The sequence below is a fragment of the Aphis gossypii genome, chromosome 1 (assembly GCF_020184175.1).
Source record: "Aphis gossypii isolate Hap1 chromosome 1, ASM2018417v2, whole genome shotgun sequence".
NCBI classification, from domain to species: Eukaryota; Metazoa; Arthropoda; class Insecta; order Hemiptera; family Aphididae; genus Aphis; species Aphis gossypii.
The window spans coordinates 12,707,345-12,910,012 of NC_065530.1; the positions used below are offsets into that span (position 1 = coordinate 12,707,345).

Sequence of the window (202,668 nt, forward strand, 5' to 3'; positions counted from 1 at the left end):
TTTTGAGTTGAGGTTATTTGTATTGTTATTACAATAATGGGCCAAATAATAGTCTAAAGTGTTAATGTGTGGGCGGTCAAAAGATTTAGTTTAATAATACATCATTTAATAACAAAAAATAAGACTAAAGACTGATTTATTTTGTAAAATATTGTGAAAAATAATATATAATGATTTCGGTACTATATACGCATGTATATATATTTATTATAATTTGAAAACACTAGTTTTTCTAATTAAACAAAAAAAAATATAATATAGGTTGTACATTTCATTGGTAAATTGACAACTTTCGAGTGTTTACTGATCCGATGATAATTTACAAAATATACTCGTAAAATAATGAAACACGGTCGTTTATGAATAATTGTGGTTACAATTATAAACTATAAACTTGGTAATTCTATAATTACCACACAACTATTTACGTGGTATAGGATCGTGTTAGTTGTGTATGACCTTTTTTAGTGCTACAATTAAATGTGGATTTTAAACAAAAGAAATTATATTTTCCTTGATTGTTCCAAGGTTGTTAAAATACATTCAAATTGTAATTATATATCTATAAAATATTATGTATATAATTGTTTAGGTTTTAGATAGAAACTCTAAAGGTTGAATAGAAATATTTTGATTTTCACACATTCTTATTGTGAGTTATATAATATTTAAAATGCGAGTGAATTATGCTTTATTTTGGAAATATATTAACTTATCATTCGCATATTATATCTATAGAATTCAATATAATGCTTTTCTAGACTTATTATTTTTAGAAAAATATTTGTATGTTCAAATTTCAATAAAGCATGATATTATTGTAGTTTTAATCAAACCTTATATAAATTAAATGTAACAATACATATTTTATAGATGCATGGGTTAGGTTATGTATTTATATTATATACAATACACATATAATGTTATGCATTATGTAGATAAAATATTGTAAAGAAATAATGAGTATATTATGGAAGTACAAATCATATTATTATACGTTAATGGACATAGTAACATAACTCAATTTATTTAGTTAACGCACTTTGCAGATTTAATATTTCAAGCTGTTATATATAACTATACCGACAGTATTGAATTATGTCTACACATTTATATTTAGGTAGCTAATATTGAATATTAACTAATATTATAACTGTGTGATCATATCAGAAATGTTTAGAAGATTTATGCAAAGTGCGTTATTAAACTAGGTTACATATAAAATAAAAAACTCAAAAAACATCATATTGATACAATATTTGTGTTTTTTGTTTTTGTTGTGGGGGGGAAGGAACTCCTGTTGTACATTTTTTAATTGACTAATATTTTAGATATCTTATAATTTCTATTACTACATTTCTGAGTGGTTGATACTATTTACCAATGTCCAATATTAAATAAGCACCAATCAATACAAACACGTCGTATTACACGATTTAAGTATACGAGTACAGTATAGTATATAGTGCAGTCTATCTTCTAGATAATAATGTATCATAAACTAGCGTGCAAGATATTGATAAAAATATGTAATGAGGTTAATGACGCATTGAGAACATTAATAGTATTAATAGAATATATTTAAAGACCATTCTTTGATTTAAGAAGCTAAAAAACATTATTTAATGTATAAGTCAACATTTGTCAAATAGTCAAAGTAAATATGGTCGGTCACACACTATCCTAATATTTATTTATTCCTATCTATATAATAATACATTCATAATATCATTTATTGTATTAATATTAGTATTATTAATTTGATTAATTATTACATCATTATTTTTAATTTAACGTGTAACTTTAATTCTAATACTAAAATCATTATTATTTATCACATTATATTATAATATAATATTTTATAATATATATATATAGTATATACAATATACTATACATCGACTCTGTGATTATTGTAGATGAGAAATAATTTTCCAAGATCATAGAATTATAAAAATAAAAATAAAAATAAAAATAAAAAAAAATAACTGCAAATCTACATAGATATTTTTAGCACAATATGAAATAAAAATATTTTATTTTAATTTAATTAAAAAAAGGTAAGCAAGTGGGTACCAATCTGGCATTCTACCGTACCTATATTAAGCGACGTATATTATGGAAGCTTAAAACTTTAATAATATCATTGTATATGAAAAACGATTATGAGCAGAGACGGTTTGCCAGAGTGTCAGTCTTTTCTATTTTTCAGAAAATATTGCATTCATTATATTATTATTTAATTTTTGTAATAGTTATGTATATCATATATTATGATATAAACTTATATAAATCAAAACTTTTATTGCGTATAGTAAAATTCATAATAATATAATATACGTAAAAGTTTTGAATCCTTGTAAATTATTCATCGTTCAAATTTACGCATTTTTTTATATAAATCTGAACCCCAAACGAATAAAAAATAAATTGTACCGATGTATTTTAAATAACTTTATACAGATGTAAAAATAAAAATAACTTAATATGTAGGATCATATAACACATTTTTTCAAAATTGTTAACCATCGAATATTTTTTTATTGACATTTATAAAAAAAAAAAAAAAACAAAAAAAAAAAATTGAAGATTTCAGTTCTCTATAAGTAGGTCAAAGAAAACTAAAATATTTAGAAAATGATATCATAATGTATAGGAAATGATTAAAAACAACCGTTAAAACTTTTAAATTTCTGCGGTTTATCATTTTTGAATTATAACAAAATAAATAAATCAATTTAATCAAAATCTGGTTAAGTTTTGTTCATTTTTCAAGATTATAAAAATGTTATCTATATAATACTTACAATCTATTTTAAATACAAATTAGCTCCAATTTTCTAACTAAAACCACTCTCAGAGTTTTAAATCAAAGTATTTTATCGACTACTAATCATGTACCTATAGCAACAATATTATAAAATCAATATATTCATCGTTCCGCTCAAAATCTAAAACATAGAAAATGTTAATGTAAAATAATTTTATTATTATTAACTACGACTTAAATTCAATGATTTGAATTAGTTATACGTTTCAAATATTTCCATAAAATTGTCTAGTAATTAACTATCGCTATTTTAGTAACCGTTGCCCCTTTGGTCTAGTAATAATTTATTCAATATGATATTCTAATAGGTCACGCTATGTATGCATTATGCCAATATAATGTATATGTATAAATATAATATTCACATTTTCAAGAATTTAAACTATTTGAATTATTTAAAAATATTTTAATATTTTTAGGTACTATCTACATTTATTTTATATTTTTAAAAAAGTACATTTTTGAAAATGTTAAGTTATAAATCTTGATTCAATAGTTTTTATACTAGGTATATCAAAAATTTTTATACTAAAATTACTTTTGGTTTTAACAGAGTAAAAGTCACGTAGGCATTCGACCAACTCTAAAATTGATTAGACAAAAAATTTAGGCAAAACTAACAATTGTTGTAAGATAAAATGATATGGTTCTTACGTTATTAAATAGAAAATATTCATAAATCGATTTTATAAATACTGATTTTAAATTATTAATTTAATTTTTTTTAATATAAAACTAATCTTTATACATAATTTACATATGTGTATATGACTATATCAATAATTAAATAATAAAATATACACATTACACGCCCTATAAACATTAAACTTTTATTATAGCTACTAAGATAAAAAAATAATAATTATACTACATTATACTAGGTGGGTTATGAATATTATATATTGATGTGGTTTATGTGATTAAATGTTTATCATAAAATTTAATTAAAATATGACTTTCAAACTTCATTTTAATTGATTTTAATTCCAGTTTGTTAGAAAATAATAAAAATAATCTTACAGTTTTAAAGTCAAATTAAAACTTAATTAATACAAATAGAAACATATTATTTTTACTATCCTATTATTTGATTTTTTTTTTTTTTTAATTCGCCTTATTTTAATTTAATTATAGTACAATTAATATATTATTATATATTATAATGATAAATTATAATTGTACATTTTAAATTTAAAAAAATAATATATTATAGCATTTAGGTTATTAAAACGATTTTGTTTGTAATAAAATTATGGTTATTAATGCTTATCAATATGCAATTAGTAATAGTTTTTTTTTATTATCTCATATTAATAAACTCTAGGATAGCAAAGTTAAAAGAACATTGTTTTATTTAAATCAATTTAAATCTATTGTTTGAATACAAAATAAAACTTAGTTTTAGTTCATATGTTTAACTTATTCGCAACAGTCGTGCAAATTCAAAGGTCACCATCACTATTACCGCTTCATTCAGCTAACAACTAAACAACTTATAAATTAGTAAGGTATGTAGGTTTAAAATTTTATAGATTTATTAAATACGATCTGAGAATCATAATTATAACTATAGAATCATCCCCAAAAATGAAGGAAGTTGTTTTGATGTAAAATAAATAATAATTGGATTCAAGTCTAGCCTTTCGTCATTGTGCGATTGGTCAAAGATAAGACACTCTATTGCTACAAAGATATCTTATAATTTATTTTTAAACATTGGTATTTATTTTTCATTTTTTTAGATATAGGTACGATAGGTTGAACTCATATTTATTAAAAAAAAATCAAATGTGTTACACCATAAATTAATTATAATTAAAATATAATATTTTATCGTATTTCAATTATAGAACAATACCAATTTACCGTTAAATGTCATGAACTTAAAATAAGTCTAAATACTCAGACAATTTTATTGCGTATAAAAAAACAATAAGAACTTATGTAATAGTGAAAGATTTAAGATTATATTATGATTAATATTTTTTATATTATCCACAGTAAAATAACTAAAATTATCAAAAATTTGTTAATTTAATTTAAATTAATTAGGTATTTTCCTAATCTTTTTTTAATGGGTTTCTTATAATTGCCATTTATTGTAGGGAAATTGTAGTAAATAGAATAAACTATCTACAGTGGTGTTGAAATCTTATCAGCAGATTTACCTTAATTTTTTTTTTTTTTGGTTGTGTTAAAAAATATTCTAATTCTTAAAACTATGATACCAAAATACGATGATTATATTTATTTGCATAGTTCTGCATTTGGCAGTTGGCAAACTTTTTTGTTATAATCCAACATTAATAGGTAAATTGTATTTAAGTTGGCAATCGAAGTAGTATAAATTGAACATTGAGTTAATAATTACCAAACCTAACGCAGATTATTTAAAAATTGGTCTCAAAAAAAAAATGTATTTATGACATAACATTACTATTTTTCATTTTCAATAATTAAGACATATCATATCATAACATATAAATCAATACTATTTGAATATGATCAACATTTATAATACCAGAGAGTCATGTTATAAAATGCTAAAATACACACATTTGCTGAAAATTTCAAGTATCTAAGGTTATGAATTTTGATATTAGAAATTTGTCAGGATTATTATAAGATAACAGTTAAAAGGAATTAATGAACTCCTTACATACATAGGTACACGTAGGTGTGTACACTGTACAACTTAAACGCCACCCGATCTGTGCTGCAACTGAATTGTGTACTACATACTTTGTTAATAGTATACTATACAATATTATGTACGAAATATTAAAAATAGGTACACATCAATCATATAATAAAACAAATGTAGCTAGTTAATACATTGAATTATAAAATAATTATTTGTCTAATTTACATTTTATAAATATTGATGTGACGATTATAACATTTTTCATATTGTAGTAGGTAAAATCAAAAAATCAAATAATACATCTACACTATGACTATGTGTCTATGTATAAAAATGCAATTTAGATTAATTAAAAAATAAATAAAGATAAGGTATCACGTCATTTTTGATAAGACCAAAAAACCCAATGGTAACATACTTGTATTTAAAGTTATAAGGTCGTGTACTTAAATACCTATTTATCTTATTATACTTTGTAATGTATATGAACATGTTATATTAATTTATATATATATTTATATTATTCGGCGTAATTGATGATGCATTGACTATTTCTTAATGTATAATCTCGTCTATAACTACACAAATCAATACATATTTTATTAAATTATATTATTGTTATTATGTTATATATTAGTAGCATCTCTAGTTCGATGATGTCTTGACAGTGATTAAAAGGCGCGAGAGTGCGAGACAGATATATTTAAATTTTGGTTGGCGTATTGTAATATGCTGTACTCTGGAGTACTGAATTTATTATAGTTCTTATATTAATCATTAGGAAGTATGAGTATAACTTAAAAAAAAAATTTATTTGGTACTAGGGTATGTGTATGTATGTGTTTGTGGCGGGTAAGAGAAGTGTCAATCAATTTTTGTTTTGTCTCGCAAATAAAGCATTATTGTGCTGGTTATCGGACACCGTTGCCTGCAACTATAATTTATATGCAATAATCACAATACGTTATGTCATAAACTCATAATATATATTTAATATATACTTGTGAGTCGTGAATGATTGATTCTCAGATCTTGTTTTCCGACGTAATAATAATAGGCATTATGGTAATTTTGACTTTGAATACATACCTAGTTTATAATACCAATACACGTTTTCTACAATAATCGTTGAAATTAAATCACAATAGGTTATATTATATTCACGCGTATAACGTTATAAAATACGTTCAATTGTATCTTAATGATACCAAAACACAGGCCACCCGACATATTATTATATTATACTTTCATTTGGTGTCCGTTGTGATGGTTCATAAATTATATTCTCATATACTCATACTCTACAAGCAAAAAAAATATATAAAATACTATTATAAACGTTCGTTCTAAACGAGAGTCATCACCATATGAAAATAACGAATTCGAATATCATACATCTGCCTCCGAGTTTCACGGCTATAATAATATTCAACAATCAACACACAATGAAAAATCGACGTGACGTTTCGACATTCAACACCATCAATATATAGTTTTTTTTTTTTTTTTTGATAACTTTATTTTTTATTTGAATGACCAATTGGTCTTTATCTCAAAATCATTTACAATTCATGTACAAAATAATCTTAATCAAATAATCAATATAAACATTATGTTTACCTATGATATAGGTAGCTACATAATATGCGTACACGTGTGTGTGAAGTTACGTTTTCATTGAAACGACTTTTGCTCTTAGTAATCGTGTGTTTCAGGGGTTCGAGAACTGTTTGACATCCTTTGAGTTGTCTATTAACTAAATAGCTACAGGCTACAGATAACTATCTCTGCAGTATTATTCCATGTTTGCTGATAAACTTTTTTCTGCGACTGCAGACAGCATCATATAATTTTAAGTGTTGAGCGTTGTGCCATTCAAATAGATTCGCAGTGGGAATAATTGTCCGAAAGACAATATTAACACTGTTATATGACTATTAGACTTGTTACCACAAAGTCATGATCGGATATTTTAAGTTGAAATTGGTTTGATAATGGCTACAAGTATAGGAGAAATTAGTTAATTATATACATAGTTCAGATACGTTGTAATTATCCTATACAATTACTCATTTTTTCTCTGATTCGCAATTTTTTATGACGGACGTGTTATGTTTCTAACTTAGAGTATAGTATACAGTATTTTCTGGTATTTTTTCGAATTTGTTTCACAACCTCTTAGTAGTGGTGGTAAGGAGGTATTAACACTATAAACATAATATGGTACCTAATTTATGATTTTTTTTTTTTTTAATACGTCTTTTTGATACTATTAAAAATCAATAAAACATAATTATTCAAAATTAAGATTTTGATTTGAAAACGGATGTTTATTGAATAATTAATATTTTATCAATATTATACTACTTGGGTGAGTTAAGTTTATCAGAATTCTGTAGTAACGTAGAGTCTTACATGTACGAGTATTTTTTTGTCGCACTAGTACAGGACGCGCTACTGAATTTCGGACGAAACAATATAATTCTAGGAAGTTTAGTGGATCGCAAGATGCCACATAAGATCGTGGTTGCCATTTTTTTGCTAATCACCGGGCAAACGGTACTTGCGACTAACTCCACCGATCGTCAGCAGGACTCAAATAGCGACGGCGACGATGGCGGAATGAAGTCAATGAACATCGAGCTGATAAAATTGTCTATACTGAACAAGCTTGGCATGCAGCGACCACCGGAGTTTGGCAACCGACTATCTTTACAAGGTCAATTAAAAAAATACAACAACAACAGTGGAAGTTCCACGGTGACGCTCCCGCAATTCCGGAACAGGTCGTATCGCATAAATGTGACCGGAAACGACACTATTGACAGTCACAACGGTGACGATGACGATGATTATCATGTCCAGACGCAAAAGCTAATAGCGTTCACTCAGCCACGTAAGTAGGTATATATAATAACTAAACGGTCTATATTCTCCATACTAAACAGTCTACAGACTTTTTTACTAAAACATTAAATTAAATTAAAATATGAAATACTTGTAGTCCTCGTCTTTGTAAGTTATAAGTCTTATATAAAAAAAAAAAAAAAAAAAAAAATAGAATTATGATGTCTCCATTATTTAAGAAGATATAACGATGTGTAAATCTTCACGGAATAGTCTGCGTATAGTGTAAAGTTCAAACTTGACTAAGAAATTAGTAGTACCCTAATAAATCCTCCCGTAAATATGCAATTAATTTAAAAATACTTAGAAACACAAAGTTATGATCATATTTTGATGATATTCAACACCAATAATAATAATAACATAAACAAGAAAAATAGTACCTATACTTTTAATAATTTTAGAACGAACTCATGATGGTTAATAGTATAGTAATAGAAATGGAGAAATATAAATAATAATAACCATAAACACCGTCACATAGATCCCACGATGCAGAATTTTCAAGGACAATTTCCACTTTACTTTACGTTTTCCGACCCAACTCGCCACTACAGTATCACCAAAGCAATCCTTTGGGTGTACAAAAGACAGTTGTTGGACGTGATCATCGAGGATTCAGTGATTATCATCGACGTGTACAAAATTGATGCAAATAACTTGCAACAGTCATTAGTTTCTAGCGTAAAGGTGAGCCATTCCAATATAATAAATTAACTCACTCTAGCTTTAAGTTGATTGCAAACCACAATTGAATCCTGCAGAAATGCAGATTATTACCATGTGCCTATATAATATTAGAGTCGATAAACTAGGACCTAGTTTTATAATTTACAATTTTTTAATTTAAAACCTAACAGGGGATGTATGGTAATGACGAAATAATGCGAATTTTGTCGTTACAATAATAATACCATTTTACAGCCAATAAAACCGTCCATCACCGATAACAATTTTACGAGTATTTTATAACGATTGACCTTTTCGTAGGTAATCTTATAATGATAGATACAACATTTAAACTTTAATTCGTACGCCTTCTATCATAGGTTGTATCTATTTATCTTTGTGAGTTTGGTTTATAGTCAAATGCATGGATTTTGTTTTGATTTACTAAAATTAAACAATTTTTGTTTGAACAATATATGAATATATATATTATATAGAGTTACTATTGTCTATTAGTTACAGAAATAAAAGAAATATTTAATATAATCTAAATAATATATATAAATATTAAACTATGTAATGTATAGGTATGTTTGTTACAAAAGAAAGAAAGAATTTGTTCTTACTCGTATTAAAAAAGTTTAGAGAGTAGGTAATTTTAATTATGTTCAAAAGTATATTAAGTGCTATATCTAATATACTACTGGTGGATTGCTCACTCGGTTGAATTAGTTCTCAAAGTGAAATATATACCGACGAAGATTTGTCTTGGAACTCAGGCACAGTAAAACCAATTTATAAAGATATAGCACATTATTTTATATTCGTTTATTGTTTTCAGTGCTAAGACGGATTATACAGCTAGTAAATAATAATAGTACACAATATTCTTATATTATAATTTAATATTTATAACATTGTCTTTTCATTTTGTTTATAATTTATCCTTTTTCATATTATATTTGTAGCAGGTGTTTAATACCACCGAACCGGGCTGGGTGCCCATTGAACTACAGAGAAACATGTCCGATTGGTTAAAGACTGTTGACGGGACCAAAAACTTAACGTTAGTGGTACAAGCGTATTACCTAAACAAGAACACCACTCATGACAAGATGCCATACATAACGGACGCTAGAAAAAGAGAAGACAACATGACCGAGGTAAGTACAGTGTACTACAAATAGTATAAACTTTACTGATCGTATAGAAAACTTATTATCATTATTAAAGAATACAGTTAAAAACATATCATGTAATTCATTATATGCCATATAATTTTAATGTATTATTATTATTGTATACGCCAAAGCATAGAACTTGATAAAAAAAAAATATATATAATAAAATAAATTAATAATTACCGGACATCACAACAAAGTTAGAAATTCGATATAGCACACAAGAATTACACAGCTCAAATAAAACACAGAGCGGAAGAGTAGTGTTATGCTATATACTCGTCAAAAGAAAACTGTAGACTTTTTTAACATTAAATTATTATGCGATGAACTTGGACGTCATTGTAACATCGCAGCATTTTATTGATTATAAATCGCATTAAAAAACTGTTAACCGAGCATAATTCGATACACTTTGCATTCGACTTCGCATAACATAATAATATACCTTAGAATGCATATTACCATCGATAGTATAATATTTACTTTTATATACATACGAAATATATGAATTGTGAAAAAATATAACCTGGTGTTACATATTTACATGCCCATCGTCTTACGTGCGCCTCGGGCAGTTTCTAAATAACTACGTATATTTAATATGCATTATGCATATATTATATTATACAAATGTTATAGCCAAGTTACTCGATTAGTATTGGTTACAACTTACAAGTTACATAATAATGCATTATCTTTCAGTTGCTATATAATTGTAACCTACGCAAAACTTTTACTTAACACTGTTCTTTAGACAATTTATAAACTTTTTAGTGAAAATATTGTGTTAAGTTAAGTGAAGTTTTAAGTACTAAAGTAAAATAAGTAAAATAATAATTAAAGAATCAAAGAAACTATTAGTATTAATGATACACAGTATTATAATATACCATTTTCACCACCGTCTCTACCATTATCGATGTCATCACTACATTGGCGCTTTTACATAATCGTACAACGACGATATTCTCTCTGCACTTGTACACTTCCATCGCCTAACACATAACACTACATTCGTCTTTTTAATAATAGTTATAATAGTCTAATATTGTTTAATTCGATCGACTTACCGTGATCATGCGTTCTGTAGGTCCCGTACTTGGAGGTGCACACCCACAACGGATATCGTAATAAACGGGAATCAAGGTCTGGGTCATCGACGTGCAGCAGGCATCCGGTAATGATCGACTTCTCTGACATTGGTTGGGACTGGATCCTTGCCCCCAGAAGATTTACGTTTTACTACTGCTTGGGAGAGTGCAGTCCATCGATTCCAGTGCATTTCGAAGTAGAATTGCAGACCTCTGCCGAAAGTCGGTGTTGCGTACCACGTAAGACGTCAAATTTTACCGTATTGCACACGGACAGATTAGGTAATATCTTCTCGTCGGTGATACCCTACATAATAGTGGACGAATGTGGATAACCTTATTATGTTTATTTGGGTAAACGCATGTATATACATCATCATTGATTAGACATTCTAATAAGCGTTTGTACACCAAAAAAAAAAAAAAAAATACAAGTGTATTGTCATAATCTTGTGTAAAATGTATACAAAAGTTAACCGATAATATTGTTCAATTTATATTTATTATAGTATGTATAGAAAAATTACTATGTATGTGATGTGTTTACAATAAATGAACCATCTAAATACACTTTTTTTTACAGTTTACACATTAAATATTAACCTATATAATCCGGAAGCACAAAATAAGACACGTGCAACGTGTGTTTGGAGTAAAACTTCAGTTAATATCACCGATTTTAGTGCATTGTTCTTAGCTTGCTATTTTATGTTTTGAGCAGAACTAATAAGACATGCATGTTGTAGATACAGAAAAGCTATAAACTAATTAAAATTGTCTATAAGTACTTGCTTGGATAGTTTTTTAAACTCTAACTTTCTACGTATTAATATGACATTCTGAATAATTGTTTAGTGCATTTATTCTTCTTTTTTTTTTTTGAGATTCGTACTAAAACCTATTATGGGTAGAAACTCATTTTTGCACACAATTATAAATGTATAAACAAGTAAATCCATATCTTTAAGAAGTAGCGCATATTAAATTTGTCATATGACGAGTTCAATGTAGACGAAAATCTTCTTTTAATGAAATTATGAAGAATTAAATATTAAAAGAAACTAGTAAGTTTTTAGTATAAGATTTAAAGATTTGATTATTAATGCGTATTTTTATTTAGGTATAGTCTACGTATATCTCCGAATATATTGAATCCCCATCTAATGTAAAATAGGGGCAACAAATCAGTTAACCTATTTCATTTTTGTGAAATTTTAACTTTATTATTTTTGTTTATTTGTTATTTTTTTATTTTTTATAAACACATTCAATGAAATATTCAAGACGTTTTTGTAGTAGACACAGTGAAATTATCTACTAAATAGAATTACTTATACATAGATAGATCATGGTATACTTTTAAATACTATTTTCGTATGTATTAATACAGTAGGTATTCTGAATAATTTTAAAAGTATTTATTCCTTTATTATCTTTACGATTTGTATTGGATTTCATTATGTCCCCAAGGTTCTACCGCGTTCCTAGTGTTCCTACTATAGCGGAATGATCTATATGTTCAAAATTATTTAGTAGAGTAGGTAGTTGTAAAAAAATATTTTGTATTTTTTTTTTTACTTGAATCAAAATTGGTTATCATAATAGATCAATAATTCAAGGTTGAAATTGTATGAAAATCAAAACAAAACAAATGAATATGTTTACAAAAACATTATTTTTGTTTGAAAACAAACGGTGCATAAATGAAATGTAGATATTATTTTGTATCAAATAATAAGGCTATATACTTTCATTTAATCATTATGGTAAAAAAAAATTAAGATTAAACATTAAATAACTGGACAATTGATTTATACAGTCTACTTTTATATTTTTTTTAGATAATATTATTCAATAATAATTATAACTAATTATTATTACTAATATTTTTGTATCATTTATTATTTATATTCTATATTATACATGTACAACTACAGATTATATGTCTCGGAGCTTCATGTTACAATCGAAACAATGAATAATAATAAATATTAGACAGTTATTAATTATTATAAATTATAGTATACATTATCATTGTTCATCATATTGTATGAATAAAGATAATAATTACTAATTAATATGTTATCAATTATAAAACTTGAATAATGTAAAGAAATATTATTTCTAAAAAAAATTAGTTCGTATATATATATATTATATATATATCAATGTCTTGTTGTAAATATTTAAATGTTAGTTTTTCTTATAGCATTTGTTTTTTTTATCTTAAAATTAATCATTATGAAGAAGAAAACAATGTTTATAGAAAGTGGGCCGTTAATAATTAGGTATTTTATAACAATGTACTGATTGGAAATTATATTTGGTAACCACTGCTCTATAATCTATTCAATAAATTGATATTTTTCATCATAAAAGATCTTTGTGTATAATATTGTTTGAAGAGATTAATTTTCTAAAACTGTATATGTTTTAAATCAACTAAAGTTTATAAATATCTTTATGTATTGTTATATCTATATTGTGCATATATTAATTTAATGAATTTTATTTATTTTTCAAATTGTTATGATTAAATCAATAAAATTATTTGATTAGTAAACTTACAGTCATAATAATTGTTTTACTATATGTACATAATACTATATGATTATCGATAATAATTCTATCCTTGTATTCTTAAATTATAATATAATATAGTTTACTATTCTCTAATTACTATAGCTATGAAACTACTTCATTTTTGTTCCAATTAGATAAAATTTACAATCGACTAGGTTATTTTAAACATTAATTGAAGCATTAAATATTGAAAAAATTTGTAATAAACAAAACTTAAAATATAAAATATATTATTGTGAAATCAAGTTAATACATTATTTCCCATAAGTTACTGAGACGAAAATAAAAAAAAAGTAACCTTTGTTCATTATCAATCTCAGCTTATGTCATGTTATGTTAAATTTAAATTTATTGATAACTTTGTATTTACTCAAAAGATTTCTGAAAAAGGCGATGTTTTTTTAAACTTATGGTGTAAATATTCAATACTTAAAAATAATCGAAATATCATGAAAACGACTGTATAAAATATAATAATATACGTAAAAGTGTCAAATATCAACCAAAAGGTGTTTTGAACCACAAACTGAATATTTGTATAAAGTAAATAAAATAACTAAAATCCTTATTCTTTATTTAAATATTTTATTTCGTCCAAATTTCAATGTCAAATGTCAATAAAACAATCTATGCATATGAATATAATTTTGAATTTTTGGTTTTTGGTATTCTGTAAGAACTATTTATGATAAAACTTTAAAAATTAAAAATTACCGCAATTCTGATAAATTTTGTCAAAGACATTGTAATTTACTAGGTCACTGTTACGGGTGTGTTGGAATTTGAATTCAATGATAAATCATTTAAAGTTTACTGTCTATCAGTACATATTTTATTAAATATTTAAATTGTTATTTTTAATTCATTTTCACTAAATATAGGTTAGGTAATACAATAAGTTACACATTAATTTAAGATAAAATGCTTAAAATTAATCAAAGTATTTTGAAAATTAATCTATGTCTAGTCGTAAATACCAGTATGAATACCTATTAGATAAAAAATAGTAATATCTATATTATAGTTAATATTTATTTTTATTTTTATTATTTTTTTTTTTAATGAAATCGATTTTCGTGAAAACTTATTTTTGGAATTAATTATTTTTAACCCTAGTCTCAAGGTCTAATTTTTTTCTAGAAACCACCCTTAAAATTTAAAATTAAAGCACTTTTACTGATAAAAAAGACAAGAAAAAATTATTACATTCATCACTTCGCTCAGAATCTAAAATCACTACGGAAAAAAACTAAAAAGCAAAAATTGATTAGCTATTGCTAAAAAATTAATAAAATTACTAATGTCATTCAAATATAGATCATAGTTATAATAATAATATTTGGTAATATTTATAAGGTATAATCTATACCTTAACATAGTAGTCATGTAAGATACCTAAATACGTGTGTAATACTGTGTATACTTGAATATTTAATATTTATAGAATGTATTAACGCTGTATTAATATTAAAATGCTACTATTCTGCTGCACGAATATAATAAATAATAATTATGTAAATTGTCAAAAGATTCAAATCAACATTTTAGAAATAATAAATTTTAAAATCGCTTGAAATGAAAAAAAAATCAATTATTAATTGTAGTTATAATATAGGTAGACACTTAAACTCGTATAAATACTACGACTATATGGTTTTTATTAAAAAAAATTTTATTGGTAGTATTTAGTTAACTATGCAACTACAAAAATATGTGAAAATAAAATGTTTATCTATAACATTAATTAATTTTTATCTTATAGTTAAATTATTAATTTATTTTATTACTTATATGTAAGGCTCGGATTTTAAAGCATAATAAGCAACTGAAAAAGCACACGAATGTTTTAAAAAAGCAAAACAGAAGCATATTTATTTTTAAAAAAAACATCAGCAAAAATTACCATGGACTAGTTATAAAAATGAACAAAAAAAAATTTAAATATTAATTTAAATTATAAAAAGAATTAACTATCATGTATTTCTCTAAATTTTCAGTAATGAAACTAACTCTATTGTCCAACAGATTATTGTTATATGCGTAGAAAATGAACTCTCTACATCCACTGAAGTGAACTGTGCATAATTCATACAAGAGGTATTAAATTATAACACTGAAAATCTTAAATTTTGAAATGTTTGATATCGATGTTTATGCATACCGACCGACGACCGTATAAGTACTGCAGGCTATATTATGTAGATCCAACAAATATCCACAGATAACAAACCGATAACGAAAACAGTAATAATCCAATACCTATAACGCTTTCTGGATTTTTACGTGTCTTACTAATTCAGTTTTTTATTATTACTATAGTAGCATAATAAACATATAAAAAATGTACAGCTGTGGAATATTTGACAAAAAAAAAAAAAAAACAAAAAAAGCAAAAAATAAATTGGTTTATTTAGAATCAGAATGACGTGAAACGAATTTATTTATAAAAATTAGATTTCAATCTCATAATATATATAAAAAAAAGTACCATATGATTTAAAATCTGAGCCCTACTTATATGTTTCATGTGTGTAAATGTACTAATGCATAGTAAATAATTTTTTTTTTCCAGTACCTACCTATTTTTGTCGTTCTACTGAAAAGTGTAGAAAGTATTTCGTTATAAATAAATCCATTAAACGAACGATTATGTATACAAATTGCGTAACTTTAAATGACAATTGTTTATAAATGCCGTTTGTCGAGATTTTGGAGTTGGTGTTACAAGTATAACACTTATCGTGTGTAATTCGTATATACGTCACTGTTAAATTTGATGATTTACATTATTAAAATATGAGTTACCTACATAGCTATTTAGTTATATTTTAGGTAAAGAATATTAATATTATTAATAGACTTTACCTATTTTAATAATAAATCAATCAAAACACAATTTTGTTCAAATTTAATTATAATAATAGGTATGTTGATAAGTATTCTATTTACCTAAAATATAATACAAAACAATTTTTTCTTATGTTAAATCTATCAATAAAATGTAGGTACCTATCTACTTGATTTTAATGTTAATTATTATCATAATAGGTACCTAAATAATGTATAATATAAAATGATTGTTTACATCACACCATTTTAATTTTGTTTTTAATTATATACTATAATTTTTTCAATAATTTTTAAGTTTTTGAACTGAAATTTGAACGAGTATTGTTAGTAAGTTATCAATAAATATTTAAACTTGAGACTAGCGAAAAAGTGACACAGATGTAGGTGCCTGATAAAATGTTAATCAGTTACTCTCTTATCTTCAATTCTTATAAGATAAAAATACTTATGATTATTAAATACTCGAAAAAAAATACATTTGATTTATTGGAATTCTCAAAAAAAAGTTTTATTCAGGTCTTAGGAATATTAAATAAAAAAAAAAATGTTGCTGTTTTAAAAAATTAAAATTATAAAATTGCGAAATTATAGCTTTTTATTTAAAAAGTTATTCTTACACTGATATAATTTAGCTAAAACTTTTCAAAATAATGATTGTAGACTCAACAGAATTATAAATACATATTTATATTACTATTGATAAATCGATGGTTTCATATCAATCATTTTTTATTTTCACTATGACATGACACTCTGTACTTACATCAATTACTAAATTTAAAATATCTACTGTACGTGGATTATTAAATTGAGCATGAAACGGGTTGCTGCAAAATTAGTCCTAAAATTTTTAATGGAGAACCAAAATGAACGTCACATTAAAGTGTGTTGCGAATTCAAAAATCGAACACTTTTATAAAAACAGGAGCCGAATGAGCTTTTACGTCCCAAAAGCCAATATATCCCGTCGAATATCATTATCAAGCAAAATTATCCTGCATATCGATAAGTTACGGAGCATTTCATATTGACTATTAGAACATATATTATGTTAAAAGAATACAAGACATTACTGATGCCGTGGGGTGATGCATATCGAAGGATTATTCAACGGTCACGTGCATTTATTGTTTAAAGAGACCTCTCAGTACTTTGTCAGCAGTCAACTACTCAGCGATTGCATCCCGAAGATGGCGAAAACACAGCGCACAAAAATTCCGTAATCATGATATGTATATACTATATTACTATAATATAGGACGGACAAAACCCATAGGTAGTCAACAATTGGTGTAACATTGTCACATGTTATGCATATATCATTATTGACACTCTTACACGTAGCTTACGATGCGAATCCAAATAGAACCAGGTCAACGACTACATAAATTTAAAATTAAATTACAATATAAAAAATAATAATAAAATTTCCACACTGCCGCAACAGCGGTTATACCAACGGTCAACGGCAATAATATTGTTCCTGTCGTCGATACTGGACCAGTGATAATATTATATCTGAAAAGTTCCATAGTTTTTTCGTATACTGTACGTCATCGTATGGTTCAATACATAAAAGACGACACTGCAGTGTCAAAAAGAGCCGAAATTCTATTTTTTATAAGTATCATATAATGTATGCGACTGTAGGAAAAAATCAGAAAAAAATGTATTATGTATTTATGTTTTATGTATAATGTATATTTTATACATACATACAATATATTCTGAATTAATACTCTAATGGTTTATAAATCTCATTCACTAGAGTATTATATGCAGGGACTTGATGAGTGCCCAATCTTTAAAATATTTGTACCACTGCATGTACAGCAAGTAAGCCTTCAGTTAAATTTCTCAACAGTAATTATAATTAAAAATGTGTTCTATACATAAAAACATGTAATTCAATTTGCGCTTACATAAAACAATTTTGCAAAATATACAAAATAGGTGTATACGAGTATGAAAAATATATTGATCGTCACATATACTTGTAAAATTAAATTTATAATTTAAAAATGATAATTAATTGTATGTATTAGTTTAAATATTACCAATACATCGTTATTCATTAATAAATTGACGATATTTCTTTCAATGCTGAAATATCGACGGCCAAATTTAAAAAAGTCGTATTGCGCTGTTGTAACTAATATTCGTTCTCAGCTGACCGGAGCTTTGGAGCACATCGAAGAAAACATTTTCCGTGGATTATTACCCAATACATTTATTTTTGAGCTTAGGACGCTAAGATCTCCAAGTCTCAGTTTCATCTACGGTGATGGTGCAGAAGTCGTTCACTGTAAACGATAATTAAGCCCTCACCCCAGAGGAAAATTTCTGAAAACAGCACTGCTCCGAACTCGTTGAATAAATAACTCGTTATAAATTTAATATACGATAGATTTCTTAACGTGTTTACCTATTGTTTACTACTCTTATCCGTATGATGTTTATTAAGTATTATATTATGAACTATGGACCATTTTTGCATTCAAGTGTCTAATACTAGGTATTGGCCTATTCCGTTGTAGCGTTATATATATGCGGGTACGCGCAGAAATCGACATTTTCATGACATAATAATAATACTTCGACCCTTCGTGGTCGTGTGTTTCACAGTCTGACAAAACAAAACAATATTAGAACGAACGCTGGAAAACACATCAACACATCCATATTTATACTATATCCGCGCCTCCGATCTGAGTTATATAATTTCGTACGGGACGCCGAAAAATCGTAATAGTTGTTAAATAATGCGCGTGATCCAGATTGTAGACAGCAGCATTACGCACGACTATGTTCGGCAGTGTAGGAGTCGTATAATAACATATAACTGTAATTCACGATTATATTATATTATTATCTGTTTTTGTTTTTCAGACGTTATGTTTTTCAGATTTTATTTTTTTGTTTTCCGCGCATTTTGCCACCACCAGTGTCACAGGAATACTATAGGTACCTCCAAATAATAATACCCCCCGGGTGTATGATTTTCCTAGGTTTTATAGTACCCCAGGTACAAAAATCCCAGGATATTTATAACCCCCAAAATTATATACCGGGGGGTACAAATATCCTAGTATAATAATACCTCCTCTAAAATGAAATTTATACCTCCGGTATAATATTCCTAGGATATTTATACCTCCTTAAATTTCATACCGCGGGGGGTATGAATATCCCAAAAATTTTATACCCCTGGTATAATATTCCTAGAATATCTATACCTCCTTAAACTTCTTACCCCGAGGGTATGATTCGCATGTTACACGCCAGCACTACAATATATAAATTAATCACTCGAAAACTTTTACCACCCGGTTTCCGAGCAGCCCCCCTACCACTCTAGATACGTCTCCTATGATGTATAATATATAATTTAATATAGTATGAGTATGAACGCATTATTATTAGTAAAATTATATGTCACGGTTAAAATTATAATAATATCATTACGCGATCGTTTTAATATAGAGCATATATTCGTTGCGCGAACCGACGTAAAAAACGCGTGTAAATGTATGTCATTTAGTCATTTTATTGATTCGACGCGGGTTTTTTTCGCTATTATTATTGTTATTTAAATGCCGTTCGCGCGAAATGGCCCGCCGAATATTGCCCGCGTGTTATTGTTTTACGAGGCCGTCGTTGTTTTCTATTTACCGCTATTTTCGCGTAGGTACGCCCAAACACGTGATGGTAATATTATAATAATGCCTCCCGTGTCCCGCCGCCCATACGTACATAATATTAATGTCATTTATCTTACATCCGTTTTTATTATTGTGTGTACTTGTGTTTACCTATATCGTTAGGTATACGTCACCTGCAGGCGTTATAGTCTCCGCGACCGCCGCAGACTAAATGCGCGCGGCGAGCTCGCGTAAGTTGTTTTTCATTTCTCTCTCGATTTTTTTTTTTTTTTATTATTATTATTATTTAGGTTTGTTTTGATTTTCTAGTCCCAAGGACATAGAAATGTAGGTGAATAATACAATACGATTTACCAGTTATATCGTTACACGCAAAATATTCCGTCGACGTCCGTCAACATGTTTTCTTTTTTCGGTATTTCTTCGGATACAATATATATTATGCACACCCTAATGAGCCCGCGATACGTATAAAAAAGTAATGTACCTACATTAATGTTTAATACGTACATAGTTTAGTTACAATGATACGTCGTAGAAGACGGCGTGACAACATCACAACAACGAATGTTTACTACCTATTTTTTTTTTGGGTCATTTTTTCGTAAACACTTTCATACGAAAATCACAAACGCACAAAAAATAACGAACATCGATGGCTATATTATTATATATTTTTACTACTGTGGATCACTAGATAGTAGATACAAATCGCTAAGACCGGCTAAACAGCCGATGAGTACCTCCTACCTTATATAATATCCCGTCGACTATACAAACGGAATACAGATCTATCAGCAAATATTACGGAAAACAATCAATAATACAATGGATATCCGCTCAAGATTTTTTTATTATTGTGAATTTGTATAGTACATAGTTATATTGTCTTTGTAATATATGGTTACGATATTATATATTTAAATAATCCAAATTTAAAACACCTATGCAAAAAACGATATATTAACAAATTCAGATACAAATGATACAATGCAAAGTATGAAATATATTGGTAAAATATTTAGAATCTACTCTCGTTTAAAAAAAAAAAATGAAGTTGACAAAGTCATTGCGGAAACATTAGTTGTTTTTTATTTTAAATTAACTATCACTCAATAACATCGCTCTTCAGAATCACGTGATACGATCCTGTATAATATCATATATAATATCGCGATACGAAATAATAATAGTATTATTATCGTATTGTCTTAAATTAAATTATTATACATTTCAATATCGTTAAAAAAGTTTTCATTGTATCACCATGATACATGTGGAACACAAAAACACGAAGAATTATATGGGTCAAAATAAAATATTTGTTTTGCTATTGTCTATTCTTGAAACGAATACGAAATACATTTTAATGAATTTCCACGTATTCGAGTGAAATAATACAATTTTAAACGTACTAGTACGTGTATTGCTCACAATATAGTGACCGTTGAACGAAAGTCACCGGGAATTTCCTTGAAGCATTTTAACTGAAATCCATTGATAAGATCATTTGTTGTAACGAAGAAAATATATCGTAAACGGTAAATTTAAAATTACGTCTTTATGGTAATACATTTTTTTTTTTTTTTATATCTCGGCATGCGTTTGGCGTGTCTATAAAATATGTAACAAATATTTAACTATATTGTAAAAACTCACCGTGACAATTTATCACAGTAAAAAATACAAAATAATATTACCAAATATATTTGTTTATCTGCTTACTATAATTATAATAATATGAAATAAGTGAAATTTGCTCGAGTAAAATGATTCATTATTATAATTATTATTAAGGACAACAATACAAAAGACAGATCGTCCAGTTACAGACCCGCTCTGTGAACTCTCTTGTCCGAACGCTTCTTAAATGTATTGACATCAGAAAATATGCGGTTTGCAGGTCACGAATCCTCGAAACTGAACTGAACTATTCGATAGTTTCTGTGATCTCTACATCGGGACAGACTGTACTCTAGATTACAATATTAGGTATATATGTTGCCAGCTGCTACATTTCTGTGGGCCATAATATAATATTGTCCAGAACGTCTTTTGTAACTCGTCGTAACGGTCGACGTTCAAATCGACATTTTAAAATAATGCGTTAGCCGGTACACGACTGTTACTCGTATGTAATAATGCTCGCGCAATCATAATACGATGCATTATGCAAAATTATCGTTAAATCGGTCACGGTGCGACTACCCTTTCTCGGAACGAACAGCTCGGGATTTTGAATTTTTTATTTTCTCTCTCCCTCTTTCTCTATATTATACGCTGTCGGCTCTCTCTCGTAGTTTTCTCCTCTCCCCGCGCGCGGTCCTCATCGTAATTTTCTCCGACTCGTGTTTTGATTTTTAATCAGGCTCCTGTCGTCGCGTATTACACGCGAGCTTCGTAATAACAAGTAAAAAAAAAATAAAAAAAAAAATAAAAATAAATAATAAATACACATGAATTAACCATGGGGTGGATAATTTTGGCGGCTTATCTATCCATATCGTATAACCCAATACCCCCGACCGCGGTGGCCGTCGCCGGTCGTGTCGTACTGACCTATAATATAATTATAATAATATAACGGACCATAAATCGTCCGAAATAATAATATTACAATGTCATGTTTTAAGGTATATCGACGAATTATAGCGTATACGATTAATGACAAACGACGATAAATATTTTACATATACCTACTCTATATTCTAATATCACGTCGTACGACTACTACTCTTGCCTATTATAATATATAGTATGCGCATGGGCGCAGGTAAGGGGGTGTTTTAAACACTCCTCGAAATTGAGATTAAACAATATTTTTAAATAAATATCGTGAATTAAATTTAATGTACATCTAGATACCAAAACCTTCTCCGAAAATATTTCCTACCTGCGCCCACGAGTGTCCGGCGCATTACCTACGGGTAGTAGACGTCTCATAAGTCGTGTACCGAGCGTGTAGCAGCCCCCGGCTGGAGGGTAGACAGACGACGTTGGGGTGCTTTTTTTTAATTTTAACGATTAAAAATAAGTACATCGAGTGCTCCCACACTACGTTCAGCGTGTAATATAATAATAATCATTATTAGTATTATGCGACACGGCCGATGAATAAATCACGATCGCGGACAACGGATTTGTACCGTTATTTCTGGAACGCGATCGCGCGTACACGTCTTATATACATATCTGCAGGTTTACCCGCCGTCTATATAGTACGCTCTATACTATATATATACCAATATACTATACTATGCTACTATACTACTACTACTACAGACTACTATATAATATACTACCACCAACGCCTCGTGTATATATTGAAACCAAACAATAATAATATATTATTCAGGTATTGCCCTGATCTACTTGCGTGTGTTTTTACGCGGGACCGTCGTCGGCCGCGCGCTCGGGTCGATTTCGCATTTTTGCGTATACGATTTACTCGATCGCGCCGCGGTTTCCCCCTCGTCCGGTGCGTGTGCAAATACGATTTTACAACCATAATCATAATGGTAAATATAACAATAATAATATGTATATTTATCGTTTTATCCTCAATATATAATCGGCCAATGTCGAGCTGTCGCGTATAGAGGACGGCCATCAAGTTCTATATTCGTATACGTAACGAGTAGCTAGGAATAATAATATATAGTATTATTATTGTCATAACGGGGGACGCGTACAGCGAGATTGATATAGTGTCATCGGGTTGATAGTCTTAGATACATATTATATATTACAGTGTTATATCTGCAGCGTTTCCCTAAGTGGGCAATATCGCTCCCTTGGGGGCTGTCATTTTTTTTCGAAAAATATTCGAGATATTTTTTTCTAACTTAAAGAGTGACTTGTGTAGACATAACCTTCTGTATATTTAATACAGTCCCACTTTTATGTACGGTAAATTATATGGTGAATAATTTATTAAATCGTTAATTATTGATCGTATATATCATAATTATTTTTACTATAGGTACAATACGGTAGACATAGACTGGCTGACTAAAAAAAATAAAATAATTTAAATACACTCCATTCTTATAAGTTTTAGAAAATGAATCAATAATAATAATAGTATACATTTTAAATTAATAATAAAAATAAAATTTTATTTATACGAGTAGACATTTTTTTTCTTCTGCTACACACTACACTAACTGTGGAGAAAAGTATTATGCTAGGTATAATTAAAAACTTTATAGGTACTATGAAAATAAAATACATTTGTTGTAGTTGATAATCCCTCTCATAGAATTCATTTTTAAGTGTATTTATTTCCATTTATTTACAATAGTTTTTTTTTGCTTCAACTCATTCACTTTTTTCTTTAAGCAACATAAATCATTTTTTATTGAACTGTTGCGTGCCAGTATCAGAGTCGAATCCAAATGGTTATTTTGAATGCAAATTAAAACTTAATAACAAATAAAGTCTTTATTACGTATAAACGAAATACATATAACAAATAAAATAAGTGGCTGATTGTCGTGAAAGTGCTCAGGTGTTGATAGCTTTCGTACATCTGCCATTGCTGGTCTTCGGGCTTCCTTATATATTGTCGTGCGTCTCTTGTTTGCGTCGAATCGTAGTCTTTTGGATGGAACCAGGTGTCCTTGTAGTTGTTTTTGCAAATTCGGACCCGGATTTGGCAATGTGCAATAACACTATAATTATTATAATATAAAGATGCGTTTTCGAAGACTAAGTGACCACACTAATAATTGCATTCTTATTGCAATATAAAAATTGATGCGCTTACTATCCCGACACGTTTCATGGTCATATAGTAGCATATGCATCTCCCTCGACACAAGGCATGGTCATTCTAACTTAGCCTTGATATCTCGTAACCCTTAACAGAACAAACTCCATCTTGTAGTTAACTTTTTTCAGTTTTATTAATTTTTAGAAAATATATTGACATTATATCTTTCACACATTGTTTCATTGAACGTTTATCTAAGTAGTTATAAATTATTTTTAACATATTATTTTCAACTCATTTGATACATTTTCTAGCTTCAACTTTACCATTTTTTTTTTAATATAATTGTAAATAATTTTGTGTCAGCTAAATTTTTTTTTTATACCTATTAAGTTTATATACAATATGTTGTTCGTATCATTTTATTTCTTGTATTTAATTTTAAACTTTTCAAGTTCATTGCTAACTTTATAGAGTTTTTCTTTCTTGTGTTGTGTTTAAAATATGTCTGTAATTTTTTAATCATGCCATTCCTGTCATTCAATTTTAACTAAAAAATATAAATACAACCACATGAATGTCTTATCAGTTACCATTATACCATCAATATTATAAAGTATATTATTTCGTATTATATTTTTAAATTTTTTGCATGTCCAAGTGGCTTGTAGAAAGAAGGGACGTATTTAAAAAAAATCAAAACTCGACGGGCAGGTAAATACCTCGTGGTGTATTTAATAAACATTACTTATTTTCTGTATTATGTAGGTTAGGTTAATATAGGTTATTATAGGTTTATATGGGTAGTGTAAAATATGGATAATATGGTAGGTAATATGAATACAATCTGAAATTTAGACTAAAAATTTAACAAATTTTTTCTTTATTGTTGTATTATATGACTGACAACACTGAACAAGTTAAAATAGCAAACTAAAAAGTTATTGTTTTACCATATGGTCAAAGGTGAAATAGCATCATCACTGAATAAAATGGAGTTACTTTTCAATAAATGATTTATGTATTATTTTATTCAATGATTCATAAAATGAAATTTGTTTTGAATATATAATGGTTACACAATTTAAAATATTTGTAATGAATATTAATATCAATTTTTTAGTAATAATATTATTAAAATCGCAAAAAGGAAGTAAATATTTACTTGAGCTATACATAATTCATTCTGAATATATTTCAAAGTTTTTTTGGAGTCTGCTAGCTCTGATTGTAATTTATTTTCATCATACATTTTATAATTTTCAATTGATTACACGTACAGTTAATGATATTTTCCTGTTCTGCAATTGAGTTTCAATTAGTACTCTGCATTTGCAAATTTCTTAATCTTTCCTATTTTAAATTTAAACGCAGTTAATAATTCAATAAAAATTATCCTGTGGTCATTAATCATTATCATTATGACTTTTTTTACTACATTGTTTTAATTGCTTGTATATATTTCATCAGCCATTTCTCTAATTCTCTCAACAACCTCTGAATCAAATAGGAACAATACATTTTTTTTATATTGACTAAAATGATAAATATAATTTTTTTAACATGTACGTATTAAAACAACTAAATTAGGTAACTAAATAATATTTATACTTTCGAAAACTAACCTCTAAAATTGAATCTTAAATATAAATTTTATCTAAATGCTAAATCGAATTCAAATTAATAACATTGGAAAATCTTATTTTCGTTAGGATTGAATATATATATATATATATATATAATATATATATATTTACGAAATTTTTCTTAATTAATAATAAAATATGAAAATTAAAAACATCTCATTATTTTAACATATTAAAATGTATTCCTATTAAATTTTATTTTAATAGGCAATATCAAACAATATGATTTTAGAGATAATTAATATGTTATGGGTATGTACATTTTGAATAAAATAGTTATTATTAATTATTTACAATCTAAGTTATATAATTTGCTTACAAACATATTAAAACGAGAACTCTGATTACCATAATAATATATTACATGAATATAAGTTTATTTGCTATAATATTTTATATTATCTTGAGTTAAATTGTTGCTAAAGTTTTTTTCTTAAAATTGTCCACATATTTTTATGTGTAATTTTTATTATACACTCCTGATAATTCGCGTAATATTATTATAATTATTATAATTTATACATAATAGAATTTATTAGCAATACTATAACGGCAAGGGCAATAATAATTTATAATAACTATTGGATTAAACTTTTAACGTAAAATTGTTATAATACATATGATGATAGGTTAGACCACTCAAGTACATATTTTGTGCGATGTTTTGTAATTTTTTTTTTTGTTTTTACTAAGGGAGTTTTAAACATATTAAAATTAAGTCCAAACGAGCAACATCCGTGTATAGATTACGTCATGCTCGATCAAAGATGGCTGTTTAATATGTACGTCTAGCCGAAGCGACGGATTTTACATATTGTAGGTGAACACGAAGGTAGGCAACAGGATGAAAGGGAAAAATTCTGATTTGCAATGGAAATTACCTCGATCTGTCTTATTGAATGCTCTCAGTCAGCTGATCCTGGTAGTGTGGCTATTAGGTAGGTATAAAAGGAAAATCTGAACGTGACACACCAATTGTCGAGCGCAAGAGCTCCGCACACACATCTAACAGCCACACCAACAACACATACACACACATTTGAGGCTTGAGCTGTGCGATTACCGACGATTAAAAAAAATAATAAATTAATTTTAACCAAACAAATTCTAATAACATTTAAAAATAAATAATAATAATTATTACATAATGGAGTTTGTATTCAGTTCTTTAACTTACTTGTTGCTTTTCGTGTTAACTGCGGTATTATTGTTCCTGATTCGAGACGAATTGAAAACGAAACAAGTGGACCATAACGCGGGTCTCATCGATCCACCAGCACCTAAAGCGTGGCCGATAATTGGCCATTTATATCTAATGGCACGATATAAAGTTCCGTATCGAGTGTTCGATGATATCATGGCCGACTTGGGATCCGTTTTTCGCATGGACTTGGGATCGGTACCGTGCGTTGTCGTCAATGGATTAAACAACATTCGCGAGGTGTTAATGATAAAAGGCGACCATTTCGATAGCCGTCCTTCATTCCGTCGGTTCAACCAGTTGTTCAAAGGCGATAAAAACAACTGTAAGTATAATTATTTATTTAAATAAAAACAAAAAAAAAAAAATTAAAAACAATAATTCATAATTCAAATCCTAATTAAAATTAAACATAAATTAATTAATTTTATTATAATTATTTGAATAGCTCTGGCGTTTTGCGACTGGTCTCAGCTACAAAAAACTCGAAGAGAGTTACTTAGAGCTCATACTTTCCCCAACACCACGTCAAACATGTACACCCGACTTGACAAGTGTTTGAAAACTGAACTTACCGATTTAACAGACACCATAGATTCCATGGCCGACACCGGATGTGTAGACCTCAAAAACATGTTGCTCCATACTTGCGCCAACGTTTTCATGTCGTACTTTTGTTCCACCCGATTCTCCAGATCCTACAACAAGTTCAAAGAATTTATTAAAAATTTCGACGAAGTGTTTTACGAGGTAAACCAAGGAGCACCCTGTGACTTTCTACCCAGTTTGATGCCGTTGTACCACTGGCATTTCAAAAAAATTAGAGCATGGAGCTCAAAAATTCGCAACTTCATGGAAACCGAAATATTCAACAACAGGAAAGCTGCATGGGTGCCAGGCACCAAGCCTGTGGATTTCGTAGACAACTTACTTGATGCCATCACGCAGCCTGACCGGGACGACGGATTCGATATAAACATCGGGCTCTTTTCACTAGAAGACATTATCGGTGGTCATGCAGCCATCACGAACTTCATCGTCAAGACATTTGCATTTCTGGTGAACAGGCCGGACGTGCAGCAGCGCATACGAGAGGAAGCGGATGCCGTGGTCCGGGCTTCCGGATCAATCGGGCTCACCGACCGATCTCACATGCCGTACACCGAGGCGGTCGTTTACGAATCTCTACGTCTGATCGCATCACCCATCGTACCGCATTTGGCCAACAGAGACACGTCGGTCGATGGTAAGTGGCAAACACTCATTTTTTATAGCAAAAATCAACGTACCGCAATTATATGAGATCATATTTTTACTTACCGTTTTATTTTTATTTTATAGGGGTACGAATTGCGAAAGGCACCACTGTGTTCTTGAACAATTACAGTTTACACATGAGCCCGGAACTGTGGAATAATCCCGAACACTTCAGTCCGGAGAGGTTCATAAACGCGGAAGGGAGGTTAGAGAAACCGGAGTACTTCATACCGTTCAGCGGTGGAAAACGGTCGTGCATGGGGTACAAGTTGGTGCAACTATTGTCGTTCTGCACCATCGGAACGCTGATGAACAAGTACGCATTACTTCCGGTCGAAGACGTATCGTACGACGTGCCAAAAGGGAACCTAGCTCTGCCGTTCGTTACTTTTCCATTCCGTCTCAGACCCAGGAATTTCCGGAAACAGTGAGTCGAAATCTATTTGAAACGCAGGTGGATCCTGCAGTGGATACGAAAATGACAAGCGCGTTCAGCGGCACAGATTACGCTTTTGTATGTGTGTGTGTGTGTATGTGTGTGTAAATGTACACGCGAGTTTGTGTACGTTTATATGTGTGATAATATGTGTGTGTGTGTGTATGGCAATTATTATTTGACGAGTCCTGCGTAACTTTAGGCCCACTCCGATTATTGTGTTAGCAGGAGTGTGAGGTTTTGCAGTTACGTGAGACGACAACGTGTAATAGCTATAGCTCGTCCATCCGTGTATAGTAATATAGCGATTACTAATTAATTTATAGACCGGAAAATGTTACCAAGATAGTTTCAAAATAAATTATTTATGTTGATTATATTTTTAGTTATTTATTATTTGTTTTCACGTCAGTACGATTTAGTAAATATATATATATACATCGATTGTTTCGTAGTGCGATTTGTGAATTACCTTTCTAGTCTTAAAAATATAATATGATGTTCGGATAGTTGAAAATGCATTATAATTCGAAAGAATATATGTTTTAAAAAAAAAAAATCTATAGGAATTTAGCTAGGTTATGTAAGACTTAATAAATTTTTTTATTGATATTAATTTTAATATTGATGCACAACAAAAAATAGTGAAGGTTTAGTTATAATATATTTTAGAACGAGGGTTGGCAATCTAGATCCCGCGTGCACTTTGGCAACTACCAATGCAGTCTGTCGGTGTGTATCATAATTTATAATACTATTTGGAATTCTTATTGGCAGTTTATGGGAACTAATTTTTTAGAGTAAAAATAATGCAGTTTGTTTAACTTAAAATAGTCTGTCTCTATTTTTATATCTATGTAAAAAAATTTACCTGCCGCCGATCCCTGTTCTAAAATATAAACCAAAGATAATTTATTGTTATTTCTGTTAATCTTGTAAATATTTATTGACTTGTAAGTTGTAGTTTATGTGTATACTCGTGAACATACTTTTATATTATTTTGTTATTAATTGTACTAATAAATATTATACTAAGAACAATTTAAAACTTGATTATCAAATAATTTATATAATTAAAAACATTTATAGCATAAAATTTATACTATAGAATTTATGTGTGTTAAAATGTAAAAGAAAAATTGTTTATAAATGTACTAATATCAAACATGTTTATGCTTTTTTATGTCTGAAATAAATATATTTATGATCTCTAAAAAATGTTTGACATTCTTTAATGGCTTAAAGCATTTGTTTTTATTTGGAAAATATATGATTTCATTTTGACGTATTATACGTTAGTTTTGCTTCCGTAAAATTTACATAAAATGGCAAATATTTTACTGATTATATTTGCTTATGAAAAGTTAAAATTATTTATTTGAAAATTGTATAACATTATTTTATTATAATTTTATAAGGCAATTTTGATTTTGAAATCATATAATTTTCTTCTATGTGTATTTATTTATTTATTTTACTTATTTTATAAATTAATGCCAATTGGTTTTTACAAACATAGAAACATAATAAAATTAGATAATATTATTATATATTTGTATAATTATTTAGATACTTATTATTTATCGTTTTTTAATTTAAGTATAGAGTTTACTTTTCATAAAGTATATTATAATGAATAAATCAATAAAATTGTACTTATTATAAATATGTACATCATGTTCATCCTTGAAAATTTTGATTTCAATAAATACACACAGTTTGAGTAAAACCTTGATGTTTTTAATTTTTTAATTCATCTCTCGTGAAAATCTGACCACGTAGATAAAAAGGATAACTAATACTGTTTCCATATAAAATAATTATAATAAATGAGTTCTGTTGTCAAAAATTGATAGACATCTCAAATTATAAATATATTATGTACAATGTACACAGTTTAATATAAATATTTCATATTTGTGTTGAGTTTTTAAATTTTATATCATATTTCGGACAATCTATTCGGAATTTTCAATAATACAGTCATTTATTTTGATGTATTATTATAAATGTGAAGTTACAAAAATAATGTTAAACTTTTAAAATATTTTTCCCTACTATAATTAGTTGCGTACAATTAGGCAATTAGCTTTCATCAATAATTCATAATTTTTGGTTTTATGCAGAACAAACATTGTAAGGTCTAAACATTATTATGTATTTATTTAAGAATTAAAAAAAAAAAAACTTCAAATACCACAAATTACTCGGACAATTTAATCGTGTGAAAATATTCAACACAACAATTATTATTACTTACTGATTTTACAAACATATAGCAATATAGATTGTATCTTATCATAATTAAGTATATAATATTTACATAGGTTGTGTATTTGTGTAAAATTCTGCACGTACGAGTATATACATTATTAAATCCATATTCTATTAATGAAAGTTTTTTATTATTATAATAATTATTATTATTCAAATATTGTGTTGACGTGTTGTTACATAATAAACGTCTGTCTGCAAAATATAAGTTTGCAAAAGCTATTCAAAATAAATCGAATTTTAAATTATATTTTCGGAAAATAACGATGAAGTCTTCTGCTCGCACACAAAAGGACAGCACATTGCAACGTTCAGATCACATTATTTTTGCAACCGAAATGACCAAGGACTGAATAAATTATACATAATTTAATGTTTAAGATCGATCGTCCATCTTCGATCTTCGTTTGTACATAAAAAAAATGGTATATAAAATGTAATCCACGATAGACGTTTTTGAATATATTACTATAGACGCTAACGCTTACATTGCTAGTCGCCTAGATTTGTTTTAAGCATATCAATGATTACTCTCTGTTATACGCTGTTTAATTTTCTATTGCGCAACAAATCACCATCGTTTTTTTTTTTCATATTAGAAATTCATTTCAAACATTCAATAATTGAAAGTATTCAATAGCAAAAGTATAGTCGTTGTTCTATTCCGAATAGAATGTATAATTTAAAGAAAAATTATCATTAAAACCATACAATAGACTAGGAACAAATCAATGCATTACCAAAGTTGCTCCAATATTCCAATTTACATCTGCAGACTGTAAGTCTGAAATGCCAAGCAAAGATTGTAAAAATATATTACAAACAAATTACGGTTTTTTTTTTTTTTTTTTGTATAATAGTGACTTTTCTTACCACTGTATATCAATTAAAGCCATTTTTGTTTTACTCAATTTTGTTAGACAACTATAACAGCTAGTGTGTAACTATAATGTGATATTGTAATTTTATTAACGAAATTAACGTAACTCACAACTTTATATTATATAAAAGGAAGTTTACTATGATTTAAGATAAGTTATAACTAATAATATTAAGCATATTTTGATATTATATAATTTACATTGTTATACAAGAGTTAAGTTATGTGAATTATAGATATGTTTTATTTTTTTTAATTTTTATGTAACGTTACTAACAGAAATAACTACAATTTTATTTTTTTTCTACAATTCAAACTTTAAGGTATATTATATAATATTATAACTATCTGCTATAAATTATAAATTTTTATTTAATATGTTTAATTATTTAGACGATCATATATAACTTTTGTTATTTAAAAGCGGTATTTACTAAGTCGTATACCTAAATATTTTAATTATATAAGACATATTAATTTACCAATCTTTTTAAAATTATCTTATATCGATATAAAAATCATGTAAACTTAGTATTTACACTAATACACAAATAAAAATTAATACGCGGTAGATAATTGCTATATTTTTAAACAAAATTTCTTCAAACAGTAACTGTTGTAGCAACCTATATATTACTGACATACAAAACACTACATAAAAATTTTTATTTAACAATATGCAATCATTAGCTAAATTTACTACTTCACTCAAAATGTATTTAAATAAGGTTTCTATAATGTTTATTATTAGGTTTGAAATCTCTCTATAGGTATAGCTTATCAGTGGAATACGTATTATATTTTAACGAACGTCGAATGAAACGTTAATATTAGCATTTCGTTCGTGTATATGCAGCATACACATTTTAATAACTGTAAATGTTTTTTAAAATGCTCAGAGTCAGTGTCACATTATAATGCATTTATTTTGAATTTTAAAACGCTACTTTGGGTCAGCTAGGATTCGTAATTGTTGACCCTGTTTAACAATAGGCTTGTTTTGTAAATGTTGTAATGTCAAACATTGCAATCACGCGTATTGGTCGATAAATCTTAATACATTTGTATATATTTACAACAAATAAAGCATAAATGATTTAATTTTACATTTTGTTTATAAGCAATTCATTTAAGTATACAATTCCTCATCTACCAAATTTCCAAATATACTAAAATTTTTAACGTCGGTAAATTAATGAGCGTTAAGATAATATTTCATTTTTTTTTTTATATAATTTTACTTTAAATATATATAGGTAGTATATATCTAACCTTCTATTTTGTAATTTCAACTTTGATTCCATCATTTTTGAACATATTCATGAATTCTCAACCTCATTTCTTATGTAATACCATATTATGCGGTTTTTATATCTCTTCCTCATTTGAATTGCCCCTGATTACAATATAATCCGATGCTCGAAAAATAGATAAGTGTTACAAAGTGAAAACTGGATAGCACACTATGACACGAAATGTTCAGGACTATTTTGGACACAACATCGAAAGGATAATCTTTGTTTCTAAATTTACAAAATAATAAATAAATGTATATTTAATATTTATACATTTATACTTGTTGTTATCGGTGTGTATACATTGTAAAACACTAAAACCTATAACCAATACACTGCTAAACGAATTTAATAGAACTGTTTCTTTCTTTTAAGCGACCATTTTTTTGATAAAAATGTTTAAAATTTTAAGCAAGCAGTTGTACCAACATAAAAATCAAATTTTTTTTCTAATGGTAACAACTATGTTTTTTAATGAATTCTTATAGAGCTTTTCAAAAAAAGAAAAATTGTTGTTAAAATAATTTATTTTGGTTCACTGGTTTATTTACTACATTGACCCTAAACTTAAATAAATTGATTTAAATGAATTGAATTTCTAGAGCTGAATAATTTTTTTTTAATTATATTTTTATCCAATTCTATACTTTTTTATAAACTCAAATTGAACATCTTATCAGACCCGGACAAAAATTTGTTTGGAATAATTGCCTACAAAACTGTTGAAGGTATTTTAACAATAATTATAAAATAGGTAGGTACATATACTTACTATTATTGTATGATCATAATAATTCGATTAATTTAGATTTTTCTCTATAGTCATTTCGTTTATTTAAAATAGTTTTAATTTGGATACTTAATAAGATAGATAATGATTATCATAGTATTCAATTATTATAATAACTTTGGAAATTTTTAATTAACACAGATTATGGTTACCTACCTACTAATAATTTATTTTTTGTGTGACTGATAAGATTTTCAATTTAAGTTTATAAAAAGTATAGAATTGCATTAAAAGATGTTAAAAAAATGTATTTAGCTCTAGAAATACAATTCATTTAAATCAATTTTTTTTTTTTAAAAGAACTCTATAAGAATCCATTAAAAATATAGTTGTTACCATTTGAAAAAAAAATTAATTTTGATGTTGGTACAACTGCTAAATAACAATATTTTGGTTAGGAACTATACATTATTAGCGTAATTCAAAAAACCTACCTACTATTTTATAGTTATTATAGTTTATTTTATAAATGAATTATATAAGTTGTGTTAACACTAAGTGCTGCTAAGTTCTAATATTGCCAGTTTTAATTCATTTAATGTTGAACACGTTTAAGTTAACTTTAATGTACATACAATTATTATATTATAGAAAGTATTTTTAACAAACAACAAACATGCAATAGCTATAGGTATATATGTTTATATAATAAAATAATCATTACCTATGCTCTTTATTCTTAGTTTTTAATTAATATTAAATTATAATAAATCAATTATTTATATGTAGCATGTGTCAGTGGCGTAGCTAGACAATTTTTCTTGGGTAGGCCCGATATTTTGATGTAATAAGGGTTATCAATGAATATTTTTATTAAATAAAAAACATGATATAAAACATTCATTTTTGGAGAAAGTGGGTAGACCCGGGCCTACCAGGGCTACCTACTGGCTATGCCTCTGGCATGTGCCTTATTATTTTAATTTTATTAGTTTAACTATGTATTTTTTTAAATTCACCTCAAATTCAATAAAATTGTAAAATGTAAATAAAATAAATTTAATATCAGCAATCGCCAATTAAAAAAAAATGAATTATTAACGATTTTTTTTTTACAAATATGGATACACGAGTATTTCTAGCTATTAGGGCTGGTATACCTTTAAATATATTATACAGTTTAAATTTTTAAATATGCTATATTCATTCAAAAAATAAATTGCCACATAATAGCGTATTATATCATTCATCGCACAATTTTTATATTAATAATTATATCATAATAATGCATCTAATATAATTTTCTAAATAATTTATAAGTTCTTTAAGATGATTTGAATTTCCATAACAGTCGAATATTTAAATTTCCATTTTCATGCCATGTAACCCAATGGGATTCATTTTGTTTAAAATTATTTAAATTTAATATTTCGCATTAATTTTTCCAAGGTTTAAAATTGTATTTTATCTCTTATAAAACATTCTCTAATGTTTTAAATATTTAAAATTTATTTTACATTTGTCATTTCTTTATTATGAGATTTACAATTTCTTTTCTTCTATAATTTTAAATTTTTCGTAGACAATATTATATAAGTAGGTATTATTTGTGATTTGTGAGTACACAATGTACACACTTTTATGCTACAAAATATATATTTAGTAATTTTTAACGACAATTATTTTATAATATCAAGTTAAATACAGTTTTGTAGTTTTGTTAGTATTTTTTTATACAACAATATATTCATAGTTAGAAAATAAAATAGTGTTATCCGCAATGATGAGTGAGTAGTGACTAAACTATCCAAATTATGGTTTTCATCATAAAATAGTTTCATGTCAACCTTGCATCATTGGATAGTAAGATAGGTAAATATAAAATAATAGAAATTATATGTAAAACATAATAATATTTATGAGCATACACCATGGACTATTATATATAAAAAAATTCAAATCTTCATAATAACGAATTATATACACTTAACCTTGACAATGACCAAGTCTTTAGGGCAGTAAAAAAAGGGAAAAATATAGTCGACATTCCATTCATGAATGTGCATGATATGATGTGATCGAGGTCAACTTATTTTGAATACGAAATATATTTCTGTTTTCACATACAGGGTGATCATTTTCTCGAAAATTATTTTAGTGATTTTCTTTAATTTTACTTGAATCTTTCACTAGATTATTCACTAAAATATAACTGCTTTTTATGGCAATTCTATATTTTTTAAATAGAGCAAAAAAAATTTTATTAGCAATAAATTTAAAAATCATCAAATAATCTCAAAATGGTTTTAAAAAATAGTAATATTCGTATATTATAGGCATGAGGCATCCATAGGTATATTGCAATTTAGATTGTAACGATAAGTATAATTAACACTAAATTGCAAATTTGTTTAGTTTATATTAAGTATATTAACATAAAATTTTCGCTTCACAAAGTCAAAAGAGAAATTATAAATTTGCTATTTACACTACATTATATTTATAAATTAAACGTGTATCTACGTAAAACATAAAAACATAATTAAAAATATTAGTTAAATTTGTGTGTCATGTTAAAGTTATTTGTTGTTGAATTGGAAGAAGGTAGAATCGAATTTTTTTTTGGTCTTGGCCCATATTTATTATAAACACCAATTTTTGTTAGTAAATGGTACTATAGTGTACTACTTTAATGTGCATGTGCATATGGGTGTGTAATGTGTATATCTGTTATCATATTTTGGAGTACAAAATTTGCTTCAATCTTCAACAATCAGGAATATACTCTACTTAAATTTTTTTTTTCATTATATAATATTGAAAATTTTGATTCTCCGTTTAAAAGCTAAATATTTTCTGTTTAAAATATATATTTTTAACTAATATAACAATCTTTTATTTATCCTGTTTAATTATTTAATACATCTATTACAGTGACTTATTTTAATTTGTGGGCTATTGTATAGTAAAACCAAATTTCCAATATTTTATACTTTAAGCAGTATATTTTTCTAGAATTTTTTAGACTAGTCGTAATTTTAGTTATTTCATTATTTATGGCGTAAAACATCTTTGCTAATTTTGTTTAACAGAAATTAATCGATAAAATAAACCTTACATAAAAAATTATCATTTCATATATATTTTTTGTTTTTATTATAAAGTTATAAAACTACTATACGAATAATGATTTATTATTCCGCATTTCAATTAGAATACGAGCGAATAATGCAATCAAGAACTTACTGTAAGTACCTACAGTCTTCATATCCTACAGTAGCACAATTCACAGATTTTTAAGAAGGAATATTAATATTCCTATTAATTCCTATATTAATAAACAGTTTATAAAAATATTCATGTGCATCTAAAGATGATTTTTCAATTCTGTCATCCTTGACAATTTAACATACCTAATGCATAAGGACATAGTATATCTATTTATTGTTAAAAGAAAGAAAATGTGATGAATAAGTTATGGAAATAAGAAATTTAAGTTAAAAATAATTTTTTTTTTAAAATTGAGAGTTATTATAATAGTAATACTCATTCAAGGACATGTAAATCTTTCTGAAGCAGATGATGTAAATAATGAATTGTTATCTTTTTAATACATCAATATATATATTATAATATATTATAGAATTAAATTGTTTATTATGTACCAATTGGACCTATTAGGAAACTCATGAGTCACATATACAGTCACGCTTTCGTGATAAGTCGTATAAATAATATTATTACTAGTTTCCAGTGTTTATAATAGTTTTACTTATCACTATGCCATTATTATACTGCGCTTACTATTACGTGTGACATGGACAATAATTCGTAAAAGATAGGTATTAACAACATAATGTACATACATAATAATGTACAAATCACATACTATACATACATTATATTATATTATATTACAAAACGCCAACACCCATTAATATTTAATATCCGATAATATATTTGACACAGGATCAACGTTGTTTTGCATAAGGGTGGGGGGATGATGAATTGTACCGCAAACATCATTGTAATGTATAACAATATTTTCATACTTGTGTTCCGATTGATAATAAACATAGATATAGCTGTTACACATGTTGGAAACTCGGTATAGACGTTGCAGTATTCAAGGATATTCTTTTATTTAAGTACAAATACGCTTTGCACGTGACTTTTTGAGTGAATCTCACTCACTTGAATTAAAAATTATAATTTATAACAAAAAATGAATAATATACCTAATGGAATGCAGACACGAGGCAATAGTATGTGAATATATTTTAGTGGTAACAATAACAGCTAGGAGATACCATTTTTTATAAATTACAATATTATATCAATTATAACAAATGATAAATTCACATAACAGATGAAAAATTTAAAACTTTACAAATTAAATACAATAATATGCGTTCAATTAAAAATATACACTTTTTTAAGTTTAATGTGTCTGTTATGTTGCAAATATAAATAAATAAAAGCATGATTTTTTTGTATTCTGAAGGAATGATGAATGTATTATTGTATTGATTTCACAATGATGTGTTTTTATGTGTGTGTCTGTGTACATCATAATACTTGTCAAAATAATGCTTCAATTTAAAACTTTAGGGTTTTGGTTTCCGTAGATTTAATACAACTAATTAATTGACAATTTTAAACAAGATTTTCCATAAGTTTGGATTACAATAATTATAAAAGAACTTGAACTTAGAAACTTGAAACATATACCAGTTGTTTAAATTGGCATTTTCTGTGCATGATTTAATTTTCAAGTCATTAAAACATAAATGACCTTTTTCACCACCATCGATACTTAATGTATAGAAGAGTGTTACCCACTTGACCACCTTTATTTAAATTAAAATTATGCCATTTATTTGTATTTTATTTCACGATTTTAAAAATGTGTTCAATAATTATACATAAGTAACAACATATTTAATTATAAATAGATTCAGTACTTATATGATTCACCTTAATACATATTATACGTCATGTGTCTCACAATATGACGTATAATGGGACATTCATTTTGCATTTTCGCTACCATAATTTTTAATATTAAAATTTAAAAGGATACAATTCTTCGTAAATATAATTTAAAATATCTCGTAATATTCATATATTTATTTTGGTATTTGTAGTATTAGAGTTTTCACAACTTTTATAAAATTTATTAAAAGGAAAAATAGTTGTAAATAAAAGTAATGAAGAAAATAAGAACACTGTTAGACACAACATTTAATGTATATTGTATGGATTTAATTGTAAAATATAAAGTCTTAACCGAATAGAGCATTTCCAATGAAACAAAAATTTATAAAAAAAAGAATAAAAATATTTTCAACGTAAAATGAAAGATGAATAAAATATGTAAAACCGAAATGAATCTCAGTTTTAAGGAGTAACGAATAGGCAATATTAGATCCTAGACAACACATAAGATATTAAGATGATGGTTTTTCGTGAATAACGACTTATTATACTTATTATACGACTTATTGTGAGCAACTGTGTTTGAATGTGTTGACAAACTAAAAGTTTTATATTATAATGTACAATCGTATTTGTATGGAAACAATATTTATTGCACAGAAAATATTGTGTATTAATATTATTGAATCAAAAGTCTACTAGGTACTATAATCGCAATTTAGTCAATGTGCCACGAGTTGTACTTTAACCACAATTGCAATTTTTTGAATTCTACCTAAATATACGAGAGTTTTGTTTAAAATTGTAATTACGTCTCTCTAAACAGATAAGGTATATGATTTAAAATGTATACGTGATAATATTATGATTGATCGAATTTATTGTGTTTGTTCGATTTTATTTTTTTTTTATTCTTAATTATTATGATTCATCTAAGTATTATTTTTACTAAGCTCTATTTAACTCATGTCTTAAAATTATAATCTTGTGAAATATATATTAAAATAACACTATTATTTATTACTATACAATGTTTAATTGTGTTAATCTAAATCTATTATTTACGAACAACAACAACAACGCATAAATAATAATTATTATTGTTATGTATAATTTCATCATATCATATCATGATATATAATATGCATATGCATTAATACGTCATACATAGTTACAAAATTATTTTCGTTAATACATATTTTTATCTTCAACGATTTCAATATCCTAAATTGCCGGAATAAATTCTTAATATATTTGCTGTTCAAGAAAGTTGTAGTAAGTACTATAATACAATTTAATGAATAAAAAATATATTAAAAACACTTATTAATCATATTATAATATGAATACGACCGTTTTTTTACATAAGTACTAGGAACTCATTTTTAAAATGATTGAATTAACTTATTGCAATGTAAAAATCTAGTATTTTTTGTAGATTATTACATAACATTAAAATGTTTACATTTTAAAAATGAATTTTGTTAATTTACACAACAACAAAAAACGAAATGGAATATGTAATCTACGCCATACTTTTAATTTCAATTTTTAGAATTTACATAATAATATATATTTTATTTTTTCGGGGTTATTTTTGGCGCAAATTACATACCTACTTCCTTTTATCGGACACTTATTTTAGACGAACATGTTTTTCACTATTTTGTACTCAATTCGTACGGTAACAGCAGTGGTCAACTTTAACAATAAATACACGTATATGTATTAGGTATTATTATAAGTATACATTGCCGTATGTGAATTTGGACGATTTTTCAGCTCAATTGCTTAAATATAACAATTATTCAAATGTACAATCCGTCCAATCCACCTCCAACGCCTAAAATACATCTGATTTCAGGGGACACTCATTTATTAATTCAATTTATTTTAATTTAATTTACCTACATAATTTGGGCTTTGACAGATTTCTATTGCAAAATAAAACCTGTGAAGGTTGTAACTCTCAAAGTCTCTCCTCTTTTATGTATTACTTACCTTTCACAATATTATTTATATGATACTGGTACTAAAAGTATATAAAAAAAAAAAATGACAAGTTTAATAAGTTCAAAATATTCGAAATCGTGTTGAAATTTCTAAGTATTTGTTATTATTTATTTCAATCAAGACTAAAACCACGTCATAAAACTTGAGACACACGTTTGTTATTTTGCAGGGCACACAGTATTTTAGGCCCTACCACCCCCTGCAAATAGGCGATGTATGTTACGCGTACAGTGCTTTATATACGAGTGTCGGAGCACGTATAATATTATGATGTAGAGTGTTGGAAAAAAAACTCCGGCTAACACAATAATATTTTACAGTTGTATCATATACCATCGTAATATATATTGGTACTTGCGCATATACATGACTGCGATATATATAGCAGAAACCTACCTGTATAATGTATGCTCGTGTGGATGTAAGAAAAAAATAAACTCTATGCGGGTAAAAATAGTAGTAATAATAATAGGAAGCACGCGGCGTGTTATAATAATGATATGTGCGCGAGTGATGGAGGATTTAAAAATATTCAAATAATCGAATTATACCGTCATATATTATATATATGTATAATATTGTTATTATTATTATTATTATATTATTATTATTATGTATACTCGGTCGAAACCGAACGCGCTTAAGTCTGTAGCAACAGTATTCTATATCTATAATAATATGATATTATATACATACCAGCTATATGCATACATACACAGCACCTATTATGTACAGGGTGCAGTCTTACCGAACACACGGTCGTCTAATGGTAGTTATCTGTTCGTCCGCACACCTCTCGCGGTACAAAATTTGTACTTATACGTAAATTTAATATAATATATTATAATTGAATACTGTACAACGAACAAAAAACATTTTAATAGTTTTGGACGCGACTAATATTAATGTATGTCAAATTTCAAAAGTACCTATTGAATAAAAACAAAATTGTTATATTGACGACGACGAGTGTACGGCGAACAAACACCTTTACACCCTGTACATAAGTATATTATTTACCTATATATATATGCGTGTATAAGAATATATTTTTTTTTCAGAATACGATTTACATACGTTTACGTTTATATCACCGGCGTGGCAGATGTATTGCATTATTATTATTATTATATACGACTCCGTTGTAAAAATTCAATGTTAACCGATTCCCTACCCTAGCGCGGTGTATATACAATACCTAAATATAATACGTGTAAGTATAAAATTATATGTACTCGTACCCGTGTATATTATGTATGTTTATTATCATATTAGTCCCCGTCCATAATAGACTGCAGTGAATCTGTTTTCGGTTTCCTGTACGCGTATACGCGTATATATAATGCCATTTTTATTCCCTCCCCGTTCGGCCGCATTAATACATTATTAGCGGTCATTTAAACGCCGGCTCACGCGGTATACCGTACCTATATAATATTATGATGGATTATTATACATTTCGATTTTTCCACTCTCGCCACTTGTCGTTTATAGCACGAACACACGCTCGGATCATACCAACTAAACAGATGGGTAGGTCATAATATATATGTATACCTATTGGCGTATAGAGGGCATACGGGATTATAACGTTAAATTTTCAAAATATTTTGACTTTTTTGAGCTATTTATAGACAACTAAAATTTTCGATTTTTCTGAGAATTTTTTTTTTGTAGTGTCAATAAAAAAAGGTTGGATATCTAACAACTGAAAAATTAATCCAAGGTTCCTTAGAAGTTTTTCTTATTGTAGTTAAAAAAAAATCAAAAATCCTTAGTCACAATTTTTTTTTTATAAGCGTTTATAGTTCAAATTTTTACGATGTATGTCAAAATCACGAAAATTTTCAAGTATTTTGTTGTTCAAAATATTTTGAAAATTTAACTGTATACATATAGATAACACTAATAAAAAAAATTTTGTGAAAATTTTAAGTATTTACAGTGATTATGTTTTAAGCTACAACCATAATATAAAAAAATCGATTTGGTCGAAAACTGGTAAAAATTCCCATTTTTCCGTCACTTTTTTTTTATTTTTCTCGATTTTTTTTTTGTTAAATTGTTGAAAAATGTTTACTTTTGACCTCTATAATGCACTAAGGATATTCACTTTTCCATCAGAAACCACCCCCGAAGTTTGAACTTGAAGTATTATTCTGAAAATTAGTTATGCTGTACACACAAAAAAAAACATAAAACATGCATAATTGTAAAATCAATACATTTATCACTTCGTACAATAAATTAATTAATAGCAATATAACTTCGGTCTACGACAAAAGTATTAAGTATGTTATGTTTTATTTTTTTAATTTTTTTTATGAAATTTATTTTTTTTAGATTTTATGAAACTCATTTGATTACTTAAGTATATTTCTTACTCTGAAATTATACCTTTATATAACTGTCCAGTGCTGGAAACGATGCGGCTGTTCTTTAGGGGAATCGCAATATTGCTTTAGATTCTGAACGGACTATATATAGGAATGTATTATTGATTGTAAAATTATGTTTTATTATTATTATTTATATTGAATTTTAAAATGGTCACAACAATTTTGACATCCATAAATAACTAGTAATATATTATGGTAGTATAAAAATATTTAATTTAAAAAAATAATGTATGGCACGATTTTGGTTATAACTTATTATTTAACTCTATATATTAAGTGCATTTGATAACAATTTTGAGACCTTGAGACCCAATAATAGTACAAAACTAATGTCTACTAATCGGATTTTCTGAATTTCATTTTTATAATAACGCTGAAAATAAAATTAAAACTAATATTATTTAATGTACCTATATATAATAAGTTAGTTTAGGTACACTAAGTATTATGTTCGCTGTTCATATGTTATACGTCAACCCCGAATGTCGTTCGTCGTATATGATAAGTCTCGCTGTTTGTGAATCGTGACATAATTATACATATGGTATAATAATTTAAAATTGAAGATTCTTCAAAATATAAATCGATGTTTAATATGTAATTGTTTAATTATAATTAAATCGTCGTTGTTATAATGTCATAGGTACCGAATAGTTAATATATTTTTTGATTTTTGTGATTGATATCCATAAAATAAGTATCACTGCTGTAGTGCGACATATTTTTATCAACACTTCAAAAAAATAAAAATATAAATCTTTTAAGATTTGTCTAAAATTGTTGAAAATTTCATTGACTTCAGAAAATTAAAATTTAAGTAACAGAACTACAAATGAATGCTTTTTACATTATAATAACAAAATACCAAAAACCTTTGAGGATAAATCATTATTTTAAGTTTAAGTACATATTCTTCAATGTTGCCGACATCTGAACTTCGATCACCCATAACAAATATTTGTGAAATTAACTTAACTTATTTTTTTTATAATTATTTCGACTAAAACTCATACGGAAGTAAAGAATATCTATTGTAATACATTTTAAAACTATAAATATAAATACATTTTTTTTATAAATTTTGAACAACAAAAATAAAATACCTAATTACTATATAGAATGTATAATTAATATTGTATTATACAGTTAAATAATTGATTAACTCCGAAATAAGATATAACGATGATCTGAATGCAATTACCATTCGGCGATGTGCTGCTTCACTAGTATAACGTTTCCGGCTTCCTAGCGACAGCGAGGCAGGACGAATAGAAATTATTTCAAATGCTCAACATAATGTGACATAATACTCTTTGTAGACTATAAGAACGTAAAATATAAACAGCGAAGAAGAAAAACAGGTGTCTTCACTACAAAATTCACGAACAGAATAAATATTTATAACAAATAACCCATAATGTTTACAAAGAACTTTACTTTGTCACAAATGTTACATAACAGTTACGAATTCGGTCTAAAAATAAAACAAAACCATATGATTATTTTTTAATTTCTTATTTTTTCACATAATTTTAACGATAAAATAACTATAAAAGTTTCGATTAATCGTAAACAGTAATAAATTTTAATTAACAACAAAATGACTAAAATCGTTAGTTACCTATATCTAATTTTGTACAAAATGTTAACATATTTTTTTATATTTATTTAGTTACAATATGAATTACTTACTACTTATTATTAATTATTACAATGTGAAAATATTTAAAAATATATATATCATTAGTAAATAATAACATGAACATTTTGTCAACTTTTAAAATACCTACCTACCTATCTAATATTATTCATATTTTAGTTACAGTAAGAATAGTAGTAACTCAAAAACCATAGTCCACAATAATAGATATTGTCAAATTTTAATTGTAATAATAGTTTGGCATAAAAATTCTCGTTTCTTTTTTTTAAGTAAGTTCTAAGATTTTTTTATGTTGACCTTCAAAGTACCAATTAGATCCAAATTGTTACCGGAAACCTTTAACAACATTATGAAAGTTTTACTGTTCCAAAAGGTGAAAAGAAATAGAAAAATACACTCATAATCTAAAAACGGGAAAATCTTTTTGTTGTATACTATAGAAGTATAGAATATTAGCTATCGGATTATGGAGTTTAATATACTGAAATACTGAATAGTGTATTGGTGTACCTACTTCATCGTTTAGGATGTAACAATTATAAATGTGTAAAACCGTAAAGGTAGGTACACCTATTGAATTTGTATTCTATGACAAATCATTGTACGCGATGAGAGGAGACAGTAAGATAGCCTTTACCTATATTTCATAACAATATAAACTGGAAATGTATACAAAATAATTATTTAAATGTATTTTTGATAACTTTTGGTTACACAGTAGAACAAAACGTATTAGAAAATTTGAGTTAAATTTTAAGCTTTCTGATTACCTAAGACTACAGACGCAAAAATACATAAACCGAAAAAATACAAATACCAAATTTATAATACACATAATATATAAATAGCCAAAATATTTTAAAAATTATGGTGTCTATACTAACATCAATATTTAGTAAAAATGTATTTTCAAACTGCAGTTAGTTATTCATTTTTGAATTACAACATGAAAACAAAATCAATTTCGAAAAATTGCAGTATCTTCTATCTGCATAAAATTCCTATTTTCCTTAATTTTATTTTAAGTTTTACCAATTCTATTAGTAAGGACTTTGTAATTTATTTTTTAAAAGTAATTTTAGATAGTTATATAATAGAAGGAGTTATGAGTTTTGTTTTTACAAGATAGGTATGTTTTTGAATGGATTTCTGTTACATTACTTCTCAAAGCAGAAAAAATGCTAAGATATTCAACTTCAATATATTTTCTCATAGGAGATAAATCTAAATGTCATTGTGAAGAGAGAAGTCAAAACCAAAAATTTCCGGTAGGTACTTTTTTTTAATAATGGAGAAATCAAAATAAAAAAATTAATATGTAAAACTAGTTTCTCATTATTGTAATTTAAAAACGATTAATCATAGATAATTAAAAAAATTCAGAAAATATAATATTTATAACAGCATTTTCTATGATTGTTTTAAAAATCTTAAAAATGTGAGGTATAATATCCTCTTAATAAAATAACAATAACATGTATAAAAATATGAGAAAAAGATAATCTATCAAATATTATACAGTTAAAATTACTATCTACCATGCATAATTCCAAAATTGATGAATTATAATTTCCAAAAGAAAAAAAGAAAAAAATATTCTTTAAATGTTAAGAATTTTCATGGTGATTTTAAACGTATATTTTTGTTATTTAAATTTAAACAAACAATTATTACACATAATAAAAATTCTTAATGTTTTCACTATAGGGCAAAGATAATGTTTTTATTTATTTAGGAATAGTCTCTAACTACTGTAACTTTAAAATTATATTGTTATTTATAAACAATAATTGGAGAATCTGGTAAAAACAACATTGAATTCTATTTTTTAAAACCTCATTATTAACAATTTAAATATATTATATATGGTTGAAATTTTGAACTTATAGTATGAAATTTAAATAACTTCTAACAATATTACAAACATAATAAAATATTGTTAATTAATTAAGTCTAAAAAATAAAATAAAATATTTAACTATGTTTTTTATTACAAATATATATTATTTATTATAAATCAAACTTTAGAATGTCTTTATTAAATAATTTGTTCACAAGACAAAAGTAAAAAAAAAAAAATAAATAAAAAAAACAATCAGTCAATATTTTACATACAATGACACTATAAAAGAATTTTTATTTTTAACTCTAATTTTCCTGTATCCTAGTTACCCTACATGCATTTTAAAAATGCATATCATTAAATTCAATTGTATTTTAATTTATTTCAATGAAAAAGTACTGGAAAAAATTTTAAAACGTTACATGAAATACAATTTTTCCTATAATAATGCAATATTTACTGAATCTACAATTATTTAGTAACACTTATGAAAAAAAAGAAAAAAAAAGACAATAAACAGAGTATTCAGATCAGTATGTTAAATGTTAGTAAATATAAATAACAAAATGTAAATAAAAGTTAAATAGAGAAAATTATAGTAAATTGTTATATAATTTAACAAAATTGTGATGAATGTTAGTAGGTGAATAAATGAACTTTCCAACTTCTTTAATTATTGACAGCATTTTTCTGAAAATAAAAATATAATCTTATAAACTGTGGCATAGTAAATAATATGTAAATAGCAATTAATAATGAAATTCATGCATCTAAGGAATTTGTAAATTTAATTGAAAAGTATCAAAAAACTTGACAACATTTTCAAAAATAGTTATTCAGTTTAATGTGATTAACATAATATCTAGTTATTAATTAGCAAATTTTCAGTGAGGTATTACGTAAATATAAATTGAATAAACTAGTTTTTAACCAAATTTAGTTTTTGATATTTATAATATCATTATTTAATCAAAGTAGAAATGTTGAAGGTTAAAACTAATTTAAAAACAAGATATAGTTTACTTAAACCTTTACTTTAAGTTAACATGTAAAATATTATAGTCTAGTTCATTAAACAAAATAGATCTAGTAAAGTTTAGATTTATACACAGTAAAATGCTAACTAAATTAAGATCCAAAAATTTTTATTTAATTTTTTTCAGATTTTTTTATCTTAATTGAACTATAATAATTAGTACAATTATTGTTAACAATGATTTTATTAAAGAAACAGTACCAATACTCTTATTGCTATAAATTATACACAACATCACAGTTAAAACACTTTTACTTTATGTATTATGTACATACAGGTTGCCATTGAAGATAAGTGTCCTTAGTAGCTTCTAAATACTCATCCACAAGATTTTGAACTACAGCTCTAGAATCATCCATTTCACATAGATCATCTTTGAACATGTTTTGTTTACGAAATTGATCTAAAAACGCTTCTCGGTGCCGCAGTTTATCGTACTGATCTAGGACTCTTTGGAAAAGCTGAAAAAATTGTTTTAGTAATTATTCCTTCTTGAATTAAACTAGTTTAATTGTTAAAATACAATAATATATTATATACTTGAGATATGCTTGTATGATTGGCTAACATAAGACCAGAAACACGATGGGCAGTGGGGACATAGGGTGACTTTTTTGAGAGAGCAACTTGAATACTTGATGGACCCCAATTAATGAAATTTACAGTTTTTCTTTCTCTAATTCTCTGAAGTGATTTGTATACTTGTGTAGGATCAACATCACCCTTTAATTATATTATTATCATTGATTATTTTCATTTATGTAAATTTATTAACTAAATATATAAAACAAATACTTGGATTATATTTAATATAGATAAGTAGCAATGTGGTATGGTAGATCTTTCTTGTGCTGTAGACACCATCATATTTTTTGGCTGCAATAATCGTCTCATTACATCAAAGACTGTTGTTTTACGAATATTAGCATCCTATTTACAAAATAACTATGTTAATATAAATTAAATGTTATTATACATATATTATATGTGTATAAATGTAGCAAAATTGAAAAAAAAAATATATTTATAAAAATTAGTACCTCATGATCAGTAGTTAATGGAGTATAACCTGTCATAAGAAAGTGTAAACGTGGTGACGGTATCAAAGGTCCGATGAGACCAACTAAATCATTGTTCATGTATGATGGATATCTAAATAAGATTAAAACTATATACAAGTAATAAAAATAAATAAAACTTAAAATATTACCTTAGAGTAGCAGTTGAAACAGACATAATTGTAGAAACTAAAGAATTTATTTGAGCAAATGACGGATTTTCTATGTGTAATCGATCAGTAGCGATTCGATTTAATGCCGTATTATCTAAGACTACAACGCAATCTGCACTCTGAGCAAGTCGTTTCAAAGTCAATAACGAATTATAAGGTTGTACAACTACATCACTGTGAATATAATTTGATAGAAAAAACAATTTCATTATTTTAATTTGAACATATGTATGAAACAGTTAAAACCTTACCTAATTTCATCTTGATTAGGAAATACACTATATGTTTCGATTATTTTTTTTGGATATCGATCAGTTAAATGTTCAAGTATAAATGAACCCATTCCTGAACCTGTACCCCCAGCAATTGAATGGCACAAAACAAATCCTTGAAGACTATCACCCCCTTCTGCTTCACGATCTAATATGTCAAATACTTCTTCCTGTAGTCTTTCACCTTGACTAAAACCTGATGCCCAATTGTTTCCAGCACCACCACCGTGTTTGGATAAATATACATTTTCAGGGTTGTATAACTAAAATGTAATTAATAATTATTATAGCGATGTAAACCATATTCGAAAAACTTCTTCAAGATTACTTTTGAGTAATTGGATGACATGATTGAATGAATGACACGAGGTTCTAAATCCAATAAAACAGCTCTTGGCACATAATGGTTATCGTCAGCCTGATAAAAAAATACATCTTTTCGATCGCCAACACCTTCTGTAGCGAATGGTTCCAGAACTCCTTCTGGATTGATACCATGTTCGGCGCATAGTTTTTTCCAAAATTCAAATCCAACTTAACACAAAGTAATATTAAACGTTAGTATGTCCAAACAAAGGTAAATTGCATTTGTCGATTAACTGAATCTAAAAATTACTTACTTTGATTTCCACATTGGCCCAATTGGACCGTTATCATTTCACACGGCATTTTAAAACAAAGATTATTTTTTATTTACATGCATCAAATTCAACAATAAACGTAACCGTTCAAACAAAAACAAAAAAAAAAGTATTATTTATTTAAACAACAATTGAATAACGAAAAAATTTCAACATAAATAATAAACATGCGAAATTTGTATAATCAATATTAAATTGTATTCAATGATAAGAAAGCCTAAACTAAAGAAATGGCGCGAAATTCTAAATATTGATAAAATATTGATAATGGTCAATATACAGTGTTGTACACGTGCCAATAATTTAAAATATTTTTAAAATGTTATAATTTTAAACATATTGTTAGCCACATAGTAAGATGTTTTGTATGAATTTAGGTAATGTTGAAATGGAAAAATATAAGCTTATATTATTTACTTTAATTGTTGTTAATTCGGATGACGGATAAGCGATATATTTTATAATATGTCAGATTCACATAGTGAAACCACTTATTTCATGAACTGGATATCCAAATGGTGAAATTTGTCCAGTTTGTAAATTTTGACGAAAATATATTATTTGAAATTTTGAACATCCATTTCATGAAATCAGGACAATACCTATATCGTGTAAGTACTTTGTTTAATTATTATAAAACTAGATTATTATTTTATTATAACTATATAGGTAATTTTCTATATCGTTCTATAAATAAAAATATAGCATTTATAGTCAATAAATTATATCATATTACATTATATTTTTATTTTATTTTTCAAAAACCATACGTATACCTATTATATTTTATAAACAACAGTGTTATCTATGTCCTATTTTAAGTGTTATAAAATATTCATGAAATTAACTTTAATTATAATATTTAGCTACTTATATTTCTCTATTGTTTTATTAACAAAATAATTAATTGATGAACACTTAAACATACCTTAAACGGCTTAAACTATACCTATAGGTACATTTTTGTCCTTATTATTTATTTTTACATGAAGATTGATTATGACATCGACTGTTACATTGCATATTGTTTTTAAAACAAGCACACCTACTTGATTGGCAAGGATTTTTTGCTTTGAAATGAATGTCCAAATAATGTATTTTTGTCAAAATTCACAAACTGGACAAATTTCACCATCCAGTTCATAAAATGAGTGGTTTCACTATGTGGATGCGACATATACATATATATATATATATACGTAAACCTATAAACCGGCATAATAAAAAGGTTGATTATATACCTATCTATATATACATGTAAAGTAGCATAAGAGCAAATGGAGCAATTTAAATTTTTTCTTGGGGGGCTAAACAAATTTATGACTAACGGTCAAACCGACTCACCCCGTTATCTTACCATTAACGGCTTTAACACATTTTTTTTACATCTTACAAGATTTTTACGACGCATTTTATTGATACGTTGTCGTTATTATATTCAGGCCTGTCCCGAGGGTGGATGTCAGGGTGGTTTTCAACCCCCCTTTCAAAGACAAACATCTACAACAACAAAAAATTACAATACCAAATAAGAAATGAAAAGAAAATAACCACTAATGGACGAAACTCCGAATTAAAACTCGATATTATATTAAGAGCAGCTCACTATATTTTTTTTCTTCCTCTGACTCATGCGCTCCCATAGTATATACCAAATGTACATGTATGTATTTCAGTGAACCAAATACCAATCTTATGTAGTTAGCTTTAATATGAATGTGATTATGTGAATAGATCTATTATCAAATTTAAACCTAAGTATAATATTATCTGTAATTTATTGTCTGTATAGTAGTGTAGTGCTGCTGTAATAATGAGCATTATTGAATGTTTTACATATAGGTAAGTACCTATCTACTCAAAACTTAAATAGAAATTTAAATACCTTAAAATAGCTGACGTGTAAGTATAGATAATGTTCTTAACTTAAATGTAATACATTTGGTCAATTCGTTCAATTCATAAAATTAATTTCGATATATACAAGATTGGTACTCAAATGTTATAAGTGTGGTGTGAAAAGAGAATGTATTATTACACTAACGTATACTCATGATAATTAATCAATATTATTCATAGGTATATTTTTATTTTATTTTTAATGACAAATATACAAATAACCATATGTTTAGTTTACAGGGACTCATATAGAGTAATAGAGTCATATTACACTATGCAGTAGCTATAATATGGTTGTAGGCTTGTAATTAGGTTTTTAGTGATGAAATTAAATTGTTATCAAGTTTAGATTCTGAGCGGAGCCACGAATAGATTGATTTTACAATGATGTGTTTTTTTATTATTTGTGTGACATTGCCTTTGAAAGCAGTATCCTTTGTAACTGTCAAAAATTCTAACCAAATCTAATATAAATTATATTATATATTATATTATATTTTATATAGTAGGTATATAGTATGCAGTATACTATAATATAGTAAAACGTGTTCCGATGATTAAAATTTCTTGGAATGCAATGAGTTAACAACTCTTCATTTTGTTAATATTTTTAATACATTATAAATATTAATAAGTATTTAAGTAGGTACCATAGTATCTATCTGTTGTCGGTTTTCTCCCAGTTGAGTGATGCGAGATTAATTCCTATACGATCAGGTTAGGTCATAACTTCTTGAGTAACGTTATCGCTATTCCTATTTAAAAAATAATTTTCTAAGGGTTTGGGAAAATGTACAAAATTATAAATAAAAATAATATGATGTAGTATTTCCTTCAATCTAGGATTAGGTTAGATGAATCAACCAACTGTCAACTGAATCTAATCTAGCCTGTCATCTCTACACACAGTCTGACTATTAGCTATATAGTATATAATATATATCATATATTTTGCATAATTGTAACATATTATTATATTTATATCATGATTAACACATATAAAATAATGCATATGATAATTATTTTTTTGAATTATTATACATAGGTACGTTTATAATAAACTAATATTATTGATACAAGTCTTAAGTTCCAAATTGCTGAACATTGTACACTATAAATATTATATACGTAGTGTTTAATAAACACCCACCTAACACAAAGCGTTAATATAAATTAATGACATTATTAACACGACGTTTATTGTGTGCATGATTACTATAACTAATGTGACAATGTACATTACTTATAACAATATTAGCTATATATATTATATAGCTGTATCGCATCAGTCAGCGGGTACTGAAATAGTGAAATTATAAATTAAATAGATCAATACGCACACGAAGGGTGCTTTTTCACCAAATAGTCATATAGTCACTCCTAACCAAAATTTAAATCGATTACAATACTGCACGCACACGACATACAAATAGAGAATAATTATAGACTCGTTAATTAGGTACGGTCCAAACGCATAATTTCGAATATTGTAGCCATTTTATAAAATTTTTGGAACAACTGCTGCAGTGGTGATTTTATAGGATTTCAAATTATATAACTTATACATTATTATATTATTGTCTATATTGATTAATGGTACATCCCAAATGTATGGTAATGTGGTATACGAATATATATAGCTATAGGTTAAATAATATATGTTTTATTTTTGTTTTGTAAAAAGTTTAAATTTAAAGATGGTATCATAATAGTTTTAGTTCAAATTATATTTTATATTATTACATATTATTATTATATGTTTTATGAATAAATGAAACATTTATTGTGTTGAAACCTTTTACAGTTCTAACTTCTAAATGACATAAATGTTTTGAAATCAGTTTTCGCAATTCTAAGTAGTTGTATTGTACGATAATCTTTGATAAAAGTATTTGTTTTAAACAGACATTATAAAACCAAATAACCAATATAGAATTGTAAAATAGATTTATAAATTTTGTAAGTCGCGGCTATCGTCGTAATCCATTGATCTATAATATATAGGACATAGGTATTATAATTTATATTGTTGTATAGTATATGATCATATTATATTCATATGGATTACGAATTACGAAAGCGTTTTAACATTGCGAATTTGCACTGTACAATCATGATTTATTAATTTATATTTTTTGATTAATAATACATTATTACGTATAAATTATAATCTACTACTATATAGTGCAAGTTCTATGTAGTAATTTCTTTTGTAGGTTCCTATCTACATTTTAAGTTTAGAGACGAATAAAACATATTAGTTATGAAATGTATAAGAATTATCACGAAATCATAATTAACATACATTTCACCAGAATGAAAATTAAATCTTTCTTGCACTAAATGAATATATTTAAAAAATATACGGGTACTTAGGCTATAAGAAACAAATGTAATCAGTATAATGGTATATGAATGTAAAGTAGGCATTATATAATATTATAATAATATGTTAGTTGCTGTAATTTGTAGGTACCTAAGTAATGGGTCCGTACTCCGTAAGGTATTCACACAAAATGCGTAACCTTTTGATCAACCTATTTTGATCATTTAAATTTTTTATTAATAAATCTATGACGATCACCTATATACTTATTAGATAATTGTGATAAATTTTTATACGTTTATAGGTATTACTTTTGTACTTTATTCAGATCATGTTGTATAGTTTTATTCGTTTATATTATTATAATATAATTATAATTATGTGATGTCATAAATATTATAGTAAATAAACGCAACTATTATTTGATTGGCAATTTGATCTGGTACTGATAATAGGTTTTGTTTATAATGGAAAATGACCAAAATTCTCCTTGTTATTTATAATTTGATTGCAACTTGCACGTGGGTGAAAAATCTGAAAACGTATAAATTCCATATACCTACTATTTTTGTTTACACAATATCAAAATTTATATTGTGGGTGTGTGGGTGTGTATATGTTTCACAAGTTTTGTTTACTGAAAATTTATTACGTCAGAACAAGAACACAAAATTAAACTAAATATTATATTTCCATACAGTTCATTATATAATATTTGTTTCAGAGTGTGGCTTGCGTGGGAAGTATTATTATACTATATTATATTATAATACTTTTATATTGTTTCGAGAATAAGGGCTCTAGTGTTTTTTAAATTATTTCTACGTTAGTTTTTGGTATTCTTACGCCCGTATTGTACATGTATATATATATTATATAATATGGTTAGAAATTTAAGTATCTGTAGTTATTAATTATTATCTAGACGTCTGGCTTTTCATTTCAAAACACTATTTAATTCTTTACAAAAATACATAATATATATTATAGTATGTATATGTATATAAATACATTAAAAAATTTATTTAAAAAATATATTTTTTTAAATCTATTGTTAGGTATAAGAATGTTTTATTTTTTTTTTAAATTTCTATGAGATTACCTATTACTCATATCATGCTATATATGATGCACGATGATGTACATATATGCTAATTATTTTATTATATACTGTGCGTAATTAATTTATCAAACAACAGTTAAGTGTACCTAATAATCATATAATAAATTACGTATTTGTAATTAAAATAAAAAACTTTTTAAAAAAATAATATTTTATATTGTTATAATTTTTGAATGACAACATATATTTTTAATTTCATATTTTGAAACAAAACATTTTTTGGAATATTTTGATAGATACAGTTCTAAATTTACAGGAGTATAGTTTACAAGTCATATAATTATTTAAAAACTTAATCCCGTATGATTATATTTATATATATTAAATTATAAAATAATAATGTAAGAAAATATATCCAAAAAAAAAAATCCTTAGAATATAAACACCTCTTTTCGAATAAATTATATTATAATATTGTACAAAATATTATTTTTTAGAGAGATATTTAACAAATTTAACTCCGAAGATAAATATTATTAATTATAGTTAATGGTATAAACTATAAGATCGCACGAATTCGTACTTTATAATATTAAAAGTTAAAACGTAATTAATTAAGATTATATAATGACCGTTAGGATTTTGAATATTTTTACCAAAATTACTTTATTAATTATTAATGTTGAACCATAATGAAGTATATGATATTGCATACTGGACAGATATATAAAGCTGTATTATAGGTACTATTGTTATGAATATAACAATATAACAATTATTGCTGTTAATTATTTCAACTGAATATTTATTTTCTAATACTTGAAGTTTTTGATGTAATTTTAAAAATGAAAAATAGCTTTCAGAGATGTGCTTTACTATAAGATACTTATAAGTTATAAGTCAATAGTTATCAACATTTTTTAAAAAACTATAACCCAAATTATAGGTAGGTACTTCTACAACATTTTTACGGTACACTTTTTAGGTTATTGTTTGCATTTATAAATACAAAATTGTACTTTATTGTACTTCAACATTAATTATTTTGAATTTTGTATTATATTATATTTTGTATTAAATATAATATTACTATAAAAAAAATTGAAAATTTATGACACACTTAGATAATACCCGTGGCTAACCAGTTAAAAACTATTTATATACATCGCTGTAGATATTTATTTGTCAATCGATATTTATTCACTTGTGTCTATACCTAAAGCAAAAAATTATAACGGGGGAAAACATTTTTTAAGTAGGTAGAGATGGAACTTTAATGAGCAGATATAATATAAATATTTGCGGCATTCGCATATTTAAAACCAAACAAATGACTACATTATTTTATATTTCATGAAAGATCATAAATAGCGTTTTTATTATTTTAGTTTTTTTTTCATATACACAGTACACACATTTATATTATATATTTAGGTATATAAATATATTTATATTTTTTTCCGTTCATCTTGTGCATGTAATGTATTATGTATAATATATTGAAGCAGATAGAGCGGCAAAAGGGAGGTTGGCTAGTAGTGCCATCGGATTTTTTTTTTTTTTTGGCCAGTCTATTTTATGAGACCGGTCGGAAGTGCTAACTTGGACCGGCCGTTGTTCTTTCTATTTATTATTCCCGATTATTTATTTCGGATATGCATTTCGCATTGTTTCCGCTCCAGTCTTCAGTCACGCATTCGCACACACACGCGTATGTAGAAAAAAAATATATGTGTTTTCGCATACGACATTTTATATCCTAAGTCGTTAAACAATAAACATAAAATACCAAACGATTAAGAATATATACATCATAATATTGTACACTGATAATATATTATATGTATGTAGGTAGTTTAATTTGATTAAGTTTATAAACTGACTATGCTAGTTCAGATGTGTACGATAGACCGAATACCTAAGGCGAAATAGCAAATTATTTGAATTATGTTTTAACTGTTTATGCAGTAAAACGATATACCTATCTGTAATTATTTCAATACAATGAACAGTGTTAACATTTTTATCGAACTTTATTTTGTTTTTGTCAATAAGCTGGTTTTAAATTTCTAATATTACATTACACCTTGACGTCAATAAATCAGGGGCATATTTACGAAGTGATTTGGAGGACAGATATACACACTTGGTACCTCCTTTTTTTTCGTAACTGTATACTTTGTTAAGTTAATAATATATTTGTTAGGAGAAATACGTAAGTACACTTTGGATAAGGTTGTTGAACAACTGTGCATTTAAAAAATAAACAAAACATCAGCTTTTATACCTATAAAAATTGAAAAAAAAATTGCAACTAAACAAGTAGTGTTTTGTTATTATTTAGTAGTGTGAGTTTAATTTTCTATATTTATTAGTGAAAATTGTATATATTCCCTTGCTATTATATACAGTATACACTACCTACCTACCTACCAAAATTATTACAGTCGTATATACAATATAGTTGCTTATTGAATTCGCTTTGGGACTAAAATATTTGAGTGCATTAACCGAATGAATCAATAAGGCGAAAGGTCCAAAAATAAGAAAATATTCATGTTATGTATTAAAATAAAAAATAAAATAATATAATTTTTTTATTACTTTATTTATTAATATTTTTATTTATTTTAAAGTTATTTCATGTTAAATCATGTAAATAAAATAATTTCACAAACTTATATAATATAATATGTGAAAAAATGAAAAAATGAAACAACAATTTTGGAAATATGCCCTTAAATATACACATTTAACTTATTAATCAATAATCAGCTAGTGTAGCGAGTCTAGTAGACGAATTTTCTTTTTATGTGTTAGTATATCTACTCGTATGTGTAAATCGGAAATAGTGTGTTTGAAATGTTTGAATTCAACTATAGGCATTAACTATACTGTATTGTCAAAGTAATGCGCAAGCAGCTCCGGCAACGTCGTTGATAACACCAAAAAAAAAAAAAAAAGCCGTTAACTATTGTAAATGTACTGAGTATTGTGTAAGTGTACATATACAATACAATAATAATTATAATATTTTGATTATATTCTTTCAACAATAATTTATAATGATCTCTAGCTCGGTTTTTATTTAAAATTTGTTAACTTTTCTTGTATATTTAATAATATTTCGTTGCATTCTTTTAACATATTATTATAAAATTATTAAAGTGACGGTGTCATACGGTTTTATCTCGAATAAAAGCACAATAAAAAAGAATAAATAAATTTTAAAATATTATACCTACCTATGCTAAAAATCAACGGAATATTTTTAATGGTTAGAAATAAGGGGTAAAATCAAACGCGTCATTATTAATAAAATAAAAAATATACTATACAGACGATTGCAATGTGTTCATAACAACGCGTGTTTGAGTTTTATGTTAAAATATTGTAATAATATATACCTAACATATTTTACTCCGCAAGCCTGTGTGTTATGTCTACATTTATAATTACAATAAACACCGTTTTTATTATAAGTATATACATATTAGTGCTTATATTCAGTGCGATTGTGTTACAAAATAATATACAGATGGGATTTTCTCAACAATAATGTATCGGAACTCTGAGTACTTTGAACATTTATTTAATGTTCTTAAAAGATATAAATTAAGAAAAAAAAAATAAAATAAAATTATCGTCCTAGGAATCGTTTGCGCGTCTGCCAAAGCCATTGTTATATTTCACTTGGACTCCATTACCCGGTTATGTGTAATATAATATATAATATACATGTAATGATGGTACTCACGTCTCACATTATGTATCGCCTATATTTTCGGTAAAATTGCAAACATAAATTTAATTTTATGAATTTATATTATTATATATGTATATATAGGTGCATAAAACGAGCAAATAAAATAACAGTTGTAGGTGATAATTGCTACAGCCGTTAAACCGAGTCGGACTTCTATAGTTTAGTATATAATAGGATTTAAGAATGTGAATAATATTTATATGTCTATAATATATAGTATGACTGATAATTAATTTATCAAGAAATAAATTATTTTACAAAGCGTTATGCATGTAAAGGCAAATATTTTCTTATTGTGTTCGGTAACATTGCATTTATAGTTTATTTAACACTCATTCTGCTCTTTCCTCTGAAAAATCTTTAAATTTGAAAACAATAGACCACGTAAATACAAAAATAGTGTTAGAAGGTTTATTATATATGTATAGATTTTTAACAACCTTTAATTAAACGTTAATCTAATTTACGTTGTATGCAGAGTGTTCTATTTGTCATTAAGGACTAAGAAATGAGTCGGCGGGACCCATTATTTCAACTAACTTTAATTATTTGAAATTTTGAAGTAGGTACTTATGCGAAGTCTATGCTAAAATCGATACAGCCTACCTAATACAAACTTTAAATAAGTATTTACTAATTTATATAGTAATATCTATATGGATACATTGAATAAAAATTGGTTTTAAAAATCTTTTACTTTGGACTTGTATTTATTTTTGTTAAATCCATTTAAAATTGTGAAATATAAAAATATTTTGATATAAACGTGTCTTCTAAAGCGTTTTCGTGGAATGTTATTTGCTATTTGTATTAATTATTGATGACTAGGGCTTGTATTTTAAAGCATAATAAGCAACTAAAAATGCACACGATTGTTTTAAAAAAGCAAAAACCAATCATATTTAATTTTAAAAAAAAACTCGACCAAAAATTAACATGAACTAATAATAAAAATGAATAAAAAAATTTGAAAAATTAATTTAAATTAAAAAAAAGAATTGATTACCAAGTATTTTTATAGATTTGCAGTAGTAAAACTGACTATATTGGCTGACAGAATATTTTTATAAATAGAAAACAACTCTCTATCCATCTACTGAATACATTAAATACCTACTCATACTTCATACAAGAAGTTTCAAATTGCAACACTAAATCTTAAATTTTGGAATGGTCGATATCGATGTTCTAGGCATACTGACTGTATAAGTACTGCTTGTTATAGTAGATCGATAAGATAATATAATATATTATGTTTAATTAAGAAGCCGATAACGAAAACAATTATAATAATCCAATACCTATAACGCATTCTGGGTTTTTACGTTTTTTATTATTACTCTTGTAGCATAATAAACACATAAAAATTCTACAGCTAAAATAACTGAAAAAAGCAAAAAAGTATTTACATAAAAAAAAGCAAAAAAAATTTTTTTATTTGGAATCAGAATGACGTGAAACGAATATTTATATATAAAAATTAGATTTCTACCTCACGAATAAAAAAAAGCATATGCTTTAAGACCCTAGCCCTATTGATGATATAATATTATACCTATTGATAGTATAGAATAAAATAATTTAAAAATATAATTCGTATTGTAATAACTAAAAGCTAAATATAAAAAATACTAATAGCGAATAAAATTATAAACATTTATAAACTCAGCGATGACCATGAAATACGACGTTAAAATTATATAGGTATCAAAGTATAATTCAAATAGATAAATGTACTACTTATTAGTTTGGTATTATTAACATATTCTTCCAATATTTAAACTTACTTCAAGTTTCTTGTTAAGATAATCACACTATCATGATTAAATACGAATATAGACTATAGTTAATTTATCTGATAAGTCTTCAAACAACATTTTTGTTTATCGAATAAAATAACCATTTCCAAATATGTAGTTTTTTCAGTTACCTACCTATTACGATGAGTTATAAATAAAAAATAATAAGACTAGCTACGTAATTCTAGTTTCAAACTCATTTTACTGTAGGTATTTTAATAAAAATCACTGAATCGTGAGATGATCTTTTATCTTTTTTAGATCTAAATTATTTATTAATTATAACTTACCTGTACTTATGACATCAAAAATGTAAACTAACTTTTCTAGAATACCAAAATTAATTTTTAAACAATAACACTACAACTCACCAAGTATGCATGTTGATTGACATCTCATTAATTCTCAGCTAATTGCATTTATTTAAAAGGAAAATATTTCATATTTGTTTTTAATATGTTGATTGTAACTCATAAGTTTATTTATACATCACATAACTAAAACGAAAACTGAAATAAATTAAATAATTTTACCATGTAGGTAGATATACCTAATTATGAATATAAGTTGAATTTAAAATTGACTTTATAGTATTTACTTACATAGTTTTGGAAAATGGTATTTTTGTGACAAATTAATATTATTATTATGGATTAACAATTTTATACACAAAATGCTGACTATTTTTTGATTATACAAATTTTAAATTGTGAGTTAAATTAATAAATGCAAATTGGTTTTTATTTTTATATTTGTTTATTTGTATTCATAATCATTAATTTGAAAGATGATAATTTCTTAGGCGTAATAAAATAAAAGGCTTTTGTCATAGTCGCGTCAGCATAATCGATAAGAACAGCGGAGTTTGCGAGTCTAATGAAATGTTAGCACTTCCAATATATTTTGTCCTTTTTATCAAAAATAGTCCAACATTCCAAAATAATTTTAAATACCTTTAATTTAAATTAAATACTACCTTTTAAAAACGTAATACCAATATTACTTTTTTTAATGACAGGTTTTATTGTACAGGAAGTTGAAGAATTGGATAGCGTGATTAGGTGAGTTTGTAGAAAAATAAATAAACAAAATTGATAAAAGGTCAATAAATAATATTTTACAATAATCGTGTTTCAAATTTATTGCTAACAAATGTTTTTTTTTCTTATTTTCCCTATACATAATAATAAGATCAGTAATTATTTATCATACAACAATATAAATTCTACAATATTTATAAAAGCACGTATTATAGCAAGGTAACAACACTAAAAAACTAAAAACTAAAATTGTATCATTATTTTTTATACGTCGTGCAAATATAATATTTTAGTATTCTATATAATATATATATTATATTATATAGTAGTTAAAAAATAGTAGTTATAAGAAATACAAGTAACCAAAGCTTGTAGTATCACAATGTGGGCAAAATAATTTTTAGAAAACAAAATGTACACAATACATCAGGCTATAGTAATACATAAATGTATATAGAAATATCGTTTATTATAAATATATTTATTGTACAAAAAAAAAAATAATAATAATAATAAAAATAATAAACAAATAAATAAATACATAAAGGGAAATGAAAAGTTATTTCTCAATATTTTTTTAGTTATTATTATTTAATTTTACATAATATTTTTTAAATAATTAATTTAAGATCTTTTTAAAAATTGTCTAATGTTTCTATTCATTTTATTTATCAATCATATTATTATTAGTCCATTCGATAGATAGAAAAAAAGAATGATAATAAACAAAACAACGTTCCTAACATTATTTTACTGTTCGGAATCAGTCTCTGAACATACTCGTCTAAGACATTTCAAATTAATCTAAATGACATAAAATGCGAGCTGCGCGTAAAGGTCACGGGGACATTTCTATTAATGCGGGTAATTAATATTAATTCATTATTACGATGATGTCCGTACATAATATATTTAACGATAGTATGATACTACAATGTCAAATAAACTTATAGCGTCACGGTCGGTATTTCGTACTGATTCTTACTAATTCAGTCTGACGGTATAGGTAATTTTCAAAACAAATACGTTAACATATTAGATACCTATTTGAAAAAAAATATGTAGATTGAGTATCACGTTTATCAAACGAAATTTTTCCTAAAATCGGATATTATCTACTTCATTAGATATTATTTTGTCCATAGGTATATGATCTGTTGGTCTTTGCATTCAATATTACTATTAGGTAAAAAAATGTCATCTAAATTTTGATTTCATTATATTATTTATTTCGATACGTATGATTATAATTGTTTATATCAATTTAATTCAAATAGTTTTTCTTAAACGCTATTGATAGATTTTTTATTGATTTTTTTTTTTTTTGAGGGGGGTTCACAAAATAATATTAATAATATCTTTAAAGTTGGGGCCAATGGAACAGATTATTTGGTATTAATATAATAAATCATAATTAAGACTCGCAACTTCTATGGTATAATTTAGAAGAACACATTTAAAAGTGAAACTCCAAAATTAGTTTTTTTCACATAGGTATCATGGAGTAAAGTTGGTTAAAGAGCTGCCAGTGGCTGATGAAACGCATTTGTCGGTTTTTGCTAAAAATGAAATATTACCGTATAGTCTGTTTAATCAGTAAGCGTTTTTACTACACTTTAAAATATAATACAATACTGGTAGAAAACAGGGGGAGATTAGGCCTCGGGTTTTCACTTCGGTGAAGCACATTAATCCATTGAAACGTCAAAACGCTGCAAAAGATTGTTGATTAATTGAAACCTTTACACTATCTTATTTTTCGGAGTTGACTTCACCATCGTAGTTTTTAATAAATTCGACGACGTGGGACCTCCCTTATTCAACTGAGATCGGTTATAATATGCGGTGATAGGTTTTCCAAAAACGTAAAAAAAAAAATCCCTAATCATTTTTTTATTCAAATAATTAATTTAACGAATAACCGAGGAGGAAATGCATTATAAATTTTTCTATGCGCGTGCACTGTACACATAATAACACTTTGGTGATTGGGAGTTTAATTTATAATAAACGATTTCTGTTCGATAACAATTATTAGTTATTACATACAAACGTCTTATAAGAGATCACAGAACATTTTTCTAATATAATAATAATTACAATTATTATTGTTACAATTTATTGTTATTAATAATTTAGAATCTATATTATAATCTATCATTACTTAATATGTAACTATGTATATAATATTATGGAATATTAAAGTATCGTAAGTTAAGTTTTTCGCGTCATAAACCTTAATTTAAAACCAACAATAAAATGGAATGTGCTAGTGGAGTGGATATACATAATATGTCTATGTAATATATTATTGAATTATACATTTTTTGCAAGACGAATTGCTACTATTTCAATTTCACTATACATAATTAATAATATTATTATCATTTCTGAAGCGTTTGAATAAAAATATTATTATAACACTTTTCTACACAATTACAACGATAAAAATATTTATTTATTTACGGGATAAAATTAGGTTATACGCGATCGTATACAATATACACGTATGCACACATCATGCAATAAAACATACGCGCTTAAGTATGTGCATACGAAATATAAAATTAGCTACGAGCTAACAGCGATAGGTATATTGGATTCATATATTATTATGTGTAAATATAGTTTAATATTAAATAGTTAAGTGGCGATAGTGCATTAAATTACGAATTTCAGTGGTGGGGTTTTGTGGGTTTAAACTTCAAACTCCTTGCCGCCTCCTCACACCTCTACATCCTAAATATCAGAAAAACCAAAATTAAAGTTGCATGAACTCAAAACGATCCAACGATGACGGATCCTCCCTTTTTTGCGTTCAGTCATTGGAATTGCCGGACGGTGGAGTATTTTCGTTACATCCGTGGTCGATAATCATACATATTATTACACGATTTTCTCATACATTATATTATTACATGGTTTTCGCTATCAATGCGATCATTTTAACAGCATGGTCGTCCTGTTTTCAGTATCTATACTCGCTTATTATTCATACGTCATTTTGATGCGGAAATCGAATGAAGTTCCTTACTTCGGGCGCTCTGAAAATTATGAGAATGAAAAACACTAAAGAACTGTCGTCATTACGACGATTGTCGTCATTGCTGTAATTACGAATTCAACAGACGTACCAAAGTTACAATTTATTATTACTATTATAGCGCTACCGAGTTTAAAATATTATTCACTGGCGAAAATCCGAGAAGAAACCAGCGGAAACTATGGTAATAATGTCGCTGACCACTTTGTCGCGAATCACTATAGTTAGTCGTGTTCGTTGTACTTAGTATATTGTGTAATTATTATATAAATTACCTGTATAGAGCTGTGCCATAGTGCAATACCTATCAATAAATGTAACTCTATTTACGACCAAAGTACACGTGTGCATATAAATTATAATCAATATTATATATCATAATTATATTTTTATGTAATAGTACAAAATAATTACGAAGTCAAGGAACTGTAACGCGATATCGCTTATTGTTTTATCTCAGACCGTATCCACGGGACGTGCATATTTTGTATTATATCGTTATAAAAGTTGTGCCCAAAAAAAATAATCGAACGGGTTTAACACCGTGACGCATATTATAATATTATAACAGTTTATGATATGATAATATTATACTCGATCGGCAGATCGGCAACATTGTTTAGTATAACGTATTAAAAGTGCATATAATATTATAAATGCACACGGAAATACACGCCGTACAGGTATACGGAACTTCGTAAAGCCGTAGCGTTCCGTATAGATAAAACGCTGTGAGTGAATATGAAATGTTTGACGAAAAACTCGAAAGAACCGTAGTTGGCTGACGTTTTTTTTTCGGTTTCACCGGTCCGCCACACACGTCTGCGCCTCGATCGTTTACGACGAACGTTTTTGCGAAAATATTATTTTATACATTGTCACGCTATGGCGTGGTCGAGTCTCCACGGAGTCGTTAAAATTTGGTTTTTTTTCGCATTTTAGAAAACTCAGCCGACGACAAGCTCGCGTGTAAGTGTGTTTCTATATCGTGTACTCGATCGTTGTCGACCAGAGACCGTACATTACCGAGACAGCGATGACTGTTATAAGATAACAGTCATATTAATATATTAAAACAAAATGGTTGTCGTCCGAGTGCGTTCGATTTTCAAAATCGAGTATCTGCGTCCATAATTATATCGTTAATTTATTGTATTTCATTAACCCCCATTGGACGCACTAAACACATTTTTAGATATATTGAAAAAATTCAAATCGATAGAAAATGTCTATTCAAAAAATTTACGACAGTGTCGGAGAATCGGAAAAATATCAAATTACAATAGATTTGGATTTCTTGAAGAAAATTACTTTTAAGAATCAACTAAACACAAATGTACGAGATTGAATCAATAAAAAAAGGAATATTAGTATGTTAAATGTTCAATAATAAATATCATTCGGTTTAAAAAAATCATTAAGCAAATGTTTAGGGTGCATTTCGGTTCACCTCTCTGTGATGTATACTTAGGTTTTGCATTAACGAATAGAAAAGTCTCACGATTTTCTTAGGAACCCACTCGGAGCGTTTTACAGGCATCGCTTTAAACGGCTTGGTGACAGCGGGGGAGGGTCACGAGGGTCGATGGTTTGTGGGTGGGCGAGGAGCGAGAAGAAAACGATAACGCGACGTCCGGGAAAGCGACGAAAAAGACGCGTAAACAATAATAATAATAATAATAATAATGAGAAGAAGAATACGAAGAATACGAAGAAGACGAATAATAATAATAATAAGAAGAAGAAGAAGAAGAGTAATAGAAAAAGACCGTCGAGCGAGGGACATTATTATAATATAAATGATACGTTTATACGTGTCACATCGAAGTGACATATATACGCGACGTAATCGCATTACAATATTTTCAAGTATAATTAATAATAATAATAATAATTATAATAAACACGTGATGAGTGCGCGCGATTAGAATATTTCGACGATATAATATATGATATTATAATATATATATATACGTAATAATAATAATAATATAATAATATGTCGTCGATAATAATAATAATAATAATAATAATTGGGCGCGTCTACTATATAGTATATAATATATAGTTATATCATACTAGTCCGTCACCACACTCGTCTGTCGTCGTCCCGGCGGCGGCGGCGTTATAATTAGGGACAACCGCACTCGTCGATGACCATTTTGGGCAGGTCCCGCTTGATGATGTTACCGTCGTCGGTGAAGTAGATGAGCGACATGGACGAGAACTTGACGGGAGCGCAGCACGGCTGGAATATGGACGAGTGTTTGGCCTTCCGGTAGTCCTCGATGGCCTGCGTGTAGAAGTTGAGGTACGTGTCCGGTGTCCTGTGCACGCCGCCACAGTCGCCGCGGCAGTAGTTTGCGTAGTAGCCGCCGGGCGCGATTATCCACGAGTCCCAGCCGATGTCCTGGAACTTGATGTAGAACCGCTGCTTGCAGCACTGGCCGCGCACCGCCAGCGAACAGTCCAGCGCCCGGCGGCGCACGCGCCTCGCCACCGTCGGGTCGGTGTACACCATCAGGAACGGGTTCTCCCACTCGTTGGCCTGCCTGGTGTCGTGGAACAGCACCGGCGACACCAGCCCGCCGCACCCGGAACAGTCGATGTGGAACCGCAACCGGTGCTTGCCGCTGGACCCGTACCACTCGCGCACCGTGTTCGTCACGTCCACCGATATCCAGCCCAGGTTGTTCAGCGACAGCGACAGCGATGACGCCAGCGTGGCGTGTTCGTCGAATTCCTGTTCGCGTACACAACATAACACATAATGAAATATAATGTTATATGCAGAAAAAAATTATAATGTTTTTTAACTATATGCAAATAATATACAAAATCGTGGTAATATTATTGTTATTCAGATCGTATTCAGATCATCTCTCAAGAAGTCTCAATATTTTATAAAAGATAAATTGTGACGCGGAAAATATTACCTGCTTTGTGGTATGTTTTTTTTTTTATGTGAAACGGGTTGTACACTGGTACAGAAAAATAAATTTAAAATTTTCCGTTTTTTTAATAATTTTAATAGTATAATAATATTCGATTTTCACAAGTCGAAACGATATTCGTGTATATGGTATATTATAATAGCAGCACAATGGCCGTATAAAGGTTGAAAACGAATAAAAAGCACCATCCGAGTTTCAAGAAATCTATTGATATAACTTTTATTGAAATCGGTGGAACGGTTTCTGAGATTAGCCGTTAGCGACTTGCGTTCATTACGCAAAGTGTTTTCGTTCGTTTGCACGAAATTACCACAGCGATACATTTTCTAGTAGTGGGCTGAACGTATAGATGTTTACACATCAAAAAGTTTTGTACATTTTATCTTCCACAAATTGTATGTTTAAAACATAATATATATTTACAGATATTAAATTTCAAGACGCAAAGACTACCCTTGAGTGGCGTTAGTAAAGCCCCCCGGGGGTTCGGTACAAACCTACGTGGGATATCTACCCTTTCCACTACCAGGCAGTTTTCAGACGAAGAGAACCGGAGGCAGAGCACCGCCGTAATATTATGTTATAACGTATTAATTATTTTTATATCGTTATATGCTTTGCGTGCACCGCCACACACGGCTGGCTGCAATATACAAACGATTACTTACGCGTACTCACCGCATTATACTGCAGTGCGTACAACACCTAGGCGGACTTAAGGGTGGTCGGGTTGGATTAAGAGACTAAATAACGAGGAAGCTGCACTTATTACACACGCAATAAGTCTATTCTGATAAATAGTCCATTGTACTATGTTCAAAATTTAAAAATCTTCGTCAAGATCGAGATTCTTTTACTATTATAATATATATAGTATGATCAAACTCGCAGTGGTTTTGGAAATTGACGCCAACAGCATAAGAATTGCAATAGATTGTGTGAACATATTTGGCCAATACTGCACCTATAGATTGTATTCAACCTCGTCCAAATAACATAAGCTATATTGTTAGAATCTAATTTTTTCTGCGATTGAAAATGTAGAACCACATGACAGATGTAGATATTATCAAATTACAATAATTTGTACCTAACATACATTATTATATGATGAATGACATATCATTGCCTTGGTCCCACCTTCTCTTTTTATATCAAAATTAAGGATTATACTGGCACCCATTACCCTCCTGCCAACCTCTTGTAATCGGATCTAATGTGCCTATATGCATTTACGCAATGCGACGTGTTGGTATGGAATCGGGGTGTTAGGCGGGGTTGGACTCGGCGTTCAAAAAAATATTATAAATCAGAATGATGCAAAAAATGCACCCGTCGAGAAATCACGTAGTAATGCATGCGGGAACGTGCATACTTATACGTTATACAGTGCGCGTGTAGACGTGCGTGGAAAGCTGTCTGGCCCGTAGAAGTCAGAGGACTTGGACCGTTGCACCATCACAGCGATAGAGTGGAAGAGTAGAAAACCAAGACATGTGTAAACTACGAGTATGATTTAATATAACGTTCTACGCGATATATATGACTTATGAGGTGCTTTTGTGATTGATAAAAAATAATTCACGTTGATTATTATCAAATCCCGGGGGGTTAGGTTAAAATTGCGCACATTTTTACTTGTAAGTCATTGTCGACCATATAATATAATATTGTGTGTACGGTACTAAAATCTCGCGTTCAAATACGTAATATAATCATAATAATATGTTATATTCTGTAATATATCATTCCGAACTTAACGTTACCATACGCACTCTGAACACCCGTGGCAGTATTATGTAATTGCGTGCACATTTTATTGTTTTAGGAAACATTATAGCGTTATTTTAGCGATCGCATTAAATTGTATGGCAAAAGATTTATTAGTAGTTATTGTATAAACTCTATAAGTTTGTTTGGGGTTAGACTAGATTTTAGTGACCTATTTGAACCATTTCCAACTATTGTAAATTATTATAGAATATGCATTGAACGATGTAATATTCTTTATATTAATAATGTATAGACCATATAATAATTGATTGTTACGTACATCCGCAATCGATCATTGTTTAAGTATGATTTTCATAATATTAAAACGTTTAATTTAATACATTTAAAAAATTCAAAAGCAATGATTCTCGAGGTGTTATTTAACATAAAATATAAACATAATATTGTACCTATATTTAATTTATTTTAGTATAATCTATTTTCCTAAACTAGAATACTGATTATACTATAAAATTACGATATGAAATAGAAAATAATTTAAAAATGTGAAATTACTTTCGATTGAAAAAACACCTTAAGACCTATATAATTTTGCTTAAAGTTTTCAATATTTTCTAACAAGAAAAATAGTTTAAATAAATACATAATTTTTTATCAGATTGTTTGATAGTGAATAAAAATACAAACCTAAATGGTAGAATAATATAATTTTCTAAAATAATACGACTACTCTAATTGTAATAAATTTTGTGTATTTTTTGTGAAACATACCTTACCACTTAGGAACGTGGTATTCCGCATTGGATTCGTACGGAAGTTTATTTTAAACAGCCACAGAGTTACATTGTGACTGTGATGGGTCCTACGCGCGGCCGGGGGAACGTCCGGCCTGTATTCTAACCTAAACCACAGCTTCGCAGACTTGACTTTTACAGAATCAGTGCTTCCCATATCCTGTGACCACGGAAATTCTAACAACGTTTGTCCGTTTAACGTTGATCCTGAAACAATACAAATTAAAATGTAAATATTTTATATTATGTTAAACAATGTTCAAAATTCGTCTTAAAAAACAGATTTTCGTTTTTAAAAACTGAAAAAGCTTTACATAATATAATCCGACTGACTACAAACATCAGACAGTATATTAAATATTTATATTACTACAATTTTGAACGGTATACATAGATCGTAGCCCTTAGGGCTAAAGCTTATATTACTTAACGTGATAACAGCAAGAGTATTGAAGAAACTTCGTGTGACATTTATCACAATGAATACATCCCCTAAACATGTACAAATCATTAGGGTTAGGAAACAATGTGCGTTTTCTATGACGTACCCAACCCGTAAATTGTAATCTAACAAAATACAACTATAACGATGTTCGAGTTCAATACTCGTGGATTTTAATATAGTGATTACATAATTTAATTTTATCATATTTATAATGTTATAAAGGGTTGAAAAATAGAATTTTAATAACACGGTTTTTAAATATGCGAGAAATAACGGCATTCCACAGGAGGAAAAAACATTATTATTATAGTAATAATTTTTAGTTAAGGAAATTCTGCATAGGGTTGTTACTTGTTTACTACCGTTGATCACGGAATACAAAATACATGGGGTGTGTATCCATACTAATTATAATATAATATAATTTGACGATATCAATCACGTCTGTACAAACTGCAGACGCCGTGCCAAATATTACGACTTATGTACATTAAAAAAAGCGTCGAGCAAGTCTGAATTTAATTTTTTCTCGATTCTATTAACACGTATCACCGTGTCGAACAACGGAGACTACCTAATTTTTAGTTTTAACTTTTGAACAACGCATTTTATTACGCACGATGTTCACCACAACGGACGCGCAGCAATGTTTGAAATTCGTATTCTTCGTTTTTTTTTTTACACGTTCCGCGCGTATGTAATAATTACAACACTCTGAACAAACGTTGTTCACAGTAATAAAGTGTAAAATGTTATAACGCAGTATAATATAATATTATACAGGACAGAGTAAGTCGACTTCTTCGGGGAGATGTCATAACATTTTAAATATTATTATCACGATTTCGGAGAAGAAAAAAAAACACAAACACAGGGCGTGCTCGTTATTCTCCGCGAATGCAATAAACGAAATTCCGTTTTGTCTTACGGGAACAAAACATATTATATTGTTTATTATTATAAAAAAACTCGATTTGACGACGGTTCAGACGTTTTACAGCGGTATGGCACTGCGCTGGTATCACGGGGCCTGCAGGATTTCACGGCGTTTCGGAGAATCCTTTTTATATTCTTTTATTCGCAGTGTCGCAATGCTCGCGTAAGGTTCTCGGAAAGTCGCGACTATATCCGACGTTTGTTTTCCGGACGACATAAACGTCGTTTCGGAAATATTACCATATTATTATTACCTAGCTACGCGTATTATAATACCGTCGCCGTCGTTTCAACGTTTCGAAAGTGTACAATGAGATATCACAACAAACACAATAATTATTTTATACTTCACGCGTTAAATATTACCACTATATATGATGTGTGTACCGCGTGGCGGTTTTAAATGCGTCGCGTCGATAAAATGTTTATCGTGTTGTTAAGACGACGTGCGCGTGTGTGCTGCATGTGGCGACGGTCGTTACTCAGACTCGCGTGCCACTATTAATGTACACAAAGTGCAGTTAATAATATTAATAATATTATTATCGTGATGACGACGACGACGATGATACACAATCGAAATTAAATTCGCTCCTGCTGCGGGGCCTCGTCAGACGGCGCGTTTCGGACTACGACTTACAATAAAAATAATATAATAAAATACGCGCGAGACCATATAATATTAGGATATTATCGTGTGATTAAATTACTCGGCCGACACGTGCGGCGCGTTATATGGCCACTACATATGAGAACTGCAATCGCGAATGCGTACGATTATACCTATACGTTATTTTTTATTATTATTTATATAGAGGCGTTAATGACTGCGCTATATTATGCAAGCGCGCAGATTTAAATATCGCGACCGTGTTCGCAAAGCCGCTGCTGAGACGTCGAAATTTCATATTACAAACGCCGCCGACGCGATGGAATTCGTAAGTATCCGCTGGTGAATATTTACTAAGATGTCGTGTAAATATTAATAGCCGTCTGCGGTGATCCTTATCCCGGTGATTGCCAACGCCCACGCGATTCGTGTTGGGCGGATGTTAAATAATTAATCATAACGTCTGCACTTTAATCCTGCGGAAAGTCGAAACGGCCGCGAGACGGTGTAACACGAAAATAAATATGAAATTTCGATTTTCGGAAACGAGACCCGAAATACGACGACAGTAATAATTTTACGTTCGTTTTTACACCTAGTTAGATGTCCTCTACAACTAGTCGTAAATTCCTCGAGACGAGGTTAAAACCTTCATAATAGAGTTCTCTACAAAAAAACATAGTTGCAAAAAAGGCCGGGGGTTCTATGTGTAATTCCAAATGTTCTGTTGTAAATAATTATGCATGTATATAGTTCTAAACTTAATTAAACTTTTAACTTTTGTCGTGAGGGTTGTATATTGTACACACTTCATAAAATAAGGCCTTTTATAAATATTAAAACAACATAGAATATGACTACATTTATGTTTTATTGTATTGAGAAAGAAAAAGTATAATAATATCAATAACAACTAACGCTACACGGGACTTGATGTTTAGTCAGAGCAAACGCAAAGTAACTGCCTTTTTTTATCATAATATAAACAATAATGAATAATAATGTGAGTCACCTGAATTATTCATTTGGATAAATGACCACGGGGCCGAAGATTGTTTAATTTCTAGCACAGCGATAAATAAAGCATTACCAAATTTTTTCACCAAATTCAATTGTTGAGATATTTTTTACTACTTAATCACTTTATCATGCGAATATTTCATTCAAATTTAATTTTGAAAATAATAACTTTAATTTTCTACTGTAAATAATTTAGTAAATATTTTTTTTTAGAAATTTTGGCACATCAAAATCAAAATTTGAATGAGTGTAGTTTTTGAGGTATTAAATTTTATATAATAAGGTCCATGATAATAAGTTTGGAAGATAATATGGAAGCAATGGTGGATTGACAATGTTAGTAACTAATATTTATCTATTAACTTATAATTTGTAAAAATGACCCAAACTTCAAGAATAAATTAGATCTAATTACATTTTTTAAAACCATTTTTAAGAAATATGGTCTATATCTTGATGTTGGAAATTTGAATTAAGCAAATCAAAAACATTAGAAATTAGCCACTAAATCATTTACAATAAAATAAAGTCTGATTCTTTTTAAAGGTAAAATATAGAAATATATACAGTATACACCAAAATACGCACATTACTCCTAAAGTAGTACAAATAAATATAAAAATTTAAAAATATTATCTTTAAGTTTATATAAAAGTTTAAAGATTCAAAATTAAAATAAATTCTAAAGAAAAATAGAGGTGTGAATGTTTAGTGAATCAACATATTATTGTGTAATCTAATATAGATAATTTTTGAAAGCCTCACCAATCTCGCTATGCAGGTTTAAAATTATATAAGTTTTAGAAGAAATATAGTATACATAATACAATTATATTATATCGTTATTGGCTTCTATTAAATCTTATCGAAGTACTTATAACTCTACAGTAAATATTTCATAATTTTAAACAGAACAATAATACACTACAAACACTGTTTTCCGAAATACGTGTACATGACCACACTGGATAAATAGACGTACACAATATAGGACATCCGGTACACAATAATAACAGACATAAACGCGTAATGCACTAATACGTATTTATATATCGTACGGTACGGACATAATAATATATTAAGTGTACCACACTCATCGAGACGACTGCGCTAATATTGTCTATATACCACTGACCGCGTCTGTTGTGCAGGGACGTTTTAATTTCTATAGCAGCCCTAGATAAACCTAACCAATATTATTTAAGTCCGATATCGTAATTCGACCAAACTAAATAGCGTCGGTCGTCCTGTTTCAACGGTTTACTTTTAGAAGCCGCATCTTTGTTCGCGCGCGTCTAGACATTGTCTAGCTAATGGCTTGGCAATGTTGGTTTTAATGTTCGTTCTATATAAAGAGGTCCGAGAGAGACATTTAAACGAAACCGTACAACACAACGCGACCTTTATGAATATTCGTCGTAAATACTACACTGAGCAATTATTTTGCCGTCTTCGATATGTGGGGACTTCGGGAATATTTTCCGTTACGCCAGATAATGTACACATTACACAGATAAAACTGTCGACGTCTATTTAAATCGAAAGCAAATAATTCAACGAGTCGTAAACGGTTTCTATTTCGCGAGAAAAAACGAATGCTACGTGTAATATAAAGTATATATAATATAGTTTATGCGTCGTAAAAAAAAAAATATTGTTTCGTCTTAAACGGTCAAACGGATCACACGTCGTCGTAGTTATGCATCATTATAATATTATCACATATTGATATAATATAATATCATATGATTTCCGCGGTGTTAATTACAAATTATTTTATTTATTTATTGGCGCATGTGGCAATTACAATTAATAATATTATTATTATAGGATGACCACGACACGTGTCGAATAATTTATAATACGTAGTAATCATACGCACGTGACATAGATAATTTATTTTTCTTACGACAAGCAATGTTTAGGCTCTGGGTCAATATATAACAGAGTTTATTGACCTAATTGCCAAATCGAAAGACTAGACGTACGGTTACTGTTGACCTTTATTTAATTACGTGTTTTAATATTAAAATAAATGTTGAAATTTGTATATTTTAGTCTATTTAGATTCTAGGCTTGATGTATTATTTTTTTTATAACTAAATAATCACAACAGAGTGAGTCAGTTATAAGGCGATACGTTCTAGGTTGAGTCAGCTATGAATTAAATACAATTACTCGCTATATGGCTAATATAATATTAACATTGAATATATTGATGATAAGTATATATTAAGCAAATAATTTTAACATTCCATTGTGATAAAATCAAAAATCGTTTACGCGAGTAAAAAATTAATACATTTATTTTATTCACTTCATATTTTTAAACCAATAACTAATACGAATGTATAACAAAGTACACACATATAAACATGTTAACTTAATTTAAAAAAAAATACCATATTTTGTAGGTAAAATAAATTACTCGTAAATCTCATAACTATTCTAAAACCGACAGTGAAAACTGCAGGTAGTGTAAATGTATTTATTAATTGTTCGGCCGATAACGATAGCAATAATAATATTATTACGACATGATAAAATATGATAAGAAATTTAAAAGATTTTGGTGGCTGATTATGTCTGACGATGAATACAACTGGCAAAATATATTGATATTAAATAAAAATATCCAATACCATTCATTAGTTACACGGCGTTACGAGTATGCAAACGCGCATCGCATTCGCGTAGAAGCCCCGAACACCGTATAATCACAATAATAATAATAATAAATAATAATGCTTTTCGTCCCACGCCATACAGCGTCGATAACAAAACTATTAATATTACTACCTCATTACCGGGTATAACGTTTATTTTATAATTCGGTTGAATCTGATCGGATATGAAGTGTATTTAGGGTCCGGTATACAAGTAATTCAACAAGCATGAGTTTATTCAAAAACTGTAAATTAATATTTAGTTGATAATTTTTCAGAACATTAAAATGTAAATTTAAATGTATGTATAAAAATCACAATTGGAATTAGTAGTTTTTGAGTTATTTTATTTTATGTACCAAGGATAAAATATCACTGATGATAGGTTTGAGGGCTATGATGATTTGAAAATTTTAGTAATTAATATTTATCTATCAACATTTATTTGTTATTTGTAAAATTGATCCAAGTACAATGAAAATAATAATAATAATAAATAAATACTAGATAAAATCAGTAAAGCACGATTGAGCAAAAACCGATTGATCATATTATCATACCTTTTTATAGCAACATGATTAAGCATAGGATATTTTATGCGACGTTGCCACATTCACGTTGCCAACATTTTGTAATTTATTATTTTCACGCATTATTACACCAACTATAATGAGCCAAATTCAGCTTTATCGACAATGTTATCCATTAATATTTAATATCGATGTTATATATTGTTATCGACGTATTAACCATAGGGGAGAATATGAAATAATTAAGATATAATTTCAAAATTGTTATAGAAGTAATATCAGTGTTCGATCACCTATGTAGTCGTGTCACATACAGTAAGTTTCATATTTTCATTTTCGTATAGTTTCTATTTTTTTTTAATATCAATCTAGACAATATAAAAATTTTTACCAGAAAAAGGCAAATAATTGACATAAGTGAATTTATATAAATATAAATTAGTTGGAGATCGAAAACAAGATAATCTATTTTAAGATGGAGGATGAAGGTGTACCAATAATATATTTTCCGCAATAACTTTTTCATGTTTAGATGAACGTAATTTGAGTGTAATTTTATTGTTATTATAATTATTTAAAAAATATTTTTATATAATTTAGTTCAAAATTGGAAATGTTAACGTTGCAGAGTTTTTTATCATCAATCGCGTAGTTTTCTTTTGTACTTCAATTTCTTTTGATACGCTGACGAATTTGCTCAATCATGTCGTAGCCGATCAAATATTACGTCATGTATAGATATAATTATATAAATGATAATCGACCACGGAAAACCGGCAAGAGACCACTTACATTTAAACAAATTACAAAATAAACGACACGTAAATATATTTTTCTTTTTATATTATAATTTTGTTCTATAGATTGTAAAATTCTTATACCTAGTAAAAAACATAATAAAATAAAATATACCAATAACGAGAGACGTGCGAGGTATAATATACCTATAATAATAATGCAAAATATGAAACATCATATTATTACCTACATAACATGCAACCATCGTCGTAAAGTTGCAGGTTAATCGGGTGCGACCCGACGGCTACGGCCAACACGAACAGCGGCGTTGCGACGGTTTTTCCCGGAATGGCTGTCAAAGCAACTATACATAATAAAAACAGCTTTACGGTCGCGTCGTTATTATGCCGATAAAGTCTTCTACCCCCCATTCGAAAAAAAAAACCTGCCTTCGCAAAAGGATAACCGCGCGCGTTTGAGCCAATCGCTACTGTATAATAATATGATATTTTCTAAACTTTATGTTATTATCTATTGGAATATGTATAAATGATTACAGGATATTATATTATACGATTGTGAATGCGTGCGATAGAGGTATGTACAGTGTGTTTTCTTGTAAATGATACGTTAAATTTCTGTTCTATGACACGGGATTGAAATTTAATTTTCGGGAGAAATATACGCGAAATACAGAGATACAAATATTTTGACGATATTCAAAATATGTTTAGTTTAGGCTTTTCATTGTGTACATATGCGATTTTAAATTTTTTAATGCAAACAAGTATTTCAGACGTACGATTTGGATGATAAATTTAATTTTTTGAAGTAATTTTGATCAAACTAAAATCAACCTAATTTTTCAGGTTAAAAATACGTGAAATCACGTGAATATTTTGATATGGAAAATCATATAGGGCGATAATTGAAAGATTTAATAATATATTCATTTAAATTGAAACTTAAGCTGATTGTAATTCGATCAATTTAGGATTTTGAGTCAAGTTATTGTTTATGATTATATTCAATAAATAGTGAAAAGCTCCTGAATATGTACGCCAAATAATATTAATGCTATCAATATCTTGCCAAGTGTTAACTTTTTTAAAATATATTTTTGAAATTACTTAAATCCTCTTTTTTATATTTTGCAATTAAATATTTAATTCGATACGTTATTGAAATGATATTTAAAAATGTTCACAATTCGTACGATTTAAAAATCTGTTTTTTACGAGTTTGAGCAAAATTTCAAAACAATGGAAAAATCGTTTTTAAGTAAACTTCTCGACGAATATTCACGTACAGACGTTTTCGGAAACTCGATCGCCCGAATGGTTGTGTTGCGGTCGGCATAACATTATACGTAGGCCTATATTTCCTACGGAAAACAGTCGAAACACGATAAAAGTAAACACGCTGCGTAGGTATATAATGTATTACAATATTATTATTATACACACGTCGTGACGGTTTCTCGCGCCCGCGGTTATTGCATCGCGTTTCCCGGGTTATTGCACCCTCCCCTGCCACAACACCGCCGACCCGTCTGCGCCATCGACGCTGACGGCTGTTTACCGACTGGCGGCGGCGACTTCTCGGAAACGCACTTTGGTCAAAAACTCGCGCGCCGCTGCACCCTATTTATTTCAATACTATTATTATATTATATTATACGAACACAATATAATATAATACGTACACTACGGCTGTACGCGGTGTGTGTGTGTGTGCGATAGCGATAATAAAAACGATATATAATATACGCGGGCACGCGGCCTATACACACACATCGTCGGTGCAGTAAACTCGTTGCGGTACTCGTACACGGTTAGGGGTGGTATATGGCTGTGTTGTTGTAATGTTGTGTAACTCGCGACGTATAATAATAATATAATATATTTTATACGATCCGGTCCGGGCAATAAAAACGGAGATTTTAACGGGAATTCGCGCGCCCGCGACGCGACATAAATATTATATTTTACATGTTTCGGAACCGTCGTCGTTTTCTCTTTCGACTGCGTCGCACGAACGCTCCAGTAAGGATCGCGTACCTGAACGTATAATATATAATTATTGCGTACTCGGTCGTTTCGTTCTAAACAATCGTTTCACGTTTTACGTGTATGATATTATGTAACCGTGTTGTACAGTCGCCGTGGTTAGAATGGGAAAAAAATCTGCAGGGGAACTACAGCCCCTAAAATAATATAAGAACCTTTCCAGCCGTAATTTTTTTTTTTTTTTAACATATGCAACAACTAACAATATTTATGTTAATGAAATTTCAGTCATCAACTTCTATGTTATCAATTTTTTTTTGCTGCAAAATGTATCGTGTGTTTTTAAAAATCAACACATTACGAGTACGTAAAAAATGTTTAATTTCATAATTTTTATACACATTACTCTATGTGAATCAATGAATACTAAATAAACATTAGTTTATATAATCATCCGGGATTACGATATTGGAAATTTCAATCCATTAGATCTTAATCCTTAATAACTAAGTACTCAATAGTTTCAATATTTACTCCATTTAAATACGCTATATGTATCAAGATAATCAATAATAAATAACGAGAATAAGGAGAAAAAATTATTACTACCTATCTTATCAGCAATCATATTGTGACTATACCGAATAATGTTAAATATTTACCTATATTGATCTAGTTAAGGATTTTGATATTAAAGACACAAACGTAAGTATAGTTTAGTTTTGTAATTAATATAAGATATTTAATGTTCGTAAATTTAAAATTGTAATTTTATACCTAAGTTAAGGACTAAACAGGATTTTAAGTAATACAAGTAACAGGGATTTCTTTACTTTCCCGTTGAGCATTGTTTATTATAGTCTATATCATATAATATCATACAGGCCCACACAAATTTAACGGCGACGGGTGCTACGAAATATTACGCGTGACACTGCAAACGAATAGTTCCCATACACGACAATATTATAGTATGACGAAATAATGAATTTGAAGTATAATCAACGACTTTGTTGCGTCATGTATACTCATGTTTATTCATATCTCATGGAATATAAATAATTAGGACATCCTTATGGTTAATTTATAGCATTCCTATTATCCATACTCCCTACGTGGTATACTTTAATCGAAGGGTGTACATTAGTTGGTAGTCATCACAGTGGTGGTTATATTGTAAGACCGTGGGTGTGGTTTTTCAATAAATTTCAATTCAATATTTCAATATTCAATTCATTTCAACATTATTTATTTATTTGTTAGTTACCTAGCTCTAGCCATTATTGAAATAGTACGAATAACGGAGTGTTTTTTATAGTTATTATTCTGCATTATTGTGATTTTATAATATCACTCCAACCTTGAATAATTTGTTCGTAACAACTTTGGCGACTAGAACAATATTATAACGCTCTTCGATCACGCTCGCTCAAATACACTGCAGATACACCACGCTCCTCAGTCCTCGTCCGTTGTACGCGTATATAACAATATTGTTATCTATGGATTTCTCGTCCGGACCGTTCGGCGGTTTCATATATATACATATAATATAATATAATATAATATAATATGTATGTAACGCAATATTACTATGCGACTGTCCGTGCCGCGGCGACCGGACGACGGACCGGCACCGAAGCGATGGGGTCTTGTGTGGCGATAATAAAATACGTTCGACAGCGTGCGGTAACGATGTCCTCACGCCGGCAATAAAAACAAAAAAAAAAAAAAAAAGATACCGAATAGAGACAAAAAAAAAAAAAAGCCCCACGCGGGACTATAATATTATTATATATTGTGTGTGTGTGAGTGTATATATATATATATTATATAACTAGTACGCGAGCAAAGGCGGTGGAGGACGGTTAGCGCGCGGTACACGTATTGTGACTTACGCTCATAATAATATATGTGTACGTTAGTCGTATAATATCGGCCGGCGGTCAGCTATACGTTTTATTACGGACACGCCGTATGACGCCACCCCTTCGTCGTCGTCGTCGTCCCATCACTACCTCTTCCTTCGGGGGGGCCGTATATTATGTAATATGACGTATATACTCGTATATATATATTCATTACATACACATGATATACACGCGGCCTTTGACGATGAGCTTTTTAATTGGTTCTGAATTGGCCCCGGCCGAGACTTATACGCCTCGTACCCAGAAAGTGCAGTGCGACTGCCAAAAAAAAAAAAAAAATTCTCCTAAAAATAACGATAAAAACGTCAATAAAAAAACCTAGCTTACATCATTTATAAATTATAGAAGGTATACTGTTGATGAACGGTTTCTCCGGTTGTGACAATCAAACCATATCATCTGTATCATTATCTAGTACCTATCACATTTACTCGTTGTACCTACGCACTATGTGGTACCTAATTATTGTAAATTAATTATAAACGAAAGATTAAAAAAAAAAACACTTACCAAAGTTGTTTTAGCACAGTACAACGACTTCATTAATCTTTAAATAAACGTAAATATATAATATTTTCATTTCATTATTTTTAAATGCTAGCTATATTATGTAAATATTATATATAAAAATTATTAACTTTAAGTATTATAAAATATACAGGTACAAATTATTCATCAGAACATGTTGATCGATATTCGTTAATAAATCAATTTTCTAAATTATATATAATGATTACGACGAGTGCAATTTAAACATAAAAATTACAAAAATAAGATTAATTTGACCTTACCTGGCTTATACGATAATTATGTTTTTTAATTTTCGTCCGAAATTATTTTGTATAGTTAACGTTTTACTTAACATATACTTAACATATTATTTTACAGACCACCATTTTCATGTCGGTACGGTAAGTATTGGAAAGGTAGATTACTCGTGACCTACGAGACCATCCGTTCGTCATTTTGTGCGAAGACTTCAATATTAAACGTATTGCATTTTATTTGATAGCTGCTACTTTATTCAGTCACTTCAGTATGATAATTTAATATATATTATACTATGTGTAAACTGTAGCCGAAGAACAAATAACAAGAGGCGAGCTGTTAACTCGTGAACTATTATAATAATGGACTGCAATGTCTCCGTCCTATACTAATAATAAATTATCAGTATTAAACTGAAACCGTGATAAATCATTTAAAAAGAAATGATCTACTTTTGCTTATACTTTTCCTGTGGAAATTTTAACCGTTACGTGATTTTCGCCGCTTAAACGTTATATTAATTTATTGTAAGAAATTTCAACAATTTTTTTGATTTATCTTTAGTCCGCTGACATGTTTGATGCATTTTATTTCTAAACTCAAATCTTCAGCTGATGATTTATGTTTAAATATACAAACATTTGTTACTTTTATAAACCTTTGAACCAACTTTAATATTAAAATATGTATATTTTTTCCCAACACTTTAGAAACACTTATATTTAAATTAAATGCCTACCTATATGTAAATAAAGCTAAACACTGAGGGCTCTAGAAATATCAATATTAACTCGTATTAATATAATTTTTTATACTGACGAGGTTAAGTTATTATATTTAAGGGGTCGAGCCTTTGTAAGCTCTCTAATTTACACCTATGATGAAATTTATTTGTATAAGGAGAGAGTTATATAAATATTAACCATTGAAATGCACCCTTAAGTACATATTATAATTATTATATTCTTTATTGTAAAACATTGAGTATTTTGTTTCCATATTTCTTATTTGATACATCAAATATACAAATTATTTCGATTGTAATTCCGTTTATGAATTCAATATCATTATTACTTATTATCACTATTTATGCATAAAGTATCCTAAGGTACACAGACAGAACTCCAACATAGGCACGTTTATTAATATTCATATGCAAATGGATATTTTTGCTTATTAATATTCTCGTACTATCTGAATAATTAAATTTCAAAAGTATGTAATTTATTAACAGCGTATTGTTTCATGCATTAATAAATCATAGTTTTATGTCAAAGTTAAAATAGTATTAATATTTTTACGAACGGAAAAACGTAATTTATAGTGTAATAAATATATTATGTTATATTGCTATTGTAAATGTTATCCATGCACAGGCGCACAGCCATCTAATGTTTTTTTTGAAAATCAGTGCAAGTCTTGAACTTTCACTAATGTGTTATATTTAAGCTTTTCAAGACATCGTACACAAACCAAGTGTTTAAACCCTTTTCATGTAAATGGAGATTAAACAACATATTTCAAGGACGAAAACTTTTTTAATTCACATCGTAGATTATATTTAAATTGCGTTCAAAGTTTATATTTTTAATTTAGTCCAAAAGTGCTTAGAGCCACGATTATTAATGCATGGCAGTGTATGATTTTACTAGACCATTATCGACGTGTAAGCAACTCGTGTGTGTGTGTTATACGTATATCGTGTGTATATACCACGCAGGTACTTTTACATAAACATATAATACATAATATGCTGTATATAAGAATTTACAATTTATATATTATATTATATAGAATTTATACATATTATCGTGAAAAGCCCGAGGTAAAAACGATAAATCAAAATAGTAAATGGCTTTGGTTTGGTTTGGTTTTTTATTTTTTTTAATTAAACCGTGGCGTTTAAAGAAGAGTACCGCGTGTATAATAATAATAATACGCACGTGAATACCACGTTAATAGCTGCAGTATTCATGGTCGATGCAAGGATCGTTAGAAAATTTACCGACGCGGCGGCAGCGAGTCGCGAACAAATCCTTCCTATATCCGTTTGGGCAAAATCTTCGGGTTTCCCGTTTGAACAAACGAACATTATAATACGATCTCGGAGAGAAAATCGAATGTTTTGCTACTTTTTTTTTTTTTTTTTTTTAACCAACAAATTTCTCATAAATATTAAAAACATTTTTTCGCCGCCGTCCACGAGTTGACCCACTTCTTTGGGGACGGTGTTTATTTATTGTCAGCCGTGGTTCACGTATATTATTATTATTATTATTATTATATGTGAGCCAGATATTTCGGTCCCCGGCAGACGCGCCTAGCCAGACACAAACGTTCGATAACCCCTATACATCATATATATGTATATATACATTTTACTACGGACCGTAAGCGGCGGGGTAGGGGTCGCCCTTATATAGTATTATATGTTATGTTCGCCCCTCTCCCGGACGCGCCGCGATACACACGACACATAACGGTCCTCATTGCGAACGTCTCCCTCGTCGCCTCTCCCTCGAGTATATTATTATTATTATTATTATTATTATTATTATCATCTTCACAGTCATTCTCTGGCGGTTTTATAAATACACGTACACACACGCATTGCGGTCGCCAACGACGTACATAATAAGCAACGTTTATGCGACCCGAGGGCAGTTTACGTGTCTCGTTGTAAAAATCTGCGGCGGCGGCGTCGTCGACTCGGAGGCGGAGACGACGACGTCGACGCCGGGCAATCGATGCGAGAATCGTAGTGGCTGGGAAAAATGACATTGAAAGCTGCTTTCCGAAAAAGTTTATAAGGTCCTCCTCTGTGTACGCCGGGACCGCCGCCGCCGTTATCTGACTATGCTGTACATCAAATAGTTTCCTTTTATTTTTCGGTTATTTTATTTGATATTTTTTTTTTTTTTTTTACAAACTCGAAAAGGATAACTTTTATTTTATAAGTTCCGCTGATACGTTACACAGTTGTCATGGTTACAGTCAGTGAATAGCGATGAATGAAAAAAAAAACCTAAACTTAATATTCGGAAAAACAAAACTATATATATGTGTATACTGCTGTATGTACATAATATATGTACACGTACGCACGTACACGTCTATTTTGAAGAATTTTCTCGACAATCGGTGACAGAACTATATTATAATGTACTATACGAGCAAATCGATAGGACTATGGACAGCTGTGTACACTCATTGAACTACAGACGATTCTAATTTTAACTATGTCAAATACACTTTTTTAGCGATTATAGAATCTAAATATTTCATAAAATAAGTTTAAATATGGGTAATTAAGAGTAATTTTAGCTTAGTCTTGAAAAGAATTTGCCTATATTATTAACGCACCTCATGTCAGGATATGATATCGATGTTGCCTGGCTGGAAATTTTGAAATTTGCGGTGCGTGAGCTAGTAAACTAGCAGTAGTTACGATAAAATCGATTTAATTTTCAAAAGTTGTCAATTTTAGAATTTATTAATTTTCTATTTAAATAATGAAAATTTTGTCTTAATGATTTACGGTATTTATGATTTTTAGTATAGACAGTGTATAACATTAGAAAAACCATTGATATACACAATTTAGATGGGTCACTGAGCGGTTGTCTTAATAACTGAATTTGATTTATATTTGTATTTATTTTTTTGCAGGAAATTATTTGACAATATTTTAGAATTTATCTTCATTTTTGCAAAATATGAAGATATAACATTTTAGACTTTTACAGTCATATAAAATGGTCTATGATTTAAAACCCAATATAATAATTTTGTTGAAATCAAAAAAAAAAAAAATCACAACAGTTTTGAATTTTGATAAAATATCAATAATTTTAAAGTTAATTACATTTAACTTAAAATTCTGAGTGGAGTGATGAATATATGCGTATTGGTTTTGAAATTATGAGTGTTTTTATTTATTTTTTATAACATTTTAGAGCAAGATATTTGCTCCAACACTCAACTTGTGTTAAAATTTGTTTTATCAATAATGGATGAAAATAACAAAAAACAATAGGCAAATGGTAACATATATTATGTAACACGAGTTGCGATAAAATCAATTTGTTTTTTTATTGTAATTCAAAAAGCAATAACTGCAGAGACTTGACATTTTCAATATTTACCTCTGATATTATTTTCTAAATGCGATATAATTTTAAAAATACTTATTCTTTTTAAAAGTTATTTATAGATATTTAAATGTTCTACTTTTAAATTTTAATATATATATATTGACTTTATATTAATAAAATATTGATTTTTCAGTTGAAATTCTTGGAAAGTTAATTCAATATTTCTCAAAATAATTATTCTTATAGAAATTTAAAAGTATTAAAAATACAGTTTTTTATTAAACTCAATTGAACGGAATTGAATATTAAAACATAAAGTAATTTAAAAAATGATTTTTGTTATTTTATAATTATTTTTAATAAAAATGTAATAATTAAAAAATATATATATTATCTAAAAAAATTGGAACTTGTCACTACTACTTAACATATTGATATTTTATATAGGTACACAATGCAATTTAAAAAATATTTAGATTAATGTTAACCTATTTATAGACATGTTTTTTTTATTATTCTAAATGAAATTGTTGTATTGTTTTCCAAGATGTTATTACTTACAGGTTTATTGTAAAGTATCGCTACAATTTTTTAATCAAAGATTTTTAATATTATAATAATAAATTAACTTATTGAGTTCAAATAAAACCTTTGATATATAACTATATATATGTTTTGTTATTACATGAAAATAATAATAACTAAGGTTTGTGTTAAAGATTTTGTGATTATAAGATGATACTCGATAATTTAAAAAAATGTAATTCCAGTTGACACAAATTATAGAATTTCTAGATAAAATCTTTAGGGACGCCAATTGTTTTAGTTCACAAAAAACTTTTGTTCTTACTAAGTCTTTTTTAGGCCAATCGAACGCAGCGTTCACGTAAGTATAAGGGAAATATTGAAATTAATTGAATAACTTTTAACATTTATACAAACTGTATAGTATAGTAGTTTATGATAATTCACCTTCTTCCATTTAAAAAATAAAACATTACTACGTTATAAGGATATAGATATATTATATACCTATGAAGAATAAGTGTAGACTGTATACAAATACATTTAAGAAAGCTAATTGTCGTATAAATTAAAATTGAAAATGTTTCGTCTTTTTAAACTTTAAACATATTATAATACCTATTACCTACCACAAAGAAAAGTTTTTGAGCTTAATAATAAATCAGTATTTTAAATTCAACTACCGCGGGATGTACATATATATATATATATAACATCGCATTGACATTGAACAATGTAGCCTTTAAATTTTTACTCCAAATACACATATAAGGTTACGTATTAAATATTCATTTTGTAAAATCCAATCCCTCGAGTAGAATACAGAAAAAAAGTTAGTAGAGTGAAAAAATTATTTGTCCATCTTTGACGTCACCGTGTCCGATATTATTCTAACACAGTAACATCATATTACAATGAAATTAATATATACATTTTATGTACGTTAGAATAAAAAAAAATTTCAGAAGAATATTTTCTGATGACTAAAAATCTGAAATAGTAATTTAAAAATATTCAAATATCAAGGTTTAAAAGAACTTTAAAACTAATGTCTTTTTAAAGGCACCAATTATTTTCAAAAATGACCATCATAATATATCATTATTTAATTTACATAAAAACAAAAAAATGAACATAATGCTCTAACATGCAAGACTATTTTGATTTTTATATATTTTATAACAGACTGTACTGTAATAATACTCATTATATTGATTTTACGCACACGCATTTATATTTTTTGTGCAAACAACTTTTATAAAGTAGGTAATACACCAGCTGTGATATATTTTTTTTTTTACTTTTAAATGTTTAAAATACGATTATAATATAATATGCGAGAATAATATTACTTCTAAGATTAAAATGATAGTTATATACAAGGTAAGATTTGTACTTTTAATTAAAACATGTGGGTAGGCAATATTATACAATTTAAAGAATTTATACAATGCTAATAAATTATCAAGAATTCTTGCGTGTAAAAAATCAATTTTATTTTATCAGATTTTCTATTGCACATAGAAATGTCTATATTTAAGTAATGTATGAAATACTTTTGTTGTACTATTGTATTTCAATTAGTTCACTTCAAAAATAAATTGAAACAACTTGATACAATATTAACATGAATATTTTATGTATTAAAATATTCCATCATTATGGAATTAATACAATAATATTGTAATGTATGGTATAGTTTGTATTCATCTAGAACATAAAAAATGACACACTCAATATTAAAATTAAAATTATTTAATTAAATTAAATAATTATTGACACATTTAAAAACGTGTATTCAAAACCAAAATTGAAATAAAGAAAACGAATTCAACCTTATATTAATCGTTTAAATTATACATTATATAAAAACAATAAAACTGAAGTAAACAAAAAATAATTTAAATATTGTAAAATGAATAGAAACTTATTTAAATAAAAATACATATTTTATTATAAATCTATCGATAGGGATTGTCTATATTATATTCCAATTCGCAATATAAATAAATTAACTATTAAACTAAAATTGAACCATACTGTTGTAATAGTAGTTCAATAAAATATTTTTATTAGTTATTAATTAGGTACTTAATATTTTTTTTATATCTGATGATATATTTCAAATAAAGCCATCATAAATTAAATCACATTAAAAAGTAAAAATACATATTGTACATCAGCATTTACTGAAATATTAAACCTAAAACGTGAGATAAAAACTTAAACGGATACGAAGCGAAACGAAAAATCATGTTTAACCAAATTTCATTAAATTACTGATTTAATAAAGTGGTCCACATGTTGTACTCTGTTCAAAGTATCCAACGAATACACGTTATAATATTTTATAACGAATTAACAATATATTATTGGATTCATTAAACATAATATCGTACAAATTTACCTATATAAAATATAAAAACGGCATTTAATTAGATTTCGCAATCTGTTGAAAATACTGAACAAATTTTACTAAACGTAAAATTTTGTGTATATTAAAATTAAATATTATGTTAAACGGTTGTTATTTTACTACATAATCGTTTGGAAAATTATTTTTCTCTGACGTCGCGTGAAAGGTTAAATAAATATATCGAGAAAACATTGTTTTTTATTTTTTTTTTTTATGTGACATTTGAAAACATATCACGGTATTAACGACGGTAACTAAATATAGAAATAGAAATAGAATAAGAGAGAGAGAGAGAGAGAGAGAGAGAGAGAGTAATCGTGTACTTCATAATATAGTCGAATATATTATAATAATCTCATATAAGGTCGTAATGATCGTGTAATATTTTAATCGGATGACGATGATTATTATTATACACCGCCTTTAATATTGTTTTATCAATAGTCGCGAGTACGTGCGGAGACGCGTATAATAGGTACGCCGACACGACGTCTCAGCACAAAATAATATAATCACATATATATATATACACAACAGTACACGGTATAATAGGTGGTGCACATACACACAATACGATATTATAGGCAGGCTTATCGGTTTAGGTTACTTTTTAGCGATACTTCCGTCACTGCGCAGACACGTCACATTACACCGCTGTGTGTGACCGTTTACAAGCCCTATGGAGAACGTTTTCAGACCTACCGCCCCACCGTGCCACCCTGCGTGGATATCGTTATACACGCGAGTGTATATATGTGTGTGTGTGTGTATAATAATATACATAATATGCATTGCGCAGCGTGTGCGAGGTGCGAGTGTATGTGTGGGGTAGTGTGGGTGTGTGGGTGTATGTGCGTGTATATGTGTGAGAGCGCTATAAAAAGGACGTCGGACAAGTGGCCTAAGTCGTGCGAGTGTGTCTGCAGTGTGCGTGCGTCTGCGAGGTCTCAGACACGATCGATGGCAAGTGGCTCCAGTGAAAATCCCTTTCCGCCGAGTGCCCCACTTTCCCAGTCGTCGCGGCCTCGCCGCCCTCCCGCGACCCATCTCCTTGGCCGCGCCGCCACCGTAGCCGCCGCCGACGTCCCGTCCACCGTCACTCACCCCCCGACTACAACACCGTAACACCCCGCCACGGCACGCAAAACATTTTCATTCCAATCGCTTATCTTTCCCGCCTTTCTGTGCTCAACGACGGCCGACTCCGTCCTCCACCGCCGCCACTACTACATTATACGCTACTCCTACTCTCACACACACACACACACACACATATATGCAATATACATATTATATACTACCACCCCTGTAAGCGCGTCTCTCCCGTCTCGTGTGCTCATATTATATCGTTTCATCCTTCGTTCGCGGATACGTCCTCACTCTTCCCTATATCATCTCACTGTCAAAAAAGAAGAAATAACTCTTATTATAACATATACACATAAAAAGTTGTCAATCAGCCGTTTCGAGTTAACTCGACGAGACCAATTTCATAAACCGAAGGTTACCACCATCACCACCGTTTTTTCCCCACTTGCGTTTGTTTGTTTTTGAAAAACGCAGCAGCGCAGGGCCATAGCCAAGAAGATCGGCTACTTCCCCACGGCTTAAGTACGGGTAGGTACATCAAAATTCTTCGATGAAATTAACGATTTTTTGATAGAATTTTATAAAAATAACGTAAGTCATTCAGAGTCATCTATAGAATGATAGCATCGGTTTAAGTATTTGAATGCTGCTCAATGGTTTGTGGATCAAAATTGGCCTGCTTAACACGAATCAAAAATCCACAAAAATAATAAATGAATGCAACCTAACAATATTAGAATTTAAATCAAAACTGAGAAAAATGCGTAAACAATAAACATTGAAAAAATTTTGATAATTTTTAATTTGATTTAAACAAGAATCATTGGTAAATGTATTAAATATTAAAATTATATTATGATATTATTATTTATTATCAATAATCGCCTATTTTCCATATCGTTACCTACTTTAATTGATTTAAGAAAAAAACCAAAAACTATACCTATAAATTATAATCAAAGCAACTTTTATAATACTAATAAATTGATATTTTATATAAAGTATCAGATTAGTGATTTTTTTTCAATTATTTCCCCCCTCTAAAATTCTTATTGCACCCTTTTGACAATGTGATCTGGCTAACGGCTCTTCTGCTGCATTTACGTTGTACATCGGCGGCAGTTATATACATCATAGCTATACATTATTGTGTCGCTATATTATATTTAACTTTCTCAATAATTATTACTACAGCGATATAGGAGACCGCAAAATCTAAATGTAATATCGCACATAATATTATAATGATACAATCGTGCATAATATTATACATCATAATCGTTGTTATTATTGCTATGACACTTGACGTCTCGGCAGCGTGCGAGTTGAAAAACTCGTCTGAATTTACCATAAAACCAATAATTATCGATTAGGTTTTGGATGTGTTATTTTATGCACGCTAAAAAAAAAAAAAAAAACGTGGAAAATTTATTATATAGGCCATTAAATGTGCTGCGAACGGCGAGAGGAGGCATCGGCGGCGGCAACGATGTCGACGGCGCGAGTGAAATATATATATATATACATAAATATAGGTTTGCCGTATAAAACTAATGTGAATCCATTAAATCGTTTGGGTCCGCGTATTTTATGTGTTCCCCGAGTTAATCAATATATACAGTATACATGATATTACACACACATGTATACATATATCGTGCACGTAGTTTAGTTGTAAATGTGTGTGCACGCTGCAGAGGGAGGGCCACATCGTCAGACTCGTCTTCATTATCGCCACCGTCGTCTCTATCTCTCGTTTATAATATAACATAATGTCTATATTTTCCCATACAACTTTCTTGATACCATTATAACCAACGTCTAACACTAACATAAACGTTTAGTCGCGACGTACTCATCATCGTAGTCCATTTCGGCGTGCAGTGATCACAAACAACTTTTGCAGACGTACTTCGATAATACGATGATATTATTACGTTATACGAATAATAATAATAATAATCCGAATACGAGTACCATATTATAGGTGGTTGATGCGCAATATTACGCAAACTATACACACGCAAACAATATAATATTATTATTATAGTATATATATTCACGTTTGTCTGTCATTCTTTTGCCATGTTTTAGTAATAAAGTACGATATAGGTATATATAATATTATATTGTACGTCATATATACCGAATCGCTAAAATAGAATATTATACAGGTGTATTGTATTATGTGTAATATATATACCTATTATAAATACAGAGTTATTCAAAATGAATTATCCAAAAGTTTGCCCCGATATTCTTAGATGACCTCTTCTTACATCACGTGACTATTATTCGTTTGGGGTTATTTCAAAGATTCTGTATTTGTACCACCATTATAACCAATCGAACGGGAGTTTAAAAATTAGCAGAGTCAATTAGATACAACGAAAATGGCATGGAATGAATTTGAGTTTAGACTGATAGATGCCTACTGTTAAACAAATTTAAAATATGATTTTATGTATGATACATCATATTATATTACTCTGAACTTAAAAACTAAAAATATATTATAGCATTTGAAATCGGATGGAACGTTTTGAATAATCCTGTATTATACTGACAATAAGAACATTAAGCATTATTTATATATGTCGGGCGAACGGTTCTAATTCGATTATACATATACGTCATTGCGACGGCGCTTGCAGTAGACTATTACAACTATAGGTGTACTATAAATACATATATTTAATTATATAGGTACACTGCAGACTATATTATTATATTGAAATGAGCTACACACTACGGTCGTCGAGCGGACGGGTGAGACTGCAGTCGGTGGCGCGTAGACCGGTCCAGCGCACATTACGCGTTTTAAATGAGACGTCAACGGCAGTGTCACTAAACATACTTACACTATATGTAATAAAATAATATACACGACGCGGCTATTAAGCCACGTGGATAGTTGTGGTTGGCATAAATAACTAATATTTTTTTGAACTAAACGTTTAAAAGAAAATATTATCCGCACCCTAAAAAAAAGTGATGTTTTATACTTAATTTATCAATTATCGGTGTATGCGGTCGGTTCACTTATTTTTTCTTTTTTTTTTTTTTTTGACAATTATTGTTAAACCAAATATTACAATAATAATATAATGATAACTTATTTTATTATAAATATAAAGTATTTAAACACGATAATAAATTTCTGTTGTGAAATGTTAAATGAATTATTTATTATTTATTATTTATAACTTTTAAAATATAAAGATAATTAGATCCAAAAAGTTAAAATTAATTAAATACTAACATAGAATTACAACTAGCTAACGTTTTCTGTGAAAGGTTTGTCATTTTTTACTGTGTGGCTAAAAATGAAATGTGTTTTAAAATGCGGCAGTGCAGCGCTTGTAGCAATAAGGCGTGGTGAGATGCAAGGGTGCGATCGTTAATTAAGTTGATCAATAAAATATTATCAATTTTATCGTCTTATGTTGTCTCCGTCTTGCAAATGCGTAACATAACAAATCAAACATTATCTGTGTTTGTATGTTGGTTTTTTAGTTTTAGTTTATTCAGTTTTTAAGTGAGTAATGATAATTTTTAATTTACGCTACCCATATTATCATATATGCATAACTTTCTAAAAAATTGAACTATTGTAAAACACCAACATACCAACACAGATAATATTTTTACCATCAAGTTTTATAATAGTTTTATTAAGCTGAGGTAAATTTGCTATATTACGCATTTACGCACTTATAAGACGGAGACTGTACCTACATGCGGGTGTAGCCTCTTCTTTAGGAGGTGGGGCAAAACATTTTTTTAGTTTAAATCGTAAGGAATCTTTAAGAATTGAATCATCAGGTACGAATGTGAAAATAAATCTTCTTTGTCAATGCTAATCGATAACGTTAAACAAGGAAAATGTGTGTATTTTTATTTAAAATCTAACATTACTATCAAAATAAATTATTCTAGGTTAAACAATATCGAAGACATTAAGTTATCTATTTCAAATTTAATATCACTAATATTTCAAAAATTGTACAGCGGTGTTATTTTGTTTAACACAATAATATAGGCAATAGATAACTATTACTGGTGTAATAGTTAAAACCATTGATTGATCGATTGGTAAACATTATTAAATTACTAACTTATTCTAAAAGATTTGCTGTGTAACTCTGAAAACTCATTATTTATTTCCACAAATAATAACCATCGACTCACTTAAAAATCAAATTTAAATTTTAAAAAATTTTGAAATCAGTATATAACTTTAAACCAACAGTTGTTGGTACGTGCGCTCGTGCAATACAGTCAAATTAACAATTTACTCTGATAGTGAAAACCTATATCATTACCCACAAGTCATAACGTTTCATCGAATTCTAAGTAAGTCGTACCAGTATAGTTAAATCTAAGTGCCCTTCAAAAATAGTGTGTGTGGTTATACAACCGGCCGACGTGTGACGATTATTATTATTATTATATTATTATTATTATTATTATTATTATTACTATTGTTACTGTTATTGCCGTTGCCGACTGCAGCAGCGTTCGTGGTAAAAATGAAATATAATAAAACATAATGGGCTCGACAGAATGCGTTCAGCGTGAACAGCCCAATGGAAACCGCAAACCGCGTGGTGCGCGCTTGTGAGACGAGAAAAATCTTTAACTTCATGAACGGCCGTTAAAATTCCTCGCGTCATACTATAGTGTTGTACTACAGTATACGGCGTTATGGCTGCGTGGGCGCCGCCGCGCGCCGTCCAAAGAGGAGTACTATACACACGCGTCTTACTGTGCGTTATATATACGTGTGTTTGTGTGTGAGTAGATGGTATACCTTTTAAGTCGCTTGCAGACAAACAATATACTTATACACTACGGTGGCGTCATTTTATGTACAATAAAAATATGGAAAAAAAAATAATAATAATAAATTGTAATGTATAAAACGAAAACAGGTTCTATAATACCGTTCGTATTGCATGAGAGAGACTAGACGGACTTTATGGAGAATGACTCATTATATGTATATTATATATATTATATATATATAATATATATACGTGTACATGACGTATAGGTACGCACATGTCTATGCTTGACTTTTCTTTTTTTTTTTTCTCTAAATATGCCGTTTATATGCAATACGCACTATAATATAATGCTTGACACAAATTTTATATTTGTATTTATATATAATAATAATATAATATATGAGATGACAACGCGTATTTTAATAAAATATTGTAATATGTCTGCACACGGGTTTGTATTCGCCGTGTAATGAATTGCGCACTAAATGTCGCCGAGCGTAGGTACAACGGGTCATCTACTCATCTATGCATGTTCATAGTGAATTTCGTGTCTTGGCACAACAGCGCGACAGTAATGATTTAGTGTAACAAATAAGTAGGGTTCGGATTTTAAAGCATATTAATAAGCAACTAAAAAGGCACACGATTGTTGTAAAAAGACAAAAAAGAAAAAAAAACATTAATAAAAATTAACACGAACTAGTTATAGAAATGAATAAAAAAATTGAGAAATGAATTTAAATTATAAAAGAATTAATTACTATGTACCACGTATATCTTTAGATTTACAGTAGTGAAACTGACTCTATATTGTTCGAGGGAATATTTATATACGTAGAAAATGACTCTCCATCCACTCACCATCCACTGAATTGACGGTTTCAAATCACAACTCTAAATCTTAAATTTTGAAATGGTCGATATCGATGTTATAAGTATACTGGCCGTATCGGTACTGCTTGCTATAATATATCGATAATATAAACGTTTAATTTATTTAATAAACAAGCCGATAACGAAAACAATAATAATCCAATACCTAAAACATTTTCTGGGTTTTTATGTTTTTTATTAATTCAATTTTTTATTACTACTCTAATATCACAATAAAATTTCACAATAAAAATTCTACACATATAAAAAGACAAAATAAATTGGTTTATTTGGAATCAGAATGACGTGAAACGAATTTATTATCATTTTAACTAATTTAAAAATTAGATTTCTATCTCATATATAAAAAAGAAGCATATGCTTTAAAATCCGAACCCTACTAATTAGTATCTTACCAAAATAAAAAAGCATCTTTTTAATTTTGTAAAACCTTATAAGCGTTTAATTTTTATAATAAAAAAAACTATTTTACTATTATTTGCATAATTTAATTTATTTTAATATTTTGATACTAATTAAGACTTAAAAGCATTCATTTTTACAATTGATTGTAGTAATTGGAAGTTATTGTTTTCAGACAACTTAAGTTATATAGTTAAATTATAACAAAAAGCAACGAGATTATCTTTCTATGAAATTAAAACGTATTTTTTAAAGCTGTGTGAAAATTTGATTCAATATATTGTAACTATTCACTGTACAAAATAGAAATAATGAAACATTTATATAGTTTAAGTTCCTGTCCACGATTCAAGTATAAAACTATATTATTTTATAAATATTCATATTTTTAGAAATTATATGAAAACAAAATTTTAATAGTTATGAATAAATACTAAATTAGATTAACAATGTGTACCTAAGCTAAATAGTATTTGACATTATTTAAACGTATATGTAATACAAATTTAATATTTTGTTATTTTTTAAAATGTAAATGTGTTTAAGTTTTGTGTTACTAAAACATAGTTGAAACAGCAAAGCATAACATCACTTAGGATAATGATAAAATTATGTAAATTAGTTAATCTTTTAAACTAAATTGTTAACTTATTACAGATGGCTTTGCGACAGTAGTAGTTTTTAAGAATGCAATGTTTATTGTTCACTTAAATTGTATACAAATTTCTAAACATCATAAAATCTTAATAATTACGAAAGTTATTACAATAAAATGGGATCAACCGTAAATATACATTGCAATAGTACTTGTATTGTTACTATAAAATTATGAATTTTATTAACTCGTTATTAAAATAAAATTTAAATATAATTAATATGAAATTAATGTCTTTATTTTATACCTTGTATTATAGTATTATAATAATATACTATGTGTAAATTATTGTTATATATTATTATAATATGAGAATTGAGAATACATAACTATATAAGTAAGTATATTGTTTTATTATAATAATTAATTCATGGTTTGATTTATAAGTAACTAACTGTTTACAAATAGAACTACTAACAAGCAAAATTTAGAAAATTAAAAAATGTCTATACTTACTGAAGCTAATAATAATTTACGCGCTTAACAAAAAAAATAGTTGAACTAAGTTCCATAATAATAAACGATTTGAGATTCAACTTTTTGAGTTGAATTAAAAGTATGATTTATAATATTGTTTATAGAACAAATATACATGCCTATGTGCTGTCCGTAATAAAACGGCACAGTGAACAATATAACACATTATTTATTGCTTACAATTATATTATATATGTTTTACAAGAATATACTATTTAAGTGCAGTTATATAGTTTATGAATATGACACTAAAAATAATTTCAAGATGTTTTGTTCGTTTTTCAAAATTGAACCCTTACCGAAGGAAAATCAGATTAATTAGCATTCTATTTAGACTATAGTACTATACTTTTTTTATACTTCATCAACTTATGTAAAGTTGTAAAATATTATAATTTGGGTAATATATTAATATAAGTTTGTACATTTTAATAGTATTAAAAAAGAATGAAATTTCTTGTACATCCTTAAAAATGAACAGATAAAAATGATAAAAACCTGGGGCAACTGAAGGAAGAGGAATATTAAATTGATGCCATATAATATAGATTAAAAGCATATATATAAGTTTTTAAGTATGGCTAAAATCTGAAATGTGTTGTGTGCAGTTCGATTTATTATTTTACGTAGTGTAAGAAAATGGTGGAGAACAAAACGGCCAAGAATTATTAACAGTTAAGAAACTACGATTAAAATACAAAATAATTACAATTTTTATTGCAGTTTCCTAGTGTCCCCTCTGTTCATATCCCGTTATAAGTACTATTATTTATTTGTTGTTACCAGTGTTCTAAATTTATTTTTTTTATTATAAAATCAAAGCGTATTATACTTGGAATTAATCTTTATGTATAATTAAAGATATAGAATTTTTGGATACTATAACATTGTATAAATTTGTTTTAAGTCTGTCATACATAATATGTTATATATTTCCACATATTTAAACATAACTGAAAAATCTCAAGGAAACGAAGTTTTTATAATTTAATAATAAATTAACGGGTCAGAAAAAAAACCCTTTAGTAAAGCAATAGAGTAAAATGTGAGTAAAAGATTCGTAAAGTGTGAATCATACTTTAATTTAATAAAAAGGTTGGTAAGTGAGTACTATTCTGTAGTACAGACAAATACAGTAGGTATCGAGTGGGTCACTGCTGTAAAGGATGTGTTAAATTTGAATTTAATAATATATCATTGTATACGAAAAACCATTTTGAGTAGAGACTGTCTGTTAACCTATATTACTAAGTATATTTTATAATAATATGTTTTATGATATTGCTATTAAATAAAGTAATTTATTTTACTATTAGTATAACGATAGATTGATTAAATTTTTTTCTGAAAATATTGTATTTATTAGTTGCGTTACGTACAAATATATGATAAAAAATTATAGGTTGTAATATTTTATTTAGTTTAAATATATAAATAAAAAAATTACAATTGAATTTTATTTTAACTGACGATAAAAAACCATTATTTAGTACTATTTTAGGATATTTAAAACTACGACTTTCCGATTACAGTTTGCGGAAACGAAACTCTAAAAAATCGTACTTCCCCGTTGCAATTATTTTTATACATACTAGACAATATTATGTAAGTACATGATATAATAATAGGTATGTACATGCACGTCCTTGAATCACAGATAATATATATAGCGACTTTTTAGAATATACCCGACGAGGATAAAGGAATAACCTTTACGTGTATTGCGTGTATCACAGTATAAAAATCATAATATTAAAAACCCGACGTATTTTATTCAGCCACCTCATATACACATATACATATTAATAATTTTAAAACCGTATGGCACATGCAATCGAAATATTATTGTTACAACGTAAAATAAAATATTTATAATAATATGTATCTGTCGCGGGCGATTCGACAAAAGCTACCATATTATTATTAAGTACGCTCTATGGAATAACATACACAGGTTACATAATATAATATATATATTATAATAATAAGTAATAACGAAAACGACGCGTGGCGGCGGCAGTCGTCCCACGCTTTCTACGTACATACATTATACTCGTAAGAATCTTCATCATCGTGACGAAAACTTCTCTCCGTCAGTCGAACAACTGTGCCTGCATATTGTTATTATACTTTATTATTATCAAGAACTACGGGATGATGATTATAAACGGTGAAAAAAAACCGACAGTGGGTAATAATATCGTTATTATACTATTATAACAATACGACAATCCGAGACGTAGATTTTATGTACGCCTTTACGTCTATAGGGTTCACCTATATACAATTATTAATAATGTGCACCTGCAACACTCGCAGTGAATAATCAACGACTTTTGTAAATCTGGGTGAGATGTTGAATTAGAAAATATCAAACTGATTAGATATTTTCACTAAGCTCAAAACACGATATACGTTTTTACTTCACAGTTCCACTAATTCAAACACAAGTGATTTAAACCTTGTAAACATATTATAATATACAAAAAACTGATTTCCTCAGTTGATTTCGATGTTTTTTTTAAAAATAATTTTGAATCTCTAGGTACTAAACAGTTTTTATATAGGTACTTTATTGCCATAAAAACTACCGTAAGTTTAAATTGTCTTAAACGATCATTCATCATTTTTGAAGTAATTTATTATTCTGAAACACAAAATATTTTGTACGAAGGTTAACTATTAATATTACATTTTGAATGAACAATTTAGGCTTTATATATAAAACTATACAAACATTTTAAGTTTTATGAATGGAAAAGTGCCGAAATTCTCTAGAGAAATTCCACTAATCTTAATATTAAACTCTCTAAATGCTTATAAATAATTAACTGTATTAGTTGAACTTTACCCGTATACACAAATGTTTTCATTCAAGCATTCTGTTTTAGATAATTAAAATCAAATCATACTTCTTCTTCTTTTCCTTCGCCTTCTCTTCCAACTATTTGGGGTCCTCAATTTATTTTCTGTTTTTTTCATTAAAATCAAGTCATATAAAATGGACAAAAGTCATAGTGTTTAATGCATAAAATCAAAATAACAAATATTGATTATTATACCTACATATATTTTACTCATATATTTCGAATTTACCCATAAAAAAAACATTGTTTTCGCAAATGCATCAGCCGGTTGAGAAAATGACTGGCTTTATTACCTCAATTATCTAGTAATAAACATTAATACATTTAAAATATACATAATAATTTTCAGCATATGGTCTGGTCAGTGGTATGTGTCTATCTTTCTCTCCCACTATGGGTCTGGTGTCCGTGCTGTGTATCGCGTAGAACTGACTGCTGCTGCACGTGTGTAATAGCCGTATCGAAATTCCGTGTTATACATTATAGGGCGCCGGTGGATATTAATATATATTATTATGGTAATGAAGTATATCATAATATTATTTATTATAATATGTGTTGGTTTGACTGCCGAGTGCCGGTGCGCTGCTGGGCGCTGGGGACCGCGGTTTTTATAACGACATTAATATAATATACCTATATACCTCTTTGGCGTGAGTGGTGCGTGTTGAAAACTCTCACGGTCACCATAAACAGATAGACGGTCATAATATTATACATACCTACATGACTTCTATACCACACACACATACACACACAAATGCATATTATACTTAGGTGTACAAACACTACTTATACAACGAATGTATACATGCGTTAGCAAATATATTTACTATGTAATGTCCCAATTAGTTACATACTTAGATAGTATATTATATTGAAAAGAAGACTAAAAATAATAACTTGAAAAAAAAATAATAATAATAATAACCACATTTATGAGGCGGCGTTATAGATTATATTATGCAATAATAAATACATGGGCGTGAACCAGTATCTATAAATTACCGACATAACGATCTGGATCTAGGGTTTCTCTACTAATATAATAAAATATATAATATAAACGAGTTCAAAGGAGGCTGCGGCGGTATAATATAGGTATTTTTGCCCCCAAGCCGTTACCCCCTCCGCGCGTGCCGTCACCGCCACTATACGCGTACCGGACAGTGGACCTTGCGACGCGTATGCATTTAAATAAAATCATTTTAAATCAACAGACTGTCAAGAGAGTACCGTATCATTATTAATAAATATTAATATTATAATATTCTCGGGCGGCCACGGCAGTCGCGCGCCACCGTTCCCGCGTGCCGTCACGGTGTCCCGAATAAATAATTTGTAACAGTCCATACTATGTACCTATAGGCACAAATCACGAGAATATCGCAAAGAAATCAACTACCCCAACTGGAAAAAAAAGAAATCAACCTGGTTGAGAAAATTCCTCTTATAAATAAGCCATTATAAGATAAATCGAACCTGATATACTATTAAAGATAATTCACACTTGATACTCAAGCACTATCAACACTACTATCATGGCTGGTATACGCAGAATTGGTCATAAGCTCATAACTTACAAATCGTTATTAATTTTCATTAAAATTGCAACATTTCAAATTTTTATGTACTTTCCTTAGTTTTTTTTTTTTTTTTTAAGCCATAAGAACGCGTCTTCATCTAAATAGACATGCATACATTTTATATTTATTTACTTACTAACTTCGATAAATTAAATTTTATTCGTGGATAAAAATAAAGTTTGATGACATCTCTCAAATTCATTAACATTTCTAAGAAAAACTAACTTATACAATAAAATTTAACAAACTAAGTTGTATGATAATATATATATTTATATGAATTGCAGTATTAGTTAACTTAACTATGAATTCACGTTTAGTTTAATATAAATATTGTTAATTTTTTAAAAATATAGTCAACCAAACATTATTTACTAGGTACTATGTAAAACCTAAACTAATAACCGTTGTTATTGATATTTTTTTTTTGTTCATAGAAAAAAAAACTTAAAACTTAGATGAAATCAATCATTATGATTAAATACTGAACGTATGTTCGTTTATTAATATTGGCAACGCGACTAGAAACGCACTTGTAAATAATTTCGCTGATTGACCACTATAGTGTATACGTGCAAAAACCTACGATATAATATAGACTAGATGCATGCCAGGTATATATGTAACAAAATCTGCCGCCAATCGCGAGCCCTTAAGCAATAAAGAATAGAAATATCGTTTGCAAGAATAATATTTCATATCACTATACATTATATTATTTATATGCGAGTACGAACCCGCCGGCTTGGTGGCGGCGACGACGTTTTCACTTCGTTCGCGCACCCGGCAAGATGCAACGTATAATATCGTTTGCCAACGTCAAATTCAACTAGCGGCTACCAAAGGGAAATTGTTTTTAATTAAAATATCTTTAGATTTTTTCAGTTAATAACTTGTGAACCATAATTTAACCGACATTGGAGTAGAAATAGGTACGCAGTTGTTCGTTAAAGATTTTGATTCTTGCTATAGGATTTCGGACACGTGCCGAAATTATTCACGCGCTTCTGAGTTTTGACTATAAATGACTGCAATACAGAGATCTCGTGGTATTGATTGTAATATTCTATAACTTTTGTTGTACATAGTTCATTCGTTTGGTATATAAAATTATCTTGTTATAATTATCACTTGTACTTTGGTAAATAAATAATAGATAAACCGCCATATTTCTTAAAGCATAGTGAAAAAATCAAGGGCCTTTGTACACGATTCTCTGTAAATTATTTTTGTCATCTTATCAATGTAAAATTAATTATCTGATTTTGAATTTATTAATGACTTCAAAATTAAAATTTTTGTTAAATAGAATATCAAATCAAAAACTTTAATTGTTATACCCAAAGTTATACAAGAAAATATCTCTGGTGCAGTATACAATATATTGAGCCATTCTTGAGATATAATATTCCTATAATATATACTTATCACCTATCACCGATATTAATATACACATACACTAATTATTCAAGAATATAATTTTAGAATTTTGCATAGAATGTGAACAAATCAATCAATAGCCAGTCCATAATCGACCAATTAGACTGCTCTAAGTTGTTTTAAAAATAAGAACTTTCAGGTTTATAAACCGTTATAAAAAATTACAAGATTGTAGTAATTAATCACTTTTTTATTACAAATGAAAATAAGTAGGTATTTTTTTTTAATTAAAAATGATTAAGTATAATAAAGTGTGGAAAACAATTTAAAATATGTGGTAAATACTAAATACTACATTGTACTTAGAAACCTCAATACATAATATTTTATAAATTAAAAACAATCGCTTTTATTATAAAAAAATATCTAAAACCATCACAATATTATTATTGTTTTAATGTGTACAACGTCACACGTATATAATAAATAATAATCAATGCATAATATTTAAATACTAATTCTACAATAACTGAGTTTAGGTACCAATACTGGAGGATATGATATAATTGATTACCTTTGATGGGCAAATATTACATATATTATTATGTTTAGCCGTCGTAGGTACACCTATGCCACGTTTTTCTCAATAGAATTAGTTTCTCTCTACCGTGATATTTTTTGTTTCCTAGTACAAAAAACCGATTTATCCATACTTTGATCTTGCTGTGATACGACTGTTTGTTTTTTCAGAGAAACAACCAACGAGGTTTAAATAAACAATCTATATATAGAGGTAAATATATTACACATTTACACGGCACGCGATGGACGATTGTAAATATCCACCGAAACGTTCATTAAAAAACGATGTATTTTCGTTTCAAAAATAGCTCAAGTTCATTCGTGTAGGTGTGTATCATGTACGTAAATCTCGCTGACTGTAGATGGAATTTAATATAGGTACTCGTTGTGTCCGTTGGGTTTTTCGAATAATATATAAATAGGTATTGTATGTACTATTACTGAAACATTAGTTTTTTAATATGTCAATTTACAAGAGTGTTTTTTTACGATAATAATCAGTTTACACCAGCGTGTTTATTAGTTTTCAATCAATTATATAAGTGGATTATATTGTATTTACCGATCGCGGTGATAGCATGATGGTAATTGGATATGTATGTGTAAATTATTCACGCGATAAATCTCAAATTAAAATACCCACTCCATTTCAATCCTTGTCAATAATTATCTTGTAAACAGATTACAATTATATATATTATTTTTAAAACCGTTATTATAGTTTATATAAATTATTATATTGATTTTAAATAATATTAGCAGCAAGCCGACTGTATTATATTATAATATCGTAATGAGATACACGAATATATTATTATAATCTTATACCAACAAATATAAAATAGTTATTGCAGACAAATTATTGTGAGCTGAATTATTTGCATAAGTCGTTTGTAAAAAATTTCTATAAGCAAACTGTGTTCGTTCAAATGGTATATAAATTCATTATATTATTATGTGCTAAACAGTAATTGTTCATCGTGTCATTATATACTGCAGACTGCAGCACATCGATCCATCATTACTCTATATTAAATTATGTACATTGTTTTATCACATACCTTGGCCAGGCCGTACAACTCGCACGAGTTAACGATAAAACGCAAATCGTACAGAAAGGCAAAATATAATTTATACACACACATATACACGCTCCGATTGTTTTTACTATTTGTTCAATGAAAACTTTTCCATTTTGATGTTTATTACGTACCATAAACATTTCTAGAATGCTTACGAGTCATGATAATATAATTCTCAGAATCATTTTCCTGTAGATAGAGAAAAATGCCTAAACGCGCATTTCCATATAATATCCTTTCGTCAATATAATAATATGCAAGATGACATTATTCGTGACATTTGTAAATAATATCGTTATCTATTTAATATCCTTCGATATTTGTTTTGCATTTTTTTTACGAAGATGAAAAAATCACAAATTCAATTTTCATACAAAAAGTTCTGAGAATAATGTTTCAATGTTTCAATTTAAAAATTGATTTTTATTTAAAAAGTTTAAGCAACTACTATGTCTACAAAACGTAAAATGATACAAAAAAGAAGTTCTACATTTTTTAAATTTAATCCAAAAGTGTTAACAATTGTATAATTTATAACGTCGTAAAAGTGAAGGCCAATTTTGACTTTCGCCCAGGAATTCTCAAATTTTCTACTTCACAGCATACCCATTCATTGTGATTTATGTTTATAAACGAATAAATACATAAATATAGAATAAAACCATAATATATGCGTTACTGTTAGTATTTGACTTTTTCAAAAAATTCTCGAATCTATAATTTATTAATATGACTGATGTATAGATGTGTTTTAATTTAACATATTTATATAGTTTAACATTTTTGACGTTCAGGTACAATTACTTATATTATAATTGAGTTGACCATTTCCATAATAATTGTACTTAAAATAGTACTCTAAACAACAATTGTTTTTGAAGTAAATTCTGTTATGCGTTGCACAAGCTAAAGAAAAATATTGTACATATTATAATAATATGTATAGATTGAAAATATAATGTTAGTGAAAAGTTCTATACTATCCTTGGTTATAAAATATGTAATTGAGAATTAAATGAAACGAAAGACTATAGTGTGAGTAATTTGTCTATAATAATGTGTAACGCTATTAAACATAAAATACTGTTATTCTTCTCAAACTTGTTCCGACAAATCTGACCCATTTTTAAATGAAATCAAAACTCGCTTAGAAATATTTCTACTAAAGTCAAAGTTAAATAAATTTTGGTCGACATACAGAATGCATAGCGGAACCATATAAGTAATCGTCCTGGCGTGAAATATTTTAAAACGCTATTGAAACAATTGTTACTTTTTTCTTAAAGACATTGGCTCGTGATATCTGGCTAATGCGTTGCACCTAATAGGTGTTCATTTATTTTCATTTTTTTTTCGATTAGGTAGTTTTTTACTCTTCCATGTACATACCTGCTACCTATATATTATAATATTACTATGCACGGGTCGCAGGCCAGAAGCCAATGACTTGTACGGCCGGGGGGCTATGCTATTACACGGTGTTTCAAATAAATCAAATTTAAGAAAATACAATAAAGATAAACTATTATTATTATTATTATTATTATTATTACGCTACTAAGCAGGCGCTTATAATGTAAAACATGGTGTAATTATTATTATATACAAGCGCGACAAACGGAAAACGGTGTGCGTATACGGTTACCGTGTGAACTGACTGAACGTATAATCATTTTTTTTTTATTTGATATTGTCGTTTTATTTTTATTATTATTATTTTTTATTACGAAAATATTTACAATTTTTATGCGTCTACTGACATATTAACGAGTTCGAAGACATATAAACGACGTGATTTAAGAACAAGTAGATGTTAACTATGTGTATATACATATAACTATTACACGCGTATAATGTATGTATATATAGTGCGTTTAGTGCATATAATATATAGCCACATATTATTCTCTTAAATATAGTCGTCCGGAAGAAATTTTAGCTGCACCGCTATTGCTCGCACGACTCGGGTGGGCTATATTATCGTGGCGATGGGATTCGGTTTGACGTTTACGGTCAATATACATAAAAAGGGCGCGTAAATACCTAATATATAAATGAGACACGAAATAATATATAACTTTAGTGCTTCGAGACACTCACCTGGTTCCGCGAATCCTATGATCTCCCTGGTGCGGCCGTAAAAATCGTCCGGCTCCGAATCGGCGTCTCTGGTGGTCGGTAACCGTGTACTCGGCGGCAGCGTATTTCCGGACGAGGCGGCCGCTTCCGGGTCGGCGGCAGTGAGTCCGGACAGCGGTTCGACGGCCAGTGCCTCCACCAGGAACCTCGTCGACCGCGCCTTGGTGATATTCGGTTTAGCGGTCATGCCCAGCTTGGACAGTATCTGTTCTTTGATCGCCTCTATCCGCTGTTTGTCCAGGCTAGACCTAGTGGCGCTGTCGTAGTGCCTCCGGCCGCGCGGACGGTGCTTCCGCCGGTGGTGGTGCCGGTTGATACCGGAAGTCGCCGACGACGATGACGACGAAGATGACGATGATGACGACGAAGAAGCGGCTGACGATGACGAAGACGGTGGTAACGGGAGTGCGCCAGACGCTCGTTTGCACCATGGACAATGCTGTCGTCTGCCACCTGATGTACCTAAAATAAAAAAACAACAAAATCAACATTTTAATACTATGTATATTCGTATATCGTGATAAACGTAGTAAGAAACTTCTTTGTAATATATTTTAAACGCGCGCCCACGCGCCTAAAATATCTTTTAGCGAAACACTATTTCTGCAAAAATGATCGCCATTAAATAAATTGAACTACTATTTTTATGCCCGAATCCTACCTACAAACTATCTACTCGAATTAATAATACTCGGTCACGATCTATATTTAGACATTTATCTAGACCTCTATCCTTGTGGCTTACTAAATGGTTAGTAGCGGTGAGGAGTGAAAAATAATAGTAAATATATTTATATAATCAGAAGTTTTAAAATAAGAAATACACGATAAGACATTTAATGTTGTTTTTTTATTATTCTACATTGTTTTGTTGTTTATTCAGACAAGTTTTGTGGAAAGATGGTTCGCAATTTTTTTTAGTCATTCATTAACTGAATAGTTTTACCTATATTATTAAATATAGATAACCTAATAAACGAGCAATATTCTCTATTTATTAGTTATTATTATATTTATTATTGAAGTAATTATAAACTACAGGTAACCTATATTTAAAAGTTACAATTTTGATAAAAAAAAAAAAAATAAAAAAAAACCCCTAAAATTAATTGTTAAAAATTATAATAATTTAAATCATATTTAATGCAAAATACGTCAACTGTATAATAAGTAATTCAAAAAATTATAAATGTAATGGAATACGTATTCTGTATAGTATAATTAAACTCGCATACTATTGTATAAAGGCCAATAATTCCAATAATAATTTTTCTGACTAATAAATATTTTAAACTGTGTTACGGAAATCCTATATCCACTCGACTATTTGGTAATTAAATAGCTTAATACTTAATAGTAATACTTATAACTTTAAACTATACTAACAATAGAAATCAAAAATAAGTAAAAGCATAGTAATGTCAACACTTGTCTTAATCACCAATATAAGAAATACGATCTATTTGTTGTTAAATCACTATAAAACATTAGTACAAAAATGATTTATAATAATACATTATTTATAGTATAAAGTATTAGATATTAGATAATAAAGTTATTTTGAAAAACTTAAAGCAGCAAAATGTTTGTTAACATAATATAAACATTGTGTATAGTAAGATTATAGGTGATCCTACGTCAAAATATAAAATCATTTTAATCCAAAACAATATTAATTTAAAGAATAGAATAGCTGAATCAATTGAAATGTATGAAAAATTGAATTAGACATCCTTATAAAAAATATTCAACCTCTTTTTGCATATTAAATATCAGTTTATAACAAAAATATAGTTTTAAAAAACTAAAAAAGGTCAAAGTCGCAACTTTGTAAAAATCATAAGCTATAAATTGTTTTAAAACTATAAAGTTTGATTTACTGTAGATCAAACCATCGTCTATAAATTCACATACAAACACCAACACACGCCATTTTTACGAATAGTAAAATTAGAAAAATAAGAAATATTTTGAAATAAAAAATGAAATAGTTGTGATTAGTCTATCTACCATAAATTACCATTGTGTCTATACTTATGAAGTATAAATATATAGAAACTAAAAATTATCATCCATTTATGATAGCCAAATGTATAATAGGTTAGGTACCTACTACTCTTAAAATTGTTTTAGATATTATGTTTTAATGAATCACTCTTGTACAAATAATAATACACTCGTCATAACTCAGAAGTCACTATGGCCAAATTATTAACAGATAATAATTTTAAAACGAATTTAGTTTAACTTAAAATTGTGTACTTGTTTAAAAAAAAAATCTGTTTAACGTGTTAACAATAATACAACCAGTAATTTAATTAAAATGTAATAGCCATTTTAACAAACTTTATTAAGTTATTTTAAATTGTAATCATATTTAGTAAATAAAATAATCATAAAAAAGTACCGTGACTGATGAAAAAATTAAAAATTAAATTCAGTTTTTAATAAACGTCTCGTTTAATATGTATTCATATTTTAAATTAATAAAGTGAAAAGTGATTTCTTATAGGGCAGGAAGGTAAAACTATTCATTTGTCTGGACATTAATTTTAAGTTTTAACATCTTTATGCCTTCCACTTGGAAACTTTGTATTGGTATAGCTTGTAAACTGTATACCGATTGTGATACACAAAATGGTTGATAAAAATAATCTATAAATACTGTATTTTAACATGCAATCAAAATTAGATGTTACTATTTCAAAAATAAAATTTAACATTACTACTGAACACGATACTAAACCAATTAAGTTTTGTAAGTAATCAACAAATTCACTGAGCACAAAACTTTGAATATAAAACATTGATTGTTTTAAAAGTTAAATATTAAACATCACAATGATATTTAAAAATAACAGTTTTTTTTTTTTTTTTTTTTTAAACTATTAAAATAAATTAAAAATATATTTACATATTATATAATATATACACCCGTACACTCCCTTCTGAACGATACATTAACAATAGTAACTCTCTAAATTTACATTTTTACATTTATATTTTTAAACATTGAATATTTCTTTGTGAAGAATGAGCTTCATGTAGTATTTAAATAAATCAAGTATGAATAATACCTTGAAGATCGATTTTCTCGATAAAATTCTTAATATTTGATCAACCATCGAACGTGTTAGAAGAAGAAATTCCATCCAGTAAGAATGGAGTTATATTCTACCTGGCCTATTGCTTAATTATAAATATTATCTATATAGATACTGTACACCATTTAAGAATAAAGTACATTTTTTAATCTAAATTGTAATTATGAATATTTGATATTGAAATAACAATAATTTCATCGATTCTATATAATCTTTGTATAATAAACATTTTTTTTTAGTTACAGTATAAAAACTATTTAGGTACGTAATAGAATTTAAAAATTTATAATATGTATGATTGTATAGTACAAATAATACGTAATAATATAAAATATACAAAATGAAATATAATATATTATATTATTATAATGATAATTGAAGAATACATACAATATTAATATCATTAGCGTTACAATTAAATATATCGATGTTAATAGGGTTACCTAGTACTTACCGTTTAAACTATTAGCTGATGAATGTAGAATACAATCAGATTATAGGTACGACAATAGTTTGAAATTCTTATAGTAACATTATTTCTTGTATTTTTTTTTTTTTTTTTTGTTAATTTCTGAATATTTTATTATTTATTAGTTTTCTTTTTTTTAAAACTTGAGTTATTTTATTCAATGTATTTATGAATGTATAATTAAATATTTTTGTTGAACAATATAAATTTCTTTGTAATCTACCTTTATAAGACAAAAATTATAAAAAATAGTTTTGAATTGATTTTAGACTATGTGTAAGTATATAAATAATATAAGGAGATCATATAATAATTATTGTGAGTGGCGCATTCAATCAATATAATAACCTAAATGGTAATAACATTTATTATTTAATTAAAACATTTAAAACATTATATTGAAAATGTAAAAACTTATTCTTAATCTTATAGTGCCTAGTATCTATTTTGACTAACATAATTGACGAGATAATATTTTACAACTGTTAAGTATTTCAAATTAAAACTATAATTAATAGTTTATTCTAGACAATAAATAAACTTTTGCTATAAAAAAAAACTTTTTATACATTTCAAATAATTATAATTGTAAAATAACAAAACGTAATTATAATTTTTTTAAATAAGGCTTGATAGTTGATGTTATGAAATATGAACTTTGAATATCGTTAAAATATAAGTAATTATAAGAAGAAAGTTTATATGATCCATAATAAGTTGTTAAATTAAGTTTTGGTTTACACATGATATATTATATAATATATATATTCTATACATAAAGATAAAGTAATTGCAAATCAGTTAATCATACATTAATTAAACTCAACCACTCGAAAAATGTTTAATCATTTTTTATAAGCATGAAAAATAAGAATAAAAGATTGATGAAGGGAAATATTTTAAAGAGATTAATTTTAAATGTAAGTATACTAATAAATACATTTGTATAAAGGTACTAGTAAAGTAAGTGCATTTTCATTTTAAAAATTTATAATTTAACAACAGCTATGCTCGTATATGTCAACGGTTTAATTTCCTACACTAAAAAAATGTTATTTATTTAATATAGGTATATAATAAATTTAATACCTCATACCTACAATCTACATAGTATACTAGTATAGTATTTAATATCAAACATTCAAACACGATGAACCCAATACCTACCTAAAACGTATATCGTATAATATTATAATATTAATATATTTTTTTTTCAAAATAAGACGCGTATTGATGAGCTTTGCGTCAGCAATAATATCGCCGTTATGTGTTTTGTCTTTTAATATTATAAAAATTAATTTGAAATTTACCAGTGATATAGCGAAACCATAATAAAATGTAATGGGTAATATATATTATTTACATGCGATGCATTAGCTATAATACGTGTGTGCGTGTGTACTTCGGCCATAAACAAACGAAATCCATTTGTTTATGACTTATAGTTAACACACTTTGAGAAGTTTTGTCATTAAGTAACATTTCTAAGGAAAAACGGACATGCATAATATGGTGACTAATTCAATCAACTAGTATGTATATTTCTCACGGTGATATTTTTTTTATTGATGTGATATTTTGGCCAGTGAGTCACCCCGTATTTCCGATAAACCGGCTTTAGACGTTTCGTTATCATTACATGGCTGTTATTACTATAAACTATAAAGGTACTTCATCGGTAAACGTGTCATTAAAACCCTATAACAAAATGTATAACTTAGGTTTTATTATACGTTCTATTTTTATCGAATTTAATCACTAAAAATTGTTTGTAGAGGAAATCTATACACACTTACAGACTAGTTACAGTCTCATGTTAAATCATATTATCTAAGTTGTATCTCATTTGAAAAATCTAACATGTACATTCAATACGTATACGATTATACGGATATCATCAGTTAACATTGATTTCGAATTTATGTTTGAATAAATAAATTTCTAATTTGTGTTCTTAAAAAAAATTAAAATAAAATGTTCTGAAAACCATTTAAACCATAATACATTTATAAAAATAAAATAAAATAATTTGTTATACAACAACAAACGTGTATCTTTTCTAAAACATATTAGTCCATATTAATCGAAAATAACAACAGTATTAAAATTTATAAATTTACAACTTTCGGCATCTTGTGAAAATAAAACAAAGCCATGTTAAACTTTTCAGTTTATTTATATATTTACTAACTACCTATCTATACGAGTGTATGTTTTATAAAAACTTCAAATAAACTCATAAAATCAATAAAATCATCGAATGTTGTATATTATTAATATAACGAGATTAAGATAAGTATACTTATAATATGTCGTATACGACATACAAACGTAATATAGATTACATTGTAATCTATAAAAATGCTACCTCTCTTAGTCAAATTTCCTAATCAAAAACAATGCGTTTATAATTTAAAATTTAAATTACTAAAATTCCTATATTATAAACATTGTGAGCATTAGGTTGAATGTTTTGTGAGTGGGGAAGAAGTTTCGCATTATCTAATGTAATGGGTCCATACACTGATACACAGTCTAAACTTTCGGACGCCGACTCTACAAATTCGATGATGGTTTATGATAAAACGATAAATACAGGGAAATAACACGCGATAATATGGAAACATATATAAATATATATTATAATACTTAAATATATTTATGTACGAACTACGAAGTAAAAATTTTAATTTATTGAATGAAATAATAAAACAACTTGGTACATAATATTATATACATACTAGATAAAAATTATAATTACACAATATTTTTTATGAAATTAAGAAGAATAGGTAACTTAAACTTTTGCAACAATATTGTTGAAGAATTTTCAAAAGCTCGAGATATTGACTTCAACTATTTCGTTTTTCTTGTAGCGTCAAAAAGTTTAGCTCTGTCGCATAATTTGAAAACTAGATAATCGCACAAGTACCTATATGTTTTGTTTATGTACATATCTGTCGTCTATCTTCGATGGTAAAAATAATGAACGTATTATGTATATTACATTATTACTAATTTGTTCCGCAGCTGAATGGCTATATTGGAACCCACCATAGAAATCATTCTGGTTACATAATAAACATTTTATATAGTTTATGAGTTATAATTACTTATAAGTATACGATAATTGTAAGGGTATTCCTTTACTTCTTCAGTCAAGTCACATAAACTTGAAATATTTATATCGTATTAACTACTGGTCCAAATTTCGAATTTTGTATATAAAAATATGTAATTAAAAATGTGTGTTGTCATTCTAAAAAGTAAAAAACTTGAAAAAAAAGTTTTATTTTGGCTGGAAATTATGTAAAAATATATTTTCAAAAAAATTAGAATATTTCAATATATTATTAAATAACGATTGTTGATGCATACACGTCATTTGACTGCGAAATAAAACAGTAATATACATAATATTATGTCAATGTATAACATTATTATATACGTATACATAAGTAGTAGATAGATACTTAAAGTTCGATTATCAAGTTTTTTAGTTTATGCAGAACTCAACTTATGGATACCACACGACAAAACTTATATATAGCTAAGAATCCGACTTTGTATATTATAATAATATAACTAATGTATAACTCATCATTGATATAATAAGCTATCAATCTATTCTGCAAATTCAAACAGCATCGTACGTAATATAATATTTCGAAAACGGCAAACTGGATTGATTACGACTAATTTATAATTGGACGTGCATATAATATGGGGTGAAATGGTACCGTACAAACCATGCGGTATGGTTTTGTGTGACTATAAATCGGCCGTGGTCGTAGTGCGTGTACTCAGCTTTATTAGATAATTTAGTTTAGACAATGTGTAAAATCTGAAAACGGAGTGTACACATTACAAATCTGACGGTGCGCATCTATATCGTATCGGTGGCTTACAAATAACACTGTGGTTGCACAAAAACCACACACACACACACACACACACACGTTTACTATAATAATATTATAGGTACCTACATATAATAATATGAACTCATAGACGCACGTGGCATATTATAATATAGTTTTCATACTATGAGTATTATAGTAAAAGCTGTCGGCTGGTTTATCGATTCTGACATCCAATAGGTCATTGCATTTTTATAGCGTGCTCATAACAGAGCGATCAATGCACACATAAAACGCACGTGTGTGCGTACACTCATATACGTTCTTATCACAAAAATACATGCACTCGTCGAGTTGTGCATCTCGTATACGTGTGAGTGTAGTATGTGCGCGTATAAATTCGCCAGTATGCACTTACACTTGTTTGTGCGTAATGCACCCTGCACTTTATATGCACCACGGGAGGGTCTATATGCAAGTTTGCGCATTTCACACTTAATCACACTATATATATATATATATACGTAACTTTCTCGATATACACTTACGCACAAATTTAATAACGTTTTCTACGCACATTGGCCCGTTAGGATTTGCGTGCGCGCATTTGTGCGTATATAATATAATATTATTTTATATACTATTTACAGTTCTGGTTATAAAACGATTCCCCTCGGGGACTCCGTGGACGACTGCGGAGGCGTTATATTAATGTAAATATGCACTATTACCATTTAAATGTACGTGTCGTATTATGTGTGCATAACGGTATATATGTATATATATATAAGTATATTATAGTGTTATAAACGCTGATAGCAGTCGGTCGGCATATATTACGGCGGCGTGGAGTTATACCGTCTGCCGGCGAGGGGTCGAGGGTTGTCCGCGACGGGTGCAGGCGGCAGTCGCGATGCGTAAGTGGGTGCGTGACACGACTGACCTCGCGTAACGACCATCGTCGGCCCAGACGGACACTGACCTGCGTAACCGGAGAACTACCCTTACAGAGAAAAAGCGAAATGCTTTAGTCATCGCCGCCGTACCCCTTACCCCCGCGATATGGCCGTATGCACACACGCGCGCGCGCCCGCGTATATTATTAAAGGCACGTTTAAACTTTACGACTTTTACGTTTTCCTTTTGTTTATTACGTTATATTATTACTGTTGTGTACACACGCGTCCCGCTCGACGTACAACACATAATATATTATAATATTCTGCATACGCGCGTATATACATGAAAAACAACAGCGAATATATAGCGATAGGTATTATATTATATGCGTGCATATATTATGCACACGCCATTTCCACTAACCTGCAAGTAGTACATTATGTAATTACTCGGATAATTGGAAGGTTTTTTTCTTTTTTTTTTTACGTACGAAGTAAAAGTTAAATCGTACACGACATGAAATATAGTAACGTATATATAGTCGGATACCAATACCTGAGACTACATTATTAGCACTTCGTAATAACTGAATTGTGAATTTACAATATTTACATCGTGCCACTTGTAAGGTGTCGTGCATATACGATTTCAAATTATATTTTTGGCTACTGTGCCTTATTCTCTAATAGGTGTATAATATTATAATGTACCTACGCGTATAGCTACTCTGCGAGGTGTGTGTTAATCAAATGAAGTCGTAAAAATCAATGTATATTAATGCGATTCATCATAATTCATAATTTTAACACTAAAAATGATGATATAATCTAAATATAATATTATATTAATGTTCTATTTGATATGAAATCATATATTATTATATAACAATCAGAAAATATATTTATAACTTTTGAATATTGTTTTTTTTTCAATTTATTTTTAGAATAAACTTATTATTATCCAAAAAAACTTAACCTTGTATTATTTTATATTTGTGTAGGTATCTATATTAAAAAAGCACAGTATCATATTTCATGGTTATTTAATTTAAGTAAGAACATCGAAAATAATTTTCATTGTTTCTTTTTTAATGTTTTCAATAATTAAAGAAGTTAACAGATAAAAGATAAAGTTTACATTTAAATATAATTTAAGAGAATATTTCAACAACTTGGTATAAACACATATATATGTCTTATATTGGTAAGTAAATAATCGTACAATAAACAACCATTTATAATATTTTACTAAAATTATATTGATATAAAACGTAATTGTCTAACAAGTATAACTAGTATAAGAGTATAAGTAAAACGTAACTATATTGCGTAATATAAGGTATTATATTGTATCTAAAGTTTTTTTTACTAGAACATGATATATATTATTGATATATTAATATATTAATATATTAATATATTATTGATGATATATATTAGGTTATTAAATTTTTTATCATTGAAAGTTTTCAAGTAAAGTAAAAATCTACATTGATTAAAAATATAAATACTAATTATATTTATAAACATTTTTTACATATAATATGTTAAATGAAGTCCCACAAGAAGTAATTAATAGTTATTGTTTTTTTTACTTTTGAAGACATTATATTTTAGTTATATCTATTTTTTGTTAAATAAATAATCCATTCAAATATTACAGTATGATTTCTAATTAGGATTCTCATTGAATAAGTTTGAAAATTCAAAATACCTTCATAACTTTAATTTAAGGATTATTTATAAATACATTTTGTATTATTCATTAGGTAGTTGAAAGTTACATATTAAAAATAGATATAATAGTTATAAATAATTGAATCTCAAGTTATACATTTTTCAAAAATATTTTTATTTTTTAACATATTAAGATGTTACAGGTATATTTATCAACAAAAAAAAATTTCTGAAAAATAATTGTTTAAAAGAAACAATCCGATTTTGTACAGGAATGAAATAAATTCATAATTGTTTGCACACTTAACATATTAAAATACTAAGCAGATCCAAGTGGATCACTATTGGATTTTTTTTCATCAACTTCTAAAGAATAAAATATATTATATAAATTGTTTAAAATAAAATAGTTACATTAAAGACATAATTATATATTAGTGTTTGTGTATTGTACATACGATAAGTGAAGTTATATGCTAATAGTGATAAAATGTTATATGGAATATCGAATACATTTTTTATTTGCATGTAGTTATGTAATCGGTTTTAAAATAGAATTTGAGTAATTCCAAATATTTCTAATAATCTAAAATTACATGTAACAACTAACAAGTCAACCTGTCATAGGATATAGCTTTTATGTTAATATAATATTTAATTATTATTTTATTATTGCAAACAAAGTATTTAAATTATTACTTTATATAGTCATACACTCACTTTATATTGTAATAAACGTGTTGCAATTTTTATTAAAATAAAAAAATAATAATCTATATTATATGAGGTATCTTTTGTTAATAGTTAATAAGCTAAAATATTCAATGAAGACCACAATTATAATTTATATCTGTCAATATATTTTTATTGTTAAATTTATTATACTTGAATTAGCCAAATTTAGATTTTTTAAATTAATTTAATAACGTGTAGGTGTATGCCCAAGGGAAAACCTTAAGAGAATATTATATTAAAGCAAAATTGAGACGTGGGGGTAAAATACTTTTTTATTTATTAAAAAGTTGAATATTCCTGGTTGAAATTATCAGACGAGGGTAAATTAGGTTTGCATAAAATTTTTTTATACAACCACTTTTATGTCATAATCATAGCAATTCAACCAGCATTGTTTCATGGAATTTCGTCTGTGAAATAAGAACGAATCGATCTAATTAAATAAACATATAATATATTCTCTCGGTATTTCGTAGAATATCGAAACATTTAATTGCCAGTTATCAAAGAAATAACTAGGTATATAATCATTATGTTTCAAACGAGACATGTCAAACCACCAATTTATATGTTTAGATTTAAACTTCATCATGACAAAAAGAGATGTACCTATATCAAAGTTGATGTAGAATAGAATTTAATTAAAAGTTTAATAGTAATATTATAATAAAATTATTCAGAATTGATACTAAACACATATATATGAATTTCAACTTCAAATTATATATTTTATATTATTACATTATATAGTGAGCGTACACCAAAATCAGTAAATGAATAAAAAACAAAAAAATTATTCAGTGAAATAGATTTATAGAAATAAAAAAAAACTATGGCTAAAAACAATTTTAAGTTTCACATGACATAAACATGCAAATTGAATAGATACCACAATAAATCAAAAACAAATGTCTAAATTTTTTTTTTCTGATTCATTTAGAATAATATGGTTAGGATTCATTTATTTAATATTTTATATAATAACTAGTCATTGCAAACAATAATGGTACACACGATATAATATTTATTTACACATACTATTTAAGCATCATCAGACATACATTTTAAATAATTTTGATTAATACATTTTTTGGAAATTTATTTCTCGATATATTAATATAAGTTGCATTTAATTATAATATGTATCAAATAAAATATGTTATACAGTATGTCATAAAAAGCGATTTTGTTAATGATTCAAAATTAATCAAGAACGAGTATAGTACAATAAGAGTTTCTCAAATTTGGCTAGCATTATAATATTAAAAAAGATAGGTAATATTATTAATCATTAAAGGATAAAGGATAACGGTACATTGTAAACATATAATTTGAATTTGAAAGATGGAAAATTTGTATTACACTTAAATAAAAATGAATTGATTTAAATTCAATTCTTTATTATCCTCCAATAACACACTATAATAAAAAATCAAATTAACTAAGAAAATAAATAATAATCATTTATTTAATTTATTGATAAACTGACAAAAAGAAAATTATAAAAGTATCGAATATATTTACAATATCCATCGTTTAATTTATAAAAATATATTAGCATTACTAAGGCAGTAGCTATAAAATATAACTGAACACAATAATGGAAAAAATGAGAATTTTCATGAATAAAAGTTTTCAGAATAAATCGATTTTGTTTATTTTGGCTTAACTCAAAAACGAAATGAATAACAGTACCTACTCGTATATTAGCACTTAAAATGTATGATAAATTGATAAAATTTCAAAATGTTGTAACTCTCTTTGAGAGGTATTGGCATTTGTGCAATATGCGATCTACCACGTATCAAACATTTACCATAATAATTAGATTGTGATCTAAGTACTATATAATATAACATTTTACATTTTACAAACTATACAAAACAGTTATTACATAATACAAATATAAATTATTTTTAAACAGCTTGTCAATAAATCATAAAAATGCTTATAAAATAAATTAGTATAATATTTTAACATTTTTTGTAAAATAAAATAAGTAATATTACGAAGTATTAATTAAAAATGTTTAGTAGTTACGCAATTTTTTTTATTTTTAATCCAACCGTAAGTACATTATACGAATATTCTGTATTAAATCAATAAAAGTCTCATTAGATTTATGTATTATTTACTTGTACCAGGCTTCAATTAAATGACTATGTATAATATTATTATTTAACAATTCGTAGTATGAACTTTTTGCAACATTTACATTTTTTTAACTAACCATAACGATTAATCTAATGTGTTTTGTGTTACATGGTAAATCACACATTACACGTACCTATTACATTCTAAGTTGTGTGGTAGGTATATCGCATATTGCACGAATTGCAAAATGTATTCATTTAATGGTTTACTAAAATGTAATAGACCAATCATGGTTCACTAAGTCATGTCAAAAATACCATTATTGATTAATTAAATATAAGATGTTATGAAATTATTTATGCAAACTGGCATATCGGGTCGAAAACTTAATAATGAAGTTATAGCATATATATTTTATTCTAAAAAGTAAATAATTAATTATTGTAGATATTATAATAAATATTAGCCTTAGGTGCATTTTACAATTTTACAATTCGATTTCTAATAATTAAGTGCTGCAAATACTGTGAATGCGCACCAAGTCCTAACACGAAACCAGCCAATGACAGTATGCCACAACGACTATAAAGGTAAACTATATAGGACTATATAGGTAAAGCCAACCAGCATAATTAACCACAATAACTGGCTATTCCAAAATGAGATGAGACGTTGGCCTTAACTTCTCAGTCTTTGTATCCGTCTTGCAAGTCCGTAACATACAACCAAGTGACTCAGTGGTGTAGTCAGTGGGTAGGCCTGATAGGTTTGAGTCTACCCACTTTTCTCCAAAAATGAATTTCGTATATTTTGTATATTTTGTTGAATGTGTTGTCTATAATCTACCTATATGGTTATATACTTATATGAATATTAATATTAATCCTTCTATCGAAATCTTGGACCTATCCAGAAGGAAATCTCTAGCTACTCCGACCACCACGATTGATTTGTTTTTGCACGTGGATCATATTTACATATCGTAGGTATTATTTTTTCCACCGCATACGCAGTACGTTTTTATCCTCAGAATCTCCGTACAGTATTTTTTACAGCACATTTGTCGAGATCGTTCGACCGACTGGCCGGGCAGACTTGGGACTCGGACAGTGGCCTCAGCCAATACTGGACATTGAGCATAGACGCGATCCACAGATATCCGTGGATGAACAACAGTGGCGATGCCAGCAGTGGCACAGATTCGATCTAGTGGAAGCGAAACGAATGCCCGAGATATCACGGTGTAGCACCGAGATGACGTTGCTGCCTGTTGCAAGCGCGTCATGTTTTTGCGGACCACTCACAATGTGTGAAAACGTAGTATCGGACACACGAACCGCAGTGGGTGGTCATCGAATTTTCGGTATCCACGAGCGACGGACCACCTCCGTTCCTACGATTACAGTCTATTGAAAGTGCACTGCTTGCACTCGCCAGAATCTAAGTCATCGTCCTCCTTCGCCACTGTCATTCAAGAGTACGACATCACGCGCATCATTCTCGACGTCCGTTGAAGTCACTCCACCACCACCAGTCGGCCATAGTCGTTACACAATCGAGCGATTCTACGCGCTCGTTCACTCGGGACCGACAGCGGTAACGCGAATGGTAACCTGCAGTAGCCAAAATCGTTCTATCCACACTTTAGCTTAATTTAAACATTTTTTGTAAGATACCAATGTATAATGAAATAATGTACCTATTACCTACTCATTAACCAATACCACAATGTAATACAGTTATATATTACTGAGTTTGTAAATATTTTCTGAGAACAAGTAGGTAAGTACTCTAGTACCTTAGAATGAATGAATAACCTAAATTTGATGTTTTATGTAAAACCGTTATTATATTGTAAGTTATCACGATTTATCTGACGTGTATCTAAATATAAAGTTCATTACATAATATACACGGTTTCACTAAAATTGTTACTATTTTCGAACTCTGTACTTTTTAGAATAAACATATTTATCGAATATACGGTTTCGAATATAAAGACTCTTCCATTCGAGTGATTCCCTAGATAACAATATCATACTTTAAAAATACATTTTCTAATTTTAGATTCTAAACTGAGCGATGAATGTATAAATTTTACAATGATATGTGTTTTCTATTTTTATATCTATCATCACCTTTTGGGACAATAAAAAAGCTTCGATTTTCAATTTACTGCAGGATGCTTTTTAGTAGAAAATTGAATCTATTGATACTTTGAAAGATCAAACGTAAAAAATCTCCTGTATATTCAAATGCAATATTTTTAGCAAACATTAATTCAACCTCCCACTATAATATCAATTACAAAATAAATTGCTTGAATAGCAATATATATCATAAAATATAGCGGTTAACCTATATTATTAGAATATTATTAGAGACCATCGTCTCATAATGTCAATTTTTGTATACTATTATTTATCTTTGAAATCAAATTTAATAAATACATTACAGTTACTTCTTCATAAACGACGAAGAATATTTGATACCTACTGCATAATAGACCGGTTACTTAGATTTACCCCTTTAGTTTTAATATAGAGTTAATACTTTTTGTGTATTTAAAATAAATAACATTTAATTTAGCATATTAAATTAGTATAATGGTAATGAATTTCTTATTAATTATAGAAAGAATTTTAGTTAATGACTACGAAACCTAAAATTAAATCAATTTTAATAACAATGACTAATAATTCATATGTTGATAACATGATGTTAAGTACTCAAATTGCGTTGACGCATTCTGGGAACCAACACTCGTAAACTTGAATAACTATAACTAGTATAACCTGAGTCGTGGTACTCAACATTATAATGCGATATCGTTTAGTCATAATTGGTCATCAATTAATATAGGTATACAGCATAATACAGATATGATGAAAAATCATGGTATTTTCCTGAAATTGTTACTTGTAAATTTATTATTCAAATAATTATTCAATTAGATGACTAAAAAATATTCTTACTTCAAATAATTAAATTAAAATAAGATGATTCCTAGTTATTTTTGATTTTATATTTTAACACGTTTTTAATAATGTTATATTTTCTAAACTATCAAGTTTTAACAACTTCAAAATAATACATATTTTAAAATCAGTAGTTTCGCAATAAATAGTACTAATTCGAATAAGAGATCAAATATATGATAAGATTTAAGAAAAAAAAATTATTTATTTATTTTTTTGTATAACATAATATTATAAAAAAGCAGCGTAGAATATTTTAAATTTAGTTATGCAATCTAAATAAAAAATTATTTTTAAATTTAAAAACTTTATTGTAATTAAAAGTTAAAAACACAGTTCTACCTCATCTCTTGCTCATAACTTATACTATATTAATGTATATTATAGATAGTTTTGAGTACGAAATAAAAATATAAAACGTTATGAGTCATATATATATTTTTTTTTAATAGATAACATACCTAAATTAATAAACCTATTATTACGTAAAATAAAATGTATGATGTTTAATCATACATTGCCCTATATTAAATAGTTTTGAAAAAATATGATAAACATTTATATATTTTCAAATGGGATAAAATCCGATTCTTCAATACAATTAATATCAAATATATTTTGTGATGTCATAAAATATTAATCCTAACTAGAAATACATTTTATATATAGGTACTTATATTATATAATATATAATCCGTTAATATTTAATAAATATTTTACGTATACCTTTAGAAATGTATATTATTTGTATAGATAGAATAAATTATTATTCGTGTAAACGTCATAAAAATCGATATGAAGAATTATTTACAATTGAATTTTCAATCAATATAGAGTCTATAATAATAATACTATATTATTTGCACATTATTATAAGTTATACATTATGTAACGTTTTAAAAGATGTAGATAAATGTGATAATAACTTATAACTCCATAATAATAATATTATCTAGTTAGGTACGTGCAATTTTATTAACCGTAAGACAAAAAATTCACACAAAAATAAAAAATTGAAAATCAACATAATATCGTCATTAAATATAATATTATACTGTATAACCTACCTCACTTCATCTCTATATCATATTATGTTCTGAATTCGTTTTTTTTTTTTTAATTTGTTTTTAATTAAATTGAAACCTTGATGGACAAGTATAATAATAGATGTATCTTAATACTGCCACCTATGATAATATGTATCCCGTGCGTTGAAAAATTTTACCACGTTTACCAAAAAGTTTTGGTAAATGCATTAAGTTACATTTAAAATTATGATATTTTTTCTGTTTAAAATAAAAAATGACAACCTCCAAATATAAGATAAAATTCTTATTGTAACATGTAAAATACAAATAAAGAAAAGAATTATAAAGCATTTGTTTATTGCTATCAGCACTTAGCTAACGATAATCTATTTTATATAAGCTATAATTAATATAATATGTTACATTTAAAAATACACACCTACGTTTTCAAGTAATTAAAATTGTTTAGGTTTTTAAAGTGTGAGGTTTTGGCATTCGACAGTCATTATGACAATATTATTATTAATTATTCTAATAAACTACAGCCACACTATCCCATCGATCCAAAAGTCTGTTTCAATCCGACTGTCGCGTCACGTACACGAGCACGCGTGTCAGCGTACTTATAATATATATATGTCTATATTAAATAAACAGACGTACACATTTTTCTTTCCACGTCGCGCCGCCGTCGCGGAGAATGCATGCTAATTGTGTGGCGCATACCAGTTTACCCGTTCAAGTCCTTTTAGGACGGTCACCTTTCACAAGTGACATTTAAACCTGCAGCATACGGCGGCCAATGTACCGACGTTGTTATAATATTATTATATTATAATGGTTCACCACGAGCCCGAGAGGGTTATACCCGCCTCTCCCGGCGGCGGCCGAGGCGCATTCATTCGCGTCTTTATATCGTCCGTATGGGGCCGAAACGAAAGAAATTAACAATCATTCCGCCGTATAGTATATTATAACTGTATAATCGTATGCCGCCGCCGCCGCCACGGGCTGTCCGACTAAAGCACGTTGACAGCCGTCACGGCTAAAACGCTTTTCGATGATTTTTTTTCACCTTCCCCGTACAATTAATAAATACGTAGTGTATAGGTACACCGTAGGTACATAATAACTTAGAATATACGATTTTCATCTCAGCCAAATATATTTTGTTTTATTACTCTTTGAACACTATATTATAAACCCATAGGTACCTATAATATAAATACACACATTGCATTATACTGCGTAATATGCGCGTGACAATGATAAAAAATGATTTACTGGAAAAATAGCATAACGCACAATACAAATACAAGGATATAACTTCTTTTGATAATAAAGAAAAATCAAATTCATTGCATACCTCAGAGTTTCAATATCTAGTATAGGTACATATAAAAAAATGTTTTTTTTCTGCAGTTAACAATCAAATTCTTTTAATTTTCATAGGTTTGTTACTGGTCCTATATTATTATCTAACGATTTTTGATCATTACCTACCATGCTGTCTACCGAATTTACATTATCATTTAGTACTATACGTTATTTGCTCAAATTCAAACAATTAGCACCGTATAGAAAGCAGAAAACGTAGAATTATTAAACGAAATTCAAGTTGCTTTAATATTATATAGATAGGTGATTTATGATGATCTGGAGGCGATCAATCCATTCACAAGATAATATATTATTATATATACGAAACATTCATTACGGGAAATTTATGATATAGATATATCGTAATACTATAATCATTTTTATTTCGATAATGCAGGAAAAATTAATAGAACATAATTTTTAATATTATTTCACGCATTGACAACCTCACATAATAGTTGATAGACAAAGACGATGGATAGGATATTATTAAACGAAACGCTTTATTTACGCACGTAATTAAAATTTAAAATGTTTTATCTATTATACATCATTAATTTACCTATACTCGTCCCTACTTCAAATGTAAGTATATAATATAATATAATTTAGTGGCAGAAGGTAACAATTTCACGTGTAATACACGTAGACGTACACGTCATGCTGATGCTAGTTTGAGAATTGTTTCTGGAACAGACCCCACTCGTAATTCTGACGGACTTAAACGATTACGCAATATAGAATCTTTATAGTTAATAAATCGAAATACCAAAATCTTTCGGAATTTGAACGCTCGGGTAAGGGTAATAGAGAAGATCTATATTTTATTGAACATTCAAACCTGTTTTTAATCAAAAAATATTATTTATTATATATAGCGCAATCAATTTTTTGTTTTATTATAATATGGCAATGATTTACAACTCAATATATTCTTCAATTGCATTATACATATATTTTATTTTATATTACATATATTCAAAAGTCCACTAAATATAAAATACATCAAGTAAAATATTTAATTATATATTATATATATTATCTCAAATGATTTAATGTAGCCTTACATTTGGGTATGCACATGTATGTTGTACGTTCATTAGATGGGTCGTTTGATGTTCGATATTTTGAACAGTTACAGTTCATATTCGAATAAACGATATCATACAAACATTATTATATCGTATAATATAATACAACCCACGTATTTTAATTTCAGTGCGTTTACATATCGAATTACATTTTGTACAATTACAACTTTATGAGTTGGGAGTATTGTATTTAAAACTGTATCCACATAAATTTATGAAAAAATCGAGGAACCAATAGAAAGAGAACGTAAATAAAAACGAGTTTTTAATCATAAATCATTTCTGCGCGTATTACATTCTTATAAAAATATCAAATAAATTTATAGTAAAACCATCTAAAAGGGAAAGTACCTGGATAGGGAAGGTGAAATAATCCAACTTAAATAACCACGTAAACGATTGTCAATATAATATGTCGAACTATCAAGTACACGGATTTTATCGGAAATCCATTAGAATACTAAGTACTTATGAAGTTATTTTATGATTATGGTTGATATGTACCAACCTACGATTTATTAACGATTCAATAAAAATACCGGTTTTATTCAAATTGAAAAAAAAAAGTTGCGTATAACATGTACGAATGTGTCATGTGTGATATCTACATTTTTATATAAAAAATAAGACATGACAAACTACAATACAGTCAACAGGTGTTGCATTTGAATAGGATCATAAATCGCAATCATTGAACACTATATCAAAGGATAAGTCGCGTTATCAATCGTATAAGTAGTATATAAGTCATGATAGTGACGATCATTGATGTAACGCGGAAAAGTCTTTGCTACTGGGGCCTTCTATATCCGGACGAGCCTCAAAACACCCACATCCAACTATATATTTATCGGACAGAGTACGATTTTTTTTCTCACTCGACAATATTATGACCGTATGCTAAAAGGCAGGACTTAGTGACTGCAGACTTACCTGGAGTGTTGGTCTGTTGTTCGGTTCCGTCGAACGGCGCTCTTTCCAGTTGTGACGTGACGACGGTTACCGCACTGGTAGCGGCGGCCGATGACGACGAGGAGAACGAGGCGGACGGGGAGGAAGATGACGAGGACGAGGACGACGACGGCCGCGATGGCGGCGACGACGAAAAAGAAGAACGCAGGGAAGAGGAGACGGCGGATTCGCGTGGTTCGGCGGCGGACATCGCGAGCGTTACGGCTGCGGCGGCTACAACAACGACAATACGTATAGACCACGACCAATTGTATCGGTTACGTGTCTTCCACATACTTCCCACAAACGCTCAGGTCGGCGGCGGCGTCGTTACACACGCGACTGTCGGCCAACAACAACTCATCGGTCGGCCGATAGCGTCCACGGCGGTAATTGCATCGGCATCATATAAAGGTACGAGACGACACGGGAAGACTGCAGCCGACGTGCAGTGAACACGTTTTTTTTGTTTTGGGTTGCTGCAACGCTGCAGTCGCAGTTGCAATTGCACTTGTCTTTGCGGCAATGTACCGTCGTCGTCGTCGTCGTCGTCGTCGTCTGGTAGTGCACGTTTGACGTTTGTATACGAATCGTGTGAATATATTTATTTTTTTAATATTTTTGTTGTTTCGTCGCGTACGATATGATGGCGTACCAGCTAATCGTCCAGCGAATGTGCCGGGTGGTAAACGGGTCGTCTGCCGCGGACGGTGATCGCGACATCGCCACGGACGCCACTGCCGCCGCCGCCGCCGTCGTCGCCACCGGCGACGATTTTTTTATTCCCCGTCACCGGTGTCGCGGTCGTCTATACTATGCGATACGATTACAACAGCCGTACGACTTGATTTATTAATATTATTTTACACGCCGCTCGTCGCGTTCGATAAACTACCGACGGCGGTACACGTCTTTTGCCGCGATTATTATAATACAATGTCGTAGTGGTGCAAACGTATATTACGGTATTACGGTATAGTAGTGTATTATGGCAAGTAGTAGCAGTTGTAGTTGTAGTAGTAGTAATATGGCATGTACAATAGAGTCGAGTGTATTAGTAGTAATAGCTGTCTTGGCGGTATTACTACTACTGTGTGCGTAGAACTTTCGCCGGTAAAAAACGAATGTTAAAAAATTTAAAAAAAAAAAAAAAAAATTACGTTCGATGAAACAAAAAACTATTCGCGTCCGTAGTAATAATAAAAAAAAAAAAAAAAAAAAACGGAGCAACAATAATATAATATTATAATATTATTGTGTACGTCGCCCGCGTCGTCGGGGGAGGGGAACGCGCCCGGCAGATATCGTATGCGAACGCGTGTAAGACGTCCGACGGTCGGCGGACACTGTATAAAACACACGCGCGCACCGCAGCACACCAGTGTGCCGGCCGGTCGCTGCCGTCGCCGCCGCCGCCGTTGTGTGGCCGGTGTGCCGCGCATGCGCAACCGGCGCGCACCACGTGTCCGACACCTATGGCAGACAAGGTTCAATTTTTAGCGCTGCCGGTGGTCCCCCGGCCGGCCCGTGGGTTTCTCGTACGCGCCGAAGACGGCGGCGTCGACTTCTCTTCTTCTTCTTCGACGGGCACACGCCACCAACGCCGCCGCGTTTGTCGTATTTTATACGTACTTGTGTACCGGTCATTAAAATATTATTATTATTATAACGTTTATCAACCGTCATCGTCGTCGTTACAGCAGTCAGTTACGCATTAGAGAAAAGGCATTTTTTTTTTTTTTTTTTTGTTTCCCCACTTGTTATCATCGTCGTCACATGCGAAATAAACTCGTTTGTATTATTATGTACTACCGAAAATGTCGTATCGAGTTTTGGAAGAAAATTGCATTTTCAAGAAAATGTGCACCTAAATGGCTAAATATTAGTATGATATGATACTGCACGTCGGCTGGTGTACTGCAGTTAAGAAAGTAAAATCCGAACTGAGGAATTAAAAAAATGAAAATGAATAAGTTTGGTTGTCAAGTCAGATAATCAAAAGGTCTACAGTGTCTCAGTATGCGCGTGTGTGTACCCCTTAGTAGTAGTATAATAGTACCCCTTACCTTTTTTAATGGACTAAATACAGATAAATAAAAATTAGAAACCGTAACAAATTTATTTCCATTATAAATTACTATAGAGTAGATACATATTATATGAAATAAACAAATATTATGTTATTTTATACTTAATATCACACATATACATAGTAAACAATAGATACCGTATTATGGTATATAAACTAATGATGGATTAAATTAAATAAATAATTTTGATTTTCTATACCACTACAATAACGTTTATTTATATTGATTTGTCCAATTATCTATATATGTATATTTGTTTTGGATACTCTTTATTTATTTATTATATAATATTTACAAGATAATCCATTATTTAACGTAACACAATCATTATTACGAAAATAATTAACATTTTTCTTTATATTATGTTATTCGAGTGCAGAATAGCTTTTATATTTTTCTCATATTTTATTATTTTATTCTAATTTTTAAAGCAGCCTTACACGCCTCACCGAGTATGCCTACTATGTGAATGTAAATAATTCCATAATATAATATTATATTTATGTATATAGGTACTTATAGTTTCGATCTTTGAAACATTTCATATAATTTCCAACAATAAATAACGCCAATTAACGCATATCAAGTGGGGACAATTCTCCAGAACTGAGGCGGTTGATTGTGTGTTAAAAAAACACGTAGTAAAGTTATCGTGCCGACATGCAGTATATACCGACTGGTGAACACAATACTTTTATAATGAGTGGGCACCTATAACCTATATATCGACGTAGAAAATATATTTAATATTTTCCAAGGAACTTAAAAAAAATAGTTCGGTGACACTATTAATTTACATATAATATATGATATAGTTTAAGCATTTTTACAAATATACAAGCACAGTGCATATTAAATACTATAATTAGTATGCCGGATATTGATTAGTAAATTTCTGACTCATTACGCTCATATAATATTATACTATAATAAAATGTCATTCCAAAGTTGATATACTGTTGAAAAGCCTCAACAAGCGTAATTCATATTACAGTTGAACTCGTATTAATATTTTCACAAACTCGCATTTTAAGTTTTTTAAGACCATTTTAGCGTAGAAAAAATAAATTAACCAATCAATTTATTATACGTATATTATAATATGATTTACGATATATTAATATACATTATTATAGACTTAGGTATGTCACGAATATTTCCACTTATTTTGGCACAATATGCACAATCGATAGGTTTAAGTATCATATATGTACCTATAGTTACCTTAGAAAGTACCTTATAGTACATAGGTTATTGTAGACTATGTTGTCGTTATCCAATTAGTTCTGAAATCCGATTTAAATTATAAACATATAAACAGCAGAAGCACTTTTTAATAAATTTAATAAAATATTATATACGTAGGTAGGTATGCAAGAACGCGTATAATACGTACCTACATAACCCATCGCCAGAAGGACTTTTTGGTGCGAGCCGTTCAGCGCGACAGGACGTTTCATCATTTTAGCGTTGTCGAAATTTTATAGCTACCCATTCGGTTTTATAATATTCGATTTCGGTACACGATAAACGCATGTCAATTTTATACTCGCTTTCGCTCTGTACAACGGTTATAATAAAAATGGCTAGTTTTGCATTACTGGTTTTATTTTCGTTATCTTATCGTTATTCGTTCGTGACATATTATTATTTGGTGGTTACCAGTTCTAATCTGATGTAGAACTCGATATGTTACGTCTTATAGGTGACGAAAATTTGAGGACGTGAATATTAGCATTCGTGTGCGATAGTTATACATATACAATACATACATATTATAATATATATAATTATGATAATTTAAGTGTAGCGTGCACTTAATAGTCAGGGTTTTGTATAATATTAAAAATTTGTATGAAAATTATTACTGGTTATTAATGATTACATGGCAATTTATACAAACATTTTTTTTACACAACCAAAGCTCAAAAAAGTAAAAAAAAAAAACAAAACAGATGCTGAAATTACTTCTTTGAAAAAAAAAATGAATTAAATAAATAGCAATGACATTAACATAGAAAACGAACTCTCTAGTCTCTACATCCACTGAAGTGATCGGTGCATACTTCATACAAGAGATTTCAAATTACAACACTAAATCTTAAATTCTGAAATAGTCGATATCGATGTTATAGGTATACTGGCCGTATAGGTACTGCAGGCTATAATGTAGATCGATAATGTATACCTACGTTAAATACATTTAATAAATAAGCCGATAACGAAAACAATAATAATCTAATATCCGCATTCCTACATTTCTTATTATTATTATTTTTTTTTTTATTACAATGGCATAATAAACATACAAAAATTCACAGCTGAAATAATTGAAAAAAAGCAAAAATAAATTGGTTTAATAGGAATCAGAATGATTTAAAACGAATTTATGTATAAAAATTAGATCTCTATTTCATATATAAAAAAAGAAGCCTAATATGCTTTAAAATCCAATTCATACTGATAACTATACACGAACACTCAAAACTAATATGTATCCATGACAAAATAGTATTTTGATTTCAAATATTTTTGTCATGCAGTATTATAAAATATAACTGTAAGAGACAAGAGTATTACATAACACATGTAGGTAGTTACTAGTTAGTATATTAATGGTTATTGGTTAAGGTAGTATACATTTTTGATTATCTACCGAAGATTTCTGATTTTCAAGCGTGTTTGAGTACCTATATAACTTTATGTTTTTAATGTTTATACTATATTAATATAATAAATGTAACTGAGCAAAATTCAATAGCATGTATTTATTATCTTATGAAATAACTATACGAGTAGTTTATAATCTGACTTTGCCTCGGAAAATTCTCGGTATACATCAATTTTAGTGATCTCAGTTCTCGATAAAATCGCTGTCAGTGCATTACGCTTCAGATACGGACGATCCGCCTATATCCACCGTATGGGATATAATACTTTGTATTATATTTTTGAACTTAAATCAAACTAAACTTAAAAGTTTTCTGATATCTTTAAAAACAATTTTTAAAGTGTTAGTCGATATCCGTAAAATTATTCTTAATTCTATACGCTAGGCTGTGTTATTCACGACTGTATACAGTGCTCACTAACATTATTGACTTACGTAAATAGGATACATATACGATACACCCATACAACGATATAAGTAAGTATATCTCAATCGTTAACTTAATTGATCGGGGTATCAGCGACAAATTGTTAAATCTCCAACAATATATTACTCCTATAGAAGTACATAGAGTGTATGTACCTATTTTATATTTTATACCAATTATTAAAAATAAATTTAAATTGTAACTATTTTACCTGAACACATTCGGTAACCAATTAAGGTAAGGTAAGGTTACTCCTTACCTAATATATAAATACTGTATACAGATTAATTTAAATTATAGATAAGGAATTTTTCAAAAAAAAAATCAGTATATAGATTATAAAAGTTAACTTATAAATTAATTATAATTTATAGTATAGGTAGTAAAAGTTTAAAATTATTATTATTTATAACCAGATAAAAAATTGTCCTTGCAGCATTCAGTTTAATATTTATTAAAAGTCAACTTTATCAATAGAAATAATTTCGCTTGAATCAGTCATAATAATACGTATAGCTGGTAGTTGGTACCCACGTCTGCGTGGTATTTTTAATGACAATTGTATAATAAATATATAAGAAGTATATATATATATATTATATATAATAAAACACCATGCCAATTACCAAATACCAACTACTAACTATAGTGGCAATTAAATAAAGTATACATATTTAAACTTGTCAGACTCGTATATTATAATAAATATATAATATACCACAAACCAAAATAACGTGACTGGTATAACTATAAATCATGGATTATATTCAATTTTATTATCCTTCAAAAATAACGAAACAATTAGTTACGAAAAGTATTAACTATATAGACTCGGAGAATCGTTTATGTAAACGTTCGAGTAGGTACACAAATTACGACCATAGTGGCATAGTTGGATATTTTAATGTACAAACGAAGTTCAAATAAGGTTATATGTTAGGGTAGTACTGTACACCAATATATTATAATGGACGTTTATTATTACAGTAGCGTCGTGAAAAATTTGTTCTGAAATGAAGGAGGATAGACATTTTCTGGGAGTCAGACGTTTGAGCGTATATAATATTATAGGTACAATAATATTATACATTATGTTGTAGGAAAAATCTATCGTATACGAATACATCGAAACATTGGACGTGTTTGGACATTAGATTGGCAACCGCTCACTTTTCATACTTTTGAGATGGTATTCACTGTGACATGAACTTAATTAATAATTATTTATAATTCTGAATTTCTGTCTAAAACATTAATTGTTTAACTTCTAAGCGGAGAGATGATTGCATTGGTTTTGAACAACATATTTAATGTGTGTGTGAGGTATACTCAATAATAGTTAGTAAAACAAAAAGCTTCGATAAACAACTTTTAGAGTGGTTTCTGATAGAAAATTAAATAGTTTTGAGAAGTCGCAACATTAAAAATTACTATTACTTTTTATAATAATTTGAAATAAAAACAAAAAAACTAAGAAAAACGGAAATTTTACTTTTTTTTTTGTGAACACAACTAAAAAATAGATGATAAGGAGGCTCTTCAAAATTTGATTAGTTGAAATTTTTAATTTTTCACACTGCATACCACCATATATTAAAATATATAGACTTTTATTTTGTCAATTCAAACACTGCAAGGTATCCGGTATATTGTATATGTATTATATTACGTAGATAATATGGAGATCCGAAATTTTAAATGATTATATATGTCTAATGTCTATACGATACAGCATCACATATTGCATACAACTAACTGTATGCAAGTGACAGTGATACGAAAGGTTAGGTCATAATATAATGATAAATGCACCCGATAAAGTGATTCCTAGTAAAAATGAAACCTAACCTCTAGAAAAAATTTCAAATTATATTTACCTACTTATTATACGCGCGCATATATTATGATCGACGATTAACGATCAAAACCATATGTACCTATTAATATGTATATATTATAATATATAGTTGTGGTGCCCATTAACCTATGTGATACCTGTAAGGCTGTAACCCATACTATCGTTTAATATGCAATCGAAATCCGCCTATTTATTAATGACAGTTGGATACGACCGGCTGAAATTTATTTTGCCGACTGGCGTGCCGGTCAAAAAAAAAAAAAAAAGAAAACTACTTAGCACAACTTTGCACAAGCCGTATACAGACGGTATTATGCCTATATAACAATATTTTTAAACACTCGGCGGCGGCGAAATTCGTATTATAATAACACCTATACACACTCGTTGTAATGTTTTTTTTTTTTTTTTTAATTATTCCGTTTCTCGCGTTAGCCGTCCGTCACGACTGCGTAGCGTATTTCCGAGAACTGCAACGCGAGTTTAATAATGATTGATAATAACGTGCGAGTGCGTACTCGTAGCAGAGTGCGATGTTCGTAAAATTATATCCGAACGCGCCGAAGACAATCATTATTACAATTTCATTATAGAATATAATATGATAATATTTTAATCTGCCTGAAATATAGGCACCTATGTGTGTAATAACACGATACAACGGACGCGGCGCTCGTCAATACCACTTAACAGACCACGTGTGCAGCATCGTCTGTTTAACGGTTTCCGATCGGTCATCTGCGGAACGGGTCTTGTGCGTACGACGTCATTTATTATTACTATTATAAAAGTGCGTAATTTTACTATCAATAAGCGACTTACAATATATATAATATAATATAATATTAATATTATGGTGTAGTCTGTAGAGCGTAGATGGCAGTGAAGTGACAATGAAAAAAGTATAACAGAAATCTAATAGATTTAATTTATAATTATTGATTTTAGTCATTAGGGCAAACGGTTTTAAATAAAAATATCGTTTTTAAAAGGAAATATAATTGCATTATTCGTGATTTTTTAATTTTTTAGTTTTTAGAATAACTATAAAAAAAAAAAAAAACTATTTTTGTCTTGTCAATTTTTCTCTGTAATGACCAAAATATCACGGGACACTCCTAAAAAAATATTTTAGTTAACTATTATTTATTGAGTGAAACCATTGAAATTCAAACATAAATGTGATAAAAATCTATTTTCCTAGTTTATGACTGCGAGGGGTTTCACTTAGTAAATTAAAGAATAAAAATTACTTTATTCCCAAATAAAAAAATATATAAAAGTAATTTTTTTAAATATTTTGATCATTTTTTCTATTTTTTAATAAAATATGATCAGTTTCTGTACTGTTATGTACTATTATTTATGTATATGTATAGTATAGTTGAGAAATCAATTTATAATCTATATTAACTTGATGGTAGTCGGTTAAAGACCTCATTTTATACTCTTGCACACGGGTCTTCAAACATTAAATTGTGTCACTGAATGTAAAAGTAATGTACAAACTATAAGTTATGGAATATATTTACTTTATGTCTTATAATCGTAATTGACAAATTAAACATTTTAATCATGCAATGGATAAAATCATAAAACATTTATATTATACAATGATATATAATAGACGTTTGTCAGCTAAGTAATTAATTGTGTATTCACATAATCGTATAAATTATGATCTGTCTGAAAAATGTTAACACTCGTGAAAAAAAAATGTTAAGATGTGATATTAAGTTCATAACTTACTTTTTGGTAAATTTGTCTGATTCACACAACACATAGATATAATATGCTGCAGTTGTTTCTGCATGGTGGCACAGTGATACAAGTAAATACTCATAGGTATAGCCGGTATTTAGGTACTTAAGTAGATAATAAATGTGACTCCTGTAGATTATACTAATATAATCAACAGCAGGTGGCTTGTGTCTTCTATATTAATACCTATTAGTTATTGGTAGTAATTTGTATATTTTCAAATATTAAATATATTTTGTCAACTATAAAAATTAAACTACACAATGCTATGATTATCTATCATAAATCTTTTAATAAACATGACTCCCATATGCTGTAACCAGGTAGGTACCTAAATTATAATATTATAATCAACAGCAGGTGGTTTGTGTCATTTATGTTAATACTTGTTGTTATTAATTTATATAATATTATATAATATTTTCGAGCGTTAAATTGATTTTGTTAACTAAAAAATTAAACTACTAAACACTTTGGTTATCTTTTATATTTTGTTCATATTAGTTAGTATTCATTTAAATTTTAATTGTTAGGTATTTTGATAACTAATTTAAAAAATATATATGTTTGATATTACAGATTTAATTAATCAGTGAGTATAAAATGTATAATATTATATGTGTTTTTAAATTGTAAAATTAAATAAAAAATATATAAAATAACTATAATAATAATTATGATAATTATTATCTGTGTAAAAATTAGGGATGTAATCCTTAATATTTTTATATTAGACAAAGATATCTTTTAACCTTATTAATATTTAAGTAAATAAATCATTTCTCCCTCCCCCCCCCCTAAGTTTTTACTCAGTTACGCCACAAAAAGTAAGTGCATACATGCAATTTTATATAGATATTTTGTATAGAGAACTACAGCGTAGTTTTCAGATTTAAAAAGCAATAATATAGTTTCTTATAAAAAATAATTCCTAAAATTAAATACCTCAGTTTACGAGCTCGCCCAAAAATAGTCTAGATTTTAATAGATAATCTATAATATTTTAAAATTAAACTAGTACTTGTTAATTTCTGAAATCTTTTTTTTTAATCATTAATTTGTGTTTTACCGAACCATAGAAATATACTGACATAACGCGTTTTATAAAATTTAATATATAAGGCTACTTTTTTACATTTTGAGTATACCTAAGTCGTTTATGGTGTAGATTCAAAATTAATTTTTACAATACTCGGATTATCGTTTGGGAAGATAGTGGTATTTTCAAACAATTATTTCAATAGTTATGAAAAATTATTAAATATTAATTTAATTTTCAAGTATACCAAATATCAATAAACAATGCTCGTAGTAAAAGATTTTTTTTTAAAGCAGTAAAATTATTAAGATATAAACATGTTTACTCGTTGAAATATTTAGAGTGTTTTCTCTTCAAATGAAACACGTGGGTGATTGGAGTAATCCAAGGTGTTCGAATTCATTACTTCGGCCTTGTTAGTTGTATTTACGAAAATACGATAGTCTTGAATTATATAGCTACTTCCTGCTTATCATAGGTAAGATTATAACCTATATAAATATTGTTACAGACCAAAGTTTTAAATTTTAATCTGAAAAATATTTTGATTGTTAATTTATGAGTTGTTTATTAATTTGGTGTTAATATTTTATTAGATATACCTAACATATAAAATGTATAATTATACATGTTAATATTTATAATAATATTTAGTATCTTCGTAATATTTATTATAATTGTCAAGTATGCATATTATGATAGTTAACTTTTTATTATAGGAACTTACATACCACTACTTAAGTTCAATTAATTTATGTAAAAAAACAAAATTAAGTATAATTATTTATCTTAAATTATTACTATTGTCTATTATTAAGTTATAAATTTATAATATTTAATTATTTAATACTTATTATAATCGCAAGTATTCATAAAAATTGGTATAATTTATAATGAATAGTATCGTGAAAATTCATGCATAATATCAACTATTATATTTTATTAATTTACTAAAATTATTGAACTTATTTCATTGCGCTCGTGTATAAGTTTTATAAAAATTTCAACTGTAGTAACGAGGAAGAGTAAATCGTTACATTTCACAGAATTAACTACGGAAACGTAAACATCACGATGTGATGTTTATCGGAAAAAGCACTTTGCGAAGTATGTCTTGGAAGCAAGCAACATATACTAAAGTCAGGATACACTTCGTATACAAAAAAAAAAACAGAAATATAAAGCAAAGTCACTCATGCCACAGACACCAGGAACTAAAAATGTAGTTTCCGCGTATGGTGCATCAACGTCTAAAAACTTATAAACAGACCTTCGTAGAAATTGTTCAATTAATATTTCGCTATATATGAGACGCAGTATTTCTTTTAAGGAAATTAAAATAAATAAAAAATTATATGTATTATTATATACTTCACTGCAAAAATTAAAAGCCGTGTAACTAAATATAAACAGTAAGGTCTTGTTAATCCGAATGTGATTGAGGAAAGAGGTCATTCGGATTACCGTTTTTTTCGGATTACCCATGACTTAAAATAATAAATTTTCTTGTAATTAAAATTTTAAAATTTATATTTATTTTATAAACTGTATTAGTTCGTATCAAAATTATAATTATGCATATACAGTCGGTTAATATGTACACTACATATTATTATTTTTTTTTTGAATACTTGTTCATATATGCTGTTAAAATGTTTTGTCTGCAAAAGTTTAAACTTGTGTGTATGTAGTGATGGGACAATTTTCAAGCCGGTTCGGATTAATCTTTAGCCTGTATTCGGATTAACAAGCCCTGTAATGAGGTATCTAATATAGTGTACCAATGTAATAATTAATATACTATATATTATAATTTAAAATATACATCGCAGTATATACCTATTTGTACCTATAAATTATGTATTTAAATTGTATGACATATAGTAGACTTACATACTTTTCGTGCCGATCTATATAGGAAAAAATTCCGGTCATTGTACCTATACTTGCCTACTATTTTTATTTTTTTCTAATAGGATTTGCCGCCAGACGTGGTATGAATCCCTCACGCGCTGTTTCCGGCGTTCTACGAAGCATGGTCTTGTACTGAAAACTTGAAACTGTGAAAGGGGTTGGTGACCTCAATATAGAGCTGATATATATAAGTATATAATCGACCGGCTCTCAGTTAAAATAGGGTGTAAAAAATATGAAAAGGCATTAAAAAGGTGTTTTTTTTTTGCACTAAATTTACGTAATGAATTTGAAGTAATATTATACAATACCTATATGATTCTATTATATGGATATATAGTATGCTGTCGTATCTATATATCCTGTATACTCATCTATACCAACATTCATCTATCCAGTCGGATAGACGCAAGTTTCACTATTTCTGATGTAATAAATCGAGATCAATTTGAATATGTGTGTGTACGTAATGTGTATATTATAATCTACAAGCTACATGTCATATGTCATGTACGATATTTTATGCGTATATAATGTATAGTGTTATTATGATAGTGCGACCCAACAGGCGGGCACCTGATCGGTATCGGTGTACACATTTTTGAGCTGGAACCGTCCACATTTTATATCAAAGACGTGACGATCACGCAAACCGTAAAGAATGTAATATCTAATAATAATGAGAATACACATACAATAATAGTTAAATAAAAGATTATCTCAACGTGACAATCGATGAATTATTGTCGTGACAGTATTATTACCGACGAACATCCTTCAACTAGTCTGCAGACGAGAAAAGAATCCTGCATAAGTGTATCGTAAGAAACAACGTCCCGTTATGTTGGAATGCTGAATAATATTTCAATATTTATACCTGGGTTCATATTTTTACATATTGTGGTCTTATGCTATAATAGGTAGCCTACAAGAAATGTAATTGTCGTGACTTACGACGTTATATCGTATGGTGAGATTTGTGAACTCTGTAGTAACCGGGTATGGCAAAGTATCATCGAAATCCTTCGATTTTTTAGTATATAGTTATTATTGAAAGTGATCTATGCATAACACGAGATTTCATACAATAGATAACAATAGATAGGATATGTAAGTAAACACCAGTAATGCGGTTAATGAATTGTTCTGTGCTAGTAATCATTTATACTAATAATATAATAATAATATTTAATATTGTATATTTTCTATTTCGCAGTATAACATATATTTAATAACAGCCCAGTGTGCAATAATATGTACTACAGACATACGAGGTATGTTTCAGTATAACATGTAACATCAATTTGAATGTTGAATTTTCGTTTATGTGATGTCTCCGATACTGTTAATGTCAGATATTTGTAACCTAATCATCAACATTTCAGATCTATATATTTCCTACATACCAGCAACTGCAATATAGTGTTTATTTAATAAGTTGTAATTGTGTTACATTATAAACATTGTTTCTATTTGATATCTAGATATCCTCTTATCGTTCTAAAATTTTCTCAATTGTTTTAAAACCTTACTCAATTTTCTTCACTTTTACACTAAACAATTGTATTTATTTTGATTATTTGACACGATATTGTTTCAAGATGCCAATTTTTTAATAGCTTTGAACTATGAAATCCAAAAATTGATAATTAATAAATAAGAGAAAGAGATAACAAGAATGGTGTAAGTCAATAAAATAATACTGTACCTATACAATATACATTTTATATTGATAAAAAGTGTTGATAAAATTCTTTATGACAACATAATATTGTGTGTTCTGACTGAGTCTCAGAGCTTATATTTCTACAGCACATAAAGAATCTTAATAATTTAATTTAGATAATTCAAAAACAATGGGTATTATCGAGTACCTATTTAAAGAACTCAAAATTTAAAAAAAAATTAAAGCAATCCTGTGTTACCCATTTTATTTTAATTGAATATTTTTAATTAAACGTTTGAAAATTGTCCTATTTAATGTCCTATTTCAGTGATACTATTCCCATATGGCGAAATGCATATAAAATACATAGAATAATAAGAGCGAAAAGAAGAATTTATTTACGTTGTGTCTCTCGCCTGTGGTGTATTATGGTTCTAATTTATGCGAACCAGAATGTTGGCGCCTCCGTGGTTTGATTTACGATGGAATTGTATTTAAGGCAACCCGATCTCATTTTGAGTCGTGGGCGAACCACTTTTGAGGTGTACATACTAAAGGATAGCCGCATATATATATGCCGCAATCGTTTAAATCATTTGTATTTTTTCCTTTTATTATTATTATTTTTCTTTTTTAAAATTGCCAGACACTCGAGGCCGTTATTTTTTTTAAATGTTCAAAATTACGCGAACCTTGAATAAATCTGAATATAGAAACCTAGTATATATGAATGCAATGTTGATTCTTAATGCATATGCATATGTATATTCATAAATCCAAATAAATTGTTGTTATCTATGTAAGCACTAGATATAGACAGTAACCCCACGCATGTAAATATCGATTAATTTGTTTAAAAAAAAAAATGAACAAGTACAAAAATATTTTAATTTTGTCCCTATTTTATTTTAGTTTACAGTAAACTAATAGATTTAGATATGTAATACATATTTATTAGTACCAGCTATGGCATACTTCATTATTACATAATGCTATAGTTAACAACATCTCACTGGGAATTATCTTATAAAATTATTAAAATAATATATAAGATGCTGTGTAATAAATAAAATGTATTAATTTAATTCGATGTCTAGTTCTATACTAGCTGGCTACAAGTTGTTAAACATCTGTAGGTACATTTTATGTTTGTCCCTTAGTTATATATGATAGGTTTGTTTTTAATTTTTAAATCTTATTTTATATATATTCTATCAGAGTTTAAATTTTTGAATTCTTTATAGATTAATTATGTCTTTAAAGACAACTAATAAGGAATGTAAACCTTGAATTTCGATTTGCCTTTAAGACATAATATTTTCTTAATGTTAAACTGTTAAAGTCAAATTAATTTAAACTTAAACTATCTCTACCAGTCAAAATTTAAATTCTATTTTAGGTTTCACTTCAAACTATCAATTATTAAGCAACTTTTCCTATTAACAATACATTTCAACTGAAATAATTATGATAACTACTAAAATATAGGTACTATAGGGCGAGTGAATATAATATATAGAATAAGTAACAGCAAAATCATCGAAATAATTTAAATATGGTATTCAACAGTTATTAAAGAACATGATTAAATAATTTATCAATAGCTAATAAACAATAGAATATTTGATGGACGTTTTATTACATTGAAGTATTAAGTATTATAATGTATTATATGACTTATTATTTAGTGTTGTAACTTGAAAGTATTTAAGTATTTTTGTATTAAAATATATTTACAATTTATAAAAAATCAAATACTATATATAATACTGTATATTGTCAGTAAATACCATTTATAATTTTGAAATTTAAACTAATATAATCCATACATATTATTTTGGTTAGGTACTTACTTTATCTTCGTAACCATAAAGTTCAAAAATGCTTCAAGTCTTAAGCTACACAATTTTTAGAATCCTGAATTTTTGAATTCAATCATCAGTTATTACTACCCTAAACCTCCTCTCTTACCCTTAAAATGACTATACATTGAGATTGAATGGTAAACAGACTAAAAAACTCTAAGGTTGTCAACTTTAAATATACCCATTCACTACGCCACTCCATATGAAAACATAAACATTCAAATATTAATTGTGATTTTTTAAGTGCATCACCATTAATTAATTCATCAAGATTTTAAATGAATGACTGATCAAAGCTTTATGAAAAATTAATAATTATGATAGTGAAGTGAATTGGTGAAATATTTTCAAGCATACACTTTACACACTGTTGTCATCGAGGGGATAACTTATTTTGAAATTCATAAAATATAATATCGTTATTTTTGAAATTAATATTTTTCACTTCAATATAAACATAAAATACTATAAAATAATTATACTATAGCCAAACTTCAATGAAATTTCAATAATATTTATAATAAGTATAATACAATAATATATAATATATAATATATACAATAATTTAACAAATAATCTTGTACCTATTTGTTGATAGGTTTTAGAAATACTTTTTTTTTTTTTAATTTAATTACTTAAAAAATCTCTGTTATAAAATAATAAGTTTAACAATAGTTATGCAATAGTATGAAATATTTGACCATCGAATAATAAATTTAAATAAATATGCATATGTGTCATTTTGAAATTAGTAAACGATTTCTAAACTCTCACCAATCTCGTTTATACACACTTAAACACTATCTTTACAAATAATGTGTATTAGTATCTGAATTTATGCTCCTACGTTTGTATATTATTATCTTGAATTGTATTAAGTCCATAAAAGTCAAACTACCATTAAAAAAATATTTTAATAAAACGATTTGATGACACATTTTATTTTACATTATAAAAATATATCAAACATCATAAATAATTTATAAATAATTTAAATAGAAATATACTTATTTTACACAGTTATAAATTGTACTAAAATATAAAAAGTCATAGTTTTCCATGTTTGAAAGATTTAAAAAAGTAATTAGTTATACATTATTTAATATATCTGGTGTTTTTATAAAGCTCAATAAAAAGTAATTGTTGGCTAATTAGCAGAACATTTAAAATAAGTTGAAGATAAGATAAATTATCAACAAAAAATAAAAGATAAAATAAAACCTACAACTATAAGTGTTGTAGATCTTGACAAAATTGAAACACTATTAAAAAAAAGGCTAATGATACTATATTTGAAATGATAAAACCGGTAAACGAAGGGTTATAAATTATTATTATATGATAAACTAAGATGGTAATATTATTTTCATTACAATAAATAAAAAGTTCAATGTACGATGCAACGTATCTATCAATTCATTTAACAATGATTTTTAAAACACCAAGTTTTTCAAGCAACTTCAGATAATAACTCTATAATTACTAAGCACTATGAAATATCTAAAATTATTAAAATTACCATTCAATTTTTACTTTGATTATATAATATAATAAATAATAACATATAATATATATTAATTACTGTAATAATTTTGTAATAGATATTAAAGGCTTATTATCTTTAACAATTCATTCATTATAAATAAAAATAAAAATATATTTATTTTTTATAAATATCTATTGCATAATATGATACATTTGTATAAAATACTTATTGCTATATTTTGTTATCATTGTAATATATTATTATTAACGCCGTATAATAATATTATACCAAACCTTATTAAAAAAAATAAAACTTATATTATTACTAACTGATTCTAATGTTAGATAATATATATTTGTATTTCATATAAAATTATTTAATTCGGGTATAAGTAGAAAATCTAGCACACCACAGTTACAATATTTACTTATAAATACTTATATCAATTTTATACAATATAATCGTTAATTTACAATAAAATATAAATTACCTATTTATGATACTTTAGAATTATCATATTAATATTTCTAAATTATGTCATCTCTTTTTTTTTTTATTTTTTTATTTATAATAATTTTATTCAATAGTTGATTAAATTAAATAAATAATTTTTGTACTGTATGGATTTATATTTTTAAAATAGAACCTAAATTTTAAAGTTACAATTATTATATTTTAAATAAGTAAACATAATGTATACTATAATATATAGTATCAATGTATTTAAATTGCAGTTTAAGTGTTTAGCCAATGCAAACAAACAAATGTTGGTCATTAAAATGTATATAATATTATGTATTATACGGTATTTCAAATACAAGGATTTTACAATAGATGACATAAACGCACGCAAGAATATTAGGTTGAGAGAAAAATACTTGAAGAATTACGATTAACGACACAATAAAATAATATGTCGTTTTAAATGTTCTGGAAATACATTTCACGTTTTAACCAACCTAACATATTAATATATTATACAATTCATAACTAATGTTTTTTTTAAGTATTTAATTCATTTTTATGTATTAAAAAATTCGTTACTAAGAAATTTATTATGTTTTATTTTATTTTAATGACTACATACACGGATTGTATGTTTTTTTTATATGTGTATAAAGAAATAATAAAATCGTTTTATATTATTAGTGTTACAAGTATTTTTCCAACTCACGCATACATACCTCTTACATTTCTTAAAGAATATTTTAGTTGGTTTTTTTTTTCATTATTATTATTATTATTATATTTGCTTGAAAACTGAAGAAATTTATGTATAAAAACAACAAAATGTAAAAAATTAAATAAAGTCCATTGTATAAAGAAGAATCAACATTTAAAACTATTTTTTCAGTCCAATTTACTTAAATCGTAAAAGACTGAAAATACAGCCATATAATTTAGAATTTAATTTCGATAATTTATTTCCTTATTGTTTAATTTCGGTATTGTTATTTACAATGTCGCAATGTATTTTAATTAGTTGCAGTTGATACAATCTTGCAGTGTTTTATTTTACGACATAAATCAATTGCATACACAATTAACTACAATAGTTGTATAAAACCACAAAACAATAAATTATGTATATGTTTTAAATTTTATTTAACTTAGCTGTAACATATTATGGATATATATTTTTATAGTAACGTATATTTAAGTAACAATTAAAGATGCTCATCTTGATATTTTATTAAAATATTTACCGTAACATAAAACAATTCGATATAAATGCTTAAATTTTAATATTATTCATACAATATTATCAACTGTTATGATATTACTCTACGAGTAAATAATATATATTATATTTAAAATTATAATTTAATGAATTATTTTCAGTAGAACCTAATATACTTAATAGTAATAATTAATTAAATAATAATAATAATAAATGGATCTAAAATTCAAATAAACACCTTTCTCGATAAATTATTACATAATAAGTATATTAATTACAGCTACGTTTCTTATATTAATTTCTCTTTTTAATATCATAATATAATATATTTCTATGAGTAATTATTACCTATTATTTATTCACAAATGTAATACGCATTTTTTAACTCATAATAAATAAATGAATATAATGATATGATTTAAAAATAATAATATAATTGTTTACATAAATTATAATATTGTTTAAACATAATATTTGAAAAAAAAAATTATCAGGGTTTGGCATAAATGTTATTTTCTAATAAAAAAGGAACTTAAATATATATATATATATATAAATTTATTTAAAAGGTGACAAATATAAATGAATAATTTCAGAAAATGATTATTTAAATCGACTAAAAGTTTTATAATGGCGAATTCCACGATAAATGTTTGATGTTTCATAAATTATAACTAATAATAGTTATAAATATTTATATACTTATTATAACTGTTAATAGATTATATATTTTATCGTAGTTTTTCCATAGCACTTTAATCGAAATATCAAATAACCATGTTTAAAAAACAGCTAACTACATAAAACCCAGTTGAAAACGTGTGTATAGGTACAACGTAAATACTCGATGCATAACAAAATTAATAGGTAGGTGAGAACCCAAAGAAAAATTATATAATAATAATTGCAGATAGGTACACTATAGTAACTTAAATTATGTACATGTTACAATAACAATACAGTGTTTTTTTTTATTTTAAAAATATAAGCAGCTTATATAACAGGGGAAAATGTCTTCAAATAATAATAATAATGAATGTAACCTATACGAAAGCGAGGTAGTGCATGAAATTAATTATTATTCATTACAATAGAAGTGAAGATGGTTTTTTTTTATTTTTTAAATGCGGCCAAGTATCTATACTTTAAATACTGAGAGAATCGCGTGTCTGTAGAGAAAATAAGAATACAAAAACAAGGCACTGCGTGAAAGGAATTCGTTTTTAAAAGAAAAATGGCTATATAAGTATTACATATAATTGCCGTTTGGTATATTGTTTTCGCTTGTATATAATATAGGTACAGGTAGAGACAAAGAGTAATAATTGACTAGTGCAGTGTTCCTGCTGCAGATTGTTCGTAGATTTAAAAAAGACGTTCGTAAACAGAGAAATCGTCTACAAATTTACTATAATATTATTATTATGCTATTCATATTAAATGCAAATAATAACGCTTATATGTGAAGTTTAGTGTATAATGTCATACTTTGTTCTTGGAGGTTTTGATGTCGGGTGTTTAACTATCGCGGATGGATGGAAGACTGATTCTCGTACTATTTTCCCGTGTCGCAAATTACATAAATTTACTATTTAAAAGGTATTGCACAGAACAATCAAAATAGTGGTTTGTGTCACAGAAACGTCAAAGATTTCGAGATACCTATTATCGTTTTATTACCTACATAATAATATAAGAACCCAAATCTTAGTATGAAAATGTATATAGGACGCGAACCATTTTCACTGTACATATGATAGAAAACAGTGTTTATACAACCAGTTATAAAATTATAAAAAATATTCCGTACATTCCTCCAATGCACGCAGGTACGTTTGATTAGAGGGTAGAATTTTAAACAAACAGACGAACAAAATACAAGATAAAAACGCTAATAATATATATATACACACACACACACACACACACACACACACATATATATATATATATATATAATATAGGTATAAGACAATATGCAACAGGGACGAAATATATGATAATAATAAATATTATCATATTTTTGACGACGTGGTCGCCACTGCGGCGACGGAGGTGATGTTCTCTAACTGCACCCGCACCTATCCACCACCATGCCGGGTAACAATCCGTAGATGATGTTGAAGTCCTGGTCGAAGTACAGCATAGAGATGGCGGATAGTTTGCGGGGAGCGCAGCACGGACCGGTGCCCGGATACGCACCCGACTTGTTGGTGAGCTGTGCTAGGTGGGTGTGCGGGTACTTTTGTAGGAACACCATCGGACACTCGCCCGAACAGTAGTTGGCCTCGTACTTCTTGGGCGCGATGATCCAATCCCAGCCGAAGTCCTCGAAGTCGACCGTCAAAGGGTACCGGCAACACAGCTGCTCTTTCGAGTTTTCGTCGCAGTCCTTGCCCAGCACGTTGCGCTTGGCCCGAGACCGCCGGCTGTCTTCGGTGTGCACCTCCAGGTACGGGATCTGCGCAAAAACCCACACGGATCAGTAACGACGTCGACGGAATTTGGTGGGTAGTGGGTGGGCCAGGGTTTTTTTTTTTTTTTGGATTTCGTCGATCGTAGTAACCGCGACGACCGTCGGGGCGATTTTTTTTTTTTTTTTATATATATATATATTTCCGGACGTGTATATAGGGGTAGACCTGTCTATATTATATTAAACTCAGTGCAATTGCACCGGACTGCGGTATACCTAATGTATCAACCCGACCGCGGTAATGAGCTGCAATTATATAATATGGGCACGCTAAGCACGTCATAATAATATACAGTATACGTCGGTAACTGCCCACTGCAATTATATTATTATCGTGTAGGTACGTATATTATGTTTTATAATGATACATCAAATCATAATACACGGCTCTGCGATTAGAGCTATATACTTTTATATTATTATTCGTCCGTATATATTTGCGAGACACAATCGAATCCGGAATCACCGGCTACGAGACGACCACCGAGTAGCTCTTATGAATTGAAATAATAATAATAATAATAATAATAATGACGACGATGATAAATTACCGACGTTTATTATAATATTATTATATTATAGTCTCACGGACGGCGGCGGCGGCGGTCTAGAGGAAAGGCGCCTCCCGAAACGTTTTAGCGACGGTACATGTGCGCATTTATAGTATAAATGTATAATGTTATATACTAGCGATTTCGATTTATTTTTTTCCTCACTCGTAATAATAATACTAAAAAAAAAATAATAATAATAATAATAATAATAAAAAAAAAAAAAAATGAAAAATACGCATCGGTTAGTTTTTGCATTGTACTGTCGACGCCGCAACAACGTGTAATATAATATAAAGTGTACAACACAATAAAGTAGGTACGACGTCCAACGTATAGACCGGTCGAGGATACTTTCGGTTTGTTCGGTCTCGTCGGATTATTATCGTTGAGAGTTATCGCACGATTTTTACGGACCGTGCATGATAGTATATACAGTAAATGCCTCCGGTCCGGTCACCGCATAAACGCCGCCGCACCGTATATAATATATATACGATTATTATATATAATATTTTTTTTTTCCATCGGTTTATATATATATATATAATAATAATAATAATATAAAAAAATCGTATTATCGTTACGTTACGTTGTGTTATTATATACCTATTATATATTATATTATGTAGGTATATACACCTATACAACCGATTGGGTTCGCGTCCCGACAGTGCCGAACGGTTTTACGTAAGTTATTAATATCTTTAGAGGATGTCAGCGCACCGTATTATGTTTTCTCTCTCTCCGATCCACGCGCAACATGGTAAAATTTCATTCAGCAGAACCAATTTCGTTAGGTCGGGTTTAATATAAAAGTGAATTCACCTGTTTTTGGACTTAAAAATTAAAGCATTGTCTGTGTTTGTATACGTTGGATTTCTTTTTTTACGATATTTCGATTTTACGAGATATATCAGCGTTTTGAAGAAACGTAATATTCTCCATATCCATGACTTGCACAAAAATTAAAATACTATGCGTAAGAAAACCAATGTATAAACAAAGACAAATTTAAATTTAATAACAAGATAAAAAAAATACACGCTGACATTGTCTTAATATAAAAATTATTGTTATTTTATGCTGTAATTGTTGAATGTATTCGGCAAGAGTGTTGTAAATTACCATCACTGTATATCGGTATCAATAAACCAATTTATTGATAAATCAAAAACTTAAACAATGATAAATAGATAAGTACACTATATTATTATATAATAAAGATTAGTATTCGATCGTCGGATAAAAGAAATTATAGTTTAATATTTAATTTTATTCAATTCCAGTCATAACATTTATAATTTGTTTTAGAAACTATTTCTACTTTTATAATAAAAATACATTTATACAGTTTTTTATGTATAGGTATTACATATAAAATATTATAATTTATCACTACCTACTAATCGTATATTTTGTCTATCGTTTTTCGATTTACATTTTAAACTATAATTATTTCTATAAAATATTATACAGTGTTTGATTTTAAACTTTTTGACAATAAAATTCAGGCGTTTTGCATATGCAAGCCATTACACGCAGAAATCGTATTCTACGTACTTAGATCTATTGTCTGATTTTATACGAACATATTAGTTGGGTTTTGTAGTCTATATATTATATGATATATAAATAGTTCACAAATATATTTTATAAATAATAACAACATAATACTAACTATGATACATTTTATTATAAAGTAAATTATAGAATAATTGAGTTTTCTTATTATTAATGATTATAACTATTAAAAATATTAGTTTACACGCGTCATTCGGTGACATGCGCGACAACAACAGCGGAGGAGGCGGTGGCGCGAAAAGAAAAGACTCCGTTCAAAAAAAAAAAAAAAGTAAAATTATAAAACAAACAAAAAAAAGTGTATTTACAAAGAAACGCGTTGCGAATAAATGTACAAAATATTTGTTATTTTTATTATGCCATTACAACATGAACATAGAATTCGCGAATAACGCGGAATACATCGTATAATAAACATAATATTATAATGATGTCGAAAAATTTTAACGTCGGCTTGGAATTTATACGTTATGTTTTTCACTCGTATCTCGCTTTTTAGCCGATTAAATCACGATATCGTTTATATGTAATACAAACAACCTATCATCGTGTGAGCAAAAATATACGACGTGTCAGTGTGTGTGTGTGTGTGTAAATTTGTGTGTGTGTGTGTGTGTGTATGTGTGTGCACAGGCACGTATCAAGACGGGGGTCCTTCGGGGTCCGCACCCCCCTAGGAATTTTGTCCAAGCATCTGCCAACGGTCGTCCAAGGATTCTGAACGACAAAAATTGAATAGAATACGTATCGCATTTAGATATATATTTATAATTATAATACACAAGTAATGTCTATACGTTACGCGACGTGTGAGTGACACGAAATCGCGAAATTTTACGTTTAATATTTTGGCGGCGAGAATGAAAATCCGAGTTTAAGACCCATTCTCGCGGACAAAAAAAATTCTTGGCTATAGATACGTGCCCGTGTTTACTTGTACGCGCGCGTGTGTAGGTGTGTCTGTGTGTCTGTGTGTGTGTGTGTGTGCGACGTCGGTGGTGGCGGAAGGCGAGGACGAGCGTCTCCGCCGACTAGCTACAGCCGCACCTGTCCACCACCATGCCGGGCAGCATGCCGTAGATGATGTTGAAGTCGGGGTCGTAGTACAACATGGATATGGCGGACATCTTGCGGGGCGCGCAGCACGGTCCCGTGCCGAACTTGGTCATCTGCACCAGATGCGTGTGAGGGTACTTTGGAAACAGCATCGGGTCGCACGCGCCGGAACAGTAGTTGGCCACGTACCGCTTGGGGGCGATGATCCAGTGCCAGCCAAACTCCTCGAAGTCGACCGTCAGCGGGAACCGGCAGCACCGGGTCTCCGTCGACGTCTCGTTGCACGTCAGCCCGGACGCAGCGTTTCGCCTCGCCCGGGACCGTCGGTCCTCGCGGGTGTGCACCTCCAAGTACGGGATCTAACAATATTACGGACCAATCGGATTAGAGTTGACGACGAGTGCGCGTTTTTTTTTTTTTTTTTTTGTGGATGTGTGGGTGTGGGTGTGGGTGTGGGTGGTGTGTGTCGGATTGTGCATGACAAGCGGTGAAGGATGGTTAAAGGGTGTTGCAGGTGTTGATGTTGGTGCTGGTGGTGGCGGTGTTGGTGGTGGTGGTGGTGGTGGTGGTGGTGGTGGTGGTGGTGGTGGTGGTGGAGGTGGTGGTGTGATGGTGTGTTATAACAACCGCGGCGACCGACGGCGCATCAAAAGAATCCGTGAGCGACACGGTGGCGCACAATCGACCGATCGAGGGGTGTATGGGGAGGTTGAGCGGCGGGAATGTGACGGTTGAACGGACGATAATCATTTTGTAATTTTCGAGAGAAAAAAACCGTAAACGATGGGTTGGGAGAGAGAGAGAGAGAGAGAGAGAGAGAGAGAGGGAGAGAGATAGAGGAGAGATTCTGACGTGTGTTACACTTCGACTAATATATATATAATTCTCCGCGTTCGATTAACACACTCGGTTTTTTTTTTATATTATATATATATATTTATTTATAACTATAATTATTACACATAATATTATATAGGAGGTACCTATACTGTTAGATATTAATATTAAAATACGTGTTTACTATTATTATGTTATTAGGATACCCTTCTCGACGAGCGTTTTCGAATTTCGATTTTTTTTTCTCTTTCTTTAATCCACCGACAGACGGTCGCACGTATATATATAACACATGTGTATACTGTGTACGGTTATTAATTCGCACTGCCATCATGCCTGTGGCGAGTACGATGACGTGCGTATAATGTTACGTTATTTTTATTTTTTCGCGATTCGTATTTCGTATAATATATATTATGTCTATGTAAAAGCCAGTCGACATTATTATATACCATCGGGTGGGTTATGTGCGCCGTAAGGTATATTATAATGTAGAAGAGTGCAAAGTGTATCGAATTATTGCTCGGTTAACAATTTTCTTATGCGCGTTGCTCAATAAATCGTCGGCAATGTTACAATAACGTCCAAGTTCACCGGTTTTATGATTGTTTTAATGTAAAACGAAAAAAAAATCTACAGTTTTCTTTCCACACTAACGCACCCCCTCTCTCCTACCTAAAAAATAGTATAACGAACCGCGCGTAGATTTCATATTATTTATTAAATTATAATACCATACTACCGAAGTTATAATAAATTTCGTTGTATTATAAGGTAGTTATTATTAATTAATTCACTATCCTCTATTCTTTTCATATCGTCGTTTGTTAGTATATTATATTATAAGCATGCATAATATAATAATTATACATTATAAACACATTATATTATACGTCCTATAACGTTACGTAATAGGACGTATTCCACGAGATGCACTGCAAGTATGGCCGGTGAGTATAATTTATTAATTATAACGTACCTCGGTCATGTCTTCTCTTTTCCTGGCGTCCGTTACGTACGGCGTCCTGACGTGGGTGATGTTCTTGTTCATGTAAAACGCGTGCACCGTTAGCGTCAAGTTCTTGGCCCCGTCCGTGGTCTTGAACCAGTCGGACATGCGCCTCTGTAGGTCAATAGGCACCCAGCCCGGTTCGGTCGTGTTGATAACGCGCTGCAAACACGCGAAAATGACAAATATTGAAAAAAAAAAATAAAAAATACTTAGTCGAGCGAGTGTACTCGTAACTGCGACAGCGAGCCAATAGTTATTATGTTAATATTACTGCAGATGTACCGACCATAATGCTGGTTATAGCCGAGTTATAATACAATATTACGTATATATAGTGTGTGGCAATAGTCAGCGAGAGTCGATTGCGACCAACTATTAAATCCACCGTGTTAGACCTATCGCATTGGGTGGTTTATTATTACCTTTATACTGGACACGAACGACAGGTGATTGGTGTTTGGGTTGAATCTGTGTACTTCTATCATGACCACCGGGTCGTCGATGACCACGTCCAAACGTCTCTTGTACACCCACAGGATCGCTTCGGTGATCCGCTGCTGGCCCGTTTGCTCGGAGAACGTAAAGTAGAGCGGATAGTGGCCATTTAGTTTCTGCGCCTTGGGATCTACGTGCCGCACAAAAACCGACCCCCGACAAAAGGGTGACGGTCGGTATTTATTATTATTATTATTATCATTATATTATTATTATTATTATTATTATCATTACCATTACACCATTAATCGTGTTTATTATATTACTATGAGTGTTCTGTTGTTGTTGTTTTTGTTATTATTATTATTATTATTATTATTATTATTATTATTATATTATTATTGTTACGATCGAAACGCCATCATTATAACCGCGTTAGGCAGCCTTCAAGGGACGAGCATATCATCAACCCCGGACCCAGCGGCAATTTCCCACGCACGCTACCATCACGTGCACCGACAGTTTATATACAACAGCGCCCCTAAAATATTTCTTCGAACTTTTACTCAAATATTTTCTGATCCCGTCAAGGAGGCGATTAAGAAAAGAAATAAACCCTAATATAATGTATAATAAGAAAAAAAGAAAAAAAGACGTAATTCGCCTAATCATCGTCTATAATAGTATAATATAATAAAATATATTATATATAAAAATCATATATATATATATATTTACATTATACACATCTTATAATAATATATGTAATCTGTTTGACCTTAATTTTGTAATGTTATAATGTGGACGGTGGGTGAGACGACAATCGATAACCATCTAATGTGTACATTGAAGTATAGATAATATACACAAACAAAATATGAAGGCGTTTTAAAATAACTACGTTGTAATATCGTGCAGTGTGATGTAGGTTATATAGTGATTTACTAATATTATACTCCACCACTTTTTTCTTCAAGAATGTAATAATTAAAAATTTGATTTTTGAAAATTTTAAGTATACTTTAAGACCATATTTTCAAATTTTTGAGATTTTTTGTGCTACAAAAAGTGTCCTGTGAAGATCTAAAACTTCTGTTTTTAAAACGAAAAATCCCCTTTACTTCATAAATTATTTAATGGATCGTTGATATTTTTTCTGGAAATGTTTACTTATTAAAATCAAATTTCAAATAATAAGTAGTTTTAAGTTATTTAACTTTGTGTAATACAGATAATGGACTTAGAAAATATGAAAGCTATAGCAGCACTCTGTAAATTAATATTAAACGGATAAACATGAATTATTTCTAAAAATACTCGAAATATAATAAATACTATATTCAATATTACGTCTAGGTACTTGATATTTTATAAGACCATTTAAGGGCTGTTAGGCTTGTAATCACTAAGAAACGATACTCCTTGGAATTTCGAAAACATTTTCCAAAATATTAAGGACCAAATAATAGGTAATTTACAGAACAAAAGGGGGTAAAGGATTCTTATTTGAAAATCAGAAGTTTCTATTGTTATAGGACATTTCTTAAGTAATAGGTACAAATAAATTAAAAAATGTATGGGTTTTTGAGTGCATTTAAAAATTTCAAAAACTAAGATTTGAACACGAGCTTTATAACTTTTCAACAATCAACAGTGTGTAGCCTTCACCGTTACATCCTTTCATCTTTTCTCGTCCTGCAGGATGGTTTACCTTCGATATTCCACGTCTAGCGTCCTTAACTCGTGGCTCGACCCCTCCCCCCCGGGTCCCCGTCAAAGTATCGCCTCCTCGGTCAACGGTCATTAAAATATAAACAAATAAGGGTGAGCGTGCTTAGTGAATCACCCTGTCTGTATAATATTATCGTATGTTTGTTAGACGACGCACCGCGGACCGTCTCAAAAGTTTATCGGCCCAAAAAACAGACGCGATCATCGTTCGGCCGTCTCGTCGCTGCAGTAAGGTTTCCCGTCCGACCACTTGATATTATTATATATTATACGCGCTCTTCCCCTCGCAATGTTCTATACGCGACGCACTCGGTCGACCGCCCGCCCGCCAGTCGTGCTACCGTCTGTACAATGTACATACGGCCAATTGACCACCACCCGCGTGACACGACGCGATTATAATTATATTATTTTCTAGACGACGCGGTTGAAAGAAGTCACTGATCAAATTCGTAAACGACGGCCGTCGATGACGTACAAGTATAGTATTTTAAATATTTTTCGCCCACGTCGTGGCCGTGGCACGTGGCGCGCATCTATATTTGGCGTCTGATTAATATTATCTGTTATAATAATTATTATGATACATATATACTGCGACGGAGACGAGATAAAATATAAAGTAGTCTGATAATTAATTGCGTTTGGAAATAACAGGGATAAAAAAAAAAAAAAAAAAAAAATTGAGAAATAAAAATAAAAAATAAAAAAAAACGGAAGAAACAGGTTAAACTCGTCGGGGAAATAGTAATTACTCTATAGATAATAATTCACGATTCTCGGAACAGCCACTCTACGGTCGACGTGTTGTATTCGGCGTAAGTACGCAAGAATATGCCGTATATTATATTATATATATATATAAGCGTGTGTGTAATAATATTTGATGCACAATATTATCCCTTCTTCCGACGTGTAACAATATTTCTCTCGCTCATCGACGCTCTGTCTCTCTAAATCCTCCGTTGCTATCTCCGACGTTATAACCGCACGCAATATACTCGCTTTTCTACGTAGGTAGGTACATTTCGTATTATTATTATTATTATATTTATGTAAGCGTGTGTGTGCTGTGTGCCTATATTCACGTCCCGTTAGAAAAAACTTTAACGTCGCATTTTTATTACAATACTCTATGATATTATTATATGTGCACAACACACACAAACACACACACACACGCAGGCCACATGCCTTCGAACAAAGCGTCCCGCAGTGGGGAACGTCGCATTATTTGCGAGTTATATACTGCAACTAATCATCCGACGGACTGAGGTTCGCGCAACATAAAAATGATAATATATGCGTCGCGTGTCGCACACGCACACACATCTATGTAATATTATTATGTATAAAGAAACACAAAAGTATAATAGCTGTGCGTATATATAATATTATATCGTTTTAATCGATCAGCACAATACGCGGCGGCGTCGGAATATTGCGCGATTTCGAGTCGTTTTTTTTTTTTATTATTATTATTTGTGCGTCAATTTTAAGGTTCAAAAAATTTAACCACAGGCCAAATATAATAATAAACAAACGCTGCAGCATCGAATGCGAGATAAAACGAGACGAGATGCGAGCGTCTACGTATCTCATAGGTATCACGACTGCGCGATGTGATTTTAGTTTTCACCCCGACATTATTAATCTGGTAGTTGTACAGTGCTGCAGTCTCAGATTTGAAATTAAACGATCAGACCTTACATTTTTAATCAGTTGAGTTCAGTTTTAGGTCCACGGAACTCGACTCCGCTATTATCAGTTATTAGTATAACCCTCGATTGTATTGCTATTGTTTTTAATTAAAACGAATATATTTTTCACACTTCTATGTAATAGAAAACGGAATTTCAATGCGATTCATTCGATTATTGTATATTTTGTAATTTACAAAAATTATATAATTCTTAAAAACTATTGTAATAAATTTGAAAAAAAAACCGTTTTACTATCTCCGACCTATGTTTTGTGGTATTTAAAATAAAAATATTTTGTACATTACCAATAATTTTATTTGAGGATTAATACGTTTTGATAGTTTATAAGGTTCATAAAAAAATTGTAAACATATTCATTTATGAACTGACAAATATTATGATTCAGCATAAAGTAGTTTTTATACATAAAACGACGTTGAATGATGACACACTATTAAAATTTAACAAACGCAAAAATTGTTTAAAATATTATTTATATTTTTAAAAGAATATACTCATTTATTTCGAAATATTTATTTTAAATATTCTTCTATGCTATTTACGTGTTACGATAATACGATTTGCATGTTAAACAAAAAAATTATTAATTTGCTAAAAAAAAGTGAATATATCTAAAGTGTACAAAATAAAATAATCTGAATGAAGAAATATCTACAACAGTCATGTACAATATTAGGAGTACCTATTAATTTATTGGAAACAACATAAAACAATTTAATAAAGCTATTCCCAAGACAACAATTAATAAAATTGAATCATATCTTTTCATAACGACAAAAAGCATTCAAAATCGATTTATCGTTCATTTTAAATATATAGGTATATCCTTAGCGAATAGATGTAAAAATAATAATAAATTGGTCGACAATGCAACGAAGAAAAAATCAGTTGCAATTGAATTCAATTAATAACAGTATATAACACACAACTCAGATAATTATCACGTGTTCTGCCAATTTCGACTTCGAATCTCGGTTTAAATAACTTAACGTCACACTTTGCCACACGCCATGCAGACTGTCGACCAAATCACTTATCGTGCTTTACACATATTTACCGAAAACCACCCATAAGGAGTATTCGCAGACCTGCAGGTGCATAGCGTGCTCTCAGAATCCTTGACAAGGGTGCTATATGGTTAGTGTGATGCATTTTTAAAAAAATAAAATGTATTACCATTGATTATAAAATACTAGTATCTATAATCAATGGTAATAGGTGTGAATTATACATAATGTTACGTGTGGGTACCTATATGTACATTGTTGTATTATATAGCTGTACGGGAAATTCACAAAACTCCTCCTCCGTTGAGCCGAGGCCGGGTGCATTAAACTCCACGAGAGATCGATCGATATTCCCTTTCCCTATATATATCAGTACACCGGCACCTGACATTGTGAACATAGGAACCTACCTCTATTATACCTGTACGTTTTTATTTTAGTAACCGATGTCATTATGTAACCACACTGTATGTCTGTTAAGAAGGTACTGTATATGTATTATTATTATTATATTACAGGTGTATGTTACTTAAGCAACCCTGAAAATTCGTACCAGACGATGACGGCGAATTATAGAGCTTCACCCTTAAGACGAAATACGAGCATCCCGGAAAACTCGTAGACACAGACAGTTTTTTTTTTTGTTTTTGTTGTCTTTTATCGTATTAATAGCATGACAGAACACAGACATGTTTGAGGTACTTATAAATTTGTTGCACGTGCTGTAAAATTACCAAGGTAGGTACCTAAATAGAGTTAAGCGTGCAGTCAATTACACGTACGACCTCCTCCACCCGTATAGATAATAAACGAATACGGAGTATATAATACATAACGACCAGCGATTCTAGTTTTTGTTTCGCCAACAATGAGCTATAAATTATAATGTATATGATGCATATTAATTTTGTAATCATAATACATTAAGTAAATTTTTATTTTATTTTTTTATACATAATTTTGTTTTGTTTTTAGATTAAAATATTAGATTTAATTGTGTTATATCGTGATATAATTTTTTAGGTGTGCCTATTTAATACACAGAAAATTAATTAATTTTAAAATTCATTAGTATTAACTTATATTACATTAGGTTTTAATTATGTCCAAATCGTTACAAAATAACAATAATTTAAATATTGTTTATCATATAAAATATAATATTAGATTAAAATATATTGAACTGGTATTTAAAATATGTATGGACTATATATAAAATCATTAAATATAGTGTAAGACGTAATATATTATCATCACTTAAGAAATACAAAAAGGAACGCACAATCGCTATAGCATGTATAATTATACATATAAATGAAACCGTTAAATTAGTAAAACACGTAAACTAACAATTATAAATATTAGTCAAAACTAATAAAATAATAAATATACAAACCAAATAAATTATTAATGTAACAAAAATGTTTAAAAATATTAATTTATCAAAATTATACAGGACATTGGTAATTGCTAATTATAATTTGTGTTCATAATAAAATACCGAGTTTAAACTTTAAAGTTATATATTAATAAATGGTTTGATCTTATTAGCGTACAATAGGTATAGCTCTAATGGCAGTTTTAAGAGGGATTATGTGGATATTCACCTCGATGATATTTGAGTAATTATTCCTTGAATATGAAAATATTGAAAAAAATAATATTTATGAAAATTATTAACCATCAATATTGTAAAAGTTTTAAAATAATATAATACGAATAAATACACAAGTATATACTTGGATAGTCTTTAACGTATCCAACGGAGAACATAAATAATTTTTTATATATTTTTCTGTTACATGTAACTAAACTCTCCTCTCCCAACCTCTTGAATTCATGTCAAAATTTCTACTGTATAACTCAATATTTCACATAAAGATATTTAACATTTTATAACGATCTGTGTATATGGTGTTCAATTATAACAACCAATAATTAACCTAACAGATTGTAAAATATTCATATTATAATTTTCATATCAGTTTTACAAACGATAATTTCTCGTGTATATAATAAAAAATACCACAACACCATAAGATAATAATAATAAGTTTCTATACCTATAAATCGTTATAGAATATTATACAAAATATCAAGACTGAGCGAACTTATTCTTTTAGTTTGTTAAGTTAATAAAAAACAATGCTAGTTAAGTTTAAAGTTAAGTTAAAAAATGTATTTTTAAAACTATTTCTGCAAGTACTTTCCATACTTAAGAGTACGCCACAACCGCATGTAATGTCTCTGTCTTATATACATGGAACATGGAATATTTGCATTCAGTAAAACACATTATGTGTGTTTTTAGCTTTAGTGTTGGAGTGAATTTACCTATTATAATTTATCAAAGTTAAAAGTAAGAACATTATCAGTGTCATATCGTTAATTTTTTTTGATATTTTAATTTTTAAACAAGATATGAGCATTTTTAATTTGTAATACTTTACAAACTCATATACTGCTTACAAATTAAAATACTGAAAAAAAATCCAAAGCTTCTACACTGATAATGTATTCTAACTTAAAGCTTTGATAATAAGTAAATTCACTCTAATATTAAAAATAGCAACACATAATTGCAGGTTTTACTGAACGTAGGTTTGCTTTATTGTGTATTTGTATGTATCTATAAGACGGAGACCGTAAAATCCATTAAAATAATGAAATTATATTTAACGTATTATTTTACCTAATAGTTCTAAATAACTTTTTCCGAAGTGATAGTCAAACTTTTTTTAATTTTTTGCAAATCATTATAGTTAAATTGCTTTTTAGAATATAATATTAATACATAATATAGTATTAAATATTAATTTATTAATAGCAAGAACAAAATATTTAATTATTTTTATTTTACAATATACCTAGTTTACTATTTAGTTGACAGTATTATATCAATATTACAAGTAAAGTAATATGAAGTAATAAGTATATGTTAATATAAAGTAAGAGGACGTCGTACCTACATATTATATTGTTGTCTCCATCACTTTTACACTCATACGACATAGTAGGTACATTTTTCGTTCACCAATTTTAATAGTGCGCTTTCAATTTTGATATTAAAGTGAATTAGCATATTATTATCAAACTTTAAGGTAAAAACACTGTCTATGTTCTCTCGTTAGATTTTACGATATTTAAATATTTAAATAAATTACTAGCATTTTCAAATATTTAATTTATTAAATACCTACTCATATTAATATAACTAAATAAATAAAAGAATAATTATTATAGTATTATGCGATTTTAATTATTATTTATTACCTATTTAAAACTATACTGTTACAGTATATATTAACACTTAACAGTATATTATACCAATTAATTATTTACTTGCTACTTGTTACCTATAAGTTATTTTTATCTTTGTCATAGAATCCAAAAATAGTGCGAGATACTTTGACGGTACAATTTAGTAAGCCTTTATTCAGGGCACATATAAGATTACAATTTATAAATAATAATTGATATTACTGATCATTGATTGATTGTTTTTTTTTAATTACATTCTAAATCTATGGGGTTTAAGCGAGGAAAAAAAATTAACTGAACGTGACAATAAAATTAATTAACACATAAGATACTGCGTATTATCATGAAAATAATTTAACTCGAGAAGTTAAAAATAGGTACTTCTTAATAAAAAATTTAACTCTTATTATCTTTTATTTTTTAACCGACGACGCAGCAAAAACTGCTCTCGCATTACTTCCGTAGTGAAATTATCTAACTTCGTTTACAGTAACGTGATCTTTAATTTTCTTAAATGAAAATTTAATATAATACGATGAATATAAAATGGGTAAATGGGTAATATTAATAAAATCTGAAAGATAGAGACGTCGAAAAGAAAACGAAAGAAAAATAAATTATAATCGCTTATATTTTGTAATGCCAAAAAAAAACATTAAAATGAAATTTTAAATTATTCAGTTTAGTCGAATTAAAAAAAAAAAAAACTATTAAAAATTGTAAACGCTCCTATGTCAGTACCAGCTATTCTATTTAATTGTTTATTATTCTATTTAATATTCCGAGATATCTCACGGGTAAAACAACTGTGGATTTGTTCCGTGTTCCGCGTACGATATACCACACGACGAACATAATGTTATTTGAAATACGCGCACTGCATATGATTTCCAGAGTCGATGCGAATGAGCACTATACTCGTAAAAATCGTAACCTCTAATGGGAACGGCGGTATACTTCGTTATATGATTTACGACCGCGGTTGGTGACGGATTTGAATCAGTCGACGACTAGCTGGTGAAACCGGGGCGGGATGATATTTTTTAAACCTCATAATAATAATAATATAATAATAATATAGTGAGTTATCGTATAAAGACAATATAAGCGATTCTCAACTTAGGGGGTCGCGGCTACCTCCTGGGAGACGGCCAACTAATCGTTCAAGGACACCAGCTGACCAACACACACATATGGCATAACCCGTGCGATATGCGCGCGTACAAACCGTAAGACAATACGCGAAACGATCGAACGTGGGGGTAGCCTCTTGTGCGTTATATAAAAAGGTTGAGAATCACTGATGCGGACCGATTTTTCGTAGCAGCAGTAGGTACTTACACGGCTGAGCGAACGCTATGAGCTTGTGCGTCTTGACGTGATAGTCGTCGTCGTCCATGTTGCCCACGTTGTAGCTGTTGGCGTTCTCCGCGGACGCGCCGGCGGCCGCGGTGGTCGAGTAACCGATCGCCTCGTCGCTCTGCATGTCGGTGACGCTGTCGTCCATGTGGTGCGACTTGTGCCGGAGGTGCGGCATCACCACCACCGAGCCGCTGTGGTCGTTGTTGTACTTGCGCATCAGATCCTGCAGCGGCGGCAGATCGGTGGGAACCCGGGGCGGCAGCCGGCCACCGAACTCCGGCGGCCGCTGCATGCCCAGCTTGTTCAGTATCGACGCTTTGATCAGCTCGATGCTCAGCGACTTGATGCCCTCGTGGCCCAGACAGTTGGCGCACTGCACGGCGGCCGGCGTCCGCGGGGACTCGTCGTCGCCGCTGTCGAAGTCCTGCTGACGGTCGGCGGCGGCGGTGGCCGCGCCGCGTTGTCGTCCACCGCCGCCGCCACCGCCGCCACCGCCACCGCCGCCACTGCCGCCGCCGCCGCCGCCGGCCGCCAACACCGTTTCCGCGGCGACCAGCAACAGAGCGGCAACGGTAACGGCGACGACCGCCACATTCGGCATCTTCCAACGCATCAAAGGTCCTGGGATTATCGTTCCGTCCACCGTTTACGTCCGAAATTCAATCGCGCGTCCTGCAACATAAAACATACAACGTACACATTACAATCGTCGTCTCTCGGAACACGTCTCGGCGTTTATATTATAACAGTGTGTATTCGCAATACAATATACGAATTCAATAATTTATCAAACGTTGTAAATCACGATGGTTTTTTTTTTTTTAATAACAATGATTTGGTATTTCGCGTGTATGGGCACGCAATATACAAAAATATTATACCGTCGTGAAGATTATTTAAATAATTCGTGTAAAACGTATATTATGTCACACTTCCATATTATAAACTGCAGATTTATATTTAGGTATATATACCGCACACGTGTAAACACGCGTCGTTTACGTACATGTACTATATATTATTTACACGTGTGTGTGTGTGTCGCTGCAAGCAAAAAGATATTATATTTTCTGGCGATCGGTCTCGAAAGTTCTACGCCCGTTAACCAAGTGCGTGCCGCATCGGCGGCGGCCGCGGCAGTGTCGGCGATATCGCGGCGGCGGCGGCGGCGGCGGCGGCGGCGGTGGTGGTGACTGCGACGGCAGTGGTGGTGGTGGTGACGGCGGCGGCGGCGGCGGCGGCAACGACAGCCGTCGCGTATTCATGACGGTGCGGTGGCGGTGGTACGAACACACGTCGCGTATGTACAAGGCCGGGGACGTTCACGCGGCAGCCGACAGACCGTTACTGGTGTTTTCCCGTCCGGCCGCCGGCCCGCCGACCGCCGCCGCGGCCGTCTTCCGAGCGCGCGCTCCAATATAATATAAATTATAATAATATGTTCGTCTACGAATTATCGTGTTGTGCGTAATATTATTATTGTGCACTAAACACAATGTGCCCGCGGCCGACACACCGTTGGATCTCTCGGGACGAAATCGTATAAAATAATATTATAATATTATACAAAAAAAAAAAAATAATAATATCGTTTTTTTTTTTCGTTCCTCGATTATGCTCTTCAATCGTGACGTAATCCCGTCTGAGTTTCGCGCAGACAGCGTGACGTAGCACACATGCGCAGAGAACCGAGTCGAGAACGCGAACCAGTGTATATAATATTCAGCCGCGCGCGACTCCGCGACCGTATAACACGGTTATAGGTATACCTACACGATAGTGGCGTGGCGGACTTGACATTTTTTCGGAGGCTATGAAATAATTCGATCTAATATTATATGTTCCCCTAGGTCACACGAACCCCAATAAAATCACGCACTTATCGTATATTAAATACGCGTTATTATCCGTTGGTCGTTACCCGCCCGCCGACAACCCTAAACATTTTGAGACTGTCGCCTCTCGATTGCAGTCCCTTCACCACTCTCCGCGCGCTGCAGTCCGCGTCTGTCTGGCGTGTAGGTGTGCTAACGTTTCGTGTACAAATAAAATAATAATATAAAGGTACCGACGTGCGTGCGCAGACTTCGTCGTCGCGGCAGATTATGCAATGAAAAAATTGGACCCCCCCAAGCAATCGTGTTTAACCCTCCCTCGACCCTTTACTGTAAACCCGCTCGATCTGTAGATATACAATAAAACCCGACGAGATTAAGTCGAAAGACGTACACGAAACGTATTTAATTTCTTATAACTTTATACGACGTACCCGTCACAACGGCGTTAAAGTGGCCGTGTTCATTTCACCTCGTTTCACCACCGTTCAAGACGTGTAAATATATTGACGTCAAACACACCGATATTGTTTATTTGACTTTAATATACTTGAAAATCGAATAATAATTATTTTTAGAAAAAAGTCGTTTAAACTTCACCACATCATAACCTCTACGGTGCGAATTAAAAACGGAAAATCTTCTACGCCGTATTTTTATTTTTATTTTTTAATCAAGTATATTATCTTTACTACCATAATCAACTAGATTAGTTTATTTAGACGATATTGTATATCAATCTATCATCTAATCAAAAAATAATGTAAAGAGAAAAACGAATCAAGATCTAGATAATATATAACAAACAATAAGATAAGCTAATTTTATTCAAACAGATTTTTTTTTTATTATCTAAATATAATATAATATCTACACCAAGTATTTGTAAACTGTGATAATTTAATAGTAAACAGTAAATACAGAAGGAATGTTATGACCAAACTTATTGTTGTTGATTATATTAGGTATAGTGAAAACGAACGGAATGAAATCAATTAATATGGTCTGATTATTGTCATTCCCTTTGTAAAAGATAGGTCAGGGACATTTAAATCAGCAGTTTTATATATTTAGTACCTACACGTGTGCGTGTCAGGGTGTCAATATACTTTCCCGCGAATATTGCTATTATTATATTATATATTGTTATAAATAGCCATTCACACCTTATGTATTCCATGTTTTTTTTTTTAATATAAGAATTATTTTGTATGGACTGCAGAAAAACGCGTATTTGACGCCCCAGTGATGTGTGTGAAAATAATTGCATCGTGAAAATTTGCATATAAAAATATATATATGAATATACAATGGTCATTGTGTGTTTCCTCTTTTAACGTATCTACGACAAATAGGGAGTCTTCCGCACCCTCCAGAGAACATCCTATTCACAATTTGTTGCCAAACACTAGTGCGACCGTTTCGACTTTTAATACTATCTGTCTATCTACGACAATAGTTCTGCTTTATCCACAGTATACTATAAGCACCTAAATGTAACGTATATACCAATGCGAGTGACGGTAATAAGATGAACTTTTTATATCTGTGGGTACCAAACTTCTCTTTGATCGACGCCCAAAAATCATATTACCTTACTTCTACCTGTCTACTTCACCTCATCCACAACTTAATTTAACGTTTAAATGTTGCCATAAACTTCAGTTACCGAGCACAACGAATAAAACAAAAAACTCGTAGGTGGTTGCCTCTCAAATACTCCCTTCGACACGCCTGTACCATAAAATTATGTGTAGGTATACCTACGTCGTATTTTATGTAATTGACGCGTATAATAAAGGGTCAAAAACGTGTCATTGTTACGAGAATACGCGACTTAAGGTTAAACACTTTGACGAATAACGATGATTTGTGATGGTTATAATGAGTGTTTATGTGATGTTAATTTTAGTTGTAAAAGCATTAAAATCTGACCATAATATTAATAATATTATATATTAAACAAAATACTTTATATTAATATTATAAATTTATTAAGAAACGATTAATTCATACATTTTTGAAAATGAAAAACAATATTATACAACGATACATAATGAATATTAATTATCTTGTATGTCCATTATTAAATATATGGCAAACAACAGAATTCACTCACTCAATCAATTATATATAGGTACATATATTACATAAAAACATACTTTGAAAACTATTGAATAGTATAACTCCAAAAATTATATGAAAAAATTAGTCAAATTACTCTTCCTTTGATAAATAAATGTATATAAAATGTATTAAAAAAATAAATTAGAAAATTTCTTATGTATTTTAAACTACAAAATAACTTGTAGTTTTGGAGATTTTCACGAATTTTTTCATAATTTTAAATTTAAAGATTTATACGAAACATTGTGAGTATCAATTATCTGTAGTTTTTAATTGAGAAATGAACCACTAATTAAGAACTTATAGTATTATATTTTCAAGAATTTTAATAATTCATAAATTTGTGATTAACAATTATTAGAAAAAAAATCTGATATTTCAATTTTTAATTTACAATAAATAGCGCAAAAAAGTCAAAATATTTTAAAAATTATAGTATAAAGTATAAACACTTAATGAAAATTTCAAATTTTTGTTGTTATTTGTTTTTGAATTATAACAAAATCAATTTAGTCAAATCACGTTTAGCGTAAAAATGTCCAGTTTACTTTAATTTTTCGTTTGTTTTATTCAATTATAAAAAACTACTGAGAAATTTTTATTTTGACTACTTTATAGTATAAACTAGATCCGATTTTCTATCCAAAACCAAAATCTAGAAAACCAAAACATTTTATCGACAACTTATGGTGTACTCAAATCACATAATTTTAAAATAAATACATTTAGGTATACTTTGGTAGATATTAAGCTATTAGACATACAATATATAAACGTAATAGTTTATTTATCATATACACATAATGGAAAACACATTTTTAATGTGATGTGTATATTAATCACCTTTAAAACAAGTAATACAAATAAAAAAAATGATAATACAATTTAAAAAACGAGGAATTTGCTTTACTTTTTATAGATACAGTAAATGTCAGTGTACATCATCATTAAGTAGTTCACTGACATTGTAATGATAGTATTAAATTTGAATTCGTTTAAAAGTTGTATACGAAAAACAGCCATTATCATTGAAAATAGATGGTGGGTTACCTCTATACTTCTATTGTTTGTAATTGAGATTTTTAGGTTTCAATAATATAATAAAAAGAAACCTTATATTGAATTTTTGAATCTTACTAATAGTTAATAAAGAATCACAATTTTATAAATTTCGATAAATTAAAATATTTAACACTAAAAATAAAATTGTGAAATTGTTTTTCTGCAATATTCTTAATTTTTTATAAAAACAATTTATAAGAGGTTCCTATATTAATTTTCAAGCTTTTTTCTCACAAATAAAAACTTTTTAAGTATAAGTCTAAAGTTTAAAATGTCTATAAAGAGCACAAAAATAACAAAACGCTTTTTAGAAACTATTTTAGATCTGGAAAATATTAATATAAAATATTTCCAGGAATATTTAAATTTACAATTATTAATTTTTGGATTTTAACAAAAAAATAAAATAAAATTGATGTTGTTAAAAAATTGTATATTTAATCCAACTAGATCAATCAAATGTTCTAAGAGAAACTATTCTTAAAATTTAAGATTAAAGAATTCTTTTGTGCAAAAGTGTAGCAATATTTTTTAACTTTCAGATCATAAGAATTGCTTTAAATGATAAAAGGAATCATTCTGTAATCTAGTTGATAATAAATAATAATTATCAATAGTTAAATAATAGGTACTTGTATTTACAATTAAAGAGTATAATAATTAATTTTCTCAATATAGTTTTCTGAGATGAAATAACTATCGATACATTTTGAAGAAATTTAATTAAAAGAGTTTTCACTGATTTTTATTTTATTATCCTAGTTCACATTTGTGTTTTGTGTACTACATAAATGCATTACATACAGCTAATAACAATATGTAATGTATATATTATAATTGGTTAACTATTACCAATTTATTATCAGCTGTTAAGTAAATACAGTGTTAAAAATAAAAGATGTGTAATGCGTGAACGTCACTTTATTTACTCGTTACATTTCTTGTACCGTATACAGTCTAATATTATGATCACTTATGAATAATAACTTTAATACAATATTATTATAATGGAAATAATTTATAAAAAAACATTTTATTTTAATAACAAATTAATGTTTCCAACTATAGTATCAGGTCTTGTGTTGTGAAATGTTTATGATATAATTGGAAAATAAGCCATCAAACTTTATTGAATGATAACACAATAGAAAAAAATCAGCATCGGTATGGTTGATACTTCGTAATTATTTATTTCATTTATCATTAAAATATACTGTCTTTATAGTCTGATGTGTTGTTTCAAAGCTAATTAACTCGGACAAATAGCCTAATGTTTTGTAATACATTTGAGTGCACTACAAATACCATACTATATAAATTGATCATTTACTGTTACTATTAACAAATTATTATTAAACCTGCTAAAAGTGATAAGATTTTAAACGTGTATTAACTATTTATACATTTTTTACTTCTAAATGAATACTTTTGTGCTTGTATATTGCTATCTTTTAAATGTATAGGTAGTACTTTTGCAGATGGGAATTCAAAATATTAAAATAGTATGTTATTATTATAAAAAAAATTAAGAAAATGCAATAGGTATAGAAACTTAATATGACTAACATTCAAGTAATTAATATTAATAAAAATAACTTAATATATTAAAAAAAAATAAATAAATACTATTAAATAGTATTGAAATCTAATCTATACTAAATAACACTTCTATATGTTTTATGTTATTACAATAAACTAATTTATTTTTAATGGTTGAAGTTGGTAGTTAATATAACTATGCATATTTAAACAATACAATTTAAAAAAAAAAACTTATTTGACATTTTATCAAAATCAAAAAATCCAATACTTTTTAGCAATAATTTAACTGAAATATTTTAAACTTCTAACACTATGTAGAATTCAGTTTTACTCAATGACAGCTATCCTCTTGCTTCATTAATAGCCAATAGATACATACAATTTAGTGGGTGTGTAGTTGGTTATAGATGTTGCGTGATTAATATATAATGAACAATTATCAAACATACAATAAATCATTCTAGGGTAAAATAATTAAAAAAAAATATTAAATATTACTCTAATAATGACTATAATTAGTAATTGTATAAAAAGCTAGGTACCTGATCCTGAAATGTGTTCCCTGTAACCAATTAGATGACTATGGATTTATCTCTTCTTAAATTCCAAACAATAGTAAACATAGGTACACAATATAGGTTTAAAATTATATCCAATTGAGATAATTTTTTATTTTTTTGTAATCAATGGCAACCTTATACAAACAAACTCATATTCGCTCTTTGTGCGCCAACCAATCCCTGTTATAATATAGGTTAGGTATATAAAAAATGGCAATTGGCCTAGAGTGAATATTCTCAAAAATATAATTATTTATAAACCAAATTTCAGTACCGTGATTACGGTAGAATTTGCTGTTGATCGCGTACACACATAAATATTGTCATTGATTAGTATAGATAATTTAAAAAAAAAAACGAAAAATACCTAAAAATAACACAAAAAGAGCCGAATTATTTAAAAAAAATTTTCAACTTTGATAATAATACTAATATGAGAATATTCACAGTAAAAATGTATAGTCTTTACAGTTAGCTATTAATTTTTGAGTACGGTACTTACAAAAAAAAAAAAACGATTTTGTCGATTACTAGATTTACGTTAAAATGTCTTGAATGCGTAAAAATTGTATTTTTGCAGTTTTCGATTATATTTAAGAACAGATATAAATCCTCAGACATACATAATTTCGAGAAAAGCCGCCACTGGTTTTACTTATTTAAACTACTGTCCTATAGTTATTCTGAAATTTGGCTCAAAAACATCATGGTATATCTAATAGTGCTCTAAATTTGATAATTTAATTATATTTTAGTCTGTACTCTGTAGCGTTATTCAGTTCTATAATCAGTTTCCAGCTATAATATATGCTTTTAAAATATGCTATTATATTATGAGTTGTTGTTTGTTCACATTATTGTTTATTAACTGATGGGATAATTTGAACAAGCTCATGTTCTTTTTATTTTAAAAATAGTTGTAATCTGACAGTTGAAAGAAATGTTTGTATATAATATGTGTGTTATCCGATACATAAATTACATAACGTAGGCATCTATAATAAAAATATTTAGTTTCAGTAAAACAATTATTATGTATATCATTATTTTTCAAGTTCATAAAACATTACTGGATTACCATGGTTAATATATTTAAAAATTATACGCACAATTGAATTTCTTTCTTAGTAACTAGGTACTTATAAGTAGTTTGTTAAAATAGATAGATACACATGAAATAAATCTAATTTTTATATCACCACCTATTAGAATAATATCTAGAGTACTTATTATCAAGACCTTTTTAAAATTTTAAAGTGATAAAAAATATACAATATTTACTCAAAAATATGTAATTATAAATAATAAACAAATTAAGTGATTATTTTGCACCCTTTTAAAAATTTATTTATTTTAAAATTTACTTGCAACCTACTCTTACTTTTTAATTGTAAAAAAAAAACGATTTTACAAAAGTGTAGTTTATATAAAATTGGTAAAAATATACTGGCTTTGCTATTTAAAGTAATAAGTTGTGTACTACGTAATAAAAAGGTTAACATTTTTCCATAATATGTATATTGTGATACTCCATTTTACCTTCCAAAAACCCCCCAATTCAGTCCAAGGTCATAAAGCCGAAATATTATACAGTACCTTTAAGCGTAAACACATCGTATAGCATGTACTTAAAATTTTAAAGTTTAAACGGCTTAAACCACAACAAATGACAAAAAAGCCGAGTTCATAATAATGTCGTCTGACATGTCGTATCGTATCCAAGAGTTGAGTTCGATTCATCTTACAGTAGATCATAGTGAATTATACTACGATTATAACAGCCAATCGGAATACGATACAAAGAGTACATGACAGACTACATAGCTGTAAAACCGGCTTTAATGTAAAAAAATGAAACTAAAATTGATATACTTTAATAATATTTTATGAGATACCTACCTAAATAAAACACTTATTAATTTATTTAGATAACCTTACTGGTAATAAAATGAATATTAACAAAAATACATTTTTAATGTTTGATAAATAAAAATTGATATATTATGTATGGACGCAGAAATAGTAGATCACTTCTTCCCCCTTAATAATTTTAATATGAAATATATCTCTAATGATTAAATAATTATGAAGTTATTTCTTTTTTAATTCAACAAAAATTAATTATTTTCTCTTTCTAAAAAAATACATTATGTTTGAATATAATCTAACAATAATTATTCCCTTATCATACTTATAATAACTCCAAATATTTGTCAATTTTAAATTATTATTGTTATGATAAAAGCATTTTAATATGAATCGTAAATTTGTAACAAAGTTATAAGTAATCGTTATAATCAATAGTATAAAATTTATAATTTATATTATATACCCTTAATTCAAATCATTAGTCATTATTATTACAGTGCATAAGTTTATATACCTACTAATAGTTAACTATTTTAATGTTATTAATTATTATAATAATGTGATGTTAAGGTTCTTATTTGAGTATATTTTATGAAAAAGACTTAATATTATAATGTAAAATTTAGAATTTATTTTAACTTATAAGTAATAGCCAATTAGTTTAGATAGGTATATTAAGCTATAACTAATAAAAGAAAAATCTCAAGCCCAAAAATAAATATCCCATAAACATAAAAAAATTACCTTTTTAACAACTCATAAGCGCAAATTAATTTTATAAAAATAAAGTATATTTTATTAAAATAGTAATTATTATTAATATTAATTAAGGATTTACAGTGATATTAAAATTATAATTTTGACTATTATTTTAAATTTACAAGTATCACGAATATAATTATAAGGAGTAGGTACCCTAAACTTTAAATTTAAATTTGAAACCTATAATTTTCAAATATTCCAATCTCGAAATTTTTTTCTATGTATAGGTCCTATATACTCCCATGTTTTTAAAATGGAGATGACTTTATATTTGCTGTTATTGTCATCATATGTTACGATAGAACACAGATAAATGAAATAACCATCGTTGCAATCTGTCGTAAATGTCGTAAAATGGGTAAAATACTGTATCAGGTAATACATAGTGTTTTACGCTTTTATGCTTTTATCACACAACCAAGATACAAAAATGCAAATTAATTTTGCACTTTTGAGTTATCGAAAAAAGGTCAATTTGCGCTTTTGGGTATCACCAATATAGTATTATGTTTTAATAAATTATTGTATATAAAAATAAAATATATACCATGGTTATAGTCTTATTGGTTTTCAAAATTATAGTTAATTTCCTATAAGATTACCTAAAATACTTGGTGTGTTTAACATTATGTATAACAATAAATTAACTGAAGATATGTTCATAAATATAAAACACTTAAGGAATTTATTGTGCTGTACAAAAATGAATGTGCTTTTTTTCAATCATCCTTTTATTATTAGTGGTTAATCGTAATTATTACATACCATTTTTATAACTCAGAAACGTTATAAACGATGATTAGTAGTACACGAAACGGATAATAAGAATTGTTTTTTACTTTGCATCAATAATATACACATTACACATTCCGTAAAAAATGCACGCCACATCAATTGAAATTATACTTATGATGAACGAGAACATCATAGCTCGTTTGATCAAAACGTAATGTACTTTATATCATATTTCCAAAACACAATGTACGTAGACACATGATGCATAAGAAGCGGAGGAGGGGTATCTTAGGGTAGGGGAAAGAAGAAAAAAAATTGTCTAAAAAATTTTTTAACTATTGTTCTTCACTTTATAATGTATATTGTATCAATGTTGGAACATTACAAAAATACAAGCCGTAAGACTTACCATGGTACGTGACGTTCAGACACATGTTTCAACTGACGCGATTTATTGCATGAACATTTGTCAATCTGCACGTGATAGTTCATTGAATGGGTACGAATAAGTTAAAATACATATTATATGGAACGAAATAACGAAAAATGTATATAAAGGACACCCTAATAATAGATAATATCAATTCTAAAGGTTTTTGTGGTAATAATAATTATTGAATAAAAATAAAGTAATTGATTTTACAGAAAATATTAGACTATAGAAGTCAATAGACTAATAATATAAAAATTCATGATAAAAAAAAATACCCAATTCGTAGACTACAAAGAAGTCTGGCTTTTTAATAAATGTAGACAAATTTAATTGTGAAAGTTGTATAATTTATTCAACACCATCATATTGATTGGTTCAAGGACCACTATAAACTATAATTGATTAAGTGTTTTAGTCTATAAAACTATACTACACTATTAAACTTGGAAACTTAATTTAAATTAAGTACATATACTCGTATATATATATATATATTATATATATAAATATAATAAATGAAAAAACACCTTAGTGACCTTTGACACAATAGATATTCAAAACACAATAAGAAAAACAAATTCATAACATTATATACAGTCTAATACAGTGGCAAAACTCGAAATAAGTAAATTAACTCGAGACGTTTATAGTTATAACTAGGTATAACTCAATGCAGTTATGAACTTTGACTTAACTAACTCAAATTAATTTCCAATCTTTAATAAATATTTCAATGACTAACCTAGTAATTCCTTAAAATGCACATCAACAAATCATAGTCAACCATCATGATTTAAAAAAATCCATGTTGTACACAACAACTGTCTTTGTCATCCGCGCCCCTTCTCGTTCCTCACTAATCCATCCTTAAATAAACTATTGAATCTACATCAAATACAAAAATAACTTATAATAATTAGCTATTTTAATTCAAAATCATAGGTACTTATAAAAAAATTTGATTTGATAAAATGTACAATGCATACATATTTAATTAACGAAAAATTATTATTTATGAAAATTAATCGAACAAAATTCTAAGATCAATATGCCAGTCACAGACAATCATCGAATATGCGTGTAACATGTAATTACAATATGTCAATATTACAAATAAACTAATAAATTACCTAATATAATTTTTTATCAATTACTTATTTTAATTCGCAATAGTATATTACATGGTTTTGTATGCATATATAATTATACAGAACTGAAAACGTCATAAACTAAATTACATTAACTTTAATAACACTTATAAAATAAATTTATTATTAACATATTTGTATACGTAAGTTATACAATATTTATTACAGCTACTTAAGCTTAAGCTTTGACTAAGAACCGAGGTATGAGTAAATCTAATTTTCATTTAAAATATTCCAAAATATCAAAATATGTTTTGCAAGTATAATATATTATAGACTTCATCAAAAGTATTGTGCAACTAAATTATTACTAAAATTTGATTTTTTTAGTAAAAATTATTTATGACAACAATAATGTATAATTTGTAGTTGTTATACAAAACAATAATATCATAATGCCTGACCTTACCCAATCATTGTAGTTTACCAAGAATAACGTTCTCCACAATTCGAAGTAACGTATCATGATTCCAATAATATATTTGATTAGGTAAAGTAGGTTAACTAATATAATATATTTTTAATTTTTATCATAATTAGTATGATTTTATACAATTTAATATAGTCAATAGTCTATATGAACCATTAGTCGTTAAAATATGATATAAAAATTATCAAAGGTCAAGATATTTACAAAAAAGTTATTCAATAACTATAATAAATTATAAAAATAACTTTTGTTGAAAGTAAATAAATAAATATTTTTTAAATTTAATTATTTGGATATTTTGATAACATCGATATTTGACATTTAGGTACTATAGGTATCAATACTAAAATAGACAAGACAAGCACTCAAATGTAAGTATTCATTGTATGATTATATTTATATACATCGATTATTTTATGATTTGCAATAAAAAATCAAAAAAAATAGCTAAAACAACTAAACTCAAACACTTTTTTAGCATGCAATAAAAACCAATTTAAAAATAGTACAAAATACGCCTCTATATTCAAGTTATTACATACAAATTTTAACTAAACCATTTGCAAAAATATCTAATTTTTATTGTGTTTTACACAATTTTTATTTTAAATGATTACTAATAAAAATACAAATTCATTTTACATTCTAATTAAAACAATTAGTGTAGATATTAATTTTAAAAATATATGATTTTTTTGCATGTGTCTGAATATCCTTAGAAAAAAGAAAAAAATTATTCAATATTCAATATAGATATCTTTTATGGAAGAAAAATGAATCTAATTAGTATTTTAAGGGGTTAAAAATAAAATTGTGCGATCCTTTTTAATAATTGAACAAACAAAAATTACCTAGTAAAAAACAGAAATTTTTACGTAAAAATGTAAAACCAGTTTTTGAAAAAATAAATTATTTTGTAATTTATAAACAAATAAATCTATGAGTGCTTTATATTTCATCCGAATATTTATAGATATTAGTGTTTTTTATTTGTGATATTATATTCAAAATATTTTGACTCTTTTTGAGCTATTAATTAAAGACAAGAAATTTACAATTGTTTAGTTTTTTTTTATATATATATAAATAATATCGATGAATATATAAATATATTTCTTTTAATTTTTATATCTATAATAGCTTGACAATTTAATACAAGGTTATCGTAATTATTTTAGCTATATAAAAATAATAAAAATACTTGACAAACATTTTTTATGAGTGTTTTAAGTTCAATTTTAGTTGAAACTAGACATTAAATAAAGAACAACGATTTTAGTTATATTATTATAATTCAAAAATGTTTGTTGTAAAAATTTGACTCTTTTAAATATATATTATTGTATTTTATACCTATACACAATGATATTTTTAAAACATTTTAATTAATTTTATGTTATTTCCTGTTATACTACAGACTAAAATAATTCTCACCGTTCCGTTCAGTTGGTATTGATTACACTTTTAATTATTTAATTAATAATAATAATATATAAACTATAAATACAAAATACATATATTATAGTGGCTTATTTTATAACGATGGCTACTCGACAACAACTGTGTATCAGAATATTAGATCGGTTAAGTAATTTTTCCCTTTATTATATTTAGTGTCATGTTTTTGAAATCTTTATATTATGCTTAAGTTGACAAAAAATTAATTTTTTAGTGATGAATTCATTGAAAAACGATAAAAGATTAATAATAATAATGTATTTATTTCATTTATAAAAAATTACTATCATGATAACTGATAAAAAGAATTTGCATTTAAATGTGTAGGTACTACAGTAGTTAGATGATACAAATAATTCGCAGTGTCTCCGTCTCAACTTATTTGTCACCGTCAGTCCTTTTTTTTTAAAATTAATATTGCAATAGCTTCAGCTATATAAATAAATATATTTAACATAATTATTAATTAAAAATAGCATTTATTTTGTAATCGTAGCGGTTTAGTGTAGTATAAAAAAATGGGTTATGAATAACGTGAATTTCTTAATTAACAAAAATATATATATTGAAAATCGTTATTTTGAATACGTAGGTTTATGGAGGGTAACATTTTTAAAATATAAGTTTGCAAAAATTAGCATTAATAATGGATTATCTCAAACTACCAGTCAAACATAAAAATAGTACAATTGTTTTATTAATTTATTAAAGTAGGTAGGTAGATACTAATAGAAACCGTATACCTATTATAATACAGCTATACATTGAAAAACCATCAACAAAAAAAAAAAAAACTAAAGAATAATTTTGTCTGCTATATTAAGCACATTATAATACTAAAGTAGATTTTAGCCTTTAAGTGATAACAACCTATTCAATAACAGAAGCCACTACAGTAATGGCTTTGATAAATTTGTATTTTATGATAAATCATTGTAAATGATTTTGAGTAAAAAAGGTGGAATCAGCACCTAATTTCTAAAGATAATTTACACTATAAATAATATTTATTATAGTAATAATACTTTCTTAATTCAATAGGTTGAAATAATTACTACCGAAAACATATAATATAAAATTAATACCGACGTACTGGTATTATAGAATAGTTTGAAATTTGAATAATTTTTAGTGGTATAATTCATAATTTTATTTGTTTAAATAAAGGCACATGCCAGTATTAATGACAAAGAGGCAAAATTAATATTTAAGTCGTATCCGTAGCTCAGCAGAATTAAAATTATTATAATATATTTATTTTACAATTAATTACTGTTATTCAGTTATGTTTAATAATTAATAGTTCCGAGAAACCTAAAAATAATATAAAATTAATAAAAATTAATTAATCTTAATACCTATTAAAAATTTCTGTATAGTAGATAGATACTTCTGTATTTTTTTGTTGGTAGTTTAGCGGGTAATGCGAAGCGGAAATAAAATTGGTAAACACAACAAAATGATAAATGCTTTCTTGGTATATAAATCGTTCAAAATTAGTTTAAACATTTAGAAATATTCAATGCGTATAAAAAATGAAAACATACCTAAGTAATAATGAGATGTTATAAGTTTCTATGATTAATATTTATTATATTATAATAAAATAGTCTTTTGAGAAAAGTTGTTATTATTCAAGTGATTATTCAATTTTGTCAAAATTATAACTTCAAAAGCTTATTTTTTATATTTTCAAAGTCCTACTATATAAAATAATTTTCAAAATCTTGTACCTATAATTTTTTGTCAACATTTAAACCACACACTATTATAAAAAAAAAATTATGCCCATGTATCTTCGATAATTTGAAATTACTTATAAGTACTGTTAAATATTTCCAGATACCTTTTATTAAATTTTAAAGATTTTTGAAATATTTTATACCTTAAATGAATCATTTACATGTGTGAAAATAACTCATTTACAATATTATAATATTATAAATAATAATAATAATAATAATAATATTTTATTAACGGAATAAAATTCCAATATACAATAATAAAAATAATGACAGTTGCATAGGTATGTGTTATACTAAAAATTAATACAAATGATATAAGAAAGAGAGGAAAAAAAAATATATATATATATAAATTAAAAATTAAACAATTGATTAAATAAAAATTCGATTAAATTAAATAAAATAGTAGGTAATAATCTAAAAATAACAATTTAAAGATTTAAGAGTAATATTGAACAGGTCTAAGTTGTTAAAATAGTTTTCACATGACATTAATATAATAGCAGGATAATATGACATGTAGGTAGTTAGTTTTTATAATTGATAAATAAAAAGGATGTTTATTTCTAGAATTTTTTATATTTACATTGAAATTAATACGCTCTAAAAGTTCTGGGCAATCAACTAAATTATGTAATAGTTTAAAAAGAAATTTTAAATCTACTATTTAAAGGAGTAATATTAAAAAAGTGCTAATATTAATATACCCAGAATGAGGACGTCTTTTAAAATGATATTTAAAAGATAGATATCTCAAATAATTATTTTGTATACAAGACAGACTCTGGTTTTGACAAATGCTATCAGAGTGCCAAATTAAAGAGGCATAGTCAATATGGAAGCGTACTAAGGAATAATATAATATTTTTAAAGCTGAACTATCGTTGAAATCACTACAGATACGTTTTAATAATCCCAACTTCATATATTATGATTTATTTCGAATAGAATCAACATGATTGCTAAAAAATAATTTTGAGTCAAATGAAACTCCTAGGTCTTTAATAATATATTTACGTTAAGTAAATAAAAATATAAAAATAAAATACTTATTATGAAAACATCAAAAAAATAAAATAATAATATCACTCCAAATGTAATTAGGTATACCTACTTGATACTAAAATATTATGTTGGGCTAATATGAGGTACTGGTTCAGTGGATAATAAAATTGAAATACCTAATTGTATATTACAAAGGTACATTATATTATGTTTCTAAATTAATCTGTACAAACTATTCTGCATTTATAAAATAAAATAAACGTATTTTAAATAATTTGTAAAAATAGTTTCAACAATGTATTCAACTTAACTAGGTACTTATTAAATATGTAGATAAAATATTTTTTGTATAGTTTTTTTTATAGAAAACAATATATTAGACTATGATTTGGCAAATATTAAATATCAATAAATTAAACGATAGTAAATTAACCAAAATAGTAATAATATGCGTTCATATGACTATATGAGTATCAAATTTAATATCGCGCTAATTTCTAAGGCGATCATTATATGAGAATAATGCAATTTTAATAGTTATTAATATACTTTTATATATACCTAATTTTTTCAGTTTAATGTTTCATAATGTTTATTCTAAATGTCATATTATTTTTAATAATATAACTAAAATAATTTATAGTCATTATAGGAAAGCGAACCCGGAATTGTAATAAACACATTTATATTGACAAGTGACAAACTATATGGACTATGGCCATACTTTCAAAAATCTCGTAAATTACACGGTAGTTTTAAAATGTATACAAAACAATATTATTTATGGACTTTTTCTAATGTCCTATTGCAGTTGTCTTATGTCCTTGTCAGATCTGGTACGTGAGTGTTCGCCAAACACTGCTTATTAGTGCATTTTTCCCAAGAAGTGTAGCATTTAAACACGCGAAATCTTTTTGAAATTTGGAAACCCGAAACCCATACATCTGCCCATTAACCGTGACCAGATGTGCTCTAACACGTAACCCCACCAACAAATTTAATAACGCTCATAAGGCACGATGGTCATTATCCTCTTGAAATATTATTCATTTTTAAATTTTCTCATAATGACTATCAAATACAATCGGTTATATTTTGTAATATAACTACATCATAAACAACGTATATAATATATTATACATACTTATGATTTTTCATTTTTACATTTACTACAGTAAATATATTACCTATCTTATAAATTACTTGCTTTTTATATATTTATACTGTACGTGCAATAGTAATGTTAGAAATAATGTTTAATGTAAATTTACTTTTTAAACATTAATCAAAACATTTTTTAATGTAACTAAATCAAAAATCAATTGCTGTAACACTTTAATTGAACACGACACATTCTATACCTAATAAATAATAATACATACTAAACTTGTAATTTGAACCATTGAACCCACCTACTAACTATTATTCCATTAATTTTTCTATATTATATTATTAATTTTAAATTAATTCATTTTTATTTAAATTATATTCTATTCTTTTACGAATCTAGATGTACGACAAGATGTACTCAATAAACTATAAGTATATAATTTGAGAGTAATATACTTTGTTCCATATTACAATAAAACAGTTTACCCCTTCCTCCGATCACCTTCTTTCACGCTATGCTTGTCGTTATATTTTTTGCACGTACTTACCAATTTGGCTAGTCGTTGACCTCGGCTACGCGAAATTAATTCACACAGTTCTTTAATACCACCTATCCCCATGACATACACCATTGAAGAGGTCAAAACTCGAAGTTGCCAGCTCCCCCATATTTATTTTTAGTTTTACTGGACGAAAAATTATCTTTGAGAATAATATAACAGGGAAATACGTACATAGTCTTTGAATAAGTAACCAAGAACAACTCATTATATTTAAATTATTCAATATTAGGATAGGACAACTGTTGTATCTTGTAGATTTCTATAGATACATGATTACCTATATAAATAATGATAACATAAAAAGACCATCATCAGTTTGCACAAGTTTTTTAAATTCCTACAAAATTTAAACAATATTTTGTACATCTAAACTGTAACTGTAAAGGCCTAATTCATCATAAGTTTTGGTATAATATTATAATTTTATAGTAGCCATAGTTTTGACAAGAGATTAAATAGAATAAACCAGAAATGGAAGTATTGTTAATGAAAACCAGACGTCTTACTTAAAACATTAAAGAAAATTCATTGACTTTATGAAAAAAAAAAATTGCATCTGCTTCAGAATAGTAATGAACATACCGGTACACAATTAATAACGAGATTTATATATATGAGTTTATGTATTGAATGTGTATGGTTGTCAAATGTTATAGTTCCATTTAAATGTATGGGCACAAACATCAAACTTGTTGAAAAACTTAGCATTTTTTAAATAACCACTATTAATTATTTTTATTATCAATAGTTATTACCTTACGAGAAAAAATGTTCTAAACGTATGTACATAAGACAATTGTGAGTAATATTATATGAAAACTGTACATAAACCTAATATACCGATTATATAATAATAATGTTTTTGTAATTATTCATAGAGGCTGACATGTTAAATATAGTTTTATTATGTATTCTTTCATTTTACCTCCTGGAATTTAATGTAAAAACAATATTACAGTTGTAAAATGTTCAAATTTTCTTATAAAAGATTTATAATAAAAAAACTTCCATTCACATATTATTATCATAGAATTACCGTTAATATACGAAACGAAATAAAACGAGAGCAATGACCTCGTTTCGAGATCTCTGTTTAATTTGCATAACATATGTTAATCAAACATTATTTTAATGTTCTTCAACGATTATTCAATAGATACGTATTGCAAATTAAACTAAAACATGTTAATTTTTTTTTCAAAATAATAACGCAATACCTACGTTTATAATATCATTGAGTCGAAATCAAACAATACACTCTCATAATATAATAAAACCCAAAACGAAAATGTTCACTTGAATGGTATATCTGATATGTATTATGAAAATAAAATATATTATCAATATACTTATAATTATATATTTATATATAATCGTGTTTTACTGTTTTAATAAAACATTACATAGTTGTTAGATATTAATCAATCTTCAAATCATATTAAATCATTCCAAAATATATTATAACAATTATTAATGCATGTTATTATATTAATATTACCATCTATCAACTTTATTGTTGAACAATTAAGTATGATGTAAAATTTCACTCAAGTGAAAAAAAATTAATTTTCCTACACTAAGTTTGAATAATTTCAAATAATTTTCACTAGTACCTTCCTTCATTAATTCGATATAATTCCTGTTGCGTGTATTAATAAAAATTCATATTAAAGATATATATATCTTAAAAATCCCTGGTACATACATCATTCTCTAATATTAATAGTCTCTAATATTTGAATTTTTAATTTCATAATAATTTAAAATTAAAATTAATATAATACTCAAGTGCACCTATAACACAAGATCTGTTTCACTGTTTATGAGCAAAAAAATAATAGTTAAAAAAATGAACTTGTTAAGTAAACACTGTTTATTATGATTAATGATTAAATATAAGTTATAAACTTATAACCAATATCTAAGTATATGAAAACACCACATTAATTATCAGTTTAATTACAAACTTGTTGAAAATAATAAATAGGCGAAAACGTAAGTAAATATGATTAAAAATCAAAAAATGCAAATTAAAATTTATAAATTATTTCATAGCCAATAAAAACTATTGAACGGAAATAATCTGAAATAGTCTGAAAATGTTTGAAATTAAATTTCTTTTTAATACTTTTACGAATCATATAGTGAATATCACTTATTATACACTGACATCCTAAGAATAAATGTTTATAAACGAGTTACTATACTATATACTCTGATTAATTCCTATATGTGACTTTGATTTTCTTTCATTTACCATATTGTAACAAAAACAATTTAAAAAAAAAAAAAATTAAAATTAAAATAATAGGTATATTTTATTTTTAAATATTTTCCGCAAAAATGCACATTTAATAAATTATGCTTTATGTAATATTATATGTTATTATATTATCTCACATTCTCGTGTTAAACCTGTAACCACGCGGTATAACGTAAAGAGAACCCTATCACGCTATGCCATCCCAGTTCAACTTGATGTGTAAAAACATTGTCTTGTATCCCTATAGACTATAATAGTCAAAGCCTGCAGAATAATACAAGGGTAATTTCTTTTGAAATCCATATTACACAACCCCTAAACAGAAAAAATATGACGGTTAAACTAATGACTACTATGTTGTGATAGCGAAATACCGTTTTATCGAAATGATTGTTCGCCCTAGGATTACCTACTTTTTTCTTTTTTTAACTCGATGGCACACGACAACATATATTACAGGGTTATTTTTACACTGTACTATCAAACCAATAGCATTTTTGGATCTTTTTTTTCCTTTTATTATTATTTTCTTTTTTTATCCTTCACCTGGTTTTTTTCCATTTTGGCAGTTCATCAAAATATCATCGCTACGTTGCCACAATGATGAAACTTGAACGGTATTATTATTGTTATTATATTGTGTTAGATATATACCTACGTCCGGATTTTACGTTTATCTCTCTCTCTCTCTCTGCCTACATGCATTATCAAAAGAAAAACATCTGGTACACGTTGCATTGTTGTGAATTTTTGCACTACCTGCAGATCACGTACGTTAGCTTAAAACTCACGAGCGAACGTGCCCCTCACGGATAACGTCGCTGGTGGCCCCCTGTATCCCTTGATAATAGTTAAGGGGGGGGGACAATCATAGGTTGAATATGGTTCGAGTCAATCCAGCCGTTTTGACCTTTCGCAATAGATATACGAATACTCAAAATTCGTCCAAACCCAAATACTCAAAATATATGACTAACCTAATCAAGAATTTTTATTAGTTATTATTTTTATTATTATTTAATTTAATTTTTTTTTTTTAGTTGTGAGGGTTACTGAAGTGCAAAATTGAGGATGAACCAGTTTGTATGCTACCAACTGTTTGAACAACTGATTTTTTCGCAACATAATATATTAACGATGCTTACCAACGTTTATAACAAAATATCTTATAATGTTATAATATGGTAATAAATGTAGTGAAGTTAAAAAAAAATTATTTTCGTCTATAAAAAGTGTTAACTATCATACTTTTATGCTAAATTAAATTTAAAAAGTCTATACGGTAGGTGACTTCATACACCGTTCTAGTTTTTAATAATAATTAAACGTACCTATTCAACACTTGTCTTTAACTAAAATGACTTACTATAATTTTATTATAATATAATATACATATAACTTGCTATTAATTTAAAAACTATTTAAAAATCTTAAATATTAACTATCAAATAATTAATTATTTAGAAAAAAATATTTTTAAAATTCAATTAAATATTATTAACTTATTTAAAACATTACTATTACACTTCAATTAATTATTTAAGCAATTATTTTTTCTCGTAAAATCTTGATTAATTTTTAAATCTGATTAGTAAATAAATTAATTTATAACACTTGAGATAATATAAATCAAATAGTATTGATAAAACTATTACGAAAATAAATAATACTAATACTTACAGTTAAAATTGCGGTAACAAAGAGGTATCCAGGATTAAACTTGACCACCTGTACGGCATAGGACAAACTGATATATTATAAATTAAACAATTTAACACGGACCCGTGTTGAAATTGCTGAGTTCGGGGGGTTGTACTCGAAGGTGAAACAAAAATCTCTGGTTGGTCGGTCAGTCTGTGGTTACTGTCACTGTCAAAATAAAAACTCCACCGAACGCTCCCACTCTCTTTAAACCCGAACCGATCACCGTCCCTTCCACCGGTGAACAAACTGTGTTTTTTCACGTATTTACCCTTCGAGATTACAGGTAAAAAAAAAAAAACAATATATATACCTATATAAAAGACATAATAGTAACAATATGAAAAAAACAACAACAAAAGTACGATAAAAGAGAATATAGAAGGAAAAAACCCGACAACTACAGGAGGGGGCACACACACACACCAATCGTTTGACGTATTTAATAATGTACACGTTCCTTGGATATATATTGGATTATTATATGCATTGAGGATTTTATCTGTTCGCGTGCCTGTGTGATCGATGGGATAACATAAAAAGTGCGTTAGTGTAGATCATTTTAAAACTGAATACATTAACATCAATATAATTTTTGTGTGCTAATGTTTTTTTTTTCATTCTACTTAAGTTTCACACACTATGACGTATATTAATTATATAACGAATGTGAGAACCTATAGTAATTTAAATGCTTAGAAAATCAAATCAAAGTAATAGTTACGTATACACGATGATACAAATTGACACAATATGTACATTGTATACATCCGCTCTAATGATTTAATTTAAACTCAATTATACAGGCACGGTGCGTACAACAAGTCATTACCTATATGAATTTCTACATTATTATATTTAATACCTACAAATTAAAAATTAAAACCATTACAGTATTACTACGCTAGTACACACGCAAATATTGTGAATAAATATGTATTTAAGTACATAGAAAAAAAATACTAATTGTGTCTATAAAACTAATTACATTTTGGTTGAGTGTATTATAAAGTTTTTAAATTTTCTGTTAGAAATCGATGTTTCAGAAAAAACTAAAAAGCAGCCACTTTTTCTGGAAAAATCATAACATTTTGGTTAAGTATACATTTTCTGCTATCCTTTTTTGATTTTCAAAAAACTAGATTTTTTGGAAATTTATTATTTTTAAATTTAATATCTACATTATTAAAAATTTAAGATATAACCAAATAATTTATAATATAATATACACATACCGCAAGACCCATAAGAATAATTTTAAATTATGTATAGAATTATACAAGCCCGCATTTAAGCGGTCCCGCATAATACCTACGCGATTTTTGCCATTCTTTTAAATAATGTCTTTATTTGAACACAATAGTTTAAGAAATAGATAAAGCGTATTACACACTAGGAGATTCGGACCAGCGCGTCCGCATTTTTGATTTAAGTTATACCTATTACAAAAAATTGTTTAAATCTAATAGGTACTTATTTAAGTATATACTAGTATATTACTATATTATTATAATATGATTAATTTTCATTAATAATTAAATATAAAAGTATGAGGTAGTTAGTACATAACTAATACTATTACTATTAGATATTACAATTTAAGCTAGTTTCATATAACGTGAACCGTTTGCAACGTTCATAAAGCGAACAGTAACATGAATATTAGCTCAAAATTAAACAATGAATTTCTAACGAACTTAGCGTCGTACTTGTGTGAAACCGGTTTTATTGTCAAAATTCGCTTTTTTTTAATGAAATCAATAGTAATTGCAAATGAAATTAAAATATGACTTATGATCAAGGGATTCTAATAAATATTTTAGAAATTTAACATCAGTTCTGAAACCAGCATATTATGTATAATTATTAATCGTTATGTGTTTGATCGTTAATTGAGTTAATTAAGACTTTAAGATCATTTTTATTTAATAAGTGGTTATAATCTGTGAGAAATTTTATTGTGTGGTGTGTCCAATACAAAATCTTGTTAATATACCTATCTCATATCTGTGAACTTTTTGGGTAGCTCTATATAGAATTTCCATGTTAAAACATCCTGACAACGGTAGAAACTATCGATATCGAAAATGTTTTATTTTAGTATTACATGTGAATAAATACCTATAGCTTTTTTATTGCAATAATTTTACGTTTTTGTCAAATTCCGAAACAAATCGTTGGTACACCTAAATATTCGATTTATGGACGGACGTCAAAAATTTAGCTATATTTTGACGTAAACTGTAAAGTACAACTAAAATGTATTTAAATAATACTATTTACTAATGTTTTTATTTTTTTAAATTTATTTGTGTTAAATATTTTGTTGATTGTATTAATGAAAATATTATAAACAACAAAATATTTATGTTTTTATTATTTTAAAACAACTAATAATATTCATAACTAGTGAGTGCTAGTTGTAAATACTAACTGCAGAGTATTAAAAATGATTTACCTTCATAATTGTGTTGTCTTCATCTTACAAACGTACGAAATAGCAAATATAGTCATGGAGAAACCTATAATTATAGATATAATATATTGTCTAATATACAAAATATAAATTTATACATTTAAGTATCTATTTTATTTTTTTTTTCGATGGACCACTAAAATGCAATAAAATTATTATTGTTATAATGATCAGGGCTTAAAACCGATTATCTAAAATTTTAGAAATCTAAAACCACTTACAAATATTTTGTATAGATCTTTAATCTCAGTTATCAGTTACAGGGTACAGTGACAAATTTTTCGCTAACATAATAAATTAAGAACCACTTACCGATACTAATGTTTGTAGATCTCAACCACGGTTAGTTATGAATTATCGATTAATTTCTTTTAACAACTAATGATATATAAACTACTATAATATAGTAAAATAATGAATAGCTTCTTGCCTTCTTGAATCTATTCTATCTTACTATCTTCATTGGTTTTTACTTTAGTCTTATAATAAAATTGGTAGGTATTCTATAATACAAACGTAATATCATTATTATCATTAATTAATAATTACCATCTTCCTAATGTATTGGGAAAATCAATAATTTGGTACCTAAAATAAAAATAAAAATATAGGGATTCCTAAAGCTACATTATTGTTTTCATGATTATAAAAATAACAAATATAATTTATAGACATGAGATTTTATATTTTATTTTCGATATTACATATTAAGGTAACTCGTATTGTTAATATCTGAATATTTTGTCGAAATATTATAGTATTACAATATTGTTGATCGGGTAAATTTAAATTTTAATGGATTTATCTACTGCTAACATTACAATAAGTATTTTTAATTGTTTTAAGTTGTCTTATTAATGCATATTTTTATAAAGATTTAGATTCCTTAGATAATATAATAATAAAACAACACAATTTAATAAATTATTTATTGTTATTATTATAACTTAACAATAACTACCATTTATTTTTTTTAATATTTATCGATTAAATATTAATCGATAATCTTGAATATAATATCGGTAATTGGTTGCAACCATGGTATAATAATATACCGTGGTTGCAACTAACCGATATAGGTAGGTAGTATCGATTAAAACCGGTAATAGTATATTTCTAAACTATTCCAACATTTTGATAACGGATTCAAGTCCCAATTAAAAAAATTGACGATAGCGAATAATAAATCGTTCATACTCAATTTGTACCTGTTTAATTAATTAATAATGTATACATGTATTCATTTTGTAAGAAATTCAATTCAGCCGTACGAACTACGATTGGTAATCTATAGTAGTAGTGAAATGTGTAATATTAATATTAAATTATGTATTTTAAATAAGACTGATATTGTTATATACTTATATAAATGTAGTTTTAACAGTGTATGTTTTCCATATTGAATTCGAAATAAACTAATGTGATTTTCGTGTAGGTACATTAAATAAAAAAAAAAATCGTGTTGCACAAGAGAACACGGTGTTTTGATATCTCTTTCAATCAGAATGAATATGAGATCAAGATATTTTATAAATTTGAATGAAGTTACGAAATATCGATTTATGCAAAATTATAGTTTTGCATTTGGTTTTCTGATCAATGTTATATCATTTTGAATTTCGATTTCATTTAGATACTCGTAACAGTCGTAACGTTACATCGAATGAAATGCACAAATGTCAAGTATGTATTATTCGTAAGTCGTCACTATTCATGTTATCTTAATATTCGATTTAATTTATTATTATACTTTTACAATGACATACCTAATAGATAATAAATTAATAAGCAATAAGTAGAAACCAAATTTTTATGCAAATGCATATTCTTCTACAGTTCACCTAGAATAATTTTGATTAAAAATGTCTATATTTCATAATGTGTAATCAGCTTAATCAATTTTTTTTAATTTTAATACTTTTATATCATTGCATAAAAATTGCATATTTTATAAATAGTAAATCGAAATTTTTTAAAATTTTGATTTGAGTGACATTTTTTATTATACTTTGTTAGTTATTGTTACTCTTCTAATAAACGGTCTAACTCAACAGTTTATAAAAATGTCGTTAGATAATTAATATAAAATAAATAATTAACTTCCAAATGTTTAATAAAGATATTTGTGGCATTATGGTGGCAAATGATATTCTACTTTAGAAACTATAAAATATAGAATTTAAATGTTTTTCAAAAAATATATATTTAACTTCAATTACTTAACGAATTGACAGTACGAAAAAAACTGTACTGTGTTACGTAAGATTAGAAAAGAAATAGAAGATTATTCTATTTAGGTATTAATAAGACAATAAACGAAACTATTGATGCCTAAGAGTTACATAATGTTGGTCCGCATTCTCCTAAAAAGTTTTCTGTTATTATAATAACTATAGTTTTACATTTATATAAATACAAATATATAATGATTAAAGGTAATGGTTTTGTAATTTTAATTGCATTTTAAATTCTGAGCGGAGCGATGAATGTATAAATTCTATAATGATCTGTGTGTTTTTTTTCTGACTATTTTAACCTTTGATAGTAATATTATTATATTATAATATTCTTTGATTTTCAAAAATAGGGTAGTTTTTGATAAAAAAAATAGATCTAATTGGTATTTTAGGTCAGCAAAAATAAATCCTAGTTCTTTTTTTAATTAAAAATAATTTATAATTTATTAAGAAAATTTTATAATCAAAAAATCATAAACAAAATTTAGGAAAAATGAGAATTTTTACTCAAATTAAAATTTTAACCAGTTAAATTTTACATAATTTACTTGTAATTTTACCAATTATGCATATTATCATTTTCTATTTACAATAGTTTTTAAAATAATTCAACTTTTTTTAAGCTTTATTTATACGTATGAGAAAGTTTCTATTTTTTTTTACTATGCCTAAATATTGAATAAAAATTAGTCTTTGGGTATAAATGTTTGAAAATTTAATACAAAGCCCTTTTAAGTTTTTAACTGCTCAATTAAAAAATATCAAAAACCTATAGTTACAATATTTTTTATAAGCGTTTAAAGTTAGAATTCTGAAAATTAATAAAAATTGTAAATTATTTCATAGTTAGAAATTCAAAAAAAATGTTTGTTTTTATACTTAATATTTGAAAATGTAATATATGGTTTTTAATAAGATTTTCAACTTATATATAAACAGAAATTCTATTAGAAAGTCAAATTAATTTTTTATAAACATTTAAAATTAAAATTTTTATGACATTTGATATTCTTATGTAAAATAATTATTGCTTCACAAACAATTTTTGATATTTGTTATATTTCAAAAAAAAAACAATAACAGTTATTGTTAACTTGAAATTTTTACCAAATATTTAAATAATTTTATATTCATTATATAGTTTTTATAAATTTTTTAAAAATGATATATGTGATGCTATATAAGTAGTATCATACTGAAACTATAAAATCATAAGATCAAAAAAATATAGATTTAATCTTTTTTTAGACATTTTCAAGAAATTTCTTGAAGCGATAAACAAGAATATTATAATTTAAAAACATTCGTAGAAACTTAAAACTTTATTATTATGAATTTTACTATACTCAATGAAATTTCCGATTTATTTTAAGATATTATCTAGTTATACTAAGAAAGATGTTATTACATTTTAAGTTGATATAATATGGTAAAAATATATACTTATTTTATAATAATTAAATTCTAATAATATAATAAATTCTGTATTTTCAGCAAAAATGATTTCAATCTACCATAATATCAAAAGTAAAATAAATGATTTTAATAGCTTTATTTAAAAAAAAAAAAAACATCAGTTGGTGATATAGACTAATAGACCGTTTCATTTTTCGTAAACCTATACAATGATATATAATTGTATACAAATGTTAAGTACTTAACAGGCCCATAATAGTGATTTGACATCTAATTTTCAGCAGATAGTGGTACTCCCTTATTTAGCTTTTTAATTTCTACAATTATTTCTTTTATCATTATACATTATGTATTTGTTTTTAAAATATAAAATCTCTTTTAGTCAGCAATATGAATTTTATTTTGCATATTTTTGAATTTTTATTTGCATAAAATATATGTGCATATTTAACAATATTTGTCGCATAAAAATTTGAGCCATTGTAATAAGTGATATTATAATGAAGGCTGCAAACCTGCGATAGTGTAGAAGTTCTCGTATATTTGTTTTAAGGGACTAAAGAAAAAAATCATTTAGGAAGACTTTAGCTTAAACAAGCCCAGCAGCAAATATTGTTCAAATTTGAGTATGTACTTTGGGTTTATAAAAATTTTGCTCAATTATATATTTTGGTATGTATATTAATATAAATGTATTCAAAACTTTAATTATCACCTTTGCCAAAAAGTTTGTTGAATTAATAAAAATTTAGGTGATAAAAACAAATTATTTAAAAAAATTAAAATTAATTTTTTTCGAAATTGATAATAAGAATATTTGACTTCAGAAAATGCCAAATCCACGTTTATTATTTTTGTCTTTTGAGTACGTAACATGGTAAATTTATGATAAGCAATTCATTTTTAGTCCTTTAGCTTTAATATTAGGGCAAGTTAAGGTTAACCAATTGTAAGACTTAATGATAAGAAAATTCTTTTGGTTTTTAAGGAAAATTTCGTTTTTCAGCAAGTTATAAGTATTTTTAAGTCACGTTATTTTATACACGCAAAACTTCTAAAAAAATTGAATCATCGTAAAAAAGTACATAAAAACACAGATAAATTTCTTACCATTAAGTTTCATAATATAGGTTGATTCGCTCTGACGATAAAGCTAACGAAGCTAAACGTAAACCCCTGTGAGTAAATTTATTATGTTATGCATTAACGTAAGATGAATCAAAAAATGCAGGTGTAGTGTCTTCTTAAGGCGCTATATATTTATATTAATAAAATAATTTATCTTAGATATTTTTGAAAACACGAAAACCCAAATTATATTTTAATCATATTTTATCCCACTAATCAATTATTATTTTATTTGTTTTTACATAATGTTTGTATATTATTTTTATAACAAACACTATTCCTTATTTTACCTTCGCCCAATTAATTTTTTGAAAAAATATCAACAAATATTGTAGTACTTATTCAAAAACTAAATTAAATTTATCTGATAAATAAATGAGAGTTACGGAACACACTATAATTATAGGTATATTTATTAAGAATATAACATATTTCATAAATAGAATATTTTGTACTTAATATTTATGGTGTTGAATTAACTTTTATTTTACTAACTCTTATTTTGTACCTAAGGTTACCTCAAAATTATTATGTATTAGGTACTTAAATGGCAGACATTTTCATTTTTAATATTTTAAAAAAATATGCTTCTTTTATCTTTACTTATATGTTTTTTTAAATAATTTTTTTGTTTTTATTTTTTATTAATATAACATACTACAAAGTAGTATACTTTGAGTAGGTATACTACAAATTTTTGCATCGTTTATTATATGTATGGTTATTTTCATGTTTTTACAATACGACTCATTTAATGCACAATAAGCGTTTTGTTTTATTTTGTTTAAAATTGATATTATTGAATCAACTCAGTAATATTCAATATTTTTGTTTAATGAATTATATGAGTTATTTTTAGTGTTTCGGTATATTAGTATTAGTATTATAATATGATAATTATTTTTTAAAAAAAAATTGGAGTCAATTGTGAGATTAGACATTAATAATATCGTCGGCACCGTCATCGATAATAAACATAATACTGTTAGTAAAAACTGGTTTAGAATAATGACATCGGTAACTAGCGGAAATAAAACAAATTATAAAATTGTCAGCATGCATTCTTATACAATATATAACTTATATGTCTATTATAATAAATCATTGATACAGAATACAAATATGTCTTCTTTTTCACATCTATAATAATTATGTTACGTCTTCTAAACTCTGCAGGTGGAAGTCTCGAAATCATATCAAACATCAATTATTATACCATTTTAAATTAAAACATAAATGAATTAATAAAGTATAAATTTATATAAATTTATAAATCTCTTCCGTAAATATGGTTTACGCGTATTTCTAATGGTTATTAATTATTGCTTAACAATTTATATTTATTTTAAGTGTCAAGCCAATAAAATGTGTTCAAGTAGAATACATTAATTAACTTTTAATTACTTACTCCTTTCAATTTACGTTATCAAAATGAATTAATTCACCCGTCAAAAATATTACGAAAATATTATGCATTTTGGTGTTTAACCGCAAGGGATTCAAACATACAATTAGGGTTGATATATAACATTGCCAAAGGGAAGGGATTTCACGTTTATTTGTGCTAATCTTAACGCATTCCACAATAAAAAAAAAGTATGTGAAGTACATACGGGAGCATCGTCATCTTTCAATGACTACCTTCGGGCTATAAAACAAAACAAATGGCTCTCCAAATATGCTATAGATCCTAATCTTCAATGGGAATCTAAAAAAATGTTAAAATCGGGTCGAACGAAAGCAAAACCGGTCGACTGTCTGTAGTCTAGACGATTGATCTAATACAAAACGTCGGCAAATATATTGTAGGTGTATATAATGTATTATTTACAATGTATGTAAAACTACTTAATTTAAAATTCATCATTTTACAACAAAAAATACAATTATTTTACAGCATTCTTATATTTACATCAGTATTCAGTACCTACACGGAAAAAATATATCATGAACCACGAGGAATGTATGTTATCGGGTCAATTGATGTTGCAAAATTTAAAAAATACACGTCTCCATTTATTAATAATTATATAAATAATAATAACCTTAATAGGAATAACAAATTATAATTTACAAAGATAAGAATCATCGATTAAAATTCATAATACATGACCAATATTCTTATGTCGGAACCGCAGAAAAATTTACTTCCGTTCAACAGATAATCAGATGGTGGTAGTTACCTAAATTTCTTTTTAAACGTGTAGTATATAATATGATATAGTTGATTATTTATCATATTTTAATCTTGAAATATAATTTTCTTAGTGGTTCCTACTATTCCTAGTCAATCTCAAGTACTTTTGGGTGCACCTTTACTTTTTTCAACCACACAGTTACGTCTTATAGATATTTAGTACAAAACTATTATGTCACTAAACGCAAATAGTTATTAATTTACTACACAAAAATATTTCAGTACTTATAGACTATGACCACAAGTATTACCACTTTCTGAAACTTCTATAAGTAAACACTATTTTTGACCTTTTTATCGAAGTTAAGTCACTGATATAAGTACAATCGTATTTATTATCATTGTTTTTCTTAGGTACCAATAATGCCAATATTAAAATTACATCTTGCCTAATTCAAAAATAAGCAACAATTAATCTCTTTAGATATCTTCAACTATCACATTATATTATTATACTATTTATTGTTATTACATAATATAACATAATATTCTAGATAACATAATAATATTTTAAAAGTAAATAATCCTTCCAACGATTAATTTTTTTTAAATTACGAATAACTTCAAACCTTTTTAAATTTTAAATTAAATCTGTTTTAAAATTGTTATTACTACTTATTAGGTTTTTATTGTTTATTTGGTAACAATTAAGAATGTTTAAAAGCTTTTGAACATCTCATTTCATTCTCAGTCATTATCTTATAATATTATAAAATATTTAAACATCTGTAACAGATGTAACCTAACTTGTAATAGATCATGTATTATGGCAAAGAGTATAAAAACACTTATATAGTTAATGATCGTATGAATCGTGTATAAAATAAAAATTCTAAAGCCTAAAGGGTATCTAATAATAATAAAAAATATCTCAGTTTTACAGGATTGCAGTTTGATTATGAGAATGATGGCGCCCATACTGCAACAAGAATAAGACTATAAATGTCCGAAGGTCTGTGTTTACCGAAATGTAACCTGTCCTTGCACTAGTGCAAGATGTTACTGTCGATCGTGTGTCTGCCTGTATTTGCTCTATCTATGATCTTGTTGTAGTGGTGAATTGAAAAAAAAATGAAAATAAAAAATGGCCAACAACCATAACCAGACTGATTGAACAAGTACTCCGCATTAAATAATACATAATAATGATAAAAAACAACACATAAAAATGACTAAAGGCATTGTTCCAAGAAAAGTAAGTTGGATGCCCTCGAAAAATTTAATGCAAAACGTTAACTGCAATAAATTATATGAAGCAAGTCATGAGCTCCCAACAAGTATTATTTTAAAACATTACTGTTTTGGATCTTCGAAAATTTATGGTTTGTATATGGTTGTAACTTGTAGGTAATATCTATAGTTTCAGTGGAGAGATCTCAACGTGACCTCTTACTTACACCACATCACACTTGTCACTTATCCTTAAGGTAGAGGATCTAAGAGCTTTTCATTATTATTTTTCTCTCGTAAATTGGAGATAAATAAAAATAAACTTATCGGTAATAATGATTTTTAACAATAAAGATTCTATAATATAATGAGTTTCAAAATGTAGTTTACTTGAAGTCTAAAACCAATTTTAGCTCACTTTCTTTTCCAACTAATTCAAAATCAAATTACAAAAAAATTTATGTATTGTTATAGCCAATACTGTCTCATAAATAACTTCCAAGGTAAAACAAAACTATTTGTTTACAAATTATAATCATGTCATGTAATAATGTAATATATTGTAAGAGCTGAACGTCGTAAAAATGTACAAAACGATTTATTTTTCATTACTCTATGTTACACGTAGAATAATACAGCTGCAAAAATACGTCTTAACATAATATAACAATAGCAGAAATTCTCCATTATATAGCTACCGCCATTTGCAATATTGATGATCAAACTATATAAATATAGCATATTTTATTATTATATTAACATTATACTAAAAATAAAATCATAAAATATTTCAACAATAATTAATATTCACATTAAGCGAAAGGTTTTAATATTAATATCATCATTAAATGGGTATTTAAATATGAACTTTTAGTTGTGGTTGAACATACATAAACTATATGAATATAAGCATTGAGTACATAATATTTTATGTTTAAATTTCAAATGTCAATAAAATTTGATGTTTAAAAAAAAATGATTAATTTTCTATTAAGCAATGTTAATGATTTTTTTATTGTAATTATTAAAAAAGTATAAACTGTAGGACTTTAAATTTTTTGTCATTACTGAAACTATTATTTCCGATACACATTAAATTTTTTTAAATAGTTTTATTAATGTTTAGCTATTAATATTACCTACAAGAACTTATTCACACTAATCTATGATAGGTACCTACTGACTTGTATTTGGAAAAATATACAATCTACTGAATGTTTATTATGATTAATTATTAATAAAAATATTGCATATTTTTTAATTTGTTTGTACAATAAATTTAACCTGTTCCACCTAAAAAGCATTTAAATGTTTAAAGTGTAACCTTTACACATAATAAATTTACAAAAAGTTAAGATTCATGATGAGATCACAACTTTTTTTTTAAATTACTATTAATAAAACTAAGAAAGTTGTCAAAAGTAGGTAAGTACTGCTTTCCTGTAGAGTAGGTTTCGAGTGTAAATCATCATTGTGTAGGTCAGTGTAATGAAAGTGTTACATTTTAATTAAATAATAAATCATTGTATTTGTATATGATAAAAAAACAGTTCTGAGCGAAAACCATCAAACTATTTTTTCTACCAAGGTTAAGTACCAAACAATTATTTCATTAATACTGAAGATTTTCAATCTTGACACCCTAAAAGTACCAATTATGTCTAATTTGTTTCCAGAAACCTCCCTCAAGGTTAATGACCGGAGCATTTTCTAAGAGCATTTTCTACAAAATAAAGTGTTTTCAGACACAAAAATAATTTGAAATATAAAAAAAATAAAGAACAATTTTTGATTTACAGCTATAGGTACCTCCTTTATTTCTTTGTAAGATAGAGGGCGCTAAATTGTTATGACTACAGAACATTGAAATCCTAAATATGTCTCTCTACATAAATAGTTTACAAATCGTCTTATGTTGGATAACACAGAACAATTTTTTAAATCACAGTTGGTGATTAACACAGACTAACTAACGATTAAATTTAATGTAAAAAAAGTATTAAAACTACAATAATATACTCAAAAAAGTAATAATTATGAATAATATTTGTTGTACATGATTAAAACAAAACGAAAAAATATACTATTTATGATAGTAATTTTCAGTAGGTAAACACATAAAATATTTAAAATTAAATTTAATTCTTTAATTCTTAAACAGTTATAACCTGTTAATATTATTTTAAATGTATGCCTAAGTTCACATGAAAATATTAATACCATATTACTATAATTTTTATTATTTTAAAACCTGGAGTTTAAAGTATACTCACATCTCACATATACCTACAAAAATATTATATAATAATATGTACTATTAAGGCTATAAGTATGCATGTATAAATAATAAATATATTAGTATGTACTCGTATATCAAACATATAAATAACATTAGAAATATACATTTTGGTTAGATTATTCAGTACCTAATCCATATTTAATATTTATATCGGCTTATTGCGTCAAATATAATTTAAAATTATATGATAATATACATAAGTGATACCTTACACCGATTTATGTAAAACGTTATTAACTGTATAATGTCATTGACTTCTTTAATAGGTGTGTCATAACTCACGTACTTTTTTCTCATACAGCATTTAATTTGCACGAAAATTGTGCTAGTCGGATAATAATAATATAATACTTATAAATTACCAATCATTTAATTTTTCTCACACTATCAAATTTATTTACGCAGCTTTTAATTGTTATAAAAAAATATATATTCAAAATAACACTATAGTAGGTACCTATCAACTAAATTACCGTATAATAAGCGTATTTTCTAACAATACTCAAAGAAATGTTGAAATATTAAGTATAATGACTTTTGTTATCGTTGAGTGTATAATTTATAGGTAGTTAATTACCGATCGAATTTGTTTTATGACTAAATATAAATATCTAAATATTTATACTTTTTCGTCTTTCAATTAAAAACTCAGCCACGGCAGTGTACCATTGGTAATCAATGGTTTCGTCATCAAATTATGCACGCGCACTTCAAAAAATTTAAATTAGAGTTACATTTTTGGCCATTAAAAGTTTAATTATTTATAGCAATTAACACTCTAGTTTAATCAAATCGACATATTCATTATTGAAAGACATTTCACAATATTACACTATTCATCAAATATTAAATGCATTAAGTTATTTTATAATTTTTATGTTACTAATTATAATTAAAGATTTAAACTATCAATCTCAGTTTATTTTTAAAACAGTACTAGACCATATGATTTATTAGTCTCTAACAATAATTTAAATATATTTAAAATTTAAAGCCAAACTACAGATTGTGTGCCAATTTTGATTTCCGTTAAAGGGCAAATGGTTAATATTTCTGAAATTATTATTCTGTTTGTTATTAATTCTTTTATTTTATTTTAAATAAAAAACAAATACACTATGCATATAACATTCAATAATTTGTAACATTATCTTTAAAATCAAATTCAGGTTTCACACTATAACTACGAGTATATAGGTACACATTATTCCGTTCGTACATTATAACCGTAACCTGTTGTACGTTGTACTTATACTATTTTATGTTACGATTACCGGATTACAATCAGTGATTGTAGTTTTAAGAATAAATATTATTACGTTTTTATACTTGTTACTAATATAATATAATAGATGAAATCAAACCATTTTGGTAAATTGACTCAAAATTGTTTAAGTTTGACTTTGAGCAAGTGTGTAATCAACCAAAAATATTTTAAAATAGCAATTTTTGACTATATGCGTGTAAAATATGTTTAAAATCAATACGAACAATTAGAATTACACATTTTTATTCAATTTAAAAAAAAAAGTTGTGATGAACAGTGACAAAATAATTCTATTAGCCTAATATTTTAAACCTATCGGCTGTTGATATACATATATTACATTAAGTCAATGTCTACCCACTATCAACTCACTTAAAACATTGTATTTTTTGCATATACCAACTTTGGTCAAAATTAAATTAATTTAAAGTACATAATATGTAGACAAAAATGGTTTGAATTTTCAACCGATAATTATGACAACGTCACAGCATATAGTGACTATATTACTGTACATGATTATTCTTTAGTATATAGAGACTTACTTACGAGTAGAACCAAGTTCCAAGTATCAACAATATACTCATATAATTGAGAGATATTCCAAATTGACTATAGACAATAATAATAAAAATAATAATAATAGACAATAGTTTTTGAGCTTATAATATGTACAAGATCTTGTCATATTTAATATTATAGAATGTATAAAATATTTTCATACAGCGGACAAAAAATCAAATTTAAATACGATCCGTCTCTGAAGTTAGCCATTGTCAATTATCAGGTGTGGTGCATTTAAGTTACAATTTCTTTCCCCGCGTCTTAACCGATATTAATGACGCTATAATGACATTGAAATTATGGTACCTACTGCACCGTGACATTATACATCTGTGTAAATAATGATTTGCGTATGGACTAATATACGGACGATAACAAATACCACGCCTCTTTCATAATTATTATATTAGTTGTTCACTCAATTCTTTAGTAATTTTGGTCAATCTGTATTCGATATAAAAACTAATGTAATGCTTTTTTCAATACAATGCTTCCGTTATGTCTTGTCTGGCTAGTCTGTAACCATTTGTTTGGGGGTTTCTCGTGCAGACAATACACTATTAGGAGGATTTGATAAAAATTCCTATCATATTAGACATTTTGTCTAGACTTCAGATAGACGATTTGATTTTCTTAACATACAATCCAATATATACCTATTTTTTTTTTAAACACCTATTATTGGAATTCATTGTAATATTCCGTCGTCGATTTTATTGTATTGTTATTTTTTATTATTATTATTATTTTTTTTTTTTATGCCAATACGATATTCACGGGTATTCTATTTTGTCGACTATATAACAAAAAATTAGATAGAAGTCTCAATGACATTAATCAATACATTATTATTATTGAGCATAACTCATTTCGAATGTACCGATTTCTGATTTCTAATTCGAAATAAATTGTATTTTATTGTATTCTATACGATTATAGTGCAAAATTAAAATTTGTGAAGCTCATCATAGAATGACATAAGTAATAATAATATTGATCCAGTGAAAAATGTGCAAATGTCTACATAACATTACGATTTATCACAATTCACATTTTAAAACATTACTTTATGCATATTACACTAGCATTTATATATTAGAATTAATACATATTATATTATTGTACTGTCAATATTTTTCATGATAAGTTAATACACATGCATAGATTATAATATTATATAGGTTCCTACTTAATAGATTATAAAAACACAACCACACGAGAAAACGTTTAAACACATTTATTATGTAATATAGTAAAATAGCAAATCATCATTAAATTATTTATAGTTATGTATATTGTATACTTGTAGTAGGTATATGAGTACTTGTATGAATGTTAATTTAAAATATATATAAATACTTTAAGTATCGGTATATTTTCTCAAAATGCAATAACTATTATTTATTTCTGGCATTAAAGTATTAATAAAATGTTAAAAATTAAATTAAAGTTATAAAACGATATAATAGGTACTAGGCACAAAAATACAAATTTATAGTTACGATCATTACGGGCAGAACCCAGTAGTAGATGATGATTCCAGAATAGAAAATATCTTTAACAGCTCCATTTAAATATACTCTCATAATAGTATATTACATAAATGATATACTTATCTTTGTTTTACAATTGTGAATTTGATCAAATGACTTTGAGCGTCTTCAGCGCTTTGTTTTATCTAATACTACAATTTTAATTTTTTTTAAACAGCTGTTTTACTTATACGTATCTTCCATGATCTGTTTAATAAATGGAATTTTTGATTTACCTCTTCCAACGTTTCCCTCTAATTTTTCTTCAATTATTGTTGTTATCAATTTGTTGTTTTTCATTAGATATCGGATACATAAATTTTCTTTTTTTTTTAATTA

The 202,668-nt window shown here is 27.9% G+C and overlaps 5 protein-coding genes and 2 long non-coding RNA genes across 15 annotated transcripts; 4 read left to right on the plus strand and 3 right to left on the minus strand.

The window, feature by feature from the left end:
• Window positions 1–4,187: 4,187 nt before the first annotated feature.
• LOC114132850 (growth/differentiation factor 8-like) lies at window positions 4,188–12,289 on the plus strand. 5 transcript variants are annotated; one of them, XM_050210241.1, is made up of 5 exons: window positions 4,188–4,338; window positions 7,918–8,370; window positions 8,866–9,071; window positions 10,022–10,213; window positions 11,325–12,289. In XM_050210241.1, the coding sequence occupies exons 2-5, from the start codon at window positions 7,983–7,985 to the stop codon at window positions 11,658–11,660; spliced, it is 1,122 nt and encodes a 373-aa protein (XP_050066198.1). In that variant the 5' UTR covers window positions 4,188–4,338; window positions 7,918–7,982; the 3' UTR covers window positions 11,661–12,289. The 5 variants fall into 5 exon arrangements, with proteins under 5 accessions (XP_050066198.1, XP_027854239.2, XP_027854240.2 ...); XM_027998438.2 differs by having other exon boundaries at window positions 10,019–10,213; window positions 11,325–12,283; XM_027998439.2 differs by having other exon boundaries at window positions 4,201–4,338; window positions 7,923–8,370; window positions 10,019–10,213; window positions 11,325–12,283.
• Window positions 12,290–27,705: 15,416 nt separating this feature from the next.
• Window positions 27,706–30,803, plus strand: LOC114132832 (cytochrome P450 307a1-like). Its single transcript, XM_027998418.2, has 3 exons — window positions 27,706–28,306; window positions 28,430–29,227; window positions 29,323–30,803. Exons 1-3 carry the CDS (start codon window positions 27,928–27,930, stop codon window positions 29,667–29,669), a joined length of 1,524 nt encoding a protein of 507 aa, XP_027854219.1. The 5' UTR covers window positions 27,706–27,927; the 3' UTR covers window positions 29,670–30,803.
• A 17,250-nt stretch (window positions 30,804–48,053) lies between these two features.
• Window positions 48,054–51,074, minus strand: LOC114132849 (tubulin gamma-1 chain-like). The gene is made up of 9 exons (XM_027998436.2): window positions 50,866–51,074; window positions 50,574–50,779; window positions 50,225–50,508; window positions 49,953–50,147; window positions 49,783–49,894; window positions 49,538–49,672; window positions 49,283–49,465; window positions 49,018–49,203; window positions 48,054–48,396 (listed from the first exon to the last, which is right to left on the minus strand). Exons 1-9 carry the CDS (start codon window positions 50,912–50,914, stop codon window positions 48,376–48,378), a joined length of 1,371 nt encoding a protein of 456 aa, XP_027854237.1. The 5' UTR covers window positions 50,915–51,074; the 3' UTR covers window positions 48,054–48,375.
• An 11,788-nt stretch (window positions 51,075–62,862) lies between these two features.
• On the minus strand, window positions 62,863–129,738 carry LOC114132826 (inhibin beta chain-like). The gene is made up of 4 exons (XM_027998410.2): window positions 128,184–129,738; window positions 107,897–108,397; window positions 71,282–71,511; window positions 62,863–68,565 (listed from the first exon to the last, which is right to left on the minus strand). The coding sequence occupies exons 1-4, from the start codon at window positions 128,494–128,496 to the stop codon at window positions 67,954–67,956; spliced, it is 1,656 nt and encodes a 551-aa protein (XP_027854211.1). The 5' UTR covers window positions 128,497–129,738; the 3' UTR covers window positions 62,863–67,953.
• Window positions 129,739–147,889: 18,151 nt separating this feature from the next.
• On the minus strand, window positions 147,890–202,418 carry LOC114132840 (growth/differentiation factor 8). 5 transcript variants are annotated; one of them, XM_050203424.1, is made up of 5 exons: window positions 202,309–202,418; window positions 163,675–164,367; window positions 154,598–154,800; window positions 154,143–154,334; window positions 147,890–149,120 (listed from the first exon to the last, which is right to left on the minus strand). In XM_050203424.1, the coding sequence occupies exons 2-5, from the start codon at window positions 164,306–164,308 to the stop codon at window positions 148,725–148,727; spliced, it is 1,425 nt and encodes a 474-aa protein (XP_050059381.1). In that variant the 5' UTR covers window positions 164,309–164,367; window positions 202,309–202,418; the 3' UTR covers window positions 147,890–148,724. The 5 variants fall into 5 exon arrangements, with proteins under 5 accessions (XP_050059381.1, XP_050059373.1, XP_050059383.1 ...); XM_050203416.1 differs by lacking the exon at window positions 202,309–202,418 and adding an exon at window positions 186,023–186,216; XM_050203426.1 differs by lacking the exon at window positions 202,309–202,418 and adding an exon at window positions 175,363–175,485.
• LOC126550889 (uncharacterized) lies at window positions 159,112–159,683 on the plus strand. The gene is made up of 3 exons (XR_007604946.1): window positions 159,112–159,202; window positions 159,344–159,495; window positions 159,591–159,683. It is a non-coding gene; the product is annotated as an uncharacterized LOC126550889 (long non-coding RNA).
• LOC126550887 (uncharacterized) lies at window positions 182,196–185,555 on the plus strand. Its single transcript, XR_007604945.1, has 2 exons — window positions 182,196–182,663; window positions 185,383–185,555. It is a non-coding gene; the product is annotated as an uncharacterized LOC126550887 (long non-coding RNA).
• Window positions 202,419–202,668: the final 250 nt, after the last annotated feature.

What these genes read in the sequence shown, in the direction of transcription:
- LOC114132826 (XM_027998410.2), bottom strand. Translation starts at nt 128,496, where the DNA reads ATGTGGAAGACACGTAACCGATACAATTGGTCGTGGTCTATACGTATT. An exon ending in CATAGGATTCGCGGAACCAG is followed by an intron (nt 71,512 to 107,896) that starts GTGAGTGTCTCG and finishes GTATTGTTTCAG; the next exon opens with GATCAACGTTAAACGGACAA. An exon ending in CCACGTTCCTAAGTGGTAAG is followed by an intron (nt 68,566 to 71,281) that starts GTATGTTTCACA and finishes GTACGCGAACAG; the next exon opens with GAATTCGACGAACACGCCAC.
- LOC114132840 (XM_050203424.1), bottom strand. Translation starts at nt 164,308, where the DNA reads ATGCGTTGGAAGATGCCGAATGTGGCGGTCGTCGCCGTTACCGTTGCC. An exon ending in CATAGCGTTCGCTCAGCCGT is followed by an intron (nt 154,801 to 163,674) that starts GTAAGTACCTAC and finishes TGCGGCACGTAG; the next exon opens with ATCCCAAGGCGCAGAAACTA. An exon ending in AAAGAGAAGACATGACCGAG is followed by an intron (nt 149,121 to 154,142) that starts GTACGTTATAAT and finishes GTTTTTGCGCAG; the next exon opens with ATCCCGTACCTGGAGGTGCA.
- LOC114132849 (XM_027998436.2), bottom strand. Translation starts at nt 50,914, where the DNA reads ATGCCGTGTGAAATGATAACGGTCCAATTGGGCCAATGTGGAAATCAA. An exon ending in CCTAATCAAGATGAAATTAG is followed by an intron (nt 50,148 to 50,224) that starts GTAAGGTTTTAA and finishes TTATATTCACAG; the next exon opens with TGATGTAGTTGTACAACCTT. An exon ending in CATTAACTACTGATCATGAG is followed by an intron (nt 49,673 to 49,782) that starts GTACTAATTTTT and finishes TTTTGTAAATAG; the next exon opens with GATGCTAATATTCGTAAAAC.
- LOC114132832 (XM_027998418.2), top strand. Translation starts at nt 27,928, where the DNA reads ATGGAGTTTGTATTCAGTTCTTTAACTTACTTGTTGCTTTTCGTGTTA. An exon ending in CAAAGGCGATAAAAACAACT is followed by an intron (nt 28,307 to 28,429) that starts GTAAGTATAATT and finishes TTATTTGAATAG; the next exon opens with CTCTGGCGTTTTGCGACTGG. An exon ending in CAGAGACACGTCGGTCGATG is followed by an intron (nt 29,228 to 29,322) that starts GTAAGTGGCAAA and finishes TTTATTTTATAG; the next exon opens with GGGTACGAATTGCGAAAGGC.
- LOC114132850 (XM_027998438.2), top strand. Translation starts at nt 7,983, where the DNA reads ATGCCACATAAGATCGTGGTTGCCATTTTTTTGCTAATCACCGGGCAA. An exon ending in AATAGCGTTCACTCAGCCAC is followed by an intron (nt 8,371 to 8,865) that starts GTAAGTAGGTAT and finishes ACCGTCACATAG; the next exon opens with ATCCCACGATGCAGAATTTT. An exon ending in GAGAAGACAACATGACCGAG is followed by an intron (nt 10,214 to 11,324) that starts GTAAGTACAGTG and finishes TGCGTTCTGTAG; the next exon opens with GTCCCGTACTTGGAGGTGCA.